This window comes from Solenopsis invicta, chromosome 8, assembly GCF_016802725.1.
Source record: "Solenopsis invicta isolate M01_SB chromosome 8, UNIL_Sinv_3.0, whole genome shotgun sequence".
NCBI classification, from domain to species: Eukaryota; Metazoa; Arthropoda; class Insecta; order Hymenoptera; family Formicidae; genus Solenopsis; species Solenopsis invicta.
The window spans coordinates 8,650,737-8,939,094 of record NC_052671.1 but is presented as its reverse complement, the minus strand read 5'-3'; the positions used below and the strand labels follow the sequence as shown (position 1 = coordinate 8,939,094).

The following is a 288,358-nucleotide window of genomic DNA, read 5'->3' as shown; positions in this document are numbered from 1 at the left end:
AAATAAAAAACAATAAGTATGTTCAAAATGTTGAAAAGAAAAAAAATGAAAAAATTATTTCCATATCTGCGTAAATTGTAATGTAAATTGTAAATAAATCCTATGCGGTATTTCCTTTAACAGGCGTAATCACTTTTTTTATTACATATGAATACGCATTGATTTATGTTAGATATTTATTATTCACTTTGACTGTTGCATGAAAATATATTAGACTTTGTTTCATAGAAATAAAAGTTGAAGGGAGTAAAGGTTTTTGTAGACCACAAAGAGTGTATTGTGTCGAGTTGAATGCATGTCAGGTAGATGCCTGTTTTACGAGTATGAATTTTTCTTTTGATGTCTCTGGAATGCATGTCAGGTAGACGCTTGTTTTCACGAATGCGGATTTTGCTTTTAAGGGTTCTCTTAGAGAAAGTTGAATATGACATAACTTTTATAAACACTATCTTGTATTTAGCTTTTTTCTACATTATAAAAACAATTCTAAATCAAACAAAAAGATAACTGTTATACTACTCAAACAAGTATAATGTGCATTCAATGAACATTAAAACTTACGTTGAAAAAATTACATTTCTAAAGATTATTCTTGAAAATTCGAAATTGGGAAAAAATTGTATATAATCGAAAAACTAATTTTAAATAATACAATACAATAATCATAAGAATTTTAAGTACTTTTAATTAATACATTATGCAACTAGAAAAATATTTGACCGATACATATAACATATAAATCTAGACAAGGAGGCCTTCCAATGGTCGTAGCTGGATCTTGATATTTTATACATACATTCGTGTGATTTTTATATACTTTCTCAGATTTGATATAGACTGCGCGTCGTTACTTTCGGTCATAACACAATTATAATCGAATAAGAGTCAGTAATATTATATTTTATTAAATTAAAATTAATTTAATAATACACGATGCTATTAGCATCTAAATATTAATCCCCTCTGCCCTGAAAAAACTGTAAAAATTTTATTACAAAAAAATTGTAAATTTTTTACGAATCTGAAAAAGTTTATAAAAACCACACGAATATGTATGAAGCATCAAGATTCAGTTACGATTGTGATCGTACTACATAAATGGAAGGTAAAGGTAGGGCAGGTAAAGAACCAACATGACGCGAGAGAAAGATGACGGTAGGATACGGGACAATGAAAAGGGGAAGGGGCAGGTCAGGAACGAGAATTCCGAAGGAAATCAGTTATTTGAGCTCAAACAACGTTACGAAGCGGTCGACCAAGCCGCTTATCAGCAGAGTCTGAATTTGTTGAACGAAGAACTCAGAGGGTCCGAGCGTCTTGGAGAATAAAACCCCGGAAGGAGGAGAGATTTTCTGAAAATCAGGATTGGGTAATTAATAAATTTTTTTTAACTAAAATAAGTCTATTTCCGCGATATTCTCGCACTTCGCGGACGCAATTAATTGCAATTAGTCACCGACGCGGTCGTATCCGCGCGTCTTTCTTCAATTTAAGTGCTTGTCGACATTTTTTGTACCTCGTTTCCGCAAGGTTGTAGTGTGTTTAAAGTTATTAAATAAAGTGATTTAAGAAATAAGAGAATTAGCCAGTATTCTCGACCGCGCGTCTCTTGCGAACTTTATGGTGCGTGACGCGTGGACAGGGCACATGCTCCAGCGTTCGAGAAATTGATTTTTGTAATGTGTTTTTACGTCAATAATGTTTTTTCATGCTTTGGTATTATTTCCAATGATTGTTTTTTGATTATTTTTACTGGTATGGCCATGGGCAGGAACAGGTTTCTATTATTTATATAATTTATATTAAAAATATCTAAGGCTAAATAATCAAAGGGCTAGAGAGAGACCCTGCTTAAAATTTCCGATTAAAACCAATTGAAAAAATTGAAATAGGTTTTAATCGGATTAGTGCATCGGAAATTTCCAAAATGAATAGGATGATTTCCGATTCATTTCAAATCGGAATGAATCGGAATAAATGCAATGGGATTCAATCGGAATATACCCAGGTATGATAAGAAAATGCCGAATAGGAATTAACGGGATATTTCACATTTCCTTTGAATAGGATTTAATAGGTTCTTATAGGATTGTCGAATCCGATGGGAGTCAATCGGTTATTAGTTGGAATCGGTTTTAATTGGATTAGTGCATCGGAAATTTCCAAAGTGAATCGGATGATTTCCGATTCATTTTAAATCGGGATGAATCGGATTATTTCCGATTCATTTCAAATCGGGATGAATCGGATTATTTCCGATTCATTTCGAATCGGGATGAATCGGATGATTTCCGATTCGTTTGGAATCGGAATGAATCGGATGATTTCCAAATTATTTCGAATCGGAATGAATTGGATGATTTCCGATTCATTTCGCATCGGGATGAATCGGATGATTTCAGAATCATTTCGAATCGGGATGAATCGGATGATTTCCGATTCATTTCAAATCGGGATGAATCGGATGATTTCCGAATCATTTCAAATCTGAATGAATCGGATGATTTCCGATTCATTTCGAATTGGAGTGAATCGGATGATTTCCGATTCATTTCGAATTGGAATGAATCGGATGATTTCCGATTCATTTCAAATCGGGATGAATCGGATGATTTCCGAATCATTTCAAATCTGAATGAATCGGATGATTTCCGATTCATTTCAAATCGGAATGAATCATTTAAAAAAAATGACAGACATAACAAATCTCAATAAATGTAGATGCGAAATGAGGAACATACATATAAATACAATATTCGTTATATTACATATACTGTGTAAATCATCTCTGTAAAAAATGTCACGTTTATATTTATCTTCAACGCTGTAACTTTATTTATATATAATATAACAGTTTGTTGTATCTAAACCTATCCTGCAATAAAATGCTGTTTTTTTTTTTAATCACGTGCCATATATTTCTTCTCTACATATATTTCTGTTTAGACTCAATACAAAATATTAATATTCATCGCATTTCTTCTTTTATTGATTTCTCTTTTTGTATGTACTTCGATCGCAATAATCTACGGGGAACAATGTCAGGCAACCATTTCCTAACTCGATACATTCTACAGAATACATTAAAATATTTTAAATCGAAACTAGCTGTTTCGATTGGTAAAATATTTCAATGTTGAGGTGATCCACGATTAGCAGACGCAGACTGTGCAGACGTATTTTAAATTGACTTCCGTCTTTTAATTTAATTAAAATTTTTTTATTTTATCTTCTTGCATTAATATTTATTCATGTGCTAATATAGAATCACTTCATGTAGATACATATAAAGACTCGCATTTTAGCTCTTTATGCCTAATAATTACAGTGTAGTTGTTAGATTGCATTGATGTATTTAATGTATGTCATAAGTACTCAATTAACAATAATATAAATTATATTGTACATTTGCTTTATGACTTATAAAACATACTTATACCACATTGGGAACAATAAAATACATAAGTTACGCATTTTTCTGGAGGATTGAATAATTTTGCAATCGAATACTTTATCATTTGAAAATTTGCAAACTTTGGCCCAGCCAAGATTCGTGCGAATTTGAGAACGGCATGTTTTGCTTCTTGTGAAAAATTAAAGCGTAGTGTAATAGCTTGAACCATATTAAAAACTTCCCATGCACTTGTGTTAGATGCTTCAAACATTATCACGTTCTTCAAATATGTGGCATCCGTGAAGTCGTGTGTATCGTATAAAAGTTGTCCTGCTTATTATTTTCTGATTCAGATATCTTTTCGTCTTCGCTATCATGTACGTTATTATCATTCGTCTCGACGTTAGTGTCACAAATTTTATCGCTATCGTCTAATATATGTATAGTTATTTAACATTCATTAAAAAAAAAATAATCTGGTGTTTCCTATATATATCTATATATAGTTATATGTACATTTTTGTAGCCTAATTACAATATTGCATTTGTTAATCAGAACGATTAAATTGTTGCTAAGGAAAGATCAAATACAAATTAAATAAAAAAAAAATAAAATTTTGCTTACACTATTGTGTACGTTTGCATTTACATACAACTTAAAAAACAAAAAAAATACAATTAAAATCTCCCTTTTTTCGAAATGACCTTCGAATAACGTATATTATAAATTCGCAAATTTCATCGCTTTTTCAAAATTTTTTCCTTGCGTTTGTATTATTTTCTAATATATATGACTAAAAATATTCTTTTTTACTTGTTAAGTATCTGTGTTGACACTTTCCACTCTTTGGTCATTTTCAGATTCATCAGATTCAGTAACAGAATTATTATCTTGTGATGCTTGCACCGTGTTATTTTCGGAATCTGTAAATATAAATGTCATGATTATATATTTTGTCACAAATAAGTACCTAATTATTTTTCTACATTTTCATTTTATACCTTTTTTGGCAAATGCGGATTTCTCTTGTATTCGCTTCTTTTTTTTTAAATCAGCAATGTAGGCACTTATATAATTGCCGACGTTATTTAAATGAGTCTGTTTTGTCACCATATCCATCTTGTCAAAATAATTTGTAGAGAGAAAAAATGCTAATGAATCTGTCAACATAAAATTTACCACCAACAAATTACGTTATGCATAATCAGTAAATAATTATAAATTTAGTAATAGTTAACAAATACCTTTTATAGCTGCTAATTTGCGACCATCTAATTTTTCAGGCACAGTATTATTCCCTTTGCTTCTGTTCGAAATTTTTCCAGTAACAGTGCTTTTTTCCAATGTCTTATCTCCAATTACGATTTTTGCCAATTCCTTTACAAATACCGTTGGTTTTATCTGGCATAGTAAGGTATCAAATTGTCCCGCTGGTATTCATAAATCTCTTCCAATATGAACCTAGACAAAAAAATTAGTGTGTTTAAAAAATTAGTAATGTTTACAATGACGTTATGCATGATTAGACCTGTTAATTTATTATATATGGTTAACATATAGCTTTCCAACAACACAAATCGACAAAGTCATTCTGACTTTGTTTAAAATTCTGTGAGAAATAAAAATAAAATTTGTGTATCGATTTGTGTCACTTCTTGAAAAGCCTATTATTATAAAGTATTTTTAATAAAGTGTAAAGTGCTAATCAATTACTAGGCACACACAAATGTAGTTTTTCTTAAATAACGTAGCAGCAACTAATTTCTGATAATTTTTCATAGAGGTTGCATTTAATACAACGCATTTAACGCACGGCAATGTATTATATAAACTTGCTTGCTAAACCAACAAAAAACAATAAGTAGCAATCGATTATGATTTATTCTTGCTTTTATATTTATATAATATAACCAATGATTAAATTCTACCATATTAGATTTTTACGAACAATTTGATCAGAGGCCATCATTAATTGAGGCACGAATAAGTAAATCAATTTTCTGGGATTTTTCATCATTACATTAACCAATAATAATATAATATTTTATTAATGTAAAAAGAAGTATCAAGAATAGTAACAATATGTTAATTTTTTAATTACTGTAACGGTAACGAGTTACTTTTATAAAGTAACTTTGCCAACTCTGATTGATAGTAAGATTGATAGTAACTTTAATTACAACTTCGTTGCAAGTAACGAGTTATTTTTCATCTTTAGGGACACATTGCAACTTTATTTCGAAAATACACATTGACGAAAATGTTTTCATCTATATTACTTACATTTTCCATAAGTCCTTCCTTTCTTTGTGATCCAACAGCTAGGTAGGCTCCATTTGGGTCCGCTGTTTCCGGATTATTCTGCCTCAAATGGCGAACAATATCTGTACAAAATGTTTATTAGATAATTTAAATTTCTCAATGCACTTCATATGATTAAGTGAGGTTTTCATTTTTACCTTTCATTTCGTTAAATTCAGCAATTACTTGTTTTTGGAAATCTACACATGTGCGCATGCACTCAGCTATCAAAACTCGCTCCTGCTCTGTTTTCAGAGCTTCGATCACTGCATCTTTTTTCTTCAATCTTTGCTCCAAATCAATATTTTTCTCTTTGACACGTGCATACTTCTTTTTCTATACATAATGATATATTAATATTATATATTAATATTAACAAAAAAATGCTTGTGACAGTAAACGAATATATTACATTATTTTATAAACTTACAATCTCAGTACAGTTATCATTCTTCTCCGTGAAATATATTGTCTGCAACATAATATATTGTTAAAATTTTGACTATTAATCATCCTATTCAATACAATAGTTAGGCCAAGAAGACGAAAATCGCGCTGAGGCAGCATAAATAAGTGAAATTATTTATTATCTTACAAGAATTAGCAGCAGCTGATTTATTCTCTTTATCCTTTTCTTTATCATTTGACATTTCCTCGCTCGGTGTGGCCTCTATTTCAAATTTCTTCGTTGTATTTATTTTGTCAACAGTATCTCTTTTTCTTTTTTTTTTCCTGTATTAATAATTCGTATCAATTCTTTATACAATTAATATATGTAGTATTAAAAGAAATATTATTGTACGTCTTCCATACTATTTGCTTTAACTTCAGTGATTCGACTTTTCTTTTAATAAGATCAGTATGGCCCTTTGGGTCAGGCTGCTTTTTCTCAGCGACTTCATCTTCGCTTATTTCCGAGGCAGTGAGACAACTTTCTATAGGCCGCACATTCGTTCTTTTCGTACTTATTTCATCTTTCACTTCTTGTTCAGTTTCTACAAAACAAATAACTCGCCCAATTGGCAGATATCCATGATGTACAATCAATTGTTTTAGATGTGTAAAATGCTTGTAAGTTTCACGATAAATTATTTTTTGAACCGAACATGAAAATAAGTATATTTATTAAATGAGGAAAGACTCTGAGCACGTAAATCGAAATGTAAATACCGTGAGAGTGTTCGTGTGTAATTAATATATATACACCCAATGTTTTTAATTCTTTCCCTGGGGAAATTTTTCAAACTGAGAAGTCACCACCTTTCTTAATACTCACAGCCCGTGATTAACGTAACGATTAACGTAAGCTCTAGTCGTTTCATTAATCATGAACTGTGAGTGTGTAGAAAGTGGTGACTTCTCAGTTTGGAAATTTACCCAGGGAAAGAATTAAAAACGTTGGGTGTACCCATACATCACAAAACTTGCAACAATATTGTTGCAATGTTGCAGCAATGTTACAACATTGCAGCAATGTTGCTGCAATGTTGCAACAATATTTCTGCAGCCTTCTGTGTTGTATGGGTATTAACAATCAATTATTACAGATACAATAATAGACGTTTCGATCCTTAATTTGGATCATCTTCAGTGTTACGGATGTATTGTTAGTTATCTATTTGCGTAATACTATATTAAAGATGATCCAAATCGAGAATCAAAACATCTATTATTGTATCTATAATAATTGATTGTCAATACGTATATTAATTACACACGAACATCCAGTGTTGGCTCTCACGGCATCTATTTATATTTCAAAATATATTTATATTTTAAATAATATAAGACATTATAATATTACAAACGTTTTTATAATATTTGCAAAACTCTTACGAATTTACGAACTAAAATAACCACTAACTTATGCCACATTCCGTAAAATTTAATATTAGGATTTCAACGTTTTGGTTAGTTAATTAACGCATTGAAATACTATTATTGAACTTTGTTGATCTTGCCATAGATTTACGAGTACGTCCTGTATTATAGTGCCTCAAGCCATCTTTCAAAAATTTGATTAAAAAATTTTGTTTTAATTGTTGAAAAAAGATTTCAACTAGGTAAATGTTTTTTTTTTTTTTTTTAAGAAAAGGATTTATCTTAATTGAATAAAGAATTTCTTACGTTTGCAGTAAGAATGTTCTCTTGCTTCAAGTTAACAAATTACTTATTCTTAAAAAAATAACATTTTAGCACTAAAAACACATTTTCTTTTTAAAGGTAAACAATTATTCTCTACATAAGTGAATATAATATTTGAATCTAAAAAAATAATGTTTTCCTTCAAAACAGATAAATATTTTTATTGAAACGTGTTTTTCTTTTCTTGACTATATATGTATAATAAACATATCAAATTTTTTCATATTAACTTTAATATTGACTAGTGTTAAACTTTATTAGGATTTAGAACACGTTTTGAATAAATATAATTCTTATATACACACAGAAAATTATTCTACTGCTAAAAAAAGGCCGTGTAGGTATTATGATTACTCGTATTATCTTCATTATGATTTTAGTAATTACTTATGGATTCAGTTGTTTACTAGTCTGCTAATTAATGTTAATACACCAATATACAATAGCTGAATTTATTATAAAGCATTTTTATTTTCAAATATTTAGAAACTTTTTCAAGAGATATTTTGAAATTTAATATACTTCCTCTTTCTATTTAATCTTGAACGTATTATCATACGAACGTATGAACACTCGAGTGTTTCTTTTATATTACTTATTGTTAGCATTTTATTTGGCTATACGCATTTCGAATTATGCAGTTAAACAATAGCATTTTGTTAATACGGACATCTAAGAATACCGGTAATACTACTATCATTGAGACTATATTAAAAGGATTCTTTAATAAATATCTATAATATATCTTTAATATATATCTATTTTACTCTGCAGAGCTTAGAAATATTAAAAAGCTTTTAACCGTGTTCATTTTCTGTATAATTTACTGATTTTATAGAAACATATTTTTGTATATAAAATGAATAATTAATAATTATAAAAAATATTTGGAACTTTGATTGTAACCATTGTTTAAATGTAATAGTCATTCTTTCATACATGTTCTTAGCTAATTATACTAGGCAAGAAGTTATAGATCATAACAACGACATATATATTGCAGCGTAAGAAATTATTTCATATTGTATCTATAGAATCAATAGACATATCCACAGCAACCATTTCAATCAAAGAAATTAAAACAAAATTGATATATATATAAATATTCCAAATAAAAATAGTACGAATAATCTATTGTACGTATGCATTCCACCAAATGTAATCGAAGCACAATAAACTATATTTAATATTGTTCTTAATATTACATTTTTAATTAATTTCTAATCGTAAACCCGAGATGCTGTTATGGGTCATTAATGAGAGGCTCAAAACGTTCAATCATCCACAAATACCGGAAGACCGGAGACCGTTGGAGACTTAATATACCTCGGAGAAACCTTTGGCGATTCAGTCGGACGATACCCCATTGGATCTGATTCGGATCGTAAACACGAATTTCCTATTCAATCCGATTCGCCGACTGGGCCGTTTACCGATTGGTTCCTGTAGAAACAAGAAACGAATCGGTGATGTGCCTACACATTCTTATTGAAAATAACGTTAAATAGAAATCTTATTAAATTCTTATTCGTTCCGATTCATTTTTAATAGGTAACCATTTCGATTCCAATACAACCCATTCATTCTTATTGATTTTCTATCGGTTTTAATAGGTATGAATAGTTTTCAATCGGAAATTTTAAACAGGGGAGTGTTCATGTGGTACTCGCAAGTTTCCTCCTGTTGAAATCAGCTTTATCTATCTATATAAATAAAAATGTAAATGTTAGTTTGTTCAAAATCTTAAATCTCCCAAAGTTCTTCAACGAATGCTTTAAAATTTGATACAGCGTTGCATTCGAATAGGCGCGTGTTTTATATAAAAATTAACCAGACTGAGCCACAGCAACGCGTGACGGGGTACAGCTGGTTTTAAATATAACTTCTTATTAACAGTATCACAAGCGTACGATTAGCTCACTCAGTATTAGCGTATTAGGTTATTATTCCAAATATCTTATGTTCGAATCTTGTCGATGCGTTTTCAAAAATTGTAAAATAATGTGTAATTGTAATTAATGAAATTCAGAATCCTATATGCGAAACAGTGAATACAGATTAAGGGGGGGAATTCGGTTTTTTTAACCAAAAACATAGTAAAATTTAGGAATTTTTTTTCAGAAACTAATTATTCAATTAATTAAAAATTTGCATCATGTTTTTAGCCATGTTTTAAGAACGTACAGTTTTTTTGTTAATTTCAAATTATAAATAGAGAAGTTATATATGATTGAATATCACGCTGCGCAAAGTTCTTTATCCACTGGTGTGCACAATATTGATCTTCCAGGGAGTCTGAAACAGAAAAATAAAACGGCGTTTTACTTTATACACTTGTAGTTTGATAAACCAGAATTACAAAAAAAATGATTATTGCAAAAGTTTTCAAATCAAAACTATAGTTTTTACTATTAAAATTTGTCCATTTTTATTATGTAAAAGAATATATGTAACTTATCAATATTCTGGTTCATCAAACGATAAAGTAATGTTTATTGAACATGCAAGCCAAGTTTGAAGGTAATCGGTTCAATAGTTTCAAAAATATCATGCACATCATCCGCAAAAATGCTGTTTCGAGAAAACAACGTTTAGAGTTTAAAGTTTAGTTTATATAAGGATATCAAATACTTGCATGATTTTTCTGTTACTCAGCTATTCCAGAGCCATGTAGTAGTCCTTCCTCTTCATCGTGGAATTGGTGTAGAACCTTTTGTTTGCTTGTACGCTTTATTCGAGCTTTTGTTGTAGTCTCGAGGCTTCGTCGCGCTGATCTTTCAAGCCGGTATTGATCTCGCTCTTCGGAATATATTTTGGCTTTTTCTTTCATAACTCTTCCTATCGTTGTCATAGTTTTAAGAACAGCGGAAAAACCTTCATTAAAAATTCCGGTTGTTAAATAAACTGTGATTTCAATTGTTTCGGATTCACAATGATGGTGTTTAGTCGCAAATCGCAGGTAGAGTAATAAGTCTCGTTGTTATTTTGAATTTCTTCACACAAACATCTTTCTAACAATTCTCTTGATGATAAATCTTTAAAAATTGACTTTATGACTTGCTGAATATCTTCATGTACTGACGGTTCATGATCGAATTCATCAAGACCTGCGTTTGGGTCAATAAAGACTGACTGATAACTCGGGAAGTTTTACGAATTTTGAAATGAAATTTGCTGGAGATATTTTGGAGGTGTTAAATTAAAATATTTCGTAAAAAGAGAAACTGATTTTTTTTGCAAGAAAAACCGAATTCCACCCTTAAGCTATAAGAATAATAAAATTTATTGAAAAATTTAAAAAAATTCAATGTTTATTCAATTCAAGTAAATATTTTGTTACTTTTATAAATGTTTATTAAGATTCAAATTGTAAATTTTTTACATTGCAAAATTATTTATTCAAATCTAGTAAATATTGACTGTATTTAAGAAACTATTTCTTATAATATTATAAATAAACTATTTTTTAAAAATAAAAATTATTTTCTTCAATTAATTGGAAAATTACTAATTTATAAAAAATAAAATTTATATTTCAATATACATTTACTGTATTGCATAAAATAAATTTGATAATTAGTGAATGATTTACTAAAAAGAACAATTGCGTTCTTTAAATTAATAAATACAATTTCTTATTTTAAAAAATGCGCTCACAGTACCGAACAAACACATGGTTTACTAAAGTTAAGAAAAATTTTCTTTTTAGTAAATTTTTTTCTCAGTGAATGAAATGTAAAATATAACCATATATGTCAATAAAATACAATCTTATTAAAAAAATTTATTTTTATTAAAGTAATTATTAAATTTTTATAAGAGCATTATTTCAAAATAACGATCAGTTAACCTTCCTCGTAAGCCATCAAACAGTAAACCATGTGCACTAAACATTCGTTCTACACGTGCTGAGGACAGTACCGTTATATTATACTGTCAGGCTATATAGATACAAAAAATTAACGTAGAAAAAAGTTAATAAGTTAATGTTTGACTTAAAGTTAAAGTTAAAAATTAACGCATTTAAAATTAACTAAACTAAGTTAAAAGTTATTTATTTTTTTACTTCTTATTTAACTTTTTATTTTTTTACTAGTTACTACCCAAGCCTGCTGAATATAAGTCTGCTGAATCTAAACAGTGAAGATTTAATTCTCACGACTTAACGGACAGATTGATCAGAGCGTGGCTCACTTTAACGACGAGCTTCCGACAACATCTGAGCAAAAGGTACTCGCATTTCATTCCTTTGTCTCTCTCATTCTCAAATAGTTCATTATAGGAATCAGATAGTCGATTGTAGAAATAACTCGTTAACCAAAATCGAAAGTAACGATGCGAAGGTTAATTTGAATTGAAATATGAAAGATTATTTCAGCACAAAGATCTTACTTAACGGTCAGATTAACGGAGAATTCTACATCGGAGTGTGGCTCACTTTCACGACGAACCTCGGCAACATATGAGCAACAGGTACCCGCATTTCATTCCTCTGTCTCTCTTACTTTCATATTTCTATTAAGCTGAACCCCACACCGAAAAAATTGTATTCTTAACTTAAGAATATCCCACTTAACTATAGTATGTTTTCCTCTAAAATACGCGCCAAGAGGATTTTCTTAATTTAAGAGGAAAAACCTCTAAAAAGCATATTCTTAATATAAAAAGAGACTGCGTCTGCCGTGTGTGCGAGGGCGATCCAGCGCGGCGTGAACAAATGCGCATCATCGAAAACGTGATGCACGCACAGCGCGCATATGGCGGCGACGATCATATTTGCAAATTAAGAATATATTCTTAATTTAAGAAGAAATATTCTTATATCTGTTAAGAGGACATATTAAGTACATATTTCAAGAATACAATTTTTTCGGTGCACACCATCGAAAAATCAAAATCTTACCTAGTCAAAAATTTATTTAGGTGCTAATTTTGTACCACAGTCCGAATATTAATGCTCAAACAGGAAATTTGGTAAAAAACTTGGAGTCCAGCTTGATATCAAGCTGGACACTCTCATAACAAAGAAAAAAAAATATATAGTGGTCACAAATATACTAGAATTTGATGCTAATTTAGTTCTCAAAGAAACCCTTAAATTAAATTAAAAATGTAGATATTAGTATAAAAATTATCACTGTATACTTAGTGTAGCATCGCTACCTAGGAGAAAAATACTTACAAACTTTCGATACTAAAATAACATAGAAAATACAAAAAATCAGAATATAACAGGATTCAAAGTTGTTACTAACAAAACTAACAGTCATTAATTTATCCCGTACGATAGCGCATAAAATCAGTTATCAGACCGTTATAGAATTTGGTATTTGCAAAAATCTTGTACTAAAATATTTCTCAGAATCCGTAGAATCAAAATACATCAATTTCCAAATAGTGCTTACTGCAAACTGTTGTAAATTATTTATCCGCGGAGAGCACACACGCGCTATAGAATCCTTTATAAGATTGTCAAAGATTTTGGTGCTCGCACAAATCTTACACTAAAATATTCCTTAGTCATCGTAAACTCGAAATATATCAATTTTCAAATTTAGTGCTTACTGCAAACTGTTGTAAATAAAATGTTTATAAATATAAAAATCTGCAAATATTGTTCTTCGAAGTCGCAATGCTGCGCTGGTATAAATTGATATTTTTTAAACAAGTGTACATTTTTTATTTTTCTTTAAGGATTTCCTTGGGCACTAAATTAGCACTAAATCCTAGTGTACTTTTTTCGTGTGCTTTTGTGACAATTATATATATTATTTTTGTTATGGTGATGTCCAGCTTATAATGTCAAGCTAGATCCCTTATTTTTTACCAAATTTCTTGCTAATCGGTTTGAGCACCAAAATTCGGACTGTGGTACTAGATTAACACTTAAATAGCATTAAATTTTGATTTTGAACTAGGTAACAACTTGATTTTCAATGGTGGGTGCTCCAGCTTAATAGAGGTAATATTTTTTTATTAACAGATTCTCAATAAAAATTGGTGTTTTTAAGAAATGTCTTTTCTTTCGTCGTGAGAGTGCCGTGAAAGTTTGAGTGCGAAATTAAGTTTAACGGAGAAGCGTGCATGCGCGTCCGTTTGAGTGTAACATTTGAGGATTCGTCCGAGATAATTTGATATACTTTTAGTTTGATACACTTTTTCCAGCGTTTTTCGAACTTTTTTAAACCGTCCAATATATAGGATTTCGGTAGGTCTCCAAAATTAGGCGTCTGTTTGGGCAATGACCTCCTCGTTCGACGTAAAGCGTTTTCCGCCGAACCATTTTTTCAAATTTGGAAAAAAAAAGGAACTGGGGGCCAAATCTGGTAAATACGAAAACGATAGCTCGGAAAACGGTTCACGTCGAACGAGGAGATTATCGCACAAACCGATTCCTATTTTAAGGACCTTCTGAAATCCCATCTTTTTGGACTTAAAAAAGATGGAGAAACGATAGGAAAAATGTATCGAAAAAAGGAAAATTATATTAAAGAATAAGAAAAAATCTATCTAAAATAATTTGTTTTTCTACCTTTTTCTAAGGACTTATTAAACGACTCTCGTATTCCCACCTGACCTTACTTGTTTGACGAATTTGACATGGGAAGACTTCATTGACACTTCATTGGTAGATTTTTGTTTAAATTATTAATTATTATTAATTAAAAAAATTTTTTTTAATTATTGTTATAAAGTACTTTTAATGAATGTATATTAGTTTTTAAAAATATTTTTAATAATATATAAGTATATATTATTAAATACTAATTACATTATTGAAATTATTTAAGGTATTTTGGGCTGAAAGGAAAAAGAAGGAAAAACGAGAACAGAAAAAAATAAACAAAGAAGACAAGACGCAAGACATGATTATTCAGCCGGGATATAATAAATATATTTCATAAATAGGTGCGTACATGACTAAACACATGTATTGTATCTATAAATATAATACATACAGCAAAAGTTTATGTTAGAAACGTGAAGAAAGGAACAAAAAAAAGGCGGAAAACTATTGCTCCTCAAGTGAATACATTTGAAGGAAAATTACGCATATTTCGAAAAAGCTTTTTAGATAGCTGTTTTAGATCCTTAAAAAATTATCAATAGTTATTTACAAATACTTTAAATAGCATGTAAAACTGCTACTATCTAAACATTTTTTATAACAATGTAGACATTCCTCTATTAACTCACTACTGGATATCTTAATATTTTAATTTATTACATTTTAACTAATTTTTTCACTTTTTCTAAATATAAAATTAATTATTACGAGGTGTGTTCAAAAAGTATCGCGAATTTTGAATTTTCGCGGGTTACGTATATTCGAATTTCGATCTTTTTGTGGCGTTATGTTGGTACTCATGTCTCTCACTTATGCCGACAAGCTCGGCCATTTTGAATGTTCACTTAATTGTTGACAGCTGCTTTGCTTGCACGTGTTTTGGATCGTCTTCGATTTTTACCTATTCAAAAAAATGGATCAAAGAACCTGTATCAAATTTTGTGTGAAAAACGAAATTAAGTGCGCGGATGCATTCCGAATGTTGACTGTGGCATACGGAGAAGCTACCTTGGACCGAAGCAACGTTTATCGGTGGTACAAAATGTTCTCAGAAGGCCGAGAAGATGTGAACGACGAAGAGCGTGCCGGACGCCCGAGCACTTCAACAACAGACGAAAAAATTAATGAAGTGGAGAAAATGGTATTGGCCAATCGTCGAATCACCGTTAGAGAAGTTGCTGAGGACCTAAACATATCGATTGGCTCGTGCCATTCGATTTTTATCAATGATTTGGGCATGAGACGGGTCGCCGCGAAATTCGTACCAAAATTGCTCAATTGCGACCAAAAACAGCATCGCATGAACATTGCTAATGAGATGTTGGACTCTGTCCGCGACGACCCAAATTTGCTCCAGAGGGTCATAACTGGTGACGAATCGTGGGTTTATGGTTATGACGTGGAAACCAAAGCTCAATCATCTCAATGGAAGCTGCCGCACGAACCAAGACCGAAAAAAGCGCGCCAAGTTCGGTCGAATGTGAAAGTTTTGCTGACAGTTTTCTTCGATTGCAGGGGCGTGGTGCATCATGAGTTCTTGCCACAGGGTAGAACGGTCAATAAGGAATATTACCTGCAAGTTATGCGCAATTTGCGCGAAGCAATCCGCCAGAAACGCCCGGATTTGTGGAAGAACAAAAATTGGCTTTTGCACCACGATAACGCCCCTGCTCACACATCGTTGCTTGTGCGCGACTTTTTGGCCAAAAACAACACACTAATGATGCCGCAGCCACCGTATTCCCCAGATCTGGCCCCCTGTGACTTTTTCTTGTTCCCTAAACTGAAGAGGCTCATGAAAGGACGACGTTACGCTACGCTTGACGAGATAAAGACGGCATCGAAGGAGGAGCTGAACAAGATAAAAAAAAATGATTTTTTGAAGTGCTTCGAAGATTGGAAAAACCGTTGGCACAAGTGTATAATATCTCATGGGGATTACTTTGAAGGGAACAAAATAGATATTCATGAATAAATAAATAATTTTTGAAAAAACACAAAATTCGCGATACTTTTTGAACACACCTCGTATAACATGTTGGAATTATACAATTAGTCACAAAAAATAACTTACTTTATTAACTATTTCTATTATTGAGCGGTTGAGAACATAACGACAACAAAAACAACTCTTGAGACATTTATATTAAATAGAAAATTTGTATAATCTATTGCAAGATATTAGAAGGGCTTCATACAAATAAAAGAGTCATTTTAAGAAAGAGTTTAAAAAAGAAAAATTGTAAAATGAGTGTAAACACTAGAAAAAGGAAACGTTCTCTTACAGACAAAAATGATATAGTATTAAAGAGATTGCGCATAGAATTAATACGCATAGATTCAAATAAACAAGAGAGTTTAGGACGTCTTAGTGATTTGCAAGATAAATCTAGACAAGATAAATTGTGTACAGATCGGCATGCTCAACACCACATCAGACAATATACTTCTAACCACTTGATCAAACTTATGTATCAATTAGACTTGTCAGTACTTTGCTCGCTTAGAAAGTTTACGTATGAACATAAATATCCTTCATTATCAGTAACGTTTGAAGATTCTGAAATTGATAAACACATTAGTAAAAGTTATTTCATTTTTCTCTAGAGATTTTAAATATTTTGTTTTATGTCCTTTATCATCAAACCACAGATCATATAAGTCAATGAACGCTTTAAAAGCTTTAGCGCCCGATCCATTTAAAATACTGGAGACATTAGCTAGGTTTATTCCCTCTTTTTCTAGTGCGTTTATATATTTTGTTTTATGTCTTTTATCATCAAAACACAGATCATATAAGTCTTTGAACGCTTTAGAAGCTTTAGCGCCCGATCCATTTAAAATACTGGAGACATTAGCTAGGTTTATTCCCTCTTTTTCTAGTGCGTTTAAATATGTTGTTTTATGTTCTTTGTTATCAAACCACAGATCATATAAATCTTTGAACGTTTTAGAAGCCTTACCGCCTGATCCACTTAAAATACTGGAGACATTAGCTAGGTTTATTCCCTCTTTTTCTAGTGCGTTTATATATTTTGTTTTATGTCTTTTATCATCAAAACACAGATCATATAAGTCTTTGAACGCTTTAGAAGCTTTAGCGCCCGATCCATTTAAAATACTGGAGACATTAGCTAGGTTTATTCCCTCTTTTTCTAGTGCGTTTAAATATGTTGTTTTATGTTCTTTGTTATCAAACCACAGATCATATAAATCTTTGAACGTTTTAGAAGCCTTACCGCCTGATCCACTTAAAATACTGGAGACATTAGCTAGGTTTATTCCCTCTTTTTCTAGTGCGTTTATATATTTTGTTTTATGTCTTTTATCATCAAAACACAGATCATATAAGTCTTTGAACGCTTTAGAAGCTTTAGCGCCCGATCCATTTAAAATACTGGAGACATTAGCTAGGTTTATTCCCTCTTTTTCTAGTGCGTTTAAATATGTTGTTTTATGTCCTTTGTTATCAAACCACAGGTCATATAAGTCTTTGAATGCTTTAGAAGCTTGGGCCTTTGATCTATTTAAAATACTAGACATATTAGTTAGATTTATTTTTTCTTTTCTTAGGGTTTTTAAATATTGTGTTTCATTTCCTTCTTTATCTAACCACAGAACATATAAGTCTCTGAATGCTGTAGTACTTTTAGCGCCTGATTTATTTAAAATACTGGACACATTAGTTAGTTTTATCCTTTTTCTTTTCATAACTGTTAGTGTTTTGTGTATCAGTGTGGAGAAATTAATATCCACACTGTGTTTGGGAAGTTATAAGTTTTTATTTCTGTTTAATATTGTACACTCGCGATTACTTATGCGCGTAGGTCTCACGGACGATGTTTCCAATCCGCTCGCGGATACTTGTAAGTGCGTGACGAAACACGCGTGGTAATATTTAATGTGTGCGTGAATAACACGCTTTGTCGCGACAACGTTTCGAGGAAGCAGCAGCCCTGAGTCTTAAAGACGACGCCTTGGGGAAGCTGTCCCGAGTCGCGATCTCGTCTTTATTCGTAGCCGAGGGATACCAGGACGATCGAACCTTGCACGAATCGTGACTTTTTCGGAATGGTAACGTTGTACCGTGGGCGCGTCGCTCTTAGCTTCTGATTCCTGAGCCTTCGGCCTGGTTGGCGATTCGGATCGAGTAGGCGTTCGTCCAGGATACCGAATCGGATTCAAGAAATTTTGAGCTCGACGAATTAACGTCGAACAGCTAAGATCGTGTTCGCCGCGCCCAGGTAGATAACGTGACAATAGTCGGGTTATCGTTTTAACGACGCCACGGCGTCGAGTCCCTTCCTGTTTACAGAGGATGTCGCCTGTATTTAAATATTCGGCTATTGTCCGAAACTCGTCCGATCTCTCCTCGGCTAGGAATTCTATCGTTCGCCCTTCGTGACGAACGTGTATAACGTGAGTCATAGCTATGACGTTATTTTATATATGCGTGTATGTGTGGGTCGTGCACGACGTCGGTGTATGTGTACATAACAGTTAGATATTTTAGTCCTTCCCCTTTAATTAAAAAGTCTAAAAATTTGTTAAATTCAGATGTTTTAGCACTGCCAATAACACATCTAGCAAATTTAATTTCATTATTAATGTTTTTACTTTGAGCTGTTTGGTAACTGGATTTATTATTTTTTATTTCTTCAAGTAGCTTTTTCATTATTCCTTGTGTAATAGGGCCGAATTCATGGGACTCTATCCAACGTAATGCTAATTCATGTAATTCTTCATAGCTGTATTCGTAATTGTGAAACTGAGTTATCTTTTTTCTAATAATGGTATTTAATTTTGTCTTATCTGGCTGATTAACTGCAAATATCAATTTATCTAAAAACTTCTCTTTTCTTTCTCTTTCACTGTTATTAGAAAGTCTCCCCATTTCTTTCTCTTTTTGCAAGGAAAGCGGCAGTTGTAACAGATTTATGATCTTCTCTCGTGTTACTTTTTCCGAAAATTGATAAAGATTATTTTTGTTTATAGACGAAATATATGTTAAAACTTTATGTTTTTCCTCACAAATATTTACATTATCAAATTTTAAAAGATAGGAATCGTTAGAGAGCTTTTTTTTTAACCTCTTCTCTTTTGTGATATCCAAATTCGCATTAGTATAGATAATCAAATATTCTATATCCTCACCAAATTCTTCAATAAATAATGTAAAATACTTATTAATACAAATACATTTTCTTTCTGTTTGAAAGAAAACAAGTGATTACTGTCTATAATAACATCTGCGTTATAAACGTGTTACATCCAGCCTTAAGGAAAGGAAGGCAGGGAAGGATGCAACAAAAACTCTTTTATTCTCGTGACCGCACTAGTGGGACGTGCGGCACGAGCCGAACGCACTTTTGAAGATTCCGAAATTATGCGTCAACGTGTAATGACACGCTTTAACGCCTTTTCAAAATCGTGCGATCGTTGGTCCTAATTTGAGTCAGAGAATTCAATCTCTATAACTCGGGATCGGACCGAGTGTAATCTTTTCGAGTCGGGAGGTTAGTGTGTGAGTACGAGATGGGTTTGATGAAATAAAATTTTACATTGGAGCTTCTTTTAAACTAAAATTTAACATATATTCTAATATTTGAATTTTACATACATAAAGGTTCAAAAGGAATTAGGAAATGAATACATTATCGGTTATTGTTATTTAATAGAAAAAAGAAAACAATATAACAAGGTAATCATTGTTAATTAAGACAGCAGTACGTAATCAGTTGGTTTAATTAAAATACAAAACGATTAAGTAATGATTATTCAGAAGTTTAAAATTTATATACATTGTTTAATATCGATACATAATTATAAAAGTGAACAAAACAAGAAATTAATTAAAGGTTATTGAAGAAATTAGTATTATGCATTATTGCTAGAAGTTATAGTATAAAATAAAAAAATAAAAAACTTAATTCGATTACATTTGTGTAGGAGAAGATGGAATTGATTGATTTCGGTTACGGGAATTGTAATTATGCGTTGAGATTCATATTTTAACTATTAAATCAAATCAAAACCTAAGATTTAAGAATGGAAGTAGAACATTTCATTTACATAGAGATTTAAGAAATATTTAGAGGGAAAGTAGGGAATTGTCTAAAATGAGAATTGCTGTATTAATCCGAAATAAAAATAATAATATTGGGAACAAGGAGCTGGGCTGTGATTGCTCATTAGCGATTGATTCCTGGCGAGTTGAATGGAAAATTGAAGTAAAACCGAAAAAGAGAAAAAAAAAAGAAAAAACTTACTTATTAGTTAGACAAGAAGAGAAAGGGAAGAACTATGGAAATCTGCGGGTTGAAAGGTGCTTGACGCAGCGCAGGCTGTCCGCTCTGGGGATGCTTCAACGGTGGGCTGCTCGGAGTTTTAATGTATGTGATTCTTAAGCACAGATTCTAAGTTTAAAACGATTTTGAAAATAACGCGCACAGCTTCGACACGTGCAACGCGTGGATGTGAGTACGAACTTGAACTTTGAATTTTTTGAATGAATGAATGAATGAATGAATGAATGAATGAATGAATGCATGAATGAATAATGAATGAATGAATGCTCAAGCCGTTCGAAACTGCGTATTTTATAGGGCTTAGGAAAAGGGCGTGAGATTAGTTTAGTGGGTGAGATGAGGATTTGATTGGGTAAAGCCTTTTGAGCTTTTTCCCCTTCTTTGGAGATTCCTTGTTGTCGAAATTTCGAGCTTATTCGTTGGGTAGTTCACCAACGCTCACTACCAATCATCTTCTCGGATGATCTCTCGTTGGCTAATTTTCCATCTTCTCCCGATTTTTCTTAACTCTAAGAGGGGCGAGCAGTTGCATCACCCAATCACTTAAGGGATTCGTTATCTTCGGTTCCTCTTCTTGGAACGTTCGGTCTCGATTTTTTATATCGCCGCGTCCGTTTATTTGGGACTCGCTTTCCATATGAATCATCTTTCCGTTCGTGATGAAACATAGGTTCGAACAAACAAAGCCGGGTTGTAAATTTCGATTTTATAGTTTTATAGTTTCCGTCCGGCGTCGCGACTCAATCTTATCTCTGATTGTTGCCAGACTTTAATAACGTTTAAATTTTTTCTCTTTTGAGTCCAGGCTTTGTTCGTCCATATGAATTATTAAATAAGCATCGTTGCTTGTAATTTTGTCGTCGCACGATTTCTCCTTTTTTTGCTTCTATTTATTGCTCCGGATGTAATATGTGGCCATTATATATATATTCCGAGAACAATGTTTTGATTTTTTCTTATAATAGCCGGGTGATAGTGTTATTTATAAAAGAGAAATCGTGGAGTTCCGGATATAAGTGTTGTAAATTTTACAGACAATCCCTTAGCTTGTTTAGCATAATTTATATAATGGATGCGAAAAGGGAAATCGTGAAATCCTCCGGATGTAACAAACATATAAATAAGAAATTCTATTTTGATGACAGATAGTAAAGCAATTATCATTTTTCCCAAAGTTTACGGAAAATACATTTTTATGCACAAACATATCATGAAGGAAGTGTATTAATAAATTGAATTGATATGTAATTCCGGATATATCGACCCCACATTTTATATACTGGCCTGAAGTTTTTAAGTCACATAATATTCTGTCTTGTAATGCTACGTAATCGTCTTGACCTTTACCATTTTTTTTCATTTCAAATTTTACAATGCTGCTCAGTTTTTCTCTGTTGGGCTGATTTACTGCAAATAGTAATTTATCTAAAAATGCTACTTTTATTCTTTTATCAAATTCCTGAGTAAGTTTCTTTTCTTGTAATACTTTCTTCGTAGAAGGCAAAACTTCCAACTGTTTTAAGAGCTTCTCTCTTGTTGTTTTATCTTGCGAAAACCGATAAAAACCATCCTCTTGTGTATCATCATTTGTAAATAAAAAATCTTTTAAAATATCACATTCTTCAATTTGTACGTTATCAAATTTAAAAGGATAAAAAGTTTTAGCTCGTCCTATATTAAATGTGTTCTCTTTTGTAAGATCCAATTTTGAATTAGTATAAATAGTGAGATATTCTACATCTGACAATAAATTATCTGTTTTCAATATGCGTTTAGCAAAAACATTAAAATAACTATTAATTAAAGAGTTGCGTTTAGAAAATAATTTGCCGTAGCAAATGCTATTTTCTGCATAATATTCATCTACATATTCAATTCGTATATAAATTGACTTCTTTTCATGAATAACGATATTATTAAATTTATCAAGTAGTATTTTAAATGGATCAGGCTCTAAAGCTTCTAAAGCGTTCAAAGACTTATATGATCTGTGGTTTGATGATAAAGGACATAAAACAAAATATATAAACACACTAGAAAAAGAGGGAATAAACCTAGCTAATGTCTCCAGTATTTTAAATGGATCGGGCGCTGAAGCTCCTAAAGCATTTAAAGACTTATATGATCTGTGGTTTGATGATAAAGGATATAAAACAAAATATTTAAATTCATTAGAAAAAGAGGGAATAAACCTAGCTAATGTCTCCAGTATTTTAAATGGATCGGGCGCTAAAGCTTCTAAAGCGTTCAAAGACTTATATGATCTGTGGTTTGATGATAAAGGACGTAAAACAAAATATTTAAAATCTCTAGAGGAAAATAAAATAACTCTTACTCATGTGTCCAGTGTTTTATGTGGATCAGGCTCTAATGCTTCTAAAGCATTCAAAGACACATACGATCTGTGGTTTGATAAAGAAGGGAATATGACACCATATTTAAAATTTGGTGGTTGCAGTGTGTCAATTTAACCTCTGTGTAACTTTCAAAAGTTAGGTATTTTATTTCACATCAATTCTCAAATAATTGCCGTATAAAAACAAACAGTGTAATTAGTTGTAAAAAGTTTTGATATAAAATTTGAACATTTCAGATTTCATTCTCTTCATGAAAAATTAGCAATTATAATTACACTTACATTATGTTACATTTTTTCTTAATTTTAATTCCGAAAAAGCAAATTTTATTTAAAATAATTATAAGTTTTTAAATATTTTTGCTAAAAGTTTTTAGTAGTAATTTTGAAATATGCTACTTAAAGAAAAATTTGTTTTTTAATAAATCTTTGAAGAAATGGATTTATTTTCGATATAGAATGTTACTAAAAGTTTATGATATTACTTTTGTAATATTCTACTTTAATTAAAAAATAACTTTCTGATAAATCTCTAAAAAATGGAATTATTTTACAAAATATTCGCAATTTTTGGAAAAAAGTCTGTTTATGTAGACAAATTAAATTTTTTATGCAAAGAAATTTTTTCAGTGCAAAAGTAAGTTTTTTTTAGTCTCAAATTGTCTTAAAAGTTAAAAAAAATAAAATTTTGCAAATTTATTTTGATTTGCCTCAAATATTTCATAATAAATGTGGTGTCGCACTTCGGGCGTAAACAGGAAAAACATTAATACTTGATTTTATGATGTTTATGTAATAGCGCAATGGACAGCACCTTTCTTTGGTAATAAAGGCCTTTCTACTTTTGCAGGATTAAGCGATACACTGATACCCTTACAAAAAAAAACTAAGAATATAAATTATTGATGTACTATTAAGAAACCATTGAATTGAAGCCACTTAATATAATAATGTTAATATAATAATATCACACGCTCTATTTTAAGTTCTAATTAGATAATTCCAGCCTATGGTGATTTTCAATAATTAAAATCTCGTTAATTATTGCAAAGTTTTCAAAATGGTAAAGAACGTTTCTCTTTAGTTCGAATGGCTCCGTCAGCTGGTAAGGTTTTACTTTGAAGACATTTTCCTTCAAAATCAAAGTGGGTCGTGTAAACGTTGTATGACATCCAAAGGTTAAAAATTCCAGAAAAAAGAGGAATAACTACATGTATATTTGTCCAATTTATATGGAACAGCTAGTGCTGCATCAATTTAGAATTATGCAATTTAATGAAAACTTACAGAGCTTCGATGATAGTCTGAAAGTACGATTATAAAAATACTACGTGTTAGCACATTTACCTTATTTAGTTGGTTTTTTGTTCCGTGGAATTATGTTGTTCACGAATTCAAAGTCGGAGTCGCTCACTCCAAGTTCTGCAATATTCACAAACCTGTAAAATCTATATACACTTATGCATACCTTTTTGTGAAAATTACTGTAAATATTTCGTGTAAATACATTATTTAATGTTAATGTAAAAGTAAGTTGCGTGTAAACACTGTAATTACAATATGCATTTAAATTGTTGATTTTATGTCATAATTTCGGGAATGTTCTCCCGAGAAAACTTCAAAACATTCTGGAAGCATAACGTATAAAGTATTACTCGGAGATACATTCTCCTCTTTTTGCATTAATATACGAGAGTGCGAGATGTCGTCGTAAAAAGCGATATGTGAATCTAGAAAACTCTGTTTAAAAACCGTTTAATAAAAACAGATTTAAACTTTTTGTTTGATCTAATTTTGTTAAACAATTAATGTTTTAATCGGACTTACGTTTAAGTTATGATAAAAAATTTCTGTCTATTTCTGTTCTTTCTTAATAATGTCTTACTTAAACAATTAAGTTCTAATCTAAACGTAGGTATATGTTTTTTCCATACAGCTTATCGAATTATCTAATCTAATTAAAAAGTTTGCTGTATGTATATACACGTGTATGTGTAAGAAATATAAAAATGGTTTATATGTAAATAATAATTTCTCTAAATATTAAAATGTTGTAACATTATAAACGGAAATGGAAGTCTAAGGCGGAGAGGAGAGAGAGAGAGAGAGAGTGAGAGAGAGAGAGAGAGAGAGAGAGGGTATAAAAGTAAGATGTATCTATCGATTAGCGGTTAAGTAGGTTAAGTATGTTAAGTTTGTATAAACGGTAAATGTTCAAATTTAATTTTACGGGAATACCATAAAGGTGTACAGTAATAAAATCTTCAAAATTAATGTATTACATATTTAACTAAAATATTCCTTAGACTTAGACAGTTATTAATTATAAAGTTAGTTTAGATAATATATTTATTAAAGACAATAAACGTTATTTAACACAATAAACACAATAAACGTTATTTATTTAAATTTTTATTTATAATTCTGTGCATTAATTTATATATAAATTATTTTAAATTTTGTTTTTATGTTATTCAAATTTAATTTTGATGCAGCTTTTATAATTTTCTATTACTATTTTATTATTATTACCTTCACTATTATTTTAATTTTCTACTACGCTTTTTTACAGAACAATACGTTGTGAAATAGATTAAAACGTAATATCCATCGTTGTAAAACCATCAGCTTGAGAAGAAGCTATATTACGTGATAACTTGTGAAAGAGGATTGTTAGCGTGACATCTTCGCTAATTAGAAACTTTAAACTTGATGAAATCGCACTTGGTACGACGCCGACATTTAATTATGCGAATCGAGGTTGTCGCGGATCTATGCGTTTCTCACCGAATTTCTAACATCCGTATAGAGGTTTCACAATTGTTACATTGAAAGAATACTCGAGTTGTAACGGTGTCTTCCTATATATTACATTTGCATACAAGCTACTTGGATTACAATTCATTTTATTTTAACGGGAAGTAAAGAGAAGGTTATTGATTCTTACAATTCTTTACATTCTGGCATTAAGTATCTTTATTGTAATCTTTAAAATAAGTTCTTTCTTAAAGAAATATTTATATATACTAAATATAACTTAAAAGATAGAAGAACTCTTCTTTCTCTAGAGAGACAAATTTTAAATTTAAGTTTTTTTTTCAGTTTTAATATATAAATAACTTCGTAATTTTATTTGATAAACTTGCAAAAGTATATTTTAGTAACGTTATAAGATGATAACGAACATTTGTTACAACATTTTGAAAAGAGAGAGAGATCTGTAAAATTAAACAACATACTTATATAAAATATTATATACATATATATGTATGTATATATACTAATAGAATATATACATAGATATCAAAGATAGTAATCCAAAGAGTGAATTATTGAATCTTATTCATATATTTGCAGTTTAACGAGTAATCCGATGTGAAAGGTGCGATGTCATATATTACTGCATGAAGGACAAGTAAAAGCAAGAGAAAGAATAAAGTATATGTTAAATGTAAACAGTGCTTGAGGAAAGTATTGGCACAACGCATGGTTGCTACTATAAAATACTAAAATATTTTAAATAGTTAAAATATTTAAAAAAAACAGTAAATTGTTTATTTTTATAAAACTTTTTTATATTTTATATTTAATAATATACTTAATATTAATATACTTAAAGGTTTTTGTAAAAATTACTACACTAATTTCTTGCAACTTAAAAACTAATTTAAATAGTAAAAAAAGTAAACATCGGAATTTCATGTTGTTTAAAAGACGATGGTTTGTGCTACTAACAAATACACGTAATCTATTAATTGTGCCAGTAATTGTGTATTCTTTGAAGAAGGAATTTTTAACTTTTTCTTGTAACTGTATTCATTTATATTAATTTCTATAATATGTAACTATATATATATATATATATATATATATATATATATATATATATATATATATATATCTGTATATGAAAATAAATAATTGCATATTTTATAATAACAAAAAATATTTTTGTTATTCAGAAATATATACCTGTAGGTCATTTTATAATAGCAACCGTATTATATTTTTATTCGGCACTTAGTATTTTATGGGTATTTTAAAAAGACTTCTCAATTTTAATTCTAACAACTTTTTTTAATTAAATAAATATCTATTTTTTGCAAATGAATAGAGAAACACATGATAAATAATAAAGCATTAAATAATTGAAATGAGAAGTAACATATAAGAAATAATAATCCGATATAGATTTATATATGTATACACACAGTTGGAAGATTTGTATTAAATTTTATATTGCTTGTTCTCAATAATTTACTCAAATTTCTATATTAATTTAACACAAGATGAATATGTTTAAAAATAACATAAATATTATGTAAAAATTAACACAAAAAGTGTAACACTTCGACACAGTTTGGAAATGTGACAACATATTTCTTCTGTAAATTTAATATGTTGACGTGTACATTTTATTCATTTATCTTAGCCTTTATACCTTAAAAGTACATTATTTTTACGTTATTTGTTTATTTGCTTATAAATTATCTTATTTTAACGTGAAGAAATGTTAAATATTAATGTAACACAAAATGTTCAAATAACATAACCATGTTATGTTACATTGACACTTGGATATACTAAAAATTTTACACACACATTTTAACGGGGACCGGTTTTAACATAAATATAAAATGTTTTCTGCTGTGTAAGAGAATAATTTATTTCTTTATATACACGTAATGGGAAATAACTGTTCTTGAAAAAGCTAAGTGCGGAATAGATACGAGGTAAAAGATTATGCTTGCTCGTAAAACGCCATAGAAATGGAACGTCGTTGCAGTGCAGATATTTCTACATCCGACATCGCCGTGTGAAACTGCAAGCAAAGGGACCGGTGCAACGAGAACCTGGGAGTGCCTTTTTAATGTCACGGAAGGAGTTACCTTTAAGTATCGTCGATGTCGAATCACATGAATCGTTAGATTGGGAGAGAGTCCGATAATAAGAGAGTCGGAGACAAAGACGCGGCATTCCGCGATACGGAATTTTTGTAACGAGGACCCCACGCGAGATGGACCTGATGATCTTCAGGAAACGGAGAGCGTTGTGTCTTCAGCGTTAGCAACTACTATCCTCCTCTCGTTCGCAAACGGTTAAATTATGATCTGTGTAATCTGTGTAATTATATGTTTTGACCTAACATAATTCATGAACTCTAACGTTAATGCGCTACGCGATACTCAGCAATCATAGCCGTACATTTTTATAGAAAATTTCATCATATTTCTGATTAAGCAGAAATAGATTCTGCGTGCGATTAAGAAAAAGATGACGTTTTCAATTAATGTATGCGCGTTTAGAAATTTTTTTTCTACAAACGAAACTGCGAGTAAAGAATAAATTATTATTAACAAGTTCCCTATGAGCGCCATAATATTATTTAAAATTAAATAATATTCTTAAAATATTATTTAACATTAATGAAAAATAATTATATATCCACTCCTGATAATATTATATAAATATTATATGACAAATAATATTATCTATAATATTTCAATATTTTAAACTATCGGAAATATTCTAACTTTTAAATGTGATAATTATAAAGTTTGCGTAGGTATCTTTTGCATAATAATTAACATTAATTCTTGTAAAATACACAGTAATAGTTGTAGAACATTTTTATAATATTCCGCGGACATGGAAATAAAAGACTACGAATATTATATAAAACTGGACATATAACATTAATACAATATTTCCAAACAATATTAAAAGCGTTGAATAATATTCTCTGATTATTATTTTAATATTATTTTAATAATATTGGTATAATATTCTAGGATTCTAGGAATATTGTAACGCTTATAGGATCTGTTACTTTTAGGTAACAAAAAAGAAAAGAAAACAAAAAAAGAAATAAAAAGGTTGAATAGAAGAGGAAATGAAGAATAAAAGTTACAAAGAAATCGAAAGATCGGTATCATCTATTGCATCATGGAATCATGCCGATTGCATCGCTTATAAGTTATACGTTATGTTCAATGAAATGTGCACCTGTAGCCGCACATTATTATCAAGATTATCACGAATCTCGGCGAAGAGCAAAGCGCATAACGATCGAGATATATCGAGGGTTACGAAGTCCTTCGACTTCTTTCACGAGAAGATGGTTCACCTGAACATTAATTGCGGCCGCTGTTGCAGTCGAAAGGGTTGCCTCCTGCGCCATTATCGGGGATTGTATCGGCATCGTCGGTACCGTGGACGAGAGGAGGATCGAGTCCGTGCCTGTTTTAACCTTCCTCCTCGGTGACCTTACCCAGCCGCTCATCATTCCATGGCGCATCGCGCATTGCCCGGACGATTTGCATAAGATCGGAGTACCGAGCGCGAGCGTGAGGTCGGATCGCGCGCGTATATACAGACGTACACGTATATGGTGCTCCGACTGCGACGTAAGGTCGCATCGCGAGCACTAGCCAGCTAGTGCATGTGTTCTTTATTCACCGTTATGACAGAGCACACGGTGGATCTTTCCTTTTCGCATCTTACAAAGATCAAATTAGCCTAAGATCCTCCTTTTGCATCTTTGTGCGCTTATAGATGACTGCTGTTAAAGTAATTCTCCGGATAAAAGATCCGAGATAAATGAGGATAAATAATGAGTGTTAGAAAAGAGAGCCGGGATCAAGCGCGAATATTGTTGCGCATTTCATTTAGCGGATAAATCTTTATCGGATAAAAGGAAATAAAGAATTTTAACTGTACAGACAACAAGGAACTGTAATTTCTATTCTTTATTTTCCATTTTCTGTATCTAAAATATTTACAATTCTTTTGACAATATTTTTGTTAATACAGAATAGATGTAATTACAATTACTATTCTTGATTTCCTATTTTTGAATATTTATAATTATTTTAACAATATTTTGTCTTGTATGCATGATATATATCTTAAGTTATTTAATTTTAACAAGACATATAACCATGATGTAAATATGATTCTGTAACGCTCGAAAGAAAAGTAATCGAAAGTAATAATTTTTTAATGTCACGTTAATGTTAGAAAGTTCCAAGACAACCGCATAATGAAACTTGTTGGTATCATAAATAATATTTTGTGTCTGACACGAACCCTTCGAAACCTGCGATGTCCATATTCGGTCCATATATCCTATTGATATCATGCTTAGATGTCGACGATAAATAAATCTTTAGAAACACGTTATCTAATAAGTACTAATTTGATGGATTATCGAGTGTTAAAGTGTTTTAAGTCTGTAATTGAGAGAACCGTTTTCTTCTCGCAAAATTATCTTGTACGTTTTTCATTACTTATAAATATAAATAATAATTTTGTAAATAAAATATAAAAGTCTCGAAAATGTTTCACTAAATATCATATTTTTTATTGTTATAAAAATTACTCCTTTTAATATTACAATTTAATATTTTATAAAGTATTGGATGTTAATATTAAAATGTAATATTTAATAAAATATTAAATTTAATGTTAATTATTTTATTATCAAAAATGCTTTTATACGAGTCTTTCAGAATCATTTTAATTATAAACAATAAAGTCTCTTTGAATGCCATTTAGAATTTGAAATATTAAATTCATTACTGATAATATCAAATACATATCGCGTTTTTGGCACGTTAGGAAGTTTGCTAAGACTCATTTGATTACGTCTTGCCTCGTTGATTCTCTCTAAACGGCGTCCTAACATCTGGGTTTTCCAGCGTTTTAAACACAATGGTCTTCTGACAGAGGCCCAATCGTTAGCCGGACCCTTTTTCTTCACAAGCGTTTCTCCATACATGGCACTGGTTGAGAAAGGCGATAGCTTCGATAGATGGATTGTACGAAAGATCTGTTACAATCCATGATATCTCTATAACAAGTCGATCCTAAGTGGATGTTGCAACAAAGATCTCCAAATTTAGGTTACAGTTGCGATTAATCTTTCAATCCATGCTTAATAACAGTCTAAAATGTTTAATACTTTATAAAAGATAACGTGCATTAAATTGTTAAATATGTGTCGCAAAGAGATTTTTATTTATTAATTTAGATTTTATTAATTGATTTGGATATTTTCTAAATCTATTAACTATTTTTTTAATTTGGCTTATTTAAAAATGTATAATCCATATTTCATATTAATCGTGACTAAAAAAAAATCAGAATAAACCTTCTATTGTTGCTTCTTTTTTTCCAGATATTATTTTTGCCACGTAATACGATTTTACATACCAATAATTTTTTTAACAATTTCTTCTCTCTTTCAGAACTTATTTTTAAATACAAACTACCGTGATATACGTGCACATACATTATTAAAATTTGTTTAGTTCTATATGGACATTTCAATTATTCAATTTATATATTACTTAATGAAATTATTGAGCATCTTCAATAGATATAAAATTATCGATGAAAATAATTATCTTGTTAAATAATTATTCCACTATTTGAAAATAAAGTGATATACTATAAAATTAATATGCATTAGAGAAAGCTAAAAATAAAAGATTGATAATATTGTTTACTCGCGATTTCAATAATATTAAATATAATTTATTAATTGAATACACAATCACACACATTATTACAAGGCTAAATCCATCTTATATTAGCTATCTTCCTATGATGACAGAATATTTATGACCTGCAAGAGTCATAAATATATACGAAGAGTATGGAGTAGCGAATTATTATGCAAGTACTTCAACGAACTAGCCATTAGGATAATATGTGATACCAGAAACAGCTAATTAAGACAGAATTAACTGAAATTTTATTAAGTCTGCATAATAACGTAATAAATAACAAAATTGGACTAATATAAATCAATACACATTTTAAATATTTTAACACGTAACGTACACCGTGCAATAATATACGTAATAAAAAGAAAGAAATTTGAACAGTAAATATATTTTATTTTTATTTAACTGTTTTTACAAACTCTCTTATATAAAATAATTATCAATAAATATCGAGAAATCAGGTTTTAAGAATTTAACGCAGTTATTTTTGCGCAAATAATTACAATAATTTGGTAATAAATATATTATTACAAAATATTACACATAAATAATTCAACAGTTACAATATATTTAACTACGAACATAACAATTATATAATAATAATAAGAAATAGTTGCAATAATAAAAATAATTTTTCATGTAAATTTAAGAATTACATAAGAAATCGTAAACAAACTTCACTTGCAATGCAATTGCAAACCTATTTTACTTTCAATGAATCTGACCCTGCACACATAAACTTTTGCTGAATTCTATTACAAATACCGCGTTTACCTAAGATAGATATCTATCATAGTTAATTCGCCTATCGTAACGTTAATAACCGTTTCCAATAATCTTTTTCGCTCGTTGACATTTTCAATTGTATCATAAATCAGAAATTGGATGCGATTTTGTGGCGTAACGTCCCGGCGATACGTGTAGCAATGTGCGCTATAACGAGCTAATTACAGCCCAAGTTAAATCCCCCGGCATATTAACGCGTACGGTACGTGTTGAAATAATAATGTCGGTCGACGATCCGCGCGCGAACATTTTCAGCGTGGCCTTACGCGCGGCTCGTAAAATTTTCTTCTCACCTCGGTGATTCGGCGCCGCTAATATCGGCTGCGGTTGACATGCCATCGCTTGAGTTATGTTCTAGCATTAATCCTCACGCACGTTCGTGAAAAGCACGATGACTCGAAACACATTTGCCACACTTGTCGGTTAAGAAAGGTCACGGATAACTTGCGATTGTCCAATTCATGCGCGCGCGGGTACATTGTAATTTTAATATTATTAATGAGAAATATCCCTCATTAGACAAATGTCACGCTGCAATCTGTCTTTGTTTAATTTTGAGTCACGCAATCGTATCCTCGGAACTTTAATCCGAGCTCAACATTGAAAGTGACATATGAGTACGTAATATTATTCAAATGAAATGTCTTGAGATGTACTTATATTAAGAAGATTAGATCTTAATGTTACCTTACTACATGATTTCTATTATACATATTTATTATGTATAAAATTATATTTTCTTTTTGTAAAAACTACTACTTTTTTAAATTACACCTAAATACAAATCTTGTTGATCGGATTGATGTTTTGAATGACACAAACTTTTAAAGTAATTTAACAATAAAAGATAGCTCCCCTTCCCTATTTTACATTTTGTACAATAGCTTTGTTAATAATTATTATTTCAAATTGAAAACTTAATAATTACATTCGTTAAGAATTTATGGATCATATCTTCAAACATTACTAAAAATATAAAAATTTCGTAGAATATTCTAGTATTACGTTTAAGTATCTGTGTAAAATTTAAGCACAATTTACTTATTGACTTAAAAGTTATTTAATTTTTTGTTTACTCTTGATTCTAACGTAAAATCGCGTTTTGCGGTATTTATTTGCAAATTTGATATGGGAAAGTATCATTACCAATTAAATCAAAATTTTTATATATATTAATAAAACAATAAATATTTATGCAAAAATTTATTCAAGTCCACTTACTAGTTTAAAAGTTATTTATTTAAAATTGTAGCAGAATATAGTAATTTTCGCTGCGAAAAGTATTATATGTCAAACTTTTCATTGTTTTCTTCTTTGCAGTTAATTTCAGGGACAAAATTTAGGCATTCGCAACCGCGAAATTCGAAAATTTTTTGTTATTGATTAGGAAACTATGAGTTAGAAATCACAAATCATACGACTCTAAAGTAATCAAAATTTGATATTTTACGTCTATTTACATTAATTATATTTTATCTCGTTTTTCGTTTTCTAACTTTATTGCTAAGAGTCCTTTTACCTCATACTATTCGAATGTAAGTCGTTTAGTATGGATCGAGGGCGGTGTAATACTAATAGTTATTCCGGGCGTTTAGCGTTTGGGACAGTAGGTTTTGCAACGGCGCGGCGTAGCGTCGTGCATATCATTAGTGCAATCGGTGTGATCCCACGTGTATTAATAGCAGATGCGATCTCGTCGAAATTCGCCGGATGTCTCGCTATGTTCTTTGTCCGCCCGCGCGATGAAAGGGGCTTTCCCCTCCGCCACCCTTCCTTTCGTCGCTCCTTCCGTACTCTCGTTCATTTCGTCACAGGGCGATGGGAACAATTTGATATTTCGTTCGGTTTCGTACACGACGTGTATTCTCCCATGTTGTACGGTACACCGCTTATAGTCGTATTGTCAAAGACGATGAATTACCGTACCCCATTCCACCACGATATGCGAGGTGATTATCGGTTTGATTGCGCTTCAAGCAAGTTCTAAATCTCAAGTGTTCATGAAACTAAGGTAGATTTCGCGCAACTTCTGGAAATTGCTTAAGGATGTATGGATCACACCTCAAAACATTATCATAAATAAATATTTCATAAAATGTTCTAGTACTTCCTTTGAGCATCTATATAAAATTTGAGCACAATTCACTTATTGGTTTAAAAGTTATTTAATTTTTACGCTTGATTCTTATGTAAAAGAAACGTTTTACAATACTTATACTAATATTACATTATATTATACTTATTTGCAAATTTGATGGGAAAGTAGAAATTGAAACAAAATTTTTACATATACTATAAATTCTAATAAAAATCTAATAAATATTCGTGAAAAAATTTATTTTGATTCACTTATTTGTTTAAAAGTTATTTATTTAAAACTGCAGCAAAATTATATAGTAATTTTTGCTGCGAAAATTATTATATAAATCAAATTTGTCATTGTTTTGTTCTTTGAAGCTAGCTTCTGGACATTCGCGACCAAATTTTTTTGTTGATTAGGAAAAAAAAAATAAACCGCGACATGCCTTCTGTTTTTAAATATCGATAATTTTTGCAGATTATATTGTAAAGCCAAAATTTCAGATTCAAAATTTGCATATTTTAAACATAGTGTCACCTTATACTTCTCTAATTATTAAATAAACAAACAAACAAAAATTAATAAGTTATTAAATAAATGACAGAAATTAGTAAGTCAACGAAATGATCATCTGATTCAACATACGGCTTCCATTTATTTAATTCATTTAGCTTCGTTTTGCTGTAAATTTAAAAGGGAAACCGTGTAAATGTAGTGCCGGTGCAAGATGGATGAAGTCATTTATATGCGTTTCTCAGGATTTTATGCATTTCTCAGGATGCATGTTTCACCTATCATTGCATGCGATCGCGAGATAACGAGATCTCATTTGTAACAATGCCAATTGCTATGATTGCAGCTGCAATAAATTTGTAACGGAAAGCGTAATAAGCGGACGCAACACGTATAGGTACCATATAAATAATCACAAAAACATTATTTACAAACATTGAATCACTATCGTACTCGGGAGAATCGTAGCTTATTATGACATAATAATAAAAATTCTTTATAATAATAAGAAATCGACGAAATGTAAATATAGCATGTAAAATAAAAGATTGAGTCTTTTACGTACCAGTTTTTCTAATTATTTTAAAATTCTCTTATTTTCTTCATCTCTAATGAAAGACGATCTAAAATCGCAAAAGCCCTATTAATTCAAAGATATAATGCAAATCAAAATTTTATAATTTAATTATTTTAATGTCGTTCCGGACTTTGTTCAAAATCTATTATTTTTAAATTGCGCAAAAACTTGTTTTTGTAATGTCTATAGAGATAATTTAGAAAAATTCGCACGACTCGCTCATTCTCCTTTCTCACGCAATTTAAGCAACTAATGATTCCACAAGCCTTCCGTCTTAAATATCGCAGTACATCATGTTCGATCGGGGAAGCATTCAATTTTTCAAATAAAAGGCTTACATATCGTGATTAATCGTTTGATCGAACAAAAAGGTTACACTCGCAAACTAAACCCGGCATCCTTGGCACGATGCTTTCGATGTACATACCAGGCCTTGATCTCACAGCATGCACTGTGACCCTGGTGTCGCAAATATTCCCTCGTCCAAGCAAGTAGGCGTCGAAATCACCTCTATTGTCGCGCGTTCTGCCGCGCGCCGGAAAAAGAAGATCATTAAGGCCGCATCGCTGCCAATCGTGTAACTAATTTCTCTTTGTTTGTCCGCCAAATCTGCCTGAGAGATTTAAGCTTCCCTTCGTGCGAATCTCTAGCGTATTGCTCCAGCCACGCGCAATGCAGCTTTATATGACGTCAGTATTGCGCACTTAATTACATTCTTCGTAATAAATTCAGAAATATTCTTAATGTAATAAAATCTTGTAACACTTGTAATTAATCGAAGGATATTTGGATAATCAATTCTTCCGGATAACCATAACAGATATGTTTTTGAAGATTAACTGAATGTTCTGCTAAACGGTGTTCAGATAATAGAACTTAAAAAGTTAACAAAGATATGCATAAGAAGATAATATATATTCAACTCAATAAGAAAAAGTAACAAAAGCATACCTGTAAAATTTGAACAAATTTTTTTTTAAACACTCTGTATGAGTATTAAGTTTTAACGATTTTTTTAAATTGAAATTTCTGTTGAAGCAGCAACAATGAATACGTCTCAAAAATGGAAAAGCAACTTTCCACTAAATAAAAAAAATTTTACGTCAAGCTTACAACAATCTTTGTACTATTTAATTATTAAATATAATTTTGAAGCAAACGTTATTTAGTAGCAAAGAAACAAAAGCTTCTCTTCTAAATATAATACACAAATATCGAAAGAGATTATCATTTTTCATGATTTTTCGTCTATTTTTATTAAAAATTTTCATAACAAATAAGTTTTAGATTTAAATTCTATAAAAGATTCTATCTAAAGAATATGATTTTTATCTGTTTGCACTTTCAAGGAATAATTTATAAAACAGCCTTTAATTTCTACTGCTAATTACAAAAGCTATTGATACTTGAACATTGTATTATGTGTAAAAGAAAAATTAACTCCTTTTCAAATTCTTTCTTTGAATTGAGTTAACACAGCTCGTATGCTAGAAATAACGGCAGCATTAGCATAGTACGAGGTATTCCGTATGAATTATGCAAAATTATGGTAAATGATTAATCGTTACGTTTCACAGTTATTACTTCATTTAAAGAGTTGTAGCGAGCAGCTTCTGAGAAAGTTAATTTTCCCTTGATGAGACTAGCAAAAGTGTACTACATTCTTCGGGAATGATGTCAAGTATCGTATGCGGGGGGGTTTCAAAACGCACGCACGCACGCACACGCGTGTGCACGTGCGCGAGATGTGAACATACTCAGCAGGTGCGCATTCAGAGGCTAATTCTAAGAGTATACATATGAAGTAGCGGGTATAATGGCATAATTGCAACCTGAGGATGGAGTAATCAGGCGTACGCAGGATTCGATAGTTTTGCAAGACAGGACATTTTTGCGGTGAGGAAAAATTATACGAGAGTCGGGACTTTCTTGAGGGAAACATTAAAAATTTTAATGACACAACACACACAACGTATAATTGTCGAAAAGAATAATAGTATGTTTGCGTCCTAGAATTACTTAAAGAATGTTTCATCTTAATTCTTTAAATGTATTTTAGGTTGGCGAAAAAATGATATCGTTTTTTTCTTCTACGCAAATGAAAGACGATTTTTTCATACAAAGCAAAAATTTTATTCAATGATTTGTTGCCCATTTTCGAACATTGAAAATCATTTAAACAAAATTTGGATACGTCAACAAACTCAATATTTAGGTTCCACATTTTATTTACATAGAAAAAACATGAATTGACATTTTGTCAACCTTATATAATTAGTGTCTTTAAGCAACTTAAGAGTTTTGCGAGATATGAAAAAATAGATTTATATTTAATCTATTTAGATACAATATTCTAAAAACTTGTACGATACGATTTAACGATTGCCTTCTTTGGCAAATTATCAGAAACACTTTTGATAATTTTTTTATTTTCAAATATTATTAAATACATGATAAAAAATTTAAAAATTTTTTATAAAAATATATCAAGTTACATTTTACAAGCTCAAAATTAATTATCTAATTTTTGGTAATTATCTGATCTAATACATCAATAATTAAATTTTTTTTCAATGTTTGTATATTACATGTCTTACATTATTGGTATGAATAACTTGAAAATAACAACTGCAATCTGCATTTGCTTTTTATCATCATTTCAAACGTTGCAAATATTTTCAAAACTCATTCTCACATCGCATCGTCGAAGTTATCGAAGATCTCCCTCGAGTATTGAAAGCTGGGAATTAGCGATCAATTTAATGGTCCATTTTCCTAAAGTGAACACCGCGTGAGAGGAGAATCGGGGCGGAGGAAGCAGAGAAGAGTCGCAAATAATGCCACGGCGCCATGCGCGATGAAGCACCCAGATTCTCGGCAAGCAGTAGGTCATCTCTCGCGAGCAGAGCGAGGGGTTTTCACTTTCATCGCGACCAAGGGAATGCCTACATAGATCGCCGCGCAACGGACAAAGGCATCGCCGAGCGTAGCGGCGGCTTTAAGTATGACACACGGCTTCGACAAGAAGATCGGGTATTCATAACCTTCCATTGAATTCTCGCGCGCAGCCGTGCGAATTCTACGTTCCACTTGGCCCCTTCCGTGCCCCCGCCCGCAGAAAAGCATCTTACGGGGAAGAAGAAGCGTAGTTGCGCGAGGCGTCCTCTGTTTTCTTCTTTTTCTTCTTCTTCTTCTTCTTCTTCTTCTTCGTCTTCTTTTTCACGCCAAAACCGACACGACCTGGCAATTCACGAATAAAAATTGCGTCAAGGTCGACATGACTGTCGACAAATGTCGATAACGTCCATGTCACCTCGGTAAATTTTCTGTTATTATTAACCTTACGTTGTAGATAAAAATCTGATCCTGAAAAGAGAAAAAGAATCATAAATTAATATTTATTCGCGACTATTACTGTCGTAGAATTTTTCAAATTTTAGTTCTTCAAATGTGTCCTGTAATGCCCTACAAACATTACAATTCCCAGAATATTATACAAATATTATTAAAAATTAAAATAATATTAAAGTATTATTCCGACAATATAATATTTTTAATATTATAGGAATATTGTATTAATGTTATATGTCCGCTTTATATGATATTCGTGGAATATTATAGAAATATTCTACGAATATTATTTTTGTTAAAAAATTAATGTGAATTATTACGCATAAGACATTCATGTACTTTATAATTATAATTGAATTTAAAAGTTATAATATTTTCAATAATTTAAAATATAGAGTATTAATGTTATTTACTTTTCATAACACATTCATATAATATTTATTATCAAGAGTAACATATAACCTTTAGAGTAAGATATAACACTTTTTATTAATGTTAAATAATATTTCAGAAATATTATTTAATAATACTGTAGTGCACATAGAATATACGCGATACCAACTTGATAAAACTTTGTCCCTTTCGTAGCGAATCTTCAAAAAGACAGGTGAAACGGTGAAGAAACCGTCAAAACAATCGGATAATTCTCGATTGTTTTTTTTTTATTTAATTAAAAATTACACAGAACGATATCCGACTATTCGTCTTCTTCTCGCGTGGATACACACCAGCGTCCTCCCGCGATTCATGGCAGGGCATCGCCACGGCGAAAAAAGGATCGTGGCCTCCAACTACGCTCACTTCTTACGTCACACGATAATAAGCGCGCTCGGCATCGAACGCGCCGTCTAGGCAAAGCAGCTACTCACAGCAGCTTCTCATGCCGCAATCTGGGATGCATCTCTTCTCGTAGGATTTAGACGAGCCGGGAAGGGTGTTACGGAAGATCTCGGTGTCGACCTCGAGGTCGCGAGAAATAAAATTTCAAATAAGTTTATGGTTAAGATAGAGAGTATGATTTAATCAAAAAAGAGACCTCTTCCAAACAATTTTTTACGCAAGAAATTGTCTGATAATTTTTACATGCATATCTTGTATATGTATTGAGCACCATGATACTATTCTTGTTAAAAGAATCCAATAAAAACATTATTTAATAGAGTTAATAGATTTTTTATTTACTTTTTGTTAGAGAACTATTTTTATTTTTTCAATCATATATAACAAAATATTTTATTTTAGTGTTTAAATTATTATAAAGAATGTTATATAATTGATAATATAAAAGATGCAACAAGTATCTATGATAATAGGAAATGATTCATAACATTCATTAAAATTTAAGATAGAAGCGTACAAAAATTTGCTTTGATAATTAATAGAATAAAATGGGTGAAAAAATAAAATAGGTAAATAAATGATAAAAAATGTTGTGCGCATGTATACAAGCAAGTATAGCTCAATACAAGTGTAAAATATATTCAATACTGCACGCAAATGGCGAGGCTACAGCATTAAATGCTGCTATAAAGTCTGACCCAGAAAGAGTCTTATAACAAGATGTGTAACCATAAATATACATGTAGAGATGAAGATGACGAAGATGAAGATAACGAATACGTGAAGACGAATACAGAAGATGGCGATAACACCAGGATAGTTAATTATTGAAGTTAATTATTAAATTAAAATGAGATGTAACGTAAAATACTTCAACATTGTGGAAGAAAAAAGAGAAGAGTAAAAATAACGCGATGAAATCTATAAAAATTACATCTTAATGAATGTCGTGAATCATTCGCTATATCATAAACACCTGTTACATCTTTTATATTATTTTATATATAACATTTTTTAATAATAATTTAAAAGCCAAAACAAAATAAAATATTTTCATGTATTTTATGTATTTCATGTGTTCAAAAAATAAAAATATTTTAACAAAAAGTAAATGATCATTAACTCTATTAAATAATATTTTTGCAATTAAACTTTTTTAATAAACGTCGTCGTGATCCAAATCCTTATGTATAATAAGAAATATACTCGTACGTTTATTTATGTACATACGAAATGTACACACGACATATGTAAAGATTATTAGAAATGCACTCGTATATTCAACGTTTGCAAAGCGAGCAGTGATTATATTGTAGCAAAGTTGCGGCTCCAGTAACCTACAACTAGCGGCGCGATCTTGGTGCTCGGACTTTAAGATCGAGGAGAATGAAATGTCACGAATGTCTTCGAACAATACGCGCGAGCGTGCGCGAACGAGAAGGGGAAGGACGAGCAGATGAGAAATATATCGCGCTCGGCTGAGGAGAAAAAGAAGAATGCGGTCCATCCAGAACAGGGCGCGACCGCGCTCGGATCCAGAAGCGAGGTGTTAATGTCACGCACTTCGAAATCGCAAGGATGGAATCCAATTCGAACCTTGATCTTTAAAGTGCGCCTCATCTCGGAGCACACCGCGCCGCGAGAGAGAACGCCTCTCGGTACCTTCGCGAAACGCCGACGAAATACCGAGGACGTTATTTGTCGAAGACAAGAGGGATGTGTCCTCGATGTTACGGAGTTATTGCTTTATTGTCAGTAATGAAATTGTTCGTGCAAGGTCCTCCTCGGCTTCCACTTGTTCACCTTTCGGAACGCGCTGCGCCTACAAGCTTGAGGTGCGCTTTGTTCCATAGACCGTTCCATGTATCTTCTACTGGGGGAAAAGATAGCGCCAAGTGCGTTGCTTAAAGCAATTAAAAAGAAATATACGCATGTACTCATAAAAATATCATACATGCATCAAGAAGTAATAAAGAGAGATCGCGTTTCTCCGTATCAGGCTTTTTGCACCTTCAACCGCGAAAACAATCTTCCTCAAGCTCGATTAATTTAACGCATCGTAAATAATATTTATGATTTAAGAATACAAATTTCAAGAACCGCAGAATTTTAATTAAAACCATTTTTTTTTTAAATCCTGATATATAAATATATTATATAAATTTTAGAACACTCATATTATTTAATTCGAGACAGAAGTAAAAAAAGCAGACAGCAGCCTTTTCCTTTCTGTACATTCTTACGTAAGGAAAAATTAATTTCAAGATTTGTTACCAAATGTTGTGAAGATTTGAATTAAAACTTAATAATAGGAAGACATTTAATACTGTACATCTTAAAAGATTAGTAAATTGCTAATTAAAAATGTTGAATTGGCCACGTGTATTCCTGTGACTGGAACGGCTGTACCGTTCACATGGCGGCGGCGGCGGCGGCGGTGGTGACGCGACAAGGAAAAGATGGATCGAAGAGCATAATCGAGCGGCGGGTGCCTGCATCGCTCGCATCTCTCGTTCCTCCGCGCGAGTCACACGTAAGTCCGCGGGCAGAGACGAGTAGGCGTAACCGCGATTTCTAATTATTCGATAATTCGTGCAACTGCATTCCAGCGAAGTGATGCGTTTCGTAATGCGATTAATCCTTCTCCGTGTCTTCGCCGTGTGCATTCGATTCATGGATTTAAGCGCTTTTGAAATGTAAGCCGTTACTTTTTTTTTTACGGAATTTCCCACGACAGCCAATGGCGACCTCAGCGCGTACGCAGTACGTGTGATGCATTCGATAATCACACATATAATTTTATATTGACGATCGAAAGCGTCATTGCGCAACATCGCGGAAGTCTCCGCGAGATGTCAATTTATCAAACGATTATTTTATACTCGTTACATTTTGAATACATTATCTCACATACATTTCACTTCAATTTCGACTTATCAATATTTCGACATCGACGTTGTTATTGGGCGACATTAAATATTAATAAGTATAAAATTGTTATTATTAAATATTTTAAGTACATAATTATGTTATAATTATTTTCATCATTATAATTACATTATAAAAATAACGATTTCTACGAAAGAGTTCTAAAGAGTTCCAAACATCCCATAGGCAAAAGTTCATCGGGTATATAAACGAACATAATTTACTGAAGAGGGAAAAAAGCGTTTGTGAGAAAAGAAGGAGGTCGTGATACATTATACTATCAACTAAGGTCACAGTTTTATTAAATATTTTGTATTATATTGATATATCAAGTATGGTGTTATTAAAAAATATAACGCAGTAAAAAATTCAATTTTTTAACATACAAGAATGAATAAAACGTTAAGTAAGTCCTTTAGATAGTACATCCACAGAATACTTTCTATATTACATATATTTATGCCACAAATAGTTTAAGACGGTATAATATAAAAATACTAATTTTTAATTTTTATTAAATATTTTTTAATAGTTTGAAACTTGAGAGAAAAAAGACAAATTAAAAATAACAGATTTGCTAAATTTTAAATTGGTTTCCTTGAAACAATGTTTTTTAAAATTATTACCAAAATAATCTAGTTTTAATTCGATTTACTCAAATAAAAAAAAAAAAAATATCTATATTTTTTCTCTTCGAATTACAATAAAATAAAAATTTCAATATTTTATTTTTCTGAAAAGAAAAAACCGAATAATCGAATTTTTTCACAACTGTCATTTTTGCGAAAATTGATGTTTAATTCAATTGTAGTTCAAATAAAAACTAAATTTATGTAGATTGAAATTCTTTTAATTTTTCGTTCTAATAATTTTTGCAGTTTAAATTAAGGCAATAAAGACGTGGTATTTTTTTAACACGTCTATACAGATTTTCAAGTAAAAAATATTCTATTTAATGTTTGAAAAAATTTGTAAAAAAAATTCAAATATCGAAGAATAAATGTACCAAGTTTCAAGTTTATATCTTTTCTAAAAAAAAATTCTAAAAATGGGTACAAAACATATCGAAAATAAAAATGCTCTGTCAATAATTTTTTAGCAATTAAATTTACAATAACATAAAAATAATAACAATAATCTGCTAAAATTTATGTGTTGCTCAATATTACGTATAATAAGAATTAAATTTCCGCCATGTAACGAGCATTAAAGACATAATATAAAAATGTGAGCAATCTATCATATGGAACCACCATTTACCTCTTATACTCTTTTGTGCAGCTTCTTTCCGAAGGCGGAAATCCAAGTAAGTATTAATAAGGAAAAGAAAAAACATTGTAATTTCTCTTCTTGCACCTGCTATCGTGTGCGAGCATGCTCGTTTTAATTAATAGTTCTACGCTCACCGTCGTCACGAGGAAGGATTGAGGTAATCCTTGCATCGTGCCCTGCTCTGACCTGCTCTTGCTGGATGCGCAAGTTAAGTGATCAGGAATGAGCGAGGCTGGGCAGAACAAGGATTGCTCACTCAACAATCCAGACCGTGCGTGCATGCCTTTCTCCAATCGCTCGCTGTCTGCAACTTTGTGAGAACGCGCGGAGATGCAAATTCTACGCAAAAATTGAAACTTTTCACGTCGACACTTGTCCACATGATGAGGCGATAGACTTGATGATTGCGTCTACCGGTCTCGTAATTAACTAGTCATATCCTTAAATAAGCTTACTTGAAAATTTATTATTTTATATGCGTGCATTTGCATTTTTCACTTCACGCTAATGGAAAAAGTGAATATGATAACTATCTCATGAAGAAATACTCTTCATTATTATCAAATTGAAATGGCATTTATTTATACATTAATAGCAGATAATCAATGCTTGAATATGGTATTAGTTTGTTGCCTGCTAGGTAGTTGTCAAACGAGAATCCAAGCAAAAATCTTAATTTTCTAAATAAGAACATAGAAGGTATACATATTTATATATAGGAATCTCTTTAAATGAATAAATTATCATCAATAGACGCCATAAAAGACCAATCGGCATTCTTATAGAAATTCTTCGTAATAGAAAGGAATAGCAGAAATATCAATTAAAAATCGTTATATCATATTTTAGCAGCAGGATATAAGTTTTTATATTACAAGTTTGACTAAAATTATTGGGCACCTACTTTTTTTTGTTTATCTGGAATTCTTTTATCTGTCTTATTTCATATCGATTATTGGCATTACGCGTAAATTTAAAGGATGATGAAAACAAAGGATACTTAATTGCTTCTTAAATTTTAATTTCTGTTTAATCCTTCTACTTAAAAATATTTTTTTAGAAGATACAAGCTGCCCTTTGTAAAATACAACTAATGAAATAAACACGATAACATTTGTAAACAGCGTACAAATAATTTAGATATACAGATCTAATAATTCTAAAAGCAAATATTAATCTTATCGTTTTCACATAAACAATTTTGTTTGGTTTAATCGTTTTGTTTAAAATATCTGATGTAGACAAAGAAGTTTGTTTCTGCGAAGTACATTTAGCGTCAGATATGTCACGATGCTCGCGATATTCATCTGTTGAAACCAGCTTTAAAATCAATTTTCAGTGTAATAAAATGCGATGTAAAGTGCAACATGTATACGTTATATTAATGTAAATATGCGTTTATATTGCATCAGTCGAAGGGCATTTCGCGAAATGTGGTGATTCTCTTTGTACAAAGTAGTAGCTTTTATGGGACAATAATTAAATTATTAATGAATGACACACACTTGAAGATAAGAAATAATGACACGGTAGATGAGGGCAAAGAGAAGAAATGTACAATAAAAGGGAATTGATATTGCACAACATTCCATTGCGAGGAAATATAATTTTGCGAGGCACGGAAAAACAGGTTTTCGGTAGCGTAAACAGATACTTATTTGTACCCACATCGACAAAACTAATAAAATGATCAATTTCTCGAAAAACATATAATGCAAGTGGAAAGTTGGCATCTCTTCGATCTTCCATTTCAGTTGTAATGATCAAAACATTTCGATTACAAACAAGACATTACGAAACGGAAAATTATATTCGTAACATTATATGGTGACTGAACAAAGCAATTCCTAAGAACACTTTGTTGCTTTTGCTGCATTCAATGATCAACACCGCTATTTTGACTAGCGTTTATCGAAACTACTAATTGCCAAATAAAAAATTGCAAGAATATCTTTTTTTTAATATAAATAATTTTATAAAAACTCCCGCCTTGACAAATCTAAAGGAAATGCAATTCTTTAAACGTCATATATAATTAATATCATTTTTACATTATATCTATCATTGAGTGATTAATTCAATGCCGAAGTTAACAAAACATGCTACATCCACAAAAGAATTTAAAAGTAAAAAAAAACAATTCAATTGAAAAATAAAAAGTTATGCTGCAGAAGTAATTACGCGATCATGATATAAAAGTATTTCACATCGTATAAGATTGACAAGGAACGGAAATGAAGAAATAAATAATAAGCGCGAGCGTGATTTATCCGCGCATGAAGCATCTGCAGATCGAATCGCAATATTTCTCATTATTCACTTGTACATTTCCCACTCTTCATTGAGCTATTGCCAGTCTCATCGATTAAAGAAAAAAAAAAAAAAAAATCGAGGAAGAGAATGTCTTCCTTATGATCCGTTCGATATCATCCTGGCGCTAATAGGTTTGCTTTCTCGCTACGAATCGGCATTCCATAGTGCTATTCCAAGCACATCAGTTGTCCATACATGGACAATTATTGACAAGGACCTATCACGTATTTTAAAACGATAAATGTATGATGCCAAATATAGTTGTATATAATTTCTATTATACGAAATTGTCGATCGATCTTTCCTGAAGCATTATATTTTATTGTTTTGTGTGTTTTCTTTCTTATTAAAAAAATGTGACAAATCACAATTGACATTTAAATAACTATTTTTAAGGACATATATTTTGCAACAAGAATCTTGGTAAAAGTAATTTTATATGATAAAAAATAAACAAGATAAAAAGTACAATGAACAAATATTTAAATATTTTTTGTGATGTAAATAATTAAAATATTCTTCTATTAATCTCAAAGAAAAATTTGCTTTCTTTGAGAAGAAAGATTATGCTTCAATACTTTGATACTATTAATAATTCACAATCGAAAGAAAGAATCTAGAATCTTTATCCATGTATACAAAGTGTCCGAAAAATCGCAGATACTGTGAAATCCAAAGAGAAAAAGGAAGCTGTATAAACATAAATCCAGAAACAAGTTGTTTCCGGATGATAGCCACTTTTACATTTAAAAAATCGTTATTTATTTTTCATAATTATAATTTATTTTATAGTTTTTGAACAAAAATAACTTTATTTCAAATTATTTTGGCAAAAAATCATAACTTTTTTAACGTAAGAGGCTAATACTCAAAAATAATGAACTTATTTCCTAACTATATTTATATAACTTTTCTTTCTTCTTTTTGAGTTTCGAATCACTTCCCGAAGTACTGCGGACAATTTTCCAGACTCCGTGTATATTTTAACTGCATCATAAATACTTATAAGTAACATGTATATGACATATACAATGTATACATATATTCTATATGTTATAAAAATAAACAGCGTAAAAATTGTAATGTTATTACAGACAGACTGATAGAATCGATCATTGTAATGCAGGATTTGATACAATCTCTAACTGCATTAACGTTGAAAATTAATTCTTTTCCTCGTTACAGTATAATCACGTTATTGTTTTAGGCCAATTAGTCGATGGCCAATAATATAAAAATTCATGAGAACATGAGGAAGCGATTTTACAGCGATTGAATCGATTGAGCGTATGATACGAGAATTTCTCTTCGTTCGCGGAAGAGTTATGAAAGGGTTAAACGTCACGGGAGAAGCACGGAGGAGCCTCTGTGCTCGGTGAATTCGAAACCTCGTATTACGCCACCGATTACGCGGATGACCGTATTGGAAACTCCTAGAGCGAACGCCGCATCGAGTGAGAACTCTTCTTTCGCGGATAACTGGACGAAGATCGCCATTCACTGCTATAGAATAGCTACGACGTGGATCTTTGAATCTTGATTTAGCAACTTCAAATGCTAAATAAGCAACGGCTGACAGGAATACAAACGAATACAAACGAATCACGTTACAAAATTCTAATCACGAAATTGAAATGAACGATGGAGTGCATATTTCGACAATGAAGAATATAGTCTTTATAAAATGACCTCTTTCGCAGAGATAAAAATGCGGTACTTGTGAAATTAAAATATTGAATAAATTTCTGTCAGGAGAATCGAGACTCGTAAATGGAGTGCGATTTTTTCATGCAAAGAATAATAGACGTTTTAAAAGTACTAAAGAGAGAAAATCATAAATCATACATATTTAATGATTAATAATATTTAATAAAAATTTTTAATCTGTTTGTTGATTCTAAAATCAGAATATTATTATAAAATCTCTTTTATGTAAAAGACTTGATTGTCTAATTTATTTCTATCATACACATTTTGGTCCCAGAGCTATCTGACTCAACCCAAACTTATAGTCTATCTAAATAAAATTAGATTGCGACAATATTAGCAGTGCGCTATTTATATTAAAAGAAAAAAAATGTAAGCGTGTGTTATAGAAAGTATGTGTTAAAAGAAAAAACTATTGTATGGTAGTCTGTTAGTTGAGTAATGATTATAATACTTAATCGCAATGATGGAAAGTCATGATTCTAATGAATCGAGATAGCGCGATTCCTAATCTATTTAACAGAATGATAAACTATATATATATATATTATATATATATATATATATATATATATAAAAGTAATAAACAAATATTTTATGCATATTAAATGCAGGACATTTGAGTAAAAGGATTTAGAATAACATAATGTCTCATTAGCCTGCCGCGTTATATGCGGATGACTGCAGAAATCTTCGAACCTCCGCGCACACACATATAGTAGTTATATGTTACGATATCTCTTGTTCACAGAGTGCTCATTCATTATGTAGGTTTATTATCGTAATATAATTCACACTATGTTGCATAAATAGGACGATATAGAAAATGGTACCACATATCGTATGCAATTTATGCTAAGAAGTTTATTGAATATTTATTTTTTGTGTTTACTTCATTTATGCAATCTAATTATTGTACAATCTATCAAGATATTATTTCATGTTATTATTTATCTATTTATATTATTTTTGTATTTAATAAAAAGTGTACCCAATTAGAATACTATTATTTATACGTTTTAAACATAAATTAGAACGTTAAATCGAATTTTGTCTGATAGAAAATATTGTAAATATTTAATTTAGAATACTCAAAATCAGGATTAGAAAGTAACGCGTTATTTATAAAATCGTTATTGTTATTTTTTCTCGGTAATGATCATTACTTTTGTGTCTGTAACAGTAACGGTTACATTCTTACATTTTTACAGTAATAATAATAAATCAGCTCCTCTTTATTGTTATTTTAATTCTCTCTTTTTTTCCACCCCCCCCTCTCCTCCTTCACGCTTATAGTACCCTATTTAATAGATTCGTGCACAAATACACACATAAGTACAATAATTGGCATACCAGATCAAAGATTATAATATGTACATTATGCAATTATAGGTTTTTATTTATTTTCGTATTTTAAATATTAAAAAGTAATTTGTTCTTTATATTTTAGCATTTCGATAGTCACTGCCAGTAGATATTGAAAGTCTATAGTACATATGTAACGTGTATAAATTTTCAATATTGGCAATGAATACTAGAATGCAATCTTAATACCAATTTTAATCTTTAAAAACAAGACAAATTTTTTATGAAATTTGCGTTTGTAAATTACAGTATAAATTTCTATAAAAATAATTGTACTAAAGAATAAAGATATTAATATAGAAAAGAATTATTAGATAAATTTAATATACAGAAAAGCTTGCCATATCAAAACTAATTTAGAGTTGTAAGTTTTAATATTGGTTATTAAATAATATAATTTAAAAAACTCACTTTTTGGAAATGAGAAAAGTAACCAAAAAGGTAACAAATTGTTATTTTCTAAATAACGTATTACTTTTATAAAATAATGTTCTCAATTCTGCATAAACTGAATATTAATAATTTTAAAGACTGTTTGAATACAATTCCTAATTTAATTATATTACACACTGCAGAGTGTTAACAGTTAATGCAAGATGCTGTTACTTTTTACTTTTATTTTTTCTAAAAAATATACATACTCTGCGTCCTCTACTCTCCCTTTAGTACTTCACAGATTACTATCATTGAACGACATTCTGACGTAAATTTCTCGTAGACGAGGAAACACTCTCTTTCCCAAGTATGTACCCTCGTTTCTAACGTTCTCGACATAATACGAGAAACCAGGCTCTCATGTCTCAGAGGGAGCGTCACGCGGGTTATGCCCTCCCGATCTCCGTGCAAGATTCTAAGGCAAGGTAAAAGCGCGACGATGAGGCAAGGGTGAGACAAGGCAGGGCAGGGCAAGGCAAGGCACGACACAAGGTAAGGAACAGCAAGGAAGCCGCCCCTCCGTACGATGGGTGGAGGGGCCCCTCTACTTGCCGCCTACCTGGATCCCGACACGCCGTTCAAGAATCATCTTATTAGAGACCCCCCATGCTATATAAACCCAACGTGCCAGCAAGCCGAGTAGTTACGTACTGACTTTATTCACAGTCGTGCGCCGGAGAGTGCATCGACGACACAACAGCGTAACACAATACACATCCCGTTCGTATACGCATACGCACGTGTGCTACATAATCCAACCATCTCGTTTTGTGAAAAACCCTCCCTCCCCCCGGCCCCCGAAGAAGTTGCTGATTGCGTCAAACCCTCGAATCGACACGAACGCTGGGCAAGACCTGGTGATATCTTATCGTGTCTCAGTAGTAGTGTATCACCGCCGACTATTGAAATCGACAACATTTTGATTTATCGAGGCTCCTTTTTTTCTCAAAGCAGTGTACGGTCAACCAGAGAGTTACGCGGAACACAGTTGTTTTGATTGGACAGTTAAATTGTTTGGTGTTTTAGAAAATAAGAAATACGATTCTATTCGTATCAAACTTTATCCGATGATTTCGTGTGTGTTGACACATATTCGTAAAAAATTAGAAATGTGATGATAAATTACTGTTCTTACAGAAGTTGATACAATGCAATTTTTGATTTTATTGGTGTACCCAATAGGAGTCTAAAAGTAGTATCTTTTTAAAGTGTTTTTTTTTTAAAACCTGCGAGATGTTGTTTCTTACAAAGATAGTATATTTATAATTAATAATAGATCACATTATAATAAAATAGTAAACAAAATTTTGCTATATTTAAAATATATATATGTATATCAAAGAATAATGTTGGAAATTGTATAAAATAAAAATAAATTTTTAAATAAATACAAGTTAAAAAACAGAAGAAATTTATTTGTACTGTTTGAATATATTTAACTTTTTATTATTATATTATTAAACAATTATTAGACATTTTTTTATTTGTATCACAATTTAAAGTGGATTACATTTATAATTTTGTGTCTCATACAAAAATTTTTTAAAAACTCAGTATATATAAAGAAACGTTTTAATTTTAAAAATACATATAAAAAATATATGTATATAATTGTAAATAGATTTTTCAAAATATTATATGAATTAAGGATCGCCTAAAGTGGGTTTTAAGAGAGAGCTTTAACAAAAAGATGTTCTAGCGCTGTATAAAACACGTTAAAAATAAAAAGAATTTTAAAGACGAATATTTATAATCGAATTTTTTTCCTGGCCGTACACTGCTTAATAAAAAGATATAGTAAAAAGTTAGATAACAGTATTTATTGCAAAACTATCGTGTATATGTAAAGATGATCATCCGATACATTCAATATATCCCTCTTTCCTCCGCGTTTGTACATTTATTCGCCCACGAGCGATCATAAGATATCTCTCGTGTATCGAGCATACATTTTACTTAAATAGCGGAAGCTACCACCGTATCCCTTTCATGCAGTGCTAATTTGAAACTTTTTCAGTGCGCGTTGATTCCTCTAAAAGGGTTGTCTCGTTGTTGTTTCCGCTAGCGAGTTAGCGTGAGTTAGCGTGGTTCCAGCACGTCGACCTGTATCACCTAGTGCGGCCCGAAAGATGTATTACCTACAGGTACGTGCAAAATTGGTTTTGTTTGTCTAGTTATTAATTCACCGTACGTCTGCAGTGCAGATTTATAAAAATTGAAAATCTTTTCGTCACTATGGATTAGCGTGTATTATTTAGTAGGTGTCATTGCAATCACGAGTGTTGTAACAAGATGCGCGCGCCCACGTAGTACATTAGCACATTCATACAATTAAGCATAGAAACATCATTACCTTCAAAAGTAGCATAGTTAAAATTTTTACAATCACGTGACAACCTGAATACAAAATTTGATTGTCAAATTAAAAGATGAATTAATTGTTAGGAAGCCATTATCTTCGCTTCATATTTTATTATTCATTTATCATTCGTACACCTCATTCATTGTAATTACAAATAATTTATGGTAATTCGCAGTGATAAAAATCAATTGTAATTTCTCGTAAAACATTATATCTCTTTATTGTTTGAGGATAAAACAAGTTACACTCGAGTGATGACACAAGTTTTTTCTTTTTCATACGCATTAAACGTTTCTTCGATTGTCAATTATAAATATTGATTATCGTTATTGACTAGCTCGTCCATTGATCGACCAAAAAAATGTGAATACGAGGCATTCCTCGGAGGGAAGGTGCGTGGAACATGTCTTGCCGTACGTGCGTTGATTAGCCATTCTCGCTCTTTACTCCTGCGACCTTTACGTCGTTTGTAAAACTTTACTACAGCTCGATCTCTCCCCTCGCCCGCCCAAAGAGTCAGCGCGCTGATAGAACGGATTTGTTATAAATCACTTACTGCTGTCGCCCGATTAATTCATATCCCACTTGATTAATCGAACGATCTCTTATCCACGACAAATCGCGATGATCGCCGTATCTACTATTAAATGCGCGCCGTTTGCGATGCAGATAATTCTGATTAGCTGTCGATCATCTTGCAAAGACTCACGGTCACGAGATACAAAGTTATGAGGACTAGTGAATGTCTACATGCTTTTCGATAATAGATATTGTTACGGATAACTCCAAAGTGAATCAAAACGTTCCAGGTCTTAATTGATCAATTTTATATTTAATAAATGTAAAAAGAGTTCATAGTTTGAACTGCAGCCACAGAAAAATTATGTTTAAATTGATCAAATCGTTTCTTTAACTTGGTCTTTTAAGTTAAAATAAAAATACCTTTGAGGAAAATAAAACTTCATTTGATCTCAAGATATAACTTACTAGCCTTTTTTTTTAAGTAAATAAATTATTTATTCAAATTATTTGTTTTAATTTAAACAGACAATTTTTTAATTCAAAGAAAATGCTGAGAGAAATGTAAAAAAATAACTTACATGTCCTGGCTTTAAAAATATATTTCTTTCGTTTAAAAAAAAGATTTGAGTTGCACAATCAAACTATTTCTTCAATTCTAATAAAAGAAACAATCAAAACTCTTCAAAATCCAAGAAACTTCTTCAACCATATAGCAATGTGCTATACAAATTTCTTTGATTCAAACAAATATTTTTTAACTCGAAGAAACTTTTTTCTGGGTGTGTATGCATTAATAACCGCACTTGACTCTCATTAGCCTTGCTCAAATATTATATTTTTAAATCTCGAGAGTCGTTGATTTATATCGTATACAAAATTATCACATTCAAGGAACAAATTTTATATGAATAATAGAAAGAGTGAAAAAGAATATTCATTTTAAGCACTACACAGAGAAAAAGATTTCATTGGAATTACTATTCCCATTTATTTGACTTAAAGTTATTTCAGTCAAATAATATCTATTATTTGACGAAAATAACACTGTTATTAGTCGTACTTAACGATTCGAGCATTGGTTTGTTTGGACCGTTCCAAATAAATTTGTTTGGATAAAATACAATAAAATTTATCAAATTTGAAGAAATCGTTCTGTCTGTGCAGGCAAATATCCAAGTTAGCTACCGCCAGTTGTAGAAACAACTCGCGAAAAGATTTAGATTTTCTCCCCGATAAATCCAGTTCCGAGAGGATTCAAATCCGCGAGTTCAAGCCGGCTGCCATTGTGTCATTAGCGTGTCTCATTATTTCTTCTTATTAAAATATGAAAATATGTATGAAAAGCGATTACAACAATGGTCGGTGATATCATCGCCGGACATAATATAAACGTCAGACGCGCGCCCACACAACATACTCATCGACATTATAATGAGTTATTAATGAACTAACGCGCATGCAATCGCATTTGTCAGTCCCGTCGGAGTAGCTTCTCACGCTTCTCCACATTTCGATTGACTACTGGAACGAAGTTACGACACCCAACGAAGCGTTGCACTGCCGCGGGACAAGTCCTTAGATGCTCTCACTTTCTCTCTCTCTTACTCTGTCTCTCCCTCTTTCTCCCTCCCTCTCTCTCTCTCTCTCTCTCTCTCTCTCTCTCTCTCTCTCTCTCTCTCTCTCTCTCTTCTCTCATGTATGTTTATATTTTATATATTTAATGCACACCTCTTCTCCAGCGGTGCGTTGCAATCGAAGTACAGGGTTAAGAGCATAATACAAAGGTCTCTACTGTCGCAATAGAGCACGGATCGTCGGCCGCATCTCCGAACAACGTTGACGTAACACCGCCGGCATTATTGATTCGGTCTGCTCCTTTTTCACGTTGATTTTCTTTAGAGTCGCCGCCGCGCCGCGCCGGCCGAGGCTAATGGCTGAAGCGACGACGAATCGCGCGTATCTCGTCGCGCGGAATCTGTTATTACGCCGGAAAAAAGATTTGTGATAGAAGTCCTGCGGCGCTTATCGTACGCGAAATCGCGGTCTCGTCGTTGCGCACGAACAACGTTTGCTAACCGTTCTTTGACTCTCTTATATTAATTCCTAACGCTACGCGCAGGCGAGCGATCCTTCACGCGAGCGCATTCCTACGTTTTTCATTACTTCTGTCATTTTCGAAAACTGAAAAAAAAATCGCGTTTTATTAAAAACTGCGATATTCAGCTGCAATAAATAATCTAAATAACTGACATGTATACCTATACACACATTGAACGAAAAATGTTTATTATGTATCAATTACTAAAATTAATTTTAAAAACTGATAAAATATGTGGCATTATTTTATTACATTTTGCAATTTTTTAAATTTTTTAATAGATTTTCTTTTAATAAATGCAATTTGTAATAAAATATAATTTACGCACAAATATTTTGAAAATAATTACATAATTATTAATCAATTTTAACGAATATGAATTAACGAAGAATTTCTTCAAAAATTTGTTGATTTTTTATGTCTCTTGTTATTTTTACTGTTTACACGTGTACTTTATAATTTATATCTTGATTTGCGTACATAAAATTAATTGTGGTAACTGTGTAATTAATTGTAAATAAATTTCTTATAATAAACACCTTTCGAATCTTTATTGATGCCTGAACTTTTCTACATGATTAAGTGTTTAATGTAAAATTCAAAACGTTAAAACGACATTCATAACATGTAATAATACTAATTATAATTATGTTTGACATCAAGTCTGAATTTTAAAATAATTTATTTCAGATTTATAAAACATTTCTCAGAAATCTTTCAAATTACAAGCTAAGCATTGCATCAATAAATGTGACATAAGTATTAAATAAATTCAACATAAAAATATCTGAAAATGAGGAAATTGTTAAAAAGTTATCAATAATATTTATGCTCTTTACATTAATAGCTGTCAGTGTTAAGGCTTGTTCAATCATCGTAACAAATTGTTCATATCTCAATTTGTATGATTTAGCGTAACAAATAACTCAATAATATTGATAATAACGGACATTGGAGACGATAAAATGTACGACAGTTGGAATTATTTTATCCAACCCACGTTTCGTCAGACTATAATTATTTCCATCAATCTCGTCACAACTCGCGGGATATGTTGCTCTACGGAAAAAAATACCTTTGGCATCTTGACGTACTAAATATCAATCTGAAGTACTAACAGAGGACACTTGATATATTAAAATTATACACCTCATAATATGATTCGAGGTACGGCTCGCATATGTAAACTGATAAGCTACGCGACAAATGTCAGTTTACACACGAGAACGATTGTGGCGATATTCAACACCGGATCTCAAACTCGAAGAGAGCGTGTGGCTGTTGGTGAATAATGCAAACAAAAGATCCTACTGTATTAGACACGTAGCACGGTGGAATCAAGGCTCGACGGAAACTCATATATCCGGCCACATTAACCCATCATATAATCATAGTCATTTCGACCTTAATCTGTAAATCAAGCGAAATAAGAGAAAACTAATAAGATGACGTTAATATTTAAATATTTATATTTATTAGTAAAATATTGAATACCTATATTAAGTTGGGCAACTGACTCCTTAACACTTACCCTATAAGCACACAATATTCCTAAAATATTATACAAATATTATTAAAAATTAAAATATTAAAATAAGATTCCGAGAATATTATTTAATATTTCTAATATTATTTTAATATTATGAGAATATTGTATTAATATTATATGTCCGTTTTTATATAATATTTGTGATATATTGTTTTAATGTCCGTGGAATATTATGAAAATGTTCTACAATAATATTATCGTGGTCAAAAATTAATGTGAATTATTATACATAAATATTCATAAACTTTATAATTATTACATTTAAAAATTATAATATTTCCGATAATTTAAAATATTGAAGTAAATAATATCATTTACTCTTTTATATAATATAACTACTTTTTATTAATTTTTCAGGAATATTATTTAATATTAAATAATTTTCTAGCGTTTATTAGGTATTAGCTTTTTTTCTTATTTTGTTTGATTTATTCTCAAAATCTTATTTATTTTATTTTTGTTCTATTTTTGTAATATATTTATATATATTACAAAAATAAGATATTCCTTTTTTACAACAAAAAAATAAGGATAGGAGTAATGCACTTTACGTAAATTAATACTTTGTTTATATGTAATATTCTGTTTAAAAAAAGAAACCATTGTTTACTTAATAAAATAAAATGTACGATGCTTTACGGTGCGTGTATCAAGATGATAAGCTAAAATACATATCGTGATAAAATTTGATGAAAAAAAATAATGAAAATTCTACAATAATATGATAATTATAATTGCAAAAATAAATATGAACGGAATGTCAATGCGCATCTATACTCGTGACACTAAGCTCCCTACATCAGTTTGCGACATCCTGACAACTTATTACGTTCTCATTATATAGACCTGGACGATTTCTCGAAATGTCGACTGCTGACATATGTTCCGGTTAGAAAAACACGTTTTCGTTGCGCATTCATATCGCAAATGCAAAATGATGCATTGCCACGGTAAATCTACAGCATTTTCAACGTCGTGAAATAACTAATAGCTACGTTTGTAACGCTTTATTATGAAAAAGCATACTATTACATTTATTTCAGTTTCATTATCCTGGAAGTAGATATATTATTTAAAGATGAGTGAGTTTTTATTAAGATTTGGTAACATTTTGCGTCATCATAGTAATGCAACACAGCTTTCCTAAACATTTATTTATTATTATGCTCTTTCCTAGAGAGAGAGAATTTATTTTGCAAGATTATAAGTCTTGATTTTTTAAACAAGATAGTTTAAAATTTTTTTTATTATTTCCACATTTTCCTATTATGTAATTCCAGTTCTTCTGATGTATAATTAAAAATTACATTTGCTGAATCAAAATTATAAAAAAAAAAAAATAAAAATGTAGAGCTAAACATTATAAAAAATTATAAAAAAACAAATTTATTATATTTTAATTTCTGTCAAAATTAAAAATTTCTTGTCAGATTATACCAAAAGTATTTTTAAAAATTAAATAAAAACAAAAATTTAATCTTGCAAAAAATTCTGCTTTTATTAACTGTATTTTTGTAAAATACTAAAATGTCGCGAAAAATTTATACAACTTTCACTCATATAGTAAGCTATCTCAAAGTCCTTCAAACTAATAAAAAAACTAATTAAAAAAAACTATGTATCATAACGCGATATAGCGTAAGAGAAGTTCTGTCCCTGGCTCGAACGACCATAATGAAGAACATATTGAAGATATAGGATCTCGTCTTCTCGACTAAGAAGACGGTGCAATAATATTTCATTAAAGCAGCCGCCAACGGTCTTCTTTCATTACAAACAACTTCTTGTCAATGTAGTAATATATTATATTATACAAACTTTGCGAGAGATGTAGCTTTTTCTCAACTCTCAATCATACATTCTGCTGATGGATTCTTTATATTACTGACACCCACACGTTTCGATTTAGAAGCAAATTTATGGAATTTACTTTTCAATTACGCAAGTCTTTGCAATAGTTTTCTATAATTTAAACGAATATATATAAGCAGGTCAGTATGAGTTAGCAAACGCATATGTCGCGCACATTCAAAGTACGGTATTAGCAATGCTTGAAGCAAGTAGCGGTATTAGTTTCGGTCTCTACTTAGATTCTCTTCAACCAGATGTTGGCCTACGTAATCGTCGCTTTTATATAAAAGCGATAAATCAATCTTTATTTTATTTCCATTTTGCGTGACTCCTTCCGCATAAAATACGCTCCAGGAGGGTGTATCTCAACAACCCGATTTCTCCTGCGCAGCTGGTCGTGCTCTGCGTGACGATAGCCAGCGTTATTGGTGATCTGCCACCGGGCACACGGCGCAACACTTATCTGCCGCCAGAGCCGACGAAAGGCAGCGGTTACACGTACAGCAAACCGACGGTACCGTTCCCGAAGCCTACACCGACGGTGCCTACGTACCGTCCGACTCCGAGCTTCCCAGGGACCAGACCGACGCCATCCTTCCCCGTATCCAGGCCGACGCCCTCTTATCCAGTGCCACCCTCCAGGCCCACCCCAGGAACCTTTCCGCCGTCAACGGGCACGGGGGGATACCCGAGCAGACCGAGACCTACACCTCCTTTCCCGGACTATACTAGCCAGCAAAGCGGTCGTGATGGAAGCGTTATCGGCGGCCCTGGCGTAAGTACATGCTAAATTTTAAGAAAACTATATCTAACTTGAAATTCGAATTTCTCAGGTTTGAACAATTCAAGTAATTCAATCTTAAAATTCATACGGACAAATAGGTGAGGACATAGTACTAAGTACTTGTACTTTTCTACAGAAGAATAATGCATAAAAATCTATAGTATAAGATACATGAGAAAATGTTAACTGATACAATCTTTCAATTATAAAAATTAAGCATGATTTTTTATTTTAGTTGTATGAGATAATATAGCTAAGGTTTATATGTACAAAATTATATTGTCGATATGAATACAGTGAGAGAAAAATTTTTTTAATAAAAAAAAATACATTTTCTTAAAACCACATATTTGGATGCAAGCATTTGTTTGTTCTGTTTAAGTAAAAACATTTACTTTTAATTAAATATATAGACATATTACCTTAAGTACATAATGTCGAATTTTTATATTTTTTACATTTAAATAATAATTTTACAAATAAACTGATAATATTATTAAATTTAATTCAATTGTTTTCTTAGATTTAAAAATCTCATTATCCTGAAAAATAATATAACAATAAATATTTTCTAAAACTGCAAGAAAAAATTACTCGAATAAAAATTATTTCTTTATTTTATTTACATAAATATTTCAATTAAGAAATTTTTAGCCTGACCCTAAATAAATAAGCTATCAGGACTTAACGAGCAAATATGTCTTTGTGTTAAGTAAAATCTTTTTGTTTTGAGATATTTTTTTTCTCATAATCAGTGTGTATATATTGATGCAGCACAGCTGTCAAATATCGATATATGTTTTATATCAATATATTTAATTGTATACAATTGATTTATAACATATATTGATATTTAACTTTTTAACTGATGGATTCGTTGCAGCATGATCATCATCATCACGAGCCTGGCATGCCCTTCGACTTCAACTACGCTGTAAAAGACGACGCTTACGGCAACGATTATTCCCATAACGCCATTAGCGATGGCGAAATCGTCCGCGGTGAATACAAGATACAACTTCCGGACGGTAGGACGCAACTTGTACGATACACCGCAGACTGGCAACACGGTTTCAGCGCACAGGTCACTTACGACGGAAATCCTCGCTACGACGGAAATTTTCGAGGCTACTAGATTTAGCGTCGGGTTCTAGGGTTGTTTAAATTCTGTTAAATCGAAAAACTACAGAACACAACGAATCGTCGCATATACCGTAACTATACTTTTAAAGACATTGGAGATTAGCAAAGATATATCGAGAAAATATAATAGCTTACGTAGAGGACAAATGTTTGCTATATATTTTTTATCACAATACTGCTAATAGCGTGTTCAGCGTTTTAGAAAATTCAGACACAATGTCGTTCCGCGTGAAAGATCAAGTTAACTTTTCTTTAGCGAAAAAAGCAAAATAGATATATTTTTATAACTTTTTGAATTTCAATATTTTAAAATTGATATCGACTTCGATATTATTCAACATTTAAATGATCCAAATCAAAATTTTATTAAATTCTGTTTCTATTTGAAAAATATGAATAATAATCGTATTGTTTATTTACAATCTTTAATCGTGAGAAACTTTTCATAAACTCACTGAAAAAAAATTACTAATATAATTTAATACTTACTATTTTCAATAAACAAATAAAAATCTATTTTTAACACAAAATTTCGTAAGGAATAGTATCTATTTAATTTTGGAACAAATTATATATCAGTGTGATCCAATTCTCTTCTTCTTCTTTATATATTTAAATAATTAAATGTATAACTAATATAAAAATTGATAATGAATTGCATAATTAAAAATGTACTTCATCTGTGATATAGAATCATTATATTATTATATTTTTATTTTAATTACAGTCCAATTTCAACAGTGTATTGTGTAATTGTTATAATCGTGTGAAAGATTGGATCTCACTGATCTATATTATATAAATTTTTTACATATTTCTTATTGTGCAATAAAAACGTATTTTTTAGCACTGCTTTGTGTTAAAATTATACAGAATGAAAGAAAATAGACATAGAATAGACATATAATACTCTAGGTTTATGCTATTCTATCCTGCTTTGCACACTAAAATCTCTTGTTTTGTCTTCAGTATTTGAAGTTATCAAATAATTTAAGACTCTAAACAATAATAGTGTATAGATAATTATACCGTTGACCAATATTATAATACGAAATTAATTCACGATTAAATTATGTAATAAAGGGTTAAACATATTACTTAAGAAAAATTCACTTTCTCTTACAATAAATTTGAAAAATAATATTAGTATATCGTCTCTTTCTGAAACACTGCCAGATTTGCATAAATGAAAATATCTCTACAATCAACCCTAGTTTCAATTGATATATGTAATATAAATGCAAATTTTAATTACCTTACTAATTTCTATATAAAATAAATTTTTTAAACTTGTTAAATAAAAGATACTCTCAATTACTGTCAAATATTCAACTTAATAAAATCTTAGTATGTAAAATGCTTAATTTCCGTCAATTATCTTCTACTTAGCTACTAGTAGAACTGTATCTGAAGATTACTGAGATTATTAAATATAGTTTTTTAAGTTCTTATTTCTATATTTTTTAAGTAAATCTTTTCTCTACGAAAAACTATGGCAAATATGAATTTAAAAAATAAAATTTATTATAACGCTCATTTATTGTAAATGACAAAAAAAATGTTCTGGTTTAAATGTTTTAAATCATAAAAATTTTATATTTTAAAATTTAATTTTGATGTAACGATTTAGTTCACTAATTTTATAGGAATAAAAGTATCATCACCCATTTATTGTCTATGTTGAATTCTCATCAAAATTCTGTTTTTATATAAATATCTCTGAAATAACGAATTTTTAGTTATGTCATTGTTATAGCAAATAAGCGGTATAATATTAATGTTAATAAACTAATAAATATAATCAAATAGAATATATTTATATTTTCACCTAATCTTTCATACAATTTTTTTAAATATTTACATGTCATATCCATATAAATGTCCTTCCGCATATGCCCTCGGCATATCATATGAATTTCTACGAATTCTTCTGCCAACTGGTTCTAAATCATTATAGCATTTTGTAAATACCTTTTCTATAGCTGCGTCTGCCACCTCTGATGATACCTTGCGTGCAGCCATTACCGACATCTTAGCTTTGCGTTTTACACAATTCTGGATAAACAAACGTTAACATATAATGCAGTTTAAAAAAAAAATTGCACTTGTACAAGAGTATTTACGATCAAATCCATTTTTCAGAATAATAATTTACCTGATGTGTTGCTTTTATGTTAATGAAAGATGAATCGCCTTGTAACAATGAACTCATAAAACTACAGTGTCCAAGATTTGCTGCTCTAATTTCTGTACAAGCTAAATGATCAAGATTATTCACATCTAATTTGTTACGGCAGAAGTCAAACATATGAATCATTTCATGTAGAAGCACTCCCCGAACCATGTTTTCACTATGCGCTGAATTTTGACAGACAACTATCTGTAAAAAAATAAATGTGTTAGTATTCATAGTATGCATAATTATAATATGTAATAAAATAAAAGAATCTTTTTTTGGACAAATAACATTTTGACATAAATACAATAGATTTCATTAACATTTAGCAGCAAAACGATTTAATTAAAAATTCAAAGAAATTTAATTTACCTGATTGTATTCTGAATCATATCCACCAGTTACCATTGGATTGCACACTTCGCAAGAAATATGTCGCCGAATATCTATTTCACTGAAATATTAATAATGATCCAGTGAACAATAACAAAAATGAAATTACAGAGTTATACACATAGTTATAATATATATAATATAAAAGAATGAGTTACAAACCATCCAGAACCTTTAAGTGCTCCCATCATAAGTTTTACTATAGGACCTAGAAACAATGTATAAATGATGGAAAAGCAGCAATTAAATTTAATTAGATAAAACCAAAAATAATATAATAGATTCTATTTAAAAAGATAGAATAATGATAGATAAATACATTAAAATAATACATTAGATCCTATTTATAAAGCATCGATAAAGAATTTGCTTCACTTTCTATCATCTTTGGTATAAATGAGAGATGTCTTACTTTTTTTTATACATTTATAAACATTGTCTTCGCATTTATTTCTGTCTATCGCTTCTCGTCCCTGAGCGCCAATTAACGTTTTAAACCAACTATGCTTATTGTTTGCTCCTCTTCTCTCTGGATACATGTCAGATTCCCATAAATTATCTTTTAGAGTTGCCCCTTCGGGAGCAACGCTTTCTTTTTTCTTTTCGTCTGCTTTTTCATTCTTGACTGTCATGATAGCGCAAATAGAAAAATTGATACGAAAGAAATAAATCAATATAAATAACTTATGCCACACTAGAACTTATTGTACTATCAGTTAAATATTCTTGTATAGTGCAACTACATTTTTTAATCTGAGGTTATGGTAGATTACATAACCTCACACAGCCCACGTCAGTATACCACACGTGATCATAACAGAATTAAATAGAATTGCATTCGGAACCATCATTTGAGTGCCTCCTTATATCTGCTTGTATCATTTTATCCTTGTTGTTCATCAAATGTTAAACAAGGATAAAATGGGATACATGAGGACATTCGAGTGATGTTTCCGAACGCAACATAGGTCTGTTCTTTTAAATTCAACTTCTTAAATAATTGATCTTTTCTTTTTTCCTCTCGAAAACATAATATAAAATGTCTTCAGCATCCTTAATTTCTTATCTTTTTCAAATGCAAACAAATAGAAAATAACGAAAAGAGGATTAAACGAAGATCTCTATATCAATAGAAAAAAGTTACAAAAGTTGATTTTCTTTTAACTAAATTAAGTTAAATTTAAAAATGATTTGTTAAAATAAAATTACTCTCAATAACAAAAACAATTATAGATAAAATAAATTTAATATATTTATAAATTCAGTTTTATATTAAATATAAGAAATATTATTTTTTATATAAATATCATATATATATTTTTCTTTTAAGCATATAAATATATTTAATTAATTTAGGCTAAAAGTTAATAAATTAAAATTTTTGTTTTAAAAATAACTAGTTAAAGTTAAAAATTAATTTAAATTAATGAAACTCATTTAAAATAAATTAAGCTAAAAGTTATTAATTTTTCAACTTTATTTTAAATTTGAACTTTTTTTAAATTACTGTACTACTTTGGAAACGGACATCAGTGAGTGATTAATGTCATATACATTCAATTTTTTAATATTGATATTAAAGAAAAATAGTTTAAAAATTTAATTTTTAAGAAATATAAATAATAAAAAATTGGACAGCACTCCATACTGTCCAATGCCAGATCTCGAAACGCTTCTTTTCGCGCTTGTTCGCTAGACGGCGATAAGAGACACGAGTTACGCCAATCTCATCGACGTGGCACGTTGGTTCGAGTCGGTGGTGGCCGGTTGGAGTCGTTGGCGGAGTCGGCGCACGTTGGAAGCTTGGTTGGAAGTTGGAAGGCGCATTTTCCGACTAACGTCCATCGTGAACAGTTGTCACAGTTGTTAGAGAGAATACACATAAAACACACAAAATGAATAAAATTATTTTCTTGTGCGCGTTAACGGGTTTAATTTCTGTGGTTTACGCCGAAACCTGTCAGAAACCTGAGATCGTCGCGTCGTCATATGTGACGGAAGACGCGACGGTCCTCACGAACGTCGCCTTTACCATGCAATTCGTATTGAAATGCAATAACGGAGTAAAGGGAATTAGTTTGTACGCTGAGGTCGAGGGTAAAACGTTGCCAGCAGTCAGGCTAAGCGCTGATAATAAATATCAGGTAATATATACTTTCTTAACATTGCTAGTCTTACCAGCATGTAAACATATAAATGAAGCGAACTATAACCAACTTAAACAAAGATTGTAAATTAAACAATAATTAGAACAAAACTAATATTTAAAAATATTCTATAAATTTTTTTAACTATTGTGAAAATTAAATTTGATACAAAGTTTCTAACTCTATCTTTATATTTCAATAAAAATCATGAATGATAATGTAATATTAATAAAATTATTTTATATATTTTGTAGATATCTTGGACGGAAGACGTTAAGAAAGCAAGGTCTGGTGATTACTACATAAAGCTGTACGACGAGGAAAAATACGTCGCTGTTCGTAAAGCAATAAGGAACGGAGAAAATCCTGATAGTGTGAATCCCTTAGCAGTGGTTGTTCTTAACAATCCGGGTGTTTTCCTTGGTCCTTGGGTAAACTCTGAATTCTTAGCTGCTTTCTTAGCTATTCTCGTGTCCTATTCAGCGTTCTCTGCAAAGTACAAACTTCTAGCGTAGAAAATTTTTTGTTATAAAATAAATATTTACAAAATATTTAAACAAGTATTATTTATCCTCAGAAATGAAACTTAATAAAATAAAATTATTTGTACATTTCTATGTGTTGTAAAGAACTTGGAGTATATTATAATTTACTGTATTCACGTCTAAACCATAATATAATATATATTAAGAATAAGAAATTATTTTAGATTATACTCATTTGCTACAACAATGTAACTCAAAAATAATCATTTTTTTATTTACAAAAAGAAGAAAATTCTAATGAAAATTCAATACACAGATTGAATAGCTAATTATTTATAATATGTACATCAAACTATTACATCAATTGTATTTAAAAATATTTAAAAATTGTTATGATACAAGCGTTCAAACTGATAAACTTTATTTGTTAATTCTTTGCAGTGTTTTAAGATCTTTATTGTTGTCATTAAATTGTTTTTCAGTTCAATTAATAATAATATTACTATTAATATTAGCTTTAGTTTAAGATTGAGTCATTTCAAGTTGAAATAGGCATTTCAACTGCAAACTATTGACATTTTCAAGATTGACAAAATTGTTAACAGAGCAATTTAACCAAAATCAAAGTTAATCAACAGTAGAAATGAACATTATTGTTTTTTTGTTTTTTTTTAGTCATATCTTAATGTTGTAGCAAATGTGCAATATGTTAAATTCAGATGCTGTCTATAGAACTGCAAAATGTATATAATTTCTGCAGAAAAAGGATTAGCTTCTCTTACTTATATTATTTACATATCAGTTTAATTTGACTTATGTTAATTTACTTTTTATCAAGATAAAAAGAAGGCAAATGAATAGTCTAACAGAATACTGCAAAACATTTAATATACTAAGAAAATATTATCTCAGCCATTTGTTGGTTTTTCCTTGATTTTAATTTGTACATATATATCTCAAGATATTCATATATCACTATCTTATATTAATTATTGTTACTCTTCATCTTTTTCTCATTCTAGGAATTAAAAAAAAGTAAAGAGCAATTTAACCAAAATCAAAGTTAATCAACAGTAGAAATGAACATTATTGTTTTTTTGTTTTTTTTTTAGTCATATCTTAATGTTGTAGCAAATGTGTAATATGTTAAATTCAGATGCTTGTATAGTAAAAATATTATTATTCTAAAATTAACAGAACAGTATAAAATTTATCCAGATATATTCAATATAGATCCTGTGCCGGTGGCTTTCCAAATAAGTGTTTCCAAGACGGCGGATATTTCAAATTATTACTATCGCTTATTTCTAATACACATATCCATTGATTTAAGTAGCGCACTAGTATTATCGCATCCTCTATATTATCGCCCTCAGAACAAAATTTGAACAAAACAGCACAAGAAATATCAGCGTTGGAAAAAAAGTTGAAAAGGCTCTTGGCAAATCCACCTCCTGGTATCTGCAATCTTTCCTCTCCGGTCACCTCGGACACGACTCTCGGCTTATGCGGAATCCAGTTAAGGTCGTCAAACAGCTTGCCAACTTTAGCACGTATACCATCAGACGCAACATATCTTAATTTAAGATGTTGTGGTTGGACTTCCCTCTTTATGTAATCGTGACTGCTCGCAAGAATTATTACCTGTAAAAAAACCACATATAATAACAATTACGACACCGCGGAAACAGTGGAGTAAAATATTACTTTAGCTATTTTTCTCTCGGTGACAAATTGTGCCAGTTCGCTGAAAAATTCTGTAAGATCGTCCACATACGGCGAACGGATCTGTATAACGACGATGCGTTCCTTGGTCCCTGCGTAAATGTCGATCGCCGTGATAAGTTCGTTTGAATGTTCGTGATAGGCATTCGCGCCGACAACAGGTATGAATGATGCGCTAAAAATTTGACCGATCTTGGAAAGGTTAAGATTTGAAATTAGCAAATCAACAGCCAACTGCCCGACGTTGCCGACCGCCACCGACGGCAAAATGAGCGTATAATTTTCCAGATCGATGTCCTGCGTTAGTTTAATCATTTTCACATTTAATAATATTTCAATCTGGTTAAGATACAAGACTACTCGAAAGTGACATGTCACATATTCAACCGGTAATACATTAATGCATACACACATGCTGATGCATTTGCATCGACACAATTTTTGATGAGTTTCGGAACGCACCAATTATAAGCAAGAGGTTTGTTCGTGTTGCACTTGAATCTCATCGAATGGCTCCTGCGCAGAACTTCTCTTCCTTGATACTTTTTGTGACTTTTTGTTTGCTTCGAAGAGATGGTCCGTACCACTGTGTGAATGTGAAGTGTCAATTAGACGAAGTTTTTATTATCGTGGTCCTGTCAAATTGAAATCCGATATAATCTAATCTGGGACATGGCATAGTAATCAGTACTTATTGATAAAACACAAGGACGTTTTTCTTTAAAAATGGTAAGTTTACGAGCACTCAGATACGCGTTCAAACAAGTCGTGAAGGTAACCTCATCTTGCCTGGGGGATGAAATCGTATCATGTGAGAAGGAAGCTTAGAAGTAAGCGTGAAAATATGTAGTTTTCGGATGTGACCGCGTCAACATATCCGTGCTTGATTCATCCGCGAGAGGAAATTCGTAACGTTCGCGCTTTATGGGGAAAGATAAAGCTGTCATATGGTGTCCCCTCCCCTCTCCCCCCCAAGTGCATTGTGTACTATTTTTAATTTATTTGCGGGTCTTTATATATTTGTTTCGAAACATTTTGAAATTGTTTCCAGCATCATCTATTCTGTAATTCCTTAACGACAGTTTTGTTATTATTGTAACGTCATTGCATAGATACATTATATATGATAAAAGAACTGTGTAATGACGTTGTAATGTTAACGTGACTAAAGCTATTCTACAATAGCATAAACATAGTTGTAAGTGATCATAAAGTGTTATGAAACACAGTTGTACATTTATTTCTATTAGCACAAATTAACTTTGATCTTGGTTTTTCTTATTCTAGAACTAGAAAAAGATAAAAAAGAAGTTAAACCAAGATAAAAATAATCTGCATTGCTAAAAGTAGATATATAACCGCATCTTACATCATTCACACTGTTTATGCTATTGTAAAGCCTATTTTACAATAGGTGTAACATAAAGCCATAAAGTTTTAAAGTGTGGTTGTAAAAGCATATAAGCAAATGAATAACATTCATTTCTTTTGTTAAAACTTTATGGCTTTATGTATATGGCTATTATAGAATGGGCTTAAGAACAGCCCTAAAAGTATTACAGAATAGGCCAGCAGCAAGCCTATTCTGTAACTCGTTATAACAAGATTAATATTGTTACGTTATCATTGCGCAGCTTTTTTATCATCTGTAAAATTCTTTCTACAATAAACTATTAGTAACAGACTATAAGTCAGGTGTGAGTTATAAGTGAGTCAGTAGTGTGTCATAAGACAATAAGTCAATAATCAGTGACTGCATGGAGATAACCAAATTCCATTTCTTACATCTTAAAATTTAGATTACATTAAAACTGACCAATCAAAAAGCAATATAAGTTTGCTTTTTGATTCTTTATTGAGAGAACTGATCAAAATAAACATAAAGATCTAATATGACTTATTCTGAATAATATGCCTTTTTAACTTATTATAGAAAGGCCATTATAAATTTTAAAAAAAGCTATGCAATAACAATGTAATAATAGTAAATTGTAACAAGTTACAAAAGCTGCTGGAATGATTTCAGTCTAACAATGTCAGTTTGGCATGATGTGTATGTGATCAATGTGTTAACAAATCTTTTTCTTTTCGGAACAAGAAGATGCAAATCACAAAGATAATTGTTGAGAAAGACACATTTGTTTACATAATACATTTGTTACTATATACATACTTGTATAGTGTTGTACAATGAGTGCAAAAAGTATTCATACAAAAGATATTTTGTAAAACATTTTTAGAAAGTAAACATATATGTATGTATAGTATGTTTATATATTGAGGAAAAGAGTTTATAATATAACTAAGCCCAAAAATAATTTTGAAAAATTGATTTAGTTTTAAAAACACAATATTTTGTTATAAAATTTTATATTTTTAATTTTCCATTATTTAAATTTTTCCTAATTTAGAATTTTTATGCGTTTAGAAACTTTTTAGAGATATCATTAGAAATATCATTTTATCTCGGTTTAACATTAAACAGCAACTATAAAATGATATCTCTAATATTTCTGAACACTGCTAGAGTAACAATCTATTTATTGAAGAAATATTTTAATATGAAAATTTTATTTAAAACATTAACAAAATTTCATGTTATTATTTGCACGTTAACTTTGAATAATAAAAATGTGTACAGCATGATAAAAAGTTACATAACAAAAAAAAGAAACATTTAAGTGTGCATACATTTGTGTAATAATACACTCAAGTTTAAAAACAATAAGGAAATATTTGTGAACATAAAAGGTACTTTTATTTATTAAAAAACAAAAACAAATTAATTATCTTTTGTAGATTTTACACACAAATACTGCAAAACAAAATTTTACAAACGTTTTATAAAATACATTTTATTAAAAATTTTATTTTAGCATATTAAAATTAATATTATTTGAAATTCACTTTCAAGACCTTCAAGTCAGACCTGTTAAAAAATTAATATGTAATATACTTTTCAAATTATGTAGAGAGTGTACATCTGTAAAAATTTCTGCTATCTCCAATATTGAAATTTTACTTTTATAATAATACGGTGGCGAACACTAATGACCAATAATCATCCTGGAAAAAAATATATAATGTCTATTTTCTAAAAATAGGATTTTTAAAAATATTCCCTATAAGAATACTTTTGCATTTACACGCGCACTCATCTGTAACGGATGGAGTGTCTGTAATTCTGTTGTATCATGAATATGTTATTCTAATTACCATATAGCGTCTACTTAGAAGATTATAGCAAAGCCGGTTGAGCCATATATTAATGACATGCTCGCGAATAGAATATTCAGTATCGTGCATTGCAGCTCTCGATTTCTCTTTGCCACATAGAGCCTCGATGACGGATCTTTATTATCCTTTTTTCGAAACGGCAGAATAATATTTTATTTGTGTAAAATTAGATTATCATGGTGCCATGGAGAAGTTTCCGCTGAAAGGTACAGCGTCATTGAACTCAGCAATTCTTCATTCAAATCCAAATGCCGTTACAACATATCATTCTGTCGATGCAAAGGTATGATGTTAATTTCAGTCTGCATCTTCTTGCTTTGTATATTATAGCCTGCTACGTTTAGAATTATATCAATTTTTATAAAATGCATGATCTTTATTTTCTTAACAATTTTGCATGTTTACATTTATTAATATTTTATGTATAATTGCATGTACTGAAATTTGTGGATAATATTTAAAGAATCATATATTTCATTTTTGTTATCATAAACTTTGTTTAACATACCATTTTGTCATTAAAATCATCAGTCGCTAAATTACAGAAGTTTATAATAATGTTGCTCAATGAAGACAGAATTTACAGATATACAGCTGACAAATCTTATATTTTCAGAATATAAAGTATGGTGACATTACAGAAGATGTACGACTACGAACCGGAACTATAAGACGCGAGACAAATCTAAGTAGCGACGACGACATGCTGGATATCAATCATCACACGTCTCACTCGGATAATAATGTATTATCTGATTGCGTTCGCATCGACGATGCATCTTCCCATAGTAAGTTATTCAAGTTATATGACTGATTTCATATGCACGCATTGTCCGACTCCAAATAACATTAAATAGAGCTTTGATTTATTTTATACGAGCATTATAGAAAAATGTAGAAGAAATTTTATATAGGCGTAAAATTGTTTGCAACTTTTTTCATGAAATTTAGTAATCTTACATGTATTGGTCTAACCTGTAGCCTAACTTGAAATATATCATAAATTTCATATACATAATTTGAATATACATTATGGTATATAATATGTATAGGGGAGATCGGGGCAATTCGGCAGACGGGGTAATTCGAAAAATGGAAATATCTTTTTATGGGTACATATTAAAAATTTACTTTAAATATTGTAAACACGTCCTAATATAACGATGTTGCTAACAAAGTTTTGTTGGCAACAGCATCATATTGAAGTTGTAATAGTGAAAAATGTGTTTTGCGACAGTCAAAGTAATTTCTGATAGCCAGCATTTCTTCTGGCTATTTAAGTAAAATAAATAAGATTCTTTTTGAAAACTTTGAATGTATCGTGTCTAGTTGAATGTATTTGAAACATTTCGTGTTTACTTTTTGCTGTGTGATGTCTATTTTTTGTCGATTATACGCAATAATGCGCACAGTTGATGTCTGGGCTATTCGAAACACCAAATGTCGAATCGTCGTTTGGACGATTTTTTTCTTTTGACAATTTAATACTTAATAGATGTAATTACACGAAATACGAATAGTCCCTGACTTGCTTCGAAAAGAAATAAAATTCTTTTATTGCTAAAGCAATAAAATTCTTTATTGTGCTTTTGTATTTTTTTATTGTATGTAACATTTCTTCGTAATACTATATATTCTTTTCTGAACAAAACCAAGTCTTAACAATAGCTTTTTTACATTTTTTTCATCTTAAAACATAAATTTCAGAATATTTTTGGACTAGCTTTGAATTACCCCGAGCTCGGAGTTATTTGAATTATTTGGCATTGATCGACATTTTTATATGTACTTTAAAGCAAAAACATTTCCGTGTTTTATCTATAATGACATTGTGAAGGGGAAGGTTTAACTTTTCAAACCGTCCAACTTTTTTTTTAATGAATATAGGACTCAGGAAACGCAAAAGAAAAAAAAGTCTTCTGAATTGTCCTGGTCTCTCCTATACATGTGTACATACATAGGATGTGCAATAGTACATTCTTGTGGTAACATTTGCACATAAATTACATATACCCTGTATATATATGCAATGCATATGCAATATACATGGACGTATATACACATTATATATACTACGTATATCCTAATGTTTTGTGACGATCGTATGTTATCTCTTCCTGCTGAAGAAACTTGAAGGACGTCTATCGATCTGTCGATCCGTCTTATCTGTTGATCCACTCATCTGATTCGAAGTACCGGTTAAACAATCGAGACAAATTTTATTTATACTTGCGGCATGTTATAATGGCATGTGAATGGCATGTGCACAGGTGTAAGTTGATACGACTAATTGCCAATTTAATGTTAATTTAATTAACAAAAAGATAACTCTTTAGATATACAGTATAGTTGTGATAAAGAAATATTGATTGTGAATCTGTTTATATTTGATTAAAATTTTTTTAAATTGATAGAGTATTAACATGTTATGAAGTTTTAATGCATACAAATTTATTACAATCGTTTAGTCCCTTCAGCAGAATATAATAATGTACATGTATTTGTGAGTGCTTTTTAATTATTATATCACTATGATTAAAATAATAACTTTTTAATAAAATATTTTTAATGGAGATATTTTTAAAGATTTATTCAATATTTTAAAGATTTTTTTCACTTTTTAACACATATTCCATAATTTATTACAAAATGAAAAAGTGGTAAGTATTTATGTGTTTCCACTCCATATATGTGTTTAATACTGAAATTTGTTTTTTAACAGAATCAAGTATAATGTGTGTAGTGTTACGTCCAGCTTGTTGAAATTATTGTTGGGTAGAAAGAAGGAAGATTTCCTGTGTGAAGGATAGAACGGCCTCCGCTGGTTAGAGTCGTCAGAGTGATCGGACCAGATTTTTCCTCGCGGTTCACTGATTTTATCATTTATTCTGATATTAAAATTGACAGTAAAAGTAATGCGCGGCACGGCCGAATATCGCGGAAAGTTTATAGCGAAATAAAGAAAGGAAAAGTGTATAACAAAACTTGAAAACTTGTTGGACAAGAACGAGCAAATTCGAATTAAGAAAATAAACACGTTAACATTTTAAGATGTCACTGACAACCGGACTCAATGAACTACGGACAATGAATAAATGAAGAAAGAAAAGGTACGCGCACTCTTGGGCGTAGGGCGTTGTATTCCTTCGCCGCGCACGTGAAACCTGAAGACGTGCCACGGCGCGGCCGTGCGGCGTTCTGCGCACAGCTTATCACACTCCGATGCCTGGGAAGTCTTTCTTCGTTCTTTTAACTAACGCAATAATAACGCAGCTTAATAATTAACGCAAATAGTAATGCGTTTTAATAATTAACGCACGCAGAAAGATTCGAAAGAGAAATGAGCAAAATATATAAATTAAAAGTCGCGACTGACAGAGTCGGAAATTGGTGTAATAATTAACTTGATAAGGTAATAACGGCTTTTTAGAGAACAAGATCCAAAAATTGAATAATGTCAGCACGATAAGAACAGTATAAATCGTAGAATTGATTATAATATAATGGTAAATTTCCCCAACGTTTAAATCTAAATAGAAAGTAACGAAGAGACGTCATCGAAGAAGTTAATTCTAAAATTTATTTAAATCTAAAGAAAAAGTTAAATCTAAAATTGTTAAATAGACTCGTGCCGAGTTTCTAAAAAATTTTTTCCTTTTTTTTTTCATTTTCTTTAGTCTTTAAAATAAGAAGAAAATCTAGAAATTATTTTTTAAATTTAACAAATATTTTTTTTTTTTAGTAACTAATATGCGTGCGAAGGCAAACGGCAAGCCAAAATCTCTCACGGAGAGATCTGATCACCAGAGACGTGCTTCTTGGAACTCTATTATGATTGTTGCGACTGGCAGTCAGCAGAGAGTAATAAGAGTGCCTTCTCTTTGTTACTTTTAACGTTCGAAAATTTAACACCAGAAGTATTCTGTAAAAGATACTCGATACTCGCCGTTTGCTTTCTCACGCGTTAAACGCAGTTATCAATCAGTAACTTGTGCACTAGCTCGTAATACAAATGTATACGCGATATACGGTATAAAAAAAAAGAAAATGAAAAGAGGGGCTATAAAGAATTATGCTGGACGTTACAATAGACATATAAGTAAAATAGACATTAAAGAAAATAAATACTAAACAACTAAAATGAATTTTTTTTTTTTTTTTTTTTTACTTTAAATCTTACATCAACTATTATAATTACATTAAATTTTGTAAATAAATTGAAAATTGATAGAAAAAAAGAAAGAATATTATTATTAAGAAAAATACTTGCTGGTCTATTACATACACATAATTTTTTGAATTATAGTGTTTATACAATTATTAAATTTTTTTATACGTAATACAAAAATAATGATATTAAACAGTATAACTTCCAAAAATTATATACCATTACGAAATATGTTATTGTTATTATGAAATTTTTAAAATGTTTATTAGTTTCAGTTGACTCCGATGACATACCTGGCATCGGGCAGTACGATGACTTTCATACTATCGATTGGCAACGGGATATCGCGCGAGATCGAATGCGACATCGTTATATCGTAAAGAAGAAGCATGATTCTATTTGGGGTTTAATAAAGGGAGCTCACGACGCATGGTCGGGATGGCTGTGCGTTTTACTAGTCGGGCTTTTCACGGGAGTAGCGGCGGGTGTTATAGATATTGGCGCTTCCTGGATGACAGATCTCAAATTTGGTATCTGTCCACAAGCTTTCTGGCTAAATAAAGAACAATGTTGTTGGAGCTATAACGAGACTACATTTGATGGCGGAAATTGTTCACAGGTAAATATACAGTTTTCTTCAATTTTTGCCATAATTTATTACAGTTTCGAAAGCTACATGCTGTTCAATAAATTTCTTCCACTCTAATTAATAGATATAATATTTCTTTTGTAGTGGCGGACATGGCCCGAAGTATTCAGTCAGTCGAAAGAGGGTGCAGGACCCTATACAATATCGTATTTATTTTATACAGCATGGGCGCTTCTGTTTGCAGCACTTTCTGCATCTCTAGTGCGAATGTTTGCTCCTTATGCTTGTGGCTCTGGAATACCTGAGGTATATTTATCAAATTTTATTTTCTCAAAACTGTTATCAGTATATAATCCGATAATATAGCTTAATAATCTAATAATGTGTTTACGATTTTTGCATTACATATTTATTTATATGTTCTTACATATATATTTTTTTCAGATAAAAACAATTTTGAGTGGCTTTATTATCCGCGGATATCTTGGTAAATGGACACTGATTATTAAATCAGTAGGTCTCATTCTTTCCGTATCGGCGGGTTTAAGTTTGGGAAAGGAGGGTCCCATGGTGCATATTGCATGCTGTATAGGAAATATATTTTCATATCTATTTCCAAAGTATGGTAGGAATGAAGCGAAGAAGAGAGAAATTTTATCTGCCGCAGCCGCGGCAGGAGTGTCCGTCGCTTTTGGAGCCCCGATTGGTGGTGTTTTATTTAGCTTAGAAGAGGTATTATTTCGAGAATAAATAACAATGTTATTTTGTAATGTTATTCAAAAAGCTGTTTTAATATTTTGTCAAGACTAAGAATATTGTCTTAGCAAAATATATAGAGTAATTTTTTATGTATCAATATTTCAAATAAATTTAGAATTTATAAAATGAGAAAAAATTTGATAAATATAATACTTATATTTCGAAATTATTTTATAGAAATTATTGTATGTTTGTTTCAGGTCAGCTATTATTTTCCATTAAAAACTTTATGGCGATCGTTCTTCTGTGCTTTGATAGCCGCTTTTGTACTACGTTCCATAAATCCATTTGGAAATGAACACTCAGTATTGTTTTATGTAGAATATAATAAACCTTGGATATTCTTTGAACTGATTCCTTTCGTCATGCTCGGCATAATTGGAGTATGTAATATTATCATTTATTAAATTTGTCATTATACTCTAACATTATTAAATTTGTCAAAAATAGATATTTATAAATGCAAAATTTTAATAGGGAGTAATAGCAACGTTATTTATCAAAGCAAATTTATTTTGGTGCCGATATCGCAAAACTTCCAAATTGGGACAGTATCCCGTTACTGAAGTGTTAATTGTAACAGTAGTAACAGCAGTCATTGGGTATCCTAATCCATACACAAGGATGAACACCAGTCAACTTATTTACTTGTTGTTTAGCCAATGTGGAGTATCGAACGCGGATATGTTATGGTTAGTAAATATGAAAAGATTTAGTTATGTATTATATATGTATATGCATATATATATATATATATATATATGCATATATATATACATATATATACACACACAGGATGATTCAGAACGACCTTTACTCGCGAAAGCGCCCGCATCGGACGGCGATTTGCGCCGCCTTTGTCTACCATGTCTACACGGCCCGTAATTCGCTAATTTTATTCTCTTATAATTCAAAAAGTAAGCATCGGACAAAATTTTTGTATAGGAAAAATCGTCTCAGAATTTATCTAAGAACACGTCTTTACAGGAACACATGGGTCGTTCTGAATTACTTTGTGTGTGTGTGTGTGTGTGTGTGTGTGTGTGTGTGTGTATAGATTGTAATTAATCTTTATTATGTAAAACTGATATGTATTATAGGCTGTATTTTATTCGAAAAATTCTTTGCTCAACAGTGATTACAACAGAAACTTCACTGCTGTAAAATCTGCAATTGAAATCGCCGCGGCCGGTCCAGGAGTCTACAATGCTATATGGCTTCTCGTATTGGCGCTAATATTAAAACTAATCATGACAATATTCACATTCGGCATGAAGGTTCCGTGCGGTTTGTTTATCCCTTCTCTTTGTCTGGGGGCAATAATGGGTCGTATCGTGGGAATAGGAATGGAGCAGCTTGCTTACAATTATCCTCATATATGGATGTTCAGCGAAGAATGTTCCATGGGTGTTGACTGTATAACACCTGGACTGTATGCAATGGTCGGGGCTGCCGCTGTTCTCGGGGGTGTAACCAGAATGACGGTCTCTTTGGTCGTCATTATGTTTGAATTAACAGGCGGTGTGCGGTATATCGTACCTTTAATGGCTGCAGCTATGGCGAGTAAATGGGTTGGTGATGCTCTCGGAAAACAAGGCATCTACGATGCTCATATCGGTTTAAATGGCTATCCATTTCTGGATAGCAAGGATGAGTTTCAACATACAACTCTGGCAGCGGACGTCATGCAGCCCAAGTAAGAAAAATGATACGTGTGTGTATATATGTGTATATGTATATATATATATATGTCCTTATATATCTTAAGATTGTGTATATACGTGTATATACATTCTCGTAAACTTTTAGGCGAAACGAAGCTCTTCACGTTTTAACTCAAGATTCGATGACGGTTGAAGATGTAGAAAACTTATTGAAAGAAACCGAGCATAATGGCTTTCCCGTAATAGTTTCTAAGGAATCTCAGTATCTCGTTGGTTTTGTTTTACGACGGGACCTCAATCTTGCCATTGCTAATGCCAAGAGAATGATCGAAGATATTAGCAGGCAATCGTTAGTTATCTTTACCAATGGAAACAATATCCAAAGTCATTCGCCTCCGCCATTGAAGTTAAAGAAGATATTGGATATGGCCCCTATCACTATTACAGATCAAACTCCCATGGAAACTGTGGTTGATATGTTCCGAAAATTAGGATTGCGTCAAACTCTAGTTACACATAATGGGTACGTATATAAATCATTCATATTAACATAAAATTTTAACTAATCAAAATGTTTCTCGTGCAGACGACTACTAGGTGTAATTACAAAGAAAGACGTTCTAAGGCATGTAAAGCAGCTCGACAATGAGGATCCAAATTCTGTTTTATTTAATTAAACATTGCTGCTGCAAATAGCCAACTGAGATTATGAATTTGATGCATTAGCATAAAATGAAAAACATATACAGAGATAATTTATATGAATTTAATTAAAATGTATTTTATCTACTCCGTCAGTCTCTATCTGCACACTTAAATTATTATAACAATGTATGTAACTAGATAGAAGTAAGCGTGCAATAGGTTTAGATTATTAAATTTGTATATTTATCTTTATTTGAATGAAATAGGAAAAAACTTTTTCTTTAACATTTTGCCATATCTGGTCATACTGCGACTGCAAGGTTACATTTTTTAATTAATAATGAATCAGGTCGACAATTTGTGGTATAATTTGCTACGTATGATTTATAAAAAATGTACATAGTAAATCATTTATATCACAAATTGTAAATTTGATTTTTTATTGATAGAGATGTGAATATTGTTATAATATACAACTTTTTGAATGGCATTGTAATTGCATAAATATATGTTATATATGATATTTCTTATATTAAGTTAATGATAGGTATATATTGTTTAACAATATGTATCTTATCACATCCTAAATGTATTTTTATCCCGTATATTGATTTCATGATTCTGATTTTATTTATTTGCTATCATTTTATCTTAATACATTTTTTATAAATTAACTTTTACGTATTTACTTTGTCTCTGTCATTCACGAAACATCACTGTTAATCAAATGCCTTTATACATTAATGTATGTTAGCCAAAACACAAAAATCTGTTATTCCAGAAAAATTTTTTGAAATAGATAACATATACATATATATTCATATCATTCGAAAATAATTTCAATAGCCATTACTTAATGCAAATTAAAAATTATTTAATTAAAATATCACAATATTTTTTTTACATATGCAGTACAATTACTCCATTTTGCGTATGTAGAAAATACGCGTACAAAGCATATATAGAGCATCGAACATGAAATAATCAAATTATATGTAAAATAAAAAAATATTTCTCTAAAAATCTCCAAACATAACAAGTGTATTTCTTAACACGCAATGAACAAATATAAATATAATATATAAATGTGTATATAATTTTGTATTGTATATTACATATATACACACACGCACACTCTCGTATATACATATATAATATGAAGTTCATGAATATGTACATACACTTATATATATACATACATACATATAGGAAACTTTATATTATATCTATATATACATATGTACAATATATGTATTATGTAATATATGATACGTAAACATACAAAATTGTACGTTATATGTAGACATATTTATTATTCATATTTTAACATGTAGATATAATTCCCAACAATGAATATATAATTCTTTATTTTGGTACTATTAGCCCCTTGAACATATCGTAACTATTTCCATCTGAATGTACAGAAAACATGCCCTTTGTTCCTTGCACCAACAAATATCCGTATTCATCGATACCCAGAATCTTAACTTGTTCTTTTTTTCCATCTATGCTTGTTACCACAACATTTGCATTCCTAAAACAAATATGTATATGTATGTCAGTGTGAGGGAATACTGTAAAAATATCATCATATGAACAGTAATGAAGTGCAATATTATTTAAAATACTATTTACGTGTGCAACCAATATTTGTAATAGAGTTTGTAGAAGTGCTCTGTGTTGCCGCTCTGTAGAGTATCCAATAAACTTTCCATTTCATTGAATACCAATGCGAAGTACTTTTCATAAGAGAACGTTTCCAACTTTGTACTGTTTTTTTGATTATATTGCAGAATCACATCATTAATGCAAGTCGTGGGTTTACTATTGGAAAGATTTATACCAGCACCTGAAATATATATTCACTTTTGTTTTAAATGTCAAATTATTCATAAAATGTATACATATATAATTTTATTATATTATATAAAATATAACACATTCACGATGCATATTCCATGTGAGTCACCGTTATCTTTTCCTAAACTATTATCAATTACTTTCTATACAAGGCGCAATAACATTTCAATGAAAAATATGCATGTTACCTGTGCGCATTATGATTTATGAATGTGACTCCCAGTGATTACCTGACTCATAACGCACATGTCTCCAACGAATAATAATTCATGGCCGACATGATAGGTCATGGCGTTCACAAGAAATGGTTAACCAAAAATTGTGTCCGTCGTGAATACGTAAATGTGATGATATATATATATATATATATATATATATATATATATATATATATATATATATATGTAATACATAAAATAATTTATATTAAGATATTTTATTTTTTTGTGATTGTATTACACACCGATATTGCAAACGTACATTGCTCCAGCATCTGCCACCAGTGTAGAAACATATATACCACCAATCTTGATTGAATTACCAACATATATGTCATTAGGCCATTTTATTCTAAGATCAATATCCTATAATATATTAATTATTAGCTATTAATTTTTATTAATATTTAATCTTATATTCAAAATTTTGATAGAAATTAAAATTATAATTTGTAATAGAAAAATATAAAAATACCTCGTATCCTTTAATAGATCTTACAGCTGACACAAGTGCTACAGCAATAGCATGTTGAAGAAGTGAGACATTATGACTGAGACTTGACATTAAAGAAATATGTACTTGTAAAGTAAACATGGCGCAACCCTGGGGACTTAGCCATTTATTATTATGTCGCCCTGAAAACAACGCAATCATACCATTTCTGCATATAATAAAAATGAAAAAATAACCGTTATAAATATCTCGTAATACAATAAAATTATATAAATTTTACCTCTTCCGTGTGTTTGTTGTCGTGCAATAACTGCCAGTCCATGCTCTAATTTGGTATCAATTGCTTTCATAGATGATGTTAAGACATCCGTGTATATTACTAAACGACCTAATTCCTTTGTGTAGAGATTCTGAAAATAAATTTTGAATTTAGTGATAAAAATCATTTTTCTTTTTAAATATATTTAACTATATTTGTCAAAATTATATAATGCATTGAGTTTGTAAGTATGTACATCACTACTAATAGCACACTAATATACTATTAGCATTATTAGCAATAATTGTACGTAAGTAGCATATTATTAATTAATGATCCAGTTGTATAAGAGAAATTTACCTCAAAATAATCTACGGTTGAAAAATTAGGCGGACACATATGCATCATAATAGGGAAAAAATTAATAGATGGTACATGCGCATCTTCATTGTTTGCGCAAAATTCAATTTCCATTTCTGACAATTTTAATGTGTTTTTCTTTTTCATGTCAATGTTCAATTTTTCAAGCATCTTCATCTTCATCTACAAATGTAACCAGATATATAATTAACAACAAATTGCATTTAATTGCTAATTGTACAATTAAGATCATTATTGTTAATGAGATTGTTAATTCTTAAGTACATTTACATACCTCAAATTTGCCTAAAAAATAACCTGGAGTATATTGCACAGATATTGGATTTGTATCTAAATAATGACTTGTATCACGATTTGTATCTAGTCCCAAGTGTGTGCTCAGTAGATCGCTGATTATTTCCAAACGTGCAATGTTACTCTTTTTCAACACGTCAAATTTGTCCCCCTCATATACAAATTGCATTGGATCTATCTCCAAATGGATTTGAGAGAACACCACTTTACCATGACTACTAGGCAAAGTTGCGAGCAATATGCTTGGACTCTGCCACGTTTCTTCTCTGCCCAATACTTCCACATCAAACGAATGTAATTTTCCTCTTTTATCCTTAACGTTAATTGACGTCGGAGGATCCAGTGCAGACATTCTACAAAAGTAACATCTTGAATAAATAGTTCCGATATTTTTTTCACGTTTATTTTCATTTAATATTAAATCAAATTATTTTAATAGTTTTCTATTTTGCAATATAAATAGCAAATGTTGGTTTATATACGATTTATATATTTCGTAATCGCATATTTTATAATTGTTTAGGAAATGTATATAAAATCACAATATGTAACTTATAATTTTATGTTATTTTATAGAGAAAATATTACCTTGTGTCTTCTTGATCTTGAGAAAAACGAGTTCGTATGGGAGATGCATGATAGCAAAAAATATGATGCATCATACGCACTCGTTTCCATTTACCATATGAAAAATGAACGAGTTCATTTTCACGTACTTCTGCAGTCTTAAATGATGGCAGCAAAATGTGCAGCATGTCGGAACATAACGCTAGGAGTTTACCTCCCTGTATAATGTACTCTACAAGCTGAGCAGCAAACTCCGCACCAACATTACCGCAAAGAACAACTAAAGAAACCTCATCTACCCACATTTTATAAGTATCATAATCCCCTTTAGACAATACATGGATGACATATCTGTGAAAGATAAATTATTATTATTTATTTGTAATTAATAACTGTTGAAACAGATATCTAATTATTTGCAGAAACAAATTGTCAAAACTTGTTATGTTTTAAAAACTTATTAAAACTTGTAGATTTAATATAAAATTTGGTATAATATACCTATCTTGCTCCAGCACTTTTAATAATAAATTATGTAAACTGTCGGTCGTGCCTACACTATCTGCACAGATGAGTACATTTGGTGGTTTAATTATCTTACTGGGGTTTTTCTTCCCTTCTTCCGAATTTCTGTAAATTAATAATGATTTATAAAAATTCATCTTGGTTCATACATGATATGAATATAAAAATCATCAAATATTCGCCATGTACACTTTTTTATCTTTAGATGTGTTGTACTTACTTGGAAGTAGACTCTCTAGTAGACTTGCTTTCAATATTTGTAGATTCTTTAATATTGTCTTCTTTCTCTAAGTCGTCAGGTAAATGAATGTTGGTTAAATCCGATTTTCGTCCTCCATCAGTAACGGCAGAAAATACATCGCTTGGTATTGATTTTAAATTATATGGATCTTTTATTCCTATACGCTCTTCACTCAATGGCAAATTACACGTTGGTGCAGAACTAGATGACTTCGCATCTAAAATATATAAAATTAAAGATGTATTGTATAAAATTTTTTGCAAGCAATTACGCATAATGTTAGAAGGAAAAGGGATACCTTTCGTAACCTCTGCTAGGGATTCTTCTGTAAATGCTTCACTGCTCACATCCTTATCTTGTGACTGTATATCACATTCTCCAGTAATATCTTTAGACTTATTTTGTTGGGAAACTATTTGGATTGCATTACATAATGCATAAAAACCAGCTTTAAAAAGTATAAATACAAATTATTATATACATTGAAAGATGTTATTATATATGAACAAGAATTAGATTATTATAATTTACTTTTATCTGGCGGTGGGCTCAGAAGTCCACTATCATTGTAAGTACATGGTTTTCCCGACATTAAAACAGCTGAAAAAAATGAAACAAAATGAGGCAAATAAATTATTAGAGATATTTCAAAGTGCAAGAAAAATATATACATTGAACACGTGTTAAAAATAAGCCATTATTAATGCAATATTGTCCTTGCATGACCCCAGTTATTAAGCTTGTAAGATGTTCTAAATCCGTTTCTAAAATAAAGGTCATATTTCTACTTGATGGTGTCCACGCCATGATTAGACCATAATCCTCAAGCTGTAAAATAATATGCATAAATAGAATATGATAAACTGACTTATTAAAAAATAAATAAATAGTATAGGCACAAGGCTTACATAATAATATACATGCAAAATGTACAACAATAAAATAAAAATCAGTAAAGATTTGAACATTGTACTTTTGCAGAGTTTGTTGAGGCCCGAGATCCATAGGTTTCAAGATCAACTTCAACAAGTATATGCAATTTATCAGATTTGCTTGAAATCTGACAGCAATTTTTACTTGTATACAAAGGAAACGATGAATTTTTTGGATAGGCCAACCAGTCACATAAATCAACTTTTTGCTAATAAAATAAAAGTTGTCAATTTTGTTTCACTTTTACAAATGTGATATAATATATATTTGCTGTATTATACATACTTGAGGATATATAGTATACATTTTTGCATTGTCTTGATACCACAATAATTCATCAAGTTTTGCATGATTTTTGTTAGTACATAAATAAGAAGTCAAAAATTTTTCATTGTCGTATCCATTGCGATCTTAAAATCATTATAAGATTTATATATAAAATGCTTTAATGCATATTTAATTTATTTAATTTATTCTTTTTAACCTTTTGATTTCTAAGAGAAACTGTTTGTATCTCATAAATACATAATACAACTGTAATAATTGTTTCATAATTTATTATAGTTTTAAAAATTCTGTAGCAATATTATACTGTATCAATATTATTTAATTAATATCATTTAATTTAATTAATGTTTCTAATTAATGTTATTATATAGTGTTAATGTTATTATATAATGTTAATGTTATTATATGTTTTAATACATTTTTTAATACCATGCTACTAAATGGCAAATTTTTTAAAATAAACTTATTTATGTCTGGTAAATTAGCATGGAAATCGAAAGGTTATTAAAATATATAAAACAAGGTTAAAAATCTTACAGTGTATGTAACAACATAGCTATGAAATAAATTTTCTGGGTAATACAAAATTCTCTTTACTATTACAATACTGTTTATATTATACATATATAGAACAGAAATATTTAGATATTTAATAAAATATATGGTATACGTGTGTATATGAAAATTACCTTTACTTGTGTGTCGAGGCACCTTAATCCTAAGTGTAAGAGAAGGGCGTCTCTTGCATTCCTTAAAGACAGCATTTAAATGTACCTTTAGAAATGATATCCTCCGTGCTTGCATAATGGTGGCTATCATATAAAGAAATGTTAACAGCATTTTTTCATAAAAATAGCTGATAATTGTAAATATTTGTTATTTTGCTTTTCAAATAGGAATTTTTGCCACAAACTTTAAATCTGAAAAATAAAATGCTTTCTATGTAAAGACATGTATGGTAAATACACTCAGGAAAGTTTCATCTCAAACTGTCCCACAATGAATACATATACTTCTTGAGATAAGATTGTAAATAGGGAAAATAAGTGATCTCCAATCTAAACATAAAATCTAAACATAAAAATCAGTCTGCGAGTAAGCTTGAAACTACACACTTATAATATTAAACATAAATTTCTATATCTCCAAAGTGATGGCATCTCAATAGAAAGTATAATATAAAGAACATTATTATCATAGATTTTTAGAACGGTTTTTGGATAATTTTTTCTTACATACAAAAGATTTTATATGAATGAGGAAACGCGTGATACAGACGATAGTTAAATATCTTTTTTTTTTTTTTTAATCGTACACGCAAGCGTCGACAAGTGACATGTAAAACCACCACTTGGCAAACACGTTAAAACACGTGTTATCAAAACAAATTGTAATTGCAAAATTAAACCGGTAAATGTTCATACGCACCAGCGCTTTTTCACCTTGTTTCACTTCCAATGTTCTAATGGGGAGGATTAAAGTAGGGCGCAGAAGAGAGTATTACATACTCGAAAATATCGATAATTACCACGACATTCTTAAAAGCAGCCAAAAACGCACCGCCAAGTTAAAAACCACGGATTTCAATCCTTCTCTAGAGATCGCTAACAATCACTAACAATGACCAAAGCGTTGTGACAGGTGAGACAGGTGTATCTAGGTGTCGCGGAATATTTGTGACATTGTAAATCGCCTTTACGGGAAATTTGAGACGCATTGTAAATCGTCCTTAACATCTCATCACCAATCGCAGAGCGATTATGGATTCGATTCTGGATTTTCTGTAACCTGGTACAACCAAGATGGTGTTTTTGAACGCAGTCCATGTGAACGACCGAGTAGACCATGGTGTAAGAATACACCATGGAGTAGACCGTAGACCTGCGTAGACCCGGCGTGACATCGAGAATCATATGGTACTGTTTATCTAATTTTTTTTTCATATCATATTCTACTACATGTACGCGGTACGATGGCATACAAAAATCTTTGCACGAATATCATTAAAGAAAGTCAGATACTGGATAAATGTTTAAAAGCCGTTATAACTAAACGCGGTTATTCGGCAAACATACATTCAGAGGATGCTGAGAAATCGACACACTTTGGTTTTCAAACGGTTAAGGAGAGTGAGAAAGCAAGAGAAGGTAAAGATTCTATTAATTTTATGTGTGTCGAATATCTATCTGTTTTTATTATATGATTAGTAACTACAATAGTAGATTAGATAATGTAACAACATTTATAGCTTCATGAGATTAATTTTGCATAGAATATCTTAAATCGACAGCGTTATTCAAGAATATTTTTTTACAGTATATACCGTGTTTGAAAATGTCGCTAATTCGTATGACTTGATGAATGACACATTAAGTCTGGGTATCCATCGCATCTGGAAAGATATCTTTATACAAGAATTAGGACCTACTCATGGTACCCATCTTTTGGATTCTGCCGGTGGTACGGGCGACATTACATTTCGGTATATTAATTTTCTAAAGAATACACCAAATCCACAAAATGTACGTAGCCACGTAACTGTGTGTGATATAAATCAACATATGCTGGACGTTGGGAAAAATCGGGCAAATAAGCTAGGTATATCGCAGGACAGTAATTATGATATTACATGGAAGCAAGAAGATGCGGAGAAGCTTACCTTTCCAGATGATTCTTTCTCCGCTTATACCATAGCGTTTGGAGTAAGGAATGTGACTCGCATTGACAAGGTGCTTATAATATATTTGGTTCATTCCTAATAAATTATTTATAATTATATAGCATAATTTAAAGTATAATTTACATTATGCAGAATTTATTTATATTTAAAGAATATACATTTTGTGTTAAAAATTAAACATTAACTTACTAAAAGTTAAATTGATATTAAATGTCTATATTAATTTTCATGTCATAGGTATTGTCCGAGGCATACAGAGTGTTACAACCAGGAGGAAGATTTTTATGTCTAGAATTTAGCCATATCGACAATAAACCTATACAATGGTATATATACTTTAAAATAATAGAAAATAAAAAATATATGCATTCGACAAATCAATAATAAATCATTCGATATCTGTTTCAGGTTATACGATCAATATTCCTTTCAATTAATACCTGTAATGGGAGAACTGATTGCAGGACAATGGAAAGCTTATCAATATCTTGTAGAAAGCATAAGAAGGTTTCCAAAACAAGAGGATTTTAAGGTAAAGAATATATTCTTATTTATATCTATTATTTCTTATACATAGGCAGCAATGATGAGTTATAATGTTGAGAGATTTTTAAAAACTTTCCTTAGTATTATTTTTTAATTATTCTATCTCTCAACAAGTTCTTTTTTATTATACAACACTAAAAATTCGCTAATGTATTTAATATAAGTTTTTATTTATCATGTTTTTTGTTATATTTTCAGAATATGATCGAATTTGCAGGCTTCAGAAATGTGACTTATCAAAATCTTACATTTGGTATGGTTGCTATTCATTCAGGATTTAAACTGTAGATATCTCGTTAGAACAAGAAATTAATTTCTAAGTATAAATCAAATTTATAGTAAAAATTTATATATTCTCCGTAGTGTTTTCTTATTTTTGTTTATTATTTCTCATTAATTAGCATCATCCATTTCTTTCAGAAAAATTATTGTTTCTCGATCACGTTAATTACTGTATAATATTGTAAATAAAATTATGTAAATATATATTTTATAATTTCAGTATTTTGATTGCAGTATTACGTATACGATATATGTCATCAGTTTATTTTTAGCATCAGTCATTTTCTCGGGTCGGTTAACCGCGCGTGAAATTTCTCTATTTACGAGGTATCGCAGAAATACCGGTTAGGAACCCATTTTGCTATGCTATTCTTGCTATTGTACATTTCGGCCACCTGTCCGAGTGTGAAATTTGCTTGCTTACTGCGTAATCGCTCTACGTCTGCAATCCACCGTATTGCGTAAGAATCGTGCGACTGTTGGGTGCCTCAAACATAAAGTGATGCGACCGGCGGTACCTATCGCGATTTACGCTACTACGCATTTCTTAGCAGATCGCTTCCGCAGATCGCTCTTTCGTAATTTCATGGACCTGAGGATACGAGGAGATAAAAGCGAAAATTCTGAGACAGTTCAAATGTGCAATACAACTACTTTTTCAAGATTGCTTGTTATTTTAACTTAATTTTAATTTGGTTTAGTTTATTTTCTAATTTTTTCTAATTCTGAAAACTAGAAAAAGATAAAAAGTAAACTGCAATGGCACAAGCAAATTTTAATTGTTTATTAAAAAAAGTTCAATTTTTCAATGTTTTTATTAGTTATGTTTTCTTGCATCTGAATCAAGAATAGATAAAAATATTATTTGTTTCATGAATATTTAAACCAAATGATATTAATTAACTGACTTAATTACAAGTTATTAATGTTGAGTAAATAACTATTTTTTTATAACTGAGCCGTAGTGTGTATATATATATATATACTTTTTTTAATAAACAATTAAGATTTGCTTGTGCCATCGCAGTTTACTTTTTATCTTTTTCTAGTTTTCAGAATTAGAAAAAATTAGAAAATAAACTAAACCAAATTAAAATTAAGTTGAAATAACAAGCAATCTTGAAAAAGTATATAAAAATCCAATATATATATATATACATGTATATATATATATATATATATATATATATATATATATATATATATATTGAATTTTTGATTGAATAAAGAATACACTAGAGCTTTCTTCGAGAAAAGATTATATATAATTTTGAATTTTACATAGTCCATTACCACCATAATGTTCAGTAGCTGAAAAACATAAAATAGAATTAATACTGATGAAAGTGAAATACATAAAAATTTTTTTAGACTTTTTTAGACACCATACATATATTCTTATTTGCATTCTGCTTATATTCCACCTAATTCATCTTCTATCCTACAATCTGTGTTTTTTTTATTCCCTTCACCACATTTTTATTTCATGATTTATCTACTTTACGCTCTGATTATCTTGTTTTTATTACGGAAAGGTAACAGCTTTGTTGACGCGTTATTTCTACATCTTTTCCATTCGAGCTCTTTATAATTGTCATAAACCTCTCTTGCATGCAATATTATCAGGGTTGGGTAAGTTAATATATTTTTTAAACTAAGTTAAGTTAAAGATAATAGCTTATAAAATTAATTCATTAAACAAAGAACTAACTTAATTAAAAATTGCGTTAAAATTAAATTAAATTAAAAGTTAATTTTAAAAAGCATTATTTATATTAAATAAAAATGTCGTAATTTTTAAATATTACGTTATTTTAAATTATAAAGCGATTGCAATTTGGACCATCAAATTTTACTTTAATTTTATTTATAAATCAAATATTTTATTTTTTTATATTTCTGTATTATTATTAATTATCTTTATATGAAATAATACTGAAATATTATTTTTTATATAAGTTCCCACGTTTGTAAATAAAGAGAATTTGGATAAAACAGAACAACAGAGATCGCTTTAAAATATTTTAAAAATGGGTCGTGACTATTTTTTTTCCGCCTAACAGTCAGTAAATAATCGTAAAAAGCATTTAAAGTAAAATCTATTTAAGCAGGAAAACACACAGATAGCAATTGAAAGGAGTGAAAAATATGCTTTTATGTATAAAATTCAAAGAAACTTTACTTGCGGTCCATTTTTACAAATTTGATAAAAACGAGACGAGTCACATTTTCACAATAAAACACATAATAATGAAATGACATGCACGACAAAATGTCATCGTCAATCTGTCATTCCACGCCTATTAGTTTTAATTTGTTCGCGACGGTACGTCGCTACCGTCAAAGGAGTTCTCGGTTGAGCTTTAATGTGATATATTACATGTGGCGATGTGGCAGAAGTTGCGAGTTTGCTCTCCAAAGATCCGGGTTTCAAATCCACCCAGAACAGTATAACTCAGTTTTTAATCAATTTTAGAAGCAACCTTTCGGAAGGCAAAGGCAAAAACCACCGAGAGTAACTCTGCTCAGGAAAATCTCTTCTAATAAGTTCAGAAGAGATCGCCTACGCGCTGACAAGCGTATGGCAAGCGAATTAATGTTTTAGAAAATTCTTTATTTGCTGAAGTCGAAGATTGTCTTCAGATACTGATGCATAAAATAAAAGTAATCACGAATAAATATAATACAATGAGATAAAGCGGCGCGAACGTTGAATACAAAAAAGTAGTCAAACTCAATACATTAAGGGCAGAGAAATTCGAAGTAACCAAACAATGGGAGCTGATACGTATGGTCGTCTAACTAACAATAAGAGTAGAGTTTTCGATCTTGAAAAAAAAAGTTGGAGGTTGGGATGAAGAAAAATGATCAGATGGAAAAAAAACACGATTTACAGAGAACAGCTTTAAGTAAACGTAAAAACGTTAAGATTGAAGAATCTACTCTTAGACGATCTTCACTTTCTTGCAATGTATCAGCAACGCATACATATCAGCTTCCCATTGGCAACTCTGAATTTTTCTGCCCTTAATGTATTGAGTTCGGTTGTTTTTGTATTCAACGCTCGCTTTACCTCCTTGTATGTATTCGCGATTACTTTTATTTTATCTATTAGTACGATCTTTGACTTCGACTACATATATGAAATAATAAAGATACATGGAAATGTATTTTTTCTTTTACCCAGTAAATTTTTTAAGCAAGGAAAAAAGTTAATAAGTTACAATTTACGTTTTAGAAGTAACTAGTTGAAGTAAAAAACTAACTCATTTAAAATTAACTAACAAAAGTAAAAATTTATAGTAACTCTTTAATTTTATTATTTAACTTATTGACTGTTCAATCCTGATTGCTATTATCGTTATTATTATTATCATTACGACACAAGAGCGTAGAGAACAGAAAACGGTAAGAAGGAAGTTTTAACGCGACGATTGAAGACGACCCAATGAGAGAAGGATTGTGCCGACGACGGCGAAGACGGCGACGACGACGACGACGAGACGGCGGATCGAAGGCCGTCCAGGCAAGGGGGGAAATTCATTCTACGTGGCGTAATATCTACATGCGTCATGCGGTGTGCTTTCTCTAGGAGGTGAAAATTCTTAACTTTCTTCGGCCATAGAAACATTCCTACCACCACCGCCGATGATGCTTGGCACCGCGCTCCCACAGCTTTTCAGTACTTCGCTAGTTTGTCTATTATTGACGCATCTTCTCTACGCACACACTTCCCGGTGTTACTGGCGCCAACGATTTCGCTTCGATCGACGTTCACAATACGTTATGTCACCCCGGCGGAAGATTCCTTTTTTTTTCCCTTTTCCTAGACCTGCAATTTTCTAACTTCATCAACGTGGGAGTTTGTGGCTGCATACGATTTCCTAACTTCGTCAGTACGACCTCACGCTTTTCGAGATTCACACACATTTCTTCAGCGCGTGAATTCGAAAGTATATCTTTACAAATTATTTACATATTGAATAAGAAGGCTTACTAAGCGTTATGTACTACGAAATATCATTACCAAGTATTACATAATTTTATACTTCCCCTCTCTCCCTCTCAAAAAAAAAGAAGTTATTCTTTATACCGGAAATTTAAGCTTAACGTAAACCTAAGGTCTAACTTGCTAGGTGATGAATTGGGAGAGATGTTTCTTACCGGAAGAAATCTCGCAGTGTCGGTCGTACCGAACGAAGATGCAGAATCGTGATGCAGCTTCTTGCGCACGTATCGATTTTCCTGACCCCGGTGACCACGTACCCCTTCCGCCTTAGATACTTCCTGGAAAGTATGTAACGCCCCGTCGCTTCTCGGCCTACGGTTTATATCCGTCTGTTAGCGAGAATCGCGCTGCAGCGCTATTATACAACACACCGTTTCTCATGATACTCCACGTACGGAGGTCCATCCAATTGATAAACATATTGCTCACAGACGGATTTATGAGCGAGCGAACTTTATGGCTTGCGTTAAACAAATTAACACGTACAGCCCGCCACGCAAAGCATTGAAGGCGTTCACTTTTATATTGATGTCTTAAAATAAATAAATAAACATTTTTTACTCGATGTGAAAGATACCCCTGACACGAAGTCTGTATTATTATTAATTACTGTGTGCAATTGTAAAGCCATTTTGAAATTCTAAAGTTGAGTTTAGAATTGATAGAATTTTATAAAGACGAGATTAACATGCATATAGAAATTGAAAATAATCTTCTCGATCAATTTTACCATAATCTGTAATATATTGTTTAAAAAAAATTAAAATACCTAAATTCCACAATATTTTTATGCCTATTTTTATAAATATTTCTACATGGCTACAAATGATAATTTTTTTTGCAAGATTTTATCATATATAATCATTTAATAAATAATCCCATCAAGAATTTCTTATGCACAATGAATGGCGTCGAATTTATCTTTGTACGTTTAAATATTTTATACGATATATATTTAACAGTATAACTATATTGAATAAAACTTATTGAGGAGCGAATGGATTAATTGTTACCTCGAGAAGATTATGATGTGGGCGTTGATAGGTATCGGGCACCAATTACTTCATCCATTAAAGGACGAATCGCGTCGGCCGTTCCAGATTACATCAGTAGACGTGAGAATTACGCGATGATTGCGCCGATTAATCGAGAGTAACGGGGACGAGCCACCGAGTCGCGATATCATGTTCCCAGAAGGTGGGATCGAGACGCTTCCGTTTCTCTAGGCTTACAACTGCAGTTTTAGAGAATGGGCAGTATCTCAGATAAAAAGAAACTTGTTGCACTTAACATTATCTAGACTTCACATTATCTGCGGATTTACAGATCAGCGTTTTAGACCTTCCGTATTTAAGAGAGCCGCAGTATCGCAGTTTGATGATGCAATATTCTATCTAATTACCACGTAAATCAACTTATAATAATTTTTGTAACAGCTTTCTCTCTTTCTCCTCATATCTTTTTTTAATGTAAAAATTTCGTAAGATATATAGAAAGAGAGAGAGAGAGAGAGAGAGAGAGAGAGAGAGAGAAACTCATCGTAAAATGGTATGTAGAGTTCTTTAATATAGTATAGCTATAAATAAGGAATCACGCTATTATAGACTCGGCGAAAGATGCGTGGCGTGCGTTACGCAATTAACCTGTGTTGATTCAACCAAAAATTCGCAAAGGTGATTCTACTTAATACTCATAAGATGAACGTTCGATAGCGTTCGGATACACGACGACAGTATTGGAAAGGAGAGAAAGTGTTAGATAAGGATAACTTGGCACTCGGGCAAGTCTGTGTGCGTAGCGCTTCTCCTCACGGCATTACAATTATAACACGATTATCCTCGCGGAAATATAATGCCGTCGGGCCGACAAATCGAACGAATCGATAAAGAAAACACGAAAGAGGAGACTTAAACGCTACCGTATGTATACATATTGTGCCAGTATCTGCGATCGCATCGCGCTTAATCCTACAGCTTACAACTTACAACGCTGAGCTATATTCTTTTTGCGCAATTTAAAATTATAATTTAATGTCCCAAGGATTTCTAAGCCTATTACAGTTTATCCAAGCTTTAATAAAAAAAATTGTTACTTTTTATTTATTTTATTGTAATAATTTTATACATATATATATATATATATATATATAAATGAGTAATAAATTTTTATACATTAATTTAATAATTTTTATTTTTAAATTATTTATTTCAAGAATTTAACATTTAAATGAATATGTACATGTGTGTGTGTGTGTGTGTGTGTGTGCGTGCGCGTGTATAAAAGTTCTTTTTAAATTTGAATAATTTATGCCGCATTTTTTACATATAAAGTACCCAGGCTTATTTAAATAAGACCAATTTAATTTATTTTATTTGATAGAAATTCTATTAAATAAGACTGTGACGTATAACATAATTAAAGTGGAGAAAAGATCAATTAACAGTTATAGCAGGATTTTGATGGGTCAATAATATCTTACATAATTTCATATAAATACATTTCCTACAATTCTTCAAACTGCGCGTCGTTGCTTTCTTGAGGCGTGGTTTTTAAATTGAACAAGAATAGTAATATCAGAATATTAAATCTGTCTAATAAAGTTTTAAAAATAGAATTTAAAAAACTCTAAGATTTGTTAAAAAAGTAAATTATTTTGGGTTTTACTCCATTTATATATATTTATTATTCTACGACAAATTAAGTGATAGAATTAAAATATTTTCAATTACAACCAATATGGATATAATCGAAGTTAACGGAATTCGCGCGGTGAAAGATGCGACAGATAAGGAGATGAAATAAAAGAGAGAGAGGACAGCGGACGAAGAACGGACGTCCTCGCGCAGCGAAGCTTTTACCGAGCAGTTAGCCGAGAGCAACAGCGAAGGGGCACGTAATTAAGCCACGTAAGGCCTGAGGTGAACGGGAAAATTGTATCTCGAGCTCGCGATTTAACCGGACGTCCCGCGATATGCCACAACGCGCTCGGAGGTAGAAAGGTCTTCCTTCCCGGGTCAGTGAATAAAAGAGGCCTGTTTTCTTGTTGACCTCGAGAAGCAATTAATTCACGCGCGAATCGCATATATCAAGTATTTCGTTTTGATACATAATATTATATATAAGCATAATATGTATAAAATTATATTTATATATAATAAATATTTGGTAAAAAATGCCGCTAAACACTTATGTGTATGCGTGTGTGTGTGTGTGTGTGTGTTGTATATGATAAGCAGACTTTCAAAATGCGTTTTGTTTAAAATTTATAATTTTCACGACAAAGACAAACGACAAACGACAAAGAAAATCACAAGAAAACTACACACTTTACAAAAAATAACAATCGATATGAGATGTAAAATTAAAAAAAAAATGATGCGATACCAAAAAACAATTCTCAAATTTTCCAAAAAATGAAATTTTGGACAAAATGTACTTTAAAAGTTTGCTCCTTATATAATATTCAATATGGCAAAAGTTCAAATGATGTTCAATTTGGCGCAGCTCGATTTATAAATTGCCCGGCGTTAGAAAATCATCTAACGGGGTGGAAACGCTGCTAAAAAGGCTACGCGTTCAACGTGTCGGAATATTTTGTCACGAATTCAATCGCTCGCGAAACATTATTTGCACGTAACTCGTTTACCGAGCGTCACGCGCCTTTCGAAGCCTGCAGCAGCGTTTCTCGCTACATTTCGCTATATAAACGGACCTGCTCGCGCGCGCCGCACCTTCATCCTCGACAACGCGAAGACGCGGCAGCCCGCGCGCGGTTTATCGCGGCCGAATCGAGCGTGTTCTTATTTCGCTTCGTCTAGCTTCCAACGAGATAATACCTCTTACGCTCGGTTTCTTACAGCTTCTCGCTCGATTACGTCTCGCAATAAATATTGCGCAACGTTAATTTATACCCCCTCGCATCGCCGCGCCGCGACGAAAGGGTGGAGGGGGAGAAAAGAAAATTCTCCCCATCGATTGTTCGGCGCGCTCAACTATCGGTCGAGGAAACTATCGGTTCCTACCGATATGGTTCGTTATGTACGGTATTTATATTCGAGGCAGATCCGTTACGCAAAGTCCGTCGGCTCCTCCGTGCGCGCGCGGGACGCGCTATTCGCCACGATCTCGGGGAATCTCTCCGCGGATTTCACTGCCTCGTAGGTGTACATACGCGACTTATGTACGCGGTTTAACGTTTTGCCTCGAGGGAGCGTAAAATTTACGAGGACGTATCCTATCATTATCATTATACTCTAAGATACTTACGCATAATAGCCAGCAGTGGAGTTGCGTTACGTGCACACAGACGTGTGTTGCACAACGGTCGCGGAAAAGGAGGCACTATTCACGGTATTCCACATTCGCGACGAGCGTGACGTCTAATCTGCTCGTAATGTACATGACGCAAATTACGTTACGTTTATATTATGCGCCACACGGCGGCTTTACAGGGAGAGGGATGCGACAGCAACCCGCTGACCAATATTTTTGTTTTTCGCGCAAATATAAATGATACGAATTTCTTACACGTGAATTCTTCTCCATCGCATCGCGAGAATTGGGAGCAGGGGAACGCAGAAAAGTAAAAGTTCGTACGTTCGCGTCGCTTTAAAGAATGTTTTGGCTATATATAATACCAGGCGAAAAGTATCAAAATTTAAAAACTGCAGACGCTTTTTAGGTTTATCCTTTTTTTTCCCTAATTTTAATAAAATTTTGATCGTGAAACCAACTGCAAAGGGCAAATCGATGAGTAATTTGATTTATAGTGACTATATTTTCGTTGCAATTTTTTTGCATGAATATTTATTAGCCTTTTCGTTACTTGTAATAATGCGTTAGACAAGCGGATTATATGTTTTAGTAAACGATAGCTGAAGAAGGCTTAGTAAGTCGAAACGTTCTGTCGCCCATTAATACCATTGTTAAAATAAGGATATTCATTATTACACCTAAACTTTTACTCCTTACTCGGCCTGTATTATCTGAAAAGTTGTTTTACATACGAGCCGGACACTCTTATTATTATTTATCAATTTTATTAGTATATGCAAAAAATCTTATTCAATTCGTAACACTACTTCTTTATCAAATTCGCAAATAAGTACATACTACAAAACGCAACATAAAATTTTTTATCCAATAATAGAATTGTGCTCTGATTTTGCACATATACTCAAATGTAATAATAGAATAATTTATGAAATTTTTATATTTTTAGTAATGCTTTGAGATATGATAGATACAAAATTCACTCTCAAGAGCGTCCTTTAATTAATACATAAGTTAGTTGCATTTGGCAAAGTTGTAGTATATGAACTCAACGAAAGAAAAGGAGTTTATTTCATTATTTATTCATTACCTTTATAACAAATTCAACTCACCGGTCCTCATTAAATTCATTGTACACTTATCTAATTTGAATGCAGAACCGTGCTAACCAAGTATCTACTAGATAGAGGTACAGGTCCAGGACGAAAAAAGACCAAAAAGGAACTGAAACTAAAAATTACCAAAAATAATGTTTTCAAATTTTTAATTTTGTCTTCTAAAAATATAATGTTTTTACGTTTAAAGTTTTAACACTAATACAAAATATTGAAATTGCAATTTTGTTTGATATTTTATAGACACTTCATGACTTTCATTGAACTATATCTGAATGTCAGTGTCGCTTTCCGAATATTTCTCACTCTTTCCGTTTTTACTTCATGTATGAGAGAACTTTTAACAATTAAAATTAATTAAGACGTACTTAAGATCGACTATCGGACAATAAGAACCAGCATACAATCTTTTTATAATTTTTAGTGAATACAATATCATTGAAAATATTAATTATGATAATATAAAAAAAGCATTTGCTGAAATAAAAATTAGAAAAATGCAATTAAAATAATTTTTATTTATACATGTATGTGCATTAATACATTGAATAATATTTAAAAATATTTATGAATATATAAATTATTTGTGAAAAATTTAAACAATCATATTGTATTTGTTTTATTATTTCTCCTGTCAAAAAAATTAAAAGCCAAAAGTTTCGCTCCGGGTACATGAAAAGCTAGTTACAGCTCTGCCCGAGTAAAAGTGAAATGCAGATGTTTCGAATAATAACATATATTTTACGGTACGATAAAATATGCTAAAAATTTTACGATTCAATTAGTTTATATATTTACATAAATATACATTTTTACATTAATTTATGTACGACAGCTTTAATGTGGACTCGTATACGCACTAACGCGTCCAATCAAATTTGCTATTTGTTTTCTTAGCATCTTAAAATAACATGACTGGAACGAGTCTCTACTAGAAAAACATTGCATCTGCAATAAAGGTAATACAAGTCAAATTTTTTTTACTTTGTGTGTGTTTTATGCGCGTATTTTTGTTCTAAATACATCAATCTTCAATTGGAAAAAGCTTATATAAGTTGAATTAAAATAAAAAAAAGCGAGAAAAATAAAAACGGACAATGGCATATCAAAAGAGATAGATTTTAATAATAATATAATAAAATTAATATCCATTACTTCTAATTTAAATTAATATCCAAATTACTTCTAGAGAACTTGAAATAATCAATTTGTAATTAGCTTTAAATTATTTAACTTGTGTTTAATACTGCCATAAATAATTAATTTCAAAATAATTTTTAATTTTTATACTAATTAATTTTCTTTTCTGTCTCTCTCTCTCTCTCTCTCTCTCTCTCTCTCTCTCTCTCTGTTTCTCCTGAACAATGACAAGTTCTATAAACATTTTGCGTCGACTATGATTCTTCGCTTTAAGGGGGATCGTGGTACACAGCAAGCTGTGTCGCTGGCGCGACTCTCTCTCGCGTGCTCTCGTCCTCGGCCTCAATGGCCGCTGCCGATCGGAGGATCCCGAGCAATCGATAAGGATCTAGATCCGTTGAATCCACTCAGGCAGTGAAAAGGAGGAGAACGTGACAAAGGAAGATTCCCGCCACCGCTTCCTTCGTCGGGAAAGTTTAATTCCTCCTCGACCGGGAAACGAAGAAGAAAACAAGAAGCCGCAGATCCGTACATATACGCCGAATCGAATATTCGGGTCAAATGGATTTCGAGGTCCCTTTCTTTCTCTTTTTCTCTCTCTCTTCCTCTTTCTCTCGCGAGGCAAAAGATTTTTTGCGGGCAAGGAAGACTTTCAGTTTCGCAATGAAGGCCGGCCTTAATCTTACGATTTGTCACCAATCACACACTCTAGATACTCCGTCGAAATATTAACAAGACGAAAGAAATATTTGCTTTTACTGTCATCTATCATTTTGATTATGTATGAATACGAGGGATCCTTCGGGAGAAATTCGTGTAGCGAATGTGCTTTTTACGACCGAAATCTCTCTCTTGCTTGGTCATTATTTTCAGTTGACGTTTGTCTTTTGCTCTCCCTCCTCTCTCCCTCTGTCTCTTTCATTTCTGTAATTATATTATTTAATTATATAAGTCTGCAAATTGCACCTATATAATTAATTTTAATGATTATTGAGTATCGAGTTTATAAAGTAAATAAAAGCATGAAAATTCCGCAAAGTGCGAAATTAAACTTTCACAAATTTTTATTCTATGTTCACTTGACTTATATAGCTGCTCAAATTAAGAACCGATTGATGCAGCGTTTACGTGTCGAGGTCGCAGGAAGAAGAGCGGGAGCTGTTTGTGTCAGTTTCGTTATTATGTCATTCTTGAATCGAAACCGTAGCCTTTCTTCGTCTACATATCTATAACGTTTTAACCATGGGGGAGAGATCTCTCATGCCTTGAGAGTGGACACCGTCACTTAGCAAGGCTAAGACTTTTCGTCGACCGACGGTGCGACCGAATTGGGGAACATTGGGGAACTCGTTCTGCTCGTGATCCACTTTTCTGTGTCACGACAAAAGCTTCGCGCATATATCGCAGAACGAGTTGGCGCGTGCTCGTAGAATCATGTCCTGCGTTTTCTATAGTAATTTTCTATGTTAAACGATGATGTATCGGTGAAAAAACAAGTTTTGGTTCATCGATCTCTCCTTCCCCCCTTTTCCCTCTCTCTCTCACACACACACACACACACACACACACACACACACACACACGCACGCACGCACGCACGCACGCACGCACGCACGCACACACGTGCACACACACGCACACTCTCTCGCTCTTTTTTTTTCCTCTGTTCTTTTCCCTTTCGTCGTTATGTATGCATTTTCGAGGAAGTTGCAATCGAAATTTTTAAATTATTTTCACTTCCTGCCCGTTTCTCGACGGATCGCGGAAGCAGCCAATTCCATTGTTTCAACCACCAGTGGCGGAAAGCATTCGGTTACCGCGAATTAAGTACTTAGTCAATCGCAAAACGTCCGCGTCTCAGTTTAAAAAAAACGAGATAAACGTTTATGCAGATTTCTACGCGTCTAACAGAAGTCTCGTTCGAAATTTGATAGATTCACGTTGATTCAATATTCAATCGTAATAAATTCGTGAAAAAAAAATCCAATTTATTAATTGTAAAAAAAATCGTAATAAATAAATAAAATTAAGAAAAACGCATTTAAACTCATTCTTGTAAATTTTTTTTATAATAATAAATTTTCACAAATTTTCAGGAAAAAAAATTATCTTCACCGATATACACAATTGTTTTTCAGTCATTTATAAAACAGCATTGGGCCTTGAGATTTGCACACTTCTCGATATGTACGAATTAGAATTGCGTAAATCTTTCAAGTAGCACAATACAACGTAATACAACGTAATCGAACAAAATTTGTCCAATCGAGCCTTTCATGGGTTCCACAAGCGCAGCTGTCGGACGCTCATCGTGACGCGCCAGTTACGCTTTCTACAAGACGCCGAAAATCGCTCGTTCCTTAAACGTACGCAATACGCACGATAATGAGTTTAATGCGCACAAGTGCAAAACTCAATTTTAATTTTTTCCCACGGGCTTGAATAAGCTGGCGTGCAATATCAGTTATCATCATCGCTCTACAAATCCGTGTCTCGAGGCGTATACAAAGTAGAAACTCTCGCGATTCAGCCCTCGACTCTCACTCATTTTCCGAAACGCGTGGCTGCATTTAAACGTGATTTAACTACCCCAAGCACGATCCATATTATTCGCGTTTTTTTTGTGTCATTATACCGCGTGTACTTATCATCATCTCCCAGATAATAAAAACGACACAGAAATTCTTTTCACATTTCCAAATTATAAAGTAACATTTTTTTCATTCCATTTCTATTCTAATACTTAAAAAAAAAATCTTTTAATTATCAATTCTCAATGATTTTTAAATACAAAAGAAATTCTTTTTATATTGTATGAGAATCCGCAATGAAAGTGATTCTTCTTTAGTTTGTTTCGAACAGATTACGCTAATTTTTAAAAAATTTAGAAAGCTGTACTCTTTTTGATTTTATAATGATCATCTCTACTATTTAAGCCAATGTACGTGCAGGAGATACGAAAAAATTTTTGGACAATTCCATTTTAAGTGTTTCCAAATTAGCTAACGACAATTAGTCGATTTTACCTGACCGTGAGAAAATTTGGAATTAAAGAAAGCGGCGTTTTCGTAGGCGGACATCGACTTATATAGGAAGTTGCAGCCTGCTGCAGGAAGTGAACTGAAACTTTTATGGCAAACCGCAGGATAATTTACGGATGGTATAATGTCTGCATTTATCATCTTTCTTTAAGTATTCACGAAATATTGTGTTTCTTCGTAAAAAATCTTGTAATAAGTAATGTAATAACCGCACAATATCCCTAAAATTGTCATTCACAATTTTAAAATGTGATGTTCGACGAGTCAATAAAATCTACCTTCGTAATATTTTATTGTATTTTACTCTTTACAATATTTTATTATTCGTTATTAATAAGAACGTAACGTGCAAAATACTTTCCATAAACAAAAAGACATATTTTAGATTTCTAAAGGATATCTCTTGGCATGTCTTGAGAGAAATATATTGCATTTTTTCTTAAAGTTTCGAAAAGATCATTTTTAATGATTTAAGAGATATCTTATGCAACATTTTTAAATATTATTCAGATATGTGGAGAAGTCTTAAAAATATCTTTTAGAAATCTAAAAGACATCTTACGTGATAAATATAAAAATATTTTTAAAACTTAAAAATATTTTTAAAATATTCTCAGATGTCTTTCAGATAGCTTTTACAAATTACATAAATTTATTTTCGACAAATCTTGTTAAACAACTTTGTGACCTCTTCTAGAAATAGAAATCTCATTAAAGATTTCTTCCAAATATTTGTTAGATATCTGTTAGACATCCTCGATATTTTCTGGATTCTTTTAAATTTGTGTAAATAAGAACATCGTTCAGCTATTAAAATTAATAAGAGCGTTTTAGTAGTGATAATGAAAATTATTTCATTGAGAGACTGGTTATTCTCTCAGCAAAATAGCCATGTTATTACGCGTATAATGTCGAAGCAATTAGATAAATTCTTGCGATCTTCGTGATATAAGATGTCACATGGTTCATTTCTCACGCTCGTTCGTCATTGAATCTATGTGCTACGTGATGTGTGTCATAAGTGGACGCAATCGTGGATCCTATCCGGATCGAATAGATGAATTTCAATGAAAGTACAGAGACAAATTTGAGCAGATGCGTACAGCTCCATATCGCAAGAAGAGGCAAGAATTGAGAGAGAAAGAGAGAGAGAGAGAGAAAGAGAGAGAGAGAGAAAGAGGGAGAGAGATTTGCAATAGCTCCGTCGTATCTCATAGGTGATGGGTCGAGGCATCGAGTGGGGCCCCCAAGCTGGCCCGTATAAAAGGGGGCTTCAAGACATCCGCGGAGCATCAGTCCTCAAATCAAGGAACGGCAGCAACCATGAGGGCATTCGTGGTGAGTAGCCCGTCCACGTCGATTTCTCGTTTCTCCGATTTCTCGTTTCTTTCTCCTCTCCCTTCATCTTCCTTCTCGTTCCCTCTTCTTCTTTTTCCTTCCCGTCTGGTTTTTTTTTTTTTTTGCACATTCTCTTCTCTGTCTCTCTTCTCGTGCATACGGAGAATGGGGGGGAGGGGAGATGGGATTTCTCGAAGGATGATAAGACCATGAGAAAAACGAGGAGAATTCGTCGTTCGTTCGGTGATCGGATCGAGATCGAGATCGAAACCGGGATCGAGGGTTTCATCCAAAAGGGCGGGAGACGGGAGAACGCGGGAGAAAGTAAAAGAGAGGGGAGGGTGCACAGGGAATATTGTGTGCGGTGTCAATGTACTCCGTGATAGTGACTAACCCGAGAACCGGTTCAGTGATTGTGCCACTTCTCTAGTTCCGTTTGCGCGATTGAAAAGAAAAATAAAGAAACAAGGAAGGAGAGAGCTTAAATATTGAGATTCTCTCCCGGGGTTACGTAACGCTAACACCCGTGGAACGCTAAGCGCGGCCGGCGACCGAAAGAAAAGGAGATGCGATCCACGTGCTCGTAAATCCACTGCCGCGCACTTCCGCAAGTACTTCTGAAACGTTTACTGCTTGCTCTTTAAATATGTTTATTACTCTGCTCGAGAGAGCAAAAGAACGGGCAAAAGAATACCGCGAACCATTGTTCAGCTAAAAAAATTAATCAAAAACGTTTAGATTATCTTTGAAAGACATATATATGTATACATATCTATTCTTTTTATTATATTAATTAAAAATGTGGGAACTGTTAATATTAATACATACCAAGTAAATAATATATCTTTTTGCACATGCATATTTTTTCTATGTGAGAAATCTGAGAGATTTTAACGTGGGATTTTAATTTACGTGTATATTCACGAGCTATATTGTAATTTAACAATATCATAAATTTTTTTGCATAATAATTATAATAAAATGCAACAAAAGTAGAAAAGAAAGTGGAATAACAAAGAGTATATTGAACTCACTGAGAAAAGAAATGATTGAAGAACTAAAATGTTTAGTCCGATATGTGTAATTAAATAGTAGAATTGGTTTAATTAAGTCTTGGTTAAAAAATTTCAATGGTCGACATAAACGAACTATACCTTTTTTTGTGCAACTAAATAACTGTTGAATCAACTCAATGTTTAATTGATCATATCGGCCTAAATATTTTAATCTTATAACAAATTGTTTTTCTTGGTGAAGCACAAACGTAAACGTATTAGAAAGTCTAAGAGAAAAGAAACTGATGAAACGAAGATCAAACGTTGGATCGAGAATTTCTATCTTGAAATGTAAACACCGAGAGAGAATAACATTGAATCGATTCGCAATCGTAGATCCTAGCGCTCGCCGCAACGGCGATGGCGCGACCGGAAGCCGGATACTCCTACCCTAGCCAGCCAAGCGGTAGCTACGGTGCTCCTTCCGGTGGCATTGGAGGAGGTGGCATTGGGGGAGGTGGATTTGGAGGTGGCCTTGGAGGAGGTGGAGGTCACGGCGGCGGTCTCGATGGTGGATTCGGCGGCGGCGGCGGCGGCGGTGGTGGATTCGGCGGTGGATTCGGCCTCGGTGGCGGAGGTGGATTCGGCGGTGGTGGAGGCGGCGGTGGTGGATTCGGAGGCTTCGGCGGTGGCTCGCTCATTCAGAAACACATCTACGTTCACGTGCCACCCCCAGAGGCTCCCGAGGACAGACCGATCAGGCCACTCGCGCCATCGGCTCCGGCGCAGAAGCACTACAAGATCATCTTCATCAAGGCGCCTACCCCGCCAACCCCGACCGCACCGGTGATCCCAGCGCTGCAGCAGGATGAGCAGAAAACGCTCATCTACGTCTTGGTCAAGAAACCCGAGGATGCGCCCGAAATCAGCTTGCCCACCATCACGCCCACTCAACCCAGCAAACCGGAAGTCTACTTTATCAAGTACAAGACACAGGTAAGGGAAAGAAGTTCAAGACGTAACTTAGAAAACAGCAAAAATCCTAAAAATCGATCGTCCAATCATTTAATCTTTTTCTTTTCTTCACATTGCAGAAAGAAGTTACCGGTGGTGGTGGTGGTGGTGGTGGTGGCGGCGGCATCGGCATCGGTCACGGTGGTGGAATTGGCGGCGGAATCGGCGGCGGAATCGGTGGTGGAATCGGCGGCGGTGGCATTGGCGGCGGCACCGGTATCGGCGGCACCGGACCGAGCGGACCCAGTACGAGTTACGGGGCACCCGGTGGATCCGGGCCATACTAGTCAATTCACCGCTACCCCCATCGCGGCCCCTCCGTCCTACCCCCCCGTTCATCAACACACACGCACACACCGCTCACATACCTCTAACATGATCAGCGACGACGATACTTGCCGTATTGACGTATCGCTGTGTTATATGCGCGATCGCCGAGAGAAGACGACAACGATAACGAAGTTGAAGACGGCGATGATGATGATATCGATGTTGAATACGATGACGACGACGATGATGGCGATTATGAGGAGAACGATGATGATATCGATCACGACGACGACTACCACGATAATGATGACGACGATAATGATGATGATGATGATGATGATGATGATGATGATGATGATGATGATGATGATGATGATAATGATGATGCTGATGATGATGATGATAATGATGATGACGACGATAATGACGACGATGATGACGATGATGTTTACGACGACTAGAGCGAAGGAGAGATGTTTTTTTATACTTATTTTTTGCAAGAAAACGGTGGCGAAATAAAGCTTTTTTATGTATTTTTACATAAAACTATGCTTCTTTTATTTTACACCTTTCCAATTTGAATTTAGACAATTCAATAGAATTTCCCTTAGCACACGATATTGCACAAATATTGTAATATCGTACGAATAAATATATGTTCGTACGACATCATATTATGATATTATACGAATATTCGTATAACATACTGTGCGAATATTCGTATGATATTATGAATATTTTAGCTAGAATATTCATACAATATCTTGTGCTGTTAGGGTCCATTAGTGAATCTGTCTAGGTTGCTTCTTTCAAATCAAAAAGTTTTAAAGTTTTGAACGAGAACTTTGAAAGGAAGAACATAGATAAATTCGTCAATCCTCCAAATCAAATTATGAAGTATAATTCGCGCGGGTTACAAAAAAAAGAAACTGCAAATTGCGCGCGCGGCACTCTTTTTCCATCTAGAAATTTGCCACGCCATTTTTACGGACGATTAATCTCACATCAATCACACATTATGTGCCAACGCGGCGCACTTTAATCCCGATTATATATGGTGCGCCGCTTTACGTTCGTACGCGTAATCGACGCGTATCTCGCGTATAAAAACAGACATTTTAAGGAACACCTGGGGGAAAGTGGGGGGAAAAAGGGGGAGTATTCCCAGCTTTGGTCCCGGTTTCGTCGGGCAGATGGGCCACAGGGTTAATTCCCCGTAGCGACGATTTCCTTTCTCAGTGCGTTTCCGCATGAGAACGCGTCGAGTATTGCGCGACAGCAACAACAATTCTCTCGTCAATTCTCGCCGAGCAAAAGAGAGAAGAGACCGCCGACGGGAGGGAGGGAGAGAGGGGGAAAGGGGGCGCAGAGGAGGCGAGAAGGCAGGAGGAAGTTTCGCGTTTATCTCTTTCCAAAAAGGCAGCGCATCTCTCGCGAGCGAAGAGAAACTTTCACTGCTCCTAAACAACCGCTAATCAAGAGACGAGAACGACGCTCGTCGCCAGATTTCGTTCAACCATTTCCCTTACCTTTGTCCCTCTCGCTCTTTCTTTCTCTTTCTCCTCCTTTTTTTTTCTCTCGCTCTCGAAGAACGCTTCTCGAAGAATCCTCGCGAGCTGCTCGACGACGAGATCCGATGGAATCCGTAAAGTAGCGCAGGAGGATTTCCCACGATGACTTGACGAATAATGCTTGCGCGTTTCTTAGGCGTCAATGCGCATGGGAAATGCAGTGGGACACGCGCGAAATTTACACGCGTGTTTCTACAAAAGTATTTAAATTTGAGCCAACTAGTATCTCAATTATTGTGTGGCGGCGCAATTTCTCGTATTGTTAAATTAATATCTGTTTGCAAACAAAGGCATTTGATCAACAGATTGTGAATAAAAGAGAACAGCTTCTGAAGATTAACTCATTTTTCATTTTTATTTTATTATTTACCAACAAAAAGAAATAGAACAAAATTTTATAAAAAAAATTATGTTTTAAATAAAATTTATCGAATAGGAAACTTAACAATTGTTTTAAAAAATTATACAAAATATATAAACAAATGTAAGAGCAATATATTCTCCATATTCTAACACTTTCAGCGATAAATTATTATAATTATTCAAACAATCGACAAATTTACTAATCGGTACATTTTATTAAAAAAAATAAATTTTCTTTCAAAAATTTTTTATTTCCTTTCATTAGTGAATAATAAAATAAAAACAAAAAAATGAGTTAATCGTCAAAAGGTTAATTTTACTTCTTCAAATTATAAATTCTAACAGCAAAAAAAAACTTGTTTATCACATGCCAGGATATCTTCTACGTACTGCCAAAGTTTCATAATTTGACTTTTTTGAGTTGGAAATCTTTCCTTATAAGATATATTTGTTTATATATTTATGACACGAAATATTTATTTTCTTTGTTAAAGAAAAAATTTGCATCGCTTTAGTTTCATTTAGAATTCGTAGTGAGTCTTTAAAAAAGGAGATATAAATTAAGGAGAATGAAGCTTGAGTAGGTGGAGGGGGAAGCAGTCAAAGTTCCAAAGTTTCACAAAGGATTAAGAAATAATAGTTGAAAGGAGAGAAAATGTGTTTTGGCTATCGTTTACTGAGCGACAGACACGCATGATGAAAAGCGTATATACGTCGCGTGCATCACGGCACCGAACAGCTGGTTGTTGCTCGAAACTGCCCCGGGGGGAAAGATGAGACGGCGAGCGAAAGCGAGGCTCTTCTGCTCATTGACACGAGAGTTTAACGGGAGAGAAGACGAGAAAACGAATGAAAAGGAAGAAAGGGAAGCTCGTCGGCATGCTCGCGCGACACTCTGTATGTGTGTGTTCTTTCTCTCTCTCTCTCTTGCGGCTCTCACGTGCACGTGATACGAGTAACGATGGGAACAGGATGACGATTCAAATGATTCAAATCGCTTCAAATTCACGACGTGAATACGTCAAGCGTCCTACACACGCGGTTGGTGAGTTTTAGACGCTTTGTCTTTCCACCTTGCGCTGTGTCCGAATGAACCGGAGCACAGAAATCTTCAAAGAAACACCAACGCTCATTGTCGCACAGTTCTTAATTAATCTTTCGAAGCTAATGTCAAAATTTGTATAACCCAGTTACTGACGCCGTGACACCCATTTCATTTATGTCGACTAAGAGGCACTAATTAATTTAAAGAAATCAAAATGACACAGCTCGTATAAGAAAGAGTAAATACCAAATTTACTTTAATAACACTAATCCGCAAGGTTTATAATTATAGGTCCCACCATCAGTTTCGAATAAAGAGAACTTGAAAAAGACTTACAACTTATATTATATTAGCGCAGTTGTATTGTATGATACGATTTTTAACACACACGCCGATCAGAAACGGAACACTCAAATATCTCTCTCGGATTCGAAGAAACGTTAAGGATGAAAAAAAAGTTTGCGTAATTTTCAGGAGAAACTCTATACTTAAAGGGCTAGGATGGAAGACGATCACGAGGAAAACAGGGTGACAGGTTGAGCGGAGCGAAGAGGTCGGAGGGGTAAGTTAGGGAAGATCGCCGGGGAGGGAGGCGGCGGCGTGACGGCACTCCGTAGTAGCCAGAAGGCAACTTTCACGGGAACATCGCTTCTTTTTTTTTTCCTACACGAACGAGGAAGAGAGAAGGTCGGCAGGCACGCGGAGGCGAGAGGGAGGAGAAAAAACACTTTCGAAAGGTCAGACGCCGGCCTCCTTCAAAAATCGGACGGCTCCGATTCGAGGCCGTTATTCGGACATTGTCTCTCTCGCGATCGTGATATCGTCGCGGGACGCTTGGTCCGAGTGTGAAAGCGCTCCTTTCCCCTCCCTCTGGGTGATATGACAAATACATTTTCTAGATCAACTGTGCGATCTTTGATGTCGGACCTTTTTTTTTTATTAACAAACATACATGTTGCCTTTAAATTAATAGGATTGGAAAATTAGAGTTGGGAAGATCACGGTTACCATTATCGTTTTTATTTTTTTGGAATGTTAATGTCTTTATATCTTTACAATAATAAGTTTACAATAGTAACAAATTCAATTGTTATTTTTACACCGTTACTTTGATTCCCTGTTACATATCTTTAAGCCTATTTAATAAATTTATTGGATCAATGATTATGTGTAATATAAATGGAATTATAAATTTTGACTTTTTGTATTGTATATTATAAATATTAAAAACATTTTTTAAAAGTATTTAACATTTTAAACTGCATTCCGGTAGTCATTGAAATTATTATCAATACTGAAAGTCTATCGTATACCTACATATAATGAAAAGAAAGTTTCTTATGTTCAAGTAAATATAATTTATTTTAGTATCATTTTCTTAATTTAAATAAATATTGGCTAAAACAATTTATTTTTAAACTTAGAAAATATTTTTTTTAATCAGGAAAATAATATTAAAATAAATATATTTACCAGAACATAAAATTTTTTTTTTCAGTGTATATGTAACGTGTGAACTACAAATTTTTAATCCTGGCAATGAATTAAAATGCATTCGTTATAACGACATTAATATTTAAAAACAATGTTTAATAAAAAATTATTAATGAAATTTGTGCATTGCAATCTAAAATTCTATAAATATAGTAGCAAATAATAATATTAAATAATATAAAGAATTAAAAGAACTATTAGAATTAAATTTAACATAAAAAAGCTTGCTATATAGTTTATAATTTTGAGTTTTGAAATATTAAAAATATTAAAATTTAAAATTATAAATTGTAAATTTTTAAATAATATAACTTTGAAATCTAATATCTTACTTAAAAGTTTAGAATTTAGAACTACAAAAAAATACTGAAAAAGTAACGAATCGTACATTCTAAATAACAGTAATGGTAAAATATGTATTTAAAATAAAATAAAATAGTTATTTAGTATTTATTATTTTATTTTCAGAACGGAGTGTAGTATTAGAACTTTAAAAGTAAATGCATAATTTTAAAAGATTTTAAAAGCATATTTTTGATATGTTATACTTTTGATTTATTCAAAAAGAAAAAAATTGATTTTTTTATCTGTTACATTAGACTCCCCCCTTAAATAAGTCGTGTCTGTTATTTTATCAATCCTTGCAAATTAGAGATTAAGGTACGCCAATATTATATGTGAATCGATATAAAAGTTTAAAGAGGAATTCGCTGCGGAGCAAATTTTTCATCCAAATTACCTCGCTGTCTCGTAACCGCGAAAAAAACAAATCGTATATAGCTTCGAACAAGAGATCGATAATCATGTAATAATAACATGCGGTGAAGCGTGAAATTACGACACAACATTTACACTAATGCATTACGTTCGAGTAACGATGTGTTTAATATCATTACAGTATATTACATTTAGATACTTCGCAACTTCAACTGAAAACATTGTAACGCTAGCGCTGCGCATTCGCTATCAATTAATCACAAAGAATGTTAAATCTCCCACGGGCAACTCTCACGAACTATACGATGTATCTATGTGCTTCATCGAGTGTCGAGATAAAGATAAAGTTCTAATTGTTACAATACTAATTAATTAATAAATTTTATTATTGTAACAATTAGAATTTGATCAAGTTCTAATTGTTACAATTATTGTTACAAGTAATTCGTTTGATCTTTGATAAAATTCTATTACAATATTAAAACTTAATAATTAATTAATTAAAATATAATGCGTGAAAATTGCAAAGTTATCCAAATTGTTATACAAATTGTGTACCTAATAAAAAGTAACTGTTCTTTTAATTATTTGTCATAATAAGAAAATTTATTGACATATATGACAGTCAAGTGTTTTTAAACTGTTCTTTTTTTAAATACTTTAATTGAAAATTGTTGCATAACATTATCAAATGCATTTCCATGCTGCACAGAGTTCAAAAAGAATTCAGGCTTATGTCATTAATTTAGAATTCAGATGCAAAAAAAGAATTCTTTTTGCATCTCAAAATAAACTCTGAATTGATGACATAAGCCTGAATTCTTTTTTAATTCTTTTTGAATCGCTGTGCTCTCTGAGTTTTTTACTAAATTCTTTACTTTGTATTTCTTTAATCTCAAAACCTAGTAATGCACAATAATTGTATTATTTATTTTATATAATTTTTTATTCCTAATTGGTGCAATATTTTATTTACTTTTATCAGAATAAATAAAGGTATTTTTTGTCTATGACTAATTCACTTTACGCAAAAATAGCCGCGCGGTACTCTCATTAACCTTTTACTTATGCTATTGTGTTAAATCTCGAGTCTTTTACTAAATTATTTACTTTTGTTACTGTCGTAGAAAAAGTAGATTCTCAAACAATACAATAATTGTGCATAAATTATACGGAAGAAATTTTAACGCAAGAGAAAATTTCTTTTTGCGGATCTCATCCCACGAATTCAAGAATAAATGCGTGATCGGCGTCGTGCATCCAACTAATTTATTAGAACATCGGAGGTACGTTCGCCGGGGTCGAAGGTTCACTTTCACTGTCCCGACACTGTTCCACGCGATCGCGCAATTTCGTCTTTGCGGAAACAATGCGCGACGAATCGTGGGGATCAATTCGAGACCCCTGCATGAAAATAATGGTACCCATTATCTGCGCGAAATCGACGAGCCATCATTATTTGCCAAAGTTAAAATTTTACATCGACCAATTCAGCCGAGTTTTAAAACATTTCCAAACCTTTCCATTCGCCACGACTCAATAAGCAGACTTCTATAATTAGAATGCTTTTTGCGATCACGCGTGATCGTTGGTCTCAGTGCGTTAAATAATTAGTATCTCTTGCCGCAATATCTAATAACCGCGGTTGCCGATCTCATTGTGAGTTAATCGAGATTCCATTGGAGGCCTCTCGTCGCGTCGCTTCCCTCTTCACGAGGAATGCAAGAAAAGCGGAATTGCCGGTCGCGCTTTACGCGCCGCATTACGAGGGTAATATTCTCCGGCGTAGTTCGAGGCAAAAAAAACCGCGATTATGCGACGTTTTGCATGGAGGGAACCGTGGCTTTTCCCGCGTGCATTCCTTACGTAAGACCGGGGTACTGTTTAACGCCGGGCTCTACGTGCCGAGCGACGCGGAGCGGCGCGGCGTCGCGGACACGATATTATAGCTCGCGGAACGCGGCGAGAGCTCTCACGACGAGGGGCACGTTAACGTATCTTAAGATCGCGATTCGCGAGCGAGCGAGGTTTTGGTGCCGCGGGGCGCTACACAGTTTCCCCCCCGAATATGATGGACCGTGATGACACGCGCGCACGGTGAAAGGTGCGCGAGAGATTAGTACGTACACGGCATGGTACGGTACGTTTCGTCCATTTTCGAGGTATTTGCGAGACATGACGTTAAGACCGAATCAGAGGAGATGTAACTCTAGTAACGTGGCGAATTAGCGCGATTACATTGGCTGGTCACTCGTCGAAATGTTACATCACGGCCTGACAAAGGCATTTTAGATAGGAAGATATTATATACGCTCGCCGGCGACATGTGTTTACGAAATATATGTGCATATACCTCTTGTACTTTTGCGGTACGCACGAACGATCAAATCGAGCGAGATTATTAATTTATGAATCATTTTTCATTAAGCTATTTATAAATAATTTTCTTTATTTTTTAAATTTCGATTTTGTTTCCTCCTTCCTCGGCAAAGCGACGTATTTTTAAGCGCTTATTTCTTATTATTACACTGCAGTTAATGACACATTAATGACACATTTTTGTGTAAAATTTAATACATTTTACATGTCTCAAATGGCCCACCCAAATGTTTGTGTTAATTTGGCACAAGATAAAAGTTAGAGAAAAATTCAATACAAAACTTTAATAAGGACCAATTTTAATTTAAATATAAAATGTGTTTTTTACTGGGGAAACGATCATTGTATTGTAATCCTTAAAACCAGTATTTAATTTTTGATCAATGTGGTCATCATTTTAGAAACACTCACCAACCAAATATAGAAGTGTGTTTCGCGGAATAAGATAACCATATTTGTCTTGCACTTGTGTGAAACGCACAATTAAATCAGACGAAATAATTTATGAATAATTGTTTTCACTTTTTCTACTTCCTCTATTCTCACAAAAACAATGGCGTATTTTTGTAATGATAATAATTATTCAGCAAAGAAAATTAAAAAAGATCTTTGAACTCCTGATTATAAATTCATTTTTATCTCATTTCCGTTTTTAACAGTTCATTAAAAAAAAATTTATTTTTATCAATTCTGAGTTCTTTTCCTACACAAAAAAAATTTGTTGTATATTGCATAAGAATTTGCAATAAGAAAAATTCTTTTTGCGTTTCTGTTTCCTCTCTTCTCGCTAAAACAATGGCGCGCTTTTGTAACAATAATTATTCAATTAGCTAAAAGAATTTAAAAAATCTTTTCTAAATTCTCGATTATGAGAAAGAAATAAATTCTTTTCTTTTATCCTATTTTTCTGTCCTTAAGAGTTCAAAAGAATTCATTTTTATCAATTCTTAGTTTTTTTCCGCACAAAAAGACTTATTATTGCGTTTGTTCCGAACGAATTACGCTTGTTCATAAAGAATACTTAAAAAGTTGAATCTCTTTTGAGTTCATAATCTGTACTACTTCGATAATTGTTATGTTGGTTGTAATCTTTGAAATCTCTATCTAATTTCTGATTGATCCGATCATCACTGTCATAATGAATCATAATGAAAAATGGTAGTAATTAAGGCACTGCCGAGCTCGCGCGGATATGACAAAGTGATCATCCGTGAGTAGCATAATCACGTAACAAATAGCCAACTGTTGCACCATGCACGTTACAACGTGCTAAAGTTTACAGCTCCTCAGTCACCTCGCGTTGCTTTTTTTTTCATCGGATCCTCACTTAATATTTTATTGATAATCGATCGTGAGCTTCGACATAATTCGGTTTCGTAACCGATCTGCGGACCGGAGTTGCGTTACGAGACGAAATATTGCGAGAGATAATGAATAACTCTAAAGCAACGCGTACGTCGGCGGCAGAAATACCTGTATTCTGGCTTTCTCAGACTCACACGCTGGTCTCTAATCTATCCCCGTAATCTAGCAAATCTTAATGTAACTTTGGCGTAATCCGCTCTACTCCAGTGCGCTTGTTTTTTGCTGTTACTTATGACGCGGCATACCTAACTCCGCTCTAGTTTTAAATATTTTGATAGATGTTCTATTATGTGTATATGCGTACATCTGTTATACATACAAGTATCCCTCTACTCGTACGACATGATTACGTTTTGAGACTTCGTAACTCGAATAGCATTTTTATTTCATATAAATAAAATATTATTTATAATAAAATATTATTAAAATAATTATTTTGTTGCAATACTAAAAATGATCATAGATCTCAATTTTTTAAAAGATATTTTTAAGAGTATTTGTTCAATCGTACTATTAATATTTAGTTTAACGAGAGAGTCTAATGTAACAAATAAAAAATATCGGTTTTTTTCTTTGTATATGCACAGAAAAAAAATTTGTATTCAAATCAACAAAATTCATTGTTTCATATATAAGCAAGAATATAAAATCTTCTTGGAAGAATTTATAATCTTAAACAGACATAATTTACTTACCTAAAGAAAATTTTCCTCTTCATGTAAGCAAATTATGTCTGTTTAAGATTATAAATTCTTCCAAGAAGATTTTATATTCTTGCTTATATATGAAACAATGCATTGTTACTTTGATACTAATCTTTTTTTCTGTGTACATGAAGCAAAAATACATTTCAAAAATATATCATTTTAAAGTCTTTTATAACCTTGTATTTTTTATATATATTCTTTTTTTATAATTTTAAAATCGTAAAAATGACAAAGTTGCAATCCATTTTAGTGAGGCGCGTCAGAGTTCAAAACAACAAGTCGGTGTAAAGTGATCAATAGTAAAAGAAACTATTATAAATCGACTTCGATCTATTGTTGTTTGTGAAACCTTCTAATTGTAAGGGCAACTTTCTATTTAAGTGTCTGTATGTACGTGTATGTGTGTGCTCGGCACCAATATATCTACTGCGGTTTGCAATTGAAATTGCCTTAGTTCCAGACGCGTCTCACTAAAATGAGCTGTAACTTTCCAGCTGCTGTAATATTTAATGAAGGCTATTATCTTATATTAAAAATCATGGAAACAATGGGCATCGTTATTGGACAATAATATAAAGTATTCGCTGATTTATATAACTCGAAATGACCGCAGAGAACGGAGCATTCTAGCTATTGTTAAAGAGCTATTGTTAAAGAGCTATTGCTAAAGAAGTTTGTACCTTCAAAAAAAAAAAAAAAATAGAAAAAGAAACAATTTAACATCTTTTTGCGGAAAAGAAGACATATTATATAATTCCAGAATAACAGATTAAATGTTTTTCAGCTGTTAACATCGTGAATCTTTATCGAAAATTTTAAATGCGTTTTTCTCGAAACAACATTTTTCCAAATAATGTGCAAAATAATTCAAAAACTAATTGTCAGATCAATTTTGGACAAAGCCTATTCAATTTAAGTTTTCTAGAAAATAGGCCGACTACTTAATTTTTTTGTTTATTTATAACAAATTCTATCTTATTAATCTTGTATTATTGCAAAATCGATTTTTTAGTTAAAATTTTTTTTTATACATTATAATTTTCCCCATTTTTCATACATCTTCTTAAAAATAGATTTAATCTTAGCATTCAATAAGATATAATTTAAAAAATATCAAAAACCTAAATTTTTTGTAGTCTAAGAATGCTTCTTTAAATCCCCAAAAAGTTTATTTAGATATCATCAATAGATTTCTTTTAAAAAATTAATAAAAATTATTTGTTTTTAGAACTTTTACATTATACCCCTCCCCTGGCCTCCTAAATACAGATAACTTCAGAAGGTGATTTAAAAACAATACTATTTTTTTTTAAATATAATTTAATATGATATTTAATTTTATGACATTAATATTTAATTTGAATCACGAAAGATCACGACAATTAGTCAAATGCTTAATCAGTTTTATTAATAATGTACCAATTAATTTATAGTCAATGGCATACCTGTCGGAAGGCCAAAAATTCGAAGTAATAACTAATAAGATGCCTATGTGTTACACTTTATATATTATATTATGTATCTAGAACATTCATTTCAATTAAATTTTCACTGTTAACAGCATAGTAAGGAAAGTATCTGATGTGTGAGGGGGTGAGAGGGTGAGATTCGAGACATCTAAAATTGCCCTGCAAATCAGTTTGTCATGTCAATTTGTTATTTACCTTGTTTTGTTTTGTTCACACCCTATTTATTTTTAATTAAAGAAAGATCTAATGAATATCTCATTACTTCTTTCCTTACTTTTCCCATAGACATCCCAGCAACAGACGTCTCGCTGACGTCTTATCGTTCGCGTGTATCTCATACTTGCACAGTATATTTGTCTATCCTGTCGACCATCACTGTCATCTCGCACGCAATAAATTACTATTATTAACTCTCGAGGACGAAATTTTTTTTTTTTTCCTATCGGCAGGTATAGCTGTCGGGGTAATTTACGAGTACTTCGGCGCGAAGGAGATTCCTCTCGGGAAATGATCGCAAGGTCACCTCGGATGAGGATGTCTCGTGGAAAAAGGTTCGATTATGACGACGAGATTAATCGGCTATATCGCAAAACGTCCTTTCGTATATTACGTCACGACGTTAAGTGCTCTAAGTAGGTGACCAGCGGGAGACGAAGCCGCGATGAGGGCTACGGGAGGGAACGAGACGAGTCGAAGAGGCGAAGACGCTACCGGGTGAAAGCATGGGTCATCGTAAAGGCCACAGGCACCGTATATCTAGCCCGATACGTACATACAACCGCGTATCCTTAACTCGCAATTACACGCGCGCGCGAGTTAAGTTTAGTTCAGTTCGGCCGAAAGAGAAGAGCCGTTTCCTTCTCGCTTTCTTTCTACACGCGCGAGCATGTTGCTACATTCGCATGCGAACATCGCATGGTACGTCTGTATGTACATTGGGAATTATGCATTGCGGATAACACGGATGTTCCGCGAACGCATTGTTTCGTCGCGTTCTGTCGCAACGATACGGGATTTTATCTTCGTCGATTTGTATTCCGACATTTTAATTTTATGTCGAGTATAATAGAGAATATCATGAAAATTGTATTAGGTGTAAGAAACGTACTTTGTAGAACATAAAAATAGAATAATAATAATAAATATTAATATTAATAAATAAGTAAATAATAAATATGTTTTATACGCACATATTAAAATGCATTAGATAATTTACATTTCGTGTATGAATATGTAAGACGATTTCAAAGAAATTAAATATTTTGTTAGATATTTCATGTGCATTTCATATTGTATATAAAAAAATTAATTTACTTAAAACAATTGTAGACTCACTTTATTTATTTATTTATTTATTTATTTTATCTCTATTCATAGACATATTAAAATAAACTAAGTGAGAAATAAAATCTTTATTTCAATTATTCAGAAAAATAAAATGCACCTTTCATCTACAATATTTGTAAATAAATAAGTTACAAAAATTTTTTATACTCTGATATTAGGACTTATTATATATACTTATAAATATAATAAGATACCTAAATCAAAATTAAATTAAAAATAATAAAAGAATTAAACATTGTATCTTTTTAATCAGTTTTAACGAGTATTAATCACAAAATTTCTTTAGAGTTTATACTATTATTAATACTATAATTATTTTTAATTTTGTCTTTAATTAATCTTTTAATCTTTTGAAATTCCAAGGATATATATATATGTTATTTTTTGTAATTAAGAAATTGTATAATATAATATGTCATAATGAACAAAAAAATAATATTTACTTATTAATTTTTGTAGCAAATTTTTATAGAAACGATTCATATATCTACAATATCTTTGTTACTAGATTTTGTTGCATTAAACAGAGACACAGTGCTGCCGATTTTAATTCACCAAAACCTCTTTACCTACTTCCTTGACATATCTTTTAAGTACATACTCTAAGTGTATGTAAAGCGCGCTTTTAAGTTCAAAAGTGGGCCTTATTCGGCAAGTGCCTTTTAATATTTGCGCAATGACAGCTGGTATAACAATACTAATATCGTTAAAATTTAAAGAATCCTACTACATCTCTCTCTCTTTCTCTTTCTCTTTGTTTCTCTGAAAACTAAAAGAATACTAAAAGAATACTCCCATAATTAATAGATGATTAATTTTTAATCCAGACAGCACACAATATTTTTTATAAATATTTGTAAATATTTATTTTCGTTAATTTTTTAAAAATTTTATGTAATTATTTTATAGATATCAAGATTTTATATACACGTAGGAAGAAAATCAAAAATCTTTATTCAAAATGTAAAATGTAGACTACACATTTTATACAATATTTATGGTAAATAAAACATAAATATTTATAATAATACTTTATACATATTTTGTAAATATTTTTATGTGATATTTATGATCAATTTTATGAGTTGTGAAATCTAAGATCACAAAAACGTTATTTATAAATATAATTTTTCAGAATTTTTGTATAATTTTATAACTTTCTCAGATTTTTTATACAAATTAAAACTTTATAAATATTTATAAAATATTCAAATAATTATTATAAATATTTTGTAAATCTTTTGTAAATATTGTGTGCTGTCTGAAAACACATATAAATTGTTGTGTTTTTTAATATTGTTTTAGTATTTACATTGTCTAATTCTTTTTGTTGCATTTCTCTGTTATAATTTTTTTTTCCTTTTCATACTTATTGCGTACGATATGATTAATTGTATTGAGTGATCGGTGAAAATGTGATCTCCTTTACAATTTGAGCGCTTAATTTGGAGTAGCTGCGATGTAGCCCCCATTGTGTTTGACCTCGCCGCACATATTACATTTATCATCTCTTTTACATACCTTGCTAGCGTGACTAAATCCAAAACAATTGTAACAGACGATTGTCGGTAATCTAAGTAAGGTTTCTCATCTCGATTTTAATTTTGTATACGAAAACTCCTCTTCGTAGATTTTGGCCAGAGAAGGTTATTGAATGATAATAAACAGACCTACAGGCGCTATCTGGCGTCGCAGTTTTCACTCAGCGACGTCTTCATGCAGGTGGCGCTTTATTCGTCCCAACGAGATTAGCCGTGCAGTGCCCTTCGGCCAGATACGGAAAATGGCGATTCGCGAGGTTGTTTGAAGCCAATTTGAGTAAACACACTACTCTCGCGCGCGCACTCACGTAACGTTGATTAAATGTGCCGTGAAAGTAATGTGATGTCGACTGTGCGCGATGGCAAGCAAAGAAATGACCAGCCATCAGCAGCAGTTCGTTGAGGAAATCGATTACAATGAAATCGAAACGGAGCAGGTAGTTCTTCGTCACCTCTGTATTTTCTCTTAATCGCGCTCCGCGAACGCTCTTCTGTAGTCCCTTACGTACTTTATGTCGTTTCGATTGCCAGTCCTCACAGTCAAAGCCCTGTTTAGCATTCCTATCGTTCCTAAGGAGCATTCGAGCTCGACAAGATAACCTCAAACAAGAGCAAACAATTGTTCGTGCACAAGAAATTGCAGGATGATTTCAATCGAATTTCGATTAATTTTTTAAGCAATGCCTTTAATTTCTATTAATAGAATAGAATTATGAATAGAATTATTAATTCTTTTCACCATTTTGTACATGGAAGAAGGATTATAGATCAGGATAGATGAGACGGTTAGACAGTTTTGTTGTAAACAGTTTGGTTGGCTGATTTAATTGCAGACGCATTTTTAAGGCCGTAAAAGCTTTGGTATAAGGACAGAGTTGAGAGGGCATTGTTATCAAATTCAAGGCAATGGATTAGGGTCTTTTTAATGATATCTTATTCACATATGAATTGTGATCAATTGTCAAATAATCAGTTTGATTGACTTGCGTTCTTTGAAAAAAAAGCATGCGATGATACTCTTTCTTTTCAATAGACAATTTTGTCATGCAAGATGCAAATCTAATGTCTCAATATATGAAATCACAACATTCGACTAATGCCCATTTTTACTAATATATTAACTTTAATCTTGATTTAACTTGCTTATTATTTTTCTCTAATTTTTAGAACTAAGAAAAGATAAGTTAAACCGAGATTAAGGGTAATCCACATTGGTAGAAACAAATGTAAGAGTATTACTGATTTATCTTTTTTTATTCTATCACAGGTAGTTGGCAAGGGTTCCTTCGGAGTTGTGTGGAAAGGAAAATGGAGAGGGCAGGACGTTGCAGTAAAACACATAAATTCAGAAGGAGAGAGAAAGGCCTTCACTGTGGAAGTTCGACAGCTATCCCGAGTTGCCCATCCTAATATTGTTAAATTGTATGGAGCATGTACCAAAAATCCAGTATGCCTGGTAATGGAATATGCAGAGGGTGGATCTTTATATAATGGTAATGTCTAAGAAGAAATCTTTCTTCTAATTAGACAAGCTAAGTAGGTCATATTAAGATTTTATGCTTGTATACACAGTGCTACATTGCAATCCTCAACCACGTTACACCACCAGTCACGCTATGAGTTGGACTCTACAGTGTGCACGTGGTGTCGCGTATCTTCACAATATGAAACCAAAACCACTAATACACAGGTGAGAAAATTTGACATAATCCCGGATTGTGTTTTTTTTTACATTGTAGAAACTAAATTGAAAACTAAACTTAACAAATTTATCCCACAGAGACTTAAAGCCACCCAATTTGTTGTTAGTTATGGGTGGACAGATGCTTAAAATCTGTGACTTTGGCACAGCCTGTGATTTAAATACGTATATGACTAATAATAAAGGCTCGGCCGCGTGGATGGCACCAGAAGTGTTTGAAGGATCTAGGTATACAGAGAAGTGCGATGTATTTAGTTGGGGTATCATTTTGTGGGAAGTTTTAACACGCAAAAAACCCTTTGATGATATTGGTGCTTCAGCCTATAGGATAATGTGGGCTGTTCACGTAGGACAGAGACCTCCTTTAATAGAAGGATGCCCGAAACCAATTGAAGATCTTATGACTAGGTAAGAAATATGTAAAAAAAAATAGTGTGATTAAAAATGTATTACATTAGTATATTTATAGATCTAAATCTATTTATAGATCTAGATCTATTTCTATGCAAATTATTCATAGGCAGATTCCTAATGTTTTTGGATGAATATTTATTTTCAATTTCTATGCTGATTTCCCAGACACAAGTTCTTAAGTAAGGCGAACGGTTAACTTGAAAAGATTTTATGACGTTAAAAATTATATTACAATATAGTAAATAATAAATTATATTTATGCATTTCAATGCATAAATATAATACAATATTGTTTATTTTTATTTATATCAATATAGAATCTTTAGAATTATAAATTATATTAACGAAACTAATATTATAATTCTTATACTATTCATTTATGGGACGAACAGCTCGCCTGGCTTGGGAATCAAAAGGTTAAAAATGATGCGATAAAAAATATGCTTAATGTGAAATATAAATAAGATTTATTTCCTATGTTTATGCTTATTATTTTTCAACAGATGTTGGCAGAAAGCACCTGAAGAAAGACCTTCTATGGACGAAGTAGTAAGGATAATGACTGAACTATCAGAATTTTTCAGTCGCCATTTAGAACCCGTTGAATATTCTTTAAGTATGTATAATATACTTATTCGATTTATGATTATTGCTTAATGCATATCGTTACAAGTTGTTTGCACCAACATATATATATATATATATATATGCATATCATATGTGTACCGTAGGTAGTGAAGATGATGTAGATGAAACATCGAGGGAGGATACGTTAGATATAGTCAGTACGTTAGATTTTCGTATGAATGGTTCCGTTGCAAACGGGACTATTCGTACAATTCCAAAGGCTGTAGAAAAAACCAACGAATGCCTCAACGAAGAAAATTCATCGCCCTTCGCATTATCTCGTACCACACCAGTCGGCAACGGATCGACAAAATTCTCGCTGCGGCAAAATAATTTAGGATTTCAACAAATACCTGACGAGGTTCCGGTTTTATTAAATAACCTTCATGGGAATGTGGACAATAATTTAGAACATTCTAAATCGTCGATTTCACAAAATGTGACAGCGCCGACGGCGTATGACAACAAGCTTGCCGCGTTACAAAACAAAAACTGCACTTTCGCTCCGTTGCACGTGGAATGTGACCCGGTTAGTAATTCTCTTATTAGTATATTCAATATCTTTGATATATACATTTTTACTTTATACGTCTTTTACATATAACTATTTTTTTTTACATTTAACTATTTTTTTTATTATTTCTCTGTTTATATAATTATTAAATTATCGTTAAATTCATAATATCAAATTTATAATGTATAAATATTATAAATATTTGTCTCTATTAGAGATAATTGTTATAACATTTTTTACTATGTTATAGAACGCTTGGGATTTGCCGAGCTCCTCTGACACTTCTTGGGAAATTCCAAATAACATGGCTGGATTAGACAAAGTGGTTCAAAAAACGAAAAAAAATAACCAGAGTAAGTAAAATTAATTTGCTTATATGGAGCTGCAAATGCCGTTCTATATAACATTAAGTTACTAACTTCTCTCTAACTTAAAATTAATTTGTGTGAAAAACATTGAATAGCAAAATTAGAAATTTTGTGATTAAACTTCAATGTATATTACATTTTTTGTTATGAACGCTTATACGTTAAAATATGACTTGTATATATTTTTTTAATTTTATTTAATTGATGTTTTTTATATGATATCCAAATATGATATAGAATCACTTCGATTTCAATTTATTCACGAATAAGCAAGAAACAATTTTATAGGACTTGTACAAGTCATTTTTGTATTTGAATAAGAGTCTTTCTCAGAACAAGTGCCGAAAAAAGATCACAGGAAGGCTGTGGCACCAAACTGACTGACTGTCTATGCGAGACCTGTCTCTGTCGCGTTGAAGGCACATTGCCAAGAGTATTAGCGCAAGAATGATCTGTTTTATGCCTTATGCAGTAATGCATGAGTTAATTTTACAATTGTTGCTGTGAATGCCTAAAATGTAGAAGTGCAAGTTAAAATGTTGACAAAACTTAGATTTATACATATTAATAACAATGATATATTATACATATATATATATATATATTATATTTAAAAAATTTATATATATATATATATATATATATATATATATATACATATATACACACACATATATATATATATGTATATATATGTGTGTGTATATATATATATATATATATATATATATATATATATATATATATAAAATATCATTTTAAATAGACGAACACATACATGCAATGTTATAATACATATGGCATGTAACACACCATATGTCACTGTATTTACATTATAAATATCGTAGAACGTTTGATTCGCGATATGGTAATTGATCAATGATAGGAAAGGAGATATTTTTCCTATCGTCGATTCCTATCATTAATTCATCATATCTGATCTTTTCGACACAGTTAGGAAAAAAGTACGAAGCATGACTAATATGCCAGATAACGCGAAACGTTACGGACACAATGCTTCAGACGAGCTGACACGAACACGCATTTTGAGCTTACAGAGTAGCTCTTTGTGGTACACGAAGTAGATTATTTTCGGCCTAGAATACTAAGCACCGCGCGCTGACTCACCGGGCGCCTTCCTCAACCGTCTTCGTCTCTCGTCCGTGTCGGCCACTAACGCACATTGCTCATAATGCGTTTCTGCGTATTCGTCGTAGTTATTAGCTCAACGCCATAATTCTGTTTATGCGATCATCCGGATAATCGTTTAATATTACAATAATTTGTTGCGATTTCTCAATCATATAATTATATTAATACATGAATATGTATGTATATATTAATGTACATGTGATATGCAAATTTTATTATAATTTTAAACAATAACTTTCTACATAAAGCTTGTAAAAAACTTATACACGTACATTATTGTACGTGTATATCTTTCGAAATATCTTTTAGAGGATCCTATATTTTTGTATAGCAACAACCGTACAAATAATTTGATTGCGGTCAATTCCTAGACGCAATCGGATGGCGATGAAAAGGGACGAGTTATGAGCTCGGCATGCTATATTCATCGAGGGTTCGTCGATCGGCAGAGTTCGCCGGTGATGTACCCTGGCAAAGGGCCCGTATAACCGCAATAGCAGCCGCGATGTACGCGTGCACTAAATTTAACTGACGACTAATCGGTAGGACGTGTGACTCGCTTTTGATTGGCACGTTGCGACGACGAAGAAGAGGACGACCATCGCGCCAGCAGCCGAGGAGGAAAGACGATTGTGGAAATAACGAAAGGGACGTTGAAGAAAAAGAAGAAGATAGACAATGTGTGTGAAAAAGGATGAGAAGGAGATAAGAGAGGAGGAAGATGACAAAGACGTCGACGGCGATAAGTAAAAAAATTCCAGCATGAGATTCTCTCATGGATGAATCAAGCTACGGAACGCGTTTTGTTCTTGGCTCGCATATATGCTCCGCGACGTTCCTCGACGAGAACCGGAGTGGGGAGTATTTAGAAGCAGGTGTGGCTGAGTCAGCATCCCCAATATAGACGTACGTTTGTTTAGTAGAGAGCCGACTCCCTACGGAGGAGCACCTCCCGCCGATCGCAGGTCGCCAAGCGCGCAATACGAGCTCGATTTTATCGAGGGCACATCGATCGATCCGACCGGGAATTAATATTATCTTTTTAACGTTGCCATTCCCGGACCATTCCACTGAACATAAGCCGTTAGCGATACCGCCGTGATTACGCGAGGGTTCGGCCGTTCCAAGTGAAATTCCTGGTATCGCTATCGCCGCTGCGATTCTCTATCACGCTGTTTCGGAGGCTGTCGCCTTATTCTCTAGATATGGAGACCCGAATCTGATCGTGAGGAACGGAACGAAGAAAATTATGCCGACAGGATCGGCTGCATTATCGGAGGATAATCGTGGACGTTAACATCATCGAGGTAACTGCAGTCCGCGCGAGAGCGGCGGCTGCTAGATGATCGACATGTGCGACGACTACCCGGAAATCGTCGGTACCGACACTCTTAAGCGCTGCTGGGTCCTACTGCGTTAGTACACGTTCATCAGATTCTCTAGGCGAAACGAGTGCTCAAAGCGTATTCAGAATTAAGAGAAATTGTATTTTTGGACCTAGTAAGACTGAATGCGTGTTTAAGCGACAGTTTAATAAAGTATCGTGTAGATTTAATGTCGGCTCTACAAGCTTTCGAAGCGAGTCATATTTTCCCCACACAAATATGTAATCTTGCAATATTCCAAAATATTTGCAATATTCCAAAAATATACTTAGTCTTTCGTTTAAATATTTAGGGCTATACTTCTAATAACATGTATTATATTGCAGCCGGATGCGATGATAATGTCGCAATTATCAACATCCATGATAAAATCTTGGGATGTCGTAGGTAGCAGCACTACGAGCGAAGACTTGGGCAATGTTTGTCGCCTACTGGATGCCGACCTGAGGCCTCTTACACCCGACGACACGTGCAAGCTCTCGCGAGAAATCTTCGAGGAGCACAAGCAAATAGCCGAGGAGTACCTCAAGGTCCAAACGGAGATAGCGTTGTTAAGTCAGCACAAAAACGAGATGTTAAAAAATCTGAGCCTCGACAGCCTCCAGCAACAGCAGGAGTTACGGAAACTGGAAGACGAAAAGGTTTTTCCCTTTTATTGCTCTTTGTATAAATTCACTTTGCAGCGTTGAAGCCAGTGGACGCGAGTTCTCATTGATAATGATGTAACTCTTAAAAAAAATTCTCAAGTTTAAAAAGTCCTCAACTTCGGTAATTATTGATACGATCGACGCGATGACTTTTAGGAATCCTTGGTGAAACTGTGCCGCAACCTGACGCGACAATTGCAGATCATGAAGGATCAGAGAGGAGCATTGACGAGTACCGCCGCCACATCGACGATAGGGCCCGCCGTTTCCGGAAACAACGGTTGGGTAGTGGTACCTCATTCATCGAGGCTTTCTTGAGATGCTGCGACTCGACGCGTTCGCGAGGGTCTCAACGAAAAGTATACGTTGCACGATCTCGACAATTGGTCGGTGATGTGCAACGCGGATGGAATTACATTAAGATTCCAATCCAATTTTGTACGAATCCAAACCAACACCGCGTTGCTTGCTACCGATAGAGTATGTGAGGAGTATGTGAGTCAGAGTGGTCGCTCGTAGCGGAAGATTGTTTCCGACTCGATCTTATCAAACTCCCTATCTACGACGCGCGGTAACTGTACAATTGACTTCAAATTTTTTCAACATGAAAAAACGTAATTTCAAGCATGCACTTAAAATATGCCATTTGTTAGATTTTTTTTCACAGTCATCTTTTGTCTTTTGCGCGTTTTCGTTTGCGGTTTAATTAATACAGCATAATAGAACATCCCAAGCATATGCAAATACAATACCATTAAGAATATTACAGAAGATTCTTTTCGATTGCAAAGCTTCAAAGGTATTGTTAACAATGAATTGCAATCTAGTCATTTTGATTCATATTTCATCGAATCATTCATTTGCATTTGATGTATAGAATGTACATTGTATGATATATAGTAGGCAGCTTTTGTTATTTGAAGTATTTAAACTATTGTCTAACAGTGAAATGTACTTTACGCGCTAACTTCTATGTTTGACATAATTTAAAAAAAAAGATATATGAACGAGACACAAACCGAGCAATAATTGACAAGCGTGGATTATTCTTTATATTTGGATTTTATCAAGAGGCGGTCGCGTCTCGCACCAAAGTGAACGCGACGCGAGAGAAACTGAATCTCTTTTACGCGAGTCAGCGAGTTCCAAGCATGCGAGATTACCAAATCTCAGTAACAGCTGAACTGATCAAGTTTGAGTAGTCTCAAACGGTAGCTTGGATAAAATAGCATAATAAAAGTGTTTTTATTTTTTCTCTCCGTGCTCTACGTGCGGAGTTTCTTTATACACACAGTACAATTTGATCCGGACTTACTATGACACCCATTAATAACAGATTCCTGAGATCATTTTGAAATGAAAATCTTAATACTGAAAATCCAAAATATTTGAGACTATAATAGTTTTTAAATGAGAAATATTTAAAGTTAATCAATCAAACTGAAATTTACGCGCTCGGATATGACTTAGACACAGCACAGTAGTGAAGGTGTAAGATTTTTATACATAAATCTTGAAATGGATATAATTTAATACACATACTTTCATTGCATGTGTCAAATATCTGTATATTTTCGACACTATTTGATTGAATTAATTATGTGTCAAAAATACAGTCTGCTTACGACTGTAATTATTTTTAATTAATTACATTGCAAGAAATTGAAATACATTTTTAATTTCTCGTTTTGCTAGTGTGTGATTATATAAATAACTATTTTTTGTCTCGCCTGTGAGTTTTAACTTAACATTTCTGCAACGACAGGTCTAACAAAATCAAAACACTGCCTAAGTCAGTGCATTAATCACGTATACAGGAGCGTACTAATGTTTCCATTTGTATCTAACGAATTAAACACAAGACAAATGCGATATTTGAAATACATTCGCGCAAGATATATATATAAAAAAGATTTTTAGAATAATCTCTGGTAAAAAGTTTTAATAGAAAACGATTCACATTTGTGTGAATTCACGAACCAAAGTTCATATTCAAAATAATAGAATTTTTTTATCAAATCTATTTTTTTTTTACCAGGAATATAAAATTATAAAAATGAGATTAAAAAAGGGGACTAATGAGCTATTATAAGAATTTTTTAAACGGAATTGAGCGCATGAAACGCTCGTTAGAATTAAGATAAATGCTATTATGTCGATTGCGGTTACAGCGAGCTGTATCTTCGTAAAAAAGTGATACTGGAGATGATAGAACTTCGTTTGTATTAACAATTGGCAGCGACTGAAGCTCGCAGCTAACGTTCTCGTTTTTGTTCCTATGTTAAGTAAAATGTAACTGAGAGATTGTGAAACCATCCTCGTGTATCGCCTCGACGGCGGTCTCGGTAACGAACAATCAAGTAATTGCACGCTTTGCAGAAGTTTCTCGACAAATTCTCTTCCGAGAATCTGTGATGTGAAATTATTGTTCAACACATGTTGAAAATGTAATATAGAATTGTAAATATATAACTCTGAAAGCTGCCGTGAGATTTACTAGCGTGTTCAAGATCTTTTATCATATATTACCCACATAAGACGCTTAGCATCAGTAAACTTAGAGAAACAGTGTGCTACTGATAGGCAATTTACAAGATTTATGAAAGAGTAATAACCCAATAGCGGTGAAGTTGTTATATTGGAAATTATATGAAAAATCCAATCTCTGTCATGCGTTGGATGTCCCGCTTTTTCGTAAACAGCGGGGTGTCTAGCCTACGCTATACACCCGCGCGTATATATCGTAACGATCTGATGCGGAGACTCGCGCGCGCAGCTCACGTATTTCACATAAAAACGCGGAACGAGTCCTGCACGCAAAATGAAGTTCCGGTAGGAACTGGAATCGCCGACGGGGAAGATATACGACACGGAATCAATAACTCGGCTCCCAGTTATTCCCGCGCTTCAATATTTCGTCGGAAGGAAAGCACGAGAGATAGTAGAAAAGAAATAGGACGCGACCGGTTAACCGGGAGAGAAAGCAGGGATGTTCGGAGGCTGCGAGGGTGGGACAAGAATAGATGAACAACAAGAGGGAGAGACGGAAGAGGGAGGGTGCGAGGGTGCAAATGCGTGGGTGTGCATCGTGGTTATAGATAAGGAGGAGATCGGGCGATCCCCGGTTTATTGAGAACAAGGGAAAGAGGATGAAAAGTTGGGAGGATTATGGGGTGCGATTGAGGCTCACGGTAGAGTGAGAGAGGGAAATTGGCGAAAATATACGTACGCGCGTGCGTGAGCGGAGGAAGAGACCAAGGGGAGCGGAATCGCGAGTGTGGGAGAGCGGTAGCCAGAGGGGAAAGACGAGAAGCTGAAGAAGGGGCAGAAGATAGGCCGGAACTTCAGACGTCTACGGACCTGCCCGCGCGAACCTCGTTCCCTCCCTTTAAGTTCCGCACTATTTTTTTCGCGCTATCATTTCTCCCGTTAGAGCTATTAGGCCGCCTTTTCCGTAAGAGGATCCTGATCACGAAATCGGGATGGACCGCGTCGCGAACAACGATGTAAACGAGAAGAGCTACATCCTGGACGCGAGAAAGAACTTCGAGGACGTGAGTAAGACGTCTCCATCTCGCTCTGCTCAACGGCGGAGGACGTGGTCTACGGAGTCGACCAAACACGTCCCGGTTCCATTTTTTTTTTTTTTTCGTTTTTCGCTTCCGCAAACAAAATCGTCGCCGGCAAAACGATGTGCAAAGCATTAAACGGCGCTGAGGAGAAAACCTCTCTCTTTTTTTCCTGTGTGTTCTTTCTTCCGTTTTACCGAAATTTGTTGCGCGAAAGAAATGTAAAAATTAACTGGAATGTAATTGATGTTACGACGAAAATTGCAATATTCTTATTCAAAAATATGCTTTATATATTTCAAAGGAATTACTGTGATTATTTGAACACTTTACGTACAATAAATCTAAATAAAATATCCAAATTTTATTAGTGAGAAAGTCAGTAAGGAATAGATCGCGCAATCTGTGATTGCTTTTGTGCAAATTAAACATTACATAGTGAGGACTACAATAACGATGTAGTCATTTTTTAGAGGTAATAAAAAATTGACTGAACATTATTCTTTACTGTAAGTTTTTATATTTGTGGCACGTTAAAATACACTCGCGCATTTTTCATAATAAACATTATAGATTCCACCAAGCAAAAGTAATTAATTGTTAGTTTTTATAGAAACATATGCTACATTGACAGAATTATTTCTTAGAATTTACCTTTAAAATCGGGATAAATCAGAACAGTATACACCGAAAGAAGAAATTTCTAAATTTAAAAAAATATTTATTCGGATAGCACTAATGAAATATTAATTTACGTTACAAACATATTTACACTATAAGACGAAATAACATTTAAATTAAATTAGTGATTCTTATGTAAATAAATAAATATTTACATCTAATAAATATTTCATTAGTACCATTTGAATTTTATTAAATATTTATTCAAATTTAGTAATTCTTCCTTCAGCGTAGTATTAAAAAAATTTTACTATATTATCTTGCAACTACCACGATTTTTAATTTTAAATTCTAAAAAAATAGTTGTGTCAATGTAACATATGTTGCTATAAAAACTAACAATTATTACTTTGCACTTTAATACACAGAAAAAAATTGTTTATACTTGACTATATTTATTTAACTTGATTAAATTCCTTCAATTAAAGTATTTATGTATTTAAGTTAAATTAAATTTCTTTAATTCGAACGTTTATATACAATATTTAACTTATAATTAAATTCATAAATACTTGAATTGAAGAAATTCAATGATTCATTTAATCAAGTTGAATAATTTAATCAAATCAACAATCAATTTTGTTAAGTTAACAATTTTTTTTCGATGTAAAATTTAACATTTTATATTTTATTGTAACAGATATAAATAAACCAGAGAAAGTCATATAAAATTCTTTAAAATATTCACAACTATTATGATTTTTAAAATAAATTCTAAGAGAGAATTTTCTCCTTGTACCGTACCGTTACGTTGCAACATGTTAAAAGAAATAAAAGAAAATAAATTTTCTCTGTAATTCATGTAACATTTTTATATTTTTCCATCTATTTTTTGACGGTTTTTCAGTAGATCAATTTACACTTCTCTTTGTTCTATTTTCAAGTTATTTTGGATTTTGCAACCCGTAATTAACACATCAATATGAGATCAAAGAAACGAATTCCGTAAAACCATTTGCATCGGTTGATGATGAAACGAAAACATTCGATGTTACTTTGAATATTAAAGATTTTTTTTTACAAGTTTCTTGCGCTTTTCTAACCGCGTTGTTATTTTCATTAGTATTATGGTTTGAATTTAGAGAGTTTTTGAAATTTGTTCATTTATTATTTTCCGGATGTATGCGAGAGGAAGTTTCGCTCTTAAAGTAAGCGAATCTCTCGGGATGTACCGGATGGTACCAAGTTATATATATAGCCATCGAGTGCAACCCCGTCGCGTGATTTACAAAGTAATTTCGCGAACGACGCGCCGGAGAATATCGCGAGAGTATCTCCTCTTAGCGCGGATGCAAAAAGTGTGCGAGAAAGTTCGCTATACGCCACTTTCGCTACCTCGTTAATTCCATCCGCTCCTAATCCGTGGGTTTTAAACGTCTAGGAAAGTTGCCATTTTCATTGCCATCCAGCGATTCTCCTTGAATTCCCTGCGGCGTGTAATCGCGCGCGAGACGAGCGAGAAACGTGCAATTACGGCTCCTCTCCTCCCGATATCTTCGAGATTGAAGCTTCCGTCGTCTTGAAAAGAGGAAGACTGGGGAGACAGAGAGAGAGAGAGAGAGAGAAGGAACGCGGTCTCTTAAACAATTCCATTCGTGGTGAGAAATTTCCGCGATGACATTTCCCCCGATATGCTCATTTCTAATCAACGCCTCCGTGATTTCTCCCGCGCGGTTTTTTCTCTCGCAAAGAGCTGTCATATCCGACTGCCAATAAAGGTGCTGCTGGGTGCACGAGCACCGAGAAGGAACAAGCGAGAGGAACGGGAAGGGGCGCGTAACTCCGTTGGGTTTTCGTTCGTCACGCGTGCGAAAGAAATCGAATACGTATCGAAAAATCGTACCGCGCCGCGCCGCGATTGTTCGCTATGATTGACGCACGGTTTCAAAAATTCGACAGGTCGGCAGTGTCGCATCGGAGGAGTCCTACGATGACACGAGACAACTAGTCGGGGTAAGAGTTTGCTACATTTATTAGCTATAACAATTACCTACAAATTACCCAGCAAATGGAAATAAATTCAAATGAATTAAAAATTGCAATTTATTTTAATTTATCCGAGCTCGCGCTTTAGAGTTTCCGAGTATTTTTAGATTCAAATGGATTGAAATATAAAATGTGATATTCATCACTTTGAATTCGAATGGATTCATATTTTTATTATATAATATTAGTTTTAGATTCAAATGAATTGAAATACGAAGTGAGCTATTCATCATGTTGAATGCATATTATTTTTGAATTTAAATAGATTCGAAAAATCTGAAGCGCACGAATTTAAAAATGTCAAAATGAATTCATTTCTATCTATTTCAATTCATTTTCGTTTGCTGGCTGGCTAGTCCTTGTGGAAAAGTATTATTGAATTAGAGTAAAACTATTAGAACGAAGAGTGTATTGACAATGTTCAACTACGAACCGAACCAAATCGAATTAGTTAAAACTCGAATCGATTGAATTTGAATTTCCATTATACGAATCCGAACTATTCGAAAACTTTTAATCCGAATTTCGAATAAAAATTACATATATTGATAATCATAAAATCATATTTAAAGTAACTTTATAATCAATATTACTTTTCTTACAATAGAAATCTTTTTTTATCTATGTAAAAATTCGACTTAACAATAATATTGATAATTAAAAATTATGTTTCAACGATTTCATTTAATTTTGAGCGAGATTTTCAATTTATCGATTTGATCAATCGATGAATTAAAAAACTCGCCCTTTATTCAATTTGATTCGAATTTGAATATCTCTCGCAAAAAAATTAATAGGTTGTAATACAACATTTAAAATATTATTCAAATAATATTTTGTTACGTGATCACATTGAGAAACATAAAAAACTTATTAAGACTAAATATAGGCAGACTTAAAAAAATTTTATATAAGAGAATTTAATACAGAATATTATAATTTAATATGGATGTTTAATTTAATTTATAGAAGACATTTAATAAGTATTACTATGTATAACATAATTTGGTTCTTTATGTGGTGTAAATTAAATCTTTATAAAGTTTAATAAAATAGGAAACCTTATTATAACATTATTAGCACTTTATGAAGTTTTAATAAAACATGTTAAATTATATTAACCACATATTAAATCTTTATTAAATTATATTAACTTTTTTCGCGAGCTATCATTCGAAATAAAATTATTTGATAATCTTTATAAAATTACATTTAAAGTAATTTTATATTATACAATCAATATTATTTTTATTGTATAGAAAACTTTTTGATTATTTATATAAAAATTCAACCTAATAATAATCATCTTGGTAATTAAAAATTATGTTTAAAGTAATTTTTTTATATTATTTTACAAAATATTTTTTTAATTATTTCTTTATTACTGTAATATTTAAAATGATTATTTTGTACCATATAATCAATATTTTTATTACACAGAAATCTTTTTATTATTCTATGTATAAAAATTCAACCTAACAATAAATATGTTGTTAATTAAAGATTGTATTTCAACAATTCAATTCGATTTAATTTGATTCGATTCGTGTACGTCGATTCGTTTCGATTCGAATTTGAATAGAGAAGTGAAATTCCATTTGTTTCGATTCGGTGTTTTAGTGAAAAAAGCTTTGATTTGCACATCTCTGTGATACACAATATTGGATTTGAATGGTTTTTTAATTATTTCCAATTGTTTCATGCAAGTTTCATAGTACTTTTTCATAAAAATTTCGCCTTTCTTTCGTCCGCCCCGAACTCCCTCTTATTATTGGAGCAACGAGCGATTAATTGCCGCGGACGGCAGCCTCGTTACGTTCGATCTACTTTGCGAAGCTACTACGCGAGATACTCGCTGCGAATAACAAGCGGATTAATTGACGCCGCTACGGAAACTTCCCCAAGCAGCTTCGCCCGATATCGGCAGCTATCGATTAGTCCCGCGTGAATGTTGTTTCGACGACGGCGACGAACGGAGCGATGCACTCTTCTCCGAACGCTCAATTCGTCAATTTTGCCCACGGCCGTTGGCCTGCGACCTGGCGCACGTGCGCTGTCGTTCCTCTTCTCTATCGCGTCGTCCCTCCGCGCTTCGTTATCGCTCCAAATTATTCCGCTGGCCGATGATCGTACGTAACCATTTAGTCCCTGGCCTGCCAGTTATTTTATCGTCAACTTGCGTATTTTTATTATTACGCGGCGTCTCGCGAAACGGCCTTTTCGATCGCACGCTCGCTCGCTACCATTAATATTCATCAGCGTGAAAACATTACGTGAAAGCTCGTGAAATGTTCGCGGGTACGAACGAGCGCGAATACGCAATGTGACGTCTAATTAACGTCTACATCGCAAAACTCGCTCGCAATGCGCTTATGATCTACTGCCCACGCTTATCACACTGTGAAAAGTATTTGCGCTTAAACGTCGTCGGCGCGTATTGCAGGAGGAGGAGGACGAGGGGAAGTCCGGCAAATTTAGCAGCCTGCAGCTCGCGAGCTTCAATTTCATCAATTCCATCATCGGCAGCGGCGTCATCGGTAAATAAGAAATGATCCCGGTTGACTGTAGACGAAGGGAAAGTGCTCGATATTCTCGCGAAGTCGTATTCCCCTGAAGTACGTCGACTAAAGAGATTGACGTAAATTTTTCAGGAATACCGTACGCGCTGCATCAGGCCGGCTTCGGTCTCGGCATCGGCCTGTTAATTTTAGTAGCGGTGCTGACCGACTACTCGTTAATCCTTATGGTGCGAAGCGGACACATTTGCGGCGAGATGAGCTACCAGGGACTGATGCGGGCGAGCTTCGGCCGCGCCGGCTTTTACATTCTCACGACGTTGCAGTTTGTCTATCCGTTCATAGGTACATAGTTGCTTAAGGATGTTTTGGCTATGCATTATGAATGTAAGAAACACGCTTGCGACTTTACAGCCTCGTAATGAACGTTGCATTATTCTTACTAGCAGCAAAGAAATTATTTTAAAAAGTTTCTTTAAGCCAAAGAAGTTATTAAAAATTTTTTATTAAAATAAAATGTTCACAAAACTTTCTTTCGTGGCACTTATTAGTATGCAAGGTCTACGAAAGATCATTAATTTGTGATCTTTTATAAATAAAAGTGCCTTTTACGAGATTAATTATTAGTATTCCACAACCTCCCTGCTATCTCAAAAACGCATTCTTTTTTCCTCTCTTCAGTAAATCGTAAATTACGTTTGTTTTATACACCTGATAAACTTTCACCTATAGGATGAATAGTAAAACTTCAATAAACTGGTTGATAAGAATTGTGTCGCGTTAATATTTATTGAGTAGAGAAGAAAGAAAAAGCAAAATGGTATTCCACCATCCCCTGTCTTCCCCTTTATGTATCTTTATATATATATAAAGATCTCTTATCTTTATATACATTTGTATAATACAAAAAGTTCATTTCATATTTCCATAGATATTTACACAATTCCCTGGAAAAAAATCCGCAGAACGTTTTATTATTATTTTTGTTTTTCAGAAATACTATCACAATAATAATGCTGCTCAATGCTTCATTACGTTTTCTTGGTTTCTTTTTACTTTTTTCAAATAATATTGATTAAATCTATATACATAACATCCTTAAATATTAATAAATTATAGAACAATCAGTGATATATCGTATGGTAATAACAATGACTTTTATTTAGGATATAAAAATCATTCCAGGTAATTGTTTAAACAAAAAAACATGGAGTGATTATTCCCAGATTAGAGAAATGCTATAGCCCGTAGAACGTTTAATAAATACATTTATCTATTTATCTACGTCGACTTTTTATATCGACCATATATTGGTCTTTAAATCCTGAAATACTATTCATATTTTTTTTATTAACATCTGGATAAAAATCCACCCGCATAGTTGAGAATTTTTTAAAATGCTTTTCTGTGTTTCCTTTATGTCTATTTTTTTATGTTTACTTTTTTATGTCTGTTGCAAGATGTTAAAATAACTGAACTAACACCAGACCTGTTTTATTTCAGCTAACATTTTATTATTATGTTTTATTTTCTAGCTAATATTTAAAAGCTTTCTTCTCTGGCATTTTGATGACCTTTTTTATTAATATAAGATCTCTTTCTTTTTTCTTTTTTATGCCTTAGAGTTTTTTCATATTGATCCAAACGTAAAGAATAGTGAAATTCTAACAGAATAGGTCGACGTGCTTTTATTAACGTGAACTATTTTTATTAACGTTGCAGCGATGGTCTCTTATAACGTCGTCGTCGGCGATACGGTCACCAAGGTCTTAATAAGAGTGACGGGGATGAACGAGACGAACATTTTCGCTCATCGACAAGTCGTCATTCTCCTGGCGACCCTCTGCATCACTATCCCGCTTTGCCTGTACAGGAACGTAGCGCGGTTAGCGAAAATTTCCTTCCTCTCTCTGGTCTGCGTCGGATTCATTCTTCTCGCCATCTTCATTCGGATGGACACGATGTCCGCCATGGTGTAAGCGAGTATTTCACCTGTAGTTCACGGGGACGGGGGGAAAGGTCGCTAATATCTCCCGTAAAGTCACTATGTGTAATCATAGGCGTGATTGATTACAGTCCGAGTCAGAAGGACAGTTGGAGGTTCGCCAATTTCCCGGGGGTCGTCCCAGCCGTCGGTATAATGGCGTTCGCCTTCATGTGCCACCACAACACTTTCCTTATTTATGGCTCGATCGAGAGAGCGACCCAACAAAAGTGGGATGTGGTGACGCATTGGTCCCTATTCACGTCTTTCCTAATCGCCGCGGCCTTTGGAGTTGCCGGCTACGCGACCTTCACGTCATACGTTCAGGGCGATCTCATGGAAAATTACTGCTGGGACGATGATCTGATGAATTTTGCCAGAGTCATGTTCAGCGGCACCATATTGCTCACCTTTCCCATCGAGTGCTTCGTTACACGCGAGGTAACACCTCTCACATTTTAACATTTATGTATGCATAACGAGATTCGGAGGATCGCCGCGTAATTGAAGAATTATTCCACGAAAAAGAATAGTTTTGTTAAAGTGTCTGAAACTTCAGCTAGATACAAATCTGAAAATAATTTTGTTCTAAATCATCAAATCATCAGATATCATTACGCTCCAGTTAGTTGCTGGAATGTCAAGACGTCTTGCAGCATTGCTAATCAGGCCTGAGCATCCTTCATAATTATTTTGATGGTGCAATCAAATTATTTTCAGATCTGTATTTAACTAAAGGAATATTCCAAATAGAGAAAATTTTGTGATAAAAAAACCAATGGTCATAAAACTTGACACATAATATGAGGTAAATTATGAAGAAATCTAATCAAAATTGACTGATTAAGTGAGTGGTGAAAAATGGGTCATGCGATGACAGTGCCCATTTGCCACTCATCAATCTCACTTTGTACGAACACTCCCATATTCATGTAGCCGGCAAAGCAGCAGTATTTGTGAGGGGTCATTCGTGAACAGCGTTATTTTTTGGCCAAAATGAGATCGTATGTGACAAATGGACACTGCCGCCGCACAATCCAGACTCATTTGCTGGTTTTTGACCAAAATCTATTCATTGATTGAATCCTTTTTTTACTTCATCAAAAGTTTCTTCAGTGTCACGATCGCGATTTACTATATTGTCGCTCCAGGTGCTCATGACGGCGATCAAAGGCACGGACGAATTGGAGGGACACGAGGCTTACGTGCCTAACTCAGACCGCAAGTACCTGATAATCACCTTGTCGATAGTATCCACTGCATACCTGATCTCCATGTTGACGGACTGCCTCAGCATCGTCCTCGAGTTGAACGGTATCCTTGCCGCGGTGCCGCTCGCCTACGTTTTGCCCGGTCTCTGCTACCTCAAACTCGAGGAGGGACCCATCTTCTCGTCTAAGAAGCTCCCAGCGCTCGGCCTGATGACCGCCGGTATTCTGGCCGCCATTTCCGGTCTGCTGCTACTCATAATCAACAGTAGTTCAGGTACCTGCTTTCACGGCAAGATAATGCCGTATTGCGTCGACAACTCGACGAAGCTGCATCTCGCCACGACTACGGTGTCCACCGACAGCTTCAACAGTACGACGCACGGGATCTAAAAGTTTAATGGACGAGCACGGTAAATCTTTAGCTTACAATTAGTCGTAAGTCTGCCCAATTGTCGAATGAAAGTATAATGTGATTAATTTTGCGGGACAAATAATGCAGGCATCATTTGAATTGCCAAACCGGCAAAATAAATTACAGCACGCACATACGTATACATATAATCAAATTGATAAATCGGGATTTGATATTCGCTTATTAATATCCCACATTTTGATGCAGCGTATCCGATACATAATCGCTTCGAAAATTTGAAAAAAACGTGAAATTTTATATACCGTAAACTTGTGGGGGGAAAAAAGATCGAATTTATACGAAATCAGATGAAGCAAGATTTATGAATAAATACATTGTTCCAATGAGAGGATTATAATATACTGTTACGGAAAATAATACTGCGCGAACTGTTTGCAAATCAGGTTTAAAGGGATTAGCGAGTATGCTAACGTATCCTAATTGATAGATCTCACATTGTGAAAATATTTTGTGCTTTAAAATAGACTTTAATATTAAATATGTGGGACGTAAATTTATAGGGGAAAAAAAAAGGAAGGTGACCGTTTGTGTATAAACAATCAGGAATATTTAATTATGTTGGATAATACTGTTCCCTCCACGATTGCATTCCACGAGAATCCATTCCACGATCAGCGCGATATGATTGAGAAATTTCGAACGCATGATTATCGCAATATACGTATAATCAATGCAATATGGGATTCGGCTTACGAGCGAGAATCCCGAAAAAAAAATTGGCAATAGATATATAATCGTTCTTTCCACCGTTTTTAGTAAAGTGTATAGACCTATGAATGTTTGTCGCACGCAACTTTACCGAGATACAATTAAGTAAAGTCGTAATCTTTCAAATTAGTTGTATGCACAATGAGCTTGAAACTCACGATTGAAGACGATTAATTGACACTCCGCGGCGCACATTAGAAAGACAGAATTTCAATGTATCAATCGAAGTAATTATTGAACTTCCGATACTCTATTATTATACGTGAAAGAAAAAAGGCGAGAGGACTCTTGTATTTAGTCCTGATAATATTCCAAAGATAAGGTTCTAAAAAAAATCTCTGTGGTTATAAAATGAGCGAGAATTTTAAAGGATATATTATAATTTTAAAGAATAGTTATATCGCGATTAGAAGAGATTATGACTAGACAACTAACGTATAGAATACGTGAGCTAAAATCTGATTATATTTTTAAAAAAGATGTTGAACAGACAAATGACTTATAAATGAGAGGCTATATGTATATGTATACACATATGTATATATCTATATACATATACACTATACGTATATGCATATTACGTTTGTATTTTTTCGTGACAAGAGACAAGGGACTAATATTGAATGTTGAAAGTAACAAGTATATAACAAATCTATTAAATCTATTAAATGTTTATAAGGAAAATGATTCGCCGCTTGAAGGCTATTCGCAATTTGTCTTGTCCAAATTTTCAATAAGCTGTGCGTTTCATTTATTTATTTTATTTTATTTTTTTTTTTTAAGAAAGAAGAGAAACCAGCACTGATCATTTTTCAATTCTTTACAAAAAGAACTCGTAAAACTGTATTTAAAATTATTTTCTTACATATATGCAAGCTTTTTTAATACGATCGAAGTTAAGCATTGTTTGTTTGCAATATACGGAAATATTAGTATACGTAACATGAACTATAGATTTTCATTACTGGCAGTGTATACGGTAAACCACGATTGAAAAAAGTTTCTTTGATTTTCAATCTCCGAAAACTCCAATCAGAGACTCCGGCTTTTTGAACGAATTTCCGAGAAGAGAGCCAGATTTGATGAGAAATTTAACGAATTGGATAATATTGATCTAATAGGTGATCTGGCAAAACTAATAACTGTGATTGGAACGCAACTATAGTGGCATAACGATCGCGATAAAATTTTTTAGTCACCACTCAGATTTTCTCCTTTTGCTTGTTTAGTTGCTCGAAAGATTTTGGCTTTGAAGAATAAGTGTTGGTTCACAATCTTGCTTTAAAAGGCTTTACACCGTAAGATCGTAAGAAATTGACCAATCACAGTCGACTTTTCTTCTCGCATTCAACTGTGATTCGTTAATTTTTTACGGCCTTTTAAAGCAAGGTTGTAGACCGATACTTATCTATACTTTTAAAAGACAAAGGAAGAAAAGGGGAGCCAATGTGACTGTAATATATTAAAATATTATATAAAACCATAATGGAAAAATGACACAATCACACGAGGGGCGGAAGTAAATTTCTCCTTCCGCAAAAATAACGCTTTACAAAAAGGAAAAAAAAACACTGATAAGAAAAAGACCATACAGGGGGAAAGTATTTATCGCGCGTGATTCGCGTACTATAGCATGTAAGGCAAAAGAATCAAATATGTCTACCTGTTTATTGAATAAATATAAAGAAAGATATATAAGAAGCCTCTATTTGAGATAGAAAATTATAAAGAGCCTAAGTTGATATATTATAGGAACAGTCACGGCCTAGAGAAAACGGGATGTGTTATCGGTAAATATACGCGTGATGAAACAAAAAACAAAAGACAAAGAGAGAGAGAGAGAGAGAGAGAGAGAGAGAAGATTCACGTATAAATTCATTTATATGTGACTTCTCTCTCTTTTAATGCGCGTATGTTATCACACACATACACACCCGCCGTTTTGTGTCACGGTGAAACAGAGAAGACCTCGTCGAGCAACAAGACTTGTACGTTCGCAGCGATCATTATATATACGTATATACGCGCGCCATACACTGGCGGTATTCTTTATATAAATATACTTATGTATAATTTAATTGCGTGGCGAAATAAGTGTAATTAGCCTGTAGCACATACGAGAGGGAAAGACGAGTCTCGCGTACATTTTACGGAGAGAACCCATATAGCACACTGTATGAGTTGAATCAACATCTCAGCAATATTGAATTGCAAGATTGCGAATGTTGTAGCAACATCGCAAAATGTAAGATTCAAGGTTGAAAAGACATCGCAGAAACGTTCAATGTCGGTTACATTTATGTCTTACAGACGTTGTAATTCCACATTGATTCTACATTTATTCAACGTATAAGCAATGTAGATTTCACATGTATGTATATTTATTTATATGTTATATTTTCAAAGAAATTGAATGAAATAAATGTGTAAAATCAGTTTTTAAATTGTGGAAAAAAATCTAAGTTTAAAAGATAATATTGATTCTTAATATTGATTTTTAGGGAATGAAACATTCCTTTGAAGAAAATCGATTTTTCTTCTTCCGATGCAAATATCGTCGAAACTATAATAGATAAGAACCAATATTATTTTTTTATTAATTATTACATTTCTTTTCCGACAATTTTGAAACTTTACACATTTATTTTAACAATGTGAACGTAATTACAATAATATAAAAGTAATTTTAAATCTCCACAAAATTAAAAGTTTTATAAATTAATTTTATTTTTATTAACAAATTAAATTTGTACACTATTTTTTTCTTAAAAAATGATAAATTTTTTAATAATTTTATCATATTATTTATTACATGTGTAAAATTCAATTTAATTTTATTCTATTTTTTTCTATTTTTGTTCATTTTTGACAAAATAAAAAAAGATATTAATAATAATTTGTTTCAACGTTGCAGCAATATTAGCAATCAATGTAGAGAAATTAATATAGATTCAACATTGAGGAAACGTTCACAGTTCAGCATTCAAGGGAGAAGTTGTCGCGTACGTATGCGGTAACATCAACCCTTAAAATTTCCCCCAACGAAACCCTTTTCGACCGCCTCGCCCGCTCGTAACGCACGACATGACGCGGTTCGATAAACATTACGTGGTTGTGACAGCTTTACAGTACCGTAGTAACGTGTAAAGAGATTATCGTTATTGATTTAGATACAAATATACGGGCGCGCGAATACGACCGCGAACATAAGTAATGAGCGTTACACGCGTGTGGAGAATACTCGAATAGCTCTTATAATTAAAATATGCAGAGATAGAAACCCTCTCCTTCTCCCCTCCCCCCCCCTCACAACTTTTCTCCTCGCTCTCGTAATGTGAAGCGCAAGCCAACGTGTAATACTATAATTTAAGACAACTCTACGAAACAAATAAGACAGGTGTAAGCGACTTTATAACTCGGACTGTTCTGTGATATTATTTTTACAACGCTTTCTTTTATTAATTTGCTTCTATAAGCTCGACCGCGTGCAGTACGAGCTAGTACGAGTATTCTGAAACCACGTCCGTTATCTGGTATGTGCGCGATTAAAAAACCATCCGACAAACGAAAATAATTTCAAATGTGAATTAAAAATTGTAATTTTAATTTATCTGAGTTTACGCTTTAGAGTCCCGGAATATTTTAAAATTCAAATGCACTTAAATGGATTGAACAAATGAATATGCAACATGCGCTATTTATCATCTTGGATTCGGATGGATTCATGTTTCCATTGTATTGATTTTTAATTGAAATAAATTGAAATACGAAATGAACTATTCATCGTGTTGAATCATCCGAATGAATTCGTATTCATATCCGTATTATGTTATTTTTGGATTCAAATGGATTCGAGAAATCGGGAAGCGCAAATTCGAAAATGTCGAAATGAATTCATTTCTATCCATTTCATGTCATTTTCGTTTGCTGGGCAATTATCACAGAAGGATTTGACTCGATACGAACAACAGACTGATCTTTTTACGCTTGAAGACATTAAATCCGACAACTTTGCGAGACGCTGCGTTAGTAAAGCTAGCACTAATCTGTTGCATCCGAGAGAAAACGTTACAAGTGCCAATCTCGACGAAAGAGAGAAGGAAAATTTATTAGACTAACACTTTTATCAATCTTAATGTTCGTAAATAATGTGAACGTGTTACTTATGACTGGCTGTATTGATGTTAAGTAAATTTTACACACAGGGATCGTTGAATGGTATATATACATAGTGAGGAGAAAGTCTTGGAAAAGAGCCTCTAGATGCTTTAAATAATGAGGTATTGAACAAAAAAAAAAAGAAAAAAGAAACAAACGTCACGAACGCGAGAAAATCTGCATTTTCAAGCAAGAAATACCTATATCTGATGCATACCAATTTTATCGCATGTATTTTTCATAAAGTAGTTACACCACAGATATTTTTAAAAACAAAATCATATTTTTTTTACATAACTTCTTTCTGTTCTAAATATAAAAATATAAACGTGACGTTTAAAAAATATTTGGAAAATTAGAACCGGAAAAGAAATATTTTAAATATTATTTTATTACTTCCGTATTTATAAAATATGAAATGTCTCGTGTCAATAATTTTAATTCGATACCATGACACATAAAATAACAAGATAAATCGATGGATAAAATATGTAAAATATTTTTTAAATAAATTTATCGTTTTCTATACATTTGGGGATTGCGAAGGGAAGACACTTTCTCCTTACGCTGTATAAAAACGTGGTTTATTCGTGCAATATTAGTTCCATTCTGTGTGATTTCATACTAATGTTTCTCCAACAATGTTTGCTTTAACTTAAACGTGCCGTTTTTGCGAGCGAATCGGCATAACGTGTTTGCAAAGTGCTTCGAATTAGTTGAAGCTATTAGGAGAAAGAGATGACGTTCCCTCCTCGGGGACTTTCTCGGATGTGTGAAAGTGTACAGAATCGCGGTGGATCACGCAACCGAGAAGAAGTTACGCGTGGGAAAATGAGTCGCGATGTAATTCCACGCAAACGGGAGGTCCCCGAGCGCGCGTATGCGTGGTGCGGGCACGCAAGTGCGTGTGTGTATGCGTGTGCGTTAGCCGCGACGCGAGGCGATTGCGTAAGAGACAGTACCTCGCGAACTAATTGTGCGTGAGCGATCGCGCGTTATTCTCCACCGTGTCGCGGATCTCTTCCGACCACATTTATTCTGTGATAGACACACATGCGTTTACAAAATAGACGCGCGTATGTATCCGCGATGCTACGCTATGATGTTGCCTAAATTTATTTCGAAATAAGAGATCAATTGAGACGATTAACGCAATAAACGTTCTTTAATTGTTCCTCCTTTTCTCCTATACCCCGTCCTCGTAATCAAGGATCTAAAAATTGAAACAATTTTGTGTTATTGTGTAAAAATTTATATACATTATTTATATAACTAAATTAAAATAGTACGAGACTCGTATTGCTTATTATTTTGTTTTTCGTACTGCTTACATATCAGTCTTCATGAATAACAATAATAGTAGAACAGTCAATTATTAAAAAGTTACGTTTATTATATCACGAAGTTTTCAGTTAAACCCATATTTGATAATTTATTGTATGCTAAAAAAAAGTTTGGTAATTCATTAAATGTTTGATTAATATAATCAAAAGTAATTTTTCTTTTTGTAATATTTAGCATATTTTATAATATTACCAAACTTAGTAATATTTACAAAATATTTAGAACAGTGAAACTATTTTTGATTATATTAACCAAATATTTAATTGACATTATTTCATTCAACATTTAGTAGCTATTACCAAACTCCTTTTTGCAGTGTATATTGCGTGTACATTTTTATTTTTTCATATTTATTCGTATTTAGAACACACTTATGTAGAGAAAGATATTAACACGCTATTAGGTCATTCTATTTTTATTACTCATAATTATACATGAAACAAGACGATATGGGCCATAAAATCGCAATACTCGTAATATCTTTTTTTTTTGCTTAGCAATCAAATACAGATGTTTAACTGAAAATTTTATGATATAATATAATAAATGTAACTTTTTTGTAATTTACTGCTCTGTTATTGCTATGATTGCTATTACTGCATGCTGATATAAGCAATACGTAAAATAAAGTATGCAATACGAGTCTCGTAATGTGTTTTAATAATATTCATTTTGCAAAAGAAATTAAAGAATAAATAATGTATATAAATTTTTATACAATGACATAATCGTATTCAATCATAATTACAACTGCTTTACTGTGGATATTATTGTATGTTACATACATACGTTAATGCGCACAAGAATATAATCATAATTAATCGTAATTACGATTGTGTTATTGTGTACATTAATTGTGCACGTATAAATTAATGTACTTATTAACACAATCGTAATTAATCGTAATTATGATTGTGTTATCATACAGTTTACGTATGATAACACAGTTTACAGCTACGTTGATAATGTATACGGTAATGCAATCGTAATTAATCATAATTACTTTATACACTTTTTCTCATTTCAATTTTTAAAATTTATTTTCCTCTTGTAATTGTTTTGACAATACAATGTCTAATAATAGAATGTATACTGTTGGTATATTGGACATTGGACATAGGTATGTACGTCAATGTCCAATAATACACATACGTTGTACCAATAGATATCTCAATCGGTTTTTATCTCGACTATTATATAAAATTGAAAACTCGGTTTTATAAATATAAACTGACATTTCGTTTTATACTGTTTTTTTTTAATCTCTGCATGCCCAGTGCTTTTCAATTCAATCGCCCGCTGGCTCGCTCGCCTCTTCTATCGGGACGATTTATCGTAGGATTTCTCCCGACAACGAAAGGGAGCGAAAGTGATTAGAGAGAAACACTCGTGCGCGTTTCACCGCGCCTGCATTTCCAGAGAAAGTGCAATTTTCCGTTCGGTTATCGACTCGACGTGTTTATCCGTTCGATTTCTAAATCGCGCCGATCAAATTGATAATAGATGAGAACCGCGCGAATATAAAATCAATTTTTTTATTTTTCCCTCGTCACGATTATTGCGCAATTGCAACTGACGGGTAAAACGACGGAATAAGAAGTGAAAAGTTCACGGCCTTTGACATTGTACACGTGCGCGTACATTAGAAATCGTCATTTCTCGTACCCCACGCACGATCGATCGATCCTCACCGAAATCAAAGATCATCGCTCGCGACACCGACATCCGCGTGCAGCCCTGCACGAAAGCATCGCGTCGACTTGTGTTGGCCCAGTTGGCCCGATGTCAGCCTCGATTGGCTCCGTTCGACCCATTTAATCTTACAAGGGCTACCGCGCCGGTTCGCGGTTGCTCGTACGTACCGCATTTCGAAACCGCTTGGATCACGAGCGCCGAGATTAAAATCTAAGGCCAATTCTTTATAGTGTAAATTGATTACATTGCAGATTCTGCGCTTAAAATGAAATAGACGTATAATTAGATATTAAAATGAAAACGGAAATATCTAAGATCGGTTCTTTACATAAATTAATTGCATCACAGGTTTTACGCTTAACATAAAACATTCATCTAACTAGATATTAGAATAGAAGAAAAAAGTAAAAAAAGCAAATTATTCAGTTATACAATTCTTTTTTTTAATTGAAGAAGACGCAACGTGATACGGGGAAAAAAACTTGGAAAATCTGAAAGAACTTTAAATTTTTGTAACATTACATTTTTTTAGAAGAATAGATTTAAATAATATTGTAATATATTTAATATTTTTTGTTTTAAATTATTATATGCTTTTTAATATTTTAATATTTTAAATCTGTTTTTGTACAGCCAAACACTTTCGTTATAAGTTCCAGCTATAATATTTTCAGCATTTTTGTTTTGCCTTTTTTATAAAAGCTAATTTTTCAACAGTTATCTCAATAACTCCTCGATCGATTGAGTGCAATGCACTTAATCGTTGACTAATTTTATTACACAAAAATACCTTTGTTTTCCTCCTACAAGCAGAAGAATTTCTTTAAATTTCTCATACTAAGAAAAGCAATTACTTAATTTTGGTTTACATCTTTTAAATAATGGTAATCTTTATAAAAATACTTTCTTGATTACAGTCTTAAAATACATTCATTGTTTACTTGAAATAAGAAATATTTACTTAAATAAATATAATTTACACATAATATGCACACAAAAATACCTACTGTAAATTATCTGATTTAAGTAAATATAACTTATTTGAAATATTTTATAAGTTTCTCCCAAATTTATTTAAAATATATTGTAAATCTTAATAATTTACTTCAATCAAAAATGTTAAATAAAAATTAATTAAACGAAAATTTGAATAGCTTATTATACTGACTTTTCTTCGGTAAACTTTTATTCTGTAAAAGTATTTTTCAAAAAAAAAAAATACGTTCTTTAAATGCATGATACTGACAATGAGTTTTATTTAATCGGTGACAAATATATTTTAAGATAGTTATCAAAAAATTATTCTTTATTCTCTTAAAGGTAACTGTTCTTTGTTAAAAGACAAAGTAAGTAATCGCTTTTTTTAAGCAATAAAATTAATATTTTTCTATGAATATAGAAAATGTCCTTCCTTTGAACGTGAATATTACATGATATTTACAATGGTAATGTAACAACGCAAAATCCTTGCTTTTTATGCATGTGCCTCGAAGATTTTGCATAATTCAACACAACTAGCAGAATTCGATTATCTACCACGATCAACAACTTATACAAATTTGAAGTTTTTTGTTTCAAAAAAAATTCCTAATGCTGTTTTATATAACTTTGTAAAGCAAAATTTGTTGATCGACGGAAATTTTGTCAGAAAAAGTTGTTGAGCTACTCTAGTACAATCTGGCACCACCGAAGAAAACTCAAAAATGTTAATTTTTTTTATTTACTCCTCCCCCATCTCTTTTTCATAAATCTTTCATTAAATCGCAAACTAATCCCTGCCTTTTATGCATGTACTTCGTAGATTCACCCTCACCATTGTTTCATAAATTTTAATCAATTTCCAAGCTTTACGAGATTATTATCTCTTTTCAATTTATATTTAGCGCAGTATAAAAGTACAACTTGTAGAAATTCTATATTTGTTTAAGTTATATATGCAGTGCAAATTATATATGTTTCTCTCATCTATCTTTGTGAATTTTTTTATCAAACTGGAATAAAATATTAAAATTTTTCCGATCGACGGTACAACACGGCTCAAATTAATGTAAATTTAGAGATGCAAGAATGCAATTAAAACTTAATCGCAAAAAAAGTACGAAGCTAGTAAACATTTTTTTTTCTTTCTTTTGCAATTTTCGTTTAAATTATCGATTTTTTTTACAAACTTAGCACAACACAGCAGAGAAAAAAAATAAAACTCAAAAAAAGGGGGGTCAACATGTGTAGACTGCGTAAATTATGTATAAAACGCAGGATTGGTAAGTTAATATACTTTTTTAACTAATTAAAGTTAATGGTTTATAAAATTAATTCAGTTACGTTAAAAGTTACATGAACAAAAAACTAACTAATTAAAAGTCACGTTAAGATTAAATTTAATTAAAAGTTAAATTTGAATTATTCATATTAAATTTAAAAAATTTTAAGTTTTTAAAGTTAGATACTCAAAATAATTATAGCATGAAACATCAAATATTATATTTGATAATTCATACTATAATTATTTTGAACACAAAATAAAAAAAATATTGTTTTTAAGAATATATTTTTTGTACGTAGTTGAATTTTTAACTTGGGAAAAAAGTGATAATAAGTTAAAGTTATGTATTTTGAAAATAACAAGTTGAAATTAAAAATTAAATCATTTAGAATTAACTAAGCTAAGTAAAAAGTTATTAACTTTTAATTAGTTACCACCTGATAACTCTGATAAAATGTCATCTATGTATGTAAACTCTAACCTACAGATCAGACAAGATTTGAACCTGATTGTATTTAACATATAATAATGAAAACTTGATATATTATTCTTTTTTACTTTTTATTTTTTAATATTATATATTTAATATTATATATCTTTTTCTTTGTTATTGTTATATCAAAGCTATATATATTAACAACTTTGAAACTCAATTACTTTTTTTTGTGTAGTGCTCTATTATATATTATCTTATTTATATTAATTTACATACTCTTAACACGTTTGTATTGTCTACATGTAAAACATCACGTTCGTGTAAGCAACACGTATTGTTTATATAAATAAATCCGTATAGACGTAATTTTGAAATATACGGTACAACCCTAAAATTAACCTACATTAACAGAAGAGACACGTGTCGTACAGAAGGTGCTTTCGGAGCGCAAGATGGTCTCGGTACTCCCAGTTTACATTCCGCTCTAATTTTCTAATCTGGGCGTATGATGATTTATACGTCGCAAGTGACGCGGCAGCGAGACGACGCTCTCGCGGATGGGCGTCGCGCGTCGTCTCAGTCTCAGTCGTCTGCTGTCGTCTCGGTAACGTAACGGCGCGGCGTCCAGCGGCGTCGCGTCGTCACCCCTCCGTCGCGCACAGCTACCCAGACCAACCCAGACCAACCCAGACCGCGCCGCCGTCGCCGCCACTGACGCCAACTGACGCCTGACGCTGCTGCAACAGGACAGGCGGTGGTGGCGACGGTCGGTGGTGATGGTGGCGACGACGGTGGCGAAGGTTAATCGCGGGCGTTCCGTGAACGAGTCCGCGCGAGCTGGAGCTCGATAGTGACGGTTAGTAGTAGCGCGTCATAGCGCGTTGCTGACACTGCTGACAGTACTGACAGTTACCAGTTGGCGGTTCGCCGCTGCTGATAAGAGGTGCTACACACGCACGTACGGCGAGACACGCGCGCGTAACGACGCGGCCATGCTGTAACGTGCTATAACGTGCATCGCGTGTGTACACACTCGACGCGGAGGCCGCGTGTCTGCACGAATTGTCGTCCTCGCTGTCCTCCTGTTCCTTTTGTCGTCATCGTCGTCGATCATGGACAACGTGGCGCGCAGCCAGGGCGGGCTGGCGAGACTGTCGACGTTGCTGGGAGCCCCGGAGGCCGCGCTGCGCCTTCTCGTCTCTATTTTACTGGGTAAACCTAACCGTGTTCTTTTCTCACCACCGCCGTCTTCATGTTCTCTTGCGTCAAGAGACTTGCGATCCTTCGTCCCTCTTTTTTTTTTTTTTTTTTTATAAAGAACCCTTCTATTTCTTTATTTAAACTCTTCTATTTCCGACTCACCGAGATTCATCGCTTCGACAAATCAATCCGCGTTCATTCATGATTCCGCTCGATCGCCGGCGTGTTCGACTTCGACCACCCTCCCCCCCTCCTCTCTCTCTCTCTCTCTCTCTCTCTCTCTCTCTCTCTCTCCCCCCCCCATCCCCACTTCTCCACGGGGACACCCCTGACTGCGTTACGTCGTTATAGCGTGTGCATAGCTCGTGGTAATCTATAACGACGTAATTGGCTCTATGCGAAGGTTGCTTGTCCAATCGTTAAAATACACTCTCGTTCTCAGGGGTGCGTTTGAATTCCCTTCCGAGGAAGGTCCCCCAGGTGCCATTTCAGCATTATTGTTTACTAAATGTTGGACAAAGATAAAATGACTCGGGAGGAAAATCTGAATGCACCTAGGAGATGCTTCCCAATTCACGTTAATGACGCTCACAGTTCATTATTATCGTTCATGAAATGTTAAACAAGGATAAACGATACCACCATACGTATTAGGTGTGAAACGAGGGCTGTGTTACGAAATTCACTATCAGTATTGAAAATCTATAGTATCCATGACGTGAACTATAGATTTTCAGTACTGATAGTGTAAGTTGGAACGCAACCGAGATGTTCAGCTCATGACTGTCTCTCTTTCACATTCTGTAGAGACACGTGCGCGCAATTCGGGTCCTAGTTCCTTGCTCTGTTTTCTTTTTTAAGACATTGGATGCTTTCCATTTAGTGACACAAGTCGACACAAGCGTCATTTTTAGTATTCAATGAACAGGGTTGGATAGGAACTAGTTGAAAAATTAAAAGTTAAATAATAAAGTTAAAAAATTGATAACTTTTAACTTAACTTAGTTAATTTTTAATGATTTAATTTGTAACGTTAACTAGTTATTTTTGAAACACAAAACTTTGAGACACAAAACATTTATCAAGTTAAAACAGTTTTTTCCAAGTTAAAAATTTATCTATGCAAAAGAAGAAATACATTTCGTACATAAAAACAATATTTCTTTATTATTTTATATAAACGTAATTTGCTAATAAAATATTAAATTTGTTTGATGATTGAAATATAATAATTGTTTTGAGTAATCTAAATTTAAAAAATTACTACAAATTTCAAATTTAATATGAATACCTAATACTTTTCCAAATTAACTTTTAATTTAATTTAAATTAATTGAATCTTAACGTATAACTTGCAATTAATTAGTTTTCTGTTTATGCAATTTTTAACGTAACTAAATTAATTTTTATAAGCCATTAACTTTAAATGAATTTAATTTAAAAAAATATATTAACCTATCCAATCCTGTCAATGAGAAACAAAGATGAAAGGATTGTATCACTAACAATGAAAAGCACTCATAGAAAGTAACTGTTTCTCGATAGCTTTTTCTTTCATAGATGCAGGAAATATTCAGGAAATTGTATTCTTCGCATATACTCGTTTTCATGCACTGACCACTGTTGCTTCTGCTTCGTAAATAACATAATTATAACGCAATTATATTATGTACATGTAGTCAACGTAAAAAATGCAAAATGTAGACGTAAGAATAAAAACAGGTACTTGCAACATATCTGTATGTGTACACAAGTGTTTATGTCACATTGCATAACTACACTACGCTGTAATTCCTTATTATCTACAAAACAGGTGCTGTTTACTCTGTGTTAATAAAGTCGTATTTTATTCTTCTTTCGGTAGAATTTTGATCAATTGAAAAATTCACTACACGCGTTTAAAAATAAATTATTTTTAAAAGATGGAACTGAAGATGTATGATTAGTAAGGATACAATAACAATAATAATTTTATTTTTTACAAGATTTGATTTCGATCTGAATCAAGTAATTACAAAGAGCGTAAATCAAAGAAAAAACGCAAAAGATAAGGCGAGTTTCCCAGCGAACAAAAATAAATTTACATAAATTGAAAATTGCAATTTATGTTTTAATCTGCGTTTGCGCTTTAAAGTCTCAGAGTATTTTTGGATTCAAATGAATTGAAATACGAAATGAGCTATTCATTGTGTTAAATTTGGATATATTTATATCAATATTATATTATTTTTGAAAAATTTGAAGCGCGAATTCGAAAATGTCGAAATGAATTTATTTATATCCATTTTATTTTTGTTCGCTGTGTTGCTACTTGCCCTTTTGCTTCTTGCTCGTAACAAAATTGCGATTGAATCGTAAGGAAATTAGAACGTGAAAGAGAAGAAGTAAAATTTAAATTAGATTTTGCATAAGAATATAAACGTCTAGACAATAAGTACAAATTGGTTGTGTCTACGAATAAGAGATAAGATTCAAAACGGGAAGCAGCGGAGTGAAGAGGGAGAGGAAAGAGGAAGAGATTTTATCTCCGGAACTAATTATCTTTCGCTTTCCGATGCTTTATCGGATAAAATTTATCTGACAAAAATTTAGAATTTTATATTATTCTACTATCTTATTGTTAGAATTCTAAAATTTCCAGTGTTTTATCATAGAGTCTTAGAATTTCTAATTATAACTACTTATCAGTAAATAAAGGAAGTGAATTAGAACGTTTATAAATAAATGCTGAAACGAACAAGTCATTAAGCGATACAGGTAAAATATGATATAATTAAAAGAAGATATAAGTGTATACACTGGAGTGTTTTTTTTTTTTTTTGTTATTTAACTTTATGGTTGTACACATTTCGAATTTAGTTAAATAATAACACAAAATTTTGCTAATATGGGCTCTTATGCTACTGATGTCTTAACAGATTCTTAATACAGTTTTTCTTTTTTCAAAGTTTTATATTGAAGTAGTTATTCGATAACTTTTAGCTTTATTGCTATTTATAGTTTACATTACATGTATTATAGATTTTTAAAATTGCAGTCTATATATGGACGCTTTATGTATGCATATACACATTGTGCATATTCTACAATATTTTCTCTTTATTTTGAATAAATATATAATTTTATAACAAAATACTGTAATTTTTTAATTAAAACCAATTTTTAAAATTTATTCTTGTGGACCATGTTATCATTTCTATTCTTTTTCGACCCATAACGCAAGGTCGCTAATTAATTTTATAAATAATATTTATTATAATAAATATGTTATAACTTGGAATCTGGAATCTATTGTAAAACAGTTTAATGAATATAATCGTTAAGTTTTCAATGTAAAATATTGATTATTAACAAAGTTATTGTATAAAATGTATGGGTAATTATAACAAGAAAATAACAAATCTTTGGAGTTTTTATTACTAGCAGAATTACTTAAACTTTTAAAATTTTGAAAAAGAAAATGAGAAAAGAAAATTTTGTATTAAGAGTGTCATAAGTTAAAAGAGATTATTTTTAATGGTTTGTTTTTATGATAGATGAGAATTCAGTACACTGAGTGAAGAATGATGACTAATGATTCGTTTCCATTACAATCAAATATTTCATCAAAATCGCATTTAGAAGTAATATTTTCATGATTTTAATAATTTAATGTTTTAATGAATCAAAACGTTTCAACTTTCTTTTGAAAATCTTATTTTTTGAGTTATATTATTTTACATCAGTTTAAAACAAATAAACGATATGATGATATATAAGTCATCATCATTATATACAAGGAAATGTTTTTTTAAGGCGATGAGATATAGATTATAGGTGTGGCTTTTGAAGGTAACGACCTCTATAATTGTATATTACTTAATACACTTTTATCAGTCTAAAATTTCTCTAAAAATAGTTTTCTCATTAAATTAAACCATTTTGATAATTGATCCTCGCTCCTCCACTTGCCTTACAATAATAGAATGTTGCAACAGTGATTACAATTTCTTTAAAAACTGACTAAAATCTCATTTTTCAATTATCAAATTGCAATAATTATATAATAATTTTATCACACTATATGAGATTATAGAACTAATAATCATTTTTCTCTATATAAAAGGAATATTAAGAATAGGCAATTTTCAATCTTACTTTTTCTATCCATCATAACAGATTTTACTAAAAGACACACCGTTAAAATTCACTAGTTAACGCACTAGTTAACTCACAGCATTTCATAAGCAAATGCAACCTGGTGCGAAAACATTTTAACCGGTTTTACGATATCCCAATATAATCGAGATGTAAATATATTTAAATATGAGAATGCTATACACGAAAGCAGATCTTTGTGCTCAATAATTTTCTAGATGAATTTACAAACGTTTTACAAGATTCCCCAAACTGCACGCCGCATACTTTGCCGGACTTAAAACATAGCTATTTTAAGAAGAATCAAGAAATATAATATCCCGAAAAGTAAAATTGCCAATCAATTTTAATATTATATATTGTGCATTGTGCAATAACTGAGTTTAAAGTTTGACGAATATGCGACGCGCAGTTTGCATAAATCGGAGATTGAAAATTATTATTATTATTTAGCACTAAAGTCCACTGTGACTGGTACAAGCCGCTTTTACGATTTATATTTAATGCCAAATATTTAACTTGTTATCTCAGAGCCAATTCAGTATTTTTAATTTTAAGAATAAATAATGTATAAATAATTTTGGTCAGATTTTAAAGGCTTTTGAAATTACAACGTGACTAGATTATATGTATTTATATAAAATTTGTATTGACATTTACTGCTTTCATTCAAGATTGGTGTATAAATGAGAAAATAACGCAGAAAAAGTTCGGGAATAGAAATAATTAATATCAAACAGTACTCAGAACAAAATAATAACAATTTTGTAATATGATTTCAGGATTTCCCGTTGCTCTTCTTCATAGGTACACGCTCTACGGCAAAGATCCTATACGTCAGCACTTATTTTTCATAGCGTGCGGCCTCTCAATTGGTTACTGGAATTACGGTAATTCACTCAAACAGTATCTCAGTTCGCGGAGAATGACACGCAAATGATACGCCGACGTCCGCCTATTCATAAAGAACAATCGTGGTGATAATAATGATTTTTCAGATTGTAAAATACTTCATTCATCGACGGCGGTATGCGCTACGTATCTGATCCTCACGGTACTTGGCAGCACCGGACTGTCCGTCATAGTAACGTTCCTCTTCAACATGACGTATTTACTTTACGGTAAAGCAACCTCTACGGCAAATTTTGAAAATTCATTCACAGTCGAAGAAATCGGTCCACGCATATTTTTACATACATGTCCTCTCTGCGGCACTATCTATTTATTATTCACGAACTATCTGGCGCGGTGATCGTAAAATTAAAACAATGCGTTCAAGGTTTCCAGCGGCAAATATTTTTTTGATTTATAGCTTACGGTAATCACGCTTTTCTGAAAACTAGAACGACGCAAAAAGTTCGAATGTAAAAATAGACGATAACGAAGAACGATTTTCTTACCTTTCGTGCGTCTTGTCGTTACCGTTTCGTATCGTTTCTATATTTGGTATTACTTCGGTCATTCGTAAAGTTATAACTTACATCGATAATTTGAAGTAGCGAATATTTTTAATATTTTTTTCCATCGCACTAATAATTTTTATTGTAATTTATCGAATTTATCCTACTTTTTATTTATTTTTTTTTGCTATATTTTTGCATTTATTTTCAATTCTTTTTTTTTCTCACCGTTTACGACCGCTGTCGTTTTCTCTCGATCATTTCGAGCTGCAAAGCATTTAAATAAATTGTTTTCCAATACAGGCTATTACACCACCAGTACCCAAGATTACGATATAAAATGGACAATGCCGCAGTGCGTGCTGACCCTTAGGTTAATAGGACTTGCATTTAATTTATGGGACGGTCGAAAACGTGACGTACGAAAACGCTATTCTTTTCTTAATTCTATTATCTCGTTCAATTCGCGGCGTGACGATCATGGTGTTGCAGGAGGAACTTTCCGATAGTCAGAAACAGGTGGCCTTGAAGGAACGACCATCACTATTGGAAATAGCGGCGTACGCGTACTTTCCAGGCGCCTTCCTAATCGGGCCGCAGTTCAGTATGCGACGATACTTGGACTATGTCAATGGTCAATTCTCTGATCGCGTACGTTAATTGGATTGAATTGGAAAAATATTGGTTTATCAATGCTTGAGTGAAATTGGGATCTATTAATTCTCCTCCAGTCTGAGGAAACACGAATGTCCATTTAATAAGTACCATGCTTTTAGGATCCGCAAACTGGTGCCATCATACTGCCAGATTGCGTGTCAGCGGGATTGCTTCGAGCATTTGTCGGATTTATATATGTAGCGATATTTCAAATCGGCACACTTTACGTTTCTGATCAGTTCCTCTTGGAGCCGTCATTCCAGAAATTAAATTTTATTAAGAAATGCTTGCTGATCGGTTTGTGGGGCCGCATCAATCTCTACAAGTACGTCAGCGTTTGGCTAATCACAGAAGGGGTATGTAATCTAAATGTATTTTTAATATTATTTTTAAATGTGATGCGCAGTTCGAATAAGCTGAAGATTGTAAAAATTACTATTTGGCACTAAGAACCACTGTAACTGACTAAGCTTGCTAGCCTTGTGTTTAATCTCGTCAGTTCGATATGACTTATTATTGTTTTTACTCGATATTGACGTATTATTTGTCTTTGCTTTTAATATGTGCTTGTGTTATTGAGTCAATTATCAATTTTAGGTGTGCATCACCTTTGGTCTCACATATAATGGAAAAGACTCGCAAGGTCGTATTAAATGGGATGGTTGTGCTAATGTTAAATTGCGAAGGTTTGAAACTGCTACGCAGTTCAATCACTACATTCTCTCGTTCAACATAAACACAAATCACTGGTGTGCTGAATACATTTACAAGAGGTTAAAATTCCTCGGCTCAAAAATGTACAGTCAAGTAATGACGCTACTCTTCCTTTCCCTTTGGCACGGTTTCCACTCCGGATACTATCACTGTTTCTTCATGGAATTTATCGTGATGTACTTTGAGCGAGACGTAAGTATGCAATTATGGTTCGTACAGAGAGTTTTCAAAGGTACCTCGAAATTTGACTGCCGCTTGCTCATTTAATTTTCATTTTTTGTTCCTGCTCTCTTTTCTAGATCGGACCAGTATTAAAGAACAGCGAGATAGTACAAACGTTGCTGAAAACGCGATGGGAAGCACGCATACTCGCTTGGGTCTTTCTGAAACTTTACACCTTTGTTTTTATGGGCTATCCCATACTGTCGTTCGTACTTCTCTCGTTTTCGCGATATAATCAAGTTTACGCTAGTATATATTATTGCGGACACGTGTTCTTCCTCTCTTACCCGCTGCTTGCGCCGTACATTAAACGGTTGCTTGGTCAAAGACACGAACGTCAGCGATCACACCAAGAATAAGACGGTACGATCTCTCTTTCCTTTTTCCTTGATATTGTTGAAGCATCGCCCCTTGTACTTGTTTTCCTTCATTACGTTCGTTGCGAATCAATATTGGAGAAGACGTACAGATGTGGTGTAATAGACACTGGTATACAGTTACACTTACTTACAATCACTAGTCTTCAGAAGAAATGTGATAGCGCATATCCACGGAAGATACGGGGAATAAGGCACATTACCGTCACTATCACATTTCGTAACAGTTACGAATTCTTTAAAATGTAATGCAAAATTTCTATCGCTTAATATAATGCTCGACGATCAGGTTTCACAATTAAAAAATTTATCATAAAAACGAAATGACGATAGTGGGGGCATATATATGTGTATATGTGTGTATGTATGTATATGTGTGTGTGTATGTGCGTACGTGCGTGCGTGCGTGCGTGCGTGCGTGCGTGCGTGCGTGCGTGCTTGCGTGCTTGCGTGCATGCGTGCGTGCGTGCCTGCGTGCCTGCGGATATTATTTCTAAGAACATTTCAATCTATGAATCGACGCACCGTTTAGAAAAAATTCCGCTGGTCGGGAATTTTGTGTGCCTGTATATTTAAAAGTTTCTATGATCAAACTTTACGACACAAAAATTCAAGAAATTTCAGCAACAGTTCTAGACACTTCAGTATTTTTCTACAACATTATACGTTCTTGCGTCTTCAATAGTATTTTTGTACCTGTAGCGTGTTTAATTGGTTAAGGTTTCATTTACATGTATTCCAATTGTAATAAAATCTGTTAAAATGCGTCACTCCCTTTTATGATCAACCTAGAATAGGTATAGTAATAAGTCACAAGAAATTGATTAATCACAATCGAATGTGAGAAGAATAATCAATCATGATTAAGTTTATAAATCAACGGACTTTCAAAATTTAAAAATACAACATTCGAGCAAGATTAATAAGGATCTAGTGCAGTTATTAATGTACAGTTCTAATTATGAACTCATTCCTTATTTATTAAACATAAGATTAATAAAAGAACAGAGTATTTCATCTCTGAGATTACTTTGTATTTGTAAGATGTCACTTCGGATGCGGTAACCCGCTAGTGGTTTAACCGTCTTTAGACTGAGGAGTAAACATCTACATGCATTTCAGGAATATTGTTAAATCCGTTTAGGGCCGTGAACGTGTGCGGACGTGTCTGTCCGTTACTGGAAATATTTTTAAAACCGTCGATTGCGTGACGATTGGTAATTATCTGAGTTTTAGTTACACTTTTGTTAAGATTTTGTATTACACACCTAGCCTCTAGAGTATGGTCGTATTGTCTTCGTGATTCGATTGAAAGAAGAGTACCAAATTGACTGAACTGAACTGAACGGGAATATACTGAGGATGAGCTAAAATGATCGTAGTTAATTAGTTATTTTATTTTTAATAAACGTGAAAAGAGTTTGTAATTGTAACTGTACATTAATAACTGCACTAGACTCTTATTAATATTATACGTATAATTTTATAAAGGCTTGGAACAATTCACATGTGTTTTTAAAACATTTTGCTTCTTTCCGTAAAAAAAAATGAATGCATTTAACTAAAGTTAAATAAATTTAATATATTATATCCGAGACGGCACAAAAATCTAAAAGATGTAAGACGTCCAAAAGACATCTAAGAAATTCTTTTTATGATGTCTTTTAGATTTTTTTGCTATTTAGAGATCTTGAGCAATAACATTACCTTTGAAAAATTACAATAAATGCATTATGGATTAATAATATAATATAATGTTATCAAAATATGCTATAAAAAGGGATGACTTTTATATAACACTTCAAAAAAATTGAATTTTTCTGGTTTTTGCCTGTGATTTGTTGCAACTATAATTGTACAATGATTAGTCAATTTCTCAAAGTTTAAAGTTTACTACACCTATTGTAGATTGGTCCTTAGTGATAAGGACTGTTAAGGATAGATAATGATAGCGTAACTAGTCGAGTATCACAATATTCTCTAAAGACTCGAGGGAAAAAGCAATTGTGCTTTTCTTAGGTACCGCAATAAGAACGTCCACTCGCAAAAAATAAGTTCAGGGAAATTGCGTTGCGGAGAATACCTAGAGAATAATACCGTGATTTTGTAAGTGCGAAAATTAGCTCTAAAATAACGTCTATAGTCAGGTACGCGATATATCGTGCACGATTAAAGTTGAAATATACGTATATTTTACCGTAGTGCTACATTTACCGATCTAATGTGATTAACTGCGTTTTACTATACCTCTCTAGATGTAAATACGATAACAAACCGTAATGTTCTAGTCGGGTGTGTATACCATCTGCCATGTGTACACATGCTCCATTAGCATCAGTATACGGTATAAAGTAACGCGAGAAAGCGATTTTCAATCTTATATACGTTCGCAATTATTTTTGTAGGTAAAAGTCTAACAACGATCTACCTATTTATTCGTATTGCAGTAGGAACGCGGCTCTTATTACGCACACAGCCCTTCGAACACACAGCTCATCGAAATTAAGAGAAATAAGTAGGTACCAGTTCGAGATATATATAATATATAAAAAAAAATATCAGACACTGACGTACTTTGCGATTACTTGACACTCTTCGTATTGTCGAGCGATCAAATTAGAACGACATGAAATATAATTCGTAGTATCTCGCCTAATCTTAATTTATCGATCGCAAGTACGCCCAGTCTCTGGCATCTTCAACATAGTCACATACAGATTTACCTTTAGATACTGGAAGAAATATAGAAGTATACAACCGTAGCGCAGTCAGGAGTTGTATTGCATACATTTGCCGATAGCATTTATTAGGGTCGAAATTAATAGGACAATCCGGCGTGACTTTTGATGTAAGGCCCTAGTTGATAAGCCGATGAACATGTGAATTTTAAGGGAATTCACACTGCTCGTTCCGTATTTGATGCCAATGCGAAACACGCCGAGAAAGTTCGCTCTGTTGAATACTCGCGAGTATCTTGGAATCTTATGTTCCAAGCGTCCTCGAGAAAATCGTTATCATTATAGTAATCGCAAATCGTAGCTAACAAAGTAATATATGCGGGTACATTCTCGAGTACAGATTTTCGGGACTCTCTCTAAAACGTTTAAAGAATAATGGTAGAAATAGCACTTTGCAGGTGCAGCGCTTGCGTCTTAGATTTCAGCAATTTCAATTTCGTATCGCATCATTATAATAAGAGATGGAACTGAAGAGGGAAATTGAGAGAAACGGGTTGCTAGAATCTGCAAAACGAAAGATAAAACTATAATAGCGAAGAGAAAGGCGGCGGGGTAATTAATAATGTCGGAAATTGTTTGATATAAAAAAATGTATTTACGATTATTTTCTTAAAAGATACAGAAGAAACATCGACGTCTCGTATATATTATATAAAAAAATTCGCCTTTTTTTTTAAATATTTCTTTCAACAGAGAACCGCAGCAAGTGTTGTACTCGGTACTCGGTCGTTCAAGGACCATGCACTTGTGTATGTTTGGATCTGTACGTGTGTGTATGTGAGTGTGCGAGCGGCATCACGAGTAGGCTTTAGCAACACGAAGCGTCTGCCTCTTAAGCACCTTTAAACGCCATGCGGCCTATCTTACGAGATACAGGCGATATATACATCCTTCCCACCAAACACAACGTTACATGTAACGTAAATGTTAGTTGTAATTTCCCACTCAACAATGTAACTGTTATATAACGAGTGTGTTATATAACAGTTATATTGTTGAGTGGGAAATTACAACTAACATTTACGTTACATGTAACATGGTGTTTGCTGGGTTCCTACGATTATCCATCCGGGCTCGCTTGTTCGCGTTCACATATTGCGAAATCGCGGCCGAGAGTAGTCGCCGTAGTTAAATATTTGCCTCCGTAAAATGCCGGGAGTTTCGAGGGTGATGAGGGTGATGTGTGCTCGCGTGCGATGAACCTAGTACGGCCCGCTGGGGCCTGGTTGTGGTGCCCCGTAACTGTCAATGGGCTGCCCCGGTTGTTGTCCCGGTGGGCCGTATTCGTTGCCGCCTTGATCCTTCTGTAACGCATAAAGATAAGTGCGTGAGGCACGAAACGAGAGAGCGAGAGAAAAGAGTGAGAGATAGAGAGACGACACGTGACGCATATATGAATTTTACGACTATCACGCGGCCGTGATCTTTTCTGTGATGGCAATTAACAGAGTTCGGTAGCTAGTTTTCATATATTCGCATAATTTAAATCTCGCCGATATATCCGTAGTTTAGCTAGCGTGGTAAGCAATTTCGCAGAACGACTTGGGCCAGAGAAGAGCGCAGAGGAGAATATCTTTTGATCAGCGCCAGCGGATCAAGAGAGTCTCGATCCGATACTTGCAGTTCGTTAAGAAGCGGAGCGTGTACAGAGTGAAAGATATCTTTTGTAACGAAGAGTTATAGCGATATTAGCGTATACAATACAATTAATCTCTGCAAGCTGCGACGGCATTGTTTTAGAAATCTCGATAAACTCGCTTAGATCGGCGTTATGGAACGATATTTGAGCAGAACTCTCTCTCTCTCTCTCTCTCTCTCTCTCCATAATTATTCAAATCGTCGGCAATCACCTTTTTTCTTTTTTTTTTTTTAATTTGCCCTTAGTTAATTCATGTGGCACACTAACATTGAACCGAGAAACGTATCCCAGTTGGCGCAAATGGTATTCTACCCTTATATAGAATATATTCAATCTCCCGCACCGATTGGGATGGATTTTTATTGGTGATGGTCTTGTCATCACTTGAATCAATCTCGGTCGGGCGATTGGAACGAGACGCATTATTGACATTGAAATCTCCGGAATGGAATTTAGAAAATCACTTTTGACATATGCATTCTGTTGAGGTATCATTCTCATATACACGGCATATCTTTTTATAAACCTCCTCGACTCGTTTGCCTTTTTTGAAATAATAGAGCAAAATATAATAATAATGCATCCCTATTAGCGCTACAATATTTAATATTAAATATATTGTTGAAATATTAATAAAACGTGATTATATGTCTAATTCTGATAATGTATTATATAAATATTATGAGAAGTAATGTTATTTATTCTAATATTTTAAATTATTGAGAATGATATAAACATAACTTTTAAATGTAATAATTATAAAGTTTATGAATATTTTATACATAATTTGCATTAATTTTTTACTACTATAATTCACTATGTTCGTAGAACATTTTCATAATATTCCACGAATATTAAAGTATCACAAATATTATATAAAACGGACATATAACATTAATACAATTCTCATAATATTAAAATAATATTAAAAATTTTGTATAATCTCAGAACATTTAATACATTATTTTAATTTTTACTAATATTTATATAATATTCTGGAAATATTGTGTACTTATAGGGATGTTATTCCACGTTCACAGCTATGCAGCACACACAATACTATAATATATTATCTATAAAATTTGCGGACAGATTCTGTTAAACATAGCTTTCAAATACGTATTCGAATTGTGCCATAGCGCCAAGAAAAAAAAAGGTAAATCGGAACGGATCTACAAGAGAGAAGCAAAAACCGTACAAAATTTATTTGCCAGCTCATTTTAATAATCGAGAGTCGTGGAAAGGTGATTTGTGTCTGATTAACACACAGCAAGGTCGTATAATCGTCTGAAATATGTGACGCGCGAGTACAATCCGCAACGACGCACCCAACATCCGGATCCTTTCATATCCCCGTACAAAAACATGCGCCACTCTTCTCGTTCCTATCGAAATGAGCAATTTACATGCCGCAGGCGCGAAGCGTGTCACACTTTCAACATTCGCCGACGATTAACCGAAATCGTACCTCGATAGACCGCTTTGAAAGCGGCTCTGTCCGCTATATATTGGCGCGTTTGAGCAACCGAAGAGAGATCGCGCAACACAATTATATTTAGATTCAATAATAAGGACGCGTCGTGCGTTAAGCCTGTGTTACCCTAACAGCATGAGATATCGTATGAATATTCTAGATTATTCCAGAGTATTCTAGATATCGTACAAAATTCGTATAATGCCATGATATCACGATATTCGTTCGATATCATGTGCTGTTAGGGTAAATTACGCTTTAAAGGTTGTGAGAATTGTGAATTTGAATTCAACCAATCAGAACGAAACTGATTAAAATTATCTAATTGGTAGAATTCTTGTCTTCAATTCGCAATACCCAATCTTTTCAATATCGTAATCTAACACCGCCCGTACAGCACGGAATAGCAAAAGCATTGCAAAATATTGCTACAATGTTTCAGCAATGATGCATCAACGTTAATGTAATATTATATTTGTTGCTGCAACGTTACGTATCGATTTTTCTGAAGTGAACCTTTCAGCAGCATTGCAGCAATGTTTTGTGATACTTTTTCTATGCCGTATGGGCAGCTTTATCCTTGCCGAGGCTTGAATTTACGCGCACCCGAGCGATAAAAGAGTAAAAAACTACTCTTGCATAAATTACAACATCAAGCAGTAAAGAAACAGAAGGAAAGGAAGAAAGAATCGTTACCTGAGTCTTGTAGCGGATGAAATAGACCTCGGGTTTGCTGGGTTGCGTCGGTGCCTGCGTCGGCAGCACGATATCGGGCGCCTCCTCCGGCTTCTTCACCAGGACGTAGATGAGCGTCTTCTCCTCGTCCGGCTGCGGCAGCGGTGGCAGCTGTGGCGCGGTCGGCGTAGGCGGAGTCGGCGCCTTGATGAACACTATCTTGTAGTGCTTCTGTGGCGGCCCTGGCTGCGGTATGTGCTTGGGTGGCTTATACTCCGGCGCTTCCGGCGGCGGTACGTGGACGTACACGTGCTTGTGGATCACCGGGTTCTGTTGCGGCGGGCCGTACGCGGGTGCGGGCGGCCCGTAGCTGCCGCCGCCACCGCCACCACCACCACCACCACCACCTCCGGAGGGTGGAAAGTACGAGCTTATCGGTGGCTCCGGCGCCGGTTTTGCGAGCGCCAGCGCGATCGACGAGCAGGCGATCGCGAGAATCGTGCCCTGTTAGAAAGAGAAAATTGACGCGATGTAGCGATCGTGACTGTAATGTTAACGTACACGGAGGGAACTGTAGCGAAAGTTACAATAAAGATTTTGCTATCCCAAGACGTATCGTGGAATTACGTTCGACGAGAATTGCATGATGTCTTCATAATTCAAAATATTTTATCTGCGTTATACACTAAAAATGTTAACTTGATTAAATTTCTTCAATTATTTATGTATTTAAATTAAATATATAAATAATTATTATATTAAAGTTCAAGTATTTTATGTATTTAAATACTTGAACTGAAGAAATTCAATCAAGTTGAAAAAGTTAGTTGATTTAACAACCATTTCTTCTCAGTGTATGTTACAACAGGATTGTTATAATTATTCGAATACTATTTTAATGAAATTTGAAGATATCAATTTAAACAAATAAAAAAAAAGAATTTTACAATTATGAGAGCAGTTGCCTTCATGAAAGTTGTACGTGCTATATAATACAAATTGTGGTATCAACATTGTAATTTTTTTTAATAGCAACGAGATATGGTATTTATTACAGTAAACGTGTTATATCATATTACACGTTTCTATCTGTTTAAAAAAGATCTATCCGTTTTTAAATAATTATCTTTTTGCGACGAGCATTGCAATTTTTATCAGTTATTCCGTTAAGAAAAAAATACACGTACAATTGATTGCCAATAAATACATATTACGTCATCATATTTCATTTGTACGCAAAATATTTAAAAAAAAATGAATTATATTTTTTATGTAATTCATGCTGCAATATTTTCTCATAATCAATTTGCGTTTAATTAATAATTCGTCGATAATCGTTGCCGAGTGGCCCGTCCAATACATCACGTTCGCGATAGAGCGCGTAAGCGAATTATTTTACGGATTACGTCGTCCATAGGCCGATTCGGCGTGAATGGATGAAATATGCGACACGCGCGGTATTGCTTAACTTGCTTAAAGTGTTCATTTGCAGACGTTTTCATTTAGCAGCTTCTCACCGCTATCGGTCGAATTATCCGAGTACAATGGCTCGTTTATTACGCGCTCCTGTACGACGCGTAATCATGCACGATTATTCATGTATGTTTAGCTTCGATAAAAAGATAAATAAGACGTACGTGATGCGCATTCTCATATATTTTGCACGTCAAGAAGCTCGTTAACGACTTTCAATAAACCTCGCGTAAGGTTCTTCTCTTCTCCTTTTATTCTTCTTGATTGTAAATTTCCGACAGACAGGGTCAAACTACCACGTTTTAGCTAGGATCTGGTTAGTTAAGAGTGCTTTATAGATTTCCAAACATTGCGTACATTTCAGCGTATAAAAAGATGAAAGTCATCCTCAAATGGAGTTTCACTAGACGAGAAGAAACGGTTTTGCTGAGGTATCTAAAATTTAACTAGATATAAATTTGTGAAAATAATTTTGTTGGACCCTCGAAATAATTATGCAGGATATGTTTTGATATTTTAGCAACCAGCTTACTCATGGATTCTACATAATTATTTTGCTGATTCAAAAACATATTTTTAAATTTGTCTCCGGATTTTTAAATTCTTTAGCAAAATTGTTTTCTTTTTTTACGTAGAAATTAAAAATGATACATGCATGGAAACAATTGCTGAAATACAAATCTGAAAATAATTATGTTAAACCATTAAAAAGATTGTATCGAATGTTTAATTTAGAATGTCAAAATTATTTGCAGCAAAATAATGCTCGAGTGTTCTACATAATTGTTTTTATAGCCCAACGTAAAATTATTTTCTGATCTGTATCTAGCTAAAGTTTTAGAGCTGCTGCAGTAAAATTGTTCGTTCCGTATATTAAAAACTTATAATTGAATTTTCAAATTTTTAACAAATGCAAGAATACAATTTTAATTATTTCAAAATATATAAAAATATTGAGTATAACACATGGCAAAGAAGAAGCGGTGCGAAACGTCATTTAAATCTTGAATCTTACAGTAGCAGGAAGGCGAGTGAATCCGAATTACGCTCTCTTAAATGCACGTCAATCGTCCGCCCCGACAGATCCTCGAATTCTCGAATCTCCATCTTTTCCGCGAGAGAGTTCCATTAATTCCGAACAGCATTTCCCACTCCCTTACGACGGGCATGTCCCATTAGCGTGAACGGAAGAAGAAGACGATGTGCGATGTGCGCGATAACTCACTTCGCTCGAGCGGAGCTTCCTACTCGCTTAACGACCCCTCCGATCATTTAATCATGCTTTTAGTGCCGCATCGAAACTCCGCTCCGCGTGCTAGAAGCTGGAGTCGCTTTCCCCATTTTCCTTCGCGCTATAATTATCGAGACCGTGTCGGTGAATAGAGCGGGAGCATAGGCGGGATCCCTTTTACTTTTGCTCGCGCACCGCGAGCGGTTTTAATCCGCGGGAGATTCGTGCCGGTGCACCTCGCTCACAGTGGGATGCACACGCTCGACTCTTATTTTTTTTTTCTCTCCTTGGGAAAACGCGATCACCGCGCGCGTCGCTTTCCATCGTCTGAAAAAGAATATAGAGGAGCGGCGCATGCCGCGATGATGTAAACGCCGCGGTTCTCTTTGACGACCGGATCGAGCAGATGCCCGCTGCCGTCGCCGCCGCCGTCGTCGTCGTCGTCTCGAGCGAGTCACTTGCCTTTCGACAAATTCTCTCGCGTGTACGAGTCATTAATCTCACGTATCTGTCTTGCCGGCGACACGGCGACGAAAATGCGCAAAAAAACGAAGAGATCGCGATGAAAGGCGACTGGATGCGACTCATCCAGCAGATGATTGCATGACGATTTCGTAAGAACGAGCCGAAAGTTAGTCTCGTTAAATGCACCTGGTCACTCGATCAATCGACTTACGCATTTACCTGGTAAGGGGATTGCGTCAACCGAACGTTTAAATTCGGTAACCGGTCTTGAACGGTCTCTCGCACAAAAGAGTCTCGGGCGTTTCGTTTTTCAGAAGAGCCACGGAGATCGCGCGCGCCAAGAGAGCGCTATTCGATTCAGGAAAATTACACTCGCCGTCGCAAACATATTAGTCATCGGAGTAAAACGCTTTCCCGGCGCGCGGATGCTCGCGAACGAAACGGCGTGACGCTTCAATATCTCCGCGGCGCGGCGTAAGCGATTCTCTCGTGCCGTAAGTGATTCTCTCGAAAGCGACGATTTAATTGAGATATTAAAACTCGCCGACGACGCGGTCATCTCGCCACCATTCATCTCCGATCTTGAAACATAAGAGACACGTATTAACGCCGTTCCCCGAGAATGAGAAAGAGGAAGAGGTATGCACCGAGAAAGAAAGTTGTTAACTTGAACAAAAGTTTTCAACGCAATTAAATTTTTCTTTCATTTTAAGTATTTGCGTATTTAATTTAAATACGTAAATACTTAAACTGAAGAAATTTGATCAAATTAAAAAATTTAGTCAAATTAACTTTTTTTTTAGTGCACAGAAAGAAAAGTTTAGTTGCGGCTAATCGTGACGGAAAGAGTCCACGTGTGATAGCTAAAGTTTAGCTTTGTACAACTGCACTGAAAACAAATTTTGTTTTTATTTAGAAATCTGATGAATTCAACTAGTGCATCCGTTCAAAAACGGACGAATCAAAAATCTTGAAACTGCCAGATTATGGTAAAGTCTGCCAAACGATCTGATTATAAAATTTTGGATTCTACTATAATAATCAGAAATTCTGCTTAGTTTCACCAAAATTCATTCAATCTGATCTAGTTGATATATTTAATAAAATCATTTTATTTATCTTCAAATTTAAAACGCGAAAGATGCGAAGTAACAATAAGTGGAAAAAGTCACAATTTTATTTTTGAAGACACATCTCTTCACCTTCGAATATAAGAAATCGAAATCGAATAGAAGAATTCGATAATCAACAGGTTGGGTACATTAATATATTTTTTAAACTGAATTAAGTTAAAATTAAAGTTAATTTATAAAATTGATATAGTTAAAAGTTGTGTGAACAAAGAGCTAACTAATTAAAAGTTATGTCAAGATTAACTTAAATTAAAAATTAATTTTGAAATGCGTTTATTTATATTAAACTAAAAATTCAGTTTTTAAAATTAAATTACTCAAAACAATTACATTATGGATCATTAAACAAATAGTCGAAATAACAAAGAAACGTATTTTTTCTTTTATAATGTTTTTCTTTTACACAAGTAAATATTTAATTTAGGAAAAAATCAATAAGAAAAAATTTCTGAATTTCAAAAATAACTTAAAGTGAAAAGATTAAATCATTTAAAATTATTTAATTTAAGTTAAAAGTTATCTTTTTAACTTTATTATTTAACTCTTGACTTTTTACCCAACCCTAATAATTAAGACCAATTCGTGCGTATTTCGACGAAGAAATCGTCTCTCATTTCCAAACTTGAAGCGAGTTGAGAGGCGCGAGTTAATTCCTTTAATCGGGAAAGAAAAATACACATCAGTAATATCCTCGATATCCTAAGATATCAAACTGCGTGTAGGAGAACGACAATCGAACTCAATAATTAAGAACGTTCCGTTCGGTAGCGCGTCGCTACTTACCGCGGTGGTCCGCATTTTCTCCCACGTGTGCGCCGGTGGCTCAGGCGGTACTCCCGAAATGTGAGGCACGTAGAGAAAAAGAGGAATGTCGAGCGTTTCACTTGCGAAGCTTTCACGCGTGTGGCGTGCGGTCGAGGCTCTTCCGAACTTTTATAGAGGCCACCGAGGGGATACCCACGGAAAAGGAAGGCACAGGAAGGTGGACGGTATTCGTGGTCGTCGCCGTCGTTACGCGGCCTCCTCAAGGGGGTTTCTTCTTTCGTCGTCATCGCGTTCGCCGCCGCCTCCACCACCTCCGCCACCTCTTCTTCTTCGGCCGCGCGGCAGTTCGCGCGGACCAAAGGTGCGCGACACAGCTAGAAAATGAAAGTACTCCAGAAATGAAGATTCATCGTCCCGCGGAACGATTTACGCGACGATCTAGCCGACACGTTGCCTGGCCCGAGATTTTTCCTTCCGTGTATGTGTCGTCGAAACGGAAAGCATTCTCATTCCCTCGCGGTATCAACGGTAATTCCAATCGGCAGTTTTGTGCGCAGGTTTTGTACCGCTTGCCAACGAAAGTTAAGAGATATAGCGGCTGCTCACGTTGAATTATTCAATTGAATTGAATTTTTGTTAAATTTACTTGATTAAATATTTTATGCGATAAAACACATTTATATAACTAAATATTAGATATTTCTATTTATTTCTACCACTTGAATGAAACGCATTTTCTTACGATTAGTATGATTGATGACACTTATACACGAAAAGAAAAATTTTACTGTAGACCGAGAGAAAAAATATCTTAAAACAAAAAAATTTTATTTAATACAAAACTTATTTACTTGCAGTCATGTGAAAAATTTCTTAAATAAAATATTTATATAAATAAAACAAAGAAATAATTGTAATCAAGTAATTGTTTCTTGCAATTCTAGAAAATATTTACTGTTAGATTATTTTTCAATTCAAGATAATCGGATTTTTTAATCTAAAAAAACAATTAAATTTAATAATATTATTAACTTATTTATAAAATCATTATTTAAATGTAAAAAATGTGAGAAACAAAATTATATACTTATGGTAATATGTCTACTTACCTATAAATAAATATTTTTATCTAAACAAATGCTTGTATTAAAATATACGGTTTCAAGAAAAACTATTCTTTTTTTATTAAAAAAAACTTTTCTGTCAGTGTATCATCTAAAAATTTAATTAGATTAGAAATAAATTTTATGTTGAATTATCAAAATAATTATGTAAAACGTTCAAGCATGGCTGCAAAAAATTTTCACATTCCAGCAATAAGTTTAAACGTCCAATATAAATTTTTAAATGGTTTAACATAATTATTTTTAGATCTGTATCTCAGCAAAATTATCCTGTACGGAAATAAAATATGCATTATATTTCTGAACGATCGTTTTGCTTGTTAATTTTTCTTATTTATTATGTACACACTGAGAAAACAGTTGTTACATAAATACATAAATACTTGAACTAAAAGAAATTTAATCGAGTTGAAAAAATTTAATTAAATTGACAGTTTTTTTTCTCGGTGTAGAAACTGCATCGAATTGTTCGGAAGACAAATCGATTAGTCGAAATTGAAAGGTATTTGGCGAGTAGTACTTCTAACAAAGAGAAAGAGAGAGAGAGAGAGAGAGAGAGAGAGAGAGAGAGAGAGAGAGAAAACTGATTAAATCATCGATGATTAGCAAATAATAAAAACTGTCTCATCCGCGGTACATGAAACAATGTTCGCTTTCTTCGAACCGCCACGGTTGCCGCGCGGTGCGCATTACGTAAAATATGCGAGAAGATATTTTTGAACGGTATCCAGCCGCCTGCCGTTAATAAAGCGCCACACTCTTTATACCAGGCGCGATCTTCATCGATTTAAATATTCGATTAGCCTTCGAATCGAAGGTGCCCAAAGTGCCGTGATGGAGATGTGTTAGCCTGGCCATTGCCGCTATCGTAATGCCCAGGAATGCCGCGAAACCGCTCTTGACATAACTACATATACATCTATTCGATCGATAGTACCGATGAATTATTCATTATTTACTACGCGGTTATAATAGTATAACGTGATAGCGTGTAAAAAGAAGAATCGACTACCGTGATGTGTGTATACGTGTAAACCGATCTTATAACGGGCCATTATATCCACATCGGCGGGGACCGTCACCGTCACCGTTACCGGACGCGATCGCTCGTTATCCAATGTTACTTTCTTCCGTGAATACTTTGTTGCTGTGCGATTATCCGTTGCTCGTTTAGACGCCAGGAGAGAGAGGGAGAGGAGGGAGAACAGCGAATCTGTTTCTGCGGATAGGTAGGTAGGTGGTCGTCCGCTGTTACGCGACCACGTACGAGTATGTGGCTGCCGGGATATGACCGGCATTCGTAACGTCCTCTTGAAAAACTTTGATATGCGCTGCGCGCAGCGCATTTCACTCTGATTTCATCCACGGCTCGGCCCGCGGAGTTATTTATTGGACGCCCGTGCCCGCGCGCTGCGTCGCGTCTCCATCGAGGTGAGCTCGATGAAGAGGGACACGCGAATCGCCGATCGTCGAGAAACGATCGTATACGGCAGTGCCTATGTGGGTCAGTGGTCCCCGTGCCGAAGGACGTTAATCTCGGAAACTCGGGCGGACTAGATTTGCAGTATTTACTTGCGAGAGATGCGTTTACAATACACAGAATAATGATATATGGCATTTTCACCGGGAGAACCGTAAACCGTTTCGACGGCTCTAGCTTCAGGTTTCTCCTCGGCCGATATGCGAAAAGAATGCAATTTCTAATATGCATCGCGTTTTATCGTGAGCAGCTGTCGATTGTTTAAGTCACATCGCGTAGAGCGTTTTATAATCGTTAATGTCGATTCGACGCAGCCTTCGGAAAGGAAAGGATTTAAACAATAAGTGAAACTAGACCGATGTGCGAATAACACGAGCGAGTAGAGAAGCGCCTTATATGGCCGAAATAGGATCTTAATAATAATTTTGCGTGATTTTATAATACATTGTTTGAATCTTCAAACTGCACGCGCCGATTATTGTCGAACTTAAAACGCAACTGTATACTAAAGTTAGAACACATAAGAAAGATGTTTCTTTTAGAATTTACCCTTGAAATGATAGTACTACGAAGAATTTTATGTGATTTTCTCTGATTTATTAATATCTATCATAATAAAATATAAAATATGTCTGACTAAATTTTACAATCTATTAGGTAATTTTTATTATGCGCTTTATAAAATATCTTTTGAATATTTTTAAAATTCCTATTGTTACATGGAGAGAACATTTTGTCGAAATACAGATCTGAAAATAATTACGAAACATTTAAAAAGCGTATAAGCGCTATAATATTATTTAATATTAAATAATATTCCTGAAATATTATTTATAAAAAGTGTCAATCTTGACAATATTTTAAATTATTGAAAATATTATAATTTTTAAATGTAAATTATAAAGTTTATGAATATTTTATGTATAATAATTCACGTTTACTTTTGATAATACATAAATAATATTTGTAAAACATTTTTATAATGTACGTATGCATTTCATGATTATTAAAATAATATACAAATATTATTTTAATCAGTATCTCTTTTTTTATAGAAATTTATTTACACATTAAAATTTAACCCAGTAAAGTATAACAAAAAATTTTGTGCAGTAATATTAACGATTAAATTAATAATTAATTTAATAATTAATTATTAATTTATTCTATAATTCTTTAATTATTTAATTTATTTTTGATGATTCAATTTCAACAATGTTTCAACAAGCGTCTTCAGAGGCTGAAAAGAACTTATTGCAACAACCTGTTTGAGAAAGATATAAATTCGAGATGCAGCTTCGACCAGACGCGAAAGAGGCGTCGAGGATTCTTTCCTACGCGTATATGTATAGACGAAGGTGCTACGGAATAGGAATTACGTCTTTCCTTGCTATTGTCTTTGCGAGAAAAATTAGGTACATCGTCGTAGAAAACCGCTGTGAGACGATCCGATTTCGTGCGAAGAAAGAGGCAGAGACGAGAGTTCACGCCTCGGTGATCCGGTTCATTTTCCTCTCCGCCCGTTATCGTCCCGATCGCGTTACTCCGGTGCGGACACAACGGAGCATGGAAGAGGAGGAATCTGCGAGGATCGGGGCGCAAAATAGCGAAGCGAGTCGAGTCTATAAGTCGCAAAATCGTTCGAGTGAACGTATACATGCGATGTGTAATATTACATGTACGCAATATAACGCGGCGCGTTCTCTTAACGCCCGCATCGCTTATTACCACATGTAGAAGGGCACCTTGCTCGCGATGAACGGTCAGTTGCTCCCCCCGTAGGAGCCAATCTCTCCGTTTTTGTTGCAGATCAGATCACAATGAAGGCTTACAAGCAATTAACCGCTGATATAATCGGAGATCGGCTCGCCATAAATCCTGAATTATTCTAGGCGATTGTACAACGTCTTCTCTTTTTGGAAAATCGATCGATCCGCGTTTAAGTAAAACATGGATTGTCTCGAAAGTCATAACGGGGAACGTCAAAACCCAAATATTGGGGTTGGGTAATAACTAGTTAAAAAATTAAAAGTTAAATAATAAAGTTAGAAAAAGTTGTAACTTTTAATTTAACTTAATTAAATTTTAACTTTAACTAATTATTTAAAAGAAAAAGGAAATACATAAAAAAACAATGTCTCTTTGCTGTTTGATCTAAACTAAATTGCAAATAAATTATTAAATTTGTTTCATATTATAATTATTTTAAATAATTTGACTTTAAAAACTTCATTTCTAATTTAATATAAATAAATACTTTTCGCAAAATTAACTTTTAATCTCATTTAAGTTAATTTAATCTTAACGTAACTTTTATCTAGTTAGTTTTTTGTTCATATAACTTTCAATGTAACTAAATTTTATAAGCCATTAACTTTAATTTAATTTAAGCTTAAACAAAATATTAACTTATCAAATCCTGACAAACAAAGGACAAATATGTGCGCATATATTTATAAATGATTGATTACGCATAGTATATGTAAATATGTACTGTCTGTCGCAGGAGAGTCCGTAGGCGATTGCGATCTCGCGTCGTTGCCTTACAAAATTTTTGTGTCGTACGAACGATCAATAGATACACTCACGCCATTACCTAACTCTCGTTCTATTACCCAATGTAATATTCAATCCAACTGCCTGGCAACAGTTTCTCCATACTTTCCACTAAATTTTCAGCATGATACTACTAATGACTGCTACATCATTTTGGAAGCGTAGCTGCTTCAGCTGCGATCGCGTGCTTTACATCGAATCCTCATCTCGATGGCAGCCCGAATATTTTCTGCTGGATTGTAAACGATCGGGATGGCCGATCTAATACGTCGAGGCGATTTTCTACTTTCCAAGCCGACGCGTACGTGACCGGTGTTTCAGAGTATTGTATTATATTATGTTATTACATTATCTTTGTATCAGATAATAGCACGAGACTGCTATCTAAAGCGATCTCTCAAACGGAGCGGAGAATTTCAATTTCAGCACAATGATATGAGAGTAATCGCCCGCGCGCTCTTGTGCAACAGACTGCACAAATACGAGATGGTGTTTTTAATTCATAAATTGTTCGCAATTTTCGTACGAAAGTTTGCACGGTGGCCGTCGTCGGGGACGACGAGTTTCACCGGCGCAGCCGGTCGTCGAGACGCACGTACGAGAGATCGTCGTCGGATATAGTCAGGTCCTTAATTTTATAATATAGATTCAAGACCGTGATTTGTATACGACAAATTAAAAGAAGAAAGATTCGGTCATAGAAAGAGCTTGGTGCTGAAACGATATTTCATGTGTGATTTTTACGTACAGTCTTCAATTCATTCGAACTGCGCGCCGTTACTTTCGGTTTCAAACACGTCTCTTGAAATGAACTAAAACGGCATTAAATTGAAAATGAATTTTTAAAATTACTGATGCTAACAAGCATCTCTAAAATCCTCTCTGAAGACAGCGAAGAATCCGTTACGAAAAATTAAATCTCTGATTGACAAGCCTAAAGTGCTGAGATAACGTTCCTTGTGTAACGTTCCTTGTTTACATACAATTTCTAATTCTCTTGAACTGCGCACCGCTACTTTCGGTTTCAAACGCAGTTCTTAAGAGCGGTTTAAATTAAAAGTTTAAGAGCTGTGTTTTTTAAAGAACTGTCTTAAAAATTGTTCAAGTTAAAAGTTTGAGAAAGTAACGGCGCACAGCTCGAGGGAATTAGAATTGTATGTAAAATCACACAAGAAACGTTACTTCAGCTCACTAAACATCTAGCTATGAACGTTTAGGCTTGCAATTTATTTGTGTTTTCACATATCGTTCGAGATATTCTTATATAAATCTTTAATTTCAGACAACTCGTCCGGGCTTCCTGCTCTGTCGTAGGGTCGCATCCCGAGTCCGTCTCGTCGAATACTCTCACCCATCTTCACGCCTCGGAGATATAATAGAATTGGGCGTAATAAGGTCTACATTTTTACAGTGTTCACCTAAGGCTCCTTGTCTCTCGCTACAACCGTGTTAGATCACGATAAATCTTTCTCTTGCATCTTACACAATGAAATGAATTACGTTCCACATGCGCGGCCATTTATTTCCGGTGATACGATTTTCAAGACATTGTCCGCGACATCTCTCACAGATCGTAGATTAATCTTGCTCTTCGACGGGAAAAAAAAAGAAACGCACGATCTTTTGCTTCTTTCGTCATAATCCGAAAATAATCGCAGCAAGGGATCGGGAGATTTAATGTCAAACGCTCGGCTGCCCCGATGGACGATCTGTAGACCCATTATCGTAGAGCAATTTCAAAAGGTTAGGCCTCGGCAAAATAGAAAATATTAAAATGGTAAGAGATCTCGTCTGCGACATGTAACATCCCGTAACATGTCGAAATCGCCGTCCCATTTAGACGGGCGCTCCTCTCGCCCACCCTTAGATCTCCGATCGATAGATTCCAAAATTCGCGTAATCTCGAACTCTCCTAATCTTTCGAAACTTGACATTACGAAGAATCCCGAGAAACTTTCGACGGCTCTCAAGGCTAACGGGACGATTGAAGAGGAGTCTGTCTATTAATATTATCCATCTATTAATATTAATATGTCGCCGACATTTATAATGCGTCATCGACTGCGGATTTAAAACTCTCCCGCGCGTAGTCTGTGACCTATACAATGTAAATGATAATGAAAAAGAAAAAGGGAGAGTGAAAGAGAGAGAAGACGACGCGAAAATATACAGTCTTATAATTGGAATAAATAAAATGAAAATAATATTCCGAGAATATAATACTTTTAATATTATAGGAATATTGTATTAATGTTATATGTCCGCTTTATATAATGTTCGTGGTATATTATTTCAATATCTGTAGAATATTATGAAAATATTCTACAAATATTATTTTTGTTCAAAAATCAATGTGAATTATTATGCACAAAATATTCGCAAGGTTTATAATTATTACATTTAAAAGTTATAATATTTATGCAATTCTCAATAATTTAAAATATTGAAATAAATAATATTATTTACTTCTTATAAAATATTCAGTTAACCACTTTTTATTAATATTTCAGGAATATAATTTAATATTAAGTAATATTGTAGCGCTTATAGAGAGGACGAATAAAATGAGAAAAAGATGTTCTAAGAGGAGCCCTGAAGAATTCTCTTGCGCGCCCTTGGCCAATATACATATATGCCGTGTTTACGCATCGGTTTCAAAATCTGATCTCATCGGCGAGAAAAGTCACACCGACGACGACGACTGTCGGATTTCGATGACCCTTGGATCCACGAGCACATGCCGATGAGGAGAGAGACCATCCGTTTGGACGACGACGACGGCGGCGGCGGCGCGGCGGCGGTGGCAACGGCGGACGATACCCGACATGGACGGCGACCGCGATGGGTGAAAGTCAAACTAATTACGGCGAAGTACACGCCGGCTGTGTTGCAAGACACTCGGCGCTCGCTAAAAACGACGCGATTCACGCCGGGCGAGCGAATGCCGGGCCGTTAAACCGGAACACGAACCGGAGCGCGCGAGGCTCTCCTCCTGTGGGTACCTTCCTACGCCTAATCTCATCGCGATCTCGCGAATGTAATTAATCTCCTTCTTACGTCGCTGCATGCGTACGTAACTCGCGCGCGTTGCTACGAATCATACACACACCGTCCACGATATGCGAAACACCGTTATACATCCTCGCGAGATACGCGAAGCGGATCATCCGAGTTAGAAGCGAGGCATCAGCGCGAGCCGAGACCGATAAGATAGGGGCATTCGTCCATCCGCTCGCCGATCCGAGTGTATCACGAGTTATCTTGATCGTAAAACGGGTCACCTCTGCGTTCGGCAATGCTCCTCCATCGTGCGCCCGATTTAACGGACGAATTTCACCGCATGAATTTCACCATACGCGCGTAACATCGTTAAAACTTGCGAAAGCATATCAGAAAACTCAAATGGCGCGCCGTGATTAAGCCGCTAAATCGTTTAATAAGATCCCCACGATAACGATATTCTTTCACCTAAAATACTTACTTAATTAAAAAATAATTCTCAAAGTACTTTAAGGATATTTGGATCCTATCTCAAAATATTAACAAAAATGCAAAAATTTCATAAAATATTATAATATTATATTATGTTTGAACATCTGTGTAAAATTTGAGTACAATTCACTTATTGTTAGGTCTAAAAAGTTTCCTACATGAGTTTTCCTACGTAGTTCCATATATACATAAGACATTATCTACAGTCGCTCAAGCAATATTTTATTTTACATAAAAGAATATAAATAGTGTTCTATAAAATAGAAATTCGACCATATTTGATTAAATAACAAATCAATTTCAGTCTTTTATTCCGCGAAATGAAAGTATAAAGAAGACATCCGCGTCTACAAATACAATTATCAGTGGAGCATAAAATTAATTTCTAATAACGTCATAATCCTATACTTATCGTAATGTTAATTAAGTTGCAAGGGTCTCATTACGCAGTCAACATGCTACTCTCGAATATCCATTAAAACTGCTTATACTCGTACGACATTACTGCATCTTTTAACTTAAACGGTTCTTTAAATTTAATTTGTTTTTTTAATTTTACATTTTGAATCTTATTTTCTCCAAAGTCCATGATAAATTTGAGAGTTGATTTCTTATTATGAACTTTGTCATTACTAATATTGTGCTGTTATTTTCAATAGTTTTATGATAATTAAACGGACGACGAAGATACTGTGGAATGCTCACAGAATTCGGTAGATGTACGCGTCGCATTGTGCATTTCCGGCGAGCTGTTATTTCCTATACTGAAAAGAAATCTAGTAATAATAACCTAAACTTGGTGAAATTAAACTTAAACTTGGGTTCAATCAAATACCCGGTTAATATCATCAAAACCAACTGAACGCTAATTTTATTTTTCTAATTATTTTCAAACAATTGGTTACTGTCGTAATAGTAAACAATGGTTTGCCTGGCGTTCACTTGGTTATATTAACCAAATATTTTTTTTTGATTAAAATTATTTTGCCAATCTTTAGCAATCTATCATCTAGGCTTGATAATTATTACTAGACTTTTTTTAAGTACAGAGTTTCACGATAATTATCAGGCGACGTGAAAGGCGCGCCGAATTAGATCGTCGCAAGGAGAAAAATAGCAGAGAAACAGAATATCGTATACGTCAAATCTGCCTATCCAATTTTGAGCTCAACCGAGGGCAATGATCAATAATGGTATAGTTTAAAGCACGCAGAGAATGGCATTGATTTCGTGATAACGAAAATGATCGAGATACATGCATCCCAACAAATAATGGCTACTCAACATATACTTTTATAAAATCTCGATCATTTTTGTTAAAATAATGGACTGGAAAATAATGGCACGGAATTAATGCCATTCTCTGTGTGCTATTATTTTCGATGCACATTTTTCTAATCTCAACCGAAAATCAACGCAGGAATCATATGGATAGATACATTGGCAGCTACTTCAAAAATAAGGTGTCTCGATAAATATATCATATTTTGCTTCCCTGGAATCCTATTATTTCCTACAGTTTGGTAATAACTTTCAGGTGACCTGGCTATGCGGGACACCGCGGGTACATTATTGTTATTATTTAATGCGGAGCGCTTTAGATCAGCGTTAAGAAGGAGGCGAAACTTCTCGAGATCCTCGAATATCTTTGTCACTACGTCCTTATTTGAATTTTTCAACGAGAAATGAAAGATATTCTTTCGGGCGCTTTTTCGTACTTTTCGACGATAATTACCGGGTGACCTGACTACGCGTGACACCTTGAGTACATTATTGTAATTACCTAATGCGTTGCGTTTTAGGTCATCATTAAGAAGAAGACGGAGCTTTTCGAGATCCTCGAATATTTTTGTCACTATATCCTTATCTGGATTCTCCGAAGGGGAATCAACGACGTCCTTTGAACTATCATGTTTTCCCATTCGATGATAATTCGTTCTATTACTTACGGTTTGATGATCAAGCGAGCTGGTAATTTGAAGTACTGTGTAATAATCAGAAGATTCCAAAGACACATTGCGACTATATAATCTGACTTTTGGACTTTTCAAATTGTCCAAAATATTAATAACGTCCTTGAAATAGAAATCCATAATATGGTTCTTCGCATCTGAATCATTTGACCTAACGACGTTCTCTGGCGTGCTATTGTTTTCTGCAGTTTGATGATAATTATCGACTGATCTCACAATTCGAGATTGCTTGATCTGATCGAAGTGTTCAGACAATATATCAGATAAATTATCTATCTGTTCAAATAACTTTCCCAGCATTTCCTTCTTTTCACCATCAAGGCTTCCATAAATAACTTTTATATTCCGATACGTCTTGTTCCAGAACGCCTCTTCCTTGCTTAGCGTGAAAAAATCACGGAAACTCGAATCGACCTTCTCCTTGGACTGTCGGTTCCCAGTCACATGAGAGATTTCACTTCGGGCGTAACTTTGTTCTTGATTGACGTTGTCCGATTTGTTATCGCGCTTAAAGAAGCCGATCGAGAGGATGATAGACATTAGGGGGTGCCCTGCAAAAAAAAGATTCAGATTCTTGTGAATTAATGCCTTTACTTTAGCGCCAATATCGTGCCTCGTCGCCGCGAAGAATCTCTCACCGAAATTATCTTCCGATTCGCTGTCGCTGGACGATTGATTTTTCGAGAGCTTGGAGTTATCTTGAATTACCCAAAGGTCGGGATGAAACTCAACCAACCACCGACGTATCGCCGATCTCGACAACCTGGATGCCTGCGATGTTTGAGAATAAGCGTCTTTAGCATTGATTTCCTCAGATATCTTCGATCCTGCGTTTAACCGGGTGAATCCATCTTGGGGTAGGACATAGCACCGCACAAAGATGCAGTACAAGAGCAGCAATAGCGCGATCTAAGAAAATAATAAGCGGTTTTTTTTTATATACGTGTTTTGTAAACGTCGATTTTATTGTCGACCTAATACCATCGGCATTTCACTTTTACGCTGGCTTGCGATATTTCTCGGGAATCACTTATGATATCCGAGAACATCGTTTTATGTACGTATGATGAATGTTACTGAACATCATGCGTGTACTCGTGTGTGCGAGTGCGCGTATAGATTCTAAACTCATTTCGTTCCGTTCTTTCGACACCACGAAAGCGAAAGCAGGCAGGAACCGACGCGGTTCACCGATCTATGATGGACCGTGCGCGACTCCCGGTATACCGAGGTATGGGAATCGCGTTAAATCGTATGTTTGATCCGTGACCAGGCGTAACGGATCGGGGAAGCGTTAATTTTTTTTTTACGAGGCGTTTTTCTCCAAGGCGTTTCAGAGGTATGACGTTCGGGCTGACCCATGACTCGCGCATTCATTCATTACCCGCGAACTTCGGTAGCAAAACGGCGACTTGACAATGAGGCACGCCTTATGTAACAAAGATACCTTTCTCCGATTACCTGTGACTACCGACAAAATTGCATGAATGGAACCCTTGAAACGGAAAGCCACGTCGAAGGTCAATTGTTTCCAAATTTTTTTTTTTCTTTTTGAGTTAGGAGTTGGGTTAATCGCGAGTACAGAAATTTGAAAGATATGCATTAAATTATCACTACACACAAAAAAAAATTTTCTATTTTATAGAATATTATGCCTCTATTTATGAGATGTTAAATATTGAAATAAGATAATAATTAGCGGATACAGACATGATATAACTTTCTTGAAAATTTTTATAAAAAGTTTTATAAAAGTTTTATAAAAAAATATGTTCTCATTATTCAATAATAATTTTTATAGATTAAAAACCGATAGAAAATAACTCTTCAAGTATTTAAATTTTTTTTAACACTCACAAATATTGTGTTCTTTAGACAATTATTGTAATATTAAAGTAAAATATAATATTTTTCTGATGAAAGTTAAGATCAACTTCTTTAAAAATATTAAATTATACAATACAAAAAAAATGTATAAGCAAAATTATCATTGTTTCACAAGCAGAAAAATACAAGGAAAAAATAAGCGTTTTAACGCTTTAAACTTTTCTTCCTTTTTTCTTCTTTTAACAAGTAACAATTTTTTAACAAAAGAATATTTCCTTAATAATAATCTTAAATATTATTTATTGTAAATTTTATAAAACAAATTCTAGAAACTCGTTATCATATCGTATATTAAAAAAAAAGAATTTACACTTTTTTGAAGATAATTATAAAATTATTTTGAAGAAAAGTCAGATTAATAAGAAAATTAAATTTATGTTTTAACTTAACATTGTTCTATTTGGAATGGCCTGTACGCTTCACAATTCACATCTTCTCTTGCATAAGTGCGGTTTCTTCAATTGGTGTTTCTTCAATTTGAATTAATCGAAGAAGAAAGATTCTATTCACGCATTCACGCTCAATAGATACTCAGTCGGATAGCCGAGAGTCGATTTCGATTACGAATACGCGATTACGTTGCGCGAGTACGCGAGCAAATTCGCAAAGAGGGAAATTCACAAGCACACGGTGTAGCCACCGCTTCCGCGTCTATATCTCGCACGGTCTATTCGCTCATAATTGGAAATGTAACAAAATAAAGCAAGTCGAAAGAAGATACCACGCTGAAATCCTTCCTTCTGGATTAATAACTTCATCATATTATGAAACTAAACGACGTAAAAATTAATATAATATTCTTGGGACTTTCATTTATTCCTACAAATAAAGTAATTAAAATTTCAACATTCCAGACTTTTTGTCAGAGAAAAAAAAATTAGTTAATTCCTGCAAAACTGGCATTTTTTCCAACATATATGAATAAGATGCCACTTCAATGAAAGAAGATGTTACAAGTACATATTTAAATAGTATGGCGTAATAGAAACTTGATTTCACAAATTATAATCCATACACTAGCCACGTAATTATCAATAAACGTAGCAACTATTACATAGCGCAAAACTATGTAACAGTAACCTGATTTTATAGTGATCATCGAACAGCAGCTTATTTATTACATTATTAAATATAAGAAGTGTATTTCACGACTTATCTTTCGGTATACTTACAAATCTTTATCGATTCTTATTAATATTGGAATTTTCCTTCACATAGTCATAGCCTCCCATAGCCAACAGTTTAATGCACATTTATGCACGATCAGGTTAGCTAATCTCTAATTTATGAAAAAATTATAATTAAAGTGGCTTCTTTCCCCTGACTTATCTTACGTACGATTACTCGCGACCATACGACTCGTTCGGCCAGCCGATCCAGCGGAATCTAATTACGCTACGTGATTAGCATAGAAGTGTATGCTCGAAGAGAAAATAATGCCAGCGCGGTCCACACTGTAACATCCACGTGTATAACTCTCCTCGGCGCTATTCCGCCACGACGCGACGACGAGACGATTCCCATTGTAGAGGGTTTAATCAGAATCGACTTTCACGATTCGCCAATCACGATCTATCGCGACAGGTGAAAGAGTGTCCGAGTACGGTGGAGTACGGAGTCCAAATCCTAATTCTCTTTCTCTTTCGCGCCTTTCAAAAGAGGACGATTATACGTACCTTTATGTGTTTGGCGAACATGATTTCCTAACAATACAGACGCTTCCTGACGCATGTACCAAGATTCGACCGGCAACTGACTCGTCGCTTCGAGACGTCCTGTTTTCTTGCCAGAGGAAATATAATACATATATATTCCTTATTTTGATGACCTTTAGGTATATTGGTGTGTAGATCACAGCAAGAGGCCATGTAGTTTTCCAAGAACACAAGGCACATTTCGTCAGACCCTTTACATGTTTCGAAAGCTTCCAAGCATGATTTCGTCATTTTGATATTTGTCAAATATTAAACAACGGTAAATAATGTTTATATGAGATGTAAACGCCAAATAAAACGTGGGGATAATACTTATGATCGTTAAAAAAAAAAACGTTTACCATTAAAACAATGAGAAATACGAAAAGATTATTTAAACAACGTTTCGTAATTCTAACATTGTTTCTTTTTTCATCTATACTGACATTAAAAATGTCACAAAAATTAATGTATTTTTAAGTTACACATTAAATTTAAAGTATAATAAATTTATATCAAATAAACGTTAAACGTTTTTAATGTATCTGGTTGAAATTTGCTTCCTTTACATTACATAAAATTCTACTGCTAAATTTTAACAGTGTACTGATATATTATATTATATTATAATTACTTGGCAAATTTGATGGGAAAATAACTTATTAATTAAATTAAAGTTTTTACATATACTAATAAAATTCTAATAAATATTCGCCCAAAAATTTATTTAGATCAACTAGTTTAAAAGTTATTTATTTAAAATCACAACAAAATATAGTAATTTTTGTTGTAAAATTGTTTTAAATTCTTCATTGTTTTTTCTTTGAAACTTGTTTCAAGGCCAAAATTCAGACATTTGCGACCAAAATATTTTGTCGTTAGTTTAGAAAAAAAAGAATAAACCTAGAGAAGCCTTTAGTTTTTAAATTTCGATAACTTTTAGCTCGTATTGTATAGCCAAATGTAGGAAAGAAGAAAAAACTAATCTTCACGTACTTGGCATCTGCTCGACATGTGCTGGGCTGAGACTAGAAATGTTGGGCTCGATTTTTTTCGAGCAGCAGATAAGCAAGCTACCGGTAAGGAATTTGATCCTTTTTTGAGAGAGGGCAAGGCTCTCGTAGGTGGTGGACGTATAGAGGAAAGCATGGACGACGGTCTGAGTGCGGATCTTCAGTACTGAAAACCGTTCGCTTTTGTTAATAATAATAATAATAATAATAATTGTATAGCTAACACTTCTTTAAATGTTTGCACTTTTTTATATTTATGATTGTGAAGTATGAATATTCAAAGTATTTTAAATGTTTTGCTCTAATTTAATATAAAATAAAAGCTGAAAAGAAATTTTAGAAAAACGTTAGAAAGAACAAACGAAATCTACCTGAATTTCCCGAATAATAAAATTTATAAAATATCTTGCATCCGAAGTTTCATGAATATTTTAGAATTCATGATTTTTTTAAAATCGAATTCTGGGTTACAATTAAATCCTAAAAAATTTTTTATATTGGTTTAATAGTTTCATATAAAAAAATACATATATATCATTTAAAGTTGCTCAAACAATATTTTAATTCTCAATTTTTCAAAAAATTGGTATTCTGCCACGAGTTCTGGTAGCCTCCCCAAAGAATTCTAACAATTATCTTTAATAACTGAAGCGCTAAAATTGTAAACAAAATAATTCTGGCGCTTTGAATATTCAAAGAACGAATCGCTACGCGTTCTGAAGGCCATCCCGGAAGGCGACTTTAATTCTTGTTTCGAGGACTAGAAAATACGTTGGCATAAGTGTATTGTGTCGGGAAGGGATTACTTTGAAGACGACGAAATAGATTTGGAAGAATAAATAAATATTTTTTGAAATAAATAAAAACTGGTCTTACATTTTAGACACAGTAGTACATTATTGTCGCAACAACCGGAATGCCTACGATGTTTGGGAATGATCGTTAGCGCGCGTCTTAATTTTCGCGGATACCTTTGGTTCTGCGTTTAACAGGGTCAATTCATCTTAGGATAGGGCATGGCAACATACAAAGATACAGTACAGAAGCAGCAATAGCGCGATCTAAGGAAATAATAACCGGCTTTTTTATATACGCGTTTCGTAAGCGCCGCTTTTATTGTCGGCCTAATACCATCGGCATTTCACTTTTACACCGGCTTGCGATATTTCCGAGTATTCCCGGGAATCTCTTATGATATCCAAGAACATCACTTTATATATGTATGCATAATGAATGTTATTGAACATGCGTGTACTCGTATGTGCGAGTGCGCGTATATAGATTCTAAACTCATTCCGTTCCGTTCTTTCGACACCACGAAAGCGAAAGCAGGCCGGAACCGACGTGGTTCACCGATCTATGATGGACCGTTCGCGACTCCCGGTATACCGAGGTACGGGGATCGCGTTAAATCACACGTTCGAACCGTGACCGGGCGTAACGCGCCGAGGGAGCATTAATTTCTTTTTACGAGGCGTTTTCCTTCGAGGCGTTTCGGAGGTGTGGCGTCCGGACCGATCCATGACTCGCGCACTCATTCATTACCCGCGAACTTCGGTAGCAGAACGGCGACTTGACAATGAGATCCGCCTTACGTAACATAGATACCTTTCTCCGATTACTTTGCTACTACCGACGAAATCGTATGAATGGGTCCTCCCCGAAGCGAAAAGCCGTGTCGAAGGTCGCTGCTCGTCTTTGAATTTTTTTCCGGGGTTAGGAGCTGGGCTAATCATGGTATATTTTACTTGAAATGGTCTCTACGCTTCATGGTTTATCTAGCAAACGAAAATAAATTAAAATAAATTAAAATTTGTAATTTATTTTAATTTATCCGAATTCGCGCTTTGGAGTCCCGAAGTATTTTTTGATTCAAACGGACTCAAATGGATTGAAATACGAAATGAGTTATTCATTATTTTAAATTCGGATGGATTCGTGTCTCCGTTATATTATTTTTAGATTTAAATAAATTAAAATACGATAAATTAAAATGAGCTATAGTTCATCGTGTTGAATTTGGATGTATTCTGCATATTAATATTTTTTCATTCAAACGGATTCGAAATATCTAAAGCGCGAATTCAAAAATGTCGAAATGAATTCATTTCTATCGATTTCATTTTCGTTGGCTGGCTACACCCTCCCTTGCACAAGCGCGGCGGAATCGACGAGCTTCTTCAATTCGGATCAATCGAAGAAGAGGGATTCTATTCACGCTTGGTAGATGGACAGCCAGATAGCCTAGAGTCGATTTCGATTACGAATACGCGATTACGTTGCGCGAGTACGCGAGCGAATTCGCAAAGAGTGAATTCGCAAGCGCGGTGTAGCCACCGCTTCCGCGTCCATATCTCGCGCGGCCTATTCCGCTCGCAACGCGAGCGTTCGTAAGACCTCGGAACTGTAACAAAGTACGTACGATTACTGAGCGAGCGTTACCAGCAATTATGACTCGTTAGGCCCGCCGGTCCGCCGGAATTTAATTACGCTACGTGATTAGCGTACAAGTGCGTGCTCGAGGAGAAAATAAAGCCGGCGCGGTTCTCGCCGTTACATCCACGTGTAACTCTCCTCGCCGCTATTCCGCCACGTACGGCGACGAGACGGTTCCCATTGCGGAGCGTTTGATCGGAATCGACTTTCACGATTCACTAAGCGCGATGTCTATCGCGACAGGTGGAAGAGCGTCCGTGTACGATGGAGCACGGAATCAAAATAGTAATTCTATCTCTTTCGCGTTTTAAAAGGGAACGATTACACGTACATGTGGTTTTCCAAAAACACAAGGTGCGTTCCGTTAAATCATTTACACGTTTTGGAAGCTTACAAGCATCATTTCATTCATGTTATTTGTCGAATTTTCAACAAGGGCAAATTATGTTTAAATGACCCGTGAATGCCAAATGAAACATGGGGATATTGCTCTTATGGCCGCGTTAATTAAAAGAAAACATTGCAGTATTAAAACAATTAGAAGTACAAAAGAATTATTTAAACAAAAATTTTATAGTTCCAAAGTTGCTTATCTACACTGTTAAAAATGTCACAAAATTCAATATATTTTTAAGTTACACATTAAATTTATATTAAATGTACATTAAATGTTTTTAATGTACCTGCTTGAAATTTATTTTTCTTACATTACTTTAAATAATATTGCCAATTTTTAACAATGTACACTATTAAAAATATCATGAAATTCAATGTATTTTTAAGTTGAATGTTAAATTTAAAGTAAGTTAAATTTAATCTAACCATAGTCGAACAGTATATGCTTAAAATTTAATGCATTTTTGGCAACATTAAATGTTTTTTTTTAATGTACTTGCTTAAAATTTGCTTCTATTAGATTATATTAAGTTCTGTTGTCAATTTTTAATAGCGTATAGACATATACAATTACTTCTATCGGTTAATTAATCGATAATTAATTCAGACTTCTTAAAAGTGCTACATTTTTGAAAAAATGCTCTTTCTTATTTGATATTTTTTTGAGAATTTGACAATTTATGCGTAATTAAATTTATCTTTAAACAAAATTTAATTTTTCCCAGAACTATTTTCCGTACTTTTCTCAGCAAACGCGCCGTGTCGAGCCATCACGAAATGCCTTCTGCTCACAGTCGTGGATTTACGAGCTTTTACTTTCACTCGGTATGCTCGATTACGAGCAATATCGAATAATGTATATGTATAAAGCGTAAAAAACGTGTTATTTATTGTATCGAGATAAGAATGTGCACACGTCGTATTAAAGTACGGCCACTTAAGTGTAATTTGTGCGAGCAAAAAAAAAGACGTACATTACATCAAAGACGAAATAACAAGGGCAGTGGGAACCAATGAATATTAGCAATGCAATGTTGAAATTATATAAAAGTAGTTATATAAGGCAGCTGCAACGGTAATTCGCGATGTTCTCAAATCAGATCAAATTTAGCGAGTCTTTCTCGAAAGCAGGAAAATAGATAAGATCTGCTAAGGGAAACATCGCTCAGCCAAATTTACTGATGAATAGATTAAAGTCAACAAGTTCGTAATTAACAATAAAGTAAAAACTCGGCTAGATAAAATATTATTTTGTTAACATTGATAGAACTAGTAGTATAACTTTTATCTTGTTTAATATATGAAAAAATATTAAATTAGAAACAATAAATTGTATAATTAGAAATTGTTAACAATTTTACCAATCAACTAACTCCTAAAATGATTCTTAGAGAAATTCTTATTCTATTACATAGGTAGAAGAATTAATTATTTTACAGGCTAAAAGAATTAGATTAAGGACAATAAATTTTGCTTTGAGCAATTTTGCTAATTAAATTAATTCAATATCCATAATCTGCATAGTTTAAAAATCATTTTGAAGGCCGATCTCTAATTGATCAATCAATTAATGAATATAACCAACTTAAAATTGATTGTATTACTTATTTTGTTTTCCTTGCCTATTTTCTGCAAATTATAATTTATTTCTGTAAAATATAATACTTAAAGTTAAATTAATTAAAAAATTAGATTAGGAACGATCAGTTTTAAGTTTTGCAATCGGCTATTATTAAAATTTAATCAGCTGATCGACACTGTGAAAAATGTTATGAAATTTATTGCATGTACTTTTAAATTACACATTAAATTTAATGTATATTATTAAATTTATTTATTTATATCTATAGCTGTTTTTCAGTTACGACATTGATGTACTGTGTTCCGCTGTGTAAAGTTCTTGTTGAAACACAATTAGAGTTCTACAACTTAATTTCTGATAATATTAATAATTAAGCAATAATCTTCTTCTTCTATATAACTTAAATAAACATAATTAATACATTTTAGACATAAAATATATTTTAGAAAGCTGATAACACTGACGTATTTTATACACTCATACTCAGCTTTTTACAGTGTTGAGCAGTGTAACACTGTGGAACACATTGTGTTGGACACAGTGTTACGGAATTCATCTGTGTACAGAAAACACTCTATAATTAAAAATTATGTGTGCATGAATTTTAGTGCATTTTTGACAACATTAAATTTACGTTAACTGTACACATAAAATCATTAATATCTAACCATCTAAAGTTATAGTTGCGTTCCGGGTTTTCTATAGTGCGCATAACATCCTAAATGAAAATGAGAGCATTGCTAACTTTAGATGACTAGGCATTAATGAGCCCATGTACGCACATTAAATGTCTTTAGTGTATCTGCTTGAAATTTGCTTCCGTTACGTTACATTAAATTCTGTTGCCGATTTTTAACAGGGAAGCTAATCGGAGACGCGGCAAGACCAGTCCCAGTTCTTGAATAACCGGAACGCGTCGCTTTCGAACACCGTTCGATGTATCGATTGTTCCGCATAATGCGCGTCGACGCGGAAGGGGATCCATCTTTGAACGCACTTCACGTGAAAGAGAAAACGGTTCAAAATGGCGGCGTACTTGGCGATTTTCTGTTGTACAAAATAGGTTATCGGTTGGTGCCTATATGCGACTGACAATTCTACGGGATCTAACGTGAAGCTAATAGCGCCGGAAGTATTATGCTCGGCGCTAGATAAGACTCGTGCACACGGCGCGTTTTAATCTCCCGTATTATCGCGCGCACCCGGATAGATAATGGCCGATAATGCCATCGCAGGCGACGACGAGCTCCTGAAAAACATTAAAACGCTCCTCTGGGGTTCGACCGTCAAGGAGGACGTTTTCAAGCGATGGGCGCAAGGTACTGGAGCATCGCGCGAAGGAGCACTGCTCCCGGATGCGATTGCACGTCGTAGGCATACGAATTTACATGTTGTGTTTCAAGATTTAATGGCCGATGTATAGCGACAAAATTGCAATCATTTCCGCGAAAGAGCTCCGAAAATTTATTCATTTATTATGCCTTCTCCGATGTTATTCCGTATGAAAACTTTCGCTTGACAGCTGTGGAATTGATTGAGTTGATAACTCTCGACAGCAAAGTTTGTGAATGTTACTCTTGTGTACCTCTTATATAATAAATACGATATCATACAGATATCTGATAGCAGAGGAAATATAAATGTTGTTGTATGTCTGAAATGTGACTATATTAATTGTCTCTGTGTTGTAGGCTTTTACTTCAGCATAGACGAACCTACTGCGCTTGTACAGAGAGAAGGTGGGCCATGCGCTGTGATAGCTGCAGTTCAAGCATTTATTCTGAAGCAGTTGCTGCTAGAGAGCGATGTTATAACTTGGAAAGCCATCAAGGCCGAAAAATGTGATCAGTTGCTTGTGAAAGCCATGACTGAAATTATAAATCAAGCCGCCGATATTCAGGATCCTAAGTATTCAGTAGTACACATCAATGATTCTAATGGCTTTGCATCTAGTAAAGAAGGCTCCGATTCCAAATCAGCCGAGTCGGCGGTGAATTCAGCCCAAGATGTTAGCGAGGGTATTCAAATTAATGAGTCGCCGGCCACGAAACAAGCGTCGTTAGAATCGGAAGTTTTTCATTCTCAATTAAGGTACATTTGTGTCAGAAAATAATAAAAGAATTATTTGATTGTTTAGTTTGCAATTGATATTTTATCGATTGTTATTCCAGGATATTTACCACAAATAGCATCGATGATGTGGAGGACTTCTTCACAGAACGAATCGGAATGTTAAAAGATCAATGTGGTATATTGCTGCTACTTTATACGGTGATGTGTACAAAGGGAATTTCGGAAATATGTTTCGAAATGTCGGATCCCACGGAACCCATGATCGATTCTACCTATGGATATGGAAGCCAAAGTTTAATAAATTTAATGCTTACTGGCCGGGCAGTTAGTCATGTCTGGGATCACGATCAAGATATTAGTGGATTGAGTGAGATCATTTTTCCTTTTTCAATTTTCAATAACTATCATCTCAATTTTATCGACATTTTACATATTTATGCAAAATTGAGATACTTGATTATATATATATATATCTTAATATGAATTAAATACTATTAAGTTCGCAAAAGTTATGTTGTTTTGTTTTTTCTGTAAATAAAAATTTTTAATTTGTATAAAAAAAAGACTTCATTTACATAGAAGAAGAATGACATGGTTTGCCAACCTAATAAATTGTTCATTTTACATTAATACATTGCATTATGTATTTTACAGAATTACGCGGTATTGATAAGCAGAACACAGTGGGATTTCTCACTCTGCTAGAACATTTACGATACTGTGAAGTGGGAACATTTTTAAAATCGCCGTCGCATTCAATCTGGGTATTAGGTTCAGACACGCATTTAACTGTGCTCTTTTCTACGGAGAAAAGATTAGTGAGTCCAGAAACGCCATCAGAACAAGCGCGAAGAATTTTCAAGCGTTTCGATCCAGAAGGGAATAACTTTATCGCTGCAAATTTACTGCAGGACGTGTTGGCGGAATTAGGACTGGTAGCCGATGAGGAATAGTAAGTATTCGCTTTTTATTTAATGTATGGCTATATTGCATTAATAGACATATGAAATCATTTGTCTTAAATTTGATTCTAGTTTTGACTGTCAAAATGATTTTATATCAAAATGTTTTTCTTGCAGTGTCGATATTATGAGGAAAAAACTAGATGGTGAAAATTTAGGGATAATACTTCTCGCGTCATTTATGGATGAATTCTTTCCCGAGGAACCACGTATGTGCCCAGATATGTTCGTTTTGTATCATTACAATGGTCTACAACGTAGCAATCCGGAAAATAGAGTGAAATATCACAAGGGACAAGCAGTATTGCTTGAGTGCACTGTAAAATGTATCATGGATAGCAATCCTATGTTGACGGTCCTGCAAACGAAGTGGCCAAGGATCGAGATACAGTGGGACATAGGACGAAATCCTAGTTTAAATTAGAATTTATAAACTCTGTAATATATATGTATACAATGGAGCTGACGCATAGAGTGACCTGACCGAGCGCTTCTATAGGATATTGAGAGGATTACCATTCTAAGATCGTAGTCTAGTCAAATCGGCCATCTGGTTCGCATTGGTGAATATACCGCAAGAATATCGAGTATACCTGCCAATAAGGAATATATTAATTATTTCCACGAAAATACATAGTATTCGTGACGCATGGTCAGTATGAAAAAATCTCTTAAGGATACAATTTATGTCAAAGTATTGCACCACACTGACTGTGTGTCAACGAGATTAAAATAGTTTATTTTTATTGAATGTTTTTTATTGAATATATTGTCAGAAGCATAATCTAATAGTTCTCTAATATCTCTCAAGAAAGCTTATTAACAAAAAATTTCTCAGCACAATAGAATTTTACGATGGTCGATTGCAAGTAATTTACAGTGACACGGTTATCAAAAGAATTCTCTGCTTACTCATGCGGTTTACTTCATAACGAATTTCGTTATATCGCATCCTATACAGAAAATAACGAACTCTACATAGATTTACAGCGTTCCAATAAAAAATTCATTTTGTTATATATTATATAGATGAAATGTTACTAAAGTATTATGAAACATCATTATTTTGAAATTTCTCGTGCGTTATCATTTCGCTATTCTTGCCATAAGAATCATTTAACTCAAAGCGACTTTGGAAAACGCCATTTTAATAAAGTTGTCAAGTTAAATTTCAAGTTTCGATTAAAAATGTAATAAAAATCAGGGCTATATGAATTTCTAAAAAATTAACGCGCAAGGTAAAATATGGTGCGCACTCTTTCGGAATACTACTTAATATATCATAATTTTACTAGGTAGATTTGGTCAATGTTTATTTTATATGACTTTTGCAAAACTGCAGTTACGGTGTTAAATAATAAACTTACTACTTTTGAAAAATAGTTATCGCAATATGATTTCATTGCTTTCTATTGGTAATTCAATTCCAACCTATGGTAATGATTTTTAAGCAATTTTAGATTATTATAGATTCCAATATTTTATTACTCTTTAATAGCACTACAAACATTATTTTAAAGCATTTATTGGCAGTAAACAGATTAATTTGGTTGCATTTACTATTTCAAACAGTGTTTATTGTTTCATTTACATTGTACGCGAATTAGATATTATTTATAACATTACTAGATATCCTTTACTTAATGCTATTTAATGCTATTTGTGTGGCATAATGGTGAACCATTATGTTGTTATAAAAACGTTTATTTACTAAATTTTGAATTACCTATACATATATTTTCAATCACTCGCATCGTCGGCTTGATTATCGTCTCCGCCGCTAATCGCAGAACTCTCAGAATTGGATTCTTCATCTGAATCTTTAAGAATTTTCCCTTTAATATTCTTTTTAGGTCTGTGTGTCTCAATATCCGAACCTTCTTCATCCGAAGAATAAATATTTGATGCTGAAATAAAACGTTTTTCAAATCATAAATCGGTCCTAGTGGACAAAATTAATCTAATATAACGTAAAAAAAGCAGAAAGTAATGTATTTTGAAGTTAAAGTTAACACATTTTAATACAACGTAAACAATATTCAAGCTATGTTTTAGTACAAAAAAATATTAAGACTGCGCTTTAGTAAAATGTAAAGAATAATAAGACAATATATGTTAATATAGTGTAAAGAATATCAAATAACCTTTAGAAGGAATTACTGCGCCTCCCTTTTTATATTTATTTTTTATAGCTGCCAGTGAGATTGCACCTTCGTCATCAGAACCATCATCGTGATAGGCATCACCGCTATACGCTCCTGTACTACTACGGTTAGTATTTCTAATACTGCCAGTGCTCTTCTTTGTTTTTTGAACTCGCATAGCCATACGTAGCTTTTCTTCTTCTTTCTGGAAAGACAAAAACGAGTAATTAAAAACATTAAAACGCAATAGTACAGTACTTAGTAACATGTTTATTATAATATATGTGTAAAAACTGATATATACATACCTTTATCATCTCATATCTGTTTTGATCTGGATTCATTCCTACTTGAGAAAGAACCTTAATACCAGAAGTCTTTTGCGATCTATCGGCCAAAGACATAGTCATCTTCCTATGCGTGAACGACTCGGTGGAATGCGGCCGGAATGTCAGCTTCGTTCGAAATACAGCTTGACCTTGCAGACCTGTACCTTGACGAATGTAGAGGTGGTTGTGATCGCCTTGTAATGGCTGTTTATAAACATCGAAAATTTCCGAACCCAAATGCAAGGACATGCTACCATCCGACCATTTTACGAATCTCGCGTTACTCTGCTTCACCATTTTGCCCTCGTCATTAAACAATTCCTTCCATCTCAACGTATTTTCGACTTTGAGCTTTAATCGAGCGCGACCTTCCTCGTCTAGAGTCTCTTCCTCATCAATTTCGTCTTCATAAGTTTCGTGATCGAACGGCCTAGTTTCGACAGACAGAAAATTCGGCAGCTTCACAAAGTGAATTTCGCGTCCCAGATCGGTAGTGATTTTCGGGATTTCTACGTCAATTCGAGTTTCTGGAGGTGGCTCCGGTTCTTCTTCTTTATCCTTATCCTCCTCCTCCTAGAATACATTTAATGTTAAAATATATACAGTTTTCTTGACAAAGTTCATGTTGCACTTTTCTTAATATTCTTTTCTCATTAAAAATAAGCGATATTGTAAAATCATAAAGAGGTAAAAACTTATTCGCTTCTCGTCTCGTCAACTTACGTCTTCGAGAACAGTTCGATGACTTGGACCTTCCCCGCCACTCTCTGATCTGCCACGGCTGTGACTTCTACTTCTACTTCTACTTCTACTCCTACTCTTACTCCTACTTCTGCTCCTGCTTTTGCTTCTGCTACGACTTTTGCTTCTACTCCTGCTCCTACTTCGACTGCGACTCCATTCTTTTTCTTTCTGCTCTTCCTTTTTATCCTTCTCGTCGTCCGTACTAATGTCACTTGCATCACCGAACAACGCGTCCGCGGTTGGAGCGACGCTATTTTCCTTGTCGGCTGTCTCATTGTCAGAATCTGAATCTATTAGCAGTTTACTTCGCTTCATAGGTTTTTCTGTGTCTGAACCGGAACTGCTGTGGTGTTGCCGTTTATTCTTCGATTGTTCGTCGCTTTCATCGGATTTTGGACTTTGATCTAATAAAAAAAGAAATTTAACATTAAACAGTACAGCTAATTAAATAATACAAATAGTATAAAAAAAACATTCTGAATATTGCAACTAATAAAACAGAACGACACAAACCTCTCTGTTTGAAGGATTTGTTTGATTCATTATCACTCTTATCATTTTTGGGACTTTTGGACCGCGATCTCTTGTCGTCGAACTTTTCGGAACCCTCTCTCTGCACCGGTTCGTCGAACTTCCTCGAAGACGCGGAAGAATTCGATCGTCTTTCCGTCGGACTCGCAGAACCCGCTGACTTATTGCTTCTCTGAGAAGACACGCTTCGAGATCTACGACTCTTTGGGGAATCGTAGCCAGAAGCATTGGAGGCAGGGGAGGCTGGAGTCTTGGACTTTCTTTCTACCGATCTAGAGTGCGCGGACCTCGAGCTGACGGGTGACTTCGGGCTCGAGGAGCGTACGCTGCCGCGCGGTGATTGCGAGCGCGATCGGGGTGACTTTCGGGAGTCCGCTGAGCTGCGAGAGGCAACCGACTTCGGCGTGCCGCTCCTGGACCGCGCAGAGCCGGATTTCTCGCTCTGGACGGAACCAACGCTTGAACGTCTCGAGCCGGATCCGATCGGTGAACCAGACGGGCTCTCCGATCTGCGACTGCCGTCCAACTTGTTCGATCCAACTGGGCTCTGACTGATGGACCTCGAGGCGCGGCTGCCACTAGCGTTCGATGCAGGCGAGGCCGGCGCTCCATTCTCATCCTCGGAGTGCTCGCTCCTGGCATTGCCTGACGTTTGTACAGGAGCCTGCGACGCTCGGCTACCGCTACGACTTGATCTCGAGGACGCAGAAGCGTTATCCGATTCCGATCCTAAAAGACAAAGTCGCGAGATCAGAGCATTGTTCGCAACGATAAAATTAAGGCGCTCACTGCAAAAGTTATTTACATTGTTGTTAAACTTATTAACTTATAAAATCGTTAACATTTCAAAATAAGAAACCGAATTTTGGCAGTTGAGCCATTTTTCGTGGTAAGCACCTTAAATATAACCTCAAACAGAATACCGTTAAACAAGTAGTCTATTTAAACTGTAAACACGTTATGGTATATTGATATTTCACGGATCAGAATTTACAGAAAATATAAAATAATAAAAATAACACATCCATATTACATACCAGAATCGCCGCTGGAATCGCGCAAAGTTTCTCGTACCGGTGACATGTTTACCATCTGTTTAGGTTAGCATTAACGTTTCGAAATAGCCTCAAGCCGCTTAGAGAGAATCGACTCGCACAATTCAGCAATGCATGCTGTACATACAAGAAAATATGACGCTGCAGCTACCTATCACCTTTTATTGCGCTTTATTTCTTAGGAAAAACGAGAGGCTAGTCAATCTAGCTGCTGCTGAATTTAATACCCATTTCACTTTAAGTGCAGAAAGTGCAGTGCAGCTAAGAGGAGAAATCGGCACTTGGTATCGCAAATATATAATTAAAAAAGGGAGAAAGAAAAAATTAAATAACTTTGATAAAATCATGCATATATATATATATATATATATATAAGAAGTAAATAACTGGAGATCATATTGTTACATTTTCAATATATATCTAAATATAATTATTAAATGTTTTATTAATGAAGTCAAAATCAGACAGGAAAAAGATATATATAAAACTATTTAAACATAATTTATATTTGTAACATAAATACGTGTGCTGAGACCGCCATTTAACATTAACTGTAAACATTTATATAGCGCATTGCAAGAGATTTATATTTATAATTATATATTAAAACGCCCATGAATGTAAATCATCTCAGCAAAGGTTTATATTATTCGATTATTCTTGTAACATAAGTATTTTTGGAGCTCTCTGATCTAACTACAGCTTAATTAATTCGATATTTTGTAATACATATGCAACAAATATATCAATCATTTCTCGCATCATTATCATAGACATTTATATATTTACCATAAATATTTAAATAAATATATAAATATATAAATGTCTATGATCATTATGTGATTAAATTTTTATCAGTGTGATTTTTCATACAAGTCAATATACTTTTCTATCAAAAAGTTTTGTTTACTTTTAACAAAAATAGATTAAAATAAAATCAAGAAGTATATCCAGGTACTGATTTTATCAGTAGATGGATATCCAATACTGATCTGAATGTATTTTTTAGGCAAGTATTAGAGAATTCCTTCATCTACATATGTATATGTAAAAACAAATATTAAATCTTTTATACATTAAAATTATAATAAGCTCAATATGGATTGTGAACAATCCTGTGTTAATTTTCATAGTCATAAAATCAATAAAAGAAAATTGAAATAAGTCATTTTTAAGCGAGAAGCAACTTGATCTATAAATCATTATATCTAGTGATTTATCCATTATGGAAAAATACTATTAGATTCGCAAAAAAACTATTAGAAATTATTGAAAAACCATTCAGATCCTTATATATATTGTACATTATTATTTCCAATATAATTTTTTCGCAAGCCCAATAATATTTTTCCATAAACTCAAGTTTCGTACATGTTTGTAACCAAGAACAACAGATGAAATGCAGACTTAATATAGAGACAATAAAGTAATTGAAGTAACTTTAAAGCAATAACTAATTGTACGAAGAATTAATCCTTACTACACTGTTTCCTTTCTTTCACTAAACTGTATACATTCTAAATAGTCTCTAATCATTCAATTCATCCTCAAAAGTTGCTAGAAAGGCATATGTATACTACAATTAGCTGTGCGATAAAATTCCAAATGTAAAATATAAATCATTGGTACCTACTACAGATTTATTTGTAATTTTTCAATTGCAATCGAAAAGAATGTTATCATGAAATAAATTGGACCCGCAAGTCTATGAAATTATGTACGCATATACGTATGTATGATATATTCACCCCTATGTTACATATGTAATCGTACTTACAAGTACTAGGCTTACTTTTTGTTTGTTATAAATAACTGAGTATTCAGAAAGAACTGTCCTAATAACATTTCATAATACTATAGAAAAGCTAGCAATCACACGTATACATTGTTTTTTTTTTTTTTAATAGACAATTTTTAACAATATTTTAAATATATTTATAACTGACATGTATGTTTATTTTGAGAAACTGGAAATTATATGACAAACAGAGACTTTCTTATATATATTCAGTTGAATCAATAATGATTAAAGCTTCATTTACTTTTGCATAGCTGTAATCGTTCAGCATGCAACTCAAAATTTATGTATGTAATGAGAGAATGCGCAAGACAGACCCGGACATATGGACCTTGAAATACAATTTACTTTGAGTGTATAAGAATATTTTATACATAATTGCATCTTATAGAAGTTCTCATTATACACCCAAAGACAATTATACATGTGTAAATATAATATACATCTATCTATTCACATAAAACTTCTAGTTTACATGTTGTTATTTATTATGCTTGCAGTTCTTGTAGTTTCCTACACGAGGGTGTTTCAAGATTTTTAGCTTTCATGAACAGATCTTGATCTCCCAAATTACGGGCTTTCCACATTATACCTTCCCCTATTAGAAAATAAGTTTAAAATATTTTTAGCATGTTTATAAGAGAAAGTTTATTATATTTTTATATCTAATAAATTTAGATATATTAGGGACTGCACCAGTCAATGAACATATAAATGAGAAATTTTAATATAATTACATTTTTAATAAAAAATTATATTTTAATAAAATCTTTATAAAAATTAGATTATAAAAAATACAATTCGCAATTTATTTTAATACTTTTTTGAAATAATCATTTACTGGTAACTGTTCAGTGACTAGTGCAGTGACACTATATCATAATAAAATTCATGTGAAAAATATGATAAGTATATCAAAAGAGATAAAAGAAACAAAAGAATACGTACTGTAATTCTTTTCCCTAGCGCAGGCCTGCCTCAAGTTACCCACGTACTCTTCTTCAATTGAAATTTCTAACCTACGTAAACTGCCTTGGTATTCACTGTGAAAGTTTTCCTTAACGTAATATGGCACTTTCAAAACCTGAGTTGTTCTGCCCACTGAATATTTTCTGTAAGCAAAGATGAAATCACACACATTGAAGTATCTTATTCTATAAAAATATTACTACTTTAATCAATTACTTGTCTTTTATACTTACGGGCTCGCATGCAGACTATATACTGGATCGGAAATGAAAAAACTGCTCATCATGGTTAACAATATTAGTAACAGAACTGGTAACATCTGAAGAAACGTAGTGTATCCATTTGCTTGCTACAAAACGTTACATCAGAATTTTAAAAAATAATTTTAAAATCTCATACAAACTAAATTCTTGATTGTTTATGAAAAAATTGCTCATCGTGATTAATGATATTAGTAACAGAGCTAATAATATCTGACAAAACGTAGTTTTCGTTCGCTTGCTGCGAAATGTTACATCATAATTAAGAAAAAAAATTTTAATTGTGCAACACAAGATTTCTCTGCTCTACCTGAGAATGGGCATGTTGCGCTTGCGCTTCCGACTGTCGCATCCATCTTCCTCCTGGCCGACGCATATAAAATTCTTGTTGTGGGAAGCCGACACCAAAAAACATATTGAACAATTCCTCGGCTGTGATATCAGCTAAAAAAAAAAAAAGAAATGTATCAATCACAATTTTAATAAACATGAACTTGTAAAATATTCTCACAACATATATCTCTCAACACTCTCTTACCTTCAAATCCACGAGTATAGTTGTAATGCGTATGGCCTTGGCGGCTGTGCATATTCTGCATTCTTTCTTCTTCGGAACCGTACATGTCATATTGTTTTCGTTTTTCCGAATCAGTAAGAATAGCAACCGCATTGCCAATAGCTGTAAAAGACAGATGTCTCGTATAAATGCAGATATGTTTGTAATAAACTACTTATTTCTTTTTGCTATCCTGACATACCCTTAAACGCCTCGGCAGCACCTGGTGCTTTATTTTTGTCAGGATGTAATTGAAGCGCTAATTTCTTATAAGCCTTTTTAATATCACTGTCTGTAGCATCTTTGCTGACTCCTAAGATTTCGTAGTAGTCCTTGCACTTCTTTATTCTGTAAATAATAAAAATTCTTGTAAAAAGCACATTTATACAAAATAATTAAAGATAAAAATAATTGAATAAGGCCCATTTGCACAAAAGTAGACTAACTTTAGACTCTGCTTATAATTTTCTATCTTTTTCTAATTTTAAGAATTAGAAAAAAAAGGTAAATTAAATCAAAAGAAAAAGAGAGAAATTAAAGTTAATTTATAATGATACAAATGAGTTTAAGTAAAATATAAATTAAACTTGATAAAACATGAAAAATAAATATGTATTTCATGGATACTGTGAGTGTTCTCAAGAAATTAAAATGATCTTAAAATATCTAAACCTTTTTACATGCTCCAACTGTTCTTTTGAATATTCGGAATTGCTCTGGGAATGTGTCCCATCTTTGGTTACATTTTGCCGTTTTCTAACATTAGGCTCAGCTGACTCTGGTTTCTGGTTCTGTTTCGAGAGCACTGTTACTTCTGCCAGCAGTTCTATAAGTATAAGAATTATTCAATTCTATATAATCATCACTAACCTGACAAAAAAAAGAAAGACATATACTTTCGTAAAAGGAAAGTTTTAGGAGATGTGTACAATAAATGGAACAAGGAAGAGAATATAGAATAAGGAATAATTTGATATTAACGTGATATAAAATATAAATATATAATATATATTTATATTTTATATCACGTTAATATCAATATAAACGTATATAAAATATAAATGTAATTCATCAATATAGAATAGAGATGCAAAGAAATAGTGTAATGAAATTTTATTCTCTATATCATATACATTGTGACACAGTATAAAAGACCTGTTTCTTTTAATTGGCCTGATCTTTTCTCCTTTTCTTTTCTGACTGTGGAAAAAAAAGAGAGAAGATGAACTAAGCCAGAATGTTAATTAAGAAGAAAAGACCTGCATTCCAAAATTCACTGCTAGTATAGAAAATCTATAGTTCATGTTATATTTACTATAAATTTTCAGTACCCCAAGTGACTAACGGAACGCATCCTATATTATTCCCACGTTGATCGTTCTGCTCTATGTGTCTTGTTAATTCTTTCTTTTATTGTGTACAGCTCCTCGTTCCATCTGAATAAACGTGACTGATGCAAAATCAACAATTTATCGAGTGGCACAGTGTATGCAGTATGCACATGCGTGACAAAAGCGAGAATTCTCACGACGACGCCGCGCTCAGCGCGGAGTAGATCGCGGAGCCCACGTACCCTCGGCCTTCTTCATCGGATAAAGTCTCTGGGCCTTGCGGACGAATTTCTCAGCTTCCTCGTACTTCCTATCCCGCATAAATCGCTCCGCGAGCTCGAAGCATCGCTCCGCCTCGTCCTTGTTACTGTCCATCGCGTCCGTCACTGCGAGATGCCCGAGTCACCAAAATGCACGCGCGATCACAGTGACAGGGCAAAATGGTAAATAAATCGCGAGGCGTGAACCCTCAGCCTCGACAATCAACCATTATAATTCAGTTACGTCACAAGCATCGTCACACGACAGCTGAGCTGAGCAGGTTGGACGCAGACGACACACGAGAAACGATGACAGACCGGACACTATTCAATCCATCGCCAATCATCTGCTAATACGATCCGTTATCACGCGAACGAGCTGGCTGTATGCCAAGGCAGGATTTCGAAGCAAATTCACAGGACGATTGATATATCGGAACATTCGTAGTTCCCACAAGCGATCGGACTTTTCGGACTGTCGTACTTGTTGAACGCGGATTGGCCGAAGAACGGGCTATCTTCGATGGCCACGGGTCTGTTCGTTCTATCTGTACCTTCTGCACTCGGACAATGTTAGGTCGTATGCGCATCGTACGCCTGCGCCACTAATGTAACACACTTTCGACACTACACGGCATTCTCGAAACACTCGTTCGCATCAAAAACTCGCACTATGGGACGACGAAGATGCGAGTTGAAATGCGCCGCGACTCATCGCGACCCCCCACCGACCTCTCTGACCGACCGACTATTGTGATTGTGTAGCAGCGTAGCGGCGCACAGGCGCGGTCTATACGGCTACGCAGTGACAACAATTGGTCGGTCAGGCAGGACGGCGGAAGGTCGTGGCGCATTTCAACTCACATCTACGTCGTCCCGTACGAGTTTTTGATACGAGTGAATGTTTTAAAATGAAAGTGAATGTTCCGTGGAGTGTCGAAAATAAAGTTCAGTGTCGGGCGTTTGTGCCAATATCATGTCGAATATGATGCATGATGCGAAGTCGTGTCGCGTTCAATCGTGTTTCGCATCTTCTTCGGCTATTTTCTTTTTAGAAGACGCATATCGACACAAGTTAATACACTCGAACATAGTCTAACTCTCCTCCTGAGTAGAGTCGAAAAGTGTCTATTGAGTTTGTAAATGGAAAGCGAAATGTGTTGCTTTGTGTTAAAAGTGTCGACTGTGTTTTTTAAAAGAAAAACAGCCTCCGTTGTCTCGTATCCCGAGTTTCAGACGCGTGTGAATACCAGGGGCCCTATTCTTCAAATCATGCGATTAATTTTTGTATACGACGAGACGAATTAATCGATCGCGCGAAAGCGGTTAGGACAGAAACGATTTCAAGTTAACTTCGTATACGCGCGTTCGGCGCTTCCTTCGCGTGTGCCAATAATCGAGCGACACGGCGATGTGGTTTAAAGAACAGACCTTGTCCTGCATCCTGCGTTCATTTCTCGCCATCTTCCACTTCGTGTGTTGCTAGAGAAGCGTGAGGAGGCACGATGGTAAATTTTACGCATATTCTTAATACATCCACTTATTTCTTTGCGATCCTATCATTTTGAACGTGGCAACACATAAAAATCATATCTGCAGGCTCTGATTTTGTTTCACATGTGTTTCAGTCGGCTCACAAGACGTTTATCATTAAGCGAAAGCTTGCGAAAAAGTTAAAGCAAAACAGGCCGATTCCTCAATGGGTGAGAATGCGGACCGGCAATACTATCCGGTAAGTTGAAACTCAATTAATTAGCGAATATATTTATTTTACATTTTTACATGGCACGAGAAATATGTTGTATTCGTATCCAAATTGTACAAAAAATTCACATTGTTCTAACTCTACCGCTTTGGTTATAAACATTTGTTGCCTCCTTGCACATAATTGCGTAAACGCTGCTATAGTATGTAAATCGATAAAATTATTGTACTGAATAGTTCCTAATCACGATCGAGAAAAAAATATCTAATTTTTAAAGCAAGATTGGAATCTTATAACAATTTTGATTAAACATTAATAAGTACTACATCAAAATTGTACTTAATCTAAATGCAAAGTGAAATGTAAATATCTTAAAAAAAAAAAACTTTATTTTAAGCATATTTTATCAAATGGCATAGTAAAGTGTATTGAGAATCTTGCAGTTTCATCCATTTGTATGTTTAAACACATCTTTTATATTTACTTGTGTACATTGCCATGCATTAATTTGCTGCGTCACAAGTATTCATCATTTATTTGCATTTCAATTTTTATATTTAAAATCTTAAAATATCATCAACCAATAACAGCTACATTAGCAGCTTAAAACATTAAGATTGTCTTGAAATAAAAATTGATTATGAATATCAGTCATAATAGTCTAACTGCTGCTACAAGTCTGTGAATAATACACGTACAATGGTTTCAACGTACAACAGTGTACTCTAGTTTAAACACAAAATTTTTTGTATTCTTTAGTTTAATGTTATTTTTATGGGATTTGATTTTGATGAAAAGATGAACTGATGCTATTTGCAGTCTTACTATCTATAACATTATATAACTACAAGATTATTTTATAATATTAAAATATAAGAACATTTTAATTTCTTTGAAAATTAATATTGATATCCATAAAGCTCAGAACATTAGAATATTTTATAGCAAAAATGTTACAATACCATTGTTGCAATGATTATATGAATATTAATGATTTATACATTAAAGATATAATTTTTTGCATATTTGTTTTCAGATACAATGCCAAGAGGCGTCACTGGAGGAGAACTAAGCTAAAGTTGTAAAGCAAATAATTACATACTTGCAGATGATAAATAAAGATATCACTTCTTTGTAAGGAATAAAATCAATCATTTTCTTCTGACATCAATATGACTGTATACAGTGTCTATTCCTATACAAATAACATACAGCTTTATGTTATTATTACATCAACAATGTATAATTTCAAATAAAATCAGGTATATCAAAAAAATTACACATCTACAATAAATAAACTACTGTGCAAATAAGTATTGAAAAAACGGGATATATATTTTTTAAATATATGTATTGGTTTTCATCAAGTGTATTTACAGTATTACAATTCATATTTGTAGTATTACAAAGAATTCGATACTTTGCGCATATGCATCTCTTTCAACCACTTTTCCAACAATTCCTCACCAGTTTTAGGATAGGGTAGATAATAATGTTTAGGTGGTGGTCCTTCTTCCAAGCGTACAAAATAATGGCAATACCTATAGTGTATAGTTCCTGGGCGTCCCCTAGCATGACGCCGCAAACCCTTTATCACGATGCCTTTAGTACTGAACGATTCCGCTACAAAGAGATGTTCATTTCTTCAACATATTGAATTTTTAGGACTTAGAAAAAGTATATAGATACACAACAAATGTGTACTTACCAACCCACAAATTACTTTTAAATTCGACATTGTGCTCTTCTACAGCCATGCGTTGAGCTTCCAATATAACTTCCTTTGCAATCTCTGCACCTTTCCTATGCATAAAACTCAATTGTTTTACAGCCTCATCCACGGACATTCCTCGCACAAAACCCGCAATATACCACATCTTCTTTGGACTGTATTTTATATTGGGTTTCATATGGCATACATACTAAAAAAACAAATGTGCAAATAAAACAATAACTTGACAATTAATCATACAAATACATAGAGAAGTGTCAACAACAGTTGAGATCTTGTTGCCTAATAATAAATATGTCAATTTTAAATACATTTTTAGTTATATAAACTGTGTGCTGATTATTTAGACTTGAAACGCAATTATAAATTAAAGCTGGAAGTAATATCTCAAGTTAAACTGATTGTTTTAATGATGCTACGAGCATTTTAAAACACTGAAAAATGGGGCAATATTTTTTAGAACAAATTCTTAAAATGTTTTAAAATATTTGTAGTGCTATTAAAATTGATAAATAATTTAATAAAATGTTATTTCCATTTTTTTATTTATATTTTATCAGCCTCAGCTTTTGTTAGCGTCTCTCTATGTAGTCACTTATGTGACTCGTTTAAATTATCCAAATTATTACTGTGTGATAAGTAGTACTCTATAAAATGTGACTAATGCAACTTACAGCAGGTCTCTTTTCTTCACCTGGCTTTTGAGGTGGAAACACAGTCTTATTATAGTCTAGAAACCCCGTCGGGGTGTTATATTTTAGCAAATTACTTCTACATATCGCAGAAATATGAAAACTGCATGTTGGCGCAAGATTTGTCGCGCTTGACAATATATTCGTCCTATTTATAGTAGATCTGCTGTATGACGCTAAATACTTAACACATTGACGAATGCTCTGCATATTCTGTATAAATATTAAAATTTGCCGTATATTAATTTCTGTAAATTAAAATTGAATAATCGAGTAATGATAAAATTATTACAAACTATTTTGTTTATACGCAACAAAAATATAACAAATTCGAGCTAAGATTTTCTGATAAGATTTCTAATAGGTAAGATTTATACACGGTAATAAAGTAACTTGAGTTTTCTAATGTTCTCCCGAGAAACATTCGCGCAACATAACCTATGATAATCATTTATTAAATTTAATTATGTTAGATATGTACTTGCCGTAGACCAAATATATTTTGCAGGAAATTTTTAATTTGCGAACGTATCTAGTGCGTACTAATTTCGTATTAATTGCGTTTTATTTCATAAGAACAAATTGATGTTTAGCACACAAGAACAGTTTCCTTTCATATTTGACTCTGATACTCTAACCTTAACTTGTACACGATATTTAATGGACACAACCGATACAATTGAACACTTGAACTAAAATTTAATTTAATAATTTTATTATTTATTTAAAATTTCAATATTCTATGTATATATATATATATATATATATATATATATATATATATATATGCATATTAAATAATATAATTTAGTAATATAATTAATAATTATATTAATTAATCTTTTTTTATAAATTATATATATAATATAAAACTCAAATTTATATGTATAATTAGATGATGGAAAAAAGGAAATAGAAAAGACAAAAATTTACAAAAAATCTTAAAATAACTTCACCCAAATTAATTTAATTGGTAATTGGCTCATACAAATATTTATACTATATTAACAAGAATGAAATTATTAATTTATTGTTTAACATGCAAAAAAATTAAATCAGGAACAACGAATTGCATAGCTAGATATTTTGTTGATTTTTTGATTGAATTAATTGCCATTTAATCGAAATTTAGTCAGAGTTATATTCCAATTTGATGTGTAAAAAAAATTAATTTTTTTATATCTTTTATTAACATTAAACAAATAGTATTATTTGAAGGCAGAAAAATAACTTGATTTTTGTTAAAACTGTCATAAAAATTTTAATCTAGTATTCCTACATTATAATACAATATAGTAACAAAAATAATTATTTCAAATACGTATGTTTACACGAGAGTTGTTTGTAATTTACAACTTTTCCGTTAGCTCGGGTACAGCCTTAAATAAGTCTGCAACTAAGCCATAATCTGCTACTTGAAAAATGGGAGCTTCTGGATCCTTGTTAATAGCTACAATTGTCTTAGAATCCTTCATACCAGCGAGATGCTGAATTGCTCCAGAAATTCCAACTGCTATGTACAGATTCTGAAACGACAATCATAAAGTTAATAATTCAAGATGATACTGAGAGGAAAACTTCAATAAATTCCATACATGTGTATTAATTAGTAAAATTTTATACTTACAGGCGCAACAATTTTTCCAGTTTGTCCTACTTGCATATCATTTGGCACAAAGCCTGCGTCAACCGCAGCGCGAGATGCTCCTACTGCCGCGTTAAGCTTGTCCGCCAACGTGTACAGTAATTGGAAGTTTTCTCCAGATTTCATTCCACGTCCGCCGGAAATTACAACTTTGGCAGACGTCAGTTCTGGTCTATCAGATTTGCTGAGCTCTTGTTTAACAAATTCCACTTGATTCGAGGTGTTATCACCGGCAGAAATACTTTCGCATTTAGAGTCTCCACCTTCCAAGGGCAGCAACTCAAAGGAAGTACCTCTCACAGATACAACCTTCACCTTATCCTTAGACTTAAGAGTTTGAATGGCGTTACCAGCGTATATGGTGCGCACGAAGGTATCAGAAGCTTTTATGTCGATAATGTCGCTTACTGGGGATACATCCAACTTTGCAGCAACCTTAAATTAAACAGATGCATAAATTAATATAAAATTAACACAGAGTTAAAATAATTTTTTGGAAGAGCAAATTTGTGAACTAACTCTGGGAAGCAATGCTTTGCCAAATGCGCTTGCACCAGCCAGTATGTGAGTAAACTTGTGCTCGCTGCACAACTTAAGAATAAGTGGCGTCAGTGACTCCGCAGTAAATCCCTTAAATGCATCACTATCTGCAAGGAGGACCTTTGATACGCCTTTAGCCTTGCACGCATTCTGCGCAACAGCTTCGCATTTTGTGCCAGCCACTAGTACGGTGACGTCGCCGCCAATTTTTTTAGCGGCTGTTAACGTGTTGCAGGTGATTGGCAACAGGTTTTCATTGTTATGTTCGGCAATAACCAAAGTAGATTCGTAACGCGCTAACGAGCCGAACTGAAAATAAATATAACATTTAATTTTGGAAGAAAAATTCAATCAATAAGAGTTTTACAAGTTAAAAAATCTACATTAATTTGCAAAATCCATGTTTAAGATAGAGTTATCTAAGATAATTATATAATTATAAATTCCGATCTAATTTATGTTTCTCACAAAAATAGAATGCAATTAGCATGCAAGAGTTGCAACGAATCCGTAAGGTCGTAATAGGAACACAAGGTGTATACGAATCATATGGGGAGAAGCAGCGAAACAAATGAAAGCTTAAAATTGAAACAAATTCAAGAACCTTACTTTACTAGTGGCCCGTAACGTCCTGACGTAGGTAGAAAACATTTTTGTGCAGAAGTTTGTGTCCTTTCCTCTCACCTATGACTGAAAAAAGTAGAGCTTCCTAATCTGTGACGATGAAGGTCCAAAGTCCTGCCAGTTACAACACAATTAAAGCATCAATTTGAGCGTATCAATCGCAATCGCGGCTAATCATATGGCATTTTATGAAGCGTATCACTGTGCATAAAAAAGAACATATGGAGAATATATTCTAAAGGAATATATTTAACTTATTTAATATTTATAGAATTTATAAATATTTCAAGTCCTGTATAGTAATTAGGTGAACATAAATTCTTTTTATTTTTATGAATGAGTTGTCATCTAAAGCCTATCGCACGTGAAACACGCTATAGTCCATTTAACGCCTTGCATTCTTTGATTGGTCAATTCACAAAATTCTTTGTTCCGATTGGTCAGTCGGTTTTTCAAAGCATTTGTAACGTCAAGTGGAACGCCATAGTACAGTGTGAAAGTAGCCTAAGATCAATGAGCATTCAGCATAAAGCCGCCATATTGATTTACATAAACATGCTCATTGGTCTAAACAGTTTTTGCTGCGCACATGCAGTATATGTCGTTTCATATGCGATGGGTTTTAAAGGTGTAAAGGCTTGATTTTGACGCTTTGTGAGTACGATAGGTTATAATTTTGCCGCTAAGATTGATTTGTACTGCGTTTATTATTTAAAATAGTTGTAAACTATCATATACGATCACAGGAATTTCTTGCAAATTGGTCATGGTAAGTCTTAATGTAAAGGTTTTCGCGATAGCAAGTCATATAACGTTTGATTTTCGATATGGAGAACATTCGGATTTTTATGAAATTCAATTGACTGTATTTTAATTTCAGTTGTTCTATTCCTTTTTCAAATCCTTAATCGGAAAGGACGTAGTGGTCGAATTGAAAAATGACCTCAGGTGAGACATCACATAACTATGCTTGTATGTTTTACATGATACGATTTGATACTGCTATGATATTTTTGTTTCAGTATTTGCGGGACATTATATTCTGTCGACCAGTATCTAAACATAAAATTGGCTGACATTAGCGTAACGGATTCGGAAAAGTATCCACACATGGTATGTTAATCACCAATACATATTGTCATAATTGGCATGCAAATTTGAGTCAATAATGATTTTATAGGTTTATTTTTTCCACATCCTAGAGGTTCAATTCTCTAATTATTCATAAGAGAAATTTGTAATGTAAATATATAAATAAATACCTATTAGTGATAAGAATAAATTTTCTTACAAGTAGGTTTGAATTAATTTTCATAATTTCTAAGATTACTTGAAATTATAAAAGCAATATTTTCAAAGAGACTCTGATGAAATTTGGGTCAAATTTTCAATGAATATCTTAAACAAGTGTTACTTTCAAGTAAACTTGAATCTGAAACAAATATTTTCAATTTTTCTATTAGTGCTTTGTTAGAACTAGAAACTTCATTTCTAATATTTTAACATTTTCAGTCTTAGAGTTTGAGTATTATTTATAAAAAATTTGATTTGACCATTATTGGCCATTTTTGGCTAAAATGTATAATTAATGAGTTGTGTATTAAATTACAGTTATCAGTAAAGAATTGCTTCATTCGTGGATCTGTGGTACGATATGTACAACTTCCAGTGGATGAAGTAGACATCCACCTCTTAACTGAAGCTGCGCGAAGAGAAGCGATGAATGCTCAAGCAAGATAGTTTATAATTTTACTAAATGTGTTGCTTATATTAAGAATTCCTCTCTTTGATTATTATATACATTTCGTATTTAGTATAGGAATAATAATATATGAGGAGAGCATTATTTCACATGAGTTTTTTTCTGAAAATATGAATAATACTATAACATTCTTCAATATATATTTTTATTCAGTTGTTTTAAAATAAAAAAAATATTTGTAACAAAAGTTATTTTTGGGGGCTTTATAACCCTTGTTTCTTTTTTTATTGAGTATATTTAATGTGATAAAAATAAAACATCTATCAATCTATAAATACAATAAGCCTTAAGCCATAAGAAATTAACCAATTACAGTCGATTATTCTCTTCACACTCAATTGTGGTCAATTTTTCATATCTTAAGGCTTACTGCATCTATTGTAGGCACATCATTATGCATTATAAGAATGATTAGTGCAATCTCGTTTCCATATCTTTGTGAGTATATGTGTGCATATTTTTTTTACTTCCACTCTGCTAACGTTTTATCAAACCAAATATATTTTCCTTTTATTTCTGTATTTTCTGGTAACAACGCGCAGTAGACAGGGCCTACAGCTCCTTGATCTGGTGTCAAAGTTCCCTTGTGGCTAGTCATATCAGTGTCTACATAACCAGGATGCACCGCGTTTACCGCAATATCCTCTCGGGAATCCGCATTAAACATGGATTGATGAATACAAGCTAAAGCGGTAACACCGATCTTACTCGCTACATATGTTGAATTTGACCAACCAGCTTCTATGTGCGTACCAGATTTTGCAGCACTAGAAAAAAAAGTATAAATATAACTCTCGAAAAATCTTTTCAAATTAATGTGAAAGAAACGAGATAATCAATGCAGTTGTTAAAAAAGAAATAGTAACGCTTACTTGACAAAGTCATGCATGATTTTGTCCAGTTCCGTTTCAGTTAGATTTGGATCAGCTATTTTCTGTTTTAATGCTTCACCAGTAATGTTGCTCAAACGTCCGGCGCTGCTCGAGACATGAACCACCCGGGCGTGCGGTCGGAGTAACGGATAAAGAGCGGTACACACTCGACGCAAGCTGAAATAGTTTACTCGTATTGTTTCTTCCGCTTGATCTCCGAAAGACTCTGTAGCATTCATCTGTAATAATTATAATATATTTACTAATAATACTTTTTTCACAAAATCATATTCAAAATGTTTCTTATTGAAATATATAAATAAGAATGTAGAAGAAATATATTGCTTCTTTTTAAAATCAAATTATTCTTTAAAATATTATTTTGAAAATAAAGAATTAATCCTCTGTAGATCTCGCTGAATTTTACTGCTTAGTTAGATATCATGGGTCACTGAGAAAACAAAGTTTTTTTAAAGGGTTTTTGAATTTAAAAAAAACTTAAAAAAATCTGGTATACTCTATCATAAAAATACAATTTTACAGATATTTGATCCAAAACGTTTTTTACTATTTTTATATGTATTCGAAATCACTTGGATCTTGGAAAAGATCCACGATGCAGATGATTAAAAATATTTGTCAAATACTGTGTTTAATATCATTGTGTTTTTAATTATTAACTAATTACTATATTAATATGCTCTTAATTACTTTAAATGCAATGGCGGCATTGTTAACCAGCACGTCGAGACCACCATATGTATTCTGCAAGTAATCCCGGAATGTATTGACACTGTCGTCATCAGTAACGTCCAATTGATGAAACTTTGGGTTCAAGCCTTGCTTCTTCAATTCATCGACGGCGTTCGTGCCACGGTTGGTATCACGAGCTGTTAGGTAAACATTCCCATCATACTTCTGACAGAGGGCTTTCACAATGGCAAAGCCAATACCCTTGTTTCCACCAGTTACCTACATAACAATATTTGTTTAAAATTTACAAATTCGTTCCTTGCAATTATATTATATTACACTTCTATACTAAAATCAAATAGAAATCAGACATCAAAGAGAAAAAAAATGTAGTTTCAATTAAAAAAAATAAAAAAGCTTGTTTTTTTGTAAAATTCTTTTTCTCTTTCACTTTCAAAGATTTCAGATAATACAGAAGATTCAAAGAACGTCCTATGCTATTGAAAATCTAATCCTTCGCCTGTAAACGTGAGTTTGAAATGTCCAACATAAAATGGCAACTCTTCACTTTTTCCTTCATGTTCAAAATTCATTAAAAAAATATATTTAATAAACAATTCTCAACAAAATAACTATAAAATCAATTATAATGTTGATTGATAGTATATAATTTTTTTTAGATTTTTTAAAATACTTTAAGTAAAGAAAATCCAATGTAATAGATCCTGTAAATGTACATATATACAGATTACATATGGATATCGAAAAAACGTACTAACGGAGGACTGATTATATATGTACTTCATTTTTAATACAGAGTAACGAAATTTCTCTAGTATTACATTGAAATTTCAATCGCAATTACGTACCACAGCGACGCGAGTCATCTTGTACAATACTATGTCTGCACCTATATCCTCAGCGAGTTCTCACCACACCTGTTGTACAGTGCTTTATAGTCTTCAGATTACAATGATTAAGCACAATTATTGCATATATAGATAACAGCCTTCTACAAATGTGAAAATGTAGTCGTAAGTGATCAGTCACTACAAGATAAGTGGTTGTTTGCTTATTTTTTTTAATTCTAAAAATAAGAAAAAAAAAGATAAAAAATGTATAATTGTATTACGTACCTTACAATACACTTTAATTACTTATAACTATATTTACGCTTGTAATAACTTAAAGAAGTTATAAAAGGATGGGAAATCTCAATTACATTAACATATTAGTATATCATTCGAAAGTCTCGATCCATCTCTGACTCACTCTGACTCTGAATCGATGGTCTGTTCTTTTTAGCTGCATTTCTTGCGTAGTTTATCTTATTTTTGAAGCTAAAAAGAACAGACCATAGACTGACTTGGGGCGGGTTTGAGACAGCAAATCAAATACGCATAAGCAGAATCCTTGAGATCATTAAGGTCCGTTCAGCGTTCAGCTACGATTCTGCGGTTATGGTGCGATCAGTGTGATGATTGTCAAACCGTATTCAGGAGAATGCAGTAGAATGCAACGCTCTCGGATGCGTTGTCGATCAACAACTTTAGTGTCATTAGCAAAAATTTACTTGATAATACGTGATATTCTTTTTTAAAACCGCAACAATGCACGACGCTTACGAGGAAACGTCTATATTAAACATCACCGTGCAAATCGAGTCTATGGCTGCTTATGGTAAAAGATGACTCTTTTTGATGTTTATTTCTACCAATGTAAAATAACTTTAATTTCGCTAATTTATTCTTTTTTTTTCTAATTCTTAGAACTGGAAAAAAGATAGAAAACAAGTTAAGCAAAGAGATCAAAGCTAATTTGATTATTGGTAGAAATAGACATTAGTTGGTCATGCAAAGTGGGATTAACAGAAAATTAGTGGACTATGCCTTTATTGAGTTTTTAACTGTTTCAGATGACAATTTACTAATAGGCACCAGAGAAGGTCATCTTATTATGTACAATGTTCCATCAGTCTTTGATGAACACAACCACAAGCTAGAATTGTTACGTCACAGCAAGAATTTTAACAAGAAGCGAATCAATCAGATAGATGTTGTGCCAGAATATAATTTATTGATTATTTTAACGGGTACGCTTGAATCAATATGTCATAATCCATTTAATTTTATTGCACAGTAATATTCCCATTTCTCAGTCTAACTATGGAAAATTACAGATAACATTGTATGCATTCATGATCTGAATTCACCAAACTTTCAACAAATATGTCAATTACCAAAGACTCGGGGCGCCACTCTGTTCACTCTGGAGGTTCAATCAACTCAAAGCCTAACAGGAGAAAAGAACACTGTGGTACGTTTGTGTGTTGCCGTCAAACGTAAACTGCAGCTGTATTACTGGAAGGGAAAAAAGTTTGAAGAGTTTAATGATTTTGAGTTAACCGTGCCAGATATACCTCGTCAACTAGCATGGTAACACATATAGAAAAATTATTAAAATGCTTTGGTACACATACACAATGGTTCTTTATTGATCAATTTGTATTAATTATTGAGGTGTGGCGAATCGTTGATATTAGGATTTCGTGGATTGTCCTACACGATTTTTGACTTAAGTGGTAAACCCAAGGAGCTTTTTCCCACTGGCAAATCTCCAGAACCAAGTATTACAAAATTGTCAGACAGTTCTTTTGTCCTGGGCAAAGATTCTCAATCATTTATTATGGATACAAAGGGAGAGTTGGTTCAACATAACCCAGTAAAATGGTCAGATACACCTAATATAATAGGTATAATAAACTTTATTGTTATTCTATTTTTTTAATCATTTCAGTCTATGTAGATTAACTTTTAGATTAAATTTTAAGAATTAGAAACAAATAGTAAATTGAAATTAAAGTTAATCTAATAGAAATAAACATCTTTTTTTAATTGTGATATATCAAATTTTGTATTTTATTGCATTTCAGCATGGGATGATCCTTACTTACTTGGTATTGTGCATGACAGATTGGAAGTGTATACATTAGAAGGATGTCTACATATCCAAACAATAAAGGATTTGAATAAAGCTAGACTTATATATCGATGTAAACAAGGGAGAGTCTTTGTGGCATCCATCAGTCAGATTTGGTTTGTCAAGGCAATTGATGTTACTTTGCAAATTAGGACTTTGTTGGAGCAAAATCAGTTTCAGTTGGCACTAAAATTGACTGTACGTTGATTACTTAATATCAATTTATATTTAATATTAATTTAAATTATAATTTATCATGTTTTCTAAAATATGATATTATTTATATACATCTTAGAGTTTGTCAGACATAACGGACGAAGAGAAAGGTAAACAAACGTATAAAATACAAACGTTATATGCGCATCATCTGTTCTATAATAAGCGATTCCAAGAGGCGATGGATCTGTTCTTAAAACTGGGGACTGATCCGTACGAGGTGATCAGATTATTTCCAGATTTAGCGCCTTCGACCAATACGCATGAAGTCAGCGAACCAACGTCCAGTTTACCAAAGCTGCAAGATCACGATTTAGAAAAGGGCTTACGTGCACTGATAGTTTTTCTAACTGAAGTTAGGCATAAATTAATGGCAAAAGACAAGGAACTTAGTAAAGAAAAAAATGGAGTAAATGGAGAAAAGAATAGTTACGTTGTAGCTACGGAGCAGCTTCTAAAGATTATAGATACCACCCTTTTGAAGTGCTATCTGCAGGTAAAAGAGAAAAGGAATAACGAAAATATGAAAAAATCTCGCGAAGATTATGTATGTAGAATGAACATTGAATGGATTTTTTATTTTAGACCACAGACGCTTTGGTGGCACCTTTACTTAGACTGAATCACTGTCACTTGGCAGAAGCTGAGAAAACCTTGCTGATGCATCAGAAATATCCGGAGCTCATTATATTGTATCAAACCAAAGGACAGCACAAGAAAGCATTGGAGTTATTGGAGAAACACGCAAAGGAACACGATTCTAGTCTGAAAGGCACTGAGAGAACTATACAGTATTTGCAGCATCTTGGTAAGGATCATATGGATCTAATACTAAAGTTTGCCGGATGGGTTTTAACGGAAGATCCTGAACAAGGCCTTAGAATATTTATGGAAGATATACAGGTGTCGTATATATCTTTATTCAATTTTTATTTTACATTTAATATTTCTCTTATTTATGCATTTTGCTGCATTTGTAGGAAGTTGAACACTTACCTAGACCAAAGATTTTGGATTACCTTCTACGTTTCCACAAAGACTTAGTGATACAATACTTAGAACATGTAGTGTATGTTTGGGAAGACACCAATCCATTATTCCATAACGTTTTGATACATCAGTACAAGGAAAAGTGTCTAGCTTCCATGAGTGCGAATGCAACGCCAGCAGAGAAAGAAATTTCGCAGCAGAAATTGCAACAATTCCGACAGAAGTTGCAACAATTCCTAGAGAAGTCGGCACATTATACGCCAGAAACAATATTGGTGCATTTTCCATTTGACAGCTTGTTCGAGGAACGTGCGATTATACTTGGACGGCTTGGTCGTCATCAACAAGCTATATCGATATACGTTAGTCTTTTAAATGATATACCGCGTGCAATTCAATATTGTCAAAATGTATATACAAGATACCAAAGTAAGTAAAGCGTACAATAATTATATAGGTTTATATTAAATGAAAAAAGGTAATCTAATTATTTGTGAATTTACTTTAAGATCAAGATCGTACGGAGAAACAAAAGCAAACGGATAATGCCGAGGAAGTTTACGTTTTGCTGATTCAGCAGTTATTGAAACCCGACAACGAAGGAGTTTTAATGGCCGGTAAATATTAACGTAAACAAGATTTAATTTCTTATTTTATTTCTATGTATCCTAAGTATTTTTATTTTTCAAGGTTGTAATCCGGAAATTCAAAGAACGACACAGCCAGATTTAGAGATGGCTCTCCGACTTTTGGAAGAGCACGCTTCAAAGATAAATCCTATGAAGGTCCTGGAAGTCCTACCGGATTCTGTTCCTATTGGCAGAATAAAACATTTCCTGGAAGTTAGTTTACAGAATAACTTGAACGCAAGGCGGAGAACGCAGGTTCTCAAGGGGCTGCTTTATGCGGAGCATTTACAAGTGCAGGAGCAACGGATGCACTACGAATCGCAGAGTGTCCTCATGACGGAATTTAATATATGTCCAGTTTGTAAAAAAAGATTTGGCAACCAAAGGTTTGTATGTGTTTTATAATTTGAAGTAGATTGAATTCTTGTTTATTCTCGAAAATTATTTTAGATACTAATCAGTTTTATTTTGTCTAGCGCTTTTGCGAGGTATCCTAATGGTGATATAGTGCATTACTCTTGCCAAGATCGCAAGGTGTAAAGGTGAAGAGAGTTGCAGGATTATATAATACGTAAATCATAAGTTTCGTAATACATAAGTTTATCGTCGATTGTATATATCGAATGTATGCATTTTATATATACGAATTTCACATACGAAATTCCGATACATATATTGTTACGTAAAACTGAAATATCCACTCTGCAGTCACTTATTAAATATTACTAGTAAAACTATTCGCTAAAAATTTCTTAGGTCAATCACTGCAGTTTTTTTTTCTACAACACGCTTGTTGTATCCCATAAAAATGGAAACATAAAAAGAACAGGACATACATATAATACATAAGAAATAAATATCTTATCGATCGAAATTCGCGGTAACGATTGAAACGATTGAGGCGCACAATAAAATTTGAAGACAGAAGAACCTCAAGAGCACAAGTCGCGTTCCGACGATTTAAATTCTTCTCCGAGCGTTTCGATGTCGAGGCGCGATTGGTCGCGATAATCGCCCGCGTGACATTCGAATTGCGAAGTTTATAGAGTTGGAAATCGGCGCGATTTCTCCGCGAGGGTGACCGCGAAACTTTTTCCGCGTGAACGACGCGAGCAATGACGGCGAACGTACCACGCATCTGCATAATAACGGGGCGGGAAGAAAGAGTTACGGCTGTAACGAGCGCAACACGGAGGTTGGGGCGTGACCGCGGTCCAGAATACGGATTGATGATGTCATAAGCGATCATGTATTCCTACGCCGGCCGGCGTAAGACGGCCGAGAGACAGGTACAGTACAAATGAGAATGCTCAGCGATCATTCGAGAGACGATGCCACGTCGCATCTTCAAGAGTTGATTTACTTTGTTTACAGTTTAGTTAAGACTTATTATTTATAATTTTATTTATATATTTTAATTTATATATATACAATAGTTATTATAATTATATATTTTATATAATATATATTATAATTATAATTGTAATTTATATGTTAATTACATTAATTCTATTTATATATTTTTACGTGCGTTACAAGGAAATAATGGAGGAATATTTTATTTCAAGATTTGTATGTAAAAGTGCAGAACTTTAATTAACGATGATCTTTCCTTTACTCCTTTTCAAGATATTTTTCTTCAAAATTTGGCAAGCATAGTAAATTTAACATTGCATTATCTGAAAATATAATTTATATAGATGAATATTTCATGTGTTTGGAATCACATTGAATTCTGTTGCATATACAAACTGTAACACACTAATGATGATTTTGTAGAACCAAATGTTTCAAGATATGTAAAAAGATACATGTGTATTTTTGAAGAAAAAGTTTTATTTCTTTAAAGAAGGCTTTCGATTTTTGAAAACAATATTATCATCGATTCTATTTGTCCATTCAAAAAATCTTACAGTTCTTGAAATCAAAATATAAGGCGTTTCAAAATACAGAGACTGCTTAGTACAATCAAATTTCGATTTTTGTTTCTTCCTGCCTTTAGAGTAGGATTGTGTTGTAATTTCAAGATTACACATACATAAAATATAAATAACCTACGTATAAAATGTAAACTAAACTATGTTTCATGTATCATTTATGTAATCAACCTATAGATCATAGAAGATACAGATTTCATCAAAAAAAGTGAAAATTACATTCTATTTTTCTTTTATTTTTAATATTATGTTTTTTTTTATTTAATCAATACTAAAGTCAGATATATTAACAATCTTGTAACTAAATTAACTCTATAATGTGTCATCCAATTTTTAATAATTTACATTATCTGCATAATGTAAGTAAGCATAATGTAGCATAATGTAAACAACATATGTAAATAATCCATGTAATAGACATAAAATTTATGGCACCTTGTTATAAATTAACAGCATAATACAGAACAAATTACGTTATAAGATTGCTAATATATATTTGACTCTTTAGTATTTATATAAAATAAAAATATATATATAATACAAAAATAAAATACAGAATATATAATTTTCACTATTTCCGATGAAATCTGAATTTTCTCTGATCCATAAAGTCCTGTTTACATAAATGACACATCAAACTTGAAATTTTAAATTAATAGTCGCGCAATTCGCATAATCAAACGCCCAATCCTGCTTCAGAGACCATTCGATCTTGAACACACAGCGTGCGAGGAGAAACAACAGACAAGTGTCGGCGCGTTTGACTCGGCGTACTGTACCGATTCCCCGCGCTCGTCCCGGAGTCCCGGAGCCGATTCAGCTCCGGCCGGTGTTCGAATCCGCGGACGGGATTGAAGGCGAGTGCACGTACGCGCGCGCGCACACGTACGTTCCTCGTCTCATTTTTTCCGATTTTCCGACCGTGTCGACCGGGCGGCACAGCGGGTAACAGCCAGCGATAGAGCGCGCGCGGCGAGGCGCCGCTTTTTGCACGAAGGGACTAGCTGCGGCGGCGTAGGTGCGCGCCGCGCGCCGCTCAGTCGGTTGCGCGCCGGTCGAGTGTGTGGACGGGTGGATTGGTGTTGGATCGTTATTTGGTGGTATTTTGGTGTACCGGGCCGGGACTTTTATGCGAGTTGCGTGGCAGGACGGTGCCGCGGGGTGTCCTTACGCGAGGGTAAGTAAACCCGCCGCCGTCGCGAGTTACGGCGAGCTCGCCCGGGCTCCGGCGTTTCGGCGGAAACGCGGACGGCCGGACGGGAGCACAGCAGCGCGGCTTCGGTGCTCTCGTGTGACGGGTGGATATTGGTGTCGGGATAAAAATGGCGTGCGCTGCCTCGGCTTCTCTCTCTCTCTTTCTCTTTCTCTCTTTCTCCTTCTCTCTTTCTTCATATCGCACGATTCGCACGTAGTAGTACACCGTAGAGTACTATGGCCTATCATTGGTGCCGGTGCATCGCGACGGTGAGCCGTGCTGTCAATAACGATCGCTAGTAGGGCTCGCGCAGCGTCGCGTCGCGACGGCGGCGTCGTCATCGCCGTGTCGCCCACAGAGGCTGCAGGGCCCTACCGGCATCGATTGCCGCCGGCGCTGTTGCCGACGACGACGACGTCGCCGTCGTCGTCGTTGTCGCTGGCGAACGTGACCCACCGCACTTATCTTATTATTGAATCGCGCGTATTGTCCGCAGCCATCCTTCCCCCTCCCCCTCCCCTCTCCTCCCTCTTTCCCCGATTTCTCCGTTCAATTTAATCTCTCGGGGCGTCGTCGAAACCTCTCTCGATTGGCTTCGATCGGCGAATTTTTCTCCCATATATATTCTCTCTCTGTCTCTTTCTCTCTCTCTCTCTCTCTCCCAAGAAGATCGCCGTCGGTTGACTTTAATTTCCGCTGGAGCGCCTCCCTTATCGCCACCTCTCCGGCCGTCCGGCCCTCCCTCCCTGCCTCTCTCCCCGCCACCAACGGTTTTGTTCACCTGTCAAGACGACCTATCTGCCGGTGACCCAATTTCCCGGCGCTTCCATTGAACGCGCCGAGCGCCGAAGAGCGGAATCGAACACGTAACTCTGCGCCCGCGCTCGCGTTTACGTATCGTGCGTACGCGAGGGTGTTGGGCGAGGGAGGGAGAGAGGGGCGGAGACGCATTTTCCGGGTATTATTTTTTCTTCTTCTAAATAATCACTTCGCGCCGGGCGGTACGGGTGGCGCGGCGACGCGGCGACGCGGGTGCCCCCGGGAGCGAAGGGTGCTCGGTGGTGCTCGGCGCGACGCGCGACGATAATCACGGAGGTGTCCCTCCCCCCTCTCGTTCCCCCTGGCCGCTATAGCTTACTGCTCTAAATTGATGTCAATGGGCGTGGAAGGGCAAATAAAGCGATCCCGCGGCACGATCGCGCGAGATAAACCCGTCCTTGTACCTGCCCGTGCTCGTAACTTTTAACGTTGGCCGCCGCGCGAGTGAAACGAGCCTAACGAGGCTCTCGAAAAGTAGGCGAGTTTTTTTAGTCACATCGGTTGACCAGTCGCTTCACGAGCAAAAAATGCAACTTTGTTCCGTGAAAGCTGAACATTTGTGAATAATGCGATTTATTACAATTGATAAATTAGAGGTGTGCGAATCAAGCGTTCGTTAGGTCGAGTCGAATCGAATCGATTCTTTGATAACGTGCTCGAAATCGAATTTAATCGAATTTGAAATTTTCACATCGAACGGAATCGAATCTCTGATTCGCGCGTAAATACAAATCAAATTTGAGCCAACTTTTCCTAGATTTACATTACACGTTAATTGAAATGTAATGATATATATATTTTTTTTAATGACGTTGAAGTGTTTTTTTTTTAATATAGATGAAAAAATTAATCGCAAAAACTGTAGAAAATAATCACAAAAAATTTATGTATTAAGTAAAAATTTATAATAGATAAATATGAGGATATCATACTGATAAATTATATCGTACAAATTATAATGTTACTATCGAAATGTGATAATACTTCAGTGCACTTTATTAGTAAAATAGAATACAGCAAGGTTTTTTTCCAAGTTTTGTTCTAAATTCTATAAAATCAAATTGAGAAAAAATTTGTAGAAACTAAGATATTTAGTTCGGGTAAACATTGAGTTGATTCAACAATTTATTTAGTTGTACAAAAAAAGGCATAGTTTATTCATGTCAGCCATTGACATTTTTTAATAAAACTTTAACTGAGCCGACTCAATATTTAGTTGAACGTAATCAGACTATACAAATATTTTAGTTTTTCGATAAATTATTTTTTCAGTGCATGATACTTGTGATATGTCGAAACAAATTTACGAAGACGATCGTCTATCGTATAAATCATTTTTTAAATAATTTATAAGCTTAATGTCCGAATTCCTAGACGTTTCTCACGTTTCTTGTCAGATCTCAAGATCTGTCTTTGTCTCGCTTACCGCGTTTTACCATACGCGAGATAAAGACAGACTGATTTTGAGATAATGAGAAACTTGAACTCAGACCTTACAGACAACAAACAAGTTTTAGAAATCGATAATCAAACATGAGAATTGGTATGCACAGACAAGATTGTCTGTGCAGGAGAGATACGATAAATGAAACAATGAAAATAAGTAGGCGATCGATTTGAATTCGACCTATTTGCACACACCTCTATGGCGATGAATTAAAAAATCGCCTAATCTATCGCGCGACCGATGCGGGCGAGAGATTAGGTCTGCAGGGTAAAGCGGAAGTTGCATTTAACGGTAATCCCCCCCCGTTGCTCCTTGATTCGAAGGTCTTAAACGATACAGCAGGCGTCATCGCGTTTATCCCTACTACGTCTGTTATGTGAGAATTACATCAGTAATCATTCACCAAGTCGTATATGTAGATAAATGTCGAGGATCGGATTGAATGCGAATTCTGAGAAAGAACTTTATCTCGAAATTTTTCGTTGAAAGGCGAGAGCTAAAAATTTACCGAGTGTTGCAAATTGGCTGTTTCCTCGCGCATCATCTATTATCTTTAATAAATATTCTTTCGACATTCAGTGTTCATGAGAAAAATTTTTTCGGCGCGATCAGTCTTGTCACAAAGTTCCAATGATTAATCCTTTTACACATCAAAATTTCAAATCTTGTAGCAACATTTAAACTTTCTTAATAAATCTTGTTGCACAGAAAAAAAGAACATTCTTGTTTTGAATATCTTTATTTTTAAAATGTTAACTATTGATATGAGATTATATGTACACATAACTTGCTTACACGAAGAATTTTGTGTAGTATAAAAAAAAATTTTATTCTCGTTAATCGTTTATTTAATAATGACTATTGATTGTTGAGTTGAGGAGGAAAAATATTGGATAAAACTATCGATATCTTCAAACCAAGAATTTAGAGTTTTTTTAATACTATTATTATTAAAATAATCATATAGAAATAATGAACAATACCAGTAAGAGCCAAATTAGGATAATGATTTGTACATCGATTTATTATAATAATTTGAATAATATTGTGTTCTTTAGATGACGGTTGTAATATTGAAATAAAAATATTTTGCTGTAATTTAAAATTATCAAATTCTTTAAAGAAGATTAAATTGTATATACGAGTATAAGCAAGATTATCATTGTTTCGTATATATTAGCAAGAATATTATTTCTTACTTATATGCATTGAAGAAAAGTTGCTAACTTGATTAAATTGTTCAACTTTATTAAATTTCTTCCGTTTATTTTAAAGTATTTATTTCAAGTATTTACATATTTAACTTAAATGCTTAAACTGGAGAAAAATCAAGTTGAAAATTTATTTAAGTTAACAATCTTTTCTTCATGTACGAAACAATGATTGCCAAATAAAATATAGTAGAATATTTTAGTTTTAATTTGATATTAATATTTTTTTCTGCGTGACGAGCTTTAAAATATCTCATTAATACTCTTTTTTTTACAACGCTGCTCTTTCAATTTCCACGCTTGTATTCTAACTCGGGTAGAAGAAAATAACGTTTTTGTCGTTTACCGGCATAAAGTCACGAATGAAATTTCGACGATCGCGTGACTCTTGACAAATTTACGATCTCGCGAAGCTAATCTCTCCGATCTTTTCCGATTTACAGCCGTTTCCGCGTCCAGCTGTTCGTCTATTTCGCGTCCAGCTCTTCCGCTGCATCGCGCATCGTGCTCGACGGAAGTACGTGCGTGCGTGCATGAGTGAGTGCGTGCGTGAGCTCGTTCACTTGTTCGCTCGCGTATGCACGGGAGGAGAAACAAGCGTACGCACTCGCCGTGTCGTTTACGCGGCATGCGCTATTTCGGGAGTACACGCAACGCCGTTAATCTATCAGAGGAAGGCAGAGCGAGCGCTTCTCTCTCCGAGAGACGCTTCTCTCTCCCCCCTTCGAAGAGTTCCAAAACGCGCGATCCTCCTTCCTCGACGCGTTCCTTCGACGAGAATCTCTCTCTGTATGCACGCGTTCACCGGTGCCGATCGCAGCCGCGCTCTCGCGTGCGGTCGGTTTCGTCACGAAGGCGCCGCCGAATCCAGACCCCTGAGTCACCCTGATCGCGAATCGAGCGGTCGAGAGCGCTGCGAAATGTTAAGGTCGGCGAACAGCGTCGGCGTCGCGGAATGCAGAGTCCGTTCGATACGTACGACGGCCTCTCGACCGTACACGCGAAACAGATGGCAGGGGAATAACCCCCGGAAAATGGGACTTCCGTTTCGGCTCCCCGTCCCTCCCGTGCACAACGGTCGTTAATTTTTCGCGGAAATAACGCTAATTTTTTTTTTTCCCTTGAGAAACTACAGCTGCGAGTGTCCACTCCGCAACTCGTGCGCCACTTGCCGAAGAGACTAATTTCAGAAACGCGCATATGATTTCGCGTCTGTTGTTATTTATTTTGTGTGAGAAGGAGAGATGGGAGCGTAGCGAGTAGAGCGGATTTAGATTAATGTATTTTTCACGTTCAGCGATTGTGATACCTTTTTGTAAAGCTGATCTGCATCCGCGAACAATCGATAATCCATCATATCACTGACCTTTGACTGTATTTAAAGTACGCATCCCGCCGCCAACGCCCTCGATCACAAGTGATTCGATCAATTCGACCGACTGGGCCGTATGTTTACAGTTACGTCATAGCGTATTCGAGCGGTCTCCAGAGTCTCCGGCATATATTAATAAATTAATGGCTGATGGTTCGTGTCGCATTGAGAACTTAATACGACGTGTTATCGTCGTTTAACACGCTCCAGTCGTGACACCTTTGGGCATTCTGAACAGTATTTTGAACAGTAGATAATCGCGGTTTGCGATCTTTAAGAAATGTTTTGACTATTCAATACGAGCTAAAAGTTATCGAAATTTAAAAGCTTCTCTAGATTTATTCCTATTAGGAGTTAAAATATGTGATGAATAATTTTTATGTTTGGGATGAACTTACGAAATATTTGAAATGAGTAATTTATTTATTTAATTTAAATATATTTTTTTTCTATGTGAACAGAGACATAAAAGTTTAAGTGAATATTGCTTGTTTCAAGTAAAGTGATATGAGTGTACTTTAAAAATAGTCTTTGCAAAGATAACAGCTTGCTTAAAGGAAGAAAACTAAAAAATTGCGTAAGGTTTCTCTTAGCACGAGACTGATATTTTTCCGCGTGTATTTTACGTTGGATACTTGACTCGCGATTAGAATGTCATTAACAATTAATATCGTTGTCCAAATAATAGGACAATTGCGCAATCTCACGATATCTCTTCGATATGGACAAATTGGTCTTCAGAGAAACATCGTTTTATAACATGACGTACTTTAACTCTTGTACTTTGTCAATGGGAAAAAAAAGAGAAGAAGAAGAAGAAGAAGAAGAAAAAAGAATCACGACCTTGTTCACGTCATACGCATGATGAATATTATCTGTTTGAAGATGCCCAGAGTCGGTTTTCTCGATTGAACTCAACCGTACGACTGGCGGCACATGTTAAGCGCGAAGGTTATACGGCGAGGAATTACAATAATTGCACGCTCAGGTCCTGTAACATATTTACGCTTGCATATTTACGCTTACCTAAGCGGTTACCTTGTGCATAAAGTTATTACGATTGTATCTGACGGAGATACAATCGGCGGAGTACGTGCCTCGAGATTCGAGCCACTATTCTCGGAAATTCCATTTGATCATACTACGTTTTTCTACATTTTTTTTTACAAATTTTTTTATTTTTATTTTTTGGAGCATAATTTTAACACGCACGCACTGAGAAAAAAGTTTATTAAAATATCTAATTTGACACGATCAACAATAAACGTTGGATTGATTCAGCAATTATTTAGTTGGACGGTTTATGTCAATTATACAAATTTTTTAAATTAAGAATTAATTAAACCAACTCAATATTTAGTTGGTATTGGAATAAATATCGTTTTTCAGCAAACTCTGTTTCTCAGTGCAGTTTGCTTGACTTTGCCGATTTCTTTCTACTTTTTTATGTAGAAAGGAGTTGATCGACTTCTCTGAGAAGTTTGTATAATAATGCGCCCGGTTTACGCTTGAGAGCAAAAGTTACTTCACCGTGACACTTGCATGTCGGTCATGCGACACGTAATCCGAATTTCCTGTTTCATTCTTTTCTCCTAGTTCTTTTTTTTTGCCTGTTATCGATGACAATAACGACGTGCAGTACGAATCACGCGTATATTTAATTTTTAATTGCGATGATCGATAAGATAATAGAGGAGTTCTTTGTGCAAAAATGCTGACATGTTCTATTCTTTTTTCTCTTAGATATGCTAAACTGTTATATAAAAATTTTTTTATACATGAATTTTGCAAGAAGAGAAAAACAAATTGAAGTTTTTTACACAGGAAAAAATTATTATCAAAAATTAAATCAACAATTATATTTTTATATTATAAGCAAGAATAAAGGAAAAGAAGGTAATACATCACTCATTTTCATTTTATTGAATCACTTTGTTGATGATCAATATTTCATATTGAAACTTGAGTGATTATATTCGTCCAAATATTGTGTAACAGATTCTAGACTCAAAATAATGAAATATTTATTACTCAATAACGAAGATAATAAGAGTTGTAATGTCCACAATAGCCACGATAGCGCGTCCGTCTCCTTTTTAAAATCTTTTTGAAAGAATTTGATAATCTTAAATATAGAATTTTGTTTCTTCATGTAAAATCATGTTTATTGAAGATTAAATTCTTTCGAGAACATATTATATACTCTTGCTTATACATGAGACTATAATTGTTGATTTGATACTAATTTTTTTTCTGTGTATACGTATGTAACGTGCATTCTCAGTTTCAATATTATCTTGAAATATAACATTGTCCGCACATATAATCAAATTATTTTTTTGCTTTTACGCTATTTTCGCTAAGTCGCTCACATGTCGAGTCGATTACGAATCAGATAATTCTGTTTGTATTATTAATCTGTATGGTAGGATCTTATCTCTTGCCGAACATTGAAACTCGCTCATAACGAAGACCAGAAATTACATCTTCAATTTATTCGTGAACCAAGTACTGCAGCAGAGATTCAACTACGTTTAAGACGTATTTATTAAATCGATTTAACTCGCATCTTATTATTTTAAATACGCGCGATATATCCGGAGAATCAACATTAAAATACACAAAGCTGAGAGGAAAGCTTGAAAAGCTCTCTCGACTCGATGATTCGTCCGCATTAACGTGAATAGAAAATGTCACGCCTGTGAGGAACCGAGTCGAATAAACGGAGCGAATATAGTGATATAGAATCATACGGGGCCCGTCCATACAAATATATTTAGCCGAAGTTTCCGAGAAGTTCGTTGCGTACCGCGCGCGCAAATAGTCCACCTTTCCGAATAAGAGCAAGCGACTCAATCGGTCGATGCATATATAATACGTAGTGACTCAATCGACCGTTTGGCATAACGTGATGTTGTCAAATGGCTAATTTAACTGTCTTTTTCCCGTGGCATCGCATCGCACATCTCCAGTGGGAAACGATAACGAAATCGACGTCGATTCGATGTATCATTTCTCACTGGTTCTCGCGAGAGAGAGACATAAAAATAGAAGCACAAATTGTTTTTGCGCGATACAGTTGTGCGAAACACGAATGAAAGAGATCAAGGCAAAGCGATTAATGTTAACTCGCGAGTGTGCTATGCGAGGTCGAACGCGATCCTAACGCAGATATCCGATATCCCTCCTGGTCCTATGTAAAATATATGTGTACTCGTAAAACTCGAAAAAGCGAGTTGCGTGATGCGAACCCTCAATGAATAATATACTACTTGTGTGTCCTGAGGATCAATTAAAAGGAGCGATTTTTGTCGTTCTTCTGCGAATCACTTCGAACGTCTGTCCTTGGAGGAAAAATTCATGCATTCGTAGAGACTGAAGTATCAAGGAACAATATTTATTATTAAGCCTTAAGCCCAACTCACACTAACGATTGCCGATTGTGATTGACGATTAGCGATTAAAATTTGACCAATTGAAACAAGGAAATTTTAGTTCCTTTTATTTTGATTGGCCAAAACTCAATCTTTAATCTTCAATCTTCAATTTTCAGTCATTAGTATGATTTGGGCTTAAAGGATGTTTTGGTTATGCAATATACGAGCTAAAAGTTATTGAAATTTAAAAACTGAAGGCTTCTCTGATTTAATTTATTTTTCTAATCAACAAAAAATTTTGGTCGCAACTACCCGAATTTCAGCTCTGAAACTAGCTGCAAAAAAGAAAATAATGAAAAATTTGATTTTTAATGATCTATTGCAGCAAAAATTACTATATTTTGCTGTAGTTTTTACTAAATAATTTTTAAAGTTAGTGGATCTAAATGAATTTTTGCACGAATGTTTATTAGTGTTTTATAAGTGCATGTAAAAATTTTGATTCAATTGGTAATTGCTATTTCCTTATCAAATTTGCGAATAAGTATAATATTAATAGTAGTACATAAATATATAAACTATTATATTAATATAGCGCTACAAAACGCGATTTTACAAAAGAATCAAGAGTAAACGAAAATTAAATAACTTTTAAATCAATAAGTGAATTGCGCGAACTACACAGATACTCAAGCGTAATATTGTATGAAATTTTTATATTTTTGATAATTATATTTTGAGATATAATCCGCACGACCTTAATTAAAAGTAGAAAGATTGCAGTACGATATCAGTAATAAATAAAAATAATACAAGTGGCCATTATATCACTATGAACACTACAACGAGAAAGTTAAGGCAATTCTTTTTTGTTTTCTTTCACGATGATCATCGATCGATGCTTTCTTCTCTTGTTTACACTACACGGTCGATTCCGCGAGGCGTAGCCGTGCTTTCGAGGAAAATTATCGAACGCGAGTAATCTAATCTCTCTCGCTTTACTTTCAGAGCGGAAAATGTTGCAACGATCGTGCTTCGCCGGAGATCGCGTTAAACTCGCGACGTAAACCTAGTTGCGCCTCCTCTCGCGCCGCGTGTGTGCGTGCGTACGTATGTGCGTGCACTCGTCGTATCTCCCTTTTTATAGACGACGACGGGGCCGGGAAGAGGAGAAGGAAACGCGTTCGCTTTGTCAGCTCGAGAGAGAGAGAGAGAGAGAGAGAGAGAGAAAGAGAGAGAGAGATACCTGTCTTTGGTATCGATTACTTTAATAAGCCGCGTGCTTCCGTTTACGGAAAGGGGGTTTGACGCAACCTAGTTTCCAGATTACCGCATCCAGATTACGCGCAGCCTCGTTCGCGAGACGACGCTGCTATACGTACGAACATAAACGCGAAATGTTAGATAATCGATGACGCTCGAGTCCACAACCTTCCAATGAGGGAGAGATGAGTTTCGGATTGTCCCAATGCGTTACTGCGATTTATTGAATATCTCGCGTGAAAAAAACGATGCAAATATTTAAACACGAAATATACGTTACTTATCGCTCAAATGCGTGTTTAAAACTCGATTCTAAAGATTCGAATCAAGGTTTTTTTTAAGAAATTTTATTGCAACTCAAATCGACAAAATTTTACTTGAAGTAAATCAAATTGTTGAAACATTTTTTAAATTAATACATAATTATTGTTTTAATATATAGATAAAAAGAGGTTTCTATGCAAGACAATTAATATTAATTACACGATATAAAGTTATTTTAAATATAATTTTATAAGATTGTCAATATGAAATCGCGACCTCTTTTGTAGATTAGAAATTTTTGAATGATTTAGATTAGAGATTCAAATCGAGAAGAAAGAGAATCGAATCGTATATTATCTAATTCGATTCGATTCGAATCCGAAGATTTCTGTTTTCCTAAGAGAGAATTATTGATACAATGACGTTTTTTAAGTAAGAGAAATCTTATAACGTTTCACTAAATCATCAGACTAATTACAAATCGCTTTATGTTTTTACTATTATTTATATTATGATTCAGGGTTGCCACAGACCTGGAAAACTCAGAAAAATTATGGAAATTTAAATAGGATAAGGAAAACTTGAGAAAGTCAAGGAAAGATGTAAAAAAGTCTGAAACTTGAGCTCTACTCACATTTTCCTTAAATGCTCTTATTCTAGAGAGTTCATAGAGTACAAGAGTATATAGCATTTTTTTTTTAATATAATACCTAGCATTTTCTTAGCATGGTCAAATGTGTTCAAGACTCGCACACTTTGCAAACCATTCTTACGTGAAAGAGCTGTGACCTGTAGAAAAACTTCTGCGGTAAGACATAAGCGATAAGAAAAGTGACCGATCACAATCGATTATTCACCGACCATAAGAAGATAGAGAAGTCAAGTCTATCGTAAAGATGTTTTTTTGTACTTGATATCTCTATTTTTCTCTATTTAAATTTAATTAAAAAATGATATATAATGGCGATGCTTAGTTTTTTATTTCATTCAATAACCGAATAAAATTTATAATGAATAACTATGTATTATGTTGACATTTTGACTAGCTGCCATTTTGTTTAAATACAATATTTCAAAAAGAAACAGTTGCTCTAAGCGTTGGATTTATGTTTGAACTTTATAAATTTTGTGTCGATTTAATTACTTTTTGATGAATATTGTGGGAACAGCAATGCTTGCCGCAAACATAGTTTTCAAATATGATTTAAGATTACTTGAATAGCGATGCCATTTTATAATCTTTTTTTTAAATAGAAATAGAATTTAAATGTCAAGTAGAGAAAAGTATAATCTTTACAATGGAATAAACATGACTTCTCTATCTCTTTTCGTTTTGTCATAAAAAGTTTGCAAAGTTAGTTCTCATTTTGACCTATCTAGGGTATGTATTATGCATGCTCTTCTTTAAGATTACAAATTGGTCGTTTAAAATTTTCTATCGTCATCTGAAAAGCATGAAGAAGTCAGGAAATTTCAAAATTAACTTTCTGTAGCAATCTTGATGTTGAACGATGAATTATACTGTGAATAATAATTGCATTTATAACTATTTAGAATGCAACTTCAAGAATGACGCTTTATTTAAATTTAAGAAAAAAAATCCTACAAATTAAAATATAGAAGATTCGCGCTTTTTCGATTTAAAATCAATAACATGTAAAAAGTAGGGCTAATAAGCAAGTAGGGTCGTAATGCTATTTATAAACAATGATTTAACGACAGAACGTAACATCAAACGTTTTGACCGTGTACTTCGGTCATTTCCTCAGTGAAAAAAAATTCTTATATAAGAAACTGACGAAATAATGTTTTCAAGTATGCGCGTACAGATAGTAAAAAAATCACTCTTTTCTTCTTGCCGGTATAATTATACGTACAACTCGTTAGGTGCTGCATAAACAAGATTAATTACTGTTTTGGTATTTCTGAATCATTACTTGAGGCTTGTTTTGTTGCGGGTGCGTCCACGCACGTAGTAAATCATCATCAGGCGTCAGTCTAACTGTACCTTCTTATTTATGTAGTTTCAGGAACGTCATTCCACTTCCTGGGATTGTGCAATCGCGCGCCAGGCGATTTTACAGTTTCGATTGTCCGGTAATAACGTAGAAACGTCGATCGCAGATACCGTTACGAATCTTTTGTTGTCGATTGAATGTATTCGTGCACATCAGAATCGTCGGGCGAATTACGAAGTTTGCGAACAATTTGTTTCTCCGTATTAAGCTTTACGCTGTCGATATTTTTTTTCATTAAAATAGTAGTTTTTTTTTTTCAAAAATTTTTCTATACAAGTAACATACACACGACACAGAATTTTGAGATTTGTACAGAGCCATAAAAGCGACTCTTCCCGCAGGGAATGTACGATCAATTATAAAAAATTAGTTTCTCGAAAATAGTGTATTTGAGGGTTTTTGGAATCGCTGATTCTAATTCTGAATACGAATTTATGAAATTTTGAGCCTTAAGCGCAATATTGGCATAAATCAATATAAACGTATAAACTTATGCAGAAAACGTTCCTTTAGCATTCTCCTGAGTTAACGATGTAGAAAGTTTGTAACTTCTTTTTGACTTTTGGGTCATGTATGTTCAATACATTTAGTATTTAAAATACCACCAAGAATAGTGATATTTTAACTCGAACTCAAGAACATAAGTGGCTTTCCCGTTTTAGTCTAAAGATTAAGGCTGTTAAAGTTGTTACATTCAAAAAGAGTTTTGCTTATGTACGTAGATTTTTAGGTGTCACGACAAAAATTTATCGCTATTTTTTGTTGCTGCTAAAATATTGTTTGTCATATAGAATTTATAGCAACAACATTTTAGCAATCCTAAAAATTTTAGGTCTCATTGTCAGGCAAATTTTGTAACAAGTATGATTGACTTTAACATGAATATGCGTTACAAACAAATTTTCTTTTTAAATTTCATAAACAGATATAAATTCTCTCTTATTTATTTAGATTGGTTAAGTATTAAACATATAATATGTGACATCACAATATTTGCTTTATCTTGGTTCATTGTTTTTTAAATCGTGGCTGTACTTGCAAGAGCACTTTTTTTTAGTGCTAAAAGTGTTTATATAGCTCGCGCGAAGAATGAATAGCGTGGAACTTGAATCTCGGGACTAAAGCGACAATTCCGTTCACGTATTTAAAATGTTTCGAACAAGTTGCCCGACAGGAAGATTAGCGCAAATGCGGATGTGACGTTGTCCCGTATACAGTAACAACTCTCGGCTCTCCGTCTAGAAATAGGGACTTCCAGCTGACGTCTCCCCGTATAATTTCAGTTGAAATATTATTTTTCCGTACACGTTCGCACGGTAATTGCATCGGTTATTGCTTATGCGGAAATATTATTATTAAAGTGCTTGAAGCGTTATTAACATATATTGCGACCGAAATCTATTTCACAAAGTGTCAAGTATCGAGTTCGATTTTCTAAAATTGCTTTACACTTTACTATAATTATTGCGATTAGAAGAGGCACGAAGTTATGCAAAAGTGGTATGTGAGTGGTATGACAGTTAAGAGATTTCTTTCACGTAATTTATTCCCGTCAGTTGGCACGTAAAGAACTCAACTGTCAAATATAATTAATTAATATTAATGTGTATCTGTTTTTTTTTTACTATATTATTCTGTTATTTTCTTTTTCTCGTCTCTTCTCTCTTTAAGGTTTGCTGGTAAAAAGTAACGATTTGGTTTTTAAATTGATCGATGTAACTTTTACGAGCGAAGGTGAAGGCAATCGAAAAGTCGCGTGCAGTTTCGAACCGAGAACGTTACTAATTAGCCGACTTTAACTAGCTTGTTTCTCTGCAATCGAGCAATTTGCGCTAATGAATACGCGGCTGAGTGCCGAGTTCCTCAATTGTCGCTTATGCGAGCCATTGTGTTTAAAGAGGCGTAAGATCGATTTCCTCAGATCAATTGGATCTCGTTGACACAACGCGATTTGCTGATCGCGTTTGTCGGCACGGGCGAGCGGACGACGGAACGGAACCCGTACGAATTACTGAAAATTGCCGACGTCGACTGCTGAAGTTCCGTGCGAGCCACGGTCAGGAATTGTGCTCGATATATCCGCGATTTGGCCTGATTCGCCATCCCATTTCATAGCGGATTGGTACCGTGAATAATCGCGCACTTCCTGCCGCGTCCCAGGAAAATCGCGTGAACTTAATCGGTTACGTAATGCAGCCGTCGCGTCGCGGAGGACTTTCTCAGATTTCCGCGAATAATATCCGAACTTATATGTTTGGGACTGTGACGAATTGCAATTTAACTCGATGCGATATTCAGGTGCCGGGAGATCGACGAGCGCGAGATGTGAATGGAGCCTGCATGCACGCGGCGCGTATGTCGCCGAGATGTTACATTATTTATTAGCCACTTGGCATGCGCCATGCTGAATGCCTTTGGCAGTACGCAATCCCCCTCGTTAATATTATTCGTTCGATATAACAATCGTGTGCTATTTATAATGAACTGTCATACGTATCGTCGAAGATACAGCGTGTAATTGAGCCACAAAAGTGGCCTAATTGCGAAGATTCGATGTCCTATAAAGCGTTAATGGTTTCACAAGTTAATAACGTTAATAAGGAAATTGGGCCACTTTTGCGGCAAGTGCATCAATTAAGCCTTTGAAACTTCCTTCAGTTGCTTCAAAGCCGTCTCATTTGTTACAATATCGATTGTTAATCCCTGAGGATGCATTTATTTTCGTTATTTTTGCTGACAGTTATTGAGATTTTACTCTACTTCTTAAATTAAATTTCACTGATTTAATTTAAAGCATTTTTATATCTGCGATTATACATAATCACAGAAAAGGATACGATACTTTTACTCTTTTATGTATTATAAAATAAGATTGATATATGGGCAATCATAATTATTATTGGAAGAATATTTTATTTTTAAATGGAAAAGTTCTTAAATCTAGAATAAAATAATTTTATTCTATTAATTCGTTTATACAGATTTATAACAGATTAGACAAGGGAGATTTACGAATCTCCTAATAATCTTGATTTAATAATATAATATATTCAGAAAAAAATTTCTTAGAGTAAAAAAATTGTTTTAATCAAAGAATATTTTTTAAACCAGAACAATAAAATTATTCTTTACGTTTTTGTCAGTACTTTCTCTGAATTAAAAAATTATTTGTTTAAATTAAGTAATTTGAACAAATAATTTATTTACTTTTAAAAATGACTAATAACGTTATTTCTTGAAATCAAATAATTTTTTTTTAACACTATTTTTATTTCAACTTAAAAAAAGAAGTTAAATGATTTTATTAATTTAAACATAACTTTTCCCTGGGTGTAAATTGATCTGAAGGTTTTTTTTCTAATAAAACATGAAAGTCCTCAAGGAGCTCGCTTCGTGGATACCAAAAATACCTCGCCCTACGTAAAGATTCATGAGAACTCACTTTACAAGTACATACGCGAAGACTGCTGGGTTTTCTACGGATGCATCCATTATAATGCATCGCATGCGATTCTTACAAAGTGCTCAACTGCGTAACGGTTAATCATTATGATTTGTAACATCGAGCAAAATTTTATTCCAAGAATACAAATAATTTGAAATTTATATGTATTATTCTTGTTTTAAGACAATAAGTCCATCTTATTTAATTTTTATATAATGCTTCAAACAATTTTGACATTCTTACAATCAAGTGAAACGCTCGATACAATTTTTTAAAAGGTTCAACATAATCATTTTTAGATCTGTATTTCAGCAAAATTGTTTTTTCCGTCTAGACCTCATATCAGTATTGCTTTATTTTTATATCGTATAAGGTTGCAATGACATTAACTACATCAAGATATTTTTAGTCTTGTCATTTAGTCTTGCCATATTAAATCCTTTCTGAGAGGGCCTTTGAGCTAACCTGGGAGATTAATTAGCGCAGTTAGCATCAGCGCCGAGATATTACAATTTCATTTTTAATTAATTAAATTAATTCGCGGTGTCACATTGACGCGAGCCAGGCATTGTGAATTTCTATCGCGAGCTCTGTTCGCCTCACGTTCGCGGATATTTATAACACCCAAAGTGGCAATTCTTTTGTCCAATAACGGATCTTTAATAAGAACAACATAGATACGGTGATTCAGCGAGCTTCTCAGCGGGCCCTTGATGACACGCGACGGAATGCCATGACCGTTCCGCGGGATTATTCTGGGAAAGCCGCGAGCGTTTCAGTCGTGACGCACATGTTCACTGGTTTGATTTTATTCCGCATAAAGTCAAGTCGCGATCTTTACCACTAACGACGCCGCTTCTCCCTTCGTATCCCGGCCAAGGCAGGAGCGAATCGGGTCATCGTAAGGTCGTTCACCCCGCGTCGTTCCTTTGGTTCCCGCCCCGTTAATTTCGATCTCCGAAAACGCGCAGTTACCCTCTACACTAAAGCAATCACATTTTTTTTATTTCTCTCCGAGTTATGTAACACCGTAAATACTTATCTAATTGGATAACCTTCGGATATTTGATTTGTTCACGTCTTTCCACAAAGTCGGATTAATTTCATTCGTGCGCGCGCGCGCGCGAGAAGCGCGACGTGCAGAAATTTTTTTAAATTCTACATATTTATGATGCAGAAAATTGTTAATTTGACTAAATTTTTCAACTCAATTAAATTTCCTCAGTTTAAGTATTTATGTATTTAAGTTAAATATATTATGTATTTAAATCAAGAACATAAACAACTGAAAAAATTTAATCGAGTTATAAATTTAGTCGGGTTAACACTTTTTCTCAGTGTGCAGTTAAAATAAGAAGAATGTATATATATATATATATATATATATATATATATATATATATATATAGTTTTCGTAGCGGTAATATACGGAAAAAAATAATTTTATTGCAGCATCTAAAATTTTAGCTACATACAGATTAGAAAATAATTTTGTTGGGCCATCAAAATAATTATACAGGATGCCGTAACAATCCGATACAATTTTTTAAATGGTTCAACATAATTATTTTCGGAATTGTATTCCAGTAAAATTGTTTTTTCCGTAGAAATGTACTTAAAGTTCCAAGCTACCAATTATTATAAATTATTTCAAAGTCTCTTAAGAATTAAACAGTACGAAGCAGTAATAAAAATAACTAGAGTTCTTTCGAATTGCAGCAATTACACGTGTGTAAAATCAAATTAAAAAATTTATTTCGCCATTGTTATGTCAAAGACAATGAGGACAATCGCGAGACTGGAATCAATATCACGTCGACGTGACAGTCGATGTGACTATTGAAATCTGAGCAGCGACTCTCATGAAATCTCGTTAGCGGACTGCAGTTCGCGGCTTCGGGGAGAACGGGAGAATGGAGAGTGTGTAGCCGGGAGAACTGGGTCATCGTAAGGGCGTTTACCCGCTTCACACCTCCGCGATTCTTTCCCCGCTAGTAAAAAGGCCGCTGCCTGCCGCGGCAGGGAATCGTTTTGAAGAATACAATCGCCGTGTAACGGCGATTCCGCCGATTGTGATTTCCTACGTCGCTTGCAACCGCGCGATTTTAGCTCCCCAAGACTCAACCCATGACGGTGAACGATAAACGTTAGAACAGCCAAGTGGCATTGAAGCGACTGGGAGTAATCGCAAAGTGGCTGTTAAACTTGCTATCGCACGTTTCGTTGATTTTTTTTTTAATGGTTTTCGAGCCGATAGACGGAGGAGCCTTCTTAGAAACGTTCCGGCTGGAAGATTCGCGTAAATCAAATTATTGTGAGCCAATTTGTCCGCAGTTAATGCGTCCGTACAGCGTAACGATTTTGTTCAGTATCTTAAAATCTTTATTGAATAATAAATAAGGATTATTGTTCTCGCGGAGTAAACGGTGGCGTTCTCATAATGCAGTTGTTATTTATATTTTTGTGATGTCTTGTGATCCTTGAATGTCCCTGCACTGTAAAAAATAAAATGTTAATTTAACTTGCACTTTTGTATGTTCCAGAAAGTCCACTTTAAATTTTAAGTTAAAATAACTCAAAAGTCAAGTTAAAATAATTTATTTTAACTTAATAGTTTAAAATAAGAATTATTTTAACTTAACTTTTGAGTTATTTTAATCTAAAATTTAAAGTGGACTTTTTGGGACTTTTTATTTTTTACTGTGTGGATCCTGGAAAAACTTTAGAATTTTAGGTTTGATTGAAATTTTTTATTTCAAAAAAATCGAATTTGTGATTCATTTTGTTCACAATGCGCGTGCCCGGTATGTAGGAAGCAATTGCAATAAAAAAGAAGACCAAGCGAAAGAGTTACGTGATATTGAAGAGTCAAAGAAACGCGATAAATTTATGAAAGAATAAAAAAATAAGAAAAAAGTAATTCTAAATGAAGCTTTAAAAGCGAGTACGAACATTGAAAATTAGATTGACAATTTAATGAAACGGCAATAAATTTATAATTAATGTTATTAATGAAAATTAATCGATCTGGAGAAGCAAGGATTTTTATCCTGAAATATCCTGGAAATATCTTTGAATTGGCTAGCCAGATATCCCTAGACACCATGATTTCTCACGCTTGTATGCGTATTGGAAATGTCTTCTGTAATTAACATGTTAATTTCACTGATCCAATATAAAGCACCGTTACTAATGTCACCCACAGTCGCATTGTCTTTACGACAGATGAGAATCGGATAATTCAAAGGACATCGAAAGCACAGGCACTTACTCTCTCATTCTGCTCTAAATAGACTAAATGCTGTATTATTGACGTATTATCGTATTAAAGGTCTAATGATCTTGAGAGGCGATGTCTCAGAGTGATTTGGAGTGATAAATTGTGGCATTCGAAGCGAGAGGGAATTCGATTGCGAGCAGCTCGGGATGGAGACTCCGTGATTAAAGGGATGAAGTCGTGGAATTGTACCGACTGAATATTATTTATACCGACTGAATATAATTACCGATTTGCGAACATCAATATTGTATGCGTGTAGATGTACAAATTTTCAAGCATACTGATCTTTCATATTAAGTGTTCAGACTAAAATTTAAGAACTCATCGTTGTTTTATTATGTAATCCATACTTTAGATTATTTTTGTTTTGCGCAAAATTTTTGTACGAAGCAAATATTAGCACACGTTGACAGCAGTAGACTCTATATTAGATTAAGAATGTGCAAAACAGATCTAAATTTTTTAATTTTTTTTTGTTCTCGGCATAAAATCGACCAGCCTGAGTCACATATGTGCCTATACTTTAATCGTGCAAAGGATTTTTAAATCTGTAAATACAATTAGGAAAACAGCGTTGTGAACAAAATCGCGTTTGATCGGTAAAACAGGAGAACTCTATAGCATCCCTTTAAAAATTCAAAAAACGTAGGGTATCACTCGTCCTTTTCCCTTCACCCTATGCAGGTATTCTTGACGTGTGTATACGCCGCGGACACCGGCGCCACGGTGACTCCGGCGGAAAATCAATAATTCTGTGTGCGCCTGTGTGCCTGTGTACGTGTGCGCGCCGTGTTCATCTTACCTTCGGCGTTGCGACGAGACGGTGCGGTGGTTCGCTATATCGGATCTTTTGCGGCGGAGAAGGCGCAGCGAACCGGGCACAAAAGCGCGATTTAAACCGCGCGATTAGATGACGAATCAACGGCAAAATACACGATTCCGAAGCGTATATCTCGTCTTAGGCTGACCTAAAGATAGACCGCCGAAGAGGTCGACGTCACGCTTATCTGTCCGCGATTTCGCTAGTCGCGACATTTTGTGTAGATGTTCTTTGTAAACTCCATGATTTCGAAATGGAGATGATGATATGCATCTTAAAATGGATATAGATTCGGAAGCTGGCGAGAGAATATAATTATAAATAGCTAAACGTTGTGGATGATTTTCCATTTTCGTGATATACAAGCATTATGTTGTCTACAACGTTGATAAATGAATATTTAGTAAGGCAATTGATCTCTCCACAAGAAGGAATCAAAAATATATGGGTGATGATTAGCGGTCTAATTCATCTTTAAGGAGTGCCTTAGGAAACGAAAAGCCGAAGCGTTATCATTTGAGAGATAATGTAGAGGCCACATATCCGTTATCGAGAGAATTGAGAAAAACTTTCCGTTTGTATAATGAGAGAAAGCTTCCATGCTAGTCGAATGTACGTATTTAAACAACAGGATCCTGCTTCCATGAGGCATCCGAGGTAGAGTGTGGGGACTCGCGGTGCATATAGAGACCGGCTGTTCTCGTTCCGGTGCACAATGAGCTTCTTGTTTTCCAGTTTCGCTTCTTACTTTACCATACTTCATCGAGCCCAACAGAAAAGCTCTTCGTGATAGCGCATACACGCTAAACGAAATTGTTGGAAAAAAAACCGCTATTAATCTTTGCACCTCCTTTTTTTCAATGATACATGGTACTACTTCGAAAGAGAATTCTTTCAGAAAAAGAAAGTACTTCTATAATGTCCGAATTGTTAAAAATATTATTGCTACCACAACTGTTGACTATTAATCTTACGTACAATTGAGAGTCGCTACAGCACGTAAACATTTATATTTTTGAAATTTAGCGAATAAGAATGTTTTATTTTATTATTTCAACCAGAAATTGTTTCTCAAGCGTGTGTGTACACATCTAGTTTACAGTGTTGTTTCATACATTTTAATTGATTAATTTTTAATAATTTAATTTTTGATAAATATTTTAATTAGAATTAATTATTTATTTGTATTATTAATAAAACAAATTTTTATTTTATATTATGTTTAATTCATGTTCGTATATAAATTCTTTCTGAAAAAGGAGGTTTCGGTCCCACTGCTTTTCTCATCGACAGGAGTGTTAGAAAGTGCCGTCAGTAAACTTAACCTTCCTTGACTATCGTGTCATTCACTTTGTGATTCATTTCACCCCGCCCACTGAATACGAAGGCATTAATCTGTATGTACGTTTTCCCACTACGCCGACCATTAAGTATGACGGCACTCGCGTAATTGCTCTTAATTCAACGTAAGTGACTGTCCAGACATTTAAGAATGCCATTCATGCCCGCGTACTCCAGGCTTTCGACGTCGTTCGAGCAGAACACTTCGATCTTGTTGCGAAGTGATCGATCTGTCGTTTTACATCAATATTGTTGATGACTTGAGAGAGGATTAGTGCAAAAACGCCGTCTACATCTCATACACAGAAAAGATTTCTGGATTCAATACTATTACTCTTCTATCACGTTTATAAAATTTACGTCCAAGAGTTTGTGATCTTTGAACGTCCCAATCTAGTGTCTTCCCTTTTCCCAATGAATAAATAGTAAATAATTGAAATTTTTAATATTTACAAAACTATTAAAATATATTTAGAGACAAGAACAAATAATTAAAAAAAGTAAAACATGAGTAAAACAATTAAGACCTAAAAACCGATAGGTAAACGCACCACTGTTTACGTATCACAAGATTGATATAGAGACTATCACAATTATTATTGGGAAGGGAATATTTTATTTTTAAATGGTCAACTTCTTAAAGCGCTAGAATAAAATGATCTGTTCCATTAATTTTTTTAAGGCAGACTTAGATTAGGCATTGAAAATTTGTGGCGAATCTTATAATATTCTTCTTAATTTGATAATAGATAGATTTGAAGAATTATTTTTTTAAATAAAATATTACGAAGCTTTACAAACGAAGGTTGCTTCGTAAATAAAATACTTGTATCAAAAGGCAAAGGCTCATAAAGACTCGTTTTACGTGTAGTCAGAGACTACTGGGTTTTCCGTGGATGCGTTAATTATAATGCATCGTATGTGTTAATTATAACGCATTTTACGAGAAAATGCTTATTCGTACGACCCTGTATCGGTGGTATCCCTGCGTAACGATTAATCATGAGGAGTCGCAACATCGAGCAAATTTTTATTCTACATCTCAAAATATATATTTTATATATATTTTACTCCTGTCTTATTAAGACAATAAATCAATCTTATTTAATTTGATAGGAGAGAATAGAAATAGAAATTATAGACCTCATCTTGATCCCCCATAGTCCAACTTTTTTTTTCACGGCTTTCCAGTCTAACTGCGTCATTGGTGCCTAACGGTACTTTTGAAAACGTTTTTGGATTTTAAAGAATCTGAAAAACTTTTGGTATACTTTTCCAACATTCCAAAATACGATTTCATAATTGCCTTGAAACGTTTTTTATTTTTTTTTGTTTATCCAAATTTGAGGCAGAATAATTCAAAATTGAAAATTTGCCTGGGTCTTTGAATTCCCGGTTAAAGAACGCAGAGCTAATAATGCTTCATTTTTTTAGGTTTCAATAAGATTACGACAAAAATATTTTTAATCTTGTTATTAGAAATTCTTTATGAAAAGGTACACCATTTGTCTCTTCTTCCTTTCCTTCTTCAAATATAATTCGTCAGATGTAAATTCGTGACAGCAAGCGATGTAATGTTTTATCGGCGTCTTTATGCGCAACGATAAGCCTTGAGGACGCATGCTGATCGAAAACGTCAACCAGCACAGTTACATAATGGATAATAAAAATTGCAACACGTAGTATAAAAATGTATATGATTATAAGTCGTGTGATCTTTTGTTTGTTTTACACTTGTTCGTGTGACAGTTTTGTGAACAGTGCGTCTTTAATTCTAGTAGGGTGACGTAATCGTGTTTGCGTCCGATGCGTTTTACTATGAAGCTACTCTTCTCAGTTCGTCATTTTCATTATTAGACACTTATACGATATACTTTGGTTTTCCTTGAGCTCCTCGCGCGCGCGAACGTCTGCGACATGCCGCGTTACCTGTGACATTTGGTCCGTTATAGAAATAAAAGTGTAAAGCCAGTATGTCGCTCGCTCGTGCAGCTGCGAATGCAATTGTCCGCCGTGTTATTAATCAGTAAACATCGTTTACGGACGTCGTAAATTAGACAACGCTGTGTTAATCAGGCGTCATCCTTTATTATACCGTCCCGTTTTAATGTTGAATCATAGTGTTGCCGATGCTGTACCTTGCGAGTTTACGAAGAGAACGCGATTACGTAATTTATTGATTACATTAATTATTGTTTATACGCAAAGAATCCGTTTTTTTTGCCGATATATTCTTATTTCTTCTTTTACATCAAATATATCATAATGCGAAAGGGGATGTAGGAAATATTTTTTCATCGGATTTCTTCAATTGCAGATCTAGAAAATAATTTCCTCCTTTTGTCACAAAAATTTGACATGCGATAACTTTTAATCGCATAATTTTCTATACTGAAGAGAACATTCAAAATTATGCGAACAGTAAGAATAAAAATTACAATTTATAATAGAAATGCAAATGCAGTTATAAATCATTTAATTTTTATATCTACTGTTCATTATTTCATGTACTTTTTCTATATAAGTTAGATTATTATTTAATAAATATATTTATCACATTAGCATAAATCATTTTCAGACTTCAAAATTACTTTGCTTTTTTCAACGATGTAAAGAGATACCAGATAGGGCAAAGTAATCGATTTTATTTTCTTTGAATTAAAAAATTATTTGTTTAAGTCAAACAAATAATTTATTTACTTTAAAAAAGGCTAATAACATCATTTCTTGAAATCAAACAAATTTTTATTCCCTTCAAAGATATTTTCACTTTAACTTAAAAAAAGACCAACTTAGAAAATATCAAGATTTTATGGATATCTAAATAATATATCTTATTTTCAAGACATTTTTAAGATATTTGTCATATAAGATGTTTTTTTAGAATTCTAAAAGATATCTTCAAAGCATCTTCAAAGCATCTTCAACAGATATCTGAAATGATATCTCAGAATGTTGCGTAAGACAATTTTTAGCTCGCTAAAAGCTGCTTTTTCGCAGCTTTAAAAGAAATACAAGTCATTTCAAGACATGACAAGATATCTTATAGAAATCTGAAAGATAACTTTTTGCTTATGTTATAATTTCGTCCATTTAAACATAACTTTTCGTTGGATGTTGGCACGTGCTCCGAGTCTTGTATGCAAGCGCGACGTCGTCCGTCCGTGTCGCAGACGTGTCGAACGTTACGCCAATGCCGGCGAACGTCTACCTTCCCGTTAAGTCACCATTCTACGGGGGCCCGGTGCGACGCGACGCCGTTGCCGACGATGTGTATTTCGCGTGTGTGACATCATTCGCGTGATGTAATCGTCGTGGTGAGCGAGGCGGCCGCGTCTCCCACGCGGAGGCGGGCGCGCGGTAATGCTATCTATTAAATGAACTCACGTATACCTAGAGACGTGTACTCTACGGGCGTTAACCGAACGTTGCCACCTTTATATCCGGTGACTCCGATGGGCAGTCTACTCCGGAGCGATTAGAGCGATGCAATTAGCTGGCGGAAGGGACGACTCGAGGAGCACGAGCGCATATAAAAAAAAATGGGAAGAAAAACGAAGATGAGCTCTCGCTGGGAACGCTGGGATTGCTAGGAATTGCGACACGGCACGTTCTTCATCGATGTTTTTATGCCACGACGAACGCATAGAATTTTAAATGAAAGTCTCGCGGTAAACGGTACGATCGAAAGGGGCGACGTGATTCTCGTTGTAAAAATAAACGAGAAATGTGGAAATACGGTTGTAGTCACTCGGTTATCGCGGGGATACCTTGTATATAACGCGACTTATGGGTGTTGATCTAGAGAAATATGCCTTATTAACTGCTCCAACAATAGACCTGACACGGAGAATCTGATTTATTACGCGAATTAATCTATATAAAACGTGCAACTGAAATTTATTTATTGCAGCGCTTCTCGGAGCCGATTTATCAGTATTTACTTTCAGATATTAAAGATACAATTTTTATGACGTGAAAAACAAACACCCCACGTTGTCGCGATCGAGCTGTAACGCTTCGAGCGTGGAAGAGAAGAAATGTACACAAGATACTTCGATTAGCCGGACGCGTTGAAGAAAAAGAAGACAGGCCTGAGAGACCTACACATTGCGCGTGGGCGTGTGCGATCATGCACTATTATCGAATAGGGTTGCGTTAATCTCTTTCGAAGTCCCTGCTATTTACTCAATTATTAATCGTTAGACCCGTCGTGCAACAAGATAAGATTACTGTGCAATTCTTATCTGTGCGCGAAGATTGACTGACTGTGACAACGCGCTGACCGTAGAGCTCGCCCAAGACACGTTCCGTTGCTTACCGCGTGGGTAGCAAAAGGAAGAAATTCTTATGATTATTATTACGTCCCCGTTTGCATTTTATGCGTGGTACCGCGTTTCCTAGATGCGCAGTTGAAAGTTTTACATATTCAGCGCTGAGAATATTTTCTGCATCACAAATTGTAACGTGCGCTGCAAAGGACACGGCAGAAGCAAAATACAGGGCGATTATTAATGAATGTCCTTACTTTTTACCATAGGAGCATGATTTACCGACGGATATATATTTCTAACATATTATTATATTAGAAATTACAAATGCGTGTTCCTATGGTAAAAAGTGAAGATATTCATTAATAATTACCCTGGCGTTGAGCACTTAACGTTTTCAATCAAAGACCTGGAAAATAAAGTATTATGCATGAAATGGATGGGAACATTATTCTATTTATAAATTGTGTCATCGATTGTTGCTTACGTGTCTTATATAACGGAAATAAAACATATTTTTTTATACATATTACCAGTGTTGTGCATAGATAACTTAAAATTATTTAGATAGAAGATTACATATTATTTTGTCTAGAATTTTAAAATAATATCGCTGTTTGAGTAAAATAAACAATCTTTACATTGCGTTGTTGGTTTCTGATCTGTGATCAGAATCTGTTATTATTTCGAAAAATTTTGTTAAAGTAAATGATAACTTGAAGGTTGAGGATGGTACTTTATATTCGTTGTCCACATTGAATTAAATAATTTGAAAAAGATGATAAATTTTTTTTTTATCAAAGATGCAAATGTTATACATTTTAATTTAAATAAAATTAAAATTAAGTTATTTTTTTTATCTAGAAAATTTTATATAAATAACGGCAAACACTGTATATTACGATAAGAAAAAAGAAAAAAAAACAAATTAATTTCACATAAATTTCTCTGATCCCTCAATGTTAATAAATTTATGATATTGTTTTTAGGTACACCCTTTTTAAGGGTTCGGCAGAAGTGAGCTGTTGGTCTGATTGACAAAATGACGACCGACATCTCGGTAGTGCGCGGGGGTTGGGACCCCACGCTACAACAAGAGATTGTCGACGAGTACGAATACGACGGGGGAAACTCGAGTTCGAGACTTTTCGAACGGTCACGCATCAAGGCACTAGCTGGTACGAAACTTATTTTTTTTTACTCGTTTTATTTATATATTTTTTTATTATTTCGTGTCTTTTACAATTATTTTTTTTTATAAAAGACGCTAATGTAATTTGTTTTCATTAATTTTGTAAGGAATGCTTAAAGCTCGGCTTTATAACACCAGTCTGTAATAATAATGAATGGCGATACTGAGGCATTGTGAATTGTCTTTAGAAAATTCTACTTGAGATTATCAACCCACCACATCCTTTTGCTAATCATTTTAAGAATTTGATAACTTCTTGAGTTTCTATATAACAGTTGCTTTTCAGACTGGATTGAAAGTGGTCGGATGTATAGCTATCGTTAAATATATATTGAATATTAAATCATGTTACAGAATTTTAAACTTATTAAGAGCATAATTAAATAAATTAGAATAATGTTGATCATTAGTGCAAATGAGAATATAATAAATATTAGAATCAAAGATTGTTAATTTTGAGAATGAATTATGATAAAGTTGTGTTTGATCTTCGAGGTAAAGAAACTCTGTGTTATTTAAAGCTTATTATTAATTTTATTTGTTATCGAATAATGACGCAGTAGAATAATTTATAACAGCTACATTTAAAGTCGATTTTAAAATTAGCACGCGTCGATATTCCTTAATGATTCACTGAGGTCACTTTCTAAGGTATGATCTTTTCCCTCAGGTGAGCGTGAATTAGTGCAAAAGAAGACCTTCCAGAAATGGGTCAACTCCCACTTAGTCCGATGTTCGTGCCGAATCGGCGATCTGTACGTCGATCTACGAGACGGCAAGATGCTGATAAGGCTGTTAGAGATCTTGTCGGGTGAGCGTCTGCCGCGCCCTACCAAGGGCAAGATGCGCATTCATTGCCTGGAGAACGTTGAGAAGGCGCTGCAATTCTTGCGCGAGCAGAGGGTACACCTGGAGAACATGGGATCCCACGACATCGTCGACGGAAATCCGCGTCTGAGCTTGGGTCTCATTTGGACTATAATTCTGCGATTCCAGATTCAGGACATCACAATCGAAGAGACAGATAATCAGGAGACCAAGTCCGCCAAGGACGCGTTATTATTATGGTGTCAAATGAAGACTGCGGGTTATCACAACGTGAACGTAAGAAATTTCACGACATCGTGGCGGGACGGTTTGGCGTTCAATGCGATCATACACAAACACCGTCCAGATTTGATTCAGTTCGACAAGCTTTCCAAGTCGAACGCGATCTACAACCTTAACAATGCCTTCAACGTCGCGGAGGACAAACTCGGCCTCACGAAGCTACTGGATGCCGAGGATATCTTTGTCGATCATCCGGACGAAAAGTCCATCATAACATACGTCGTCACGTATTATCACTATTTCTCAAAGATGAAACAGGAGACCGTGCAAGGTAAGAGAATCGGCAAAGTAGTCGGTATCGCGATGGAGAATGACCGTATGATAAACGAGTACGAGAGTCTTACTAGCGATCTGCTGCGCTGGATCGAGGCTACGATAGAGGCGCTTGGTGATCGCAGATTTGCCAATTCCCTGGTAGGCGTCCAATCACAACTTTCGCAATTTTCAAATTATCGCACGGTAGAAAAACCGCCCAAGTTCGTAGAAAAAGGTAATCTTGAAGTATTGTTGTTTACTTTACAATCGAAGATGCGCGCAAATAATCAGAAACCCTATACGCCCAAAGAGGGTAAAATGATATCCGATATCAATAAGGCATGGGAGAGACTAGAGAAAGCTGAACATGAACGGGAATTGGCTCTGCGCGAAGAACTGATTCGACAAGAGAAATTGGAGCAGTTAGCAGCTAGATTTAACCGAAAGGCTAGCATGCGCGAGACATGGTTGTCGGAAAATCAGCGATTGGTATCGCAGGATAACTTTGGCTTTGATCTCGCTGCCGTGGAAGCCGCTGCGAAGAAACACGAAGCTATAGAGACTGACATCTTTGCCTATGAAGAACGTGTGCAAGCCGTCATGGCAGTCTCGCACGAGCTCGAGATGGAGAAGTATCATGACATCGAGCGCATTAACGCTCGTAAGGACAATGTATTGCGACTTTGGAACTATCTTCTGGAATTACTGCGCGCCAGGCGGATGCGTCTGGAACTCTCTTTGCAGCTGCAGCAAAACTTCCAGGAGATGTTGTATATATTGGACAGTATGGAGGAGATCAAGTTGCGACTATTGACAGACGATTACGGCAAACATTTAATGGGCGTGGAGGATCTGTTGCAAAAGCACTCTCTCGTCGAAGCAGATATCAATGTGCTCGGCGAAAGAGTCAAGGCCGTTGTTCAGCAGAGCCAGAGATTCCTAGAGCAGGGAGAAGGCTATCGACCATGCGATCCGGCCATCATCGTCGAACGCGTGCAACAATTAGAGAACGCGTACTCCGAGTTGGTGCGGTTAGCGATCGAGCGTCGTACCAGGCTCGAGGAATCTCGGAAGCTCTGGCAATTTTATTGGGATATGGCCGACGAGGAGAATTGGATAAAGGAGAAAGAACAGATCGTATCCACGGGCGACATCGGTCACGATTTGACCACCATTAATCTGTTATTGTCCAAACACAAAGCATTGGAGAACGAGATACAGTCGCATGAGCCGCAATTTATGTCCGTCGCAGCGGTCGGCGACGAATTAGTTCGGCAACAACATTTCGGCTCCGACCGTATTCAGGAGAGACTTCAGGAGATTCTCGCTATGTGGAATCATCTACTGGATCTCGCGGCTTTCAGAAGACAACGGCTTGTAGAGGCTGTTGACTATCACCAGCTTTTCGCAGATGCGGACGACATAGACATCTGGATGTTGGACACTTTACGACTTGTCTCGTCGGAGGATGTTGGTAGAGACGAGGCAAATGTGCAATCGTTGTTGAAGAAACACAAGGACGTAACGGATGAGCTTAAGAATTATGCCACGACTATCGACCAGCTTCATCAGCAGGCGTCCACATTGGGCGAGCAGGATGCCAAATCACCGGAAGTTTTGGAGAGACTGACTTCGATAGATAACAGATACAAGGAGCTCCTCGAGCTTGCCAAGTTGCGTAAACAGAGACTGCTCGATGCGCTCTCGTTGTACAAAGTATTCAGCGAGACCGACGGAGTCGAACAATGGATCGGCGAGAAGAACAGAATGTTGGATACGATGGTGCCTGCCAAGGATATCGAAGATGTCGAGATCATGAAACATCGCTATAACGGCTTTGAGAAAGAGATGAATGCGAACGCATCCCGCGTTGCTGTGGTTAATCAACTGGCCAGACAGTTGTTGCATGTTGAACACCCGAACTCGGAACAGATAGTCGCGCGACAAAACGAGCTGAACCAGAAATGGGCCGAGCTGCGCGAGAAGGCGGAGGGCAAGCGCGAAGAACTGAACTCCGCACATGGCGTGCAGACATTCCACATCGAATGTCGCGAAACCGTGTCTTGGATCGAGGATAAAAAGCGAATCCTGCAGCAGACTGACAATTTGGAGATGGATTTGACTGGTGTGATGACACTGCAGCGTAGATTGAGCGGCATGGAGCGCGATTTAGCAGCCATTCAGGCCAAATTAGACGCTCTAGAGAAAGAGGCGGAAGTCATACAGAAAGAACATCCAGAGGAGGCTGCAGTGATACGCGAGAGAATTGCGCAGATTCATTTGATTTGGGAACAATTGACGCAGATGCTGAAAGAGCGCGATGCTAAGCTCGAGGAGGCCGGAGATCTACATCGGTTCTTGCGCGACCTCGATCACTTCCAAACGTGGCTCACGAAAACACAGACCGATGTTGCCAGCGAAGACACGCCAACCAGTCTTGCCGATGCCGAGAAGCTGCTCACTCAGCATCAGAACATCAAGGAGGAGATCGACAATTACACCGACGATTATCAGAAGATGATGGAGTACGGCGAACGGCTGACGGCGGAAGCCGGCGATGGCGACACACAATACATGTTCTTACGCGAGAGATTGAACGCACTAAAGATGGGCTGGGAAGAATTGCATCAGATGTGGGTAAATCGTCAGAATTTACTATCCAACTCCCTGAATCTACAAGTATTCGATCGAGACGCGCGTCAAGCGGAGGTGCTTCTATCGCAACAGGAACATATTCTTGCCAAGGACGAAACGCCGACGAACTTCGAGCAAGCAGAGCACATGATCAAGCGACACGAGGCCTTCATGACCACCATGGACGCCAACGACGAGAAAATCAATTCGGTCGTGCAATTTGCCGGGCGTTTGGTCGATGAGGGACACTTTGCAGCTGATAAGGTTAAGAAGAAGGCCGAGAACATCAATGATCGTCGGCGAATTAATCGCGAGAAGGCCAATCAACTTATGGAGAAACTCAAGGATCAGCTTCAGCTGCAGATGTTCCTGCAAGATTGTGAAGAACTTGGTGAATGGGTACAAGAGAAACATATCACTGCTCAGGATGAGACATACAGAAGCGCGAAGACTATTCATAGCAAGTGGACTCGTCATCAAGCATTCGAAGCAGAAATCGCCAGCAATAAAGACCGCCTGCAGCAATTGCAGCAAGCCGCAGACGAATTGATTCAACAGAAACCAGATTTGACCGAGATTATTAAACCGAAGGTAACCGAATTGGCGGAACAATTTGTCGATCTGGAAACTACTACTCACGATAAGGGCGAGCGATTGTTCGATTCAAATCGCGAGGTGTTGATACACCAAACCTGTGATGATATCGATTCTTGGATGAATGAGCTAGAGAAACAGATAGAGAGCACCGATACCGGTTCCGATCTGGCATCCGTAAATATATTGATGCAGAAACAACAGATGATCGAGACTCAAATGGCGGTGAAAGCGAAACAGGTTACCGAGCTAGATAAACAGGCGGAACACTTGCAACGCACAGTACCCGATGACAAGATGGAGGAGATCAAATGCAAAAAAGAGAAAGTTGCCCAAAGATTTGCCCAGCTCAAGGCACCGCTCGTTGATCGTCAACGGCAGCTCGAGAAAAAGAAAGAGGCTTTTCAATTCCGACGCGATGTCGAGGATGAGAAGTTATGGATCGCTGAGAAGATGCCGCAGGCAACTAGCAACGAGTATGGAAACTCGCTATTTAACGTTCATATGCTAAAAAAGAAGAATCAATCATTGCGCACGGAAATTGAGAATCACGAGCCTAGGATCAATTTGGTGTGTAATAACGGGCAGAAACTGATTAACGAGGGACATGAAGATAGTCCCGAATTCCAGAAATTGATATCCGAATTAACGGAGAAGTGGCGCGAGTTGAAGGACGCAGTCGATGATAGAAACAAGCATCTGCTGCAAAATGAGAAAGCGCAGCAATACTTCTTTGACGCTACTGAGGCTGAGTCATGGATGAGCGAGCAAGAACTGTATATGATGGTCGAGGATCGTGGAAAGGACGAGATTTCTGCTCAGAATCTGATGAAGAAACATGAGTCGCTTGAACATGCGGTTGAAGATTACGCGGAAACGATTCGTCAGCTAGGAGAGACTGCTAGGCAGCTAATAAACGATCAACATCCGTTGGCCGATCAAATTGCCGTGAAACAGTCGCAGGTGGACAAATTGTATGCCGGTCTCAAGGATTTGGCGGGCGAACGACGCGCCAAACTGGACGAGGCACTCCAGTTGTTCATGCTGAACAGAGAAGTCGACGACCTCGAACAATGGATCCAGGAGAGAGAATTGGTCGCCGGTAGTCACGAGTTGGGCCAAGATTACGATCACGTGACATTGCTGTGGGAGAGATTCAAGGAGTTCGCGCGCGACACCGAGGCGATCGGTTCCGAACGAGTGGAGGCGGTGAATGGCATTGCCGATTCTCTTATCGCCACCGGACATTCCGACGCAGCGACGATTGCCGAGTGGAAGGACGGCTTAAACGAGGTCTGGCAGGATCTGTTGGAATTGATCGAGACGCGCACGCAAATGCTGGTGGCCAGTCGCGAGTTGCATAAATTCTTCCACGATTGCAAGGACGTTCTCGGCAGAATTCTGGAGAAACAAAACGCCATGTCCGACGAATTGGGTCGCGACGCCGGCTCGGTGTCCGCCCTCCAACGTAAACACGGCAACTTCATTCAGGACTTGTCCACGTTACAGAATCAGGTGACGCAGATCGAGGAGGAATCCGCCAAATTGCAGGCGAGCTACGCGGGCGATAAGGCGCGGGAGATCACGAATCGCGAAGCCGAGGTTGTAGCGGCGTGGAACAACTTGCAATCGTTATGCGAGGGCAGACGAACTAAATTGGAGGACACCGGTGATCTCTTCCGATTCTTCAATATGGTTAGAACTCTGATGATCTGGATGGACGATGTTGTACGCCAAATGAACACGTCCGAGAAACCGCGTGACGTCGCCGGGGTCGAATTATTGATGAACAATCATCAGAGTTTGAAGGCGGAGATTGATGCCAGAGAGGATAATCTTATGGCGTGCATTAATCTCGGAAAAGACCTGTTAGCTAGAAATCATTATGCAAGCGCGCAGATAAAGGAGAAACTGGCAGCATTGACCGATCACAGGAACGCACTGTTACACCGATGGGAGGAACGTTGGGAGAACCTGCAACTCAGTAAGTTATACTTCCTAAAAATGCATTTTGATTTTGTATGAATATATTGTATAATATTTACTTATTTTGTTATAGTTTTGGAAGTTTATCAATTTGCTCGAGATGCTGCAGTTGCTGAAGCATGGTTAATTGCTCAAGAGCCATATCTTATGAGCCAAGAGCTTGGTGTAAGTAATCGCCTTAAAGTGCAAATTTAAATTTTTAATCGAATCTTTAAAAAAAAAAAATTATGATTTTTTGCAGCATACTATCGACGAAGTCGAGAATTTAATCAAGAAACACGAGGCTTTCGAAAAATCGGCAGCTGCACAAGAAGAAAGGTTTAGTGCCTTGCACCGACTTACTACTGTAAGTAGTTCCACGGAAAATATTACTAGATAATATTATAATAGAAAACGTAAGACAGTGAAATATTTTTGTTTAAAAATGCGGATAAATTTTTCACATTAATGTATATTTTTCAGTCTTCTTCATATTATAAGTTAATGTAATTTATAATTTGCAGATTACGATTAGTAATAATTATCTTCTTATTACAGTTCGAATTGAAAGAATTGAAACGACGAGAGCAAGAAAGGGAGGAAGAGGAAAGACGCAAGAAGGAGGAAGCGGCAGCAGCGGAAGCCGCGCGTTTGGCAAAGGCGACGCCTGTTACTAGTCCAGATGAACCACCTAGCGAAAGGTATAATGCGTGAATATTTTGTCGCAATCTATTGTCACAATATTATATATTGTGATATTGTAAATGATTTTTCCTTATTTCAGAGCCGAAACTGACGGGACTGGAGAACGCGGAGAAGACGAGGGACACGGTAATATAATTACACATAATGGATATGTTTTGGGTTTTACTAATCGAAACTGTGACAACTTTTTCTCGGTACTTATCCGCGTCTTCTAATTCTATTTACGGTTTTGCACTCTGTGTTAGAAAATGCTGATATAGAATAACCGGTGTATAACACATACGCATTATTTAGAACTTAACGTCGAGTGCTTTTTTCTAATAGAATTGTATTTTCGTGTTTGTATAATTGACTTGGCGTGGTAATGATTGCGATTGGTAGTAATATTGTAAATCGAAAGAGAGAAAAAGCGGGACGGAAGTAACATTTCATTTTTTCTGTTATGACTAATAATCGCGATGCAGCGTGAAATCTTGCTTCTGACGTAAAATTCAACTCTGACGACTTAGTATTATGAATACGGTTTGTTTGGATAAGCATGTGACATCGCTAACAGCACGTTTATTTTTGCCTTTTCCCACCCACGCCGAAACTTATTCCGATCCCGTATCAAATCCGTCGTCCACGTCATCTCATTTTACCCACCCGAAATGCACCCTAATGCGGCACGGAATGCACGAACCACAAGCAGCACATCGCAAGGCTTCACGTACACCACAGCCTCAAGACAAGCCCAAGGAAGGTGAGTGTTACGCGCGATAGATATGAAATTGGTGAAAGCGTGAGAATAGACTTCTGTACATTGAGTAAATTTTTCGAATTTCTCCGCAAATCTTTCGAAACTAGTTTTTTCGAAGTTTCGAGTGAATCATGTTCTGTATATAGGTTCCCATAATTTCATAAACTGGTGATGGATGGATGATCAAGTTACGTCTTCGTAGCAGTATTTAATGATAGCTTTGCTCTTCAGATTTCACGTTAGCGTTAAGTCACATACGTCGCATTAATCTTACATCTTCCAGCATACTCGTAGCCACGTCGCACCTATCGCTCTCGCCCGCATAAATCACTGTTTGCTTCTATTAACTTTTTCTAGCAGGTGATGGCCCCGTTATTCTGCCCGACGTGCTCTGCCCTTCTGTCGCCTGACATCGATCATGTCACGAAAAAAATAATTTATCGAGCATTTTAGACATGCACACGTATGACATTACGTATAACAACTTGAGATGATGAAGTATCAAGCAAAATTCTAATTGTAGTCACAATTTCCTTACTAATCTGTTGCAAACCATTTCATTCATCTGGTAGGTACACGTTTGTTAACTATACTATACTTCATTCTCACCTACCGCACGATTGTGTTGAAATATAATGCCTTATTGGAAGGTAAGCACATTCACGAAATTGTCTCATTTATCATTTAAATCTATAAAAGCATGAAATTGGATTCTGTCGTTTGTATACATGCCATACAACATTTATTACTCGAATATTCGGCCGGTCATACCATTATGAAGAATCATTGCACTCGTGATTAATGTCGAGTTACGCTTTCATGCTATTAATCGTAGAAATCGAGTAGCAATTGGTATAACCGTGACGAATACATACAATACATTTAACAATGTATTATCCAAGTAATACATAGCATGATTTTGTGATTGGTGTGGTGTAGTGCATGCACAAAGACCTAGACAGCTGGCTTTTCGGGAAGGAGATGGAACTCAGCCTGTCACGCCAACATCTGTGAAAACTCCGACGCATGGTAGCCGCACGCCGACAAGTAAGTGTTCGCAAATACTCATCTCAAGCTATATGTGTGTCGAAAGGTCACTTATTAATATCTCTCGTCATTCAGTTGCCACGATATTATTGTGAGCGTTTGTTCAAGATCAATTCAGATTTTGAACGATCATTCACTTTGATGTAAACCGCGAAAAAGATTACATTTATCATGATTGAGGAATCCCAGATACAGGAATGTAAATAACAAATGATCAAGATTAAGTCGTGCTGAAATAGTCTGGTTCTTCTCCGAAAGCATTGTTCATCGGCAGTAATCCGTAAGGACACACGTTCTTGCCATGTTTATCTACGAAACAGCAAACCTTCACAACTCGTAATACTTCGTCCACCGATCGCGATAGATCGTCGTCGTTTATCGTCACGTGGCGTATAATCTGCTGTCTGTCTATAACGAACAGGGCTCTGTACGCGTATCCTTGCTCCTCGTCCAATACGCCGTAGTCCCGTGTTATCTGATGATTCTTGTCAGAAAGCAGTGGAATCTTCATCTCGCCCAAGCCTCCCTGTTTCCGCGGGGTCGTCACCCACGCGAAGTGCGAGAATTTGGAATCCGTTGAGACTGCTACTACCTCCGTGCCTGGCGTAAAAAGTAAAAATTAATGAGATGTAAGAGGAAACGTTAAAAATTCGAAACAAAGCACACATATAATTTAATATAAAATAATTCTCTGTGTTTATTGTAAACGTTTATTTGACGAATCGTTCTTTTTTTGCAAGAGTATTCTTCAACAACTTTGTTGCTGAAAAATCGTATTTTATAACACTGGTAATGGGAGAAGGAAAATTTTAACTTCGTACCAAGAGCTCGGAACTCGGCGATACGGTCGCTAAATTGGATAAGTTCGGTGGGACATACAAACGAGAAGTTGTACGGGTAGAAGAGAAGTACCAGGTATTTCCCCGCGAAATCCTGTGATGACAGATCCTGCATCTTCAGATCGATTATCGCGACGGCCGACCAGGGTGGCGCGGGTCGTGAGATCGCTGGTATTAATTGCACCAGCGGTGGGCGCGGCTTTTCTGACCTTTCTACACAACAAGAGTTCATTCCGAACGTATTCTTTTACACTCGAACATACTGATACATTAGTCCCTCATGATCAGATATTGTACGCTTCAAGCCGCAAATCATCGCGATTACGGATACACGAAACTTTTTACGATCGACTGTATTTTTGTTTGTCGTCAGACTTCACTGTTCAAGATACGAGAGACGTTAGGAAATAAGAGATAATTTTATCAGTGTTAAATATCACGTTTAGAAAAAAATGAGCATACGTTGATTTCTCTTTAAAAAAAAAAACTTTAAGAATTAATAAATATTATATTTATATAAACTTATATTTATATAAATATAAAGCAAAGTGTTAAATTTTGGCTGTTTTTTGGCTAACATGAAGAAGTTCTGAAATATATTGTAAATTATTTTAAAGGACAACTTAAACGGAGTCGAGTGACGTATCGCTTATTTTCTAGGAACATGACAGAAATTGTAATCAAAATTAATAAATTCTAATATTATCTTTAATGAAAAAAAGGTTTTAAAGAAGACGTCTCAAATTATGCAACAAAGATTATATTATATTATTTAAACACATATATTATAATTTGATAAGCATTGTTATTCAAAGCTAGGATTTGAAAGCAAACGAATATTCTGGATTCTTTGTCATCAGTCGCGTAGTAAAATCTATAGTAAAACATATAGTAGATCAGTTTGTGAAAGACATTATTATTTTATTTTTTAATACCTTCTATTATGCATTATTGCCGCATCTTCTGAAAATGTACGTATTTATTGCGATTTATGAAAGTTATAATTACTTTTTTAGATCTAAAAAAACATAAGAATTTTGGAGGTATCTCTTGCCCTAATTGTAAGATATACACTCAACTTCTATTAACTCTTAGTTACTCGTGTCTAAAACAGTTACACAAGAATACAAAAGGCTCTGTGACATTCTGCGCAAACAATCAAGGGTTAAGTAAGCTTCTATTAATATAATTTGTACATCTTAGAACTTCTTTATGTTAGTCGAAAGAGTCAAAACATTCTCTTTTAAATATATTATATTTATATACTGTAACATGTGTATAGATATAAATAAAAATATATCTATACACATCAATATAATTTTTTAATTAACGCAGTTATTAATAATATTAATATGATGCGACACACGTGAAGTATACCTACTTTCTACTTGTTATATACGGTTGACAAGCATGCATTGCTCATTCGGCATCTTATGCATGAGCATGTATCGCATGAATGTATTCGTATATTCTTTATGTAGTTAGAGAGCATGGAAAAAAAAGTACCGTGTAACACATGTGGATATAAGGACTATTAGCGGCAAATTGTTTACCTGATAGAAATCTCTGCTACAAGCTAGGGTACAAAGTAGGTAAGCTAATGAACGTTATGTGTGTTGCGTACGTTGTAAAGCTCCGAAAGGCTCCGAGGCTTCAAGACGTAAGGAAAGAAGCCGCAGCAAGTCACCATTCAGGAGCTTCCGCTGGAGAAAGTCCGCCAAGTCGCCGAGTTTAGATCGCAGTGGCGTGAGTGATGATGAGCACAGTATTCCTGGTAAGTGAATGAGAAAAGAGATTAACACGATCGACAGTAATTCGTAATTACACTTGTTACAATGTTTACACTCGTTAGACACCACACATCTTTTTTTTCTTTTTTTTTACACAGTTTTGTCGCTGAATTGCTCGCGCGATTATATTTATTAACTTGCTTTATATGTGTATATTTGCAGCGCAAATTATGAAAACGGATGGTCTAGCTTGATGTCCGATATTAAACGATATCACTGTTCGAAGAAATCGGAAATATAATTACCTGATAGGTTTTAATTCATGTTTACAGAATTCTAAATTACTATCGGAATGTTATTTAGGTGGAAACTGAGATTAGATAGAGAACCTGGCATTTAATCTCTTCACTAATCTATGTTTTAGTTACGTAGGTTTCTAATAATTACTTTATCTCGCTTCTGTGTATTCAAGAAGACAGCTGTAATGATTATATGTTATCTGGGAAGATATTCTTGGATACTAATTGTATCTCATCAATTATGCATTACACCTAACAAATTAAGGAATAAGATGAATAATCGGGGCTTGTTTTTTTTTTCAAGTGCTATGTTATGAACATAAATGTATAGTGTTTGATTCGTTGAAAAATTTAAACTTTAACATTTAAACAAATACATTGTCTAAATTAGAATAATCAGGAATTGGTAAATTAATAGAATCCTTATAATTGAATTTTTTTATAAGTGTTTGCCATCGAATGCGTGTTGCGACTAATCTTAACAATAATAATAATAATAATTTCACTGATTATTTGCAGCTTTATCGTTCACTCAAGCAAAGGACGCAGGCTGGCGTTGTTCTTGTATAAATAATTTATAATGCATTCGAAATGTTTTAGCAAATTGCTTATAAAGTAGTAGATAGTAAAAATACATTACCTTTTCCAGAACCGCGAAGTCCGGGTGACGACGAGTTCGAAGGGCCGTTGCAGCGAAAGCACGAATGGGAAAGTACGACGAAGAAAGCGTCCAATCGCTCTTGGGACAAGGTGTACATGGTCGTACGCGGGCAGAGCTTATGTGTATATAAAGATCAAAAGTCGTACAAAGCCTCGCCCGATCAACCGTACAAAGGAGAGGCTCCTCTTGACTTACGAGGCGCGACTATTACCGTAGCGAGTGATTACACTAAGAAGAAACATGTCTTCCGAGTAAAGTCAGTATTCGATATTATACGTACATTATGCATATTATGCGACATTGACGTAATACCATTCTAAATTTTTTTTTTTTTTTTTTAATAGGTCGCAAAGCGGATCCGACTTCCTGTTCCAGGCCAAAGACGATACCGAAATGAACGACTGGGTGTCCGCATTAAATCAAGCGGCACAAGGAACATCAGGTGCAGGCACATCTAGGGCTCACACCTTGCCAGCTCCGACACAAGCCGAAACTAAGCGACGTAGTTTCTTCACTCTCAAGAAAAAGTAAGTGTTCATTGGGAAATTTTGCTCTATTGCAATATCGTACACGAGAATTTTTAAATATTTGAATCAAGCGCAAGAGAATTTTAAGCGATTACCGAATAAGTTGTGTAAAAAAATTTTACAATGTTGACAAATAAAATATTCTCTCTTACATCGTAATAAAATTCTAAATCTACATAATTGACAATGTTGCGAATATTTATATTATTACGAATTGTATGAGTTAATAAGTGGTTTTGCAGCGTTTAAAGTCAAGACGTGTAATCTTGTATATAAGGTGTTATTTTGTTATTATCTTGCTTCCTTTCGAACACGTCCCGATGAAATTGATAGAGAATATTCTGTTAGCAAATAAAAAAAATACGCGTTTATCATCTTCCATCACTTTACTTCCCTTTAACACAACATTCCTCATATTCCATTTCACCACACTAATTTTTCTTCTTCCGCAACAAATTTTTTCTGGATTTTCTTCAGCTCTTTCAGTTTGAAATATTGTTTCAATTAATCATTAAACGATACGATAGCCAATATTTTATTTGGTTATTGTAGAGAACATTATTCATCGTCATTATCATTCATATCACGAGTGACGGACGATCATCTCGTAAAGCATAAGCCAGATGATCCGAGAGGATACGCGCCCTCACTCCACATCACTACGAAATCCATTCGTCGTTCCTATCGCATTCGATCATATTGCATTTATCATATTTTAGAAAAGCCAAAAAGTAGAAAGCGATACCAATGAACGTATGAAACTGTACACAATTGGAACAACATTTAGAAATGCGGTGAGTCGCACACACAATCCTCTAAATCATTCTACCGTCGTACACTATTGCACGATTATAATTCGATCATTATTCCAATTATTTTTCTTTTTTTATTTGATCTTGCGTTATGACCAGCTTCTGGAAAAATACAATAGGAATGTTTTTCCAATTGTGAATGCGGAATGATCACGTAAATTCTTTGAAACGAAGAGGATTTAGATGTGTGTAGAGCTTTCTGTGTTTCGCCAACAAATCTTTAGCAATAAAGTACTTGAGCGATATAGGAAAAATTATACACGAGAAGAGATTCTACATCAATGTAAATTTCTGCAGAGAGTCTACTAGCTGAGATTCTCGTGCAGTAATACGATACGTGAAACGCAATTGTTCTCTACACCACATCTACGTAATCGACATCTACGTAAATAGGTGCTTTTTAATACGCATATGTATATCTATCCGCTTTCGTTTTGAATACTTTTTTTATTTCGCATAAGGTATAGTGTGTTATGTAGATACTCAGATTATTGTGTATCATTGTCGAATTCTATATTGTAGCTATGTTCGACCACACCCGCTTCTGACATCGTCATTTATTCTTCATGCTTTTTCTGCTATCAGAATATTCCCAGGAACTTTTATCGTAGAGGTAACCGATCGTCCGCGCGTCTACTTTCAGACGCGCGCGGGACACATATTGTACAATATGTGGTTCCTTAAAGACGGAATACTTGCTATTTTTATATATTAGATATATTAGTTTTAAGTGATATATAATTGTTTATGATGCGTTGAAATTCTTATATGGTAGCATATCCTTCTTGTGTAACATATGTATTCCACAAATAATAATAGTGTATAAATGCATACAAGCTGCAATAATTAAAAGTAGATCGAGTATACAAACTTTCTTTCGAGCGATGATTTATTGTCAGTTATTGCGATTTGTCTTAATTTGTCTTAAATCTTTGCTGATATTAAGCTTCCTTTAACGCAATTCATTAAATATCTTGAAAAATCGTAAAACGCATTTTAATGATTTACAAAAATTTTGATTTCCTATAGTATATCCTTTCTCTTGTAATCTCGCCGTTGTACATTCGATTACTAAATTGTGAAACAAGAAGTAATATGGAAGTGACAGTTATTGGTTGTCCTGATGATAAAATGTAATATCACCTTTCACGTTTACTAATTTTCAGCTAAACTGGAGCAGTGAAGTACGGTGCAAAGCCGCTCGTAATGCGTCTGCACAACATCGTGTTTGTGAGAAATGATTTCGTCGCTCTACGTGGTTAAAGCAACGCTAATATAAAATTAGAGAAGACATGGCCAGATGGTGTTATGAAATGAATTGAAGGACGGAGATTGAACGGGTCTTTGAAAACGCCTACTTTCGAAGAACGGAGATATTTAACGGTTATATGTTGATATTTACAAGTGTAGGCTATTGAAAGTCTAATTAAATTCGGTTCTTCAATAAATTTTGGACACTTTGCAATATTGCTAGTTGAAGAACAAGCGACATTTTTCATGTCCCATGTTAGCGTGATCAGACTTTTGACGGGATTTAATTACATTCTTACGTATATATGTATATGTAGTCACGCATTAAGACGCACGATCATTTTCTTGTCACGGAAACGATGTCTTCTGTGTGGTATGAAGTATTTTATAAGTTGCTGCGATGTTTTTACACACGGCAATTTTTTTTAAGAACGTTATTGATCGATAGAAGACGATAATTTGATCTTGTTGAGTCCGCAACGAACGTGGATTGGAGGAGATATATCTTAGATATGATTTACTATGATTTTTATAATTATTCTCTATGATGAGTATGCAGATTTTTTAAATGTTTTTTTTATGCATTTTATTTGCATTTTACGTGAGTTCTCGTGTTCAGAGCAGATATAATCTCCGACAATGTTGAGAGGACGTTGAGAACGATTCCAGCCGTATTGATTGCTTAGGATATATCGCTTTCGTTATCATATTATTGCACCGCAGTATTTTATTTGACTTCTTTTCCTGCAAACGTGTCTGTTTGCGTTCGGATGACTGCCATATATTTTAAGAGCCACACTAACTTGGGACATAATATTATATAAACTAGCTTTTAACAAATTGTTAAATATGCAGCGCCCTAAGGGAATAACGCATTGAAGAATTATAAAGAAAAATGTAATAACTAACAAGAGAGAGTTTCCCCCCCGTCCCTCCCTTTCCCTCACACGATCCCGTATATCACACGATTCTACAGAATTACAAGAGCATTTAAGAAAATATTCTGGACTCGCGCAAATGGTACAGTTTGTATTAAGTGAGCGCTTACGGTAAATTATTATAGCCGTATTATATCACTGTTGCGAATCATTTTTGTATCTCACTTGATTCCGACTCGACATTTGGCGTGACTACGCGGACATTACTCTTTTTGTAATTGTTAACTTTTTTAATATTTATCACCATCTTGTTTTCTTTTTCTTCATAGAGTATAGTCTCTATTTGGAAGTTTTAAGAGCTCCTCTTTGCTTCGAAAAAAACTTTTAGTTTAGTGTATCTTGGAGGAATTGTAACTGGTTTTTTTTAGTAAACGCGCGAGAAAATGGTACGTTTTATTCGCTTTTCGACTCGATGCGACTCGATCAATCAATCGATCCGGTGTGTGTACTTTGTCTCTTTGAAAAATAAACTGCGATATAGTATCCGATTCTGTGACTCAAATATGTGGGATATTTAAGTTCATATAGAAATTGTATGGTCAGCTAAGCTTAATTGCCAAGAGACTTGTATATACGGAGCTATATACACACTCAGACACACACATATACATTATGTCCGCGGGAGTAATTCTAATCAAAATCGATCGTACACCCGCTTTTATAATTTCGTGCATGTGCATTTAGCGAAGAACATTGAATATCAGAGTCGCATTGCTAAGCAGACACAACATTTGGTATGTCATAGCTATGTGTTTTATATATAAATATATCTATAAATATATAAATACAGAACGATGAAGAGTATTAAATTATAAGAAATAAAAATTATTATAATAGATTATATATAAATATATATAAAATAATTGTCGAATTTTTGACATGACGTGATTTTTTTCGTTTTAAAACGACCTTCCCCCGCACGTATTTCCAATAAACGTCTCGAGATACATTATCAGTGATTATTAGCGAGATTAAATGCAAATCTCTTCGAGCATTTTCATCTGACGAGGTCGCTTTGATACGAAAAAAATATGCATCATTAAATACTCGCTTAAATTTAACGTTTGGTTGTACATTTCAGATTGTTACTCTCGATACATTAGAACGCATTTGCAGTACAGTATATTCTCCAACGAAAAAAAGTACTCTCGTTTCTATTTATATCTAATCGCATTATCGGCTCTTGATTCCGTCTTCGCTTGTAAAACGGATTTGATATTCTCGCTTCATTCTTATATCATTGTCATCGTGCGAGACGCGAAAATGTGTAATTGTACGCGCCGATTACTTTTACCCTCGATACCTTCGTTAAGGTCAACGTGTAATTTTTTAATGTGCCTTTTTACAGCTTCGTTGAAAAATAAAAATGCGATCAAGTATCAAACGTGATTGATGCCAGCAGTAGAGACTTGTAGCAGCAACAACTCGACAGCGAATGTTCGTGAATCGAGAAAGTGAGATTCGTAGCCGTCTCTCACGAGATCAGTTCTCCCTCCAATTCTTTCTATTTACCCCGAGCCGATCGTTTGAAGCTGTGAGCCAGATGAAGTGAATAAACGCGAACGCGAATAATTTTTGTTTAAACAGTTGCATTGTTCGCCCTCATTGTGGCCGTTTTACGCGTTCGTTCGCGTTTGTTCGCGTTCGTTCGCGTTCGTTCGCGTTCGTTCGCGTTCGTTCGCGTTCGTTCGCGTTCGTTCGCGTTCGTTCGCGTTCGTTCGCGTTCGTTCGCGTTCGTTCGCGTTCGTTCGCGTTCGTTCGCGTTCGTTCGCGTTCGTTCGCGTTCGTTCGCGTTTGTTCGCGTTCGTTTGCGTTTGTTCGCGTTCGTTTGCGTTTATTCGCGTTCGTTTGCATTTATTCGCGTTCGTTTGCGTTTATTCGCGTTTGTTTACTCATCCAGCTTGTATTCGGCTTCACACGAGCGGTTTGCCAAGATACGTGACGCTACAATAGTCGACATGTGACAAATGCCGGCCTCAATGTCCGGCACACAAAGTTACATTTGCAAAATTGGTTCGTCGTTGTACTGCGGGAGCACGTGTTACCACATCGTGTCGCAAGCACAGCAGATCTATTTTCAACGGTATCGATTTTTGCGCAACATGCGGAGCCGAGGGAGCTTTAGAGGAAAAAAAATCACTCCGCGATAACTTTCGCTCCAGTTACGTCTACCGCGAATTATCGAATTATCGGGGATAAGCGCGTCTGTTAAAACAGATTCTCGCGCGCGCGTTTATCAAATAGGAATCAGCACGAAAGGGAGGGAAGACGCGAGTAGACGCGGATTTTTTGATTCCCCCCGCGAAATACCGCAAAAAAACAAAGACTGACAATATAATCGTTCGATATCGGCGCGATAACGCCCGTCCGCTTCTCGCTTCTTCATTTAATCGAATCGTTTCTCTTGGCGTGAGCAAAGGTAAGATATATACATTGTTCTCAAACGAATGTACTTCGCAAGGAGATATCATTTCGGAAAGGAGATCGGTATTTGTTTCTAAAACACGAAACTTGCTCTATTATGTTAATGCACCTGGATGAAAGACCTTTGTTGCCAGCAACTGAGACGAAACGACGACGGGCGTTACAGAGATATTGTTCGCCTGATCAATGGCGGTAAGAACAAACAAGACAACACGCAGATGTCGATACGCAAACGATATGAAGATACATGTAGAAGTGATTCGATAATATACTAGTTAACGTTTCGACCCAGTGTTGGGGTCTTCTTCAGTAATGACAAAAATCGAGAAAGCAGAATTTCAATATATCAATCGTTATATATATATATAAAGTCAGGCAAGATATAAAATTATTCGCGATATATACAGTCGGAGTTTACGTTATCATTATATATCAATAAAGGAAATAATCCAAAATAAATGTTGAGTATTACTATTTCAGTATCACTTTTTAGCAACGGTTCTGCTCTTTATAAAAGGAGACGATGATTAATATATAGATTGAAGTCCTTTTTAGATGCACATTTTTGTTGGATTTCAAGATAAAGTTTTATTTATAATTTTTATGCAGTATTTATACCGTTATCAAGGTAATATAAAATGGATACAATTTTCTAAATAATATAAAATTAATAATTAGATAATCATACCTGTAGATAATGTAAAGTTATACAGATAATTATAACATTGTTTCAGATAATTTTTTAGTTAATATAAAATTATTTTTGATAATTTTTTAGATAATTTCATCTAGATAACAGTGAATATTGATTTTATTGTAATATAAGCTTTAATAATCCAATCGACATAGTTATGTGTTTATTATATAATAGCTATAAGTTTCAGTATCACATTTTATATAATTTATACATTTTAATAATATACTATATATATATATATATATATATATATATATATATATATATATATATATATATATACACATATATTATAATGAAAGCAACGTTGTAGTCATATTTCAATTTTGTTCTTTTTTAAAAGTAGTGATGATGATACGTACATTTATATCATCTAATTATAATTAATTTTTTGCATAATTATAATTATTTTTTGGATATAACGTATAGTTCCAATGCGTAAATTTTATATATTGAAGCATCCCAGACTTGTTATATAACAATTACAAATTGTGTCGACTCTGGGAAGCGTCCTGTTACGTCCTGTTTATAATTTTTTGATAAAAGGAAGAACCAGAATACACTGCACATATAAAATATGAAACCACACGTATAAGAAAAGAAGAAGAAATAGGAACGTGAATATCTCCTGAAATCTGATTTTATGTATGACATTCTTTTGAAATTGTGAATTATGCTACAGTAAACTTAATTTATGTTCTTCTTCAAGATAATCTTATTTTGGAGATCAAAAGCTTTCCGAAGTTTGAAATGGATTCGCGCGACATAAAAAAGATAAATATATGGCAATGTTGTTTTCGCACTTTTTACTCTCTCGTGTTATGACTATCAACTATGATTAATCAGCTGTGACAGGTTATCATGTATCGGCGTGCGCTAATCGAATTTAGCGCAACATTCACGTTGTGATGCAAACTAGTGCGAATTACAAGATCAATCATTTCAATGCACCTACGTACTGTGCTCCGAATAAGTGACATAAAAGCGATATATTTATAAATTATAAATTCTGAATATTTTTGTTCGATATTTTTACAACTATTTTGCGTTACACGTAACGAACCGTTTTGTTGAAGTTATTAAAAAATTTAGTTCGATGCAGGTCAGAAAAAAATTTTGTTGATTAAATAAATTATGAAAGCTCAAACTGGTTAGCAAAATTTTTTGCAGCATTTTATTTCCATGCTTGGACGTTTAAATAATTATTTTAATGATCCAGCAAAAAATTATTTTCAGATTTGTATCCAGCTAAATTTTCAGATATACTTTAGCAAAATTATTCTTTTTATAGTAATGACAAATTTTAATCACGGAATTGAAAATTCTCTAATTAAGAGAAATCAATACGTATTTATAGACAATTGAGAATAGAGAAGTAAATTTGCAGTAAATTTTATTTTATTATTTAGGTCTATAATTTAAGTATTTAATTAAAATTCATTCATAAGAGATACTTACGAAATACGAGAATTATTAATAAATGCTCTTTTTAAATTTTTTTGACATATAGTATGTCAAAAAAATTTTAAAATTAATTCTATCAAATTACATTATTATAATGATAATATATTTGTTCCAGAAATTTTATTTTATTTATTTTTAGATTATAAATTGGACCAGATAATTCTTATAGATATTTTTGTCGTTGAAAAATCCATAAATAATATTGTTTTATTACGTTTTTTTTTTTTTTAGGAGATTGATGTTAAAAGTACTATAAATGGCATTTTTAAACTTAAATAGCTGAAAAATGTAATGTAAAAGTGCAATTTTATTTACTTGCACAAAAATCATTTTGTTATTGACTGCTTTATGCAAAATATTGTAGATAATTTAAAAGAAAAATAGACACGGTAAAAATTCGTTTATGCACTTACATAATTAGACCGTTTAATAAATACTATTTTGCAACACAAGTGAGAAAAGAGCTATATATTTCTGATATATTTTTGTTTGCTGAATATTATGCAAATTTTGCTATCATAATTTTATGAAGAATTGCGTCAAATAGACTACAAATCATAAATTTTCAAAATTGTTATTTTTCTCTAAATTGTGACGTGGTATCAAACTTAAACGAATTTGTGTTTATCGGACAGAAATATGTCCGGAATGACTATTCACATTCATATTGAAAATGGTATTCAACAATGTCATACAATTAAATAGCATAAGCGGATCATTACTGTCTCTCATTCTTTTAATTTATGTATAACTGTAACTTTTTGCATGAAATTCATGCTATTTAATTGTATAATGACATTGTTGAATACCATTTTCAATACGAATGTGAATAGTCATTCCGGACATATTTCTGTCCGATAAACACAAATTCGTTTAAGTTTGATACCAGGTCACAATTTAGAGAAAAATAACAATTTTGAAAATTTATGATTCTGTCCGCAGTAACAATCATATATATTATTGAGAATTCTAATACGTATCAACGGTCATATCCGTGCGATAATACAATTAAATTTTAGATCTACTTTTAACTTTTAATCCGCTTTCCAATTGAATTTTCCGTTTATTCTTATCACTCTTCAATTAAAACTAATTTCGGTTTTAGGCGAGTTTTTTAATTCATCGATTGATCAATCATACTAAGCGTAAATGCAGCTTTTATAGAACGGAATTGCATTTGCGCATAATTTGATTGACCGCCTTTTTATTAAAGGTCCTTTTTAATCAATGATAAAAATAAAGAAACAAAGAGAAGGGGGAAAGAATAATTTTATTTAAAGAAATATAACTAATTGTTACGTCCTTGTAAATAATCATTAAAGTATAGCCGAAAAAATCTGTTAATTCAAATATTCAGTTTCTGCTACCTGTAAAATTAAAGTTCAACTTTTATAAAAACATTGCGTGTACTAATGACCAGTAACCATCTTACAATATCTAAATAGATTGCAACGAAATAATTTTAATGGTTGTGCTCTCACAATTCAACGTGAATTATACGAGATATAATGCATATTCTACAACCGGATACATTCCACGACCGCTGTTCTTCCTCTACACTTTCAGAATAAATCACGCACAATGTAATCTCTCGACGATCTCAATCTAGTGATCTAATACGGGTGACATCTCGACTCAATGTCCGTAATGAGTTTAACGATCTTTTTATGACGAAGGTGAAAAGCCAACGGCCTGATTTAACTGCCTTCAGCGAGCATTAGTCAAGCCGCTAAATAAGTTATCGTAAATCGACCGTTGGATATGATACGCCAGATGGCTGAGACGCTTAAATTTCATGTAACTTGAACGCGCGCGATCGAAGCGGTTGAATGAAAATTTTGGCTTTCAGCCAGCATCTTCGGATCGTGGAGCACGTTGTGTGTCGCGGGCCCGGTTCTACGTGGACGCGCCAACAATAGGAAATAAGAGTGAGAAATAGAGGGAGCGTATATGTCATTATCTAATATACTTTTATTGTTGCTTCTGCGTGTCGACCATTAAAAGCATTCGGTCGCTCCCTCAATGCCGGCGATCCGTCGCCCGGCTTGTCCACCGGGAAATTTCCTCAGGCTTTCCATTACTTTTTCGTCCCTCCCTCGTTATTGATCGTGAAGTTGTATCTGGGTTGATTGTATTTGACACTTTCTCCTTTATGGACACGTCTCTTGCTATTATCTCCTATTAAAAGAGAGCAGATAGACAGATTCTACAAAGAAAGCGATTGTCAAGGCTAAATTTTATCATCTTCTTTTAGAAGAAAGCTGAACATTGAATCATATAACGGTATACACGCTGTCATATTTATTCATATTTGAACTATATGTATATACATACATTGAACAAAAAATTTTTATGTTTAAGTAAATATATTTATTTTAATATTATTTCCTCGATTTAAATAAATATTAACTAAATAGTACGAAGTGTAATTTATTTTAAAACTTAGGAAATATTTGTTTAAATCAAGGAAATGATATTAGAATAAGCATATTTACTTGAACATAAAAAAAATCCTTTTCACTGTATGAATTTTTGAAAGCCTCTAACAATAAGTTCAGAAATTACAAATAGCTATACACCATTTTATCTCAAAAGTTCTTAACTTAATATTTAAACTTGACGGCAGAGAATTTCTAGTATCTTCATTTAAAATAAATCAATAGAACATTTAATCTATATGTAATAGAATATATTAGATCTTATTAAATTCTCAATTTATCCTGATGGAGTGAGACATTAAATTCGATGTTGAATAACTTCGCTTTTCATTTTGTATTCAACTAATTGAAGTCGTTGCATACAAGTTTATATTTATCTACAAATGACATTATTCTTGTATGTACTATATATAATAGTCTTAGTCATATTTTATTCCGCAGCAAGAGAAATATAGCTTTTTCTTTTCAGCTATCTTAATTGCATTTATTGTCATGAATAATGATTCATCGCGTGGGTTGGAAAAGTCCAAATGAGGTACAGCAGATCCATTCGTTCGCGATCAATTTGTTGCAGCGCTCTCGACCAATTACAATATTTTCAAGAATATTAAGTTGGTTTATACAACAAACATATAGCAAACTCTTGTTTTTTTTTTAGAATTTTGCGCAATAATTCAGCTCTTGATGATTTTTATATAAAAATTATAAATTACCATACATATTTAATAAATTAATTTGAAAAATAAAAACAAGCTTATTTAGAATCAAAACATGGAATATGAGCGAAAAAGAGTTATAACGTTACTTCTTTTTTTAAGATCGATTCTCTTCTTTCTATCCTACCGTAAATTTCGAGTAATATTTTATCAATAATTCTTAATAATAAACATTAATAATTCTAATTATATAATATAAAAGTATAAAATAAAACTGTATATTTTTATTTATATGGGATAAATAAATTGATTCATTTTCGCAGAATAGAAAATGAATATATTGGCATTAATCGCGGAAAGAATCAAGAATTATATAATGTAATGTTGTTCTTTTTTTAAATTAATTTTTCCTTCTTTTCTTTGGAACGTAAATTTCGCATAATATTCTGAAGGCTAAAATCTACAATGTGCTCTTAGCCTTTTTGTTTCTTTCCTTATTGTCTTTATACCTCTTCGCGCAATGTTCTATGAAATTGGCAAGATAAAACTTGACAAAGAAATACGTGGCATCACGTAGTCGAAGCACGATCGTCGATAAAATATAGTACGTGAAGAAGCAAAAAGCAACAAACGGGAAGCAAAGAGCACATAGCAGATTAGCCTGATGGAAAAATTTTAGTGAAAACTTTTCATGACATTTTGCTATATTTTATTTTCATTTTAAAACATTTTTGTCTTGTAATTTCTTTAAAATTTTATCAAAAATTGTTAATTGGTCCCTAAAAAACATTTTGTTGACCATTTATTCTTATACTATATAACGACCGACGTAACGGGACAAGACTTTGCTTGCGTAGTACAAATTATTTTTGCACGTGATTTCTGAGTATTTATGTGCAAAATTTTCCTGAGTAGTCAGCACTTGCATATAATATGCACACGAAACATGTTCTACGAACAAAATCACGTAAATCTTTTTTATAAAGCTTACATCCGTATAACACGCAAAATTTGGACATTATAATAATTGTTATCTGCTTATTCCAAAGTGATTTTTTTTTGCAATTTCATCGAAAATTCACTATGTTCAATTTTAATAAAATGTCAATTTAGACAATTCGTTAATACAGAATATTCGCGCTTTTTTATTGCAATTTTACACAAATTTATTATGTTATTAAGACGTCGTTAATTTCTTACTATATAATTTTATGATTTTTTTATTGCAATTTGATCAAAAATATTTTATAATTTTAAATTAATAAAATTTTTTTAACAATTTAAATAAAACAAGACAATCTTAAGAGCCGTGCTGGATGTTGTGCGCCAAAAACAAAAACACATACCAAAATAGAGTAAATGCTTCGACTTTTAATAATCAGTCTTCAGTACAAATTAATAAAAGTCTGTGATATTAGTTTAAGCGCCTTAGTCTCCTCAAGACTACTTTTAGACTAAGGCGCTTTCCGACATGATTTGATCGGTTCGTTTTTTAAGCTGATGTCACAGACTCTTATTGATTCGTACTGATGAAGACTGATTATTAAAAATCGAAACGTTTACTCTATTTATTTTGGTATATATTTTGGTTTTTGGCATACACTTAGCATGGCTCTTGCCTTATTTGAATTGTTATTCATAGAAGCCTCGAACTTTGTTTTTGTTTTCAATTAAAAAAAATTTTTTTTATTTTTTTATTACACACGTATATAGTATTAATAATTTTTTGAAATTTTATTATATTGTTATTCGAAACGTTCCTAATTTAATTGTTAATTAAAATGTACGTGTTACATTCTTAAAAACCTAGCAAACGAGAAGACGTCAAATAAATGACATCTTATTGACGTCAGAGAGGCCATTAAGACGTTATTGAGACGTCATTAGACCTTGTTTGCTGGAAAGATCGTCTATGATCTTTCTTTATGATTATTTTATTTTTAGACAAACGAGCGTTTTTTAATTAAATTTCATAAAAAAATATAATATGATACATTTTTTTATTAAGCTCGATGAAAAATAATTTATCCAGAAAAATATAATAACATTTCATAAAATTTTATTAAATACGACCTATATCGAAATTTCAGTATATTTTCATGAAAATTTTTCTATCAGGGTAATTGTCCAGTGTCGAGGAAGAGTCACAAATGGAAGTTAAGAGTCGCGGCACTTTTTTCTTCTTTTTTTTTTTATTTGGAGACTACATTACATGGCACGGGTGTGTATATACATACAACTGCCATTTGTACGTTTCTTCACAGTGCAAACAATCCAATTATTTCTAGTACACAGACTGCATTAAAAATTCAATATGCAAACAAGTGCGTTTCTCTATCGTATTGACATATTTTTTGAATGGACTCGTGGCGACATCTGCACGCGCGCCATCTCGACATCGTAAGTCGCAACTTCGCGTTGAGCGCGTCATCATATCACATTCGCACTCACGGTCGAAGTATAATACACTCGCGCCCGCGGTGAGCGGAGTCAGTCTTGGGCAAGATGGCCGGTCGGTCGAGTACGGCCCTTTATTACTACCTCGCGTTAATCCTCCATCTGGTCCTGCTAACCGAGTGCAATTACGGCGTGCGGTACGGTGACAGGGCGAAGCGGCTGCACGTCGCGGAGTACGATGAGCCGCGGTACAGGAAGCCGCTCACCATCGACAGGCGGAACGCGGCGGATCGGGATGACGGCGACAGCGGGGAAACGTCATTCGGCCGTACGCGCCGTGACGTACCGCCGCCGGAGAAGCACCTAAACAATAACCCAAACATCACGACGAAGGTACGTTTCCGCTCGATCGTCCGAAGGTCGCTGCGGCGGCCGTCTCCGCCGCCGCCGCCGCCGCCGCCGCCGCCGCCGTTGCGTCGCAATTCGACCGGCTGACGCAGCGGCGACGATGTTGATAATAATAATGATGATGACGATGATGATGGTATTTTCGCGAATTGTTTTCGCGTCCCCGTCGTGAACCAGAGCGACCGCAGGAAACGTCATATGACTTCCGATATTCGTGCAAATAGACGCGCGCCGCGCGATACGCCGCACGCACGCACGCACGCACGCACACGCGCACACGCGCGTAACTGCGCGTGTACGCGTACGACATCCACCCACCCTCCGCTGGCTGCTGCGTGTCGTCCTGCGGAATTTTTTCTGACGGATCGTCGCGTCGGGAGAGGCGCACAGCGCGGCCTTTGTGCGCGGCGCGCGAATAAGCCGGGGCAATAATTGCCGTATTATCTCTCTCTTCCGGAGTAAATTTAATCAATCTCGGACGAGAGAGAGATAGAGAGACGAGAGCGAGAGAGAAAGGGAGGGAGAGCGAAACAGAGCGCGCATCGCGAGCCCGCTCCGTCACTGACACGCCAAGGGGTCACTAACCGTCCCGTATATCTTCCCTCCGTTTTCTATTTTCTTCTCGTCCTTTTTCGAGGAAAACGGGTCCACGAAGTTTCCCCGAGGTTTTATAAACAGGATGACTCGTCGTCGGTGTCGTCGTTATTTTTACGTCGTTATTTTTTTACGCTCGCGTCGTTTAAAGCAATGACGACGCGCGAACTTTTCTTTTCTCTTCCGAAGGCCGCGGTTACCGATAACAATATGTACCTGCCACAATTTTTTTTTTGCGTAGTTACATATGTACGAGGTGTCCTGAAATTCGCGAATCAAGGTACTGTAGCAAGAAAGTATTGGAAAATCGAGTAATATAATTATTTCTAAATTTTCATTTCTGATGGTAATTTTTGAGCTATAAAAGTTTAAAGCTGGCCAATCACGAACTAGTTTATACAGTCGTATGTTCGTGAGTCATCAACGCTGCTGCGCCAGCGTTTAAACGCAATTTCTAATTGACTAGCTTTGAGCCCTTATATCTTAAAAACTTACTGAAATAAAAATCTGTAAATAGCTATTTTTTTTACTTCACTTTTCGAGAACTGTCTTGCTGTAGTATTTTGATTTACGAATTTTGAAACACTGTGTGTATAATTAGGGCTGGCTAAGTTAACCCTCCGTGGTCCAACCGAGGATTTGAAGAATTTTCAATTTTGAATTATTCTGCCTCAAATTTGGACATGTACAAAAAAAAAAATGATAAACGTTTCGGATCAAACAATTGTGAAATCATATTCAGAATTGTTGAAAGAATTGTATTAAAATTTTTTCAGAGTTTTTAATGATCTAGTTGGACTGTAAAGTGATGGAAAAAATGTTGGACCACGAAGAATTAAGATATTTTTTTAACTTTAAATTAAATTTAATGGCTTATAATGAAATCAACTTCGTTATTGTTGAAGAACAATAAATTAATTTGTTAAAAGTTATATTAAGAAATTTAAATTAATGCCTGCACATGGGTCGTCCGTGTTTATACGTTTCTAACGATTCGTATTTTTCATATACCTACGTGCCTAGCCCTATGCCTTTTCATACTAAAAAAAAAAAATCTTTGTGATGAAGGAAATAATTTGGTAGAGGCCTTAAAGAACATGTGAATTTTAACAGAATTTTTCGAGCATTTCAAGAGCCTCAAAATCGGGTCGAACATAAATGACCCATGTGTGCCACTCTCAGGTACTAAAAACATGTGTGCCATATGTTGCCGGTTCAAAAGTTAATGTTCAAAATCATTGTTTACATTAAATCAGAAATCCAAAAGTTTATAAAGTTAGATTATTCGAAACAATTATAACGTGGATCATCAAACAAATGTAATATGTTATTTGTAAATTAAGTTTATAAAATAACAAAGAAATATTGTTTTTCCCCTCCATGGAAATGTATTTTTCTTTTAATTTCTTATTTTACGTAGATAAATTTTTAACTCAGAGAAAATGTTAATAAATAAAAGTTGTGTTTGAAAAACAACTAGTTAAAGTTAAAAGGCTAAAAGTTATTAACTTTTTAATTTTATTATTTAACTTTTGACTTTCTAACTAACTTGCTACCCAACCCTGCATACAATACGTACGTATATGTCTTCTTTACGTCACGTTGCGGGCTTAGTCACGTTACCACATGCATATGGAAATAATAAACTTGTGTATGTACATGCACTTGACTACTTATTTTCATGATAACAAATGAAGCGCAGTTTGTCATTTGGTTGAGGCGATAAAAGAAATATTGAAATCTTCTCGACCTACGTTAGTCACTGGCTTGAATATCTGCAATGTATCATCATATTACTCTCATCTCTTTGTTCTTTTTATTCTTATTCTCTTTATTTTTATTCTTTTGATTTGGAATTTATTGTACACGTTATATCGTTTATTCATAACGCTCGTTCGATTTATCAGATAAGCATATTCTAACAGCAATTAATTGTACTGTTATGCAGTAATAATTAGACTGCTTGTTTTTGCATTACGCTCATGCATTACGCTCGATTAATATCAGGTATAACTTTTTGATTAGCACACTCGATTGCGGCTTTTCATTCGAACAACGACACGCTTTATCTCGCACCGTCCATTTTGCTTAATTGTACGTAATAAAGGAACTAGGCGGCTTTCACTTTTTAACTTGACTATGACCTTTAAACCCACATCTTTGGATTTTCCATCTTTTGGATTTTAAAACCGATTATGTAATTCTCTGCTGATACCTATGTCATTTACATTCCTGTATTTCACGTAACGTGATGATTCTTGTTGCTTATTATTCGCTGCTCCATCTAATTGCTCGTTGAGAAAAATATCCGCAGAGTAACTATCGTGTTATTCTATTAAAAAGTAATATACACGGATAATTTATATTGACGATTTAGACTTTAGACAGAACAGTCACGATTCATGAAATTATCGGAATATATAGAGATAAAAAGAAAATAAATATCTAAAATAACGGAAAAGAGATATCTCCACTTTTTGAACAGATATATTAAACGGAAACAGATATTTTTTTATTTCAAAGTAAAAACCGAACAAAAAACCAGTTTTTTTAACTAAAAAAAACTTTACCAAAATACTGAAAAATTTATGTAATTTTTTTTTCTTGATATTAATTGTTAAAACACTTATGTTATTTCAATATTATTTAATATTTTTTTGTATTTATAATTTTTGCGACCGCGCCTCTTGATAACATTTTCTCGTTAATAATTGAAAGTTAATAAATTATTAATAAATAAAAGAATTTGTATATATCTTATCGTATCTTTTTAATCAATTCATGAGTTTTTAATTTCAAATAATTAAATAAAACGCAAAAGAGATGTATTTGTTCAAGGTTGAATTCAAGCCTTGTTTTCAACAACAATCTAAATTTATTCACGCCCCGCATTGCCATTTAGTCATTGTCAATAGCTTTTGTTTACAGCAATGAATTGACAATGCTTTCATTAATAAATAAATGTCAATAAATAAATAATCAAAGAATTTCTGTATGTAATTTATCGTATCTTTCTAATTAATTCATGAATTTCTAACGATCAATTAAGTAAAACAAAAGAGATATGTTTGTTCAAGCATGAACTTTGAATTCAGTTCTTGTTTTCAACAATAATCTAAATATATCTATGTCCACCGTCAATCACTTTGGATTGTTTACAGCTGATTTAGATGAATGTAAAAACTGAATTCTAGAACAATAATATGGTATTAAATGTCAAAGGAAATACATATTCATAAAAAACTTTTAAGATCGGATAAAAAACTGTTTTTTTTACTGAGTTTTTTTTACTGAAAATTTCTTTTTTTTTTTAAGTTATTTTTATTTATGTTCCGGACATTCAGATGATTTTATTCGTAATGAATCATGATCCAGAATTTTGTCCGATCTAAATGATTGTAAATATTCGTATGTTACTTTTAGAAAGGATAATTCGATCAGACAGTTTTTTCATTGTTCTTTCCTTGCAAGAATTTATTTACACCAATGGCATTGAACATTGGCCAAAGTAATGCGATACCGACGGAACGTACGGATCGAGATTTTCCACGAATGTATTCAGTGATTCATCTCCAACATATATCCACCCAGTTACAATTACGCTTATTGAAGACATCGTATTACACGCACGTGCATCTTTTATGTCCGTCCACCAATAAATCTGATCTCCGGCAGACTATACGGCGATTATTTTATGTATTCGTCCTCTGTATATTTCTTTTATTTTATCAGCACTCCTTATCAGTTGTATCTTATCTCGATATCTCTTTATTCGTCATACCGTTCGTGGAACTTCAAGATAAATATTATTTTATTTCTGCGTTATATAAATTATCCATATCCGGACATCTTCAACGCCTTTCAGTAAAAATGCTTTGTTTCTTTGTCGTTACAGGTCAATGCTTTAAATGATTCGCATCAGCAACTGATGGTACATTGGGTCGGGGAGGGCTCCAATGTAATAATATGTCTAGCGAGGGATAGCACGCCTGTGGTACGCTACCAAGCAGGTAAATTCTCCTCCCCGGTCCATCCTAGCGCTGTGTACATCAGTTACGATTATGGTGATACGTTCGAGAATAAGACTGACTTGTTCAGGGTTTCGTCCGACCCCAATGCTCAATATGCGGTTGTAGACAAATTCACCAATCATCCTAAGTACTACCAACACGTGAGTTCCGCCTTATAAAAATACTTCTTACGAAATAAATAGCTTGATGTATTTTCTGGCGCATCTCCAATATTCATGTTTGAACGATGTTATCGAGACTTCCCTTCTTTTGCAGTGCGTCTTTGTGGACAGTATGAATAATTTAATCTTCATAACACATAATAACGGTCTAACAATCCAGAGGGTCGCCGTGCCGTTTCACCCGAATGAAGTATCGTTTTACGAATTAGATCCACGGGTACTCGTCGCACTGGATAAGGTCGATCCAGCGCGAAAGGTATAAAACTCATTATTATTTAATAATTATTTTAATTGAATATACATGCTACTATTATTGTTTTTATTTTAAAGAATTAATTATGCAAGTAATTATGCAAGAATTGTTTTTTTCTGACTTTGGAACATTCTGATTTCAGTTGTGGTTATCGACCGATCGTGGATTGGTCTGGGTACCAATTCATCAATATGTCAAAGCTTTCTTTTGGTCTCCTTATCGCGTTCTATTGGTTGAACGCACGGAACCGTCTGGATTAAATACAGTCTTGAAGTTGGATCTGCGAAATTTCCCCTGGTATCAGAGAGGGAATACTCCATTGCGAATGAGAATGTCTATACGAAAGGAATTCACCGTCGTCATTCAAAACGTTGAGGATTTCCAAATTAAAGGCGACTACATGTTCGCCACCATGAAAAATTCAAAGGTAATCGTTACGGTGCTATATATGAGCTCTTTTTGAAATTTAGAATTTAATTGCTTTTATTGATCGTTGTTTTTATTTTTATTTATTTATTTATTTTTTAGAACGGAACATCGGAACATCTGGATCTTTACGTTTCCTATAAGAATCAATCGTTTGTCCCGGTGCATTTTAACACGGAATTAGACTGTAAAGATTATCATATCGTAGACGTATCATTCAATCGAGTCTTCATCGCTGTGTCACACAGCGACACTATGAGCAATCTTTACGTGTCGGAAGTCATAGATCACGAGAAAGCCATATTTACATTGTCCCTGGAGAGCATTCTCACATTTTTCCCCAACATCACTTGGAAGGACAGTTGGTTGAAGTAAGTAACGAAATATAACGAATAACCATTTTATGAAAATAAAGTTAAAAGTTTTGCAAACTTATTATGAAAGCTGTGAAACTTGTGAAAATAAAATTATAAGTTGAAAATATAATTTTATGAATTGTCCATTATTTTCTCTTGAAATGTTCTTGACGTATTCGTGCATTTATGCAACTCTGTCTGCACACAGTGATGTAGCTGACGAGGAATTCACGGATCTATACAAGGTCGAGGGTCTTCGAGGCATATATATAGCATCGCGGGTCAAAGGCTCTCCAAAATCAAGTGCGATTGGACCGGAACATTTGGAATCGTTAATCACTTACGATCATGGTGTTACTTGGACCGCTATTAAGGCACCATCAGCGAATCACGAAGGTTACTACATTCATTGTGGAAAAGATTGCTCGTTACATTTGAGCCAGAGGTTCAGCCAGCTGTATCCGGTGACAAGATCTGTCACCATCATGAGCTCGAAATCGGCGCCTGGAATAATAATGGCCACCGGTGTGATTGGAACTAGCTTGAAGGGTCATCCTGCGCTCTATGTGTCTAAAGATGCAGGCCTTACGTGGAAACAAGTGCTGAAGGATTATTACTTCTTCAATATGGGTGATCACGGAGGTTTATTGGTGGCAGTTAAGTATTTCAAATCGCGCGGGGAGACCAGAGATATATCGTACTCGACGGACGAGGGCGAGACGTGGCAAACGTACGAGTTCAACGAAAAGATGTTACGCGTCTATGGTCTCATGACGGAGCCTGGAGAAAATACTACGGTGTTCACTATGTTTGGATCGGACAGTGGACAACATCAGTGGCTTATCATCAAAGTCGATCTACGAAATGTGTTTGAGAGGGATTGCACGGAGAACGATTACAAGTTTTGGTCTCCGTCGAGCTCCAATCTGCCTGTTATGGCCTGCGTGCTGGGACGTAAGGAAACTTACCAGAGACGCGCAGCACGTTCTAATTGCTATCAGGGCGTGAACTACGATCGACCCATAAGATTGGAGACCTGTCAGTGCGACGCTACCGATTATCAGTGCGATTACGGATTTATGCGTGTCGGGAATCCTTATCACTGTATCCGCAACAAATCCGTCACCGATTACGACCCTTACTCCGTGCCAACTACATGCGAGTCCGGTAAGTTCTACAATCGCACAAAGGGCTACGTGAAAATATCCGATGACGATTGTAGTGGTGGTCTCGCGAGGAACTTTGAGCCCGACGAGATTCCATGTCCAATGAACGAGAGACCAGAATTTCTACTGGTCGCGCAACGAGAACACATTTCACGAATTGATTTGGTAGACAATGGTAAAATGGAAACGTTACCTGTGCACGATTTAAAAAATGTTATCGCGATCGAGTTTGATATGAACAACAACTGTTTATACTGGGCAGATATTGTAAACGACACGATCGGTAGACAGTGTTTGAAGGATGGCACTAGTTATCCTGAGATTCTTGTTGAGACCGATCTGAGTTCTATCGAGGGAATGGCCTTTGACTGGGTGTCCAAAGTGCTCTATTTTGTGGACGGTGTCAAGATGAGGATACAGATAATTCGAACAGACATGTCTACCATGGGCAGAATGCGCAGGACGATATTGGGCCCGAATAATCTGCAGAAGCCACGAGGTATCGCGGTTCATCCTATGAACGGGTATATGTTCTGGACCGATTGGGCACCGGGCAATGCCTCGGTGTCTCGAGCCAACTTGGACGGCACGGATGTGAAACGATTGTTTACTAAGCCCACTGTCGAGTGGCCGAATGGAATAACGATCGATCACATCGCCGAACGTATCTACTGGGTAGATGCTCGAGCGGATTATATAGCTTCCTCGGACTTTGATGGTAAAAGATATAAGAAGATCATCGGTAATGACGGGCGTGTCTCGCATCCGTTTGCCGTCGCTGTGTTCAAGGACAACGTGTACTGGGACGACTGGAAGCAATCGATGATATTTGTCGCTAACAAAGATCACGGTGTCGGAATCAGTCCAGTGATCGACTTCCAGATCGCGGGTCTGATGGATTTGAAGATTTTTGCACACAGCGTACAGGTCGGCACGAACAAGTGCGCAACAAACCATACGTGTACACACATCTGCCTTGGTGCGCCGAATAACGACTACGTTTGTCTTTGCCCGGACGGTATGGTGATGACGGAAGGTAAATGTTTATGTCCGAATGGTATCAAGCCATACGCCAATTCGACGTGCCCGCGAATTGCCAGCACCTGCTCGTCCAATCAGTTCGCCTGCAACAACAACGTGTGTATCCCTGAGTTCTGGAAATGCGACGGTGACAACGACTGTGGCGACAACTCGGACGAGATTCACTGCAATCGAGCCACGTGCAGTCCGAATAACTTTGAATGCGACGATAACAAATGCATACCTAAATACTGGGTGTGCGACCTGGATCGTGACTGCAAGGACGGCAAGGACGAGATGAATTGTACGTACACCAATTGTACCGAAACGCAGTTCAAGTGTAACAACGGCCGCTGTATATCGCATCGTTGGCGTTGCGACGGTGAGGACGATTGCCGGGACGGCTCGGATGAACAGAACTGCACCAAGAGCGTGCAGCCGAACACGTGTCGGTCTGATGAGATCATCTGCAAGTCGGATCACTCGTGCATACCGACCTCCTGGAAGTGCGATGGCGAACCGGACTGTGAGGATGGTGCCGACGAGAAGGACTGCAATAATATGGTGTGCGAGCTATGGCAATTTCAATGCAACAATACCAAGGATAACGGACATCGATGCATATACAAGACATGGGCGTGCGACGGAGATAAGGACTGCGTTGATGGTTCCGACGAGTTTAATTGCACCTTCACTACTACGCTATCGCCGCCGCTAATCCCGATCCTGCCGACAAATTCCTGCAACGATTGGATGTTCATGTGCAACAACAAGAAATGCGTGCCCTACTGGTGGAAATGCGACAGCGTGGACGACTGCGGCGACGGTTCCGACGAGATAGGTTGCGGCACCGTGGATGGTGGTGGGGTGTTGGAACCCACGTCTCCGGTTTACACGACGCAACAATCACGCATTTGCCGCGAGCACCAGTTCCAGTGCTATAATAACGATTGCATTGAAAACTCGTGGGTGTGCGATGGCTCGAAGGACTGTCCATCCGGCGAAGACGAGCAACACTGTGCTCAGACACATATGTCATGTCGCGAAAACGATCAATTTATGTGCCGTCAAGACGGCTCGTGTGTGCCACTCTCGAGCATCTGCAACGGTATCGAGGAATGTCCAGACGGCAGCGACGAGCTCGGTTGTCACACGGATCACGAGGCGAATCCACCCGCTACACCGTCTTGCTACGTTGGTCTTTTCCCCTGTGATGAGAACCGCTGTTTCCCGCTGGCGGCTTACTGCGACGGCAATCACGATTGTTTAGATGGCTTCGACGAGAGCAATTGCGAGAAAAATAACTCTCGCGTGTATCAAGTGCTAGTGATGGGCGTGGACGAGCGTTCTGTCAACGATTCAAATCTCTTCCTCTTTTGGTGGATGCCGATACCGTCGAATGTAACATTCGAATTTTTGCCGTCGATCGCGCGGGCGACACCGGGGGCCAAGTGGAGCAACGCCAGCGAGTGGATCGAAGATACGGAGTATCAATTCAACAATCTTGATCCGTACACCAAGTATAATCTGACGGTCTATGTGAAAGTGAAGGGCCAGGCCACTGTATTTCCACCGGCGAAGTATCTGGTGGTGATGACCGGCGAGGGCGTACCATCTGAGCCATGGAACGTGACTGTGACACAGAAGAACGGCACTCGCGTGGAGGTCTCTTGGAGACCACCCATACGTCCTAACGGTCTCATCATCGGTTATCAGGGTTACATCACGCCACCGATACCGCCGATGGAGTTTAATCGGCAAAAAACCTCCGCGATCATCGACATGGCGTTCGAGGCGGGCAAAAACTATTCCTTCTGGATCGTGGCGAAGAATCGACAGTATCAGTCGGTTTCGTCGCAAGTTGCCACGCTGATGTTCGATGGTTCAGCCAATATTGACGACATCGAGGATCTCCATGTAGTGGCCACAACAAATCACTCTGTCACTCTGACATGGAAGAAGATGAAGGATGTGGACGGATATCACATCACACCAAGAGCACCACCAGCCTATCCGGCTTTGCAAACTGTCACGACCATGAACAATCTGATGGAAGTCGACAAATTGGCGCCGGGTACCAAGTATACTTTCGAGGTCGGTGCGATGAAGAAGAAGTACATCGGTAAGGTGGCCATGGTGACAGCCACGACGAATGGCACCGCGTTGCCGACGATATTGAACTTCGACGCGCAATTGGTGAAATCTCAGAGAACGACTGTCAAGCTTACTTGGGATCCTCCAAAGAGTAATAGGAAGATCAAGTGGCAATACGCTGTTTATTATGCTACCAACATGATCGAGTTCTTTAGAAGTAAGAAGTCATTTGCATTTGTAATTTTTTTTGTATACAAAGATTATTTTAATACTTTTTGTTGCTGTTTAATATTGTTTTGTTTCTTATATTTTTCCTCTAAAACATATATCTTCATTTGTGTTTTAGCTAACAGACTTGTCACCACTAATCTCACGGCTACAATCAAAGATTTGGAAGCGTGTGAATCGTACGTTTTTGCCGTTGGCGTTTTTGGCGATTATGGGGCAGGACCTTTAAATCAACCGATTGCGGTCACGACGCATTTCAACAAACGTGCACCTCCGAAGAGGTTGCGGGTAACGCCATCGCCGGATAAAAATGACAGCATAATCGTCTCGTGGAGTGCGAGTTGTCCAACAATCGACGAACCGATTAGTTACACGGCAAGTTGTTAATATTACAAAATATTTCTCCATGGAAATAACATTGTAAAAGATTTTGACGAAGTCAAGATTTTATACCTTCCGTTAGGGAAGATACTTAAATATCTTGTTTTTCTCTTACTGAGAAAAATTTGAAAATGCATATATTTTTTGTTTAGCGAGCATATTCATTGATCCTATATCTGTTTCGCAATTACAGATTTCCGTCACGGAAATGATTCTTAACAAGCAGATAGTTGTGACATTGCCGCCGACTAATGAAACTATTATGAAGCACACGTTCCATTCTATCAAATACGGCGGGAAGTACAGTATTACGATAGCTACAGATGTCGAAAATGCTATAGCCACGTCACCATTTATCTATATAGCACCGCCGATCAAACCGCCTCATCAACTTACAGTCCTACATGACAATAAGGAATACTTGATTTATTGGCAAGAACCAGATTTGCCGGAGAACATCCGGAAAGATACCGATCGATACTATGAAATTTTAGTAGCCGAGGGATCGAGAATGATAAATGAGTCGACTGCTAAAGTCTTATTGGCTAAAGATCCGCCGCCTTATCGTTACAAAGACGCTAAAACGGATACGATTTATACCTTTGCTGCGCGTTTGGTCACGAACGAGGGATACCAAAGTCCATTGAGCGAAACTTGGAGTACGCAAATTTCAGGTGAAATAACATTTCTTTCCAAAGTGAAAAGCCTCTGAATACGCTTTGATAATAAGCCCTTCTCCTTTTTATTTAATGCAGGATCGCAATTCCCAGTGATAATGAATACGTCGAGCATATTATCCCTCGCTATACCGATCTGTCTGGTCGTCATAGCGCTCGGTGCTGCGCTTGCGTTCTTTATCATTCGACATAGGAGGCTATCCAACAGCTTTACACAATTCGCCAATAGCCATTACGACACGAGACGGGGACAAGCCACTTTCCCCGGCACGACAGATAGTTTAGGTAAGTGCTATCTTGCATTTGAGAAATAGGGGAAAAGGTAAGAACGAGGGTAAGAACGATGCAAAATTATCTATAGGAAAAAAAAGTCGACGAAGGTTTCTTTTTTTTTTTACAGAAGAAGAAGACAGTCCGGTAATCCGAGGCTTTTCAGATGATGAACCGCTCGTAATTGCATGAATACCATATATATATATGTATAAACAGAATATTTACGTACTAGGAAAAAAGATGTGCCAAGACACTATTAATATGAAAATTTCGAATATAGGTCAAGCTTTATGATGGAAAGAAAAGCTTTTATGAAAGTGTGACTGAATACCTGACTATAATTGTATTTGCGCTGTTGCAATTAATGATTATTGATCGGTAAAGGCTGCTTAGAGCGCTTACATGAGAGCTTTTCGCGCCATACGGTACGTTGTAGAAATATATGGTATACATGTACATCACGAATGAGCGGAGTGACTACTTGTCGTCGTAATTGGAGAGATGCCAGTGCATCTCAAACTTGAGTGTAAACAAATCAAGACGATTGTAAGATCGCAAGTGTGGCTTTACCGTCTAGCGTGAGGATAAACGCCAATCGATAAAATGGCAGTTTGTATATATAGTAAATATTTTTTATGGATTGATTGTGAGACTTTTGAGGTGACACATTTGCATTTTTAATATTGTATTTATATGATCATGTATGTGTGAAGAAAGCATTTTGAGTCCGTATTCAAATTTGTTGATGCGAAAGTAAGGTATCGACGACCGGGACGAACTTTTTATTAAAAACTGTTTTAATAAATACCCACAGAGGCCATACATTTTTTTCGTATAGCAAGTATATGACCAAAGTATAACGCTTTCCTCTAATGCCGCATTTATAAGAGATATATTAATCTCATCTGTTCATAGAATAGGTTTCTATAGCTTATTTGAGCTCTTTAGCTCGTTAATTGTCTTAAAGAGGTATGATTTGAATAATCCAAAATGTTTTGATCTGTTTAAAAATTATATATTATTTAAAGTACAACTAATATTAAAATGTGTAATTTTATTTTATTTTTTAATTCAACTTTATTATAGTTTTTAGTTTTTTTTTATATATAAGTAAAAATTTAATGGAAATACGTTTATGAACTAGAGATGACTTTTGATGAACTTCTTCGCATGCCATACGCTTGTCAGCGTGTACGTTATCTTTTCTGCATATAACTGTAAATGAACTAGAGAAATACAATAGAAAATTTGGCAATGTTCCAGTCTTGAGGCTTTCGTGGCCATTGTTGTTGTTAACCGAGAGGGTTTCCGGATGGATGCCACATGCGTGTTGGGCACTTTGCCAAAGTGCCCAACACGCACGTGGTATCCATCCGAAAACCCTCTCGGTTAACAATTTGGCAATGTTGTTGAAAAAAGACTTTAAAAATTATTACTAAAATATTAATTAACAAAGATTTTAAGTTTGATAAGCATTGAAATATACGATGATTTGCGGAAATCATTGATACATTATAGGTTAATTGTTTAATTGTATAATCACATCCGACATTTTTAATAGCAAGAATGTGCAAAATTAAGAATTTGCATAATCAAATCTTATTAACGGTCATCAAAAACATTTTATTAATATAATTTTACACAATTAAAACTAATGGTGATTTTAGGAAATCTAAATATATGCTAACATTTTCATAATTATTATGTTTTCAATAATATTAGTTGCTTTTTACTGAGATCTGAATCATACCTCCTTAAGTAACTTTTTATAATCGTCCCGATTCAAATTTTATATCAAACGCGATGCGGTATTAAAAAGTTTTTATAAGCGAGTTTTAATCTCGATAAAAGAGGGAAATTTGACCCTCATAAAAAAAGTGTGCTACAATTATTGCGATTTTTGAATACAATGCTATGAATTTTTTATCTGTAAGTACACAGAAAAAGTTATATTTGATAAATAATTGTGTACGATTAAAGTAAATAACATTATTTTATTTCTTATGTTAAAAAAAAATAGCAGAATATTCTCTCTAGCAAAGATCGAATGTTTTTAGTTAGGATTAGGAGAGGTTTACAAACAAAACGATGAGAAGGCAGCAGATTCTAATGATGTTTCCAGTGCGAATAAGATAGTAACGACGTCGTGAATTTTAGATCATTGTAAATAATGTTTAAATATTTAAGCGCGTGAATTTTCACCGCTTAATTCTTGTTGGAATATCCATAAAAGACATTTATGATTAAATCTCGCGGTCAGTTTATATTTTTATGTCGGAATAGTCCAAGATTCCAGGCTTACTCGCGATTTTCTCGCTGTGACGAGAAAAAACCATCGATTTGGCAGAATCTTTTATTGTACATGATACACACCTACACATACGTACACACAAGCGATTATTTTTACCGCGGAGTCTAGAGATAAGGTGGATTGTATTTTTTATTAATTAATCGTCCTTTTTGCCTCTTCTCTTCTCAAACGAAAAAAAATGTGATGTGCTACGAGTTTCCAAAAATATTTGTGAGTCGAGTTCGATCGCTCTTTATTCGAGTCAATATCGAGAAACGTGTTAAGCAGTTTAAACGGATAGAAGAACCGCCGGCATTGAAAAAAGCGAGACGTTCTTACATGTGTGTCCTGTGACATTATGAAATTGTGAATTAATCTAAATCGTCATAGCGAGATTGTAATTCGCATTTTTCCTATTGCACAGCATACTGATATCTCGCTTTTTTTTGACGACGGCAGATGAAAAGACAACGTTTACAGTATTAGTATGGATTGGTTCGTTTCCTTTGTACGGCGTAGTTGACGCCAGGAAATAACCTGCCGAAGTGAATTAATTGTAAAGATAAGGCTCCTTTGCTGGTATTTGACGCAATTTCGCGCACGACCCGACAACGGTTTTTCTTCTTTCCTTCTTTTTCGCTCCATGTCGTTACATGTTGGAGGAAAAAATACTAATGAAAATGTCGATGTTTTTAAATACGTGTTACGCGGCTACATAATCAATATTGTTGGCACAACTGTATTGCACTAATAATAATAACAACGTTTGATTTGATCTCAAATGATGAATATTATTATGTAATTTGAAAATATTTTACAATGATATTGATTATGTATAAGCTGCAAGAACGACGAGAATAGAAGAGAGTAGCTGATTCACATGTAAATGTCAAAAGTTATAACGCCACAAGAGAGACAGTGATATATAATATATATACATATATATATAATATATTTACATGTAAATAAATAAATTTAAGGCACAGAATATTGTCATTTAACTCTTTTCGTTTCTCTTTACAAATTTCTTTTGATACCTTAGCATTTCTTATGTCGCACACGTTACATTATCTATTATTTTTTTACTAATAATTTTAATCGAGATGTAATTCTTTACTTTACTGCTTATTTTTCCTATTTAATTAAAACTTATTTTACATTTATTTCTCGATGAGCTTTTTAATTTTGATTTTTTATTAGAAACCATTTACATTCAACGTTTTAATAACTACAGAAACGATTGACACTCAATATTTTAACTTTGACGGACAAATTTATTTTAAATAGTAAATTTTGTTGATCTTATTCATTGTTTTTTTTTTTATGTGAGATATAACGTCCCTTTTAAAAGATATTTATCATTCTGTCAAATTGACAAATTCTGGCATGATGTAGCGGATGTTCCGGGCCATGTCTTAATCGTTGAAAAGTGGAACGGTAAAAATAATGGTTTCGTTTATTCATGACAAGCCCATCTCGTCTAAGGGAGGTGAAAGACTTCCGTTACCATTCTAAAAGGCAATTTGGGAGTTTGTGACCCGTTACCTCATTAAGCAAACAGCATGAAACAGGAAATTCAACACCATCCTCTTCGCACTTTAATTCTTGTATTGTTACGCAAATGCGGTCAAATTCCGCGACCGCATCTTCAACGCCTGATTACATTCAACGATTATTACAGTGTATAATTATCTTAAATTAAACATGTATATATGTTATGTATATAAAATTATTTGTACACTCAGAGAATATTTATTAAAATCAAAAAATTTTACTCGATTAAAAAAATATATTTATTTGTGTACTCCTAACTAAATATTAATTCAAAATGGATTAATACATTTTATTAATTAAAAGATATTTTTTCAAAGTAATTTAATAATTCCAACAAAAAGACGAGAATGTTAAGAGCACCAAAAAATATTTAGTTCGTTAAAAAGTTTTTTTTATTAAATTTAAAAGAATAATGTTTAAAATAAAAT

General features: G+C 34.2%; 25 protein-coding genes across 46 annotated transcripts; 14 read left to right on the top strand and 11 right to left on the bottom strand.

Moving 5' to 3' along the window:
- Positions 1 to 4,501: 4,501 nt before the first annotated feature.
- LOC113002949 lies at positions 4,502 to 6,177 on the bottom strand. Its single transcript, XM_039452809.1, has 5 exons — positions 6,127 to 6,177; positions 5,855 to 6,032; positions 5,679 to 5,779; positions 4,640 to 4,856; positions 4,502 to 4,555 (listed from the first exon to the last, which is right to left on the bottom strand). The coding sequence occupies exons 1-4, from the start codon at positions 6,175 to 6,177 to the stop codon at positions 4,833 to 4,835; spliced, it is 354 nt and encodes a 117-aa protein (XP_039308743.1). The 3' UTR covers positions 4,502 to 4,555; positions 4,640 to 4,832.
- A 44,187-nt stretch (positions 6,178 to 50,364) lies between these two features.
- Positions 50,365 to 61,884, top strand: LOC105207929 (pro-resilin). The gene is made up of 4 exons (XM_011177617.3): positions 50,365 to 50,470; positions 51,768 to 51,894; positions 58,524 to 58,907; positions 59,800 to 61,884. The coding sequence occupies exons 2-4, from the start codon at positions 51,880 to 51,882 to the stop codon at positions 60,049 to 60,051; spliced, it is 651 nt and encodes a 216-aa protein (XP_011175919.1). The 5' UTR covers positions 50,365 to 50,470; positions 51,768 to 51,879; the 3' UTR covers positions 60,052 to 61,884.
- On the bottom strand, positions 61,856 to 63,596 carry LOC105207927 (mitochondrial inner membrane protease ATP23 homolog). Its single transcript, XM_011177616.3, has 5 exons — positions 63,041 to 63,596; positions 62,791 to 62,836; positions 62,608 to 62,689; positions 62,215 to 62,439; positions 61,856 to 62,114 (listed from the first exon to the last, which is right to left on the bottom strand). The coding sequence occupies exons 1-5, from the start codon at positions 63,258 to 63,260 to the stop codon at positions 61,917 to 61,919; spliced, it is 771 nt and encodes a 256-aa protein (XP_011175918.1). The 5' UTR covers positions 63,261 to 63,596; the 3' UTR covers positions 61,856 to 61,916.
- A 758-nt stretch (positions 63,597 to 64,354) lies between these two features.
- On the top strand, positions 64,355 to 65,403 carry LOC105207930 (translocon-associated protein subunit delta). The gene is made up of 2 exons (XM_011177618.3): positions 64,355 to 64,772; positions 65,030 to 65,403. Exons 1-2 carry the CDS (start codon positions 64,524 to 64,526, stop codon positions 65,288 to 65,290), a joined length of 510 nt encoding a protein of 169 aa, XP_011175920.1. The 5' UTR covers positions 64,355 to 64,523; the 3' UTR covers positions 65,291 to 65,403.
- Positions 65,404 to 66,128: 725 nt separating this feature from the next.
- On the bottom strand, positions 66,129 to 67,419 carry LOC105207933 (proteasome assembly chaperone 2). The gene is made up of 2 exons (XM_011177620.3): positions 66,968 to 67,419; positions 66,129 to 66,904 (listed from the first exon to the last, which is right to left on the bottom strand). The coding sequence occupies exons 1-2, from the start codon at positions 67,397 to 67,399 to the stop codon at positions 66,485 to 66,487; spliced, it is 852 nt and encodes a 283-aa protein (XP_011175922.1). The 5' UTR covers positions 67,400 to 67,419; the 3' UTR covers positions 66,129 to 66,484.
- LOC105207931 (H(+)/Cl(-) exchange transporter 3) lies at positions 67,010 to 78,570 on the top strand. Of its 7 annotated transcripts, none has more exons than XM_039452318.1 (11): positions 67,010 to 67,146; positions 70,393 to 70,505; positions 70,839 to 71,010; positions 74,660 to 75,009; positions 75,124 to 75,285; positions 75,424 to 75,711; positions 75,939 to 76,121; positions 76,216 to 76,430; positions 76,874 to 77,434; positions 77,548 to 77,925; positions 77,989 to 78,570. In XM_039452318.1, exons 2-11 carry the CDS (start codon positions 70,407 to 70,409, stop codon positions 78,077 to 78,079), a joined length of 2,499 nt encoding a protein of 832 aa, XP_039308252.1. In that variant the 5' UTR covers positions 67,010 to 67,146; positions 70,393 to 70,406; the 3' UTR covers positions 78,080 to 78,570. The 7 variants fall into 7 exon arrangements, with proteins under 7 accessions (XP_039308252.1, XP_025986056.1, XP_025986059.1 ...); XM_026130271.2 differs by lacking the exon at positions 67,010 to 67,146 and adding an exon at positions 67,514 to 67,714; XM_039452317.1 differs by lacking the exon at positions 67,010 to 67,146 and adding an exon at positions 67,767 to 67,815 and having other exon boundaries at positions 74,666 to 75,009.
- Positions 78,571 to 78,655: 85 nt separating this feature from the next.
- On the bottom strand, positions 78,656 to 85,738 carry LOC105208017 (biotin--protein ligase). 5 transcript variants are annotated; one of them, XM_026130269.2, is made up of 17 exons: positions 85,496 to 85,730; positions 84,757 to 84,987; positions 84,065 to 84,189; positions 83,820 to 83,987; positions 83,518 to 83,674; positions 83,378 to 83,446; positions 83,145 to 83,294; positions 82,826 to 83,063; positions 82,582 to 82,710; positions 82,102 to 82,431; positions 81,494 to 81,866; positions 81,199 to 81,381; positions 80,860 to 80,989; positions 80,601 to 80,761; positions 80,371 to 80,491; positions 79,683 to 79,896; positions 78,656 to 79,581 (listed from the first exon to the last, which is right to left on the bottom strand). In XM_026130269.2, exons 2-17 carry the CDS (start codon positions 84,905 to 84,907, stop codon positions 79,413 to 79,415), a joined length of 2,868 nt encoding a protein of 955 aa, XP_025986054.1. In that variant the 5' UTR covers positions 84,908 to 84,987; positions 85,496 to 85,730; the 3' UTR covers positions 78,656 to 79,412. The 5 variants fall into 5 exon arrangements, 4 of the variants coding, with proteins under 4 accessions (XP_025986054.1, XP_025986055.1, XP_039308249.1 ...); XR_003268210.2 differs by having other exon boundaries at positions 78,901 to 79,581; positions 80,388 to 80,491; positions 85,496 to 85,733; XM_026130270.2 differs by having other exon boundaries at positions 79,413 to 79,581; positions 85,596 to 85,738.
- Positions 85,739 to 85,869: 131 nt separating this feature from the next.
- Positions 85,870 to 87,779, top strand: LOC105207934 (2-methoxy-6-polyprenyl-1,4-benzoquinol methylase, mitochondrial). Its single transcript, XM_011177621.3, has 5 exons — positions 85,870 to 86,214; positions 86,384 to 86,796; positions 86,985 to 87,073; positions 87,156 to 87,279; positions 87,492 to 87,779. The coding sequence occupies exons 1-5, from the start codon at positions 86,040 to 86,042 to the stop codon at positions 87,579 to 87,581; spliced, it is 891 nt and encodes a 296-aa protein (XP_011175923.1). The 5' UTR covers positions 85,870 to 86,039; the 3' UTR covers positions 87,582 to 87,779.
- Positions 87,780 to 102,388: 14,609 nt separating this feature from the next.
- On the top strand, positions 102,389 to 105,315 carry LOC105207935 (glycine-rich cell wall structural protein). Its single transcript, XM_026130143.2, has 3 exons — positions 102,389 to 102,490; positions 103,882 to 104,481; positions 104,580 to 105,315. The coding sequence occupies exons 1-3, from the start codon at positions 102,476 to 102,478 to the stop codon at positions 104,784 to 104,786; spliced, it is 822 nt and encodes a 273-aa protein (XP_025985928.1). The 5' UTR covers positions 102,389 to 102,475; the 3' UTR covers positions 104,787 to 105,315.
- A 13,661-nt stretch (positions 105,316 to 118,976) lies between these two features.
- LOC105207936 (mitogen-activated protein kinase kinase kinase 7) lies at positions 118,977 to 128,068 on the top strand. Its single transcript, XM_011177623.3, has 9 exons — positions 118,977 to 119,204; positions 120,035 to 120,260; positions 120,340 to 120,457; positions 120,548 to 120,877; positions 121,387 to 121,499; positions 121,615 to 122,039; positions 122,275 to 122,377; positions 125,317 to 125,570; positions 125,733 to 128,068. Exons 1-9 carry the CDS (start codon positions 119,127 to 119,129, stop codon positions 125,892 to 125,894), a joined length of 1,809 nt encoding a protein of 602 aa, XP_011175925.1. The 5' UTR covers positions 118,977 to 119,126; the 3' UTR covers positions 125,895 to 128,068.
- A 151-nt stretch (positions 128,069 to 128,219) lies between these two features.
- LOC105207937 (putative sodium-coupled neutral amino acid transporter 11) lies at positions 128,220 to 140,482 on the top strand. The gene is made up of 7 exons (XM_011177624.3): positions 128,220 to 129,130; positions 131,726 to 131,779; positions 134,256 to 134,349; positions 134,464 to 134,673; positions 136,051 to 136,303; positions 136,405 to 136,753; positions 137,464 to 140,482. Exons 1-7 carry the CDS (start codon positions 129,059 to 129,061, stop codon positions 137,911 to 137,913), a joined length of 1,482 nt encoding a protein of 493 aa, XP_011175926.1. The 5' UTR covers positions 128,220 to 129,058; the 3' UTR covers positions 137,914 to 140,482.
- Positions 140,483 to 149,382: 8,900 nt separating this feature from the next.
- LOC105207938 (lysophospholipid acyltransferase 5) lies at positions 149,383 to 159,469 on the top strand. Its single transcript, XM_011177625.3, has 8 exons — positions 149,383 to 149,772; positions 154,680 to 154,787; positions 154,896 to 155,018; positions 155,601 to 155,716; positions 155,790 to 155,948; positions 156,074 to 156,310; positions 156,552 to 156,860; positions 156,968 to 159,469. The coding sequence occupies exons 1-8, from the start codon at positions 149,673 to 149,675 to the stop codon at positions 157,247 to 157,249; spliced, it is 1,434 nt and encodes a 477-aa protein (XP_011175927.1). The 5' UTR covers positions 149,383 to 149,672; the 3' UTR covers positions 157,250 to 159,469.
- A 1,111-nt stretch (positions 159,470 to 160,580) lies between these two features.
- On the bottom strand, positions 160,581 to 169,082 carry LOC105207939 (extensin). The gene is made up of 3 exons (XM_011177626.3): positions 168,879 to 169,082; positions 163,815 to 164,297; positions 160,581 to 161,309 (listed from the first exon to the last, which is right to left on the bottom strand). Exons 1-3 carry the CDS (start codon positions 168,891 to 168,893, stop codon positions 161,208 to 161,210), a joined length of 600 nt encoding a protein of 199 aa, XP_011175928.2. The 5' UTR covers positions 168,894 to 169,082; the 3' UTR covers positions 160,581 to 161,207.
- An 8,606-nt stretch (positions 169,083 to 177,688) lies between these two features.
- Positions 177,689 to 183,180, bottom strand: LOC105207941. Its single transcript, XM_011177627.3, has 3 exons — positions 183,049 to 183,180; positions 180,124 to 180,394; positions 177,689 to 180,036 (listed from the first exon to the last, which is right to left on the bottom strand). Exons 1-3 carry the CDS (start codon positions 183,067 to 183,069, stop codon positions 178,913 to 178,915), a joined length of 1,416 nt encoding a protein of 471 aa, XP_011175929.1. The 5' UTR covers positions 183,070 to 183,180; the 3' UTR covers positions 177,689 to 178,912.
- A 6,526-nt stretch (positions 183,181 to 189,706) lies between these two features.
- On the top strand, positions 189,707 to 192,910 carry LOC105207943 (ubiquitin carboxyl-terminal hydrolase MINDY-3 homolog). Its single transcript, XM_011177631.2, has 5 exons — positions 189,707 to 189,812; positions 190,185 to 190,584; positions 190,665 to 190,933; positions 191,221 to 191,518; positions 191,646 to 192,910. Exons 1-5 carry the CDS (start codon positions 189,707 to 189,709, stop codon positions 191,950 to 191,952), a joined length of 1,380 nt encoding a protein of 459 aa, XP_011175933.1. The 3' UTR covers positions 191,953 to 192,910.
- On the bottom strand, positions 191,531 to 196,587 carry LOC105207942 (another transcription unit protein). 2 transcript variants are annotated; one of them, XM_011177629.3, is made up of 7 exons: positions 196,314 to 196,587; positions 195,259 to 196,005; positions 194,725 to 195,149; positions 193,981 to 194,574; positions 193,673 to 193,877; positions 193,255 to 193,435; positions 191,531 to 192,121 (listed from the first exon to the last, which is right to left on the bottom strand). In XM_011177629.3, the coding sequence occupies exons 1-6, from the start codon at positions 196,366 to 196,368 to the stop codon at positions 193,269 to 193,271; spliced, it is 2,193 nt and encodes a 730-aa protein (XP_011175931.1). In that variant the 5' UTR covers positions 196,369 to 196,587; the 3' UTR covers positions 191,531 to 192,121; positions 193,255 to 193,268. The 2 variants fall into 2 exon arrangements, with proteins under 2 accessions (XP_011175931.1, XP_011175930.1); XM_011177628.3 differs by lacking the exon at positions 191,531 to 192,121 and having other exon boundaries at positions 193,079 to 193,435.
- Positions 196,588 to 196,817: 230 nt separating this feature from the next.
- On the bottom strand, positions 196,818 to 202,031 carry LOC105207944 (dnaJ homolog subfamily B member 12). The gene is made up of 8 exons (XM_011177632.3): positions 201,488 to 202,031; positions 200,587 to 200,740; positions 200,117 to 200,262; positions 199,897 to 200,037; positions 199,669 to 199,802; positions 199,332 to 199,447; positions 199,078 to 199,241; positions 196,818 to 198,727 (listed from the first exon to the last, which is right to left on the bottom strand). Exons 1-8 carry the CDS (start codon positions 201,618 to 201,620, stop codon positions 198,618 to 198,620), a joined length of 1,098 nt encoding a protein of 365 aa, XP_011175934.1. The 5' UTR covers positions 201,621 to 202,031; the 3' UTR covers positions 196,818 to 198,617.
- Positions 202,032 to 202,564: 533 nt separating this feature from the next.
- On the top strand, positions 202,565 to 204,486 carry LOC105207945 (60S ribosomal protein L39). Of its 2 annotated transcripts, XR_003268188.2 has the most exons (4): positions 202,565 to 202,579; positions 202,705 to 203,013; positions 203,134 to 203,237; positions 204,247 to 204,486. XR_003268188.2 is itself a non-coding variant. In XM_026130090.2 (3 exons), exons 1-3 carry the CDS (start codon positions 203,011 to 203,013, stop codon positions 204,293 to 204,295), a joined length of 156 nt encoding a protein of 51 aa, XP_025985875.1. In that variant the 5' UTR covers positions 202,862 to 203,010; the 3' UTR covers positions 204,296 to 204,486. The 2 variants fall into 2 exon arrangements, 1 of the variants encoding a protein (XP_025985875.1); XM_026130090.2 differs by lacking the exon at positions 202,565 to 202,579 and having other exon boundaries at positions 202,862 to 203,013.
- Positions 204,487 to 204,542: 56 nt separating this feature from the next.
- LOC105207946 (39S ribosomal protein L22, mitochondrial) lies at positions 204,543 to 206,304 on the bottom strand. 3 transcript variants are annotated; one of them, XM_011177633.3, is made up of 4 exons: positions 206,120 to 206,304; positions 205,617 to 205,847; positions 204,919 to 205,132; positions 204,543 to 204,833 (listed from the first exon to the last, which is right to left on the bottom strand). In XM_011177633.3, the coding sequence occupies exons 2-4, from the start codon at positions 205,842 to 205,844 to the stop codon at positions 204,613 to 204,615; spliced, it is 663 nt and encodes a 220-aa protein (XP_011175935.1). In that variant the 5' UTR covers positions 205,845 to 205,847; positions 206,120 to 206,304; the 3' UTR covers positions 204,543 to 204,612. The 3 variants fall into 3 exon arrangements, with proteins under 3 accessions (XP_011175935.1, XP_011175936.1, XP_039308277.1); XM_011177634.3 differs by having other exon boundaries at positions 206,116 to 206,289; XM_039452343.1 differs by having other exon boundaries at positions 205,617 to 205,882; positions 206,120 to 206,289.
- A 565-nt stretch (positions 206,305 to 206,869) lies between these two features.
- Positions 206,870 to 208,836, bottom strand: LOC105207947 (electron transfer flavoprotein subunit alpha, mitochondrial). The gene is made up of 4 exons (XM_011177635.2): positions 208,429 to 208,836; positions 207,799 to 208,128; positions 207,262 to 207,714; positions 206,870 to 207,160 (listed from the first exon to the last, which is right to left on the bottom strand). The coding sequence occupies exons 1-4, from the start codon at positions 208,468 to 208,470 to the stop codon at positions 206,984 to 206,986; spliced, it is 1,002 nt and encodes a 333-aa protein (XP_011175937.1). The 5' UTR covers positions 208,471 to 208,836; the 3' UTR covers positions 206,870 to 206,983.
- Positions 208,837 to 208,980: 144 nt separating this feature from the next.
- LOC105207949 (U6 snRNA-associated Sm-like protein LSm2) lies at positions 208,981 to 210,294 on the top strand. The gene is made up of 4 exons (XM_011177637.3): positions 208,981 to 209,212; positions 209,324 to 209,391; positions 209,466 to 209,556; positions 210,055 to 210,294. Exons 1-4 carry the CDS (start codon positions 209,210 to 209,212, stop codon positions 210,181 to 210,183), a joined length of 291 nt encoding a protein of 96 aa, XP_011175939.1. The 5' UTR covers positions 208,981 to 209,209; the 3' UTR covers positions 210,184 to 210,294.
- A 123-nt stretch (positions 210,295 to 210,417) lies between these two features.
- Positions 210,418 to 213,077, bottom strand: LOC105207948 (carbonyl reductase [NADPH] 1). Of its 2 annotated transcripts, XM_011177636.3 has the most exons (5): positions 212,907 to 213,077; positions 212,640 to 212,782; positions 211,789 to 212,049; positions 211,078 to 211,316; positions 210,418 to 210,972 (listed from the first exon to the last, which is right to left on the bottom strand). In XM_011177636.3, the coding sequence occupies exons 2-5, from the start codon at positions 212,655 to 212,657 to the stop codon at positions 210,669 to 210,671; spliced, it is 822 nt and encodes a 273-aa protein (XP_011175938.1). In that variant the 5' UTR covers positions 212,658 to 212,782; positions 212,907 to 213,077; the 3' UTR covers positions 210,418 to 210,668. The 2 variants fall into 2 exon arrangements, with proteins under 2 accessions (XP_011175938.1, XP_039308910.1); XM_039452976.1 differs by lacking the exon at positions 212,907 to 213,077 and having other exon boundaries at positions 212,640 to 212,801.
- Positions 213,078 to 213,215: 138 nt separating this feature from the next.
- Positions 213,216 to 217,387, top strand: LOC105207951 (vam6/Vps39-like protein). Its single transcript, XM_011177638.3, has 11 exons — positions 213,216 to 213,450; positions 213,686 to 213,862; positions 213,950 to 214,205; positions 214,290 to 214,522; positions 214,703 to 214,947; positions 215,045 to 215,461; positions 215,551 to 215,868; positions 215,946 to 216,384; positions 216,465 to 216,572; positions 216,646 to 216,970; positions 217,061 to 217,387. The coding sequence occupies exons 1-11, from the start codon at positions 213,381 to 213,383 to the stop codon at positions 217,122 to 217,124; spliced, it is 2,652 nt and encodes an 883-aa protein (XP_011175940.1). The 5' UTR covers positions 213,216 to 213,380; the 3' UTR covers positions 217,125 to 217,387.
- A 1,996-nt stretch (positions 217,388 to 219,383) lies between these two features.
- Positions 219,384 to 263,331, top strand: LOC105207953 (spectrin beta chain). Of its 7 annotated transcripts, XM_011177640.3 has the most exons (13): positions 219,389 to 219,698; positions 245,634 to 245,822; positions 246,507 to 252,413; positions 252,489 to 252,580; positions 252,657 to 252,761; positions 252,953 to 253,095; positions 253,179 to 253,225; positions 253,791 to 253,841; positions 254,778 to 254,885; positions 257,358 to 257,498; positions 258,403 to 258,670; positions 258,759 to 258,941; positions 260,920 to 263,331. In XM_011177640.3, the coding sequence occupies exons 2-13, from the start codon at positions 245,687 to 245,689 to the stop codon at positions 260,921 to 260,923; spliced, it is 7,185 nt and encodes a 2,394-aa protein (XP_011175942.1). In that variant the 5' UTR covers positions 219,389 to 219,698; positions 245,634 to 245,686; the 3' UTR covers positions 260,924 to 263,331. The 7 variants fall into 7 exon arrangements, with proteins under 7 accessions (XP_039308909.1, XP_011175942.1, XP_039308908.1 ...); XM_039452974.1 differs by lacking the exon at positions 253,791 to 253,841; XM_011177643.3 differs by lacking the exon at positions 254,778 to 254,885 and having other exon boundaries at positions 219,390 to 219,698.
- An 8,754-nt stretch (positions 263,332 to 272,085) lies between these two features.
- LOC105207954 (sortilin-related receptor) lies at positions 272,086 to 287,377 on the top strand. The gene is made up of 10 exons (XM_011177648.3): positions 272,086 to 272,411; positions 276,916 to 277,191; positions 277,307 to 277,468; positions 277,608 to 277,892; positions 277,994 to 278,262; positions 278,456 to 282,744; positions 282,874 to 283,130; positions 283,330 to 283,810; positions 283,892 to 284,098; positions 284,214 to 287,377. The coding sequence occupies exons 1-10, from the start codon at positions 272,127 to 272,129 to the stop codon at positions 284,273 to 284,275; spliced, it is 6,573 nt and encodes a 2,190-aa protein (XP_011175950.1). The 5' UTR covers positions 272,086 to 272,126; the 3' UTR covers positions 284,276 to 287,377.
- Positions 287,378 to 288,358: the final 981 nt, after the last annotated feature.

What these genes read in the sequence shown, in the direction of transcription:
- LOC113002949 (XM_039452809.1), bottom strand. Translation starts at nt 6,177, where the DNA reads ATGTTGCAGACAATATATTTCACGGAGAAGAATGATAACTGTACTGAG. An exon ending in ATGATAACTGTACTGAGATT is followed by an intron (nt 6,033 to 6,126) that starts GTAAGTTTATAA and finishes CATTATGTATAG; the next exon opens with AAAAAGAAGTATGCACGTGT. An exon ending in AGGAAGGACTTATGGAAAAT is followed by an intron (nt 4,857 to 5,678) that starts GTAAGTAATATA and finishes TTTTTTGTCTAG; the next exon opens with GTTCATATTGGAAGAGATTT.
- LOC105207929 (XM_011177617.3), top strand. An exon ending in GCGTTATCGGCGGCCCTGGC is followed by an intron (nt 58,908 to 59,799) that starts GTAAGTACATGC and finishes GATTCGTTGCAG; the next exon opens with CATGATCATCATCATCACGA.
- LOC105207927 (XM_011177616.3), bottom strand. Translation starts at nt 63,260, where the DNA reads ATGACAGTCAAGAATGAAAAAGCAGACGAAAAGAAAAAAGAAAGCGTT. An exon ending in GCACTTAAAGGTTCTGGATG is followed by an intron (nt 62,690 to 62,790) that starts GTTTGTAACTCA and finishes TTAATATTTCAG; the next exon opens with TGAAATAGATATTCGGCGAC. An exon ending in ACATAAAAGCAACACATCAG is followed by an intron (nt 62,115 to 62,214) that starts GTAAATTATTAT and finishes TTGTTTATCCAG; the next exon opens with AATTGTGTAAAACGCAAAGC.
- LOC105207930 (XM_011177618.3), top strand. Translation starts at nt 64,524, where the DNA reads ATGAATAAAATTATTTTCTTGTGCGCGTTAACGGGTTTAATTTCTGTG. An exon ending in GCGCTGATAATAAATATCAG is followed by an intron (nt 64,773 to 65,029) that starts GTAATATATACT and finishes TATATTTTGTAG; the next exon opens with ATATCTTGGACGGAAGACGT.
- LOC105207933 (XM_011177620.3), bottom strand. Translation starts at nt 67,399, where the DNA reads ATGTGTGTATGCATTAATGTATTACCGGTTGAATATGTGACATGTCAC. An exon ending in CCGAGAGAAAAATAGCTAAA is followed by an intron (nt 66,905 to 66,967) that starts GTAATATTTTAC and finishes GTTTTTTTACAG; the next exon opens with GTAATAATTCTTGCGAGCAG.
- LOC105207931 (XM_039452316.1), top strand. Translation starts at nt 67,782, where the DNA reads ATGAAATCGTATCATGTGAGAAGGAAGCTTAGAA. An exon ending in CGACGATGCATCTTCCCATA is followed by an intron (nt 71,011 to 74,659) that starts GTAAGTTATTCA and finishes AATGTTTATTAG; the next exon opens with TTTCAGTTGACTCCGATGAC. An exon ending in TCGAACGCGGATATGTTATG is followed by an intron (nt 76,431 to 76,873) that starts GTTAGTAAATAT and finishes TTTGCTCAACAG; the next exon opens with TGATTACAACAGAAACTTCA.
- LOC105208017 (XM_026130270.2), bottom strand. Translation starts at nt 84,907, where the DNA reads ATGCTGTTAACATTTCTTTATATGATAGCCACCATTATGCAAGCACGG. An exon ending in ATTTTTAACACGTGTTCAAT is followed by an intron (nt 83,447 to 83,517) that starts GTATATATTTTT and finishes CATTTTTTTCAG; the next exon opens with CTGTTTTAATGTCGGGAAAA. An exon ending in AATGTACGTTTGCAATATCG is followed by an intron (nt 79,897 to 80,370) that starts GTGTGTAATACA and finishes TATATATTTCAG; the next exon opens with GTGCTGGTATAAATCTTTCC.
- LOC105207934 (XM_011177621.3), top strand. Translation starts at nt 86,040, where the DNA reads ATGGCATACAAAAATCTTTGCACGAATATCATTAAAGAAAGTCAGATA. An exon ending in GAGTGAGAAAGCAAGAGAAG is followed by an intron (nt 86,215 to 86,383) that starts GTAAAGATTCTA and finishes ATTTTTTTACAG; the next exon opens with TATATACCGTGTTTGAAAAT. An exon ending in ATGTGACTCGCATTGACAAG is followed by an intron (nt 86,797 to 86,984) that starts GTGCTTATAATA and finishes TTCATGTCATAG; the next exon opens with GTATTGTCCGAGGCATACAG.
- LOC105207935 (XM_026130143.2), top strand. An exon ending in TTATCAAGTACAAGACACAG is followed by an intron (nt 104,482 to 104,579) that starts GTAAGGGAAAGA and finishes TTCACATTGCAG; the next exon opens with AAAGAAGTTACCGGTGGTGG.
- LOC105207936 (XM_011177623.3), top strand. Translation starts at nt 119,127, where the DNA reads ATGGCAAGCAAAGAAATGACCAGCCATCAGCAGCAGTTCGTTGAGGAA. An exon ending in ACCCGTTGAATATTCTTTAA is followed by an intron (nt 121,500 to 121,614) that starts GTATGTATAATA and finishes TGTGTACCGTAG; the next exon opens with GTAGTGAAGATGATGTAGAT. An exon ending in TGCACGTGGAATGTGACCCG is followed by an intron (nt 122,040 to 122,274) that starts GTTAGTAATTCT and finishes ACTATGTTATAG; the next exon opens with AACGCTTGGGATTTGCCGAG.
- LOC105207937 (XM_011177624.3), top strand. Translation starts at nt 129,059, where the DNA reads ATGGACCGCGTCGCGAACAACGATGTAAACGAGAAGAGCTACATCCTG. An exon ending in CGAGAAAGAACTTCGAGGAC is followed by an intron (nt 129,131 to 131,725) that starts GTGAGTAAGACG and finishes AAAATTCGACAG; the next exon opens with GTCGGCAGTGTCGCATCGGA. An exon ending in CATCGGCAGCGGCGTCATCG is followed by an intron (nt 134,350 to 134,463) that starts GTAAATAAGAAA and finishes TAAATTTTTCAG; the next exon opens with GAATACCGTACGCGCTGCAT.
- LOC105207938 (XM_011177625.3), top strand. Translation starts at nt 149,673, where the DNA reads ATGGACAACGTGGCGCGCAGCCAGGGCGGGCTGGCGAGACTGTCGACG. An exon ending in AATTGGTTACTGGAATTACG is followed by an intron (nt 154,788 to 154,895) that starts GTAATTCACTCA and finishes ATGATTTTTCAG; the next exon opens with ATTGTAAAATACTTCATTCA. An exon ending in TTTGGCTAATCACAGAAGGG is followed by an intron (nt 156,311 to 156,551) that starts GTATGTAATCTA and finishes TATCAATTTTAG; the next exon opens with GTGTGCATCACCTTTGGTCT.
- LOC105207939 (XM_011177626.3), bottom strand. An exon ending in TCATCCGCTACAAGACTCAG is followed by an intron (nt 161,310 to 163,814) that starts GTAACGATTCTT and finishes TATGCGTTACAG; the next exon opens with AAGGATCAAGGCGGCAACGA.
- LOC105207941 (XM_011177627.3), bottom strand. Translation starts at nt 183,069, where the DNA reads ATGTTCGCCAAACACATAAAG. An exon ending in TGTTCGCCAAACACATAAAG is followed by an intron (nt 180,395 to 183,048) that starts GTACGTATAATC and finishes TTATTTTCTTAG; the next exon opens with ATCGCGCTATTGCTGCTCTT. An exon ending in CGAATCGGAAGATAATTTCG is followed by an intron (nt 180,037 to 180,123) that starts GTGAGAGATTCT and finishes TTTTTTTTGCAG; the next exon opens with GGCACCCCCTAATGTCTATC.
- LOC105207943 (XM_011177631.2), top strand. Translation starts at nt 189,707, where the DNA reads ATGGCCGATAATGCCATCGCAGGCGACGACGAGCTCCTGAAAAACATT. An exon ending in TTTCAAGCGATGGGCGCAAG is followed by an intron (nt 189,813 to 190,184) that starts GTACTGGAGCAT and finishes TCTGTGTTGTAG; the next exon opens with GCTTTTACTTCAGCATAGAC. An exon ending in GTTTTTCATTCTCAATTAAG is followed by an intron (nt 190,585 to 190,664) that starts GTACATTTGTGT and finishes TTGTTATTCCAG; the next exon opens with GATATTTACCACAAATAGCA.
- LOC105207942 (XM_011177629.3), bottom strand. Translation starts at nt 196,368, where the DNA reads ATGGTAAACATGTCACCGGTACGAGAAACTTTGCGCGATTCCAGCGGC. An exon ending in ATCGAACTGTTCTCGAAGAC is followed by an intron (nt 194,575 to 194,724) that starts GTAAGTTGACGA and finishes AATGTATTCTAG; the next exon opens with GAGGAGGAGGATAAGGATAA. An exon ending in CGCAGTAATTCCTTCTAAAG is followed by an intron (nt 193,436 to 193,672) that starts GTTATTTGATAT and finishes GTTTTATTTCAG; the next exon opens with CATCAAATATTTATTCTTCG.
- LOC105207944 (XM_011177632.3), bottom strand. Translation starts at nt 201,620, where the DNA reads ATGGACAGTAACAAGGACGAGGCGGAGCGATGCTTCGAGCTCGCGGAG. An exon ending in CGCAACATGCCCATTCTCAG is followed by an intron (nt 199,448 to 199,668) that starts GTAGAGCAGAGA and finishes AACGTTTTGTAG; the next exon opens with CAAGCAAATGGATACACTAC. An exon ending in CGCTAGGGAAAAGAATTACA is followed by an intron (nt 198,728 to 199,077) that starts GTACGTATTCTT and finishes ATTTTCTAATAG; the next exon opens with GGGAAGGTATAATGTGGAAA.
- LOC105207945 (XM_026130090.2), top strand. An exon ending in CGGACCGGCAATACTATCCG is followed by an intron (nt 203,238 to 204,246) that starts GTAAGTTGAAAC and finishes ATTTGTTTTCAG; the next exon opens with ATACAATGCCAAGAGGCGTC.
- LOC105207946 (XM_011177633.3), bottom strand. Translation starts at nt 205,844, where the DNA reads ATGCAGAGCATTCGTCAATGTGTTAAGTATTTAGCGTCATACAGCAGA. An exon ending in GTGAAGAAAAGAGACCTGCT is followed by an intron (nt 205,133 to 205,616) that starts GTAAGTTGCATT and finishes TTGTTTTTTTAG; the next exon opens with TATGTATGCCATATGAAACC. An exon ending in TAAAAGTAATTTGTGGGTTG is followed by an intron (nt 204,834 to 204,918) that starts GTAAGTACACAT and finishes ATCTCTTTGTAG; the next exon opens with CGGAATCGTTCAGTACTAAA.
- LOC105207947 (XM_011177635.2), bottom strand. Translation starts at nt 208,470, where the DNA reads ATGTTTTCTACCTACGTCAGGACGTTACGGGCCACTAGTAAA. An exon ending in CGTTACGGGCCACTAGTAAA is followed by an intron (nt 208,129 to 208,428) that starts GTAAGGTTCTTG and finishes ATTTATTTTCAG; the next exon opens with TTCGGCTCGTTAGCGCGTTA. An exon ending in CTGGAAAAATTGTTGCGCCT is followed by an intron (nt 207,161 to 207,261) that starts GTAAGTATAAAA and finishes TTGTCGTTTCAG; the next exon opens with AATCTGTACATAGCAGTTGG.
- LOC105207949 (XM_011177637.3), top strand. An exon ending in GAATTGAAAAATGACCTCAG is followed by an intron (nt 209,392 to 209,465) that starts GTGAGACATCAC and finishes TTTTTGTTTCAG; the next exon opens with TATTTGCGGGACATTATATT. An exon ending in CGGAAAAGTATCCACACATG is followed by an intron (nt 209,557 to 210,054) that starts GTATGTTAATCA and finishes ATTAAATTACAG; the next exon opens with TTATCAGTAAAGAATTGCTT.
- LOC105207948 (XM_011177636.3), bottom strand. An exon ending in ATGCCGCCATTGCATTTAAA is followed by an intron (nt 211,317 to 211,788) that starts GTAATTAAGAGC and finishes TAATTATTACAG; the next exon opens with ATGAATGCTACAGAGTCTTT. An exon ending in ATCATGCATGACTTTGTCAA is followed by an intron (nt 210,973 to 211,077) that starts GTAAGCGTTACT and finishes TTTTTTTTCTAG; the next exon opens with TGCTGCAAAATCTGGTACGC.
- LOC105207951 (XM_011177638.3), top strand. Translation starts at nt 213,381, where the DNA reads ATGCACGACGCTTACGAGGAAACGTCTATATTAAACATCACCGTGCAA. An exon ending in TTTATTGATTATTTTAACGG is followed by an intron (nt 213,863 to 213,949) that starts GTACGCTTGAAT and finishes GGAAAATTACAG; the next exon opens with ATAACATTGTATGCATTCAT. An exon ending in TATTTATGGAAGATATACAG is followed by an intron (nt 215,869 to 215,945) that starts GTGTCGTATATA and finishes CTGCATTTGTAG; the next exon opens with GAAGTTGAACACTTACCTAG.
- LOC105207953 (XM_011177640.3), top strand. Translation starts at nt 245,687, where the DNA reads ATGACGACCGACATCTCGGTAGTGCGCGGGGGTTGGGACCCCACGCTA. An exon ending in TGGTAGCCGCACGCCGACAA is followed by an intron (nt 254,886 to 257,357) that starts GTAAGTGTTCGC and finishes TACGTTGTAAAG; the next exon opens with CTCCGAAAGGCTCCGAGGCT. An exon ending in AAACATGTCTTCCGAGTAAA is followed by an intron (nt 258,671 to 258,758) that starts GTCAGTATTCGA and finishes TTTTTTTAATAG; the next exon opens with GTCGCAAAGCGGATCCGACT.
- LOC105207954 (XM_011177648.3), top strand. Translation starts at nt 272,127, where the DNA reads ATGGCCGGTCGGTCGAGTACGGCCCTTTATTACTACCTCGCGTTAATC. An exon ending in AGGTCGATCCAGCGCGAAAG is followed by an intron (nt 277,469 to 277,607) that starts GTATAAAACTCA and finishes TTCTGATTTCAG; the next exon opens with TTGTGGTTATCGACCGATCG. An exon ending in TTGGAGTACGCAAATTTCAG is followed by an intron (nt 283,811 to 283,891) that starts GTGAAATAACAT and finishes TATTTAATGCAG; the next exon opens with GATCGCAATTCCCAGTGATA.